The 274,156-nt window shown below is 56.2% G+C and overlaps 5 protein-coding genes and 2 pseudogenes across 11 annotated transcripts; 3 read left to right on the plus strand and 4 right to left on the minus strand.

The window, feature by feature from the left end:
• Window positions 1–3,543: 3,543 nt before the first annotated feature.
• On the minus strand, window positions 3,544–3,731 carry LOC132434360 (small ribosomal subunit protein uS14-like; annotated as a pseudogene).
• Window positions 3,732–6,612: 2,881 nt separating this feature from the next.
• MAPK8IP2 (mitogen-activated protein kinase 8 interacting protein 2) lies at window positions 6,613–16,800 on the plus strand. Of its 2 annotated transcripts, none has more exons than XM_060024030.1 (12): window positions 6,613–6,747; window positions 7,773–7,878; window positions 9,268–9,540; window positions 9,688–9,781; window positions 9,875–11,071; window positions 11,325–11,400; window positions 11,530–11,702; window positions 11,766–11,893; window positions 12,523–12,627; window positions 12,751–12,821; window positions 15,502–15,600; window positions 16,065–16,800. In XM_060024030.1, exons 1-12 carry the CDS (start codon window positions 6,683–6,685, stop codon window positions 16,135–16,137), a joined length of 2,460 nt encoding a protein of 819 aa, XP_059880013.1. In that variant the 5' UTR covers window positions 6,613–6,682; the 3' UTR covers window positions 16,138–16,800. The 2 variants fall into 2 exon arrangements, with proteins under 2 accessions (XP_059880013.1, XP_059880014.1); XM_060024031.1 differs by having other exon boundaries at window positions 11,784–11,893.
• A 5,853-nt stretch (window positions 16,801–22,653) lies between these two features.
• On the minus strand, window positions 22,654–27,488 carry ARSA (arylsulfatase A). Of its 2 annotated transcripts, XR_009521284.1 has the most exons (10): window positions 27,378–27,488; window positions 26,560–26,812; window positions 26,103–26,343; window positions 25,804–26,022; window positions 25,558–25,727; window positions 25,110–25,234; window positions 24,890–25,017; window positions 24,543–24,645; window positions 23,813–24,448; window positions 22,656–22,777 (listed from the first exon to the last, which is right to left on the minus strand). XR_009521284.1 is itself a non-coding variant. In XM_060025912.1 (9 exons), the coding sequence occupies exons 2-9, from the start codon at window positions 26,775–26,777 to the stop codon at window positions 24,129–24,131; spliced, it is 1,524 nt and encodes a 507-aa protein (XP_059881895.1). In that variant the 5' UTR covers window positions 26,778–26,812; window positions 27,378–27,488; the 3' UTR covers window positions 22,654–24,128. The 2 variants fall into 2 exon arrangements, 1 of the variants encoding a protein (XP_059881895.1); XM_060025912.1 differs by having other exon boundaries at window positions 22,654–24,448.
• A 15,156-nt stretch (window positions 27,489–42,644) lies between these two features.
• SHANK3 (SH3 and multiple ankyrin repeat domains 3) lies at window positions 42,645–92,985 on the plus strand. Of its 4 annotated transcripts, none has more exons than XM_060025913.2 (22): window positions 42,645–43,044; window positions 43,352–43,555; window positions 44,404–44,475; window positions 46,565–46,673; window positions 46,749–46,900; window positions 46,994–47,161; window positions 47,263–47,379; window positions 47,763–47,840; window positions 48,790–48,856; window positions 54,705–54,978; window positions 57,911–58,113; window positions 59,215–59,328; window positions 65,358–65,433; window positions 65,627–65,709; window positions 66,165–66,289; window positions 66,390–66,522; window positions 67,452–67,532; window positions 71,787–71,810; window positions 75,262–75,392; window positions 76,036–76,120; window positions 80,382–82,632; window positions 90,714–92,985. In XM_060025913.2, exons 1-22 carry the CDS (start codon window positions 42,763–42,765, stop codon window positions 91,303–91,305), a joined length of 5,421 nt encoding a protein of 1,806 aa, XP_059881896.1. In that variant the 5' UTR covers window positions 42,645–42,762; the 3' UTR covers window positions 91,306–92,985. The 4 variants fall into 4 exon arrangements, with proteins under 4 accessions (XP_059881896.1, XP_059881899.1, XP_059881897.1 ...); XM_060025916.1 differs by lacking the exon at window positions 90,714–92,985 and adding an exon at window positions 89,574–90,696; XM_060025915.2 differs by having other exon boundaries at window positions 42,885–43,044; window positions 43,355–43,555.
• Window positions 92,986–98,299: 5,314 nt separating this feature from the next.
• Window positions 98,300–104,170, plus strand: ACR (acrosin). Its single transcript, XM_060026012.1, has 5 exons — window positions 98,300–98,370; window positions 99,400–99,606; window positions 99,810–100,093; window positions 102,971–103,116; window positions 103,643–104,170. Exons 1-5 carry the CDS (start codon window positions 98,303–98,305, stop codon window positions 104,168–104,170), a joined length of 1,233 nt encoding a protein of 410 aa, XP_059881995.1. The 5' UTR covers window positions 98,300–98,302.
• A 4,352-nt stretch (window positions 104,171–108,522) lies between these two features.
• LOC132434362 (glucose 1,6-bisphosphate synthase-like) lies at window positions 108,523–112,211 on the minus strand (annotated as a pseudogene).
• Window positions 112,212–115,082: 2,871 nt separating this feature from the next.
• RABL2B (RAB, member of RAS oncogene family like 2B) lies at window positions 115,083–131,693 on the minus strand. Of its 2 annotated transcripts, none has more exons than XM_060025918.1 (9): window positions 131,621–131,693; window positions 129,783–129,944; window positions 122,595–122,624; window positions 121,344–121,423; window positions 120,624–120,703; window positions 118,366–118,477; window positions 117,928–118,025; window positions 117,444–117,527; window positions 115,083–117,259 (listed from the first exon to the last, which is right to left on the minus strand). In XM_060025918.1, the coding sequence occupies exons 2-9, from the start codon at window positions 129,887–129,889 to the stop codon at window positions 117,179–117,181; spliced, it is 672 nt and encodes a 223-aa protein (XP_059881901.1). In that variant the 5' UTR covers window positions 129,890–129,944; window positions 131,621–131,693; the 3' UTR covers window positions 115,083–117,178. The 2 variants fall into 2 exon arrangements, with proteins under 2 accessions (XP_059881901.1, XP_059881900.1); XM_060025917.1 differs by lacking the exon at window positions 131,621–131,693 and adding an exon at window positions 131,244–131,307.
• Between the last annotated feature and the right edge of the window lie 142,463 nt (window positions 131,694–274,156).

The raw sequence follows: 274,156 nt of genomic DNA on the forward strand, positions 1-274,156 counted from the left end.
GATTTTTTGTTGTTGTTGTTGTTGCAGGACATAAGTGCTTGGATTTCATTATCCTCCTCTAAAGAGTATTGAAGTTGGTTTTGGAAGTCAGTTAAGTTTCTTGTGGATCCTTGATTCTTTTCAGGTTCATTTTAAAACTTTGTAAGCATCAGTCTAAAGTGGTCTTTACTCTGGGGTTAGTCTAGCCCCACTGAATGTGACAGTGTTCAATATGTCTCACCACTTAGCTATTGGATCTTGACCTTCCCCCAGTCCTACATGAGCTCTGGGAATTTTATAGTTTACAGTTTCCCAATAGCTTTTCTTTACGCAGCCTTATGGAATTTTATTCTACGTAAGCACAACTGAGTATTTACTAAAACTTAGGGGGATCCTATTGTAGATTTCTGGAACTCTTTCCCTGAATTGATTCTTTTCCTCTAGTACTTTTATCTGAAAATTCCAAATACATCAGCCTCCTCAAACTCTGACATCTGTCTTCTAAACTCATCAAGACCGCCACACTCTAATTGGGCCCTCTTCCCTACACTGAAGTCTGGAAATGCCTCCATTTGGAGAACCAGGGAAAACCAGGGCAATCATAGGCTTTATGTAATTTGCTTCCTTTCTCTCAGGGATCACAGTCCTGTGCTGTCCTTTGTCCAATGTCTGAAAATAGTTGCTTCCAATATTTTGTTTACTTGTCTGGATTTTTCCCCCTTTGGCAGGTGGGCAAGTCCAATAGCTGTTATTCCATAATGGCTGGAAGCCATTTAAAAAATCATAATTAATTGTTGAATGTTATAAAATTCACATTGACTACTGAAACCCATGTGCCTAGAGCCCGTGCTCCACAACAAGAGAAGCCACCACAATGAGAAGCCCGCACACCACAACGAAGAGTAACCCTGACTCGCCGCAGCTAGAGGAAACGTGTGCGCAGCAACAAAGACCCAACACAGCCAAAAATAAAAGTAAATAAACAAATAAATTTATTTTTTAAAAAATCACATTGCATGAGATGATCATGCAATTTTTCTCTCTTTGTCCATGAATGTGTTGAATTACCATTGAAAATGAAAGTGGGATGTTGAGACATTCTTGGATTTCTCTGTTAAACCCATGTGATCAGGATGCATTTACAAAAATAAACTGTTGAATTTCATTAGGTAATATTTTGTTGGGACTTTTGCACATGCTCATAAGAGAAATAGACATATAATTTATTAATTTTCTTGAGCTATTCTTATCATGTTGTAGCTTCATAAAATGAATGGAGATGTAATATGGTGAACTACATTCCTAAATAGAATTTCCTGCTGAAAGTGGTTAAAAATCCAGGATAAACTATTTTCTAAAGAAGTGTTTTCTAAGATCATTGATGATCTAGTAAGAAAACAGGGACTAAATAAGACAGGAGCCCAGAGGGACAGGTGGAGCACTGCACATTGCTTTTGATCAGGGCATTTGGTGAACCAAGAAAACTTGGATTTGGGATTTTATAGCCTATGCCATGTTGACTAGTGCCCCACCACCACCAATTCATATCCACTCAGAACCTCAGCATGTGACTTTATTTAGACATAGGGTATTTGCAGATGTAATTAGTTAATATAAGGTCATACTGGATTAGGTTGGTGACACCAGTCACCTAATCCAATGACTGGTGTCCTTATAAGAAGAGGGAAATTTGGACACAGACAGAGAAACATAGGAGAGAAGGTCACGTGACAATGGAAGCAGAGATTAAAGTGATGCATCCGCAAGCCGAGGAAAGCCAGCAACCACCAGAAGCTAGGAAAAGGCAAGAAAGAGCCCTTCCCTAGTGTCTTTGGAGAGAGCATGGCCTGCTGACTGTGCAGAGAACAGTCTGCTTGATTTTGAGCTTCTAGACTCCAGAACTGTGAGAGAATAAAGTTCTGTTGTTTTGAGCCACCAAGTTAGCAGTATTTTTTATGGCAGCCCTAGGAAACTAATATGTAATCTTTGCGACGTAGAGAACAGATATAAAGCACAGAGCCCACCCAGGAGGAGAGCCCAATAAGAGACCAACCCTCTACAAAGCTTAGACAGTGAAAGGTTAAACCCCCCGTGTAGGGATGAAGTAGAGATACTCTGTCTTTTGAGGATTGTGAAGAAAATTGACAGCTTCGAATCTGGGGGCAAAGTGAAGTTGTGTGTGTGTGCGTGCGTGTGTGCGTGTGTGTGTGTGTGAGCGAGAGAGAGAGAGAGAGAGAGAGATGGAGACAGAGACAGAGAGACAGAGAGAGAGATACAGAGGCAGAGACACAGAGACAGAGATGAGAAAGAGATGCTGAAAACTTAGAACAAGAAGTTGGTCTTCACATGGGTTGCAGCTCAAATTCATACAGTTAGGATGGTCCAAGAAACCTCAGTGGGCATTAAATATATAATGATCTCAGGTTTGTAATTCTGTAGGTGCCTGGTAGAAGCAAACGGGGATTCTCTCTGCAGGTACTCACTTTCTTCTTAGGCCTCAGAGTTTTCCATAAATACAATGCCAAGGCTAACAAGCACCTCTAAGTTAAAAAAGGTAATTAAACAGAAAGATAATGGGAAATCATGGCAGCAAGCCAGCAGTAACCACAGATAGCACGTTTCAAATAATGAAATTATCAAACAGATTATAACATGCCTATGTTCAATATAGTAATAAAAGGCAAGTTTGAAAATATGTGCAGAAACTAAAAAAACTATAATGAATAATCAAGCAGCTTGAGAAGAATTTCCAAATGGAAGTTCTAAAATAAAAGTTTTAATTTAGTAAAAATGCTAATTGAATTTTAATTTTAACTAAATTTAAAACTCAGTATACAGCTTTAAGAGCAGATTATAAACAGTTAAAGACAGAGTTAGTGAACTAAAAGATAAATGTGAATAAATTAACTGAATATTGCCTGGAAGGACATAGAGATGGGAAACATGAAAGAAAGGTTAGGAAATATGGAGGCTTGAATGAGAAGGTCCATCCAGCATGAGTCTGTTGGAGTCCCAGAAGGAGGAGAGATGGAACGGAGCAGAGGCAATATTTGAAGAGATAATGGCTGTGAAATTTCTAAACTGATGAAAGAGAAATCATATAGTGAAGAAGCTCTGTGAACCTCAGCCAGAAAAAATAAATACACCACACCTAGATACACCGCATCGAAACATCAGAACACCAAAGTCAGGGAGAGAAGTCCTAAATGCAGCTGGAGAGGAAATTACCTCAAGGAAGTGGCAGACAGAGAGGTGGCTTCTCATAGCAACAAGGGAATTCAGAGGAAGACACTGGGTGACGATGGAAATGAACTACCTGACCTAGAATTCTATATCCAGTGAAAACATCTTTCAGGAGATAGGGCAACATAAAGACATTTTTAGACAAACTGAGAGTTTACCTCCCAAAGCTTTCAATAAGGAAAATTCTGAAGAATGTACTTCAGGCAAAAGGAGTCTTTTAAGACATTTATTTATTATTTTCAGGGAAGTTTTAACATTTTCATTTTATATACAAAGAGCTTGCATTGTTTCTGCATAGGGTAGATGTCCCCGATGACACATTCAAGGAAGTTCACTTAGTCCAGCTTCATTTATGAAGCCGATATCCTTCGCATACTAGCAGAAACACTGGTGGCACATATCGAGGCCGTATTTCCAGATCAGACCAGGCCGGTTTGAGCAGACGTGGCAAAAGTGAGAGCCTTGCCGAATTTTCTCCGATGGCTCCGGTAGAGCTGCTGGTGACCCATCTTGCTTTCTTGGCTGCAACGAAGCAAAAAGCTAGACATTTAGATTTCAGAGATTGTTATTATTTCCTCGTAACAATCCCTTAAAAAAAAAGATTCAAATCCGATTCATTGTCATGATAGTTTTCCTCATTGGTAGAAATCTGTTTTCCAAAAGGTATAACTATTTGTAAGCATTCTTTCTTAAACCAGAAGAAGGACATTTTAACTGTCCTTTCCTTTAAGGCATAACAGTACTGAAAACCCCATGGCTTTGGATCACTTATATGAACAGAGATGAGAATATACCATTTATTTTTAACACTAGATTATGCTTGTTTGCTGTTGGAAATGGTCCAGAAGAGAAGAACTTGATGATTCCAGAAAGGAGTTTAATTTAAAGCAAGGAACTTGAGTTGGCAATGAGAAAAGTGGGAGGATCGGGCTTCCCTGCTGGCGCAGTGGTTAAGAATCCGCCTGCCGATGCAGGGGACACGTGTTTGAGCCCTGGTCTGGGAAGATTCCATGAGCCGCGGAGCCACAACTACTGAGTCCACGCTCCTATAGCCCGTGCTCTGCAACAAGAGAAGCCACCACAATGAGAAGGCTGTGCACCGCAACTGAAGCGTAGCCTTCACTAGCCGCAACTAGAGAAAAGCCCGCACGCAGCAACGAAGACCAAATGCAGCCAAAAATAAATAAATAAAATAAACAAATTTATTTTTTTAAAAGTGAATGTTAAAAAAAGAAGTGGGAGGATCAATGGATTGGAGATCTGTGTTGCGTTTATAACATGGACCCCCAGTTCTTTGACACTCATCCCATTAAGAGGTGGGTCTATGACTGCTCTCTTGAATCTGGATGGGATCGTGACTGCTTTGACCAATAGGAAGCCATATGACTTCCAAGGCCAAATCAGAAAACGCCATGCAGCTGACCCCTGGCCCTCCTAGTACAGTCACTCTGGGAGAAGCTAGCCATTACGTAAGAAGTCCAACTATCCTGAGACTTCCATGCTGGAGAGGTCAGGTGTAGGTGCTGGTTGACAGCCCCAGCTGAGCTCCCAGTCAACAGTACCAACTGTCAACTTTGCAAGTGAGCCATCTTCGACATCTAGCCCAGCTTACCTCCAGCTGTAACCCAAGTGCATGAGAAACCCCAGACAAGAGCTTCCCATTGGAGTCCTTCCCAAATGTATGACCCCCAAACTGTAAGCAGAGTAAAGTGGTTGTCTTCATTCTCTAAATTTGGTGGTAATTTGCTACACAGCAATAGTATCTGGAATAAGTTTCTTTATTTTTTTCTCCCCTGGCCATGCTGTGCAGCTGGTGGGATCTTAGTTCCCCGATCAGGGATCGAACCTGGGCCCTTGACAGTGAGAGCACAGAGCCCTAACCACCGGACCGCCAGGGAATTCCCTGGAATAAGTTTCTTATGGAGTCAAAGAATTGTGAGTGTCACGGTAATACCATAAGAAAGCGAGAAAAACAGGAGGCAATCATCAGAGAACTGGAGGCTTAAAGTCAAGAATCAGGAGGTGGTGAAGTTACTGGTTTTGACAGTATTCCCAACAAGGTGTGGCTCTTAAGCTTTTCTTGCTTTTAAAAAATATTTATTTATTTTGGCTGCGCCTGGCCTTAGCTGCAGCATGCAGGATCTTCATTGCAGCATGTGAACTCTTTAGTTATGGCATGAGGGATCTAGTTCCCTGACCAGGGATCGAACCCCAGCCCCCTGCACTGGGTGCACAGAGTCTTACCCACTGGACCACCAGGGAAGTCCCTCTTAAGCTTTTCATTTTTCAGTTTTAGCTATTGGCATTTTTATTTTGTTTGTGATTTCGGTGCTATGTGAGTAGAGTAAAAGATAGAAGGTTTGCATTTATTTATTTTCTAATCTATGAGAAAATTGTCAGAAAGTATCCTCTGACATTTTAGGATTCATCTGTCACGAGGATTGCTGAGAGTGTGCTGCTATTTCAGTTTTCCCACGTAAGTCCATTCGACTTTGTGTTTTGTACTAGGTGTACCATTAGTGGATCATAGACCATCAGACCTGATCAGGAGTCAAGGGTGTTGGATGGGTCACTTATGTGGATGTCCAAGTTAATCGGTTTGATGACAAGACTCGGGATAGAAAGGAAATCTGGGAAGTTTGGGTCACAACGCTTTGTGAGTCCAGCCCGGATCGGCACTCCTTGGGCAGCTGCCTCTGCCCAGCACTGATCAGCACCCGTCGGGGAAACAGCTCCTCCAGTCCCAGTCAGCACGTTTTAGGGAGAAATCTCCGTGGGCCCAATCAGCACCCTTTGTGGGACAGCTCCGACCAGCCCTGGTCAGCACCCAGACGCGGACAGCTCCTCCAGCTGCCCAGTCTCAGTCTGACTCACTCAGAGCCAGGCTTGGGACCCCAGCTCTTCTGATTCCTTGGGACGCCAGCACAGCTCCTGGGGCTGCACCCACCACTCCACCAGGCCCCGTCCCATCCACCCCACACCCCAAAGTCAGTTAACCAGAGGTGTGCGGACCGACTTCCCCACAGCAAGTTCCTCATTTAAACTCTCACCATACGAACTGATCCCCCATCCCCACTAATCCGCTTCTCACCTGCCCCCACCCCGAAAAAACCAAACCGCAACCCGATTCTCCCCCAACCCGAGCCTCTTAGTCAAACCATCTTGTCTCCTCCAACCAGCTTCCCCGCAGTCCCCTTCGCCCTCCTCCCGGGTCCGCCCTCCTCCCCTCCCCCCCGGATCCTCCCTCCTCCCAGGTCCTCCCCTCCTCCCCTCCCCCCCGGCTCGCGCTGCCGCGGTGTCCTGGCGTCGAGGTGTGCTGGCGGCGGGGTGTCGCAGGGCGTGTCACGAGGTGACTTGGGGCGGGCTGAGGGCGGGCGGGAGGGAGCGACGAAGGGCGTGCGGGGCTGTCGCTCCGGGCACCCCTCCCCCGCCGCAGTCGGCGGACCTTTCCCCGGAGAAGATGGCGGATCGGGCGGAGATGTTTTCTCTTTCCACCTTTCACTCGCTGTCGCCGCCAGGCTGCAGGTACGCACTTGGGCGCCCCGGGCCTCGGCAAGCCCTTCCCTTCGTACAGCACCCCCTCTGACCCAGTCCCCAGACTTCTCCGACCCGACCCTGCCAACCCCCCCTCGCCGCTTTTGGGGGCCCAAGCCCCAGACCCCCCCTCTGGTCCTGAGGCCCGTGGTTCCGGCTCCTCGCCCCCCGCCCCTCGGTTCCGGGTCTCTCCATTTTTGTCCTCCCCTGATGCCCGTCCTCCAGCCCCAGTGACCGCCCCCAACCCCAAAGTCCTGCTGGGATCCAGGGCTGCACCCAGCCTGAACAGCCGCCCCCCTCTAAGGTGGAGGTCCTCCAAGGTGGAGGTCCTCAGGGGTCGTGGGCGCAGCCTCTGAGGGGTGGGCTGCCTGCCTGCGCAGGATGCTGAGTACACACTCTGGGCTTGGCAGTGTCCTTTTGGCCTTGTTGGGCCTCTGGTGGAAGCCCGGCCTGGTCTGTAGGGCTCTGAGAGGGAGAGAGCTGAAATCAAGCCTGGGGCCTGGGGGAAGGGACTAGGGAGGGGAGAGGGCTGGACCTCTGGGTGTAGGCCTGCCTTCCGCAGGAGTGGGGGACAAACTGGCCAGATTCTGCTCCCGGAACAGCCTTCACCCCTCCCCCTCCTCCTGCTGCTGCAGCTTCAGCTCCCCCTCCCCCTTCTCCGCTCAGCCTGACTCCCCTGAGGCTGAGCCTGTGACCCAGGGGCCTGGAGCTGAGGGTAGAGGGGGGAGAGGCTGCTTGCTCTTTGCGGAAGGAGGGCCGGGAGGAGGGTTTGGGGGACAGGTGCCTCTTCTGAGCTGGTCGTGGCTCAAATTGAGGGGGAAATCCGCTGGAGAGCAGAGTTTGAGATCCAAGATAATGGCAGGATGCAGGTCTGGGAGTTGGGGGCTCTGGAGATCACGGGGCCTAGAAGCTGGGGCGGGGGGGTCTCCCTTGGCCCCTCCTTAGGACTAGTTCCTGGCCAGGGAGTCCAGGGTTGGTGGCTCTCTCAGGAGCCCTGTCCTTGCTCTCCTCTCCAGGCCTCCACAGGACATAAGTCTGGAAGAATTTGATGATGAAGATCTGTCTGAGATCACCGATGACTGTGGTCTGGGCCTCAGCTACGACTCGGACCACTGCGAGAAGGTGGGGAAGGGGCTGGGGGCAGAGAACTCTCTCAAGGGAGAGTCTCGCTTAGGTTATGCTTAGCAGTCTCGTGGGGTTTTAGGGTGGGTCTAAGCTCAGCCTTGAAATGAGAAATCCTCTGATTGCCCCTTCTCCCTTGGCCTCTCGACCCGGGGTTTTCCTCGATATATCAGACCTCTCTTTTTCTGACAGAGGTCCACTGAGGACCTTCCCCATCAGTCCTCGCTTGACCCCCACCAGCGGGCTAGCTTGGGGGAGGGGAGATGTGTCTATGCTTTGGTGCCTCTGTGCTCAGCTCACTTCCCAGAAAGATCTAACCCCTTCCAGCTGCCATCTCACCTCATCTCCTCCTTTGCCCTTTCCCCACCTCTCAGGCCTCCAACTGTCTGCCTCATGTCTCCAGCCCTGAAGTCTCCCCTGCCCATCTGCTCCTCCCCATTTCTTTACGTTTTTGTTTTCATTCAAGAACATTTCTGAGCAACTCCCATGTGGCAAGTGCTGGGGGCTTCCAGGTGCCTGGGAAGAGAGCAGGACAGGTGTGGCTCTTGCCCTCAGGAGCTTATAACCTAGTAGGGGAGAAAGACATGAGAGAGGCAGTGGCTGCCTGAGTGTCAACGGCTGGATTCCAGTGAGGGGACAGAAGGTGCAACGATGGGAACCCACCCAAGACTGAGGCCATCAAGGAGATTTTCCAGTGGAAGTGGCACACAACCGTGCCCTTAGGGAGGACTAGAAGGAACTGGCAGATGAGGGGGGTTGGCGGGAATGGAGGGGAGGCATTGCTGGTAAGGGATTGGTGGGTCAGAGGCCCTGAGGTTGGTGAAGCCTGGTGCTGGCTGTCTTTGCTTCATGCATTCATTTGCTATTTACTGCACTCTTACTGCGGGCCGGTCCTGTTCTCAGTGGGGGGTGGGCTGCACCAGTGTCCAGTACAGACACGGTCCTGTTCTCGGTTGGGGGTGGGCTGCACCAGTGTCCAGTATGGACACGGTCCTGTCCTGGTAGGGCTTGCAGCTTGGTGGGGGAGACAGACCCAAAACTCTACAGTAACTATGCGTTGTGTTAAAATGCTATGAAGGAAAAGTGCTGGTGTCAAATGTGACGGGGTTTGAGGCTGAGATGAGGCTGGCAGGTGGGTTGGGGCCACTTTGAGTATCTCTGTCACCCAGACTTAGGAGTTTGGGCTCTTACTTACCAAGAACTGTAGCGATCCTTATGTATCTTAAGCAGATTTTTTAAAAAGCTGCTCTGTTGGTGGAGAGCAGAGAGAACTGGAGGGAGGCGTCTGTCCCTTGACTTATAGCTTCCTGCTTTCCCCTTTCCTGGCGCCTGGGACCCAAGTCACCATCCCACACTGGCCCAGCTCTGCCCTGGCCTTCTTCCCTGCAGGACAGCCTTTCCCTGGGGCGTTCGGAGCAGCCGCACCCCATCTGCTCCTTCCAGGATGACTTCCAGGAGTTTGAGATGATCGATGACAATGAAGAGGAGGAGGACGACGAGGAGGAAGAGGAAGAGGAAGAGGAGGAAGCAGAGGGGGAGGTTGAGGGGGGAGGCCCTGGCTCAGCAGCCCGCGCCCGGCAGCCCCTGATCCCCTCGCCCTCCCTGGAGGAGCCCCACAAGCACCGGCCCACCACGCTCCACCTGACGACGCTGGGAGCCCAGGTGAGCCGGCACCCAGACCCGCAGCTATCCGTGGTTCCCAGCATCCGGGACTGGTCCCCGCGGCAGCCTGTCCCCCCACCTACCCCTGAGAGCTGGGGCCCCTCCTCAGCGCTGCTCTCCTCCCCCCGCCCCTCCCCTCCTCCCCAGGACTCCCTGAACAACAATGGAGGGTTTGCTCCAGGGCCTCCAGCCTCCAGGCAGGAAACAGTGCTGTGCCCACCCGCCCAGGAGCCCCTCCGAGGTGAGCTGGGCGGTGGTGGGCGGGGTTACGCCGGAGGCAAGGGAGGGAGGGGTGGGGGAGGTGGGCTGGCTGACCCAACCCCGTGCTCCGCAGAGCCGCCCGCCCCCCTCCCGCCCACGGACAGAAGCCCCTGCGGGGCGCAGTCACCTGTGCATCCGGGTTGCGACTCCGAAGGCAACCAGCCCGCAAGGCCCCTGGCGCCAGGTGGGGCCTCGCCCTCCTCGGATCCGGGCATCGAGGCCGACCTGGGGAGCGGCTCCAGCGGAGGCCGCGGGGGTCGGCGCAGCAGCCAGGAGCTGTCGTCGCCGGGCTCCGACTCTGAGGACGCGGGCGGCGCGCGCCTGGGGCGCATGATTTCCTCCATCTCAGAGACAGAGCTGGAGCGGAGCAGCGACGACGGCGGCAGCAGCAGCGGCCGCTCCTCGCACCTCACCAACTCCATCGAGGAGGCCTCGTCGCCGGCCTCGGAGCCCGAGCCCGAGCCGCCGTGCGAGCCCCCGCGCCGCCCCGCCTTCCTGCCCGTGGGCCCCGACGACACCAACAGCGAGTACGAGTCAGGGTCCGAGTCTGAGCCGGACCTCAGCGAGGACGCCGACTCGCCCTGGCTGCTCAGCAACCTCGTGAGCCGCATGATCTCCGAGGGCTCCTCGCCCATCCGCTGCCCTGGCCAGTGCCTGTCTCCTGCGCCGCGTCCTGCCGGGGAGTGTGCGTCGCCCGTCGGCGAGGCCCCCGAGGCGGCGGCGGGGCCGGGCGTGGAGCTGGTGGACATGGAGACGCTGTGTGGGCCGCCGCCCCCCGAGCCCTCCGCCCCTCGGCCCGGCCCCGCGCAGCCCGGGCCCTGCCTCTTCCTCAGCAACCCCACGCGCGACACCATCACGCCCCTGTGGGCCGCTCCGGGTCGCCCTGCCCGCCCGGGCCGCGCCTGCTCTGCCGCCTGCTCGGAGGAGGACGACGAGGATGAAGAGGAGGAGGACGAAGCCGAGCCCGAGGCAGCGCCCCTCGGGGGCCGGGGCACGGGCGCCGCGCCGGACGCCTCGCTGGTGTACGATGCGGTCAAGTACACGCTGGTGGTGGACGAGCACACGCAGCTGGAGCTGGTGAGCCTGCGGCGCTGCGCGCGCCTGGGCGAGGACAGCGGGGACAGCGGTGGCGAGGCCAGCGAGGAAGAGGCGGGAGCCGCACCGCTGGGCCTTGATCGGGGCCCCGGGGCTGCCTCCCCGGACAGCCCTGACCTCACCTTCTCTAAGAAGTTCCTCAATGTCTTTGTCAACAGCACCTCCCGATCTTCCAGTGAGTGGGAGGTGGGGAAAGGGGGCGGTCCCGGGGGAGCAGGCTGGCTCCTTGGCCCCAGGGCTTCCCCCAGGCCCCCGTAGGGTAGGGTGGGGAGTTGCCTGGGGAAGGCTGCTCTGTCTCCAGCCCCCGGTGAGCTACTTCTCCCTCCCTCGGGTGACTGAGGACAACCCACACCAGACTGTTGAGGGGAGGGGAGCTCGGCTTCCTGCCCCTCCCCTGAGCCTTTGTCTCTTTTGTTTCTGTCTCTCAGGCACCGAGTCTTTCGGCCTTTTTTCCTGCCTGGTCAATGGCGAGGAGAGAGAGCAAACCCATCGGGCTGTCTTCAGGTACAGCTTCTCCCCCTCGCTGCTAGCGACGCTCCACCTGAGCCTACAGACACTATGGGACACTGGTGGACACAACCCAACCGTTCCTGCCCCTGCCCCAGTGACCTCCTACCTCTGACCTGACCTCAGGTTCATTCCCCGCCATCCCGACGAGCTTGAGCTGGATGTGGACGACCCGGTCCTGGTGGAGGCCGAGGAGGACGACTTCTGGTTCCGTGGCTTCAACATGCGCACGGGGGAGCGTGGCGTCTTCCCCGCCTTCTATGCCCACGCGGTGCCCGGCCCGGCCAAGGACCTGCTGGGTGAGGCCCCTTCCCCAAGGGGCGTCTTGTCATCCCAGGCCCTCTCTTGCTCACCTGACCTAGGCCCCTGTGATCTCCCAGGGAGCAAGCGGGGTTCCTGCTGGGTGGAGCGCTTTGACGTGCAGTTCCTGGGCTCCGTGGAGGTGCCCTGTCACCAGGGCAATGGCATCCTGTGTGCAGCCATGCAGAAGGTCAGTCTGGAGGTGGGGGCCCCTGAGCCCTGCAGGCTGGCACAGCCCTTGGAGGCCCCAGGCCTCCGCCCTCTTCCACGGAGGGTTCCAGGATGCTTGGGGGCCTCGGGGCCCGGGCCCCCCCAGCCCCGATTCAGAGGCCTGGCAGACAGGCCTCGGGCAGCGCTCAGCAGCTGTTCCCCGTCACCTTCCCGCCGGCCCCTCCCCCTCCTTCAGCCCATCCTATTCGTGTCTGAAAAGCAAGACCAGCTCTCACAGACCCTTCCCTGGAAGTTATTTGCACACTCGTTATTCACTCAGTGGACACTCGGTGAGGGCCGGCCCGTCTGCTGGGCCTGCGGGCGAGCGGGGGGGCAGCAGGGCAGCAGCACGGCTCTGCGTCTGAGAGCCCACGTCCAGCGCACGAGACGGGCAGTGAGCAGGCCGGGGTTGCTGGGGCCGCAGTCCTGGGGAGGGGCGGAAGGCAGACGAGGCAGGCCGTCCTGAGGCTGAGGAGAGGCCAAGGCCACGCTCACATCTTCCCGAATCGCTGCCAGCAGTCTTCAAACCTAATCGACAGCGTCCCGCCAGGAGGGAGAGATACCCTCGTAGGCCCTGGAGACCCTTTTCTCCCCTCACTTCTTCTGCAGATCGCCACTGCCCGGAAACTGACCGTCCACCTGCGTCCTCCTGCCTCCTGTGACCTTGAGATTTCTCTTCGGGGGGTCAAGCTGAGTCTAAGTGGAGGACCTGAGGTGGGGTGTGGGGGCCTGAGGCACAGGGGACGGTGGGAGGAGTGAGGCGCGTCCAGCAGGGGTGGCCGGGGTGGCCCTGGGCTGCTCTGTCTAGCGTGGCCTCTCCTGCCACCTCTGCTCTAGTTCCAGCACTGCAGCCATTTCTTCCAGATGAAGAACATCTCGTTCTGCGGCTGCCACCCCCGCAACAGCTGGTATGAGACTCCCCCATCCCCTGGTCCCCTCAAACCCTGAGGGCTGCGCACTCACCATCCCACCCTCTCACCCGCACCCACTTGGCTCCAGGAGTTGAGTCCCCACGTGGCGCCCACTCTGTTCTGGGCCCAGGACACCTGGATCAGACAGGCTCCCATCTGGTCTGGGTGGGGAGACAGACACACAGACAAGCGAGTGCTCGAAGCACTCGTGGGACTCTGGTGGACGTGTGCATGGGGCTGCAGTGAGCAGACCTGCAGGGAGGCGGGTGAATTCTCCTGGGACTTAGCGGGGCGGCTGAAGACCACTCTACGAACCTTGAAAGGCAAGTGGGTGACAGGGTGGATCTTCTTGGCAGGGAGCCAGCTGAGCCAGGGCTGTGGGCGAGGGGCACTAGGGGCTCTTTGGGGGCAGTTGGGTAAGGCTGGAGGGACACTAAGAGCACCTGTGTCCTTTTGACTATGCCAAGGAGCTTATACTTAATCCCATTGGCGATGGGGCCGTGGGGTGACACAGTCAGGTTGACAGGCTGCTGTGCAGGGTGGAAGGACCCAAGTGCTGCTGGCAGGAGACCAGGTGGCTGCCGAGGTTATCCAGGTGCTGTGACCTAGTGGCATTTAGGAGGTGGGCAGGCAGGACCTGAGTTGATTGGATGTAGAGGCTGACCTGGAGAGAGAATCAAGGGTGACCTGGAGAGAGAATCAAGGGTGACCTGGGTGTTGAGCAGTTAGTGACCCACGCGCCAGGAGAAGAGGCCTGGAGTGAGTGGGCCTCACAGGCTGGCGATGCAGGGTTCAATCCAGAGGCAGTGAGGGTGAAGCGGCCGTTGCTACGTGGTCTGGAGTGTGGAAGGGAGACCTGGGGGGAGGTACGTTCGGAGCCGGTAGGTAACTTCGGCCATGGGGCAGACAGGATAGCCAGGCAGAGAGAGAAGAGACGGGAGTGAAAGGGAAGCATAACCAGCGGATGGAGGGCTACAGCCTTCCTGCCCAGCCGGCCTCCTGCGCACAGGATGCCAGTGCCCTAGATGAAGCGACAGGAGGAGCTAACCTGCGACGCAGACAGGGCCAAGCAGAGGCTCCGAAGGGCCCAGTGGTATTTGAGGAAGCAGGTCCTCAGGGGAGGCAGGATGTGGGGAGGACACACTGCTGCTGGGGCTGAGGCTGTGACAGATACTGAGGCCGGCATGTGTGTCTCCTGGACACTTGTGGTAAGAGTGAGGGGCGTTCTGTCTGCTGGCTGGGCGATGGTGTCCACCCTCAGCCGGGTCAGAGCCCAGTTTGGTTTCTCCCTTGAGAGGGAGGTGGTTTGATGGGATCACAGTTTAGATGCTGCTCTGAGGGGTGGAGGGCCAGGGCTCAGAACAGGCGGCGGGGCAGACCTGGCACCATGAGGACCAGTGTGCACGGTGGCCCACACGGACACTGGGCTGAGGGTGGCACACCCGAGAGAGGAAGGACAGCAGAGGGAAACTGGGTGCCACAGGCTCAGGCGTCCAGGCCAGACGCTGACCCAGATGCAGTTCCATGGCCAGGAGGAGACCAAGGCGGTTCTGTCCTGGCCCAGACTTTCCTGGTACATGTTACTGCAGAACTCAGCCCAGTCCGCACAGTGAGGGGCCACAAGGAGCCAATGTCAGGCATCTCGCTGTGAAGCGGGCTGGATTAGGCACGTGCTGGGCACACTGTGTCCGGATAAGGTGGGAGCGTGTGGCGTGTGAGATCACAGGTGGCTGAGAGCACCCCCAGGGCGCCACAGACCGGCTGCGTTTCCGACGCCCTCGTCTAGAGGCCCAGCGCGCAGGGCCGTTGTGAGGTTTATGGGAGCTAATGACATAAAGAGCTTTGCTGAGGACGGTGCCTGGCACTCCCCGTGAATGGGATCATCTGAGCGTGGCATTCAAGACAAGGCTGTGACGTGTTCGTGGCCAACGTGAGCACGTTGTCCCAGCGATGATGCTGCCGTGTGGATTCCCATCTGGTGGAACCGCAAAACCCTAATCCCACCTGACGTGGGCTGCGTTAGCCACAGTGGGGGGGTGGGTCTCAGCCCTCCTGCTGCAGGATTCTGGCAGTGCCTCCCTCTGGACAACAATTTTTATTAATGTCTTGATGAGAAGAAGGGCAGATTCAGGAAAGGCATACGTGGAACAGAGCTGGGGCGACAGAGCCAGGGTACAAGCTTCTTCAGAAAGACTGTTTCACATGTCAGGGCCCATGCCAAGCCCCACATCAGAGCCCGGAAAACAGCTGTGGGTTTGCAGGACCAGAGGTGGGACTGGGCAGGCTCAGGGTGTCAGGTGACATGACAAGGAAGAGTCAGCTGAGATGTGGTGCCCAGAAGACGGGGAGGCCTTGCTCTGTGGTCCAGGGGCAGGCTTTGGGTGGGGGTGGGGGTGGCGCACAGAGGCAGCTGGCACTGTCTTGGGAGAAGGAAGATGCAGTGGGACACCCTTGTGGACAGATGAGCATAGATCGCTAACTCCTCACAGATGCCCAGCGCTGTGCTTTGACGAGGGCCCAGAAAGGGGCCTCGAATCTTGAAATCGCGTGACCCGCACATTCCCCAGCCCCACACGCCCTCCCTGAGCCCTCTGTCCCTGGCTCTTCTCCTCGATCCCTGGGGGCTGAGGGGTGGGCCTGGGGGCGGCCCGTGTGCTCACCGCCGCTCTCCCCACAGCTATTTTGGCTTCATCACCAAACACCCGCTGCTGAGCCGTTTTGCCTGCCACGTTTTCGTCTCCCAGGAGTCGATGAGGCCCGTGGCCCAGAGTGTGGGGTGAGTGAGTCCGGAGGGTGGGTTGCAGGATTAGGGCTGGGCCAGCGTGGAGTGACGGCTGGGGCTGGAGTGGGGATGCAGAACCGGTGCAGCGGTTCCCCGGGGCGGGGGGTGGTGGTGAGCAGGCTGGGAGGAGGGATGGAGATGAAGTTTGGGGAGACAGGGGAGGGGAAGGGAGGGAAGGCCAGATGACAGTGGTGGTGGTGGAGGGTTGGGAAGGTGGTGGGCAGAACGCTTGGGGCAGGAGCGTGGAAGGGAGTCCTGGGCGTGGGAACAGCACGGGCACACTGACCACGGGGCTGGGGGTGGGAAGGCAGCATTGAGGTTAGACCGTAAGGAAAAGGGGCCGGGCCAGGAGGGCTGAGGGACGAAGCTGGGCGGGGGTGGGGGTGGGGGGGGGGGCATGGGCAGGCCCAGGCGGGCGGGCCTGGGGAGCCTGGGGCTGAGGCCGCTCTCTCCCCCAGCCGCGCCTTCCTGGAGTACTACCAGCGGCACCTGGAGTACGCCTGCCCCACAGAGGACATCTACCTGGAGTAGCCACCCGCTGCTCTCCCGCTCCGGGAGCGCCTGGGGCTGGGGGCATCTCATGCGGCCACCTCGGCTTTGGCAAGGACTGGACTGGGGGCACATGGGACCTGGCATCTGGCGAGTCTCCGGGCTGTGCTGGGAACTCTCCTCCTTGCTCCCCAGGGGCTGCTGAAGCGTGGAGCCTGCACCTTCGCTACCCCTGATCTTTTCTCTCTGTGTTGCCCTGGTCTGCCCTTGCCCTCCCTCTTCTCTCCTCCTGTCTGTCTCTGCTCCTCTGTGCCTGCAAACTCTTGCCCTCTGCTCTTTACTTTGGGGTCAGAATTGGGAGGGGCGTGTGGAGGGAGCTCCCAGGTGATCCCCTCTTGCTTTTCCCGTGTGATTTATAAAGGAATTTTAATTTTTATAGTGAATATCAAGGGGTCATATCCCATCCTCACCATAGGGACAAAGAGAGGGACCCCCCCCCATAGTGCCCCACGAGGAGCTCAGGGGTAAGCAGGGAGGGGTTCCCCAGTAGGGCCCTGCGGGAGACTAGGAGTCGTGGTCACCCCAAGCCCCAGACGCTGCTTAGGAGGAGGGTGCCCCGGCCCAGGCCCCGGCCACACCAGCATCTGCTATGCCGCTGCAAACACTCCCCGCAGTCCAGCACCTCAATAAACTCTCTGCTTGGTGTGACCTTGGCTATTTCTGGGGGGGGGGGCGCAGATAAGGGGCCAGGGGCCCAGGCACTGTCCATGGCAGTGGGGACCAAGACCCCAGGGTGATGGAATCAGGAGACCCCTTCACTGCTCTCTGAAATCACGCTGGTGTCCCTGTGCGGTGCGCGGTGGGTGCTCTCCAAATACACTTGCTTGGCCAGCGAGGAAGCTGAGGCCAGAGAGGAAGGTCACGCAGCGTGTGTCCTTTCCACCTGCACTGGAGTGCCAGGCTGGGAGGTGTGTGCGTGCTTATGAGTGTGCCTGCACGCTTGTGAGTGTGTATGTGAGACAGAGAGCAGGCGTCAGTCTGCTTAGATCTTAAGATTAGTGTTTTAAAAATTCTCCACAGAAAGCCAGAAGAAAAGAGGTGACTGTCACATGCCCTAGGTGATTACAGATGGTACCTCCTGGAGAAAGGGCTTCCCCGGCCCCCTGCCCCCAGCGAGCCCCAGCTCTCAAGTGCTGAGGTCAGCATGGTGGTCAGTGCCTTTCTGAGGGTGGGCCTGCCCCCCGCCCTAACCCCCCGAGCCCAGGATGCCAGCAGCTCCAGGAAGACAACAGGTGAAGGTTAAGAAATGAGAGTGAGAAAGGCCAGTGTAGACAAATTCACTGCATGAAGGTTGAAAACCACTGTCTATAGAAATCACACACCTCTACTCAAATTAATTTAAGGGCAACCGGCAAACAGAGAACATAGTCACGGGTTAGGAATCAGTAAATGGCCACGCTTCAGCATTTGGTTAGCCCTGGCGCAGGCCAGGGTCCCCCGACCCTGCAAGAAGACCAACTCAGCAGAACATCTACGAGAAAACTTTCCTGCTGATTACAGTTGAATGAGGCAGGCAGAGAACCCCTGGACGCGCACCTCTGCCCCTCAGCCTGGGGGCGTGATTCTCAGGTCCCTGTGGCTGCACCCCGCCCGCCTGCTGTTCCTTCACTCTCTGTCAGGTGGAAATTGGACCCCCCATCCAGGGGAGGCTCCATTTGCCCGGCCCCCACCCCGCCCCTGTTGGGCTCAGTCCCGCCCTCCAATTCATCTCCTGTCTCTGTACCCATACCTTCCCTTCCTGCGGTGGCCCTTCGGGACAGCAGCCGGACACACTTGGGCATCCTTCACCTGGCACAGCTTCCTGTCAGGAGGGACCTTCCCACACCTGCCCACCTTCCTTCCGCCTCTGGTCTCCTTTCCTGCACCGGCCCGGGCACCTTCCTTCACCTCCCCAGCTGTTCTTTCTCGGGGCTGGCTCGTGGTCTGCTCCGGCTCAGCTGCGCTCCAGGCCCCGCCCTGGCTCTGTCCTGGGTCCGCTCACTGGCCTCCTCTCCCCCGCGGCGGCCTCGGTGCCTTCCCTGTGCTGAGGGCCCCAGAGTCCTGCCCCCGGCAGACCGTGTGCTTCAGCTCTGTGCTGTGCCTTACCTCACCAACCCCAGCGCCCTCCAGGAGTGCTGCTTCTGCCAGTCACTGGCCAGGCGCCTGGTGGAGTTCGGTAAACGTGGGACCCTAACCAGGGCCCTGAGGTGCAGAGACACAGAACTCCTGGTGGGAGCCACGGACACTTTGAAGTGACGTGAGCCTCTTCCCCATGTGCCCCATTCTATATTCTGTGCTTTGTGTCTCTTCCAGTTGCCTGAGCAGGAAGCGTGGAGGCACCCTAGACTGCCCCTGCTGTCAGCGCCACCCCCCACCACCCCAAGCCTGCCCCCCCCCCCCCCCCCCCCGCCTCCCCGCCTCCGCCTGGATCTTTGTGCGTCAAGCAGCCTCCTCTAGGCTCCCACCTCCACCTGTGTCTGCAATCCACCAGCTCCTGCAACCAGACCCGGTTGTTTAAACAGAAACCTGAGCAGGCCGCTCGCCCTCTTAACTCTGCTGTGGCTCCCTGTGTGACCTCAGCCTGCCCTGTCGCTGCCCCTCTCCAGCCCCTCTTCCCTCCACCCCATTATTTCCACCCTGGACACTGAGCTTTCTCTGCATGTGGCTGGGTGACCTCCTATCCTCCCGGACGCAGGGGGGCCCTGGGCAGAGGCTGCCAACTGTGGGTCTGCTAGTGCCCCCGTCCTCCCAGAGCCTGGCACACGTGCTGGGGGCCCTCAGAGCCCTGAGTGGTGAGTGAGTAAGCCTCCAATGCCAGGGCTGTGCCAGCCAAGGAGAGCACCCTAAATGAAAAGCCTTGTACGGTACATGTTCTTGTTTAAAATGTTGAAAACACAAAAGACAATCTAAATATTGGCCAGTAGGGTTAACTGTATTAAGGTATATATACCTAATTGGAATAGTGGGCTGGTACAAAAAAAGTGTGCTTACAAACATTTAGTAATAATACAGAAATATTTGTTATGCTATTAAGGACAAGTAAATATGCAGAATCTACACTAGAAACTACACTGAAAAAGACTGAACGAAAACACAAAGACTGCAGTCGTTGTTGCCGGAGGTGGGGCTGACAGTTTCTCTTCCTTTTTTTCTCTGCAATGAACATGTCTTGTTTCAAGCATTATATGTTGCTATTAGGGACCCCCGAATGCAAATAGAAACACCCACAGAAAACTAAAAAAAGTACAGATACATTCATTAAATCCAAACATAGGGACTTCCCTGGTGGTCCAGTGGTAAAGAATCCACCTTACAATGCAGGGGACGAGGGTTTGATCCCCGGTCAGGGAACTAAGATCCCACATGCTGCGGGGCAACTAAGCCCGGGAGCCACAACTACTGAGCTCGTGCTCCTCAACTAGGGAGCCTGCGTGCCGCAAACCACAGAACCCACACGCCCTGGAGCCTGCACGCCACAACTAGAGATAAAAAAACCCGCATGCCACAACTAGAGAGAAGCCTGCACACGACAATGAAAGAGCCCACATGCCTCAACGAAGATCCCGTGTGCCGCAACTAAGACCTGATGCAGCAAAAAATAAAAATAAATAAATAATAAATACATCTAAAAAAAAGAACCAAAAAACCCCAAACATAAAAAGTTATTTTGGCCACAATGGAAATACCAGTCTCATAGGATTTGGTGAGTTCAGCTGTCAGGCCAAGAGCAGGACTCCCCTGAGCGTATCTTTTCAACTTAAAGACGATTGCTAATGTTTTGGTGTATTTTTTTTCCAGTTTCCTTCTTATCTATGAGTTTTGTTTTGTTTTGTTTGAGGCCAGAAAGAGATTGGGAGAATCAAGGAATAATTTAGGGCAAAAAGATTAAGGCAAACGGGCTTCCCTGGTGGCGCAGTGGTTGAGAGTCCGCCTGCCAATGCAGGGGACACGGGTTCGTGCCCCGGTCCGGGAAGATCCCACGTGCCGCGGAGTGGCTGGGCCCGTGAGCCATGGCCGCTGAGCCTGCGTGTCCGGAGCCTGTGCTCCGCAACGGGAGAGGCCACAACACTGAGAGGCCCGCGTACCGCAAAAAAAAAAAAAAAAAAAGATTAAGGCAGAGTAGCTAAGATCATTATAAAATAAAGAATGGTGGTCTCAGCTCAGATTCTAGTTATGAAACTGCTGACCAAGAAATTCATGATTTAAAATGTTTGAGTGGCAAGAAAAGGAGAAAAACATAATCATAGATTCAAAAATATAATCAATAAGGTAAAAAGAAATACATGTACACCCTGGATTTTATATTCTGCATGTCAAGAGCACGCTTCTTTTTGGATGTCACTGGGAATGTTTCAACAGTGGTTCGTGTGATAGGTGGGATGCAGAGCATTCAGCTCTAAGAGAACTGCCCAGGGAGACAGTCTAATAAATCAGGGCGTTTCTTGTGCCGCAGGAGGCCTGGACGCTGGTGTGGCTTCTAGAAGGTGACGTCGAGAACAGCAGGCTCCTTCCCTTGGTCCTGTGCCCTTAGTGTGTGGTCTTCGCCCTCATGACTGCCTGAGGGCTGCTGTGTCTCTGGGCATTGTGCTCAGTTCCATGCAAGAGGACGTACAAGGGCAGAGGGGCAGGCAGCTGGTTTCGTAAAAGCCCCACTGTGTGCTGTCGTGAGGAGAGGGCACGAATGAGGTAGGGAGGGAGCAAAAGCCAGTGTAAGGCCCATCCTTAAGGCTGGCTGCCCTTCTGAGAAGCGTAAGAGTTCTTCCCTGAACCATATACCCGAAGGATGCAAAGCAGGAACACTTACCTGCTGGCTCCTGACCCCCACTGGTTGAAGACCACCCCAGGAGTGTACACCCCTTGCCCTTTAGAGCAGCTCGTTGCAGGCTGAGAGCAGAGAGAAGAAGCAAGCCCCGCCTACACCAGGCCTGGGGTCAGGGAGCTGGCAGGACTCTCCAGACATCCCACAGGCGGTGTCCAGCCGTGATGAGCGTCAGGGTCGAGCTCAACACCCACAGGTAAGATGTGGGGGTCACAGTCACAGTCACGGGGGGTAGGAGGGGCGTGTCCAGGTATCTCTTCTTCCCTCCTGAGGGAAACCACAGCACCCACAGCACAACGTTCTGCTCCTTCCAAACACACGTGGCTCCTTCCAGAGGATGCTGGGCTCCCTGAGGAAGCCACTCGGTGGGCGTGGATGGTCTCAGGCTCACAGGAAAAGGGCTGCTTTTCAAATCAACAGCAGCAGAGAAGGGACATCGCAGACAGCATTTGGGGCTGTGAGTGTGTGTATGAACAGGCGTGAGCGTGTGCATGTCTGTGTCGAGTATGCAGGCCCGTTTTCGGGCGCGTGTGCACGAACACGGGGGAGCACGTGCGCACACTGGTGCCTCTACAAAGAGGGCGCATCGCACTAAAGCAGCTACAAGGATGGGAAACAAGCTTTCCTGCCCTCAGAGCCTCCCAGCGAGACCAACAGTGGGCGGGGGGGAACCTTGCGTTGGGAGGGTGGAGTGAACACCCGTCAGGTCTCAGCAGACGGGGAAGCAGCCCTAACTGGTTCAGTCATTTCCAGCGCCCCTGCCCCGCCCCGCAGTTGCACTTTCGTGGCACCAAGCTCTCTTCCTTTGTGGTATTTACTACAGTGAAGTTTTTTTCTTCCAGTTTTCTCGAGATACAGTTGACACGATCACGATTAATATTTTATTTCTACTGAAGTATAAAATATACATGGCATCATAAAGGGCACTCAAGCGTGTGGCTCAAGTGCATTATACATGTGCGTGCACCGCGTTTCCAGCACCCCCAGTCAAGACAGAGAACTTCTGTAGCACCTGACGGTTCCCGATCCTTGTTCCCAGGCAACACCCACACACCGAAACCTGGGAAGTTGAGTTTCTACCACACTGAACTCCATTTGGTCTGAGTGCGCAGGGTTGATGGTCATCTCCTTTGCTAGACGTTAAGCACCAAAGGAGCAGGGGTGAGTCCCCCCTGTCGATCTGTGCCCCAGCCCTAAGCGCAGCGCTGGGTGGTAAGTAAAGGTCTGTGGAACTAATAAAGCGATGCTCACCACCCAGCTGGGCGGCAGACCTGGACAAGGCGCCTGCAGGTTATGCCTGGGTGCTGGCATTCATGTATTCTTGCTGGAGGGTTTGATCTTTGGATGTGATACAGAGATCATGCACCTGCTTCCATTCCTCTCTGTTCTCATCCTGAAACCAAGGCACCTCGAGGTGACTGCGGGCCCCCTAGAAGAGAAGCTGCAGGCTGCAGGGGGTGGGCATGCCCAGACCACACGTGCACATGGGCCCTTCTTATGTCAGCGTCAGTGGCTGAAGGGGCCCCCAAGGAAACCACTGCCCTATGGGGGCAGCTCCAAGATACAGCAGGATCTGACACCACGGGCTCACTCAGGAGGACCCCTGCACACATACACATGCCCTCTACACGTCCCGTTCACACATCATTCCAGCAAGACTGCTTTCAGCTGCAAGTAATAGACAAGCAGCAGCACTCGGCTTACATAGGCTGGTTTATTTTCTTACATTGTGAGCTCTGGAGGTACGTGGCTGGAGACACTCGTTTAGCGGATGCATGATGTCTGGTCAGGCCCCGTGATGCTGCAGCACCGTCCTCACCACTCCTGGAGGATGAGTGATGCAGGACCCCGGGATTCCAGCAGACTGCCCCTGACCTTTCACTGACCAGGACCCTTGGTCACACGCCTCTCTTGGACCAATCACTGGATTGTGATTGGCTCAGACTGGCTACTAGCCTCCTGGGACTAGGACAGCCTGTACCTCAGAGGTCACGGGGCCTCTGCCCACCAATGAAACAGTGAGGGGACCGTTAGGAGGACGGGGATGGCTGTTTGGTCTACCACGAGGACAGGACACCCACTCGGGGCCCTGAGCCCCCAGACGGCACTCTTCTCACTCAACCAATGCTGAGGGAGCATGTGGGGTGTGACAGCCGCTCTAGGAGCACGTGGCCCTGGATCGGTACACACACAAGGGGACCCCAGGAGGGCTACATGCCACCACGCAGATGCCAGTGGGTGGGCAGGCAGGGGGCCCCTCTGCAGAGAAGATGCCAGACAGAGTCAAAGATGAGCATCTTCCCCTGATGATGGGCAACCCGGCCAGCTGCCGGGGCTGACGGACGAGGGCTGTGGGGTGGGGCATGGTGGGCCACTCCAAGGAGTCTGGGTTCTATTCTGAGCATGATAGGAAGCCTGCAGTTTTGAGCACAAATGGAGCCCAACCTGCTTGTTTTTAAGAGATCACTTTGCCGGTGGGGAATGGCTCCCATGGGGGCAGAGGCGAAGCCAGGAGACTGGAAATGTGTGTGCAGGTAGGAAATGCAGAGCTCTGGAAGGGGCACTGGGGGGCTGAGGGGAAGCCTCTGGAGCTGCTGACATGCCTTCCTCAGAGCTGGCAGGGCTCCCCAGCCCACTTCACCACAGTAGACCGTGTAACCCCTCTCCCTCCTTCAGACAGGTTTCTAACACCCAGGGTGGTCCAGTTCCTGTGCTTCTTCCCCGGGGAAAACCTGGCTCTCGTGGGCACTCCGCGTCTTCGGGGTCTGCTGCCCGCCATGCCCTCGCCCCCTCCTCACCCCGTCCTGGCACATAAAAGCACCTAGTTTTGCCCCCGTGAACAGGTGTGCCCACACTCACCACCACGCTTGTCTGCACTGACACAAGCAATCACCAGGGGGAGGGGGCAGCTTCCAGAGCCAACCTCTCACTGGCTGGGTGACCTCAGACAAGTTGCTGGACCTCTCCACGCCTCAGGTTCCTCATTTGCAACGGGCAGAACAACACCTATCTCAGGGCTATCACAAGGATCATGTGAATTCTCACACCTACAAGTGTCAGCTGGTGTTATTAGCGTGCTCAGGTACAAACCACCTCTACACACCCACAGCACAGCAATGAACCATCACACGCCTGGGTGGGGCGAGGGGCACGGGGCTGGCCTCCGCCTATGCTCTCAGGGCTGGAGCTCAGGGCAGTGGCAGCAGGATGGCCTGGGGGTGCAGCTGGGCTGACAGCAGACCTGCAGGGCAGGGTCCTCGCCCCGGGCTATCTGGCTGGGGCTGAAGGTCACGGCAGCATCAAACTGGGCCTTGAGCAGCTGAAGTTGCTTCAGCGCCTGCAGCGCCTCTGGGGCGACCTCAGCCACACCCCCCAGAAGGTTGTAGTTCTCACCAGGGTCCTCAGACAGGTCAAAGAGCAGCGGGGGCTCATGGGCAGTCAGAGGACTAGAGGCATGGCAGGCAGGGTCCGCAGTGGTGTCGCTGTGGACAGAGCCTGGGGAGGGGGGCACATCTGTGCACAGGGCGGGGGCGGCGGGGGTGGGCTCTGGGGCTATGAGGGGTGGGCGGGGCTGGGGAGAGGCAGTTACCCTGGGTGAAGAAGTGTGCCTTGTACTTGCCGCTTCGCACAGCAAAGACCCCTCGGACCTCGTCTGGGTAGGCCGGGTAGAAGAAGAGGGTCTGCCGGGGACTCTGGGGGCAAAGTCGGGGGTCTGCACATACCCGGAGCCTCAGCCCTGCGTTGGGCCCTGGCTGTGCAGTGGCTCCCTGCCCACCCGAGAGCCCCAGGGGCGGCACCCCTTGGACGCTGCTCGACAGAGGGTCTGCCTGGCCCCAGGGGCTTCAGGTGCTCCCCATACTCACTCCGGGGGAGGGCAAGTTGGGGGGGCCCGGGGGGGGTTGGGGGGAGCAGGGGTCATGAGGTCACGGGCCCTACCTTGCCTGTGCCCAGCAGCAGAGGGCTGAGGTCAACGCCATCCAAGGTGACATTGGGCAGCGGGGCCCCTGCCAGGGCTGCCAGGGTGGGCAGTAGGTCCAGGGAGCTGGCTAGCTCATGGGTCACACCTGCGGGTAGAGGGCTGTACAGTCACTCCATCTGTGATCAAGGTTGGGGAGGTGGGGCCAAGAGTCCAGGAGGAGAAGGCCTGAAGACTGACCGGGAGCGATGTGGCCTGGCCAGAAGGCCAAGGCAGGCTCTCGGACGCCCCCCTCGAAAGTGGTTCCCTTTCCGCATCGCAGGAGGCCAGAGCAGCCGCCGTGGGACATCCGCATCGTCTCAGGTCTGCAACACCCGAGAGGTTATCTGCGATGAGGGGCTCAGGGTCTCTGGCCTGCCCCAGTGACCCCAGCCCCAGACTTCTAAGTTACACATTTTGCCCAGAAACGGCCAGCATGTGCCTGTCCGCTCCCTGTCCTACCAAGACAAGCACCTCCATGTACTCGTGGCCCCCAGCCTCCCACACACATGCACCTGGTGTCACCACATATGGCCAGCATCTCCTGAGACCCCCTTATCCCACTACGTCCTCGGCCAGCAGTCAAGATGGGAAGACCCCAGGGCCCTGTGAGGGATCGACCAGCATCCTCTGCCCCCTGCCGGAGTACCCGTTGTCTGCAGTGAAGAAGACCAGTGTCTCTCCGAGCAGCCCCAGGTCCCCCACAGCCGTCATCAGGGCCCCCACGGCCGCATCCAGCTCCATCAGGGAGTCCCCAAACGGCCCTCGGCCTGAGCGCCCCGAAAAGCTCTGCCCACTGAACTGGGGGTAGTGGGTGTGCTGGGGATGGAGACTGGAGTTAGCAGCAGGTAGAGGTCACGGGCAGCCCTGGGCTGGGGGGGGCACGATCACTCACATGGGAGGCGTAGTACAGGAAGAACGGGCGGCCCTGGCGCTGGGCATCTGCCATGAGGTCACGGGCGAAGGCCACGTAGCGGGCCTCAAGTCCAGGAAGCCAAGGGGGCTGTGCCTCCACCGAGAGGTTGGCCAACAGAGGGACAGGGACCAGGCCCTGGTCGCAGCCGCCATCGCAGGGGGTGGCCGGCGGGAAGCAGGTCAGGTTCTGGCAAGGGCCCTGGGGGAGCAGCTCCTTCAGAGGTCTGGGCTGTGGGCTGGGGCTGTAGGGTCAAAGGGACGGACCCCTGTGGTTCCTACCTGGTCATGGGAGTATGGGATGCCCAGGAATCGATGGAAGCCATGGTGGGGGGGCAGAAAGGCCCCCTCAGGTCCCACCCCAAGGTGCCATTTGCCAGCTATCCCTGTGAGGTAGCCTCGGGCAGCCAGGACCTCAGCCAGGGTCACCTCCTCCAGGGGCAGGCCCCCTCGGGAGCTGGGCTCCAGAACGCCAGGGTACAGGCCCATCCGAACTGGGAGTCGGCCGGTCAGGAGGGCAGCCCTATAGGACAAGTCACAGAGTCCGTGAGAGGGAGCAAAAGTGATTGAGAGGGACACAAGGAGAAGGGGAGGGAGAGGACAAAAACAAAGAGACGCGAACTTCTCCACAGAGGGATGGAGACCCTCTTCCTCCCTCTGCAACCCAGAGTGCATCTGGGAGGAACTGGATGGGCAGGGGTGGGCATTTGGGGTGAGGGCTCCCGGTCTCCTTGCTCACCGGGAGGGTGTGCACAGAGACACAGGCACGTAGAAGTCCGTGAACCGCAGACCCCCTGCGGCCAGTTGGTCCAGATTGGGGGTGGTGGAACTGGGGTGTCCATAGGAGCCCAGGTCCCCATAGCCCAGGTCATCAGCAAAGATCAGCACAATGTTGGGTGGGCTGGTAGCAGCCAGGCCAGCAGCCAAGGCCAGAGTGAGGGTCCACAGAGCCACCATGGCACCCGGCACAGACAGGCCTGTAACAAGAGACCCTTGGGAGGGAAGGCAAAGTGGTTCCAGAAAGCTCTATCCCAGAACCCCAGACGCAAGGCACTACCCTCCCCTGATACCCCAGATGCAAGGCACTACCCTCCCCTGATATCCCAGACCCAGGCACTAACTTCTGATACCCCAGACCCAGGCACTAACCTCTCCTGAGACCTCAGACCTAGGCACTACCCTCCCCTGAGACCTCAGACCTAGGCACTACCCTCCCCTGATACCCCAGACCCAGGCACTACCCTCCCTTGAGACCCCAGACGCAAGGCACTACCCTCCCCTGATACCCCAGACCCAGGCACTACCCTCCCCTGAGACCCCTGATCCAGGCACTACCCTCCCCTGAGACCCCAGACCCAGGCACTAATTTCTGATACCCCAGACCCAGGCACTACCCTCCCCTGAGACCTCAGACCCAAATACTCCCCTAACCCCGCCTGAGACAACCCCTTCCTTAAGTCCCAGCGAACTCGGCACCTGAGACCCTTGACCTCAACAGAACACAGGAGCCCGTAGCCTGGGATCTAACTCCCTGGGGACCCTCAAGGGCCAGGACACCTTTAGATTCTTAGGCGGAGATCTGACCCTCTTCACGTAAAGGTCCCGGCCCAGGCTCGTGATCAGGGGCAGAAGTCCCAGGACGCTGACCCGCGCGAAGCGGGACGAAGGCAGTTCACGGCAGGGGAGGGGCGAACGCGGAACAGCGGGCAGCAGTGCCCTCTGCTGGCGCTTCCGCCTGGCCCGGTCCCGCCCCCGGCCCGCCCTGCGACCCGCCCCCTGACCCCGTGACTTCCGCGCGGCCACCCCACCCCACCCCCGCAGGGGCGGGGCGCAGGGCCAGGCAGGGGGCGCCCGGCCCGGGGGTGCGGCGAGGCCTTCTCTGACCGGGGTTGGGGCGGGGTCGCGAGCCTGCGGCGGGGGGCGGCGCGGTCGTGCGCGCGCGCTCCGACCCGGTTTGCGCCCCGAGGCAGTTGGCGCCAGGTGCGGGGCGGCGGGGGAGGTGCTCGCAAGCGGGTTGCCGGCGTTCGCGCTCGGCGCGCGGTGTGTTCCATAAGGGGCCTGAACCCGGAGAGTGTGGAGCGAGCGAATCGAAACAAAAACCGTGGAGCCCGCGGGCTGCTGGCTTTTCCTTCAACACTACTTTTGGTGTTTTTCTTGAAACAGGAGATAAAAATTTCTTCCCAACCCTTTCCCCTCCGTTCATGTGTGTGTCTGTTGTGCGTCAGGGTGTGTGTGTGCGTGTGTGATGTGTGTGTGATGTGCGGTGTGCGTGGTGGGGCGTGTGTGTGCTGTGTAGAGGGGCATATGGGGTTTGCTCTGCGTCCGGGTTACATCAATGGGAAGGGCCCATCGAAAGCGGAGATGACGGTCCTGGCTCCATCACTGCACAGCTTCGGACGAATGGCTTCACCTTTTTGGTCCGCAGTTTGTTTAGCTGTTTCAAAGTAAGAGAACGCCCCAGGGGGTGGTTAGGTGGGTATCTTAGTGCAGCTGAAGACCCCACGTAACTCCCCCAGGGAGCCTCCCCACAGCAGCTCCCCTAGGACATTCGTCGCCCACCCCCAGCCCTCCCCTGGGCAGCTCTCAGGCTTCAGGGTCCCCCACAAGGTCTGACCTCAGGAAGAGCAGGATGCGGGCTGCTGGTTGGGGAGGGCTTCCCGTGGTTACTGACCCTGGAGCCAGTGGGAGAGTGGACAGGGCCCCTGAAAGGCCTCTGGTCACTGGGGTGGGGGCCAAGACACAGTTTCCACTGCAGCCCTGGCTGGGGAGCTGGTATTTTGCTGGTGAAAGATGAAAGCTCAAGACGAGAGGCAGCGTGGGGGAGAAAATTGGAAGGGTAGCGACTCCCAGAGACACGGCTGGGCTTGCGGCTGCTGCTGGCCTCGTGGGGAACGGAAGGGGCTCCGGTGAGCCACCCCCTTGGTGTCACATTCCAGTGTGGTTTCTGGGCCGGTGCGTGGGAGCAGTATGGGGTGGGTGGCCAGGACAGAAAGTTTTTCCGTGGCCCAGAAATCTTTGAACTTGTAATTGGAACTATCACAGCTGGTTGGTGCTGTGAATCGGAGTTTAAAAGGAATCAACCAAAAGCACTTTCTTCCCTCTCCGCTGCAAGCTGGGAACTACCCCAGGCAGCGGAGGGCCTGCCCTGACTCTCTGGAAGAGCCGGCCTGTGGTTGTGCTGTTATGCAAATGACTGGCACTTTCCCCCTGCAGTCTCTGGAGGCTGTTCTGGTGTGTGCACACGGGACAGCAGAGCCAGCCCAGCCCTGACCTCTGGGTGGGGGGAGGGCGCATGTGCTGCCAGCTGTGTTTGTTCAAAGCCGCGCTCTGCGGGCGCCAGAGTCTTTTGGAGATGTGAGCCTTTCTTGGCTTTGCTGCGGGAGCCGGCAAGAGGGTCAGCTTGGGACAGAGCCCCGGTGCGAGGCATCCTGCCAGGCTGCGGAAGTGGCTCTGGGCATTGCTAATTTGGAACTAACACCCACAGTTAGGAGAGGGGCCCTGTGAGCGGTGCGTGCCTGCTCTTTCGGCACCTAGGGCAAGGGAGGGCCTCCCATTTCCTGGGCCTGCCTGGGGTGAGTGGGGTGGGCCAGCCGCTTCATGGAGAACACTTGGCCCACCTGAAGGGCTTCTGCAGTGGTTCTTGGGACTGGCGGATGTGGGGGACCCAGGACACCGAAGACCATCTGTGCAGGCCTCCACCTCCTCCTTTGGGTCTGCTCCGTCCACTTTGCCCTCAGCAACCATCATTCCTGTCCCCTGGATATTGGAGGAAAATGATCCTAAGTCAGGCAGGACTGACTGAGCACAGGTTCTGGATCTGAGGGGCTCGGATGGTGTTGTCTGTTTGTGCTGTGGTTAAAACCAGGGCTCATGACAGCCCATGTGAATGAAGCCAAGATGCTGGAAACTCTTTGGTTTAATACAGAAAAAGGCATCCAAAGACAGAGAGGGACAGGAGTGTATTGTGCTTGACCTGCTCTGTTGTCCCCTAACTGTCCTCTGTGAGGGCCTGGAAGATGCTCTCACTGAGACATTGAGGTGGACCTTGGAGTAAGGAAGGGAAGCAGCCACACCCTTGCAAGGCTCTGGGGAGCTGGCCACTGTGGGACACAAATGAAATGGATGACAAGATGCTAGGGTGGCAGAGGCCACATGGCCAGGCAGGTATTGTCACCATCATGGTCAGGCAGAATGGCGTGGCCTCAGAGATTTTTGGCTCCCTGGCCAGTGGAGTTACCCTCCAGGACAAAAGCAGGGGTCAGCACTAGTGGAGGCGGGGCTAGCGGTGGAAAGACCCTGGGTCTCGGGAACACGGCCCAGACGTGACTCACAGCGCAGCTCCTCTTCCAGTTCCTGGACATGAGTCACTCACAGACCTGGAGCCCTCTGCCAGAGGGAAAGACCTGGCAGAAACACCCAAGGCTGTACTAAGTCTTTTCCCTGGCCTCCGCTGCAGGGAGGTATGGCCTTTGGCCAGGATGGCCATGCACTAGGGGAAGGGACACCTCAGGCTCGGAGGGGTTGTTGGGCACTGGCTCTGAGCGAATGCCACTTCTTGGACATTTTTTTTTTTTTTTTTTTTTTTTTTGTGGTAGGCGGGCCTTTCACTGTTGTGGCCTCTCCCGTTGCGGAGCAGAGGCTCCGGACGCGCAGGCTCAGCGGCCATGGCTCACGGGCCCAGCCACTCCGCGGCATGTGGGATCTTCCCGGACCGGGGCACAAACCCGTGTCCCCTGCATCGGCAGGCGGACTCTCAACCACTGTGCCACCAGGGAAGCCCCACTTCTTGGACATTCTGATGACCCCACAGTACACTGATGAGAGCTGGGCTTTGGAAGTCAGATAAGTCATGCATTTGGGGCCACTGTCCATCCCACAATGGATACAGTGGTTACGTGAATTTATTTTGTATTAATCTCCCTGGTTCCCAAGCATATTATTCAAACAGATATGTTGAGCAGCTGGCCAGTGCAACACTACCTGCTGATCTAGACAAGGACTCTGAAGGTGGAAAGCTCAATGGAGTCTCCTATAGCAGTTGAGGAAACACCAGCTACTTTAACAGAAAACCCCCAAGTCTCAGTGACTCAATACAATAGACATTTGTTTCTTGCTCACAGGAAGTCCAGTTTGCGACATAGGCAGGAATGGGGGTGGGTGAGTCTCTGCTCCATATAGGCATTTAGGGACCCGTGCTGAAGGAAGTGCTGCCACTTGTGACATGTGGATTTAAGGTCATCCTGGACGCCTACATTCAGCCAGCGGAAGAGCGAACAGAGAGCATGCAGGATAAGCAGGAGGTATTTATGGGCTAGGCCTAGGAGTGGCACACATCATTTCTACCCAAAGCAATTCCAGAACTCTGTGACATGGCCTTACCTAGATGCGAAAGGGGCTGGAAATACAGACTCCGAGGTGTGGTCTGTTGGAGCCAGCAGTTGGAATATCAGTTTTCTGACACCTCAGTTTGCTGACTGTGGCAAAAAAGAACAAATCCCCAGGGGACTAGTTCTGTGGTATTGTTGGGGGAGAGTATATTTCTAGCAGCTCAGGGTAAGTGCTACTTTCAGTACTTCCAATGACGTTGTAGCCACTAATTCCATGTATTAAATACCTTCCTGCTCAAACTAGCCATACGTGCGTCTATAATCTACACCTAAACCCTAGCTTTTACAGTCAGTGAGATGAGAGGTGGAGGAACTGGGAGGCCACGGTGTGAGGGATCACTTGGAGAGACATGGAGGATGTCAGAACTTGGAGTGAGCAGACCACCTGTCATCAGGGTGCTGAAGTTCTCAGTGAATGAGAGGATGTGGTTGACCAGGAGGGACCCATTTGATCACTGCTGTATTCCTAGTGCCTTACCCTCATACTTTGTTGTGTGTGGGTAATAAACATTTTAAAATGCAGGATGTTGGACTTCCCTGGTGGCGCAGTGGTTAAGAATCTGCCTGCCAGTGCAGGGGACATGGGTTCGAGCCCTGGTGCAGGAAGATCCCACATGCCGCAGAGCAACTAAGCCCGTGCGCCACAACTACTGAGCCTGCGCTCTAGAGCCTGCAAGCCACAACTACTGAGCCCGCGTGCTGCAACTACTGAAGCCTGTGCGCCTAGAGCCTGTGCTCCACAACGAGAAGCCACCGCAATGAGAAGCCCGCACACCGCAACAAAGAGTAGCCCCCTCTCGCCACAACTAGAGAAGGCCTGCGTGCAGCAACGAAGACCCAATGCAGCCAAAAATAAATAATTTATTTTAAAAAGTAAAATAAAATGCAGGATGTCTTTCTGTTCACTTATTGACTCATTTAATATCTGACCAGCAAACAATCATTAAACACTTCTATGTGCTGACTGCTGTGGCTGAATAAGAAAAACAGATTTCCAGCAATATAACCTAAAACCCCTCTATTGTGAAACACTTGGAAATGCTGAGTAAAATATAGTAAGTAGAAACTAAAAGCAACAGGGTAAGCAAGTGTGATATCAGGGACATTCTCAATACCAGGAACTTAAAGCTCTGGGTTTTAATGGCTGCATAGAAGGCAAGAGAAAGGGATGTGGGCCCATGCAATATAAGAAGTTGGTATTTTGATACCCACATGAAGTCAGGATTATTAAAGACTCGTAATTTCAGTAAAAGGTTACAAAGGCTAGGAAAAAAAATCTCCTTTCTAGGAAAGAGAAATGAGAAAATTTGTGACAAACTCACCACAAGACAGAAATCAAATCTCCCTTCAGAATTCATAAGTACAGACTTTTACCTTCAAATGGGTGTGGGTTTTAAATACATACTGGGTGGGTTTTTTTTGGTCACACTGCACAGCTTGCAGGATCTTAGTTCCCCGACCAGGAATCGAACCTGCGCCCCCAGCAGCGGAAGTGTGGAGTCCTAACCACTGGACCATAAGGGAATTCCCTACCTGGGTGGTTTAGAATTGAGTTGAAGTGGTTATATGTTGGCAGCATTGAGGCACCTAGCGGGAGCAAATGCAAATCACCTCTGGAGGAGTTCAATCCCTCCAGCTTACCACAGTTTGGATTAACCAAACATGAGATCACAATCTAAAAATCACAAAACATGTAAGGATGCTAAAAATGGCCTCAGAGATAAAAGATGCAGTTGAAAACCTGAACAAGGAACGAGAAACTGTTAGAAAGCATCAGAAAAAAAGGATAAAGGAAAAGAAAGAATCTGATAGATTTTAAAACAAACGAAATATAACTTTAGAAATGAAAAATATAAGAATTGAAATTTCAATGGGCAGGTTAATAGCAGCCTAGACACAACTGAGAATTATTGAACTAGAAGATAGTAGACTGAATGCAAAATAGTTAGACTGGGAGATGAGACCATTTTATAGAAGTTACAGTGAGAAGGTCTAATATATATTAAAAATTTCAATCTTTTAAAAATTTTCACAATTTATAATTTAACAAAATACATTCACAATGTTGTAGAACCATCACCACTATTCATTTCCAGAACTTGTTCATTATCTCAAAGAGAAACTCTGTCCCCATTAACAATACTATCTATTCTCTCCTTTCCCCAGCCCCTGGTAACCTCTATTCTGCTTTCTGTCTCTATGAATTTGCCTATTCTAGGAACCTCAGATCAGTAGAGTCATATAATATTTGCCCTTTGTGAATGGCTTATTTCCCTTCACATAATGTTTTCAACGTTCATACATGAGGTCTAACATATTTTTAAAAGAAGATACTGAGGAGGTACAATATTAAAAAAGATAATAGCAGAGAATTTTCAGATTTGATGAAAGACATAACTCCTCAGATTCAGGAATCACAACAAATTGCAAACTGGATAAATAAAACTAAAAGAACACCTAGGCACATCATATTGAAATTGAATAATATTAAAGACAACAGGGTCTGAAAAGTAGCCAGAGAGAACAAATTACCTACAGAAAGAATAACAATTCAAAACAGTATTTATTTTAATGGCAACAAGATGACAATAGAATAGTAAGTTTAAAATGTGGCATGTCAATAACCGTTAATCTAGAATTGTATACCCACAGTGGCATCTTGCTAGTTGCCTATTCTGATATCCATCATGACTTCTTCCTTATTAACAGAGCCCTGGTTTTCTAGGAGGCAGTAATGTGCTCACTTAAGAAAGAACATTTTCTAGCCTCACTTGCAGCCAGACCCAGTTCTGGCCGATAGGATGTACGCAGTTATTGGGTAAGGTATCAAAATGTTCCTTAAGTGGGTCAGCTATCTGTTCATAATGAAAAACTCTCTACAGACAAGGACTACAAGGTAATTTTCTAAATCTGATAAAGGGTATCTATAAAAAAACCTTCAGATAACATACTTCATGGTGAAATAGCAAACATTTTCTACTGATGATTGAGAGAAAAGCAAGAATGCCTGCTCTTATCACTTCTGTATGACACTGTACTGGTGGTCATTGCAACAAGGCAAGAAAAATAAATGAAAGGCATAAACATTCAAAATAAGGAAGTATTTTGCTATTTGCTGACGATTTATGTAGAAAATCCTAAGGAATCTACAAAAATACTATAAAATGAAGTGAATTTAACAAGGTTATAAGCTACAAAATTTACCTACAAAAATCAGTTGTATTTTTATATACTAGCAACAAACAATTATAGCATGAAATTTAACAATTTCATTTGTAATAACGTGACATAACAAAATTCTTAGGAGCAAATTTAACAAAATGTTTAAGAATGCAACCCTGAAAACTACTAAGCCTTGCTGAGATGCCTGAGGAAAACAAAATAAATGGGGGACATACCATGTTCAAACATTAGAAGATTCAATATTGTTAAGATGTCCATTTTCTCTAAATATATTTATAGACTCAATGCAATACCCAATTAAATTCCCAGGTGGCTTTTAATTTTTGTAGAAATTGACAAGCTGATTCTAAAACTTCTAAAACATAGAAATGAAAATGACCTAGAATAGCCAACAAAATTAAAAAAGAATGAAGTTGTAGGACTTACACTATCTGATTTCAAGACTTAGTATAGAGTTATAGAAATTAAGATAAGTGTGGTATTGGAGAAAGTGTATAAATATACATTAGGGCTTCCCTGGTGGCACAGTGGTTAAGAATCTGCCTGCCAATGCAGGGGATACAGGTTCGAGCCCTGGTCCAGGAAGATCCCATATGCTGCAGAGCAACAAAGTCCGTGCATCACAACTACTGAGCCTGCCCTCTAGAGCCTGTGAGCCACAAATACTGAGCCCGCATGCCACAACTACTGAAGCCCGCACTCCTAGAGCCCGTGCTCCGCAACATGAGAAGCCACCACAGTGAGAAGCCCACGCACCACTACCAAGAGTAGCCCCCGCTCACCACAACTAGAGAAAGCCTGCGTGCAGCAATGAAGACACAACGCAGCCAAAAAAATAAATAAATAAATGAAAAAAATTATAAATATAGATTAAAGGAAAAGTAAAGAAAGTGCAAAGGCAATTCAGTGGGAAAGGAGTTTTCAAAAATGGTGTTGAGGGCTTCCCTGGTGCCACAGTGGTTGAGAATCCACCTGCCGATGCGGGGGACACGGGTTCGTGCCCCGGTCCGGGAAGATCCCACATGCCGTGGAGCGGCTGGGCCTGTGAGCCATGGCCACTGAGCCTGCGCGTCCGGAGCCTGTGCTCTGCAACGGGAGAGGCCACAACAGTGAGAGGCCCACGTACCGCAAAAAAAAAAAAAAAAAAAAAAAAATGGTGTTGAGAGGTCCCTAAAATAGTGGTGGAGACAGAAAGTAGAAAAGTGGTTACAGGGGCCGGGGGAGGGGAATGGAGTGTTACTACTTAATGGGCACAGAGTTTCCATATGGCATGATGAAAACGTTCTGGACATAGTGGTGATGGTTGCAAAACAATGTAAATAAAAATATTTTAAAATAATTAAAAAATGGAATGAAACAACTGGACACCCCAAAAGGGAAAATACAAACATCAACCTTTTCTTGACACCGCAAATAAAAATTAACTTGAAATTAATCATAGAACTAAATGAAAAGTTAAAACTACAACTTCTCATTGAAAACCCAGGAGAAAATTTTATGATCTTGCAGGAGGAAAAAATTTCTTGGATAGGATACAGAATATAAATGATAGACGAAAAAAGATAAGCTCACTCTATAATAATAAAAAACTTCTGTTCTTTGAAGGAAACTACTATGAAAGTGAAAGGAAGCTACAAAATTAGAGAACTTTTGCAATACACGTATCTTACAAAAAAATTTGTTCCCACAATATATAAAGAGCTTCAAAATTTCAATTAGGTAAACTACACATTTTTAAAAAAATGGTCAGTGGACTTGAATGGACACTTCACAAAAGACATGTGAATGGCTAATAAGCATATGAAAAGAGGCTCAATATCATTAGTCATCAGAGAAATGCAAATTTAATCACACAAGGAGATACCACTATACATCCATTAGAATGGCTAAAAATTAAAAAGACAGGAAATACCAAGTGTTAGCAAGGATATGGAGGAGATGGGAAAAGCTGGAATGTAAAATGGTACTATCATTCTGGAAAACTGCTTGCCAGTTTCTTTAAAAGTTAGCAAAAATATTCACAGCAGTTTTATTCATAACTGTCCCAAACTAGAATCAACCCCAATATGCATATCAACATGGTATTTTCATAAAATGGAATGCTGCTCAGAACAAAAAGAATGAACTGAGTGGGATTTATCCCTAGGAGGGCTTCCCTTCAAGATGGTGGGTGGGGACGTGTGAGTGCAAGGGGACCCTGGCAGAAAGTAGGCTGGGGATCCCCTGTCATTCAGAAAGTTGTGAAGGAGGGGCTAGGAATTACCTTTCATAAAAAGTTAAGCCCCTCTCTCCCTGCAATAACAGCCCCACTTCTCTTCTGGCCCAGGGGTCTCTCCAGTCCCCCGCCCACTATACTCGGGGAGCAGTTCTGTGCCCTGCAGCTGGAGTCAGCTGACCCCGCCCCACTCCAGCATGGTCCCACTGTGCCCAGCTGGCCCCTTCCCCAGAAGCTGCTGTGACATTAGGGCTGTGCAGCCGACTCTTCAGCTTTTGTTGGCTTTTCCATCTTCTGATCCGTCCGTATCATGTCTTCACAGATTTTATTCACAATCCATGTGCCTGTCTTTTAACACTAGGATGGACTTATTATTTTAAAAAATATATTGTTCCTTTTAACACTACTGTATCATACACTTAAAAGTGGTTAAGATGGTAAATTTTGTTATGTATTTACCATAATAATTAAAAAAAAACACCTCACATAGTTCTTAAATTGTCAGTGACCTTTGGGTAGAAGAGGTAGACATGTAGGCAAAACTCACAGTCTTGGGGCTTAGTGGTTGCGTAGTGGTCGACTGCGCTGGTTAGTCCTGGGCTAGTCGTACTCCTCTGAGGGACACATCTAGGCTGCCCAGGATTTCCACATAAATACAGGCCCAGCTGAGTTCGTAACCCCAAGTCACAAAACTGTCACAGAAAGAACCTACAGTCCCCCTACAGTGAGTGAGTCGGTGGACACCGCAAACAGGATTAGACCACCAAAAATTTCACATAAGGGAACTACTGACTAGAATTTTAAAATAAATGTTTTTAAAATAATTAAAGACAAAAGAAATCTAAAAATTGCATTAAATAAAAATTGCATTAAATAAAAAAGAAAAAGCCAATATAAAGAAAGAGCAAGCAGATTTGATAATGTATGAAACACGGCTTACAGAAATAGAACCTACGGTCATTGAAATTTAAAAGTCTATGGGGAAAAAACCAACAACAACCCTATGGATGGGATTAACAGCAGATTAAAATCAAACAGAATCAGTGAGATGGAAGTCAGAATTGGGAAAATTACGCAGAATACAGCACACAGAGAGAAAAATCTTCCAAGTATTGAGAAAAAAATAATTTGTCAATTTAGAATTCTACAGTGGCTAAATTATCACTCAAAATGAGGGTGAAATAAGACATTTCAAAGACTGAAATCTGTCACTACTTTCAGGAAGAAGGAAATTCAAGCCAGAAGGAAAGTGAGTAAAGAGCGGGTTGACATGTGACTCCTGAAGCAGCCTCAAGACTCACTGGAGTGAGGACGATGTGGACGAATACCTGCAGCTAAAGCATCTTAAACTCCCCCTAGTTCCCGAGGTGGGTGGAGACAGTAATTGACTTCAGGCTTTGTTAATCCCACATGCTGAAAATTTAAGTGTGTTTATGAAAATGAAAGAAGGAGAATGCTGGACTTCCAAAACAATGGGAGTTGAGGGAAAAAGGAATAAAGATAATGTGATCAATCAAACGGAGGGCCCAACGGGAGAAAAAAGCAGCACAGAGGAAAGACAAAAACAAAAAACCAACCGACAACACAAAATAAGATGGTAAAAAAATATGAAAACATATCAGTAATCAATAATCACAATAAAGCACCGTCAAAAGTTGAAAATTGTAAGATTGGTTTTCATAAAAATCTGGCCACACATACTATTTACCACAAGCACACCTAGGAATGTAAGATGTAGAAAGGATAAAAGGAAAATGAGGGGAAAAGACATATGAGGTCAATACTCACAGAAAAGTGCCGTGCCTAGGCTAATTATTGAAAAAAAAAAATTAAGGCAAAAAGCATAGGGATAAAGAAGGGTACCATATAATAATAAGAGGAATAATTTATCAGGAAGCTGTAATAATCCTAAACCTGTTAGCATTAAAAACAAAGTCTGGAAAGACATATAAATCCCAAATTGGCAAAATTTCATGGTGAGACTGCTAAAGTGAGATTTTATCCCACTTCTTTTAGTAACTTATAAATCAAGCAAACAGAACATTAGAAAGGCCATAGGATATTTGAATAATACAATTAACAAGCTTGATATAATGGAGATATATATATACATCTGCATTATGCAGATCACCTTCTGACCACAACACAATAAAAAAAGAAATCAGTAGCTAAGGGTTAGTCCTCCCTCCAAAGAAAACCTAGTTTACATTTGAAAATTTAAGTAAGCACATTTTTCAGCAATTCCTAAAGCAAACTATATAATTGATATTAGAAAATCAACAAGATGAAATTAAAAATGCTACTTATCAAGACTTACTGGACATAACTAAAGTCACACTTGGAAATTTATAACCTTATATACTCATTGTCAGAGAAGAGAAAGACTAAAAATTGAGTTGAGTACTCAGCTGAAGAAATAAGAAAAAGAATCTTAACAACAACCAAAACAGTAGAAAGAAATAAACAAAATAGAAGTAGAGATGATTAACAGAATGAAAAGCTGATTCTTTAGAAATAGATTTGTATTCCTAGACAGACAAAACTTAACAAATCAGACTCAGGATGAAACAGAATCTAAATATACTGATAGATGTTAGATAACTAGAAGCAAAACAACAGCAACAACAACAAACAAAACCCCAAAACCCTACCCACAAAAAGCACGCCAGATCCGGACAGTCAACTGAACACTCAGGTATTCTGCCCCTACAATCTGCTCTGGAGGTTGGAGAGGGTCTGCTCTGAAGAAAGTTGGGCGTGAACAGTCTGTAGATGAAGGTTCAGCAAATACACGCTGAGCATCGACTGAGCACCAGGGCCTTGGACACAGCAGCGAACCAAACAGGCAAAGCTCCCTCTCCACAGGGAGCCTCCATTCTGGGGGGGAGACAGATCCTAAACAGTGAGCAACAAGTGAGTGATTACAGGCAGGTGGGCCTAGGGCGCTGCGGAGGAGAGATCAGAGTGCAGCATAGACTGGGAGAGAAGCCCGAGGGCAGCCAGGGGAGCAGCCGACAGCGGGACGCTCCTCTGCCCCCCCGCCCCCCCCCCCCGCCCCCAGTTGTCAAGGAAACCAGGGGTGAGGGGAGATCGGAGAGAACGCAGGCCTGTGGGGTTTTCAGCAGAGGCGATTGTGCGGCCAGGCCGAGGGGTGAGAGGGAGGGAAGGGTTAGGGTTTGGGTGAGGAAGTGGCCCCAGGAATGTAAAAGGAGGGAGGGATGGCATGGTGAGGGAGGGGTCACAAACGGCCTCACCAGGAAGGGCCAGGAGTTGGGGGTGGACCACCCACGCTGGTGGGGGGGCTTAAGATTTTGAGAGTGTGGGGCACCAAGGGTGTCAGACGGCCAATGTGTGCAGGGGTTAACCCACGGATGGGTTTGATCCTGTGCCAGGCACTGTTCTGGACGCTTTGCCCATGTGAGCTCCCACAGGCCCCGGGCGTCTGAACGTGTGTGGTGGGAAGAAGTGGGGATGGGAGAACCATGGGTCATTCTGGAACCTTAGCCCTGATGGAAGGAGTGGAGATGCAGAGGGGCCATGGGGTCTGGGGAATCCTCACCTTCAAGGACAGAGACAGGAGAGCAGCGGGGTGAGGCTGGGAGGTGGTGAAGAGCCTGGGGGTCTTTTATTCTCCACAAAATAGCTTGTCCCTGGGCTTCCTCCTCTGTAAACCCACCATGTTGCAGGGACAGGAGGACATTGTGTGGGTAAGGTGCTTCTGGGTATTGGAACTTTTGCCATTTGCCAGGGTGGTGGTGGGTCCAGAGGAGTGGTGCCGGTTTGGCATTCGTTCATTATGTACCCATCCTTTGCGCCAGGTGCTCTGTGGAAACAGCCCTGGCAGTGCAGGCCCGCCTGAGCCTGGAGACCAGGAATGTGGCCATCAGCAAGGTTGTGAGGTTTTCTCCTGAAAGCTCGGCATTCATCGTGCTGGACTCACCGAGGCCAGTGGGTTGCTGGGGAGGCCGAGGGGGCCTCCGTGAGGTCCAGGATGGGTGGCCACATGGGTGCCTGGCTCTCCAGGTCAAGGGTAGGTTTGCAGGGAGAGCACGGAGGCCTGGGGCTGCTCTGCAGCTGGTTGTGAGCCTCCTCCTTCAGTCCCACCACGAATCGGGGACTCCGGTGAGCACGGCCGGCCTTGCAGCTGCCACAGTGGGAGGGATGAGGGACACGGTGGGGGGGCAGCTCTGGGTGACTCAGGGAGGGGAGAACAGGGGCAGGAAGACAGTGGAGACAGGAGGGGGGCCGGGAAGCACTAGCTTCCTCTCTCCAGGGCTGGGCCACGTGCTTCCCAAGGTGCTTCCTGCAGATAAGTGGGCTTCCGACAGCCCCTTCCTGCTCCCCCCTTCCCCTACCCCTCCCATCCTGCTCCAGCCCCTGGGGACCCTCAGCTCCCCCACTCAGGCCAGGCCAGTGGCCTTGGGAAGAGCCTGGACATCCTGGGGCCACATTTCTAGGCAGGCAGGGTCCACCCAGGCTCGGGAAGAAAGCGGGCCCAGACCACAGACAGCGCTGGAAACTCGGCTCTGCGGGGTCAGTGAAATCCTGGGAGGCAGAGATTTTTCCTGAAGGGGGGCCGGCTGGGCAGGGAGAGAGCCCGGTTTCCCTCAGGGGTCAGGGCTGGTCCTGGGGAAGAGGGCCGCGGTCTGGGGTGACCAGAGGCTGTTGGGGGGGGAGGGGGGGTATTGCGGGGCTCTGTGGGGAGGAGGCTGTTCTTGGAGGGGGTGTCAAGCGCTGGTCCGTGTGGGGTAAGGCTGCTTCCAGGTTGTCATGGGGAGGGGTAGGGAGGCTTTCTGTGTGTGTGTGGGGGGCGGGGGGGGGGGCGGGGAGGTTCATTCAAGTTTATTCCCGGGAGGCTCAGGGGACCCAGGGCTGCTCTTGGAGAAGGTAGGTGAGGCTGGGCTGTCTTCTGCCAGGGACCCGAAGGTGTCCTCATGCTGGGGTGTTCTGTGAAGGTCGGCCAGGGTGAGCGGCTGCGGGGGTCAGGGCCTGTTTCTGGGGAGGAGTCAGGCATGTTGGGGGAGTTCTGGGGGAGTCAGAAGCTGTTTCTCGGGAAATCAGGGCTATTTCGACGTCAAGGGGCCGCTCTTCGCTTTTAGGGACCTTGGGGGCACAGGGTTTCCCAGCACTGGGGTAGTTCTGTGAGGCTGATGAGTGTTGGTGGGACCTGGCCAGCTCCAGTGGGGCGGTGGCGCCTGAGCTAGTTTCTTTACTGCGCTCCCCTCTCCTCCGCCTACTCATCACCCCCTCCCGCGTTGCCACGACAACGCGTGAAACTAAAATTCACTTCCCGGTTGCAGGTGGAGGCTAGTGGCGCCCCCTCCCCTAAGCCCTTCCTCTCAGGTCGCGCCCCCATCTTGTCGTCGCTAAGGTGACTGGGAGGGCGTGACAGGCGTTGGAGCTAGGCGGACCAGGGGACCTGAGGAGGAGGGCAGAAGAGGCGGGCCTCAGAGTCCGGAGTGAACTCCCCAGCCTCGGCCAGGGGTGGGGGAGCCGGGAGCCGCGCGGCACACTGTTCGGCGTGGTCCTAAGGGTTAAGTTGTGAGGTTAATTGGTTCTGGCTGTGGGAGAAGTCCCGGCCCCTCCAGGTTTCCGAGGTCCCCACCGTCCCACCCCAGGACTGGGGCAGTGTTGGTCTCTGTCATCTCCTCCGGGGCCTGAGTGGGGTGGGGAGGGGAGGTCGGTAGGGTGGTAGAGAAGCTGCCACCCCCGGAAATTAATTTTCCTGTTTTTCTCTCCCCTTCCTGCCCTGCCTCTGGTCCCTGTGCCCAAGGCGGCCCCCACGCCAGGTCCAAGACCCCCTCCTCGCCGCATCTTCCCCTGTGGGCCACAGATGCTCTTCCGCAGCCGAACGGCGGCGCGGCCCTTGCTGCTCAGCTACTCTCCCCACACTGAGGCCTAGGACTCCCCACACCCCCGGCGCAGCCCCTAGGCCCCCGCCTTGCTGCGCGGCCCTCGCCCTTCGCACCAACCCCACCCCTCACCCCTCACCCCGGGACCCCGCAAAGTCCCCCTCGCCCTCGGCTGGCTCTGAGCCCTCCCGGCCCCCGCCTCCGGCGCAGCCCCCTTGCCACCCCCGCTTTCCTCGCCGCTCAGGCCCCCTCCCCCCGCCGCCCCCGCCCCCGGGGAAGGCAGGCGCCGAGCGGAGCCGGGGCCGATGCAGCTGAGCCGCGCCGCCGCCGCCGCCGCCGCCGCCGCCGCCCCTGCGGAGCCCTCGGCGCCGCTGTCCCCCGTGCCGGCCCCGGCCCCCCCCGGCCCCCTCCCGCGCATCGCGGCCGACGGGGCTCCGGTGGGGGGGCAGGGGGGGCCGGGGCGCCGCGAGGAGCCCCGGGGCGCCCAGCTCCCGGCCGCGAGCGGCCACGGCCGGGGCGCGGGGATGGACGGCCCCGGGGCCAGCGCCGTGATCGTGCGCGTCGGCATCCCGGACCTTCAGCAGACGGTGAGCCTCGCCGCCCGGATCCCGGCGGCACCCCCGCCCTCCTCTCCCAGCCCCCCACCCGCGCTCTCGGAGCCCTGCGCGGGAGACCCCAGGCCCGCCGCTACTCACCCCTCCCCCACCACCTCCGCCGGGACCCTCCCCACCTCCAGGGCGGGGGCGGGGCCTGGGGAAGCACCGCCCTCGGGGCGAGGCCTAGCCGGCGGGGCGCGGAGGTTCGGGGTCCGCGGCCTGGGCGCGCGGGGCCCGGGGACTCAGTACTCAGCGCCGCGCGGGGCCGATCGGCGCTCACGCTCCCGCTCCGCCGCAGAAGTGCCTGCGCCTGGACCCGGCCGCGCCGGTGTGGGCAGCCAAGCAGCGCGTGCTCTGCGCCCTCAACCACAGCCTCCAGGACGCGCTCAACTACGGGCTCTTTCAGCCGCCCTCCCGGGGCCGCGCGGGCAAGTTCCTGGACGAGGAGCGGCTCCTGCAGGAATACCCGCCCAACCTGGACACGCCCCTGCCCTACCTGGAGGTGAGCGGCGGCCGGGGGCGCGGCAGGGGGCGGGCTGAGAGCTCCGAGCTCCGGGGCGGGAGCGGCGGAGGGCGCGGCAGCGAGGGGCACGGACGCGGCGAGTTAGTGTGGAAGCGGCGGGCGGGGGGGTTGAGTTGTGTGTCTGGCGCGTGAGGTGTGAGCCGCGTGCCGTGCGTGCGGTCAGCGGCACGTGCGATGGGGTGTGAGCAGGCGTGAGTGCCCGGAGCGCTGTGTGGAGTAAGCCAGCCGTGGTCTGTGTGCATGTCGGTGTCAGCGTCTCCTCCTCCCCGCCCGTGAAGTTGTCCGAAGGGCGACCTAAGCTTCCTCGTTTGCTCACCCGTCCACGGTGTAAAGGCTGCTGAGCGCCCTGTGAGCAAGGGGACCCAGACCCACGGTTTGGAGGTGGGGGTGGCAAGTGCAATGAGCACTGAAGCCAAGAATTACGGTGGCAGAGCTCAGAGCCGGCTTGGCCTCCGTGGTGGCCCCGGCAAGTAGGGACAGTTCTTCCCAGAGACGGCATGTCTCGGAAGGTCAGCCTGGAACCTGGTCTTGGAAGAGGACTGAGGTTTCCAGGGAATCCCGGGGATGGGAATGAGACAGAAAGGGCACTGCAGGCGGACAGCTGGGCGTACATCACGCCTGACCTCTGTGTTGGTGGTGTCCATGGTAGTGTGCATGGCTTCGTGTGGCTGGCCGGCAGCGGTTTTGTGGCGGGGGGCGGGGTGGTGGTGGTGGCGAGCAGCGTGGGGCCCTAGCCGCACAGAAGTGGGCAGGACTCGGTTATGTGCATACTTTCACTCACTCAGCCCAGGCGGATGCCTTTTTCTGCCTTGTCTTTACCTGAGCAGTTTCGATACAAGCGACGAGTTTATGCCCAGAACCTTATTGATGATAAGCAGTTTGCAAAGCTTCACACAAAGGTAAGGAGGCAGCCACAGGGAGTGGACTCCAAGGTCACCTTCTACACCCCCTCTGACCGCCGCCCCCCCATGACCAGTGTTCACCCACCCCAGCCTTAACTGGGTTTTGTGGTGTCAAAAATGTTGTTTAAAAACTCCCTTCTTGAGGCCCTCCCCCTGTTCCCAGAACCCCCCACCCGACCTTGGTTGGGGCTGACCAGTCAGTCCTGCCAGCGTTGGCTCAGTCTGCTTTCTCTTGTCGTTAGGGGCCCAGAGTGGGTGTTGGGGACGGCTAGAGGGCTGGGTGCAGACTCGGGGCACCATGGCTTTGGGGTGGTCGGTCTGGTGATGGGTTCTAGTGAGATCAGACTCTGGCTGACCCCTCTGGTGGGCCCCGGCTAAGGGGTGGAGTGCGATAGGGCACAGTGTCTTTGTGGGGGAGAAGTGAGCAGGCGCCAGATGTGGTTGTTGCGGGGAGCTGGGTAGGGGTGGGGAGAACAGGGAGCCCAGCACTTAGTAGTCATCCAGTGCTGGGCACTTTAGGCATCTCATTAATTTTCTTCTGTGAGGGACTATTATCATCCCATTTCACAGATGAAGATACTGAGTCCCAGGGAAGTTAAGTGACTGACTTACAGCTCTGCATCCAGTGATGCTGGGGCTGAACCCAGATCTCTCTGACTCTGGGGCCCTGCCCCTAGGCATACTTGTGGAGTCTTTACTCCTCGATAATGTTGCTAGGAGGGTCTGACCCCAAGTGCTCTTTGGGGGGCACCTCCCTGTCTTCTCTGAATGTAGGAGGGGCAGGGTGGGTGCCGCGGCCCTTCCCACAGTCAGAGTCCCTGAGCTCCCACCCCAGGCTCCCCTGGGCCAATGGACATTTGCTTGCTGGACACTTCATTGACAGTCTCTGGAGCCTAAGAGAGGGATCTGAACATTCACCCCTGCGGCCCAGTGACCGCGCTGTGATCCTGGAGCCTCCGTGCCAGACTTCTCTGCTACCCCGGGGCATGTGGTGGTCAGTAGCCATGACTCTGTGGCTGGGCAGAGACTCCCTCACTGGCCCCGGTGTGACCTATCACCCTGGGTTCCTCCTGTAGTTGCCCCTCCTCCAAAACTGTCCCCAGTGACCCACAGGACACCAGTGACTCCTGACCTTCAGTGAGTCCCACTCGTTTTTAGGATGCGTTTCGATTCCTTACCACAGTCCCGTGTTTCTGCCTGCCTGGGCTCCAGCTGGCCCCCACCATCACACTGCCCCCCCCCCCCCCCCTGCCGGCTACAGCTGAGGTCTTTCCTGTCAGCCGTGAGCATCATTCCTCCTTTCTCACTGCCTGACCCCCCGGAGGATGCTCCTCCCATGGGGCTGGCCCTGCGGCACCCTGTCTTATCTGTGATGCGCTTCGTTTCTAGAGGGCCCGGGGCCTCTGGCCAGGGCACCTTGCCCTGTGCACGTGGCACTGTAGCACCAGCAGGAGCTCAGTGAGGCTTTGCTGGTTACATTAGCGCACGACGCACGACTCGGGGTATGAATGAAAGGCGGTCAAGGTCACGTGGCAGGAGGGGGCACCTGGTGATGGGGGAGGGCCCCGGAGTTGGCAGTCTGCCACGGGGTGAGCTTGTGAAGAAAATGGGCTGGATAAGGAACAGGCTACCTTGAGAGTGATGGGGATGTGGGCTGCCCTGGGCTGGCTCCTGCCCACGTGGCCTCGGGCTCTTCCAGGCTGGACAGGTTGGGGCACCAGGAGCCAGGGAGAGAAGCCAGGGCAGGGGCTGAGGTTGGGGTAGGGAACTCACTCAGGGGGCGTGAGCGAGGGCAGCCTGGCCTTGTCGAGGGGCTGGCTGGGCTCAGGCTGACAGCTTGGGATTCAGGGAAGGACTTGGAGCAGGGCGTGGGTCCAGCTGAGCTGGGATCGGGGCCACAGCGGGAGTGCAGGGCTTAGGGTGACATGAGAGGCGTGACAAGGTCACGATGTAGGCTGATAGGTCAGACTGAGGGTGGGGTGGGGTGGTGCCCCGCAGGTAATCTGAGGCTCCCTGGTGGAAGGTGGGTGATGGTCAGATGATGGTGGCCGTGGTGTGGGCTGATCAGGATGGCTGGGTGTTCCAGGCGAACCTGAAGAAGTTTATGGAATATGTCCAGCTGCACAACACGGAAAAGGTGGCACGCCTGCTGGACAAGGGGCTGGACCCCAATTTCCACGATCCTGACTCAGGAGGTGAGAAGCAGAGCAGGAAGGGGCATGGCCTTGGAATGGCCAGGACTATGACCTTCATCTATCCCTTGAACCCAGAGTGTCCTCTGAGCCTTGCGGCCCAGCTAGACGACGCCACAGACCTGCTGAAGGTGCTGAGGAACGGCGGTGCTCACCTGGACTTCCGCACCCGCGACGGGCTCACCGCTGTGCACTGTGCCACGCGCCAGCGGAATGCGGCGGCCTTGACGGTCAGTGCGGGCACAGCCCTGGCCCGGAGGGGCGTGCGGCCCAGTAGCGGGAGGAGGCTGGCCTGGCATGAATACTGAGGTTCTCGCTCTCAGACCCTGCTGGACCTGGGCGCTTCCCCCGACTACAAGGACAGCCGCGGCCTGACGCCCTTGTACCACAGCGCCCTGGGTGGGGGAGACGCCCTCTGCTGTGAGCTGCTTCTGCACGACCACGCTCGGCTGGGGACCGCCGACGAGAATGGCTGGCAGGAGGTCCACCAGGTGGGCGGGGAGCACGACGGCGGGGGTGTCCCCGGCTCTGTCTCCGGGGTTTGGGGCTTGGGCTCTGTCCAGGGGCCCAGCAGCACCTCTTTCCTCCCCAGGCCTGCCGCTTCGGGCACGTGCAGCACCTGGAGCACCTGCTGTTCTACGGAGCCAACATGGGGGCTCAGAACGCCTCGGGGAACACAGCCCTGCACATCTGTGCCCTCTACAACCAGGTGTGCCTGCGCCTGTGCACACGTGTGTGTACACACAGGTGATGCTGTGCAGTGACTACCTGTGTGTGCACGTCTGACCCTGTGTGTCGCGCCACAAGTGCGTGTTCTGCGTTCTGCAGTGAGCTGTGGCCTTGTAGACCTACGTGTGTATATCATTTCCCTGCACACACGTGTCGTGTGTGTGTGTTCTGCACAACCAGGTGTGAATTGTGTGTGCCTGGGCCCTCTGGGCCAGGTGGGACCTGCACGTGTGCACCTGACCTGCTTGTCCCTGTGCTACACATGTGTGCGCTGAACGTGTAGGCGTGGGTGCGTGTGCCCTGCACTCCGGCGTGCGCGTGTGCTGTCGCCCAGTTGCAACCCCTACTCCGACCCTCCCACAGGAGAGCTGTGCCCGCGTCCTGCTTTTCCGTGGAGCCAATAAGGATGTCCGCAATTATAACAGCCAGACAGCCTTCCAGGTACGCCAGTGTCTACAGGAGCATGAGGCTGCCCCAGGGCGTGTTTGTCTGTTTGTATGTGGCTTGGTCTCTCTAGAGCTTGCTTTTTTCCCCTGTAGAGTAATAAGGGAGCTCTGACTCCAGGATCGCCCCAGGGTGGGACGGAGGAAGGGGGTGAGCCAGTGCAGTGCCCAGCTCGTGGTGGGGGTGTTCGTTGAGGGTGGTTCCCTTGGTCCCCCTTCCAGGAAGAGGAGAAGAGGGCTAGAGGGCCCTGGGGCCAAGGGAGAACAGTTGTGGGCCTGATCTACCAGAGACAGGTGGGGTGCAGAGGCCGAACCAGGGGCGAGAGGGGTGGTCCCAGATCCCGGCGGAACTCAGGTCATGTTTCTGGGCCTTTTCTCTGGCCAGGTTTGGTTCTTAGCACCAGGATGACCCGACGGATGGGTCTCTGTGTGGCCTGGAGTTTGTGGGGGGAGTCGGGGACCACGTCATGGGGACTTTGGACACGGAGGGAGCTGGGACCCCACTCTCAGTGGGAGCAAGGGCCTCCATAGGAGACGTGGGAAGAGCAGGTGTGGCCACTGATTGTCTAGTCAAGGGGGCAGAGGCAGCAGTGGAGGGCTTTCTGGATGACGAGATGCAGGGGTGGGGGCACGGAGCAGAGAGGGCGACAGGAGTAAGGTAGTGGTGGGCCATGGCTGAGACAGAAAAGATGGCGTGTGGAGGGGCCCTTAAGAGAACAGGCAGAGTGGCCAGCACGTCCCAGCTTTAGCTCCGAGAGTCTCATGTCCCAGGAGACCCCTCGGTCCCATGCAGACTGGGGTGGTGAGTTTAGGCAGGGGACAGCGTCCGAACCTGGGGCCCCCAGCTGAGGAAGACCCCACACGGGGGTCCGAGAAGGCGCCGCCGGGGCCCAGGGGAGGCGCGTTTGGGGCTGCTGAGCCTCCCTCCTGCCCCTCCCCTCCCGCAGGTGGCCATCATAGCAGGGAACTTTGAGCTTGCGGAGGTCATCAAGACTCACAAAGATTCGGATGTTGGTGAGTTCTGCCCACCCAGGTCCCTGCTGAATGTGCATTTGTGGGGGTCGTCGGGGCCCAGCAGTGCAAGGGTCAGTGGGGGTGTTACAAGGAAGCCCCCATACCCTGAGCCTTTTCCTCCAGTTCTTCCAGTACAACTGGGAGTGGTCCATTAGTGGCCCCTGCAGGTATGGGGAATGTGCTGAGGGAAGGGCCTGTGTAGGGTGGACAAAGGGTCAGGGTCAAGGTCATGGTTAGGTGAGGGCTGTGGATTGGGGTTAGAGTCAGGTCAGGGTCAAGGGTATGGTAATAATGGATAGGGCTGTGGGTTGGCGCCAGTGCTGGGTTTAGAGATCAACTTAGGTTGCAAGCAGGGTTGAAGTTAGGGTCAAGATTTGTTTTCCTGTTAGGTCGTGTGAAGGGCCAGCAGGGGACACGTGGCAGTGGACCCTCAGTGTTTCACTTCATCCTGGCACATAAAGCAGTTCAAGTGGCCCGTAGCAAGCCTCGACACATGTATGCACGCGCAAAGAAGTCAAAACCCAGTGGCGGGGATGCCCGTGGGAGAGGGTGGCAGCGGTCTCGGGGCGAGGGGCTCTGAGCCTTCGGCAGCCAGTGCTTCAGGGGGAGCCCCGCACGTGCCCCAGAAGGAGAACCAGGGGGTGCCCTGTAGTCTGAACCTCAGGGCAGGAGGGCTCACATCGGGCCTGGGTCAGGGGGCACCCACTCCCCTGTCAGCCCTCCAAATCCTGCCGCCCCTCCCTGTGTGGGGTGGCTGGGGGGTGGGCCTCTCTTCCTGGAAAGTATATTTTCTGGCCAGGGGCTGCCCCTTCCAGCCCCCTAGCCATAGAGGGACTTCCTGCTCAGCTCCCTCTGTCCTTGGTGGACAAGGCTTTTCTGCCCACGGCTCTCTTTGGAACACAGACTCCCAGGCTCCCCTTTCTGCTGGGACTGCGATATCCCCATTTTTTTTTTTTTTTTTTTTTTGCGGTACGCGGGCCTCTCACTGTTGTGGCCTCTTCGGTTGCGGAGCACAGGCTCTGGATGCGCAGGCTCAGTGGCCATGGCTCAGGGGCCCAGCCGCTCCGCGGCCTGTGGGATCTTCCCGGACTGGGGCACGAACCCATGTCCCCTGCATCGCAGGCGGACTCTCAACCACTGCGCCACCAGGGAAGCCTGATATCCCCATTTTTATCAAATTTAAAGTGACAGTGGACAGCAGAGGGCTAGAGCTGGTCTCAGGTTTTGAGTCCTTGTTGGTTCTAATGTGAGGTTATGGTCAGGCAGGGGTTAAGACGAAGGCCAAGTTCATGTTAAGAAGTCTTCCGATATAGAGTCTTCCCAGAACAGTCCTCCCCACAGTGAGGCTTGGTTAGGAGCCCCTCGTTCCCCAAGCAGGGTCAGCGGACTGTGACAGCGGGTAGGCTGCAGAATCAGTAGGCGTGTGTCGAGCACGTAACTGAGCTGATGAAGTGGTGTAGGCTTGGGGCCCAGGTTCTGCTTGGGAGAGAACTGTGATGAAGTTTGAGGTTTGAATTAGGGGTGAGAGACAGAGCAAGGGCTCCAGTTAGGGTCTGGTTGGGGCTGCTGCGTGTTTGGAGGTGTTTGTTAGCCTGGGAGAAGCCTGGTTTGTGGATGTGGGTTCCCTCTTCTGCTTGTGATGTCACCTTGGGAAAGCTTCTTGGGACCTCTGCGCCTCAGTTCCTTTCAGTAAAATATGGTTATTTGCAACCCCTTCCCCCTCTGACCTCATGTGGGATTCGATTCCGTGGGTCTGGACTCTGGCAGGTGGCCTTGAGGGTGGGGGCCAGGCCACGGTCCGGGCTGAGAGTCAGGCAGGCCTCAGCTGCCCCTCTTCTTTGAACAGACATGCCAGGGCTCCTGGGGTCACCATTACCTTTCTGTCTGCCTGATCCAGAGTGAGCTCACCCGGCTGGGGTTAGGCATTTGTCGCTGAGCTGAGAGGTCCATATCAGTTAGTCCCATTGTGGGCATCAGCTCTGTCGGCCATGTGCCCTTACCTGCTCAGGTGTCACACATACACTCAGAAGACGCAGCCAGGTGTCCATGAGTGCTTACGATAAGCCCTGTTACTTTAATTCACTGTGTTAACAACCCCCCAATGAGTGATTGTTGTTAGTCCATTCTTACAGAGGAGGAAACTGAGGCACAGAAGGGTTAACGGCAAAGCCTGTCTTTAGTCCTGAGCAATCCAGGGATCCATCCTTGTGACCCCACTCCCTCTGCGCACACTCCCTCCATGAGTCAGTTGTCACGTCCCACCCCAGCTTGGGGACCCGGGTGGGACCTGCGCACAGAGGAGGAGCGGCAGGGAGGCTTTGCCCAGTCATCCTTCCTTTTCCTCAGGCACGAAGCCCACCTGGAGGGATCTGGTAGGCTGAGGCCTGTCACCCTTCCCGGGACAGGTCACCTGGAAGCCTCTTGGCAGCCTCACCTTCCCCCTCTAGACTGACCAGCTGGAAGCAGGGATCCTACCTGGGAGCAGCCACCTCTGCTTCCTCACCTGTCGCCTTGGGCTACCTCTGGGTCCACAGGCTCTCCCACCCTCTCTTGTGTGTACACTTTCAAGTACACTTCTCTCTGACTTGCTCTCCCAGAGTGCTTTTGAAGTGCCCTAGGGAGGTGCTTCTCACTTAGCAATGTACATTTGAGTCACCCAGGGATCTAGTTAAATGTAGATTCTGACTCAGAGGGTCTGGGTGGAGCCTGAGATTCTGCATTTCTAAAAGCTGGAGGTGAGGCCCAAGGCCCACACTTTGCATAACAGGAGTCTAGAATAGGGCTTGGCAAACAATGCCCCCAGGCCAAATCCAGCCCACCGTCAAAATCAGATTCATGTAACATAAAATTAACTATTTTAAATGGAATAATTCAGTGGTATTTAGTACATTCACAACCAACTGTATTGAATTCCAAAACATTTTCATCCTCCCAAATGGAAACAACATATATATTAAGCAACTATTCCACATTCCCCTCTCCCTCAACCCCTGTCAACTATTAACATACTTTCTGTCTGCAGAGATTTACCTATTCTGGATATTTCATTTAAGTGGAATGACCCTTAGTATTTGGCTTCCTTGTTTTCAAGCTTTATCCATATTGTAGGATGTATCACTACTTCATTCCTTTTTATGGCTGAATAATATTCCATTGTTTGTATATGTGACATTTTGTTTATCCATTCATCCTTTGATGGACACTTGGGCTGTTTCCACCCTTTGGCTATTGTGAATATTGCTGCTACGAAGATGTGTGAAATGTATTTGCTTGAAAACCTGTTTTCAATTATTTTGGGTGTACACTTAGGAGTGGAATTGCTGGGTCATATGATAATTCTATATTTAATTTTTCGAGGAACTACCAAATTGTTTTTCACCATTTTACATTCCCCCAGCAATGCATGAGGGTTCCAAATTCTTCAAATCCTCACCACCACTTGTTATTACCTTTAAAAGAATATTTTTTATTAAAAAAATTTTTTTATTATAGCCATTCTAGTCTAAGTGAAGTGGTATCTCATTGTGGTTTTGATTTGCATTTCCCTAATGGTTGTTGATGCATCTTTTCATGTGCTTGTTGGCTGTTTGTACATCTTTTTTGGAGAAATGTCAGGAGAAATGTTGCTCATTTTTATTTATTTTTAAAAATATTTATTTATTTATTTCGGCTTTGCCGGGTCTTAGTTGCAGCATGCGGGATCTTTTAGGTGCGGCATGAGGGCTTCTTAGTTGCGGCATGCATGTGGGACCTAGTTTCCCTACCGGGGATAGAACCTGGGCCCCCTGCATTGGGAGCACAGAGTCTTACCCACTGAACCACCAGGGAAGTCCCTTTGCTCATTTAAAAATTGCTCATAGAATAAGTTAGGAAGTGTTCCTACCTCTTCCATTTTTGGGGAAGAATTTGAGAAGGATTTTGCTAATTCTTCTTTAAATGTTTGGTGGAATTCATTAGCGATGCCATTTCATGCTGGATTTTTCTTTGTTGGGAGATTTGTGATTACTGATCCAATCTCCTTGCTTTTTATGGGTCTGTTTAGATTTTCTATTTCTTCTTGAGTCAGTTTTGGTAATTTATGTTTTTCTAGAATTTGTCCATCTAGTTTATCTACTTTGTTGACATACAATTATTCATTGTATTCTCTTATATTTCTTTTTACTTGTATAAGGTTGGCAGTAATACCCCAATTTTCATTTCTGATTTCAGTTATTTGTGTCCCCCTTCTCTTTTTTTTCTTAGTCAGTCTAGCTAAAGTTTTGTCAATTTTGTTGATATTTTCAAAGAAACAACTTTTGGTGTCATTGATTCTGTCTGTATTTCTATTCTCTATTTTGTTTATCTCAAGTAAGTTTTATTATTTCCTTCCTCTGCTAGCTTTGGGTTTGGTTTGCTTCTCTTTTTCTAGTTCCTTAAATAGGTTATTGATTTGAGACCTTTATCCCTTTTTAATGTAGGTGCTTACAGCTATAAATTTACCTTTTAGTACTGCTTTTACTGCATCCTGTAAGTTTTGGTATGTTGTATTTTTGTTTTTCTTTTCTCAAAGTGTTTTCAATTTTCCTTATGATTTCTGTTTTGACACATTGTTTAAGAGTGTTGTTTAATTTTTCACATATTTGGGAATTTTCCAGGTTTTTTTTCCTGTTCTTAGTTTCTAGCTTCATTCCATTGTCATTGCAGAAGATACTTTGTATGATTTCAGTCTTTTTAAATTTATTGACACTTTTTTGGTGACCTCATTAATGATCTATCTCGGAGAATGTTCCATGTGCACTTGAGAATAATGTGTATTCTGCTCTTCTTCTGTGGAGTGTCCCATATATATACATATATATATATATATATATATATATATATATATTTGTTAGGTCTAATTGGTTCAAGTCTTCTATGTCCTTATTGATCTTGTCTTTAGATGTTCTATTCATTATTGAAGGTGGGGTGTTAAAGTCTTAAATATTATTGTAGAACTGTCTATTTCTCCAAAGATATCAGTGTTTGTTTCATATATTTTGATGCTTTGTTGTATATGTATTAATAATTGTTAATCTATTTGATGAATTGACACTTTTATCAATATATAATGTCCTCTGTCTCTTGTAACACTTTTTATCTTTTAAGTCTATTTTGTCCGATATTAATGTAGCTACTTAGCTCTCTTTTGGTTACTATTTACATGAAATTATCTTCCATTATCCTTTTATTTGAAGCCTACTTGTGTCTCTGGATCTAAAGTGATTCTTTTGTAAATAGTACATAGTTGGATCATGTTTTTAAACTCATCATCTGCTATTTAAATAAAGTTTTATTAGAACTCAGCCACACCCATCTGCTTATACATCATTTGAGGCTGTTTTCATGCCGCAGAGGCCGTGCTGAGTCCTTACAACAGAGACTGTATGGCTTGCAAAGCCTGAAATGGTCACTATCTGATTCATTACAGATGTTTGCCAACCCCCGGTCTAGAACATCTTTTACAGTTTCTCTGGTTATGGTCAGCTGCAAACAGTTCTATACAGTGGTAGTCTGGTGAGATTTGTCACATGTGGCCGGTTTTGTCTCTCTGGAAGCCTGTGAAAAAGGCAGTTCCAAGACCTCATTTGGCTGAGAGGAAGGGCAGGCTTTTACCCCTGAAGGTAGAGGTAGAGGCAGTTTGGTATGTGTCCCTCCTGGCATCATAGTTTCAGTCATGGGGTGACCAGCTGTCCTGGTTTGCCGGGACTGAGGCAGTTCCTGGGACATAGGATTCTACTTTTAAAATCTGGAAATACCAGGCAAACCAGGACAAGTTGGTCACCCTTTCTGGCTGCCCAGAGTCTCACCTGTCCCCCCTACCCCCTCCCAGTACCATTCAGGGAAACCCCCAGCTATGCGAAGCGGCGGCGGCTGGCTGGCCCTAGCGGCCTTGCCTCTCCTCGGCCCCTGCAGCGCTCGGCCAGCGACATCAACCTGAAGGGTGAGGTGCAGCCAGCAGCTTCTCCTGGACCTTCACTGCGAAGCCTCCCCCACCAGCTGCTGCTCCAGCGGCTGCAGGAGGAGAAAGACCGGGACCGGGATGGTGACCAGCAGAGTGACGGCAGTGGCCTCGCAGCAGGCAGGGGCAGCCAGAGTAAGATCAGGTATGTGGGGGCCGGGACCTGAGCCTGGAGGAGCCAGCATTAGCGGGGCAGGGAGGGGCCTGTTTGTGCCTGGCACCTCTGCAGTGATGAGCTGAGGCTTTGGGTCGGCGGGGGGGTCTCTTTGGATGGGAAAGGGAAGAAGGTGAGGTCCTGTGGCCTGGGGCAGGCGCCCCCGTGCTGATCTCTGGCTGGAGCTGGACTTGTCCCGAAGGCAGTGGGCAGCTGAGGGAGAATGTTGTGGGGAGAGGGTCTGGTCAGACCTGTGGTTTAGAAAGGTTCCTGCAGTGCCAGGGAGGAGGGTGAGGGCTGGGATGAGGCAGGGCTGGGTGACGTGTGGCAAGAGGTCAGGGACTGGAGCTTCCTTTCCATGAGGGCTCAAAATCTATGGGTGGACCCTAGCCCTGTTCCCAAGGGGGGAGCCTTCATCCCAACGCTCCGTCTTGGTGTTTCCCCAGCCGCTCTGGCCCTGTATAACCACAGGACCCCATGGCTCTTCTCTTTATCCCTCACCATGAGTGCTGGGACCCTGAGAACCAAGGACGTCTGAAGGACTTGGCACTCCTAGAACTTAGAGCAAAAAGCCTGGGCGGGAGCCTCACCAGACTCTGTGGGCTGGAGCCCCACTGAGCTGAGCAGTGGGGAGTGGAAGGTAGAAACTGGCTCTGCAGACAGATGGATGGGCTCCAGTGCAGTCCTTGCATCTGCCTCCCGTGTGGCCTTGTGCGGATTAGCCAACCACTCTGTGCCTGCCTTTCTCATCAGTAAGGTAGGCTAATCCTACCCAAAGATTTCCTTTGGGAAGCCTTCTGGAGCCTGGGCAGTGAGGGCTCCCTACTGGGACCCCCCTGGCCCACAGCAGTGGCCTGCTGCTGCTGATTAAGGCCTCTCTCCTCCCTGCACCTTGAGGGCAGGAGCTGTCTTTCTCATTTCCCACAGTTGCTCCAGAGCCAGTCACATAGAAGGTGCTCGGCTGACATGTTGACTGAAAGAGTTACATAAATAGCACTTTGTTTTCACAATGACAGCTGGGCTCAGCAGCGTAGTGTTGACCGTGTATGAGGCTGTGCTGTATTTTACAGATGAGGGTCCTAACTCTCAGGTGGGGTAAATGACTTGCCCAAAGTCACAGAGCTGGGAAGCAGCTTAACTTGTCCCCCGGTAGACCTGATTCCCAAACTTCCTAAGCCTGAGCGTTCAGCAGAGGGGTGCAGCAGGAGCTTATAGAAGCCATTTCTTCCTCTGCTGTCGTCCCTGCTCATATAGCCTCGACCTGCGATGTCCCTACCCAGACTGCAAGGCTACCTGTCCTGCCCCAAATCACCTCAGTTCTCCCCCAAAACTTTTGCATGGCCCAGTGGCTAAAAGAACAAACTTTGGGGTGTTTCAGTTTTGCAGATGGGCTGCTCCTGAGCTGGAGCGGTGTGGAAGCCCTGCTTTCATGCAGTTTTCGTATATTCGGTCATTCTTTCAGCAAACACAAGCTAAGACCTGCTCTGTGGGGAGAACAGAATTATTGTAGCTTTCTTTCCAGCAAACATTTAGTAGGTGCCTAGAGTGCCAGATGTGGTGGGGGGCTAAGGACGAAGCAGCAGCTGGGGGGGAGCGATCCAGGTAATTTTTATTGGAGGTAAGGGAGTCCCCCAGTGAGCGGCCAAGAGGGGGCTGAGGAAGTTTGGTGCACCCTGGAGGGAGAGGGCCTCAGGGGGAGAGATCACGTTTGGTGGAAGGAGAGAAGGTAGACGGCTGAGTTTGAGCTGCTGTTGTGGGGTGGTGGGTAGAGGTGGCCGAGGTGGCAGTTTCCCCCTGGCTCCCCCTGTTGGCAAAGCCTGCCATGAAATGTAGTCGCAGAGTCCCCACCACCATCACAGAGCCGGACAGAGAGAGGTGCATTCGGAGCTGAGAGACAGTAACTTAACAGTTGGCCGGAGGAGGGGCATTAGGATAGCTGAGGTGTTGGGGACAGCCTTATGAGCGACCGCGGGAGGGAAAAGAAGGCACCCAGCCTAGTTACTGAAGTGTAGCTAATTCTCGTCCCAGAGAGCCTGGCTATCGGCGGAGAACGTGGACCTGGTCGGCCTAGGTGCCAGGGAGCCAGTGCAGGCCGTTGAGCAGGGCAGAGGCGTAGGGCCGAGGCCTCAGGCTCGGTGCCCAGATCGGGGGAGTGGTCCGGGCAAGGCGGTCAGCCTGGAGAGGGCATGAACATCCGAGGCAGATGTCCAGGAGAAGACCCAGGTCGGGAGGGGGATTCTGGCGCCCAGCACACGCAGCGGTCAGGGTGTGAGGAGGCCAAGGCCCGAGCTGGAGGGTGCGGGCGCGGACCCGCTGGGGGAGCCCCTCCTGGCGGCGAGGCGGACCTTCACGGAGGCGCTTCCCTCCTGTCCGAAGCCTCCAGTCCCTCCCCAGCTCCCACCCAGCCGGTCCCGCCTCCCCCGTCCCCGCGCTCCTCCGTCGGACTGACCCCTCCCCCACCTTCCCCTCTGGGCACCGTAGTCCCCCTCGGCCCCTCGGCCTCTCCCGCGTCGGGGCCGCGGCGACCGGGCCGCAGGGGGGAGAGGAGGGAGCCCGGCCCGCCGCCCGCAGAGGGAGGAGCCGGGCCGCGGAGGAGGCGGGGCGCGCGGAGCGGCCGTGGCATGGAGCGAGCCCGGCGCGCCCGGGAGCGCAGCCCCGCGGCCCCGGAGCCCTGAGCGGGCGCGGCTCGTGCGCTGGCGGGAGCGGGCCGGGCGCGGCGGCGCGGCCCATGGAGCGGCCCCGGGCCGGGCCCCCGGCGGGCGGGCGGGCGGCCGCGGCGGGCGGCGGGCGGCGGGCGCTGCGGCGGCGGCTGCGGTGAGGCCGGCGGCGGGGCCGGGCCGCGCGCCATGGAGGCCCCGGGCGCCGGCTTCGCGTGCCCGCTGCCCCCCGGCATCGCGTCCGTCACCTACGTGTTCGTCTACAGCCCGAGCGGTCCCGGCGGCCCCGGCGGCCCCGGTCCCGTGCCCGGCCCTGGCCCGGCGCCCCCCGCGGCCCCCGCGCCGCCGCCCAGGGGCCCGAAGCGGAAACTTTACAGCGCTGTCCCCGGCCGCAAGTTCATCGCCGTGAAGGCGCACAGCCCGCAGGGCGAGGGCGAGATCCCGCTGCACCGCGGCGAGGCCGTGAAGGGTGAGGGGGCGCGGGGGGCGCGGTCGCGGGGGGGCGCGGCGCGGGGCCTCCTGGGGTTCGCGGGCGCCACTCTGGGGTGCCCGGCCCGGCTTCCCGGCGACCGTGGAGGGGCTGATGCCATTTTGGGTGTCTGTTATTAGGGGTGTCCCTGGGAACTCTGAGTCGCCGTGGTCATTATGGGTTGCATCTGCCACTGGGGATTCCTTGTGTCGCTGTGAAGGGCTCTGTCAGGGAGGGGTGTCTGTCTTTATGGGGTTCCTGTCGTGGGTCCCTCTCCATCCTCTGTCATTTTGGGTTTTCCGTGTCACAACAGAAGCTCCTCTCGTCATGGGGGTGTTTCTGTGTCATGCTCGGGGCTGGTGGTGGTGGGGTTCTCTGTGTTCGTAGGACCTTATCCTATTACAGAGCTTCCTTGAATTATGGGGTTCCTGTGTCACTTCTGGGACTTTTTTCATTGGAAACGCTTGCGATATGTGGGAACCCTCTGCCATTCTGGGGGTGTCTGTGATGAGGGGTCCTGTGCCATGACAAGGCCCTTGCATTACGAGGGTCTCTGTCATCACTGGGGTCCCCACCTCATGAGCGCTCTCTGCCCGTGGAGCCTAAGAAAGACACAGTTGCGAGGGTCAGCTCTCCATGGCCCATCATGTGGCCTAATCCCCTGGCCGCAGCACAATGACCCTGAGCTCTTGGCCGTGACCCCTGGGGTGGGCGACAGAGCAAGGTTGGTTGGGGGTTGGTTGAAGAGGTGGGAGGAGAGGGGTCAGCTGGGAGGGCAGGAGTAGGATTGTGGCCCCTGCCTCTGCCTCCTGTCCCCCCCTCGAGTGTGTCCATCTGTGCGTCTCTCTGTCCCCCACATGCCCATCCTGTGCTGTGCCCATCTGTTCTTTTCTGTCTTCTGTGTGGATCCCAAAATTTTCCCAGGGGAAAAGACAGGAGGATGAAGGAAGGGACGGGAAGGGAAGGAGAGACGTGAAGGGTGGGTGGGCAGAGCCTGAGCCCGAGGAGGTGGAGGTGGGGCTGGTGGTGCTGGTGGGAGAGGTGTGGCCCTCCGGCCGCCCTCCTCCACCCTGACAGCCCGTCTGGCTTCTGTCCCTCCAGTGCTCAGCATTGGGGAGGGCGGTTTTTGGGAGGGGACCGTGAAAGGCCGCACAGGCTGGTTCCCGGCTGACTGCGTGGAGGAGGTGCAGATGAGACAGTATGACACGCGGCACGGTGAGTGACCCCTACGTCCCCTGGGTGGCCCCTGAGGGTGCCGCCCCTTCCAGCTTCCCGCTGGTCTTGCTTGGAGGCAGATCCTCATTGTATACACAGAGAAAAGACTAGAACAAACTCAAACACACGTTCGAAGTAGGTGCAAACTCGTGTACATGACAGACACGGCACGCGTTCACCCCATACTTACTTACCAACACACACGTGTGCATCTGGATCCTGGACAGCTGTGGAGACACGTGTGACGTGCGCGCCCATGGGACGCACACGTATGAACGTGCACCAGTCTGTGATCCCACATGTGGCTCTCAGTGACCACAACCCTTCCCAGACACGGTTCTCACAGAAATGCTGGGTGCTTGGAGTGTGTGATTGCCGTGTGGCTGGCAGACAAGTAAAGAGGTCAGTATGAGAAAAGAGGCATCTTTCCAAAGTGGACAGATTGTCCAAGTGGGCAGTGCCGGGAGGCCTGGGCCAGCCAAAAGGAAATGAGGCCAGTTGGGCCCAGAGGGGCTGTCATGGGTGCCCTGGGGCCAGGATGGTCTGAGGGCAGCAGGTGGGGGATGGCTGCATCCTTAGCCTGCAGGAAGGACGTGAGGGCAAAGGCCGTGGCTCCTGGGGCTGGTGAGCAGCCTCGGTCCAACCCTGCTCACCACCTGAACCTCCAGGAAGGACCCCTCTGGGAGTTGGGATCTGAGGTGGTCCTGCCGGTGGAAAGGAGCGGGGTCCCTTCAAGACCCCAGCCAGGGCTGACTGCGCACCCAGGAGGCCCCTCGACCCGCAGGTATTATTTCTGGCCCCGAGAGCTGGTGGGACAAGGGAGCCCCCTCCTGAATGGTGGCTAGGTGGTGGTCACTAGTGGTGTGTCTGGACCCAGGGTGCATTCCTCTGTCTTTCTGCACATGAAGGGCTCAGAGCCAGGGTTGCTGTGCTCCCTTATCCTGGGTTGCGGGTTTCCCCAGGGGAGCCCACCCCTGTGTGGCCTGGACCCCTGCCCTGGGTGGAGCGTGGCAGAGCCCAGGGAAGCAGGAGTGTGGCCGCTGACCCACTCCTGAGCAGGAGCCTTTATTATAAATTATTTATTTATTTTTATTGGAGTATAATTGCTTCACAGTGGAGCCTTGACTCTCATACCTGGCTGTTCACACCGCCTCACCCTGACGGCTCTCCTTGCGGCTGGGAGCCTGGGAGGGACACGACATCCTGTATTCTGCCCATCGTGGGCAGGTGGGGTGGTATGTTGAGGTGGGGAGTGGTTTCGGAAGTTTGGGCTCTGGTGCCAACTGGACAGGAGAGGGGAGGGGAAGGAGGGGCCTCGAGACCTGCGTAGGGAGTGGGTCCTGTGCGCCCCTATAGGGTGGGCAATAAAGGTTCTGGTCTGAGAACTCTGTGGGTCCAGGGGCAGTTGGAGCTGAATCTGAGGCTGGGGAGGAAGGAAGGGAGGTCTGGACTGGAGTTGGAATTTGAGAACAGCCCATGTTTGTTAGGTGGTTGACGTGCGCTGGACCCTGTGTTGGGAGCTGGGGTCACAGGGGCTGGCTCTCTGCCTAGCGAGGGGCAGGCGGGCACACTGCATGGCTGTGACAGGCGTGAGCACAGGGGCCTCCCTGGGTCGGTCTGAAGGAGTCCGGGGGCCTTTAAAGCAGAGGTGTTGTTTGAGCTAAGCCTTAAAGGATCGCGAGGACCATCTAGGTGGTCAGCATGGTGGGGGTGGGGGCAGAGCCTGTTGGCCAGGGCACGGCCTGTTGGCCAGGGCACGGCATGGCCTTCTAGACCTACACGTGCTGGCACCCCGTGTGCTCCAAGCAGTGTCAGGATGCCTGGCTGGGTTTTAAGCTCTCTTACATCTAAGAGTTCACTGACTCGTCCCGGCGTGCCTGGGAGGTGGGGACAGTTGTTGTTAGTTCATCTCTGGGAGGGTTCTGTCCCGCAGCCCAGGGCGCAGTCTCGTTTGCAGTGTAGGCAGCGGGCTGCAGGCTCTGTGCTGTAGCTACCACGCTTCAGGGGCTCTGGCTGAGCGAACCTGTGTGTTGAGGGGCGGGCGGCAGGGCTGGAGTGGGGAGTGTGAGGGCTGGTCCCGCGTCCTGGGACCAGGGGCTAAAGTTTGTGGCGGTGTCGCAGGAGGAGTCTGGGGGCCGCTGTCCTGATCGTGCTGGTCATTTAGGATTAGGGTGATGGCCCAGGCAGGGCAAAGCAGGGAGACGGAGACGGGATGGGCAGGGCTGGACTGGAGTCATAGAGAAGGGAGACGACACAGAGCAACCTGTTGAAGGAGCTGTAGGCCTCCGGGCAGTGGTGGGGCTCCTAGACAGGGGTGGCTCTGGGATTTGTCATCTGAAAGTGTCAGAAGGTACCTGGGTAGATGGGAGCGTTTCATGGACGGGCAGGGAGACGGGCCTGCGGGGGCTGCCTGCTGGGAGGGGGTGGGAATAACCTCTGTCCTTACCTGCAGGCCCGGCCGCCAGCTGCTCTGGGCAGAGTCTCTGATCTGGGACCCAGGGGCTGAGTTCTGCCAGAGGCGAGAGGGCAGCCCAGGAACAGGAAGCTGCTTCCAGCAGGCCCAGATCCAAAGAAAGATCTGTTTCTGAGACTGGAGCAGGGACAGAGAAGGGACTTAGAGGCCAAGGAGGGGATACTGCCAACACGTGTGGGCCAGGCCGATGCCCTGGGTCAGCAGAGAGCAAGGCTCCCACGGCACCCATCTGGGTGAAAGCAGCAGTTGCAAGCAGGGAGAGTTGAGCTGTGAGGGGAGGGAGTGGGGAGGCGGCCCTGGGCATCCGGGAGGCTGGCATAGAACACCAAAGCTATGGCTCTGGCTGGCATCCTCCCTCCTCCTCCTTTCTTTCCAGTACTGGGGGTGGGGGGGGCATGCTGTGTGTTTTCATTTGCGTTATGTAATAATTTGTGTTTGGTCGATAAATATAAAAATAGGAGTCCAGTGATCTGCAGAGGGTCATTTTTGGGGGAGGAGTCCTTCTGCAGGCAGGCACTGTGAACGTTTCCGAAGTTGGGTCAGCGTGGAGAAGGGTGTGGTGGAGGTGAGGAGAGGCCTGGCCTGCTCTGGCTTTGGCGACGGCAGGGTGGTGGGTGCAGGTGTGCTGCAGAGGGAGGAGAGGGTGTGAGCACTGGGGACGGTGCCAGTGAGATCAGACTATAGGCCATCAGAACCTAGGGGGCCCCTCCAAGGTGAACCTAGGGGGCCCCTCCAAGGTGAATTTTCCTGCTTTATAAGGAGAGGGCCAAAAGGGACTGTCGAACATACTGAGAATCACACAAGTTAGTGGCAGGGTTCTGAAATCCAGATCAATACTTTTCCTGATACCTGTGTCTTCTGATGTTAACAGGAGCTCTTCTTTCCATCCAGCCACTGCTCCATCTACTCTTTTTTTAAAATTTTTTAATTTTTGGCTGCGTTGCGTCTTCGTTGCTGCACGCAGGCTTCCTCTAGTCGCGGCGAGCAGGGGCTACTCTTTGTTGAGGTGCACGGGCTTCTCGTTGCGGTGGCTTCTCTTGTTGCGGAGCGTGGGCTCTAGGCACGTGGGCTTCAGTAGTTGCAGCATGTGAGCTCAGTAGTTGCGGCGCATGGGCTCTAGGGCACGCAGGCTTCAGTAGTGTGGCTCGCGGGCTCAGTAGTTGTGGCTCATGGGCCCTAGAGCACAGGCTCAGTAGTTATGGCGCACAGGCTTAGTTGCTCTGCAGCATGTGGGATCTTCCTGGGCCAGGGATCGAACCTGTGTCCCCTGCGTTGGCAGGTGGATTCTTAACCACTGCTCCACCAGGGAAGTCCCTCCGTCTACTATTTTTTTTTAAATTAATTAATTAAGTTTTGGCTGTGCTGGGTCTTTGTTGCTGCGTGCGGGCTTTCTCTAGTTGCGGCGAGCGGGGACTACTCTTCGTTGCAGTGTGCGGGCTTCTCATCGCGGTGGCTTCTCTTGTTGTGGAGCACGGGCTCTAGGCTTCAGTAGTTGTGGCTCGCGGGCTCTAGAGCTCAGGCTCAGTAGTTGTGGCGCATGGGCTTAGTTGCTTCGCGGCATGTGGGATCTTCCCAGACCAGGGATCGAACCCGTGTCCCCTGCCTTGGCACGCGGATTCTTAACCACTGTGCCACCAGGGAAGTCCCCTCTGTCTACTCTTACATCCATCTATGCTTTCACTCACCCACCCATCCTGTCATCCATCAAGCCACCTAGCAGACCCAGTCCACCCATCCCCTCCTTCCATCCATCCCCCCACCTCCCTACCCTGCTCTCTTTCCCTCCATCCACTTATATATACATTTACCTTTTGATCCATCCTTCTATCTACCTCTTGTTCCATCCATCCTTCCATCCATCCACCCCCCCGCCCCAGCCAGTTGTCCACCTGTCTGTCCTTCCAGTTGGCATTTGGAACGCCTGTTGTGTGCCAGGTGCTGTGCTTGGTGCTAGGATCACAGAAACAACTGCGACATGGTCCTTACCCTCAGGAGCTTACAGTTAGTGGAGACAGTTAGTGGAGACATGGTCCTTACCCTCAGGAGCTTACAGTTAGTGGAGACAGTTAGTGGAGACATGGTCCTTACCCTCAGGAGCTTACAGTTAGTGGAGACAGTTAGTGGAGACATGGTCCTTACCCTCAGGAGCTTACAGTTAGTGGAGACAGTCGTCAGAATCATAGGTCCCCTCTCGGGCCTCCTTTCCTGCTCTCTCTCCTGCTCCCTCCGCCCCAGCTGCCCAGGCTGTTCACTGTCCCAGAAAGCCTTTACCCACACGGAGGGCTGCTCCCTTACGTCCTCGTGCCTTTGTTCACCTCTCCCTTCCTGGGGAGGCCTTCACGTGACCACCTAGAATTGCAGCGCCCCAAACGGCTTCCTTTTTTCTTACTGCTTACCAGCATTCCACACGTTCTGTGTGTACCTGTTTCTCGTCTCCTCTCTCTCTTCATCTGTACAGTTTAGCCTGTAAACTCCGCAGGGTAGGGGGGCTTCGTTCTGTTCTCTGCTCCATTCTTGGAGCCTGGTACGTAGTAGGAGCTCAGTACGTACTTGTTGAATGAATAAATTGATCTTGAGGAATGCTAAGCTGGTGGAGAAGGGGGGAGGAGCTGAGGGGTGAAATTACAGGTGGTGGTGGAGCTGGAGACAGAGGTGCTGGGGGCTGGGGGCCAGGAGTGGGTGCGAGGGTACCAGAGAATCCAGTGTACGTTTACAGGCAGCTGGAGAAGCAAGCCTGGAGCAGGGAGGGTCGTGACTGGAGGTGCGGACTGGAACCTGCGGGCTTGCAGGACGTCAGCGAGGCCGAGGGTGGGGCAGCTCTGCAGTGGCTGTGAGGGACTCTGAGATCAAGAGTACAGACGGGGATAAAGCTCTGTGGGATGCAGTGACAGCAGGATAGGGGGACCTAGCCCCCCATACATGGAGGTGGCGTCTGGAGCAAAGGACCCCATGGGGGTGAGCGGCTCTGTGGTGAGGGGTACGTTGAAGACACAGGGCCACCTCAGTGCCAGTTCCCAGGGGTATGTAGCGTGACCCTTGCGCATGACTGGGGGTCATGCACACACAGACAGGCACGCGTATGAGCACGGCACCTGCACGTGACTGCAGGTCACAGAGACACGCCTGTATGAACACAGCACTTACACGTGACTCCAGGCCACACGTGTGCGTGCGCAACCTTCTCTGCCCTTAGTCTAGGGGCTTGCTGACTCTCTCTGTGCTTGCCCTGGCCCTGTCCGGTCTGCTGTGTGCAGCCACTCAGGAGAAAGATGAGCCACAGCTCCTGCCCCCGTCTGGACCCTGACCCCTAGAGGCAAGAGTTCCTGCATGGTCCCCTCAGCCTTCCCACCTAGGACCGCTGGGCCCAGGACCCCAGGATTTGGACCCCCCACTTCCATGTGGGCACTACCATGCCAGGGGCGTGTGCGTGAGCGTGCGTGCATGCGTGTGCGTGTGTGTGTGCGCGCGCGTGCGGCTGGTGACGGGCGTGGTTCAGGGGGCGGTTCACGCCACGTGGAGGATGAGACCCTCTGTCAGCTCCTGAACCTCCCCTCAGAAACCCGGGAGGACCGGACGAAGCGACTTTTCCGCCACTACACGGTGGGCTCCTATGACAGCCTCTCTGCACACAGGTACAGGTGGGGCAGGTGGGCAGGCGGGCGAGGGTGGGCACGCGTGCGATGGAGCGTCAGATGTGGAGGGAGGCCTCCCGGGTGAGTCCAAGGACAGCTCCCAGGGTGGGCTGTGTCCGTGCCCGTGGGATCCTGTCTGGGGCACGTGCCTTCCCGGCAGGGTTCTCCTCACCTTTCTGTTTTCCTCTGTCAGCGATTATGTCATTGACGACAAGGTGGCTGTCCTGCAGAAACGGGACCACGAAGGCTTTGGTTTTGTGCTCCGGGGGGCCAAAGGTAACGGAGCGGGGTACCCAGCTGGCAAGGGCTGTGCACCACTCGGGGTGTCTTCTGTGTCCTGCCTCTGCTCCTCTCCTCTGCTCTCCTCCTGCCGCGCCCCTGCCCCCCTTTCTTCTCCCCCACCCGCTTCCTCTCCCTGCTGTGACTCTGTATTCTTGGTTTGGGATGTTGGTAGGAGGCAGCGGGTCCTTTCCCTCATTGGTTCCCAGGATCTCTGCTGTGCGTGTCTAATGGAGCGGGGGCCTTTCTGGTGGGGTGAGTGGCGGGGGCGGGGGGGGGGTCTCTCAGAGGGGTGTGTCCTGGATTCCCGGGCCGGCTCTTCTCGCGCTGGGCAGCCCCCGCCTGCCGCCCCCCGGCCCAGGTCGTTCGTGGGAGGTTGCTGTGTGGCAGCCACCTCCACCTGGACCCTGCTGGCAGGACGCCGTCCTTATTGCCCTCTTCCCGTCCCACAGCAGAGACCCCCATCGAGGAGTTCACGCCCACGCCGGCCTTCCCAGCGCTTCAGTATCTCGAGTCGGTGGACGTGGAGGGCGTGGCCTGGAGGGCCGGGCTGCGCACCGGGGACTTCCTAATCGAGGTGAGGCTCGTCCTTCCCTGTGTGGCCCTGTGGGGTGCTGGCCTCTGTCCGAGCCCGAGGAGGACTCACCTGGATGGCCCCCGGGCCCTGACTGTCCCAGGTGAATGGAGTGAACGTGGTGAAGGTCGGGCACAAGCAGGTGGTGGCTCTGATCCGCCAGGGCGGGAACCGCCTCGTCATGAAGGTGGTGTCAGTGACAAGGAAGCCTGAAGAAGATGGGGCTCGGCGCAGAGGTGAGGGCTCGGGCTTCGGACCTCTGTGCCCAGTCTCCCTGCTCTGTCCCCTGACCTTAGACCTTTGACCCCAGGCCCATGCTCCTCTCATCACCCCCGGCCCCAGACTGCTGACTGCTGACGTCAGAGGCCTGAACCTAGGCGAACGCCCACGTGCGCCGCCTGGGTGCCAATCCCCGATGTTAGACAGCCAACCCTCTCCCGGCCTCTGACCCCAGGTTGCCCTCCTAAGATCCCTGCCCCCTCCTTCCCGGCGCCCCCCAGCCCCTGGCATGGAAGAGCCCTCCTTCCCGACGCTGCCAGCAGCTGCCTGGAGGCCGGGGTTGCCATAGCAACTGTGAGGTTGACGCTGCCGCTGCCGCTTATTGTCGGAGGGAAGGGGGAGGCGGCACCTGAGGGAAGAGGAAAAGCGTCTTCTCCCCGCGCCAACGTCGCGGCACAGCCTGGGCCCAGGAGGCTTTGCTGGCCGGGTCTAGCCCAGCCCAGGCCCTGGCTTGGCTGACCACACCCTGGTCCCCCGAGGGGCAGCGGCCTCCAGGCCTGGTGGGGGGGGCGGGCGCTGGAGCAGCAGGAGCCCGGCCTGCCGGGAGACCCCTCCCAGCCCCCACCCCATGACTCTGCCCTCGAAGCCTTCCACGTGGGCCCTCGGGCTGAGGCTGGCCAGCACTGTGACCCCCCTGGGGCCCTCGACCACCGCCTGAGGCCCTGGCTGCCCTGGCCCAGCCCGGCCTTCAGCACCCCCTGAGCTCCCAGCGCCATGAAGAAGTTTGCATCCAGCCGCAGCCTGAACAAGATCCTGGCGCAGTGTGACTCGTCCTCGCGGGAGTACGAGGAGATCCAAGCGGTGGAGCGCAGGTGGCACCTGCACCTGGCCACGCCGCGCTGCCTGCTGCTGGACAGGAGGTCCAAGGCCTCCCTCTTCTTTGCAGCCCCGCCGCCCCCTAAGAGGGCCCCCAGTACCACGCTGACCCTGCGCTCCAAGTCCATGACGGCGGAGCTCGAGGAGCTTGGTGAGTGGCAGGGCAGGCGGTGGGCAGATAGCCCAGGGCGGGGGCCCAGGTCAGGGGAGCTGGGCCAAAGCCAGGCAGAGACAGAGGGGAGGGAGGACCGAGAGGTGGATGTATGGACAGGTTAGAGGTAAATGGGTGGGTGCTGGAGTGGTGGGGGAATTGGGTGTCTGTGGGCTGAAAAGGGAGCTGACGTGTGGATGGATCGAGGGCTGAGGGGCAGGGTGACAGGGCTGGGGACAGACAGTGGGACCATCACGTGTGGCGGTGGGGACTCAGGCCCTGGCTCACCAGTGTGTTTGCATGCGTGTGCGCGCGCAGCCCCGGTCCTCCACACCTCCGGTATGACTCTACGTCTTCATTTCATCCAAGTGAGAAAAGGGGGCCTGACCTTTGCTCCCGGCTCTGCCAGGCACTAGCTGTGTGGTCTTCGCATTTCCTGTGCCCTCTCAGCACCCGTTCACACATCAGTTAAGCAGGGCTCCGTAGAGTGAGCTGCCGACCTCGCGGGGCCGTTGTGAACATTGCTGGTATGGTGATGGGACAGGTCCTCGTAAGTTGCAGGAGGCAAACAAGAGTGTGTTGAGGCTTTGATGGGTATGTGGAGGGCACGATTCCAGGGTGACCACCAGCAGCCTCATCGTGGGTGTGTCTCGATATATGTGACCGTTAATAGCCTCATCATTGGCATGTTCAGATATACATGACCGTGTCCTGACATACGTGACAGTTAAGAATGGTTATGCCCTGACTTACACGACCATGAACATCTTTATCGTGGCATGTCCCAATGCACATGGCTGTTAGCGTGCTCGATCCTTCCATAACCTGAACCCAATTCGAGTCCCAGACTTTGCTCTCGTTCCAGCCATAGAAGGACCCCTGACTCTGGTCGTGTGCTGAGCTCTAGCCCAGTCGTGGGCACAGGAAGGGCCCTGATCCTGGTTCTAGACTGAGCCCCAACCCTGGCTTCAGGCTTGGTTCTGCCCCAGCCATAGAAGGAACCCTTACCTGTCCCCTAAAATTATTTCTGACCTCCCTCATGGACTGATCCCTGACCCTAGACCTTTGCTGAGCCCTTCCCTTCCAAGCAGGTACTCTTTTTTTTTTTTTTTTTTTTTTTGTGGTACGCGGGCCTCTCACTGCTGTGGCCTCTCCCGTTGCGGAGCACAGGCTCCGGACGCGCAGGCCCAGCGGCCATGGCTCACGGGCCCAGCCGCTCCGCGGCATGTGGGATCTTCCCAGACCGGGGCACGAACCCGCGTCCCCTGCATCGGCAGGCGGACTCTCAACCACTGCGCCACCAGGGAAGCCCTGAGCAGGTACTCTTGACTGCAGTTTAGTTTGGTGTGGAGAACAGCCACCAAGATAGATTAGGCTGATGTGGTCAGGACCTTCTTCCCCATAAATATTCTGAATAAAGTAAAACTCTAAAAATACACAGCCATCTCAAAACAAAAGAAGAGGAATTTCCCAGTTCTCGAAAATGAAGAGAGAAATCAGAGCCAAGGGAGTGAGAGGAAGCAGATGCTCCCATAGTCCATGAGGGCTTGGGACCGATACAGATCCTACGGGCAGGGCACTGGGGCTCTGATACCCCCACAAAGCCAAGAGATGGGGGAAGTAGAGCCAAGCCCAGGACTTGGAATTAGCATCAGAAGAACTGGGAACCGTAGGATGCTATGAAAGAGACAAAACAAGGTGTTTAAAGCCAAAGTTTGAGAGAAATAACAGAACTCATAATGAAAGAACAACACAGTGGGGGGGAAAAATCAGGATAAGCAGATTTTAAAAGGATTCCTAAAGAAATGTTATTGAAACAAAAATAGAGCCCCTGAGATTTTAAAAATCCGTGCCTGGGAAACAATATGGTAGACCCACCTGAAGGAAGAAACTATGAATTAAAAGATAATCTGAGGAAACTACCCGAAGTTCAGCACAGAAAGATAAGGAGATGCAAAATATCAAAGAGTAGACAAAAAATATGGAGGCCAGCTGAGAAAAATCCCAGCCTAAATAGAGTCCCAGAGGGAAAGAGTTAAAAGATTGGGGAAGAGGCAATATTTGAAGAGTAAATGGCTAAGACTTTTCTAAAATTGAACGAGGACATGAGACTCCAGTTTGCAGGAGTGTAAGTCTGAAGCAATGAAGTAAAAACAAAGCTACCCCTAGACCTGTCATAGTAAAATTTCACAACACCATAGACGAAAAGAAAAACCTGAATTGCCAGAGAATGATGACTTACAAAGGAACAGGGGTCAGACTGACAGCGGAGGTCTGATCAGCAGATGCTAGAAGACAGCGGAACGGTAACTTCAAAGTCTTGGGTCAGAATGCCTTTGCACCTGGAATTCTATGCCTAGTAACCTCGCTCATTCAAGAGTAAGGCAGAGAAGCCCCGGGCCCCGGGGTCACAAGGGTGCAAGGCTAGTCATGGGGAGCTGACCCACTGCACTGATTGAAGGTCCAAACTGGTCAATAAACCAATACCAGTAGGCAGCTGGGTCTGGCTAGACCCCACACCAGGCTCTGGTGGGTGGTTCCTGGGAGTCTCTTGCCAGAGGCCGTCACGTGGCCACGTTCAGCTGCACGTTCAGGAAGAGGTGCTTGGGCAGCCTGAGGTCTGTCATCCAGGGACCCAGGGACTCTGCGCTGCAGAAACAGAAGATTTGCCTTCTGCTCTCTGGGCTGCTTCTGTGTGCAGAGACCAGTGGATGGAAGAAGAGCCTCCTTCCTCTCTGGCCTGGGTGTCCCCTCTGTTGCCTTGTGACAGGGTTGCTCCACAGACCCCTGTCTTCCAGAGGGAGGGGGCTCACTCTTGCGGCCCGAGGTCAGCATCCTTTTCACCAGCTTTTCCTGAGCAGAGTCTGGGGGAGGGTGAAGGGACAGCCTACCGCAGAGCCTCCATCCACACTGCTGAGTGAGCGGGTCACAGCTTTTGTTGAACTGGACCCAGGCCCTTCCCGTGGCTCTGTTCAGAGGAAACCCACAGGAAACCCACTCCTGCCCCTGGACGACAGCTGTCCTGGGAAGCCAGTCCACCTGCCGACCTTCTGTAGACACACGTGGTTTGAGGAAGCCAGGCCAGCATCAGGGTGCCTTAGCATCCCAGGTGCCTAAGCGATCATCCCATGATCCAGTGCTTGTGCTTTTACGGGACAGAAGGAAGGCCCGTGGGTTCGTTGCCAGCATGAACATGTCAGTTTTATGTCACGATATCGAGGGCTGACAGGGCCCTTTAGTGTCTGTGGTCTATTGAGAAGATGACCTGAACACCTGGGAAGAAAGGAAAACGTGAGGCGACAGAAAAGCAGGTGGCAAGGATGGGGCTCACGCAAGGTGGCTCCCTGTGGCTTGGAGGGCCCTGCAGGGGGAAGAGGAAGGGAAGGTATATCCTGCCCCCTGGGGGGGCACTGGTGTCCCCAAAAAGGAAGGGCTGAGGTGGCTGGCAGAAACGGCATGAAGAGGAGGGGTTGGGTGGGGACTCTCCTGAGAGGGAGAGAGAGGGAGGAGGGAGGGTGGGACCCCTCTAGTGCCCTTCAGCCCTGGGGCCCCTCACACTCAGCAGGTGCTCATTGCATAGCTCGAACCAAGGACGTGCTGGGGCTGCAGAGGTTGGTGGAGGCCCAGGCCAGAGGGGCCCTGATGGGTCCAAGCCCCTCCTGTCCATCCTCTTTCCACTAAGAAATCTGGAACTTCTGGGTTCCTTGTTCTTTCGAGATGAGAATGTCAGGGCAGGTGCCATGCCAGGGTGTGGTCCCTGACTGGCCTTGGTCTGGAAAACACGCTGACTTGCCTGTTGTTGGAAACACACTGCAGGAATGCTTGTGGGTGGCCACTGCACCATTGGTGGCCTCTGAAATGGGTTTTTATGGGGTTTTGCCTTTTTTCTGAACAAACGTTTGATTGAACCAAGTGTGACTTAGCTGTGTGTCCACACAGGTGTGTGCATGTCTGTGTGTGTGTGGACGTACACGAGCACGTGTGAGTGTGTGCGTGCGTGCGCGTGCATGCGCACAGGCATTGTCCCTGCTTGTGGTTGTTCCCACCTTGAATTTCACGTACTGACTTGGTATTTGGGTCGGTTTGCCACCCGCGATCTGACAAGGGTATAGGCCAGGGGTGGTGGGGGTCTGGGAGGTCCTGGCTGTCGGGAGGGAAGGGATGGGCTAGGAGGGGTGGGAGTGGGGAGTGGGGCCCGGGTGCCGAGGGACGAGTCCTGCCTCTCACCCGTTTACTCTGTTTCTCGATTCCAAGCCTCCATTCGGAGAAGGAAAGGGGGTGAGTCGTCTGCTGTGCTCGGGGCCCAGCTTTGCCTGACCCTTGGCTGCGGAAGTGCTTGTGTGGGAGGGGCTCCTGTTCGAGTCAGGGGGTCTGGGAGCCTGGGTTGCACCCTCCTGTTGGCCTTCTCCGTGGGGGGGCTGCTGGGGGCGCAGTGGAAGGACCTGGGAAGGGTCAGATGGGCCTGGGATGGTGAGTGTGGCCACAATCCTCGGGGGCTCGAGTGAGCTGGGGGCAGCGGTGTGAGGGCCATGGGGGCTGCTGAGGCAGAGCTGGAAAGGCGTCCCAGTGGAGGCCACAGCGCGTGCCACAGCCCGGAGCAGAGGGGGGAAGGGTCCAGAGGGCCCAGCTGTGGAGCTCGCTTGGGGAACAAGGTGACCGGGCTGGTGGGGGCGGGGGTGTCAGGTGCTCAGCCCCAGCCCGTGCCGCTTGTCTCTGCTTGTTTCCTGGGGCTCCTGTGCCTGGTGTGTGGGTCCCGCCTCTGTGCTTGGCCCTTTAGGAGCGGGAATCTGGGCCCCAGAGCTGCTGACTTGACCACCCCGCGCCTCCCGTCAGACCTCCCACCCTGGATCCTTTGAAGCTCCTTCCTGGATGTCCTGGATGTCCAGCCTGGCTCCGTGAGGCGCAGCAGCCAGGCGGGGACAGAGTCTGGGCCTGGGCGCTGAGGTCCAGGGTCTGGTGGGGTCTAGGGCCTGGCCTTTGCCAGCCGGCTGCACCTCACGTGGAGCCTGGAGCCTCCTTCTGCTGCACAGGAGTCCGTGCCAAGCAGGGGCCTGAGGTGGCTTTGTGGCCCCAGGCGTGTGTGTTCACTCGTTTGTCTTTGTGCCTGGTGCCCGCCCACCCCTCACTCCGGGATCCACTGGGCCTTCCCTGTGCCAGGGACACACTTGCCCATCTGTCTGAGCCCAGGTTCCCTGTGTGACCTGCGATCTCACCCCCTGAATTCTCCCGTCGCCCTTGCCCCGGTCCCAGGTGAAATGCTTTCCCTTTTCAGGGTCTTTTCAGGTATAAAACAGATGACTAGGTCTCTTCTGGGGACACTTTTCTTCACACCTTTGAGGCAGACACACAAGCTATTTCTGGAATGTTTTGGTTCTTTCCTCAGCTCATTAGCGGGGCTCCCAGGGTGCTCTGCTGTGGCCTGTGTGCTTCTTCCAGTCGTAGGGGAAGTGACGGCGATTCGTCGCCCCCGCAGGCCCCTCATCCCTGCTTGGGTCCTGGTTCAAACAGCTGCATCCCCAGCTGCGTCCCTGCCACATAGCGACCCTGACAGCCAGTGTAGTGCCCCAGACCTGGTTCCTAGTGGGCTTCATTTCTTTTGTTAAGTATCTAAAGTCATTTATTTAAGAATATAGTTTTCTCATTTTGTTGGGGATTGGTGTCAACCTCACCAGCTTGTAGTTTGCAGAATTCTTGATGCTTTTCCTTTTGAAAATGAGTCTCGTCTGGCCTCAGCACCATGGCCCCATGGCCAACAATATTCGCTTTGCTAATAACTTCACGTGCACACTGCTCTGGGTCTCTGAGCTTGAGTGCTTCCGGACCTAGAGACGCAGCCCGTAAATCCACAGCTCGGGTGAGCGTGCGCCCCGTGAGGCCCACGGAAATATCTTCTCTCCGCTCATGTCTTTATGTCTGTGGTTTCCGGATAATCTGGTTGTTAAGTCTGATCTCTTACTTACCGGATCTATGATCTGGGGCAACTTCTCTCTCCCAGAGCTTCAGATTCTTCTTGGGTAGAATGGGGGCAATAGTGATCCCTTCTGCCTGTGGTGGTTGCAGCATGAGAGGGGCCACATAAACCGCTTCTAACTCTGGAAATCCCCACGGACTTAGCAAATGGTGATCATGGTGATTTCAGCTTCCAAAGGGCAATTACTTACCTCATTACAGAAGCAAACAGGAAGGCCCCTCTCACAGCCCGCCCCTGTCTGCACCTGGTGGCGCTGGGAGCTGTGCACAGGCCAAGCGAGCTGGTCTGTAGATGGAGCGTGTTTTGCTGGTCACTCGCAGCGTTTGTTGAACTCTCTTGTATTCGGGGACCAGGCTGGACGCGCCGGGCACAGCTGTAGCACTTCTGCCGTGTGTGCTAATTCTCACAACAGACACTGAAGCAGGTACCTTTCTTAATGCCTGTTATCAGATCAGGAAACCAAGTCGCAAAGAGATTAGGTCAGAACAGTCAGGATACAGGATGGGTCTGGGTTGGGTCGGGTACTGTACATCTCGGAGGAGTTTATTTCCTTCCCCACAGCAATGACTGAGCAGTGCTGGGAGGAGGTGTCAGGGCTGACCACAGTTCTTCAAGGGGGCACTTGGGGCATAAAAGGACTAAGTGTAACCAGATGCGTGGTCCTCTATGGTTGGCACAGCTCCTAAGAGTCTGGAAGGGCTCAGGGATTTCGAGGCTGAGTGATGGGTGGGCTGAGGTGGGGCTCCTGGATGAGAGGGGCAGTGTGGCGGCCAGGTGCACGTGGGAGCTGCCCCCAGCCCCTGCAGTGTCCCGTGTGCTGGCCCTAAGCGGGCCCTCCCCAGTCATCCGTCCACAGCTGATAGGTTTCAGACACAAGTGTTTAACAAAATCTCCAAGTCACTCGCTAATCAAAAGCACCACTTTCAGAAACATTACGTAGCTTTAAGAAAAACAAGCAAACAGTTTTTCTTTTCCAACAGATTTGAAGAGCGCCGCCCGAGGGCACCTGGTTCAGGCTCAGCCCTGGGCTTGTCCTTCCCGCTCCTGGCTTCTGGGGCTGCTTTCTAAGGGGCCGGTGGAAGCCCCCCAGCACTGCCCCTCCCAGTGTCCTCTTCTCTGCACCCCCCACCCTTGGTGGGGCTGCCTTTCGGGGGTTGTAGGTTCTGTGGCCTCCTGATCTGCATGCAGCTATTTCTTAGGTCTCTAGCCTCGGGCAGTGAGCCCGCCCCGCCCCCCATGGTTCTTGCTTTATACACATTCTCTGTGGGCAGCGACTGTGCATCAGGTCTGTTCTGGGGCTACAGCCTATCTTTTGGTGCAGTGGCAGTACAGGCAGGCGAGGAATGCCACGTGCTAAGGAGAAGAGTGAAAGGGCAAAGGGAAATGGGGAAATTCAGGAGGTCTCTGGGCTGTAAACAGTCCCGCCCCCTGCCTGGTTCTCTCCCTAATGGTCAGCCAGGCTTTTCCTGGAGTGGGGTTCGCGGGGTCCCCTGGGGCCTCCCTGAGGACGGAGGGGCCAGGCTGGAGCAGGGTCTGGCTTCTGGCGCGTGAGGGGCTTGGATGGGATACACGTTGTGGGGCCTCCTGTCTTGTGTCTGGATTGTGTGCCTTGGGGAGGGAGGGGCCGAGGTGGGCGGGGCCCAGTGGCCTCTGTCAGCAGCCCCGGGAGGACCAGCCAGGATGCGTGAGTGGGGCTGCAGGGGGCGGTAGCGGGTTCGAGGTCCCTGTGGCCGAGACGGCACCTCCTTGGCTGTGCAGAGAAGCTGGACGAGATCCTGGCAGCTGCCACGGAGCCGGCGCTGAGGCCAGACATCGCGGATGCTGACTCAAGAGCTGCCACCGTCAAACAGCGGCCCACCAGTCGGAGGATCACCCCTGCCGAGATCAGCGTAAGCCAGCCTGGCAGCTGGGGGCGCTGGGGGATGGGTGGGGCACGGGGTCAGAGTGCCATGGCCCCTACTGGGTGTTTGTGCATTTTGGAGGGTGAGGGTCCATCATTTGGACTCCACTCTCCAGGGGTGGGGGTGAAGGACCCCATAGCGTCTCCCGAAGACACCTGGGGCCATCAGCCCTCAGAACAGCCACAGTCCAGCTCGTGCTGAGCTCTCACTCTTCTGGCGCCTCCCGCCTTCGGCAGGTTCTGTGCCACCTAGAGCAAGGACCCCAGCCGTGCTGAGGCCACAACATGGTGTCGCTGTCCCCCCCGCCCACTCCTCTCACTTGGCACCTTCTGGGCTGCTCCCGCAGCCTCACCTCGGCCATACCCAGGACCCCTGACTGCTCTGGCCCGTCTGCATCACCCCTGCCCAGTGCTGCCTATCCCTGTGGGCCCGCAGCCATGCCCCTGCTTCTTGGAGGCAGGGCCTGGGCCTGGCTTCTGGGTCAGACACCATGGGAATTAGCACTGTTGGAATTAGCACATGGGGTGTCTGATCTCAGGCTTGGGAGGAGGATGGGTGGGGCTGGATGGGCAGCTGGGGACCCCAGTGCTCTGGAACCTCCATATACCCCCACCCCCTCCAACTCTCACAGTCACTGTTCGAGCGCCAGGGCCTCCCAGGCCCAGAGAAGCTGCCAGGCTCCCTGCGGAAGGGGATTCCACGGACCAAATCTGTAGGTATGGCTGGGCTGGGAGCTGCATGGGGCTGGAGGACTGGGGCGGGGGCTGGAGTGCGTGCGGGGCTGGAGGACCCCGTCTCTCCCCACCTTTCGACTGAGGTTTCCGGTTTCTCTCTGAGTCCTGTCTCTCCCTGGCCCCAACCCAGGAATCTCATTTTTTGTGGACGTATATGGATGTGCGTGTGGGGTGTCAGCCCTTCCCCCAACCCAGAGATACTTTGCTGAAAGATACCCTTGAGGCTTCTCGCCATCTGTCACCCCCTGCCAGTGGGCACCCCCGTCTGTACTTCCCACGGACACCAGCATCCCTGTCCCTGGGTCTTCCATATCCTACCTGGCTGTGCCCCCTCCAGCCCGAGTACCTGTCACGTTTCTGATGCTAAGCTACCCTCCCCTTGAATCTGCCCTCTCCCCTCCCCCCGGCACCCCAGTTATTGCTCTGTATCTCTCCTCTCCTTCACAGCCAGTTTTCTCCGGAAGTCACCCATATTTGCTGTCTTCCATTCCCTGCCTGCCTCTCGGCCTTTTAGGGAATTGTCCATACCTGAAACTGTTCTCACCAGGGTCACCAGTGGTTTCCAGGGCGTTCCTCCCAGTGGACACATTTGATTTTGCTGCTCCCTCCTCCATGGAATTTTCCTACCCAGGGCTTCTAAGACAACACTTAACTGGTTTTGCCCTCAGTTCTCAGGCTGGACCTGTTCAGTGCCCATCGTTCCCCTGCAAGATGTGGGTCTTTCTCAAGGTTATGTCCTTAGCCTCTTTGCCTTCTGCACCTGTCTCCTTGGGGCCTCATCACATCTCACCCTTGGCCATCTCCTCTCTTGTTGACCCCAGACTGGGTCATCTAATAAGCCCCACCCACTGCTCCTCCCTTACCTGCCCACCTGTCCATCCATCCACCTACAGACATGTCCAGTTGTCTGTCCATCTGTTCACCCACTGACCTTTCCACTCGTGCATCCATTTGTCCCTGTGTACCCCACCGCTCTGTGTTCTACACACACTGGTTCATTTAGTACTTACAGGAACCCTGCTGAGGTAACACCATCAGCACCTCTGGATTATAGATGAGAAAACAGAGGTAAAATGACTTGCCCAAGGTCACACAGCTGCCTTACCTGTCTTCTATTCACTCATCTGGCCAGTTTCTGCAAACCCAATCCCTCATTCACCCCAGGACCCCAGCTGATTGATGCACACTCTAGGCTGATGCTGGGCAGGGTCTGGGGCTCAGTTGGAGGAGGTGACGTGTCTGCAGACAGCTCAGCTCAGCAGTTACATGGGGGGTGCAAAGCACATTTACTAGGGAGCACCAACCATGCTTGGGTGTCAAGAAAGGCCGGGCATGTGTGTGTGTGTTTGGGCTCAGACGTGCCAGATACTTTGCTGAGTGGGGGTTTCTGAGAGATAATGGCATGAATTGCTGACAGTAGTGGTCCTTCAGAGACCGCTATGGGTCATTTCTGTAGGTAGGAGGGTGGGGGAGAGGACACATGAGACTGCAGCTGCTTTGGAGCCAAGAGGCACTCCCCCCTCACCTCCCTGGCCTAAGCCCTGGGCATCCTCTGTGGTTTCCTCCTTATTCTCTGCCTCCCCGGACAAATTAGGGATGGCCGGCTTCCTCACCGTCCTTGCAGCCTTACCTGGCCAGGCCTCAGTGTCTTGTGCCTCAGCGTCTGGAGACCACAGCTTTGGTCTCCTCTTGACCTCCTGCCCCAGCTTCACCCTCTAGTCCATCCCTCTGGCCACAGGGGGCTTTCTGCACAAGATACCACCTCACATCCCTAGAGTTGGTCCTCTGTGGGCTCTGCCTTGCCTTGGGGCCCTGAGGCCTAGCCCCAGCGCCCTCCTGCTTCATCTAGGGACCTTTGTCTCTGCCTCCCTCTGAGTGACATCTACCAGGACTGGCTGTTCTCCACCTGCCCTCATCTGCCTGGATGGCCTGTCCCTCAGCCCCACCCAGTCTCAGTACTGACCACCACAGGTCCGCATCTAAGTGCCTGTCCTTCAGGCTGTAAGCCTCAGTGGAGACTGCCAGCTGGTCCCTGCTCACCCTCCTGGACCCTCCTGTGCTCGGTCCATGGGTGGCTCATCTTTAATCCCCCTTGCCCGAGCCTGCCGCCTGTCACCCACTTGAACGCTGGCTGAAGTGTCAGACTCCGGGACTCCTACCCCTTGTCCTGGCTACGTGGCCCTGGGCACACATCTCAAGCCTTGAAGCCTCAGGGTTGAGGTTCGCACAGAGGGCTGTACTCACAGACTGAGTACTGAGTGACTGCTCGCGGTGATGGTAGATGCAGGTCCTGCACCTTGAGGCTGGTGCGCAGAAAGTGCTGGCGAAATGCTCACGGCTGTTGTTTGGATTCCCATTTTCATCACAAGGAAAGTGACTTGTCTTTACCCTGGGTCAGAACGTGGCACGCTGACCCTCCGGCGTGTCCCGGGTGCAGTAGCTTGTCCCACGTGGCTCCGTCTCACGCACAAGCTTGTGGGTGTTGAGCTGCTGCGCAAGAAATGCAGCAGGGAGGAGACCCAGGCCGGACCTGGCGCGGAATCTGTGTCCAGCAGTGGGGGTGGAAGCCTGGCCTAAAAACGATGATGGTGGTGATGATGATGATGGCGACGACCTCAGCCACCTTCCTGGGGGCGCTGCTGGGGGCTCAGCCCTGTGCTATGAGCTTTGAATGGCTTCACTCCGCGCTTCCGTGGGAGGGCGCAGGTCTCCAGAGATGAGGAAACTGAAGCGCCAAGAGGTTAAGAGGCATCAGACAGGAAGTGGCAGGGCTGGAGCTCAAGCCTTCTCTCACACGAAAGCTCCCGCATGCGCCACGCCCCTTGCTGAGCCCTTACGCAGGACACACGCGAACAGTGCTGGGTGGGAGGCCTGCTGAGCACTGTGGTGGCCAGGGGAGGAGGTGGTCAGGAACAGGCAGGCTGCATCGTCGTGAGTTCATAAAAATGGGACCAAGCCCAGAGTGAGGCCAGGTGTAGATTCCCAAAGACTTGTTCCAGAGACCTGTGTGTCAGCACTGAGGAGCCACCCCGCCACTGTCCTTGCATCGGGCTGCCTTACACCTGCAGCCTAACCGAACACACCTGCAGCACAGGTGTACGCACTGTGTACACGGGAACACTCGGGAGGCCCTGCCCTGTCCTGGCTGGGCGGCGGGACGGTGGGGGCTCTGAGCGCCAGCCCTGACCCCGCACAGGTCCTAATGACAAGCTGAGTGCGGCAGGAAGTAGGGTTCACTTTCAGTCCATGTTGTCCATGAGAGAACTGGGGCGTAGAGGGGCTCAGGGCCTGGCCTGGGGTCACACAGCCCATAAGGAGTGAAACTAAAATACGTGTCAGGTGCTCAGCCTGCCATTCCACTGCCGCCCGCCCTCCCTCCTGCCCAGCCTTTCTGAATTTCCGCCACTAGGGCTACGGCAGTGACCTCCTGGCAGCCTCCCCCAGTCCAGTGCCCGTCGGTCTCTGGGGTAGAGCCTTTCAGGACTTCTCTTTACAAAGCCTCCCTCACCTGGGCATCGGCTCTCTCCCCGGCCACAGCCCTGCTGCCCCCTTGTCCACAGCGCGTCACTCCCGCTTGGGAGAGTTCCCGCTCATTTCTGACCATCTCCCTTCTTCCCGCCTCTGGTTGCCACCAGGGCCTCCCAGTGACACCTGCTTGTTCCACTGCTGGTGGTTCTGAGATGAGGCCTTGCGCAGTCTTGTGTGCGAAGGCCTGTGCCAGCCACCTCCTGGCCCTTCTCTGCAGTTCTGTCCCCACGACTGGGGGTGGGGGTGGGGCTGCCCCTGCCCTCCTGCGGTGTTGACCTTGGGCTCTCTCCATGTACCCAACCTGAGGAGGCAGAATTTGGGTCTTCTGTCACAGCCTCCGCTGGGGGGCCCTCCTCTCCGCTATATCTGAACGGATACCTCTCCCCAGTCTCCGCAGGAGCCCTCCCAACCCGGCGGGGACGAGCCCAGACTGGGGATCTTGCTTAGATCCCCTGCTCTGGGATCCCCCTGTCTACCCCTGATCTCATACTAGCGCCCACGCCCACCCTGACTCCGTCCTCTGGCTGGCGGCCAGCACCGCCCGCGGATTAAGAAGGCGCCTTGGCGTCCGGGACCTTGGCTGCCCTGGGGTGGGGGGTGGGTGGGGGCGGGGCCGGCCTCTGCGGACGGGGAGGGCGGGCGCCTGGGTCGGGAGGGGCCTCCTCGAAGGCCCCTGGCTCCTGGGCCGGGCTCACCGGGGCCCCTCTGTCCGCAGGGGAAGATGAGAAGCTGGCGTCCTTGCTGGAGGGGCGCTTCCCGAGGAGCACGTCGATGCAGGATTCAGTGCGCGAGGGCCGAGGTATCCCGCCCCCGCCGCAGACCGCACCGCCGCCCCCGCCCGCACCCTACTACTTCGACTCCGGGCCGCCCCCCGCCTTCTCGCCGCCGCCTCCGCCGGGCCGCGCCTATGACACCGTGCGCTCCAGCTTCAAACCCGGTCTGGAGGCGCGCCTGGGCGCGGGCGCCCCGGGCCTGTATGATCCCGGCGCGGCCCTGGGGCCGCTGCCCTACCCGGAACGGCAGAAGCGCGCGCGGTCCATGATCATCCTTCAGGACTCGGCGCCCGAGGCAGGCGACGTCCCCCGGCCCCCGCCAGCGGCCACTCCGCCGGAGCGCCCGAAGCGTCGGCCGCGGCCGCCCGGCCCCGACAGCCCTTACGCCAACCTCGGCGCCTTCAGCGCCAGCCTCTTCGCGCCGTCCAAACCTCAGCGCCGCAAAAGCCCGCTGGTGAAGCAGCTGCAGGTGGAGGATGCGCAGGAGCGCGCGGCCCTGGCCGTGGGTAGCCCTGGCCCGGCGGGCGGCAGCTTCGCCCGGGAGCCCTCGCCGACACACCGCGGGCCTCGGCCGAGCGGCCTCGACTACAGCCCCGGAGACGGCCCCGGGCTCGCGTTCGGCGGCCCGGCCCCAGGCAAGGACCGGCGGCTGGAGGAGCGGCGGCGCTCCACCGTCTTCCTGTCTGTCGGAGCCGTCGAGAGCAGCCCTCCTAGCGCAGATATGCCCTCCCTGCAGCCCTCCCGCTCCATTGACGAGCGCCTGCTGGGGGCCGGCGCCACCACCGGCCGTGACCTCCTGCTGCCCTCCCCTGTCTCCGCTCTGAAGCCATTGGTCAGCAGCTCGAGCCTTGGGCCTTCGGGCTCCACCTTCATCCACCCGCTCACCGGCAAACCCCTGGACCCCAGCTCACCCCTGGCCCTTGCCCTGGCTGCCCGGGAGCGGGCTCTGGCCTCCCAGGCGCCCTCCCGCTCCCCCACACCTGTGCACAGCCCTGACACCGACCGCCCTGGGCCCTTGTTTGTGGATGTGCAGGCTCGTGACACTGAGCGAGGGCCCCTGGCCTCCCCAGCCTTCTCCCCGAGGAGCCCCGCCTGGGTTCCTGTGCCTGCTCGCAGGGAAGCCGAGAAAGCTCCCCGGGAGGAGCGGAAGTCACCGGAGGACAAGAAGTCCATGATCCTCAGCGTCCTGGACACATCCCTGCAGCGGCCAGCCGGCCTCATCGTCGTGCACGCCACCAGCAATGGGCAGGAGCCCGGTGGGCTGGGGGCCGGAGAGGAGCGCCCGGGCACCCCAGAGCTGGCCCCGGCCCCCACGCAGTCGGCCGTGGTGGCAGAGCCCCTGCCTAGCCCCCGGGCCCAGCCCCCTGGCAGTACCCCGACCGACCCCGGGCTGGGCCAGGGCAGCTCAGAGGAGGAGCCAGAGCTGGTATTCGCCGTGAACCTGCCGCCGGCCCAGCTGTCCTCCAGCGATGAGGAGACCAGAGAGGAGCTGGCCCGCATCGGACTCGTGCCGCCTCCTGAAGAGTTTGCCAATGGGGTCCTGCTGGCCACCCCACTCCCTGGCCCAGGTCCCTCGCCCGCCACGCTGCCAGGCCCGGCCTCAGGGAAGCCGAGCAGCGAGCCGCCCCCTGCCCCCGAGTCCGCAGCGGATTCGGGGGTGGAGGAGGCTGACACGCGCAGCTCCAGTGACCCCCACCTGGAGACCACGAGCACCATCTCCACAGTGTCCAGCATGTCCACCCTGAGCTCGGAGAGTGGGGAACTCACCGACACCCACACGTCCTTCGCCGACGGACATACTTTTCTACTCGAGAAGCCACCAGTGCCTCCCAAGCCCAAGCTCAAGTCCCCGCTGGGGAAGGGGCCGGTGACTTTCAGGGACCCGCTGCTGAAGCAGTCCTCCGACAGCGAGCTTATGGCCCAGCAGCATCATGCCGCCTCCGCCGGGCTGGCCTCCGCTGCCGGGCCTGCTCGCCCTCGCTACCTCTTCCAGAGAAGGTCCAAGCTGTGGGGGGACCCCGTGGAGAGCCGGGGGCTCCCCGGGCCCGAAGACGACAAGCCAACTGTGATCAGTGAGCTCAGCTCCCGCCTGCAACAGCTGAACAAAGACACCCGCTCCCTGGGGGAGGAGCCGGTTGGCGGCCTGGGCGGCCTGCTGGACCCCGCCAAGAAGTCGCCCATCGCGGCAGCTCGGTGAGCAGGGCGGTGTGGGGAGGGTCCTGTCCCCTGTCCATGCCCACCCCGTTCTTCCTCTTGTCCTTCCACGGTTCCCTCTGTTCCTCCTCCACAGCCCGTGCTGTCCCCTCCCTCACCTGTCCGTGGCACCCATCCCTGTGCTTCTCCGGTCCACATCTTTGTCCTTTATCTGGCCTTGCTTTACCTGTCTGAGACCGAAGGCTCTTTCAGCGATCTGAAATATCAGGGGTTCTGTTCTCTCTGTCCCTGTCGGTGCTGGCAGTGGGAGCTGGGCACCCACCGGAGACCCAGGCTGGCCATGAACGCCTTCACAGCCCTCCTGGAGGCTCCCTGCCGCGGGGTCCCTGTGCTCTCGCTCTCACACCTGACGTAGCTGCCTCTGCTACCATCAAGGGTCGTTCTCTGGTCCACACTCAAGGTGCAGCTCTCCCCCACCCCCACCCCAGCTACTTGGCTTCTCTGTGGCCACATGGCTGTCCCACGTGGCCAGTGCCATCGTTCCTCACTTCCTTTCGTAGCTGCCTTGCTTCCTTTTGAAACCTGGAGTACACTGGACCCTTTTCCTCTTAGGACCCACCACCAGTTTCCCGTTTTCTGCCCCGGAAACATTTCTGTTCTGTCTCTCAGCACCGCCTCAGAGTCTCTCAAGCACAGGTCCCTGTGCGTGATTTTCAAAGTGCATCGGGAAGCCATTCTTGGGCGGAAATCATGCCGTTTTTCTGTACCTCTGTCCACTCTCTCTTCTCCATACTTTACCCGTTCCTCTGTCCTCCCCGCCCACTTCCTACACAAGGTGGGGACTTAAAGAGGCCACATGGTGCCCTGGAAGTGGGGGGAGGGGCCGAGCAGGGGGCTGGGGTGCTGCTCTGGCTGGGGTGCTGTTCTGGCTGGGCAGAAGCTGCCAGAGCCTCTGGGCTCATCCCTTGGCCCTTTCCTTGAGGACCTCATTCCCAAGGCTCCGCCCCCAAGGGGTGCCTCCTCGGGCCTGTGGGCTCCAGGCTTGCTGGCGGGAGAGCTGGTTCCTGCCCACGAGTGGTCTGAGGCAGAGCTGGCCGCCCCCTGGCCAGCCGTCGTCTGCCTTCGCCTTCTGTGCCCCGTAGCCCTCCCCCACCTCTGGCTTTGTGGGTAGCACTTGGGTTGCCACCTCCTGAGTCCTTCTCGCCGCCCTGAAGACCAGCCTAGTGAGTCTTTCCTGCCAGCCTTGGGAGGCAGAGTTCACAGAGCAGTGAGGCATCCAGGTCTTGCGCACAAGGGCTTGTCTCATCTACTTTCTTCCAGCTGAGGACTCGAAGGATAAGTGGGGGCTCGGGAGACGAGTGACGCCTCTCCCGCGTGGTTGGGCAGCGCTGCCCTCCAGCTCCCGTCACCCCAGGCTTGCGCCGGGGCCCTCCCCTTTTCATCTCTTCCAACTCCCAGTTGAATGTGAAAGCCCTCTTCCCAGCAGGGCGATGTTTAAAGTGCCCTTCGAGTGGGTGTCAGGGGTGTGGCCAGGAGTGTCCAGTTGCAGTGAGCAGCCCAGATCCTAGGCCTCTGTGGAACAGAGGGCGGGGATCCCTGATACAGCCTGGACCAGTCCCCATCTTCGCTCTCTGTTTCTCCCCCCTCCACCAGCCCTTCCTTTCCTCTGTGCCCCTTGGTCCTGATGAAAATTAAAGCCATTGACAGCGGGTAGCACAGTGCCCGGCACAGTGCAGGCCTCAATAAAACATTTGCTAAACGGACGAAAGAACAAAGCTAAACGCAAGTGCTGTCTCTTGTGACTTGAGGTCTAGGGAGGTGGCTTAGGACAAATGCCACAGAAGGACAGACACTTGGTTGAGGTTTGCTGGTTGTCGAGCCCCTTGGCCGAGCTCAGGAGAGCCCAGGTGTTGCCTTAGCTCTGCTGGCTCCTGTGGTGCAGCTGGGCCGTCACAGGGCAGGAGGAGGTGGTCTCTGGGCTGGACCTGCCGCCATGTCCCTCACGGTCGTCCTCAGCGTTTCCCCTTCGTCACGGCGAGGCGCTCTTGGCCAGTGGGTCTGGGTCATGCCAGAACCTGTGTTTGTTTCCTTTCTTGGAAGTGGTGTGGGGGAGGGGCAAGGCCAGCAGTTCCAACCTGTACATCCCATCTGTCCTGCAGGCCCACGGGAGAGTGAGCCTCTTTCCCTCAGGAGTTCCTGCAGAATCCCGGCCTCCGATTGGCTTCGTGTGGATCCCCTGCCTCCCCTGAAACGGTCACTGGGGTCAGGGAGGCATCGGGCTACTGTTGGCCAGGCCTGCCTCATATGCTATCCTGGGAGCCAGGGCATGGGGTCAGCCAGAGCTACCGGATGGGTGCTGAGTGAGGGGGGCGGGTGTCCAAAGGAACGTCAGGTGCTGTTCCCAAAGGTGCCAGATGCTGGAGAGCCTGAAACAAGAGGCTCCCTGTGCCACGGCATTCACCAGCTCTGGCACCTGGCTTTGTTCCCTGACATCGGCCTGGGGTCAGGGGGCCCTGGATCCCCACCTCAGCAGCTTGCATCTGAGTTTGTATTCTTGGACAAACCACTTAACCTCAGTGAACTTCAGTCCCACCCCTGTGAAATGGTGAGGGTGACCAGGCCCTCAGGCGGGCCGGTAGGAGGACTCTTAGGGTCCTTACGGGAAAATGAGCGCTCTGCACTGGAAAAGGCCAAGTCACGTTACCTCCTCTTCAGAGCAATTCTGTTCGATGGATAATAATAGAATCTCCATTTTCCAGACGATAAAATTGAGCTTCTGAGGAGATCCATTCCAGCCAGCAGATGGTGGCATCTGGCCTCAAGCCCCACTCTCTGTCCACTGGAGTATGGGGCCTCTGTCATTCAGCCGCTTCTAGTGACAGACACTGTGTTTCTGTGCCGCAGTCCCCTCACACAGAAGTGCGTGTGTTCGTTCTGTAGACCGAGCCTCTGTCTATCGGTCAGGTGTGTGACAGACAGCACGTGGGTTCTGAAATCACCTGCGTTTGAGCCCAGCCAGTGCCGCTCGAGAGGCCCAGCAGCTCCCGTCTGCCCTGCGCTTCCACTCCCACTTCCCTCTACATTTCCTTCTGCTGCTGTTCACCCTTCCTTCCTTCCTTCCGTCCTCTTACGTGCCCCTTCTTGCCCTCGGACCTGGGTGGAACCATGGCCCCCGGGGTGGGCCCCACTGCCTGTCCTGGACCCTTTACTTCTGGCCCCTGGCAGGTGGCTGAGCGGAGACGCTGTGGCCACGTCCAGTCAGCCCCGCACGTGGCCGGCAGTGGCTGTGGTGCCCATCGGCGCTGCTGGGCAGCTCTTGTTTTGCCGCCAGCGGTGGCTAGAGTCTGACACTCATTTCTCACACAGCGATAAAAGTGCTAGTGATACTGTCTTTCAGAGACATGTCCAAAGTGCAGGAAGTTCTGATGTCCCAGCGGGGCTGTTTCCTTCCCAGGATGGATCCTAGCTGAAGCCCTAGGGCAGTTGCCACGGCCACCCAGTGGGTCACACCCCTGTGCCTTGTCCACTGGCCCCCATGTGTTCCCTCGCAGGCCTGCCCCTCTCCTCACCCGACAGACACCACAAGAGAGGAAGCGCCTGCTCTGCCCACCTTCCTCGCTGGCAGCTCAGTCTAGGCTCCGGCGTCCTTCCCCCGCAAGACACTCTGCGGCCCGAGGTCTAGGAAGACCTCAGAAGGGGAAGGGGACGTTACCCCTTATGTCACGGACTTGAAGCACCTTGTGGAAATGGCACTGGGGCATCCGGAAGGCCCATGGCCTTTGGCTTTTTGGAACTTTGATCCCAGACCATCCACCTCTTTATGCTTCTGGCTTTGGGTCTAGCCTGATAGGCAGAACATTTGTCTGCTCAGAGCCCCACATCTGCTCTGAACTCCCTTTGTCTTCCAGACCCCGCGGGTGGTCTGAAGGGCACATGTCTCTGAGCCCCACAGCAATACTCAGTTTTGCTGTGGCCCTCAGTTTGACACCTGTCTGACCGTCACATCTGATGTTACAGAAAAAAGTTCATGGCGAAATAGCTTTGGAAACCCAAAGTTGATGAGGTTTCTTTCCTGCAGTACTTCTCAGAACTTTTGATGTGCTGTGTGCTGTGGTCTCGGACAGCTTCTTTAGTAGATCACTAATTAGCATCCCACAGAAGACGCACGTTTCTGCGATGGTGGAGAAACCCCGCCCTGGGGACCTACTGTGAGCTCTGTCCTGCTAGCCCATCTGACAGGGATCTGGATAAAGCCATACATGACTGCAGGTGCCTCAGGGCTTATTCTTTTGAAACTGGACCTGTTGTTTGCCGGCCAGTGCAGGGCACAGGGGCCAGGATGTGCTCTGTCCTTGCGGAGGTCCTCACAGGTTGGGGGCCTGTGAGGTGTGTTTTTGCAGCAGATGTGATCAGGGCTTCAGGAGTTCACGGAACTCTGCTAGGGGAGCGGGAAGGGGTCACAGAGGAGGGGTCATAGGGGCATCTGGGTGCATCAAGGTTGGAGCCATGACCTAGTGTGGGCGGTGAGAAGTTAGGGCTGGAGTGAGACACAGAGACCAGAGAGAGTGCAATGGGACGCTCACAAGCCCGTATGTAGTTTGTGCTTCTGTTGAGGAGTATTTCCGTTAATGAGGCTCTTAAATTTCAAAAGGCCACAGGCCTAGACCTGCCCTGCGTGAGTGCAGTGGCAGAAGGCTCCAGGCAGGGACCAGGGCCGGAGTGGGCTTTTTCTTGCCTGTTGGCACCAATGGGTTGACAGGCAGTCGAGCCTGAGAGTGACATGTCACGTTGTTTTCTAACGTTTTTTTCAGTGCATATTGTGTTCCTGGCTTTGAGCTAGGCACCAAGCGTCAAGGATAGCAATTAGGAAGTGAGAGGAAAGGTCCCGAGTGAGAGCGCGGAAGGTCTGGGTCCGAGGTGGCTGCGGGCGAGGAGGGCCAGGGTTAATGCTGGGAGTTGGTGGCGCATCGGCCATGGCGGGGAGGATGGAGCGGCTGATGGTGGCTCGCAGGCCTCTGGTGTGAACAGGACTGGGGCGAGGGAGAGCGTGTTTGGAGACCCCAGGAGAGGTCTGGGGAGAGTCGTTGGCTTCACATGTGGCCTTCTTGGCCACATCGGTCACAGGAAAGGGTGGGAGTGGGTGACACGGCCTGGGAGAAAGTGCGAACTGAGAGGGGAGCCCATCTAGGAAGGAAGGGGTAGAGGAGAGGGTGCCGGGCGCGGGGTGGTGGGGCAGGAGCAGACCTCACTGGTCAAGGAGTCACGAGGAAGCAGGCAGTGCAAGGTTCAGACACTGGTGGCGAAGTTGCTGGGGAGTGTGGAGCCTGGCTGAGACGTCTGGGGAAAGACCGGAAGGCGTCCAGGGGTGCTGTGCCTAGTGAGGTGCCACATGTTAGAGAGTGGGTGGCCCAGAAGCCCTCTGGGAGGCTGGCAGCGGTTGTGATGTGGCCATGCCGCGGTCAGAGCCTGGCTGGGGAGGCCGTCAGACAGCTCAGAGTGGCGATGGACAGCAATGGCCCTGCAGAGGTGGTGTGGAAACATGTGGACCTTGACCATGGACGCTCCCGGGTGCCTGGCCTGGGACAATGTGGGAAGTGCCCTGTTCCCCAAGAGGAAGGGGAGAAGCAGCAGACCTCTGGGCCGTGGGCATCCCCGGCCACTCCCTGCTATGCCCTGGGGCCTTAGGAGTGTGACCCGCCCTCTCCCCTGCGCTCCGCTGGGTCAGTCCCTCACTCATGGTACCTCCTGGCACCAGCCCTAGCCTCTGGCAGGTGCCCACCTCCCCACACCCAGTATCTCCCCTCGGCAGGGTCTCCCTGGTGCTTCTGAGCCAGTCTGCCCTCATCCTAGGCCCCCAGCTCACCCCCTGCCAGGGCTCCAGACCGTGCTCCAGGGGACTCTGGGGGTGGGCCACGCAGAACTGCATCCCGAGATGCAGGTCCCCGTGCCAGGGTGGGATGCTTGAGGCCCCGGGGTGCGGGAGGGCCCAATCCCCCAGCACTGCCCCCTCGCCCTCTCCCTAGCAATCACGACCACTTGGGCACCTACCACGTCCTTGGCACCCTCCCCCACCCTCCACTGCCGCCCCACTTTGCTCCGGAACCCAGGCGGTACCGTGGAGGTCAGACGTGGGAGAGGGGAGGGTCTCTTCTGGTGATCGGTGCCTGTTCCTTGAGCCCATCACCCCAGGCGTCCTTTGAGTCCCTCTCTGCTGGGTGGGGGAAGCATGGTCTGGCCTCTTCAAGAGGCTCTGCTCTGGGTCTGAGCAGGTGGGCGAGGCAGCAGGGACAGAGGCTGAGGAGAGGGAGCCAGTGGAAGGCAGTGGAAACCAGGCTGAGTGGGAGGGACAGAGTTGGGTCTCCAGCGGGAGGCTCACCTTGCACGGCTGAGACGGGAAGAGACCAAACCTGCTTTCAGGCGAGGAGGGATGCTCAGGGTGCCCGTGCAGTGTGGGACAGGTGCCAGTCAGGGTAGCACAGAGGTGGGTGGGGGAACCCAGGGGAGGGGTCCTTAGCCCAGTGTGGGCAAGGGCAGGGAGAGGGAGGTGCGATGGCAGCTGGAGAGAGGCCCTTCAGGCAGCAGCAACACAAGGGGACACGAAGCATCCCCAAGTGCCAGGGGTCTGCTGAGCAGCTGCCACACAGGGCTCTTAGTAAAGCCTGTGGATGGACACCACTGTGGTCTGCACTTCACAGACCAGAGAACAGCTCACAGGCAAGCCAGGAGCCCACCCAGCTCTGCCCACGTCGTGCCTGCACTTTCCTTCCTCCAGCAGCTCCAGATGTGTTCCCTCCCATCTCACCTGGGCCCACTGCACCTGAATCCCTCCCTTACTGGGTATCTGGCCAGGGGGCCCCTGCACCTGGCTGCCCTCCCTGTGGTCGTGACTGGGGGCCATGTGCCTGCTTTGAGGGCCTGGGCCGCTAACACTCTCTCTCATTGCTCTCTCCCGCCCATCTGCATGTGGCTGCTCTGTCTAGCTGCGCGGTGGTCCCGAGCGCCGGCTGTGTAAGTGAGCATGCCCATCCCATGCCTCTCGCTGTCTGCGCTGCACCTGCCCGCCTGGATCTCTGCTCTGCGTGGCTTCATGGGGCTTTGGTGCCACTGACGGCCCCATGAGGCTTCCCGTGGCCACAGTAGGGGATAGGGAAAGAAACGGGGTGGAGGTGGCCTGGGATCTAGGAGTGGGTTTTCTCTGGAGGCGTTCCCCCAGCCAGGCCTCCCACCATGGCCATGCTGGGGGGCGTGGCGGGGCTGAAGACCTGGGGTCCTATCAGGTGATGCTGGGAAGTGAAGACCCATCTGTGTGTGTGTGCGTGTGCGTGTGTGTGTATGTGTGTGTGCGCGTGCACATGTGCTGCTGTCACTGTCGTGAGCAGGCCACTGCCACTCCTGCCGCTGCTGCTGCATGTGTGTAACACACGTGGGTGCTGCCGCTGCTGCTGTGCGCTGTCCTGTGCGGGGAGGCCGAGTGTCATGGGTGTGTTGCTGCCTCACGCCTGCCCTGCACGTGCCGCCGCTCTGTGTGGGTGTGAACGCCGCCTCGTGTCTGTCTCAGACCTCATGGACTTGTTCCGTCTTGTGCTGCCACCAGCCTGTACCACGACTCAGCCAGCCGTGCGGCCAGCCCAGGTCTTTCTGGGTCCCCTCATGATGACAGAGGGGGAAGTGGTGTGTGGGAGAAGTGGTGAGGGGTCTTGCCGGAGTCTTACTCTCCAGGGTGTGGGTGGACGGGGCACTGTCCAGAGCTGGTGTCCCGGGCTGTCAGAAATGCGGTGGGAAGCCCTTTGCCCCAGCGGCTGTCTTTCCCCTGGCAGCCTGCCCTTGGAGCCCGCAAAGAGTGGAGGGGGCCAGGGGTTTTACTCCTCGTGGGCCGCTCAGTCTAGGGCCCCGCCTCCCCCAGCAGGGCACTGGCTCTGAGTCTGAGGACCGGGCCAGAGTAACCACAGGACCCTACCCTCCTTTCTTCCTCTGGCCCTGAGGCTACCCACCGAGTCCCAGGCCACCCCCTCCCGCCCCCACCCTCCCACAGTCCTCCTGGCCGCTGGCCCCCGCCCCTCCGCCCACCCCCACCTGGCCTAGTGCCCCTCACCTGGCCTTGACCCCCTCTCCCTCCGCAGGCTCTTCAGCAGCCTCGGTGAGCTGAGCACCATCTCAGCGCAGCGCAGCCCTGGGGGCCCGGGCGGCGGGGCCTCCTACCCGGTGCGGCCCGGCGGCCGCTACCCAGTGGCGCGGCGCGCCCCGAGCCCAGTGAAGCCCGCGTCGCTGGAGCGGGTGGAGGGGCTGGGGGCGGGCGCGGGGGGCGCGGGGCGGCCCTTCGGCCTCACGCCCCCCACCATCCTCAAGTCGTCCAGCCTCTCCATCCCGCACGAGCCGAAGGAGGTGCGCTTCGTGGTGCGCAGTGTGAGCGCGCGCAGCCGCTCGCCCTCGCCTTCGCCGCTGCCCTCGCCAGCGCCTGGCCCCAGCCCCGGGGCCCCCAGCCCGCGCCGGCCCTTCCAGCAAAAGCCCCTGCAACTCTGGAGCAAGTTCGACGTGGGCGACTGGCTGGAGAGCATCCACTTGGGCGAGCACCGCGACCGCTTCGAGGACCACGAGATCGAGGGCGCGCACCTGCCGGCGCTCACCAAGGACGACTTCGTGGAGCTGGGCGTCACGCGCGTGGGCCACCGCATGAACATCGAGCGCGCGCTCAGGCAGCTGGACGGCAGCTGACGCCCCCCCGACCCCCACGCCCGCGCCCTGCCGGCAGGGTCCCCCACCTCCGCCCCCGGGCCGCGGGCTCGGCCCGCCCCCTAACCCCCACCCCAACGGCGCCCGGGCCAGGAATGTTGCATGAATCGTCCTGTTTGCTGTTGCTCGGAGACTTGCCCTGTACATTGCTTAGTGCCCTCCCAGGCCGTCGAGCCCCACCCAGCACACGGTCAGGAAGGGCGCGGGCCGTGGGGCGGGGGTGGGGGGGGGCTGGAGCGGGAGGGGGTTGGGGACGGGGGTGCTCCGGCCTGACCATCTCCCGCTCAGCTCCTGGTGGCTACTTTCGCAGAGGGGGGAACCTAGTCCAGCATGCAAGGTCAAGACACACCTTGGTGACTCGGGGGGAGGGGGGAGACATTGGGGTTCTCGGTTGGGGGCCAAGGAGCCCCCCCTGTTTTGCATATTTTAATCCACTCTATATTTGGAACGAGAAAAGGAACAAATATCTCTGTCCTCAATAGCTTCCCTTCCCCTCCCCTCCAGCCCCCCACTGGTTCCGCTGCGGCTGCCCAGTCTTCCATCTCTGGCCCCTCAACTGCCACTGCCACCCCACATGGGGCGGGGGATGCTCCAGCTGGTCTGGGGTTGGCCAGGGTCCTAGTAACCCGCCCTGGGGCCCCGGCTGGGCCCTCTCCCCTCGCTGAGCTATAGTGTGCCCCACCGACCCTTCAGGTGCTGCGTGGAGGAGGGGCGGCAGGCAGCGAGTCCTGCTGGGCACTAGCAAGGTCAGATGGCCTGGGAGACCGTGGCCCTGGACCAGGGGTGGGGTGGGGGTGGGGTGGGAGGGCAGGGCCCTGGCACCCGCCCCCAGCTATCTCTCTCACAGGGTCCCTCCCCAGTAGGGGTCTAGCCTCCTCCCCACGCTGCTGGGCGACTACAGCAAAGAAGCCTCCCCGCCTCAGACCTGAAGTCTCCAGTTCCGCCCTGTGTGTGTGCGCACATGTGCGAGTGTGTGAATCTCGGGGTGCGACTGAGTGCATCGGAGCCCCGCGTGTGCCTGACTGGAGAGCGGTCCCTAGGGGCCACTCTGGACTAGTGTAGGGGCTTCGGAAGCGTGCACAGGGTGCGTGCATGGGTGTGTGCCTGTGAAAGCACCCCGTCTCCACTTCCAAAGAAAGTCAGAGGTCGTCTTGCACACTGGGACCTGCTGTTTGCCCAGCCTGTCCCTCCAGAGCCTCGCCGAGCCTGCGTGGGCCTTCTTGGCGAAGGCATGCTGCTTGGGAGAGGCCCCCAGGGGCCCCTGGAGGCAGTGCTCTCCCCCCCCCCCCCGTCGGGCTTCATAGGGGCAGCCCTAGAGCCAGGCCACTGCGAGCCCTGGGGAGAGGCAAAGGCCCCGGCGGGCACCCCAGCCCCCCTTACTGTGACTACTCACACTCAGCAATGACCTGTGGGGCGGGGGGCCCGGGACGTTTTTAAACCTAGGCTGTGGAGTCTGGACTAAGCTCCATCCACGTCACTCACAAGTTTCTGTTTATATTTCTAGCTTTTTTTAATAAAAATTAAAAAACCCAGAAAACAGAAGTTTTCACAGCCCAGGGACCTGGCACGCCGGTCTGTGCCCACCTGCCCCGCCCCCAGCCCGCTGGCCCCATTCCCTGGGCGGATTCACACCCAGTAACCCTTTCACCGAGAGACCAGGTCACACACACAGCAGCAGTCACTGTAACAGACTGCCACATACACACTCGTCTCACACTCACCTGTGGGTTTTTGGTTCCGTTCAATTTGGGTTTTTAACTTTACAGGGTCAGTTCTGCTTCACCCCTCCTTTTGTATGGAGTTCCAGCTGGGGGATTTCACCCCCTGCTCCAGTCCTGAGGCCTCCTGACCCTGACGTTGTGATACACCCCACAGAGATCTATGTTTCTTATATTATTATTATTGATAATAATTATTATAATATTATTATGTAATAAATTTATAAGAAATGAAACCATCTCTCTGTTGCCTGCTTGAGAGGAGGTGTTGGGAGCACAAACTCTGCTGTCCCTTGGACAGCTCACACAGACCTCCCCGGCCTCAAGTAAGCATTCAGCCACACGCCGCGATCACCTGCAGATCCCCGTCTCTGACCCAGTCTCTCTGCTGAGCTCCACGCCCACGTGCCCGGCTTCTCCGTGCCTCTCTCTCTCTCCAAGTCCTGCTGGACCTGAGCCCATGCTTCCTGAGCTGGAAGCTTCGCCCTCTGCTCACCAGCTCAGTGAATGACACCTTCTGAGCTATAAGTCCGGTTGTCCTCCGTGGCCTCTGTCCACTTTTCCCCCTGGTATCCAGTTGTCCCTAAATTCTGCTGCTCCTGTCTTTGAACCCTCTTCTGTCTACCCGTGCTTTCCAGCCCCCAAGGCTTCTGCCCACGTTCAGGCCTTCTCCCCTCTGAGCCAGCTGCCACCAGCCACTGATGGGGCAAGTGCTGTGTGGCACCTGGTGGGGGCTGGTAGCTCGCGGGAAGGGCAGAGGCACCTCTAAGAGTGAAAGGAGGAGGAACAGTGAGGCGAGACGGCCAAGGAGACCCAGAGGGAGCCGTGGAAGGGCGGAGACTGCGGGGCCCAGGTCTGAGAGAGGGCCAGAAGCCGCAGAGGTGGGCTATCAGACCCGTTGGGCACCAGTCGCCCGGTGGGGTTTTAGGAGGGGCAGTGGGTGCACAGCCTGGCCACGCTGGGTCAAGGTGGAATGTGAATGTGACACACGACAAATGTAGACCTCGATTCAGGATGGGGCCTGGGCGACGCCTCCAGGGAAGCGTGAGGATCCCAGGGAGAGTAAGAACGGTGGATGGGTGAAGCCTTGTGGGCAGAAGGGGGGTGGACTCAGGAGTCTTTACCCGGAGGTGGGGGGAAGGCAGAGAAGCTCTGAGGAGCAGGTGAAGGTCTGGACGGCCTGCAAAGGAAGGTGAAGGCCCCAGTGAGGCTGCGACGGCGACTGCTTGGCAGTGGGACCTTGAGAGAGGCTCATCGTCTGTCTAGAAAGCCCCCCAGTTTCAAATTTTCAACACTTTCCAATTTTGGCTTCGTTTTCAAGTTAGAAACAGTGGTCATCCTACAGAAGAGGCCAAGAAGGGAGTCGAGGAGTGGGGGCCTGGGAGGGCCCGGGTGTGCGGGGCAGAGGTGGGGCCCCGACTCGCTCTGGGCCTGAGCGCCGTGGCAGCTGGGGCGCTGAGCTCCTCTGAGCTGCGTGTGGAACCCTGGGCCTCCCCGGAACTGGGCCCGGGACTTGGGGCGAGTCCAGCTTTCCAGTGGAGGAGAGGAAGAGCTCGGCAGTGGGAGCCGCCTTCCCTGGGAATGGCGTTGCCGTCCCGGCCCCCGGGGGTCTGGGGAGACCGATGTCCCCACGGGTCGGAAGCCACCCCAGTGCCTCAGAAAATGGGTCAGAACCTTCCAGATCTATACCAGAGAAGCCTGCAGCGGCAGGTGGAGAGATGGCAGAGGGACACAGGGCTGAGTGAGCTGAAGCCTCCAAACGCCTGTGACCACTTTCTCACTCTGGACTATGAACTCCCTGCCCCGCCTCTGCCTCGTCACGACCTCAGAATGTTCCAGCTTTATCCTCTCAGGGGCCCCAAGCAACTCACCAGTGCTCTCTCTGGAACCCGGAGCAGAGGCTGTGGCTCCAACCCTCCCTTACCACCAGCCGCCCCCAAGGTCCTGGGGGCACTAAGGCTGGCTGGACGATGAGGTTTCTTCTCTGCCGGGGGCCGTGCTGGAGAACAACAGAGGATGGGAGAAGTGAGGGAGGGGCCGGTGGGAGCCGGCAGAGGTTAAGGGTCAGTGTGAGGAAGACGGGGTGGGAGTTGGACTGTTCAGGTGAGTGGGGTGCAGAGTGCACAGGGGCAGGGCGGAGGGCTGGGGTCAGCTAGAGGGCCACGTCGGGGTGGGGAGGGAGTGGGACTGGAGACTGGGGAGAAGGAACCTCGCGGGGAGGGGTACGGGAGCCCCACCTTGGCCTGAGCCCAGCCCCCAGTAGCCATTGAGACCCCATCCTCTGGGCCCGGAATCCTAACTGTCCTGTACCTTCCCACCTCCCTCCTTTGCTCTTGGGAACAGCGTGGAGAAGGCCAACGCAGTCACTCTTCCATTAGGTTTAACGACAAAATTAAGCCTCTGCTGGTCCGTGTGCCTATCGCTCAACCCATGACTGTGGCCGGGAGCAGGTGCTCTAACCCCTCCAAGACTCAGAAGTGGGCGCTACTCTGAAGAGTCAAACAATAATTGTCTTCTGGGATCTAGACATTGGGTCTTCAATCTTTGTTACTGCATAACCCCTAAATGTTTTGAAAAACTGGGTACCACTTTTCATTTTGAAGTTTATATGTTACATTTTCATCCTATATTTTGGAAAACTTGCAAAAGTTATGATTTCCAGAAAATTGTACATATTAACATTTAAAATAAATGGTTACATCATTCTGTTAAATGACTCTCATGGATCTAAATACTGGATCAATTTTATGCCCATCAAAATCCTGTAAAAACACCTGAATAACCTTTTCTTTAACAAGCAAACCTTTAATATCACTTATAGAGTTCCTATTGCCATTTCTTGAACTATATTTCCAAAGCCTTTTTTGGTTACCTTATCAGGCACAGTCTGACACTGAGTTAAAATAAGCAAGGCCTCAGGTTGGTGAAATAGGACCTCGAAATCTTCAGATAGAAGAGGTGAGACCACCTGAGATGAGAGAGAGGAGAGAGAGAGAGAGAGAGAGAGAGAGAGAGAGACCTTGAACACTTATGTAAGGCAGAAGAGTCCTCCTGAAAGTCAAGTAGAAGAAACAAGTCCTGTGACACTCAGGTATGGGAAGTAAGAGATCCTAACAGATAAAGTATCTAAGAGCCCTGAAACGGATGGAGGGGAGATGAATCCTCCTTACGCTCAGGGAGCGGAGAGGGAGACCTCCCGACATGCAGTAGCAGAGAGGAAAATCTCGTGACACTCCAATAGTTGATATCTTTGAGACCTGATTGCATTTATATAAGGGAAATAAAACCTCCCGCTTGGCAGGAAGGGAAATAATGAATCTCAAACTCATCTTTGTAATAGGAGAGAACAAGACCTTCTGACCTGCGGGGAGAGTATATTTGGGGCCAGTCATGTGGAGAAAATAACTTCCTGACAACAAGGTGTGTGAGAGGATGTCTCTGGACATTGGAGAGGAAGTGAGGTGCCCCGACAATTAGGTAGAATAGATGGAAAAGCCTGATACCCGGGGACAACGAAGCCTCATGACACTCAAATAAGGAAGATGAGACGTGCTTGTACTAAAGTAAGGGACAGGAAACCCCTCGGTCACTTAGAGAGAAGAGGCAGGACCTCCAGACACAGAGCAGAAGAGATGAGACCTCCCGACACTCAGGGCCTGTAAGACCTCCTTGTGCTCACATGGGAGATAGAGATTTCATGACCCTCAGGTAGGGGAGGTGAGACCTCCAGACACCCAGGAAGGGGAGAGAAAGACTTCAGACAGTCAGGGGGTTGAAGGGAGAGCTTTGGACACTTATGTAGAGGAGAGGAGACCTTGTGGTGCTCAGGTAGAGAAGATGTAAGCTCACGACATTCCAGAAGGGAGACGACGGTCTCCTCAAGCAGGGGCTGGGAGACATCCTGGCAGTCAAGTGGGGATGTGAGAATCCCTGACACTCCAGTGTGGCAGTTGAAGCCTCAGAGTACTCATATAGGTGAGATGCAACCTCTTGACACTCAGATAGAGGATGTGAGACCTTTCGGTTCTCAGGCAGAGAAGATGGGACAAAGTGACACTCAGGTGGTGGAGTTGAGGCCTTTGGCCCCGAGATGGAAGAAAAGAGACATCGTCACAGTCAGGGAGAGGAGATGGCAGCTCCCTGATACTCAGGTAAGATATATGCCACCTGCTGGATGTTCAGTTGAGGGGCATGGGACCTCCTGAAGGTTACATGAAATGAGAAAGTAGGACATTTCGTCAGAGAAGATGCTCGGGTGAAGGAATCGAGATCGGCTGACAATCTGAAAACTCTTCACACCTGGAAAGAGGACATGAGGTGTCCTGACAGTCGGGTGGGAGAGGTGGGGCCTCGTGACACTCATATAGGTGGAGTGCAACTCCTTGACATTCGGATAGGCCAGCTGAGACCTTATACTCAGGTACAGGAGCTAAGACTGCTCCTCTAGTAGGTAGAGATGCGACCTCCCCACACTCTTACAGGGGAGGTAAACTTTTTAACATCCAGGTAGGTGAGGTGAGCATTCTCCTACTCTGGAGGTGAGATGCTGTCTCCTGACAATCAGCAGAAACTTTACTTCATGACATTCAGGTAACTGTGCTGAGAATTCCTGACACTCAGGTATAGGAGACAACACCCTGCTGCCCATGGCCCCAGGGAGGAGACCTGGAGACACTCAGGTAGAAGATACCGAGACCCTGTGGAGGGAAAGGTGGGCTTTGTAGTCTTAAGCTGGGTGAGTTCAAAATGGTCTTCAGAAAGTGTGCTGACAGCGCACACTTGGAAGAGGGAAAGACAGTTTCCCCCCGCAGTGTTAAGGGTCTGTCAACACGTGGAGCCTCTCTCGAACCGCTGACATTTTGCACCATCTTGTCGCAGAGTGGCTGAGCTGCCCCTCAGCCTGTGAGTTGGAATGGGACTGTGGCTACAGCTTGCATGAGGGTCAGACCCTGAACCTGCACAAAGGTGGAACCTCAGATGGTGTGGGACCTTGGAAGATAACTGGGACTGAAGATCCTGGCCTTGGGACAGAGGGAGGGGGCTGCATGTGAACCCGCGTCACCCTGGGGCGGGGGAAACCTGTGCAGGAAGTTGGGAAGTCACTTCAGCATGAACCGGTTGAGCTAAAGGGCTCCTCCTGCCTGGCCTGACTGCTTGGAGGGTGGGCGGTGGGAGGTCGCTCTGCTGATTGGTCAGAAGGCCATGGAGCTTTGTGAGGTCACTGGGCTTCCAGGCCAGGCTGGGGCAGGAGTTTGGTAGAGATGCTGCCAACTGCCGTTCTGCTGGTCTTGGCAGTGTCTGTGGTCGCTAGAGATAACACCACGTGTGAGTAAGTGTCAGAGACACCAGGGGCGGGGAGGGTGTCTTCTGAGTAACAGACCCCACCCAGACACCCTCTGTCCAGGGCTCTGGAGGAAGCCAAGCTGGGGCCTCAGCCGTCCCCCGGGTCTCACAGCGCCTGTTACCCACATCCCCAACCCAGACCATCCCTGCTCCCAGCATCCTCATCCCAGAGCCCCCAGGGCCCCAGACGTCCATGGTTTCCTCCAGAGATTGACTCCTGGGGCCCTGCAGCACACAGGCCTGTGCTCCCTCCCCGCCCAGTGACGGACTTCACTGCCTCTTGAACGGGAGTCTTGATTCTCAGGAGCTCCTGTCCTCCCGCAGACACTGGGACACCCCCCCTCCCCCCACTGAGGGTGACCCCAAAGGCCCCAGGGTATCGTCAGGCGGTACCTCTGGGACCTCCACTCCATGTGTAGAATCCCAAGCCCCCAAGGTGCCCCGCAATGCCGATGGCTACCAAACTCCCACCAGAGACACAGAGCCCTGACCTTCCCCACTCTGGGCCGCTCCCGCCCCAGTGTGCCCCCCTCCCCTGGGGGTCACTGTATCTACCTGCGGCTGCTCTCCTCCTACCATTGTCCAACCCAACCCTGCAGCCCCAGGACCCGCTGGCTCTTCCCGGAGTTTCCCACACAAGATTACCCCCCCTCCGTTCCCACCTTTAGCCTCCCCCTCTGATCAGGGAACTCCCATACTTCTAGGGCCCTCACAGTCTGTCCTAGCTACCCATGGGCCCCTCTATCCCCACCTGTGACCACACTCACAAGACCCAAGAAATGCCACCCCTGGAAAAGTTCCTGGAGCCCGTGGCTTCCTGTCCCATCACAGCCGCCACAGCACCACTGCTCAGCCGTCCCCCTGGATCCCACACCCTCGAGCTGCCCCTGCTTTCCCAGGACCCCACAGCTCTTCCCCACTGTGACCAGCCCCATGCCCCTCTCCCCCATTTGTGGAGGCAAGAGGACAGGCTGGCCTATTCTTGATTCGAACTGTGCCCATGGTCTCTCCTCAGTGGCCCCTGCGGGCTACGGTTCAGGCAGAACCCGCAAGGGGGCATGCGTATCATCGGTGGGCAGCCCGCAGCGCTCGGGGCCTGGCCCTGGATGGTCAGCCTCCAGGTCCTCACGTACCACGACAATCGGCGGTATCACGTGTGCGGGGGCACCTTGCTCAACGCCCACTGGCTGCTCACTGCTGCTCACTGCTTCCGGAGCAAAACGTATGTGCGGGAACACGTGGAGGGGGTCTTCAGAAAGGCTCTTCTCAGAACTGGGCGTTCTCCAAGGGTCTGTGTGCCGGGGAAACCTGATGCTTTGGGCCCCGTGTGGTTGACCCACACCCGCTGGGGATGGGGTGCTCCAAGGGTCACGGTCACCAGCCAGTCCACAGTGAGGGTGACCTGGCTTACCTCTGTGCCCACAGCAAAGTTACCGACTGGAGGCTGATTTTCGGAGCAAAGGAAGTCGTGTGGGGAAGCAATAAGCCAGTGAAGCCGCCTCTGCAGGAGAGATACGCTGAGAAAATCATCATTCACGAGAAATACTCCCCGGGCTCAGAGGCAAACGACATCGCTCTCATGAAGATCACCCCTCCTGTTCCCTGTGGGTACTTCATTGGACCAGGCTGCCTGCCCCAATTTCGGGCAGGCCCACCCAGAATTCCCCAGACATGCTGGGTGGCTGGCTGGGGATTCTTAGAAGAGAACGGTGAGTACTGGCAGGGAGAAGTGCTGGTCACCTCGTTGGTGGTCCTTGAGGTGAAGGGGAAATATGTGGGCGCCTGCCCTAGCCCCACCCAGTCCCCAGCGTGGTGCTGTGAGCGGGTCCAGTCACTGTCCCCTTTCACAGCCAGAGAAAGAGAGTAGAGTTCCCTGCCCAGGGCCCCTCACTGGTGGCTGGTGTGCCCCCCGGGGAGAGGCAGATGGCAGGCGCCAGGAGAACCTTGGCGTCTTTAGCATGGGGTCAAGGCTGTGCCTGGAGCCCCAGGGTGAGTTCTGGAAGTGGGGGACGTGCCCCGAAGTAGCACTTGGAGAAGGGCTTTAGACTGATCTTCCCTCTCTCAGTGCCTCAGTTTCCCCATCTGTATATGGAAGGGCCAGGTCACGTGGTCTCCAAGCTCTGCGACTCCTGAGCCCGGCCCTTCTGTCCTAGTGCCACCTCCACACGCTGCCCAGCAGCCCATCCTGCCCAGCCGTGTCCTGTTACTGCGCGTGTCCTCTGGAGGCCGGGAGAGGGGCTGGCGGTGGTTGTGGCTTTCTGCGGGTCAGCAACGGGCAGCAAGGTTCCGCTAGCGGGGCAAGACGGAGTAGGACAGGCCTCTGCTCGTGAGCTGCCCGTTCAGCTTTCCGTAGGTGGGTGCGTGAGTCACATTAGGGATGTGAAGATATGATTGAAATTAACTTAGCTTTCAATCTCTTTTGTTCATTGATAATGGAAAATCTGGGATTCCTAACTCAAGGCAGTTCAATCATTTGGGGTTTAAAACTCAGTATTTTTTTCTTTTTTTGGTAACAAAAATCGGTAATTTTGGATGCTTCCCTTAACTCGTCTTCTCCTCTCTCACAGTTTGCTCTTAGTTTCTGATAGGATTGCCACCTATGCTGTCCCTCGGGGAAGGGCATCTCCTCCCAGCCGCCTGTGCTTTCGCTGGCCTTTGCTGACTCACAGCCTTTCCTCCCTGGCCTGGGGTGTCAACCCCTGTCCGGCTGTTGGTGTCCGGGGCTCTGCCATCATCTCTAGAGCAAGTACACACTTTCTTCTTTTCTCATCCCCTGGCCTGCCCTGCTCTGCCCACCCGTCCGACGGGGGTTCTTTTGGGGGTTCTTGCAGTCCCTGGAAGGCTGATCTCAGGATTTCCATCTGGTGACCGCCCCCCCCACCCGCCCACCAACCCCACCTCTGCTGTCCTTTTGCTCAGGAGAACTGTGGGCTCCCACCTATACCCTGGACGTCATGCAAGACCTATTTTGTTCTAGAGTCACCTTAAATTTAATGAGATTTCTATCTTTTTTTTTTTTGCAAGCACATCCCCCACCTTTAAGGCCAAGTCTTAAAGAAACCCCCAGCCTCCTGTGATATTCCTTCCGACCTTTCTTTTCCTTGACCTACCTGTTCCTTGAACTCGGATGCTTTGGGGCTGGAAGAGCACTTTTGGGAATCGGCCTCTTTTTCCATTGAATTTTTAGCTCCTGCAGGCTTTTTTGGCATTTGACGTTTAAAGCCAAGGTGCTGGGACTGAGAAAACTCTTCTGTGTTTCAGGACACCTGGCTCTGAACAGTGAATTTCATGGCTTTCAAGACTGTGGGCTCTGCCGTAGATTTAAGAGGCCACCTCAATGGCCAACAAGCCAGGCTTGCCATTGTTATTTCCGTGTTACCCCTACCCGAAGGGCAGTGCGTGTACAAAACCCTCATTGCTGCTTGGATGGGAAGGAAAGGTGGGGGCTGAGGAGGTTGGAAGCGTAACCTAAGCCACGCACACATGCATTCAGCAGCCGTCTACTGAATGCTGCCTGTGCCCGCCCCACCCGCAGCGCTCCACGGGGCGCCTGCCTTCCAGTCTCGGCCTTCAGAGCCGCGCTCCGGGTCTGCCCCTCCGACAGGTCTGACCTGGCAGCTCCCATCTGTACTGCAGACGATGGTCAAGCCCACTGGGCTGTGGGTGCTGCTGTGGCAGGGCCAGTGGAGCCCTCCTGTCTGTGGGACCACGTGATGCAGAGGGGCGGGCGCGTGGGCTCTTGGGCTCCAAGCCAGAGGCAATGGAGCTGGCTGCTCTGGCCCCAGCACAGGCTGGGCCTTTCTTAACCCCTGGTCATGGCTGAGCACCTGAGGCAATAAAGGAAGTTCTGACGTGGCCTCAGGGGTCATTTCAACCACCCGTGCCCCTGACAGGTCTGCCTGTGTGTGGAGGCCCTGCCTAGCCCTGCTCTCTCCACATCTCAAAACAGATACGAGGCACATGGAGAGGGACTCATCAGACCAAGTCCAGTGGGTCCCATCCACAACCGGGTGGAGGATAAAAAGCAGGGGCGTGACCTATAGCCAGAACGAAAGGCATGGTCTGGACTTGAGTCTAGAGAGGAAAACCTGGGTGTGAATCCAAGCCGCACCAGGTCCCTGCCGTGACCCTGGCAAGTGGTGCTCCAATCTCCTGATGGGAGAAAAGGGGAATAACCGTTCCTAACTCCTGAGGCGGCTGTGAGGAGTGAATGGGACGAAGCCTGTGTGATTCATAGTGAGTGCTCAGCGCATCCTCAGTATAATTGGTAACATGCCCGCTGTCAGCCATCACCTACCATTAATGTACACGACGCTCCAGCTGTATCCATCCATCCTCCGCCTGCCGTCTGCCCACGTGCACCTCCTTCCTCTCTCCTCCACCTCCATCTCCCGTCTCTCCTCTGCTCTTCCAGCTGTGTGTTTTCTTCCCTTCAGGAGTGGGTAAGGAGAGGCCGGGGGCATTGACTTGCATGGATCTCAGGTTTAAACAGAGCATTTCAGGACGATGGGGTTTTAGTGGAGGGAGGAAGGCTTTCCCAGAACACGTCTTCTGTGATCACTGACCACTGAGTCGCCTGGCTGTAGTCCCCAGGATATCACCTATACTGCAGGAGGCACGTGTGAACATCATCGACCTCGACTTATGTAACTCGACCAGCTGGTACAATGGGCGCATTCGTTCAACCAATGTGTGCGCAGGGTATCCTGAAGGCAAGATTGACACCTGCCAGGTAACTTTCCTTTGGGTGCCCAGGCCCTTGCGGACACCTCTTTTTTGGATCCCTGAGCAAATTTCCCCGGTCCCGTCTTCCAGCATCTGCAGTCACAGTGAGCTTGGGAGGTGACACCCACCAGCTGCCCCTACAAAGGATCAGTCACCACTTGTAGAACTGTATCCCACCCTAACGCAGAGATCATATGATCCAGACACTGCTCCAGAGAGGGCGCTTACCTCTCTTCACCACAATGCAAAGCAGTCAGATCCCCTTGTACACACATGCTCACGTACGCACGTAACACCACGTGCTCAGGCACATGGATTTGCTCATCCTGCCCCCTCACCGCGAGGAAACCCATGACAATCCACACCCTTCTCATCCCAGAGAAGCTGTTGGTGCACCTCAACTTTACCACAGCCGCCTGTGTTTATGGCAGCAGGGAACCGTACGACTGCAAAAATGCCTCCCAGAGTCTATGACGCTTCTGGGCAGGGAAAGTGGCTCCGGCAGAGAGTGACTTCTGTGTCCTTCTGGGCAGGGGGACAGCGGCGGGCCTCTCATGTGCAGAGAGAGCGTGGAAAACAGCTACGTGGTCGTGGGAATCACAAGCTGGGGGGTAGGCTGTGCCCGAGCTAAGCGCCCCGGAGTCTACACGTCTACCTGGTCCTATCTGAACTGGATTGCTTCCAAGATTGGTTCTAATGCTTTGCACATGATTCAGTTGCCCACCCCTCCCCCTCCTTCTACTCCAGCCCCCCCCACTAAACCCGCCTCCACTCAGCCTTCTATTCGCCCACCTTGGTACTTCAAACACCCTCCTCGACCACCTCCCTCCCAGAGCCCCACTGCAGTGGCCCGACCCCAACCCGCAGCTCCACCGCCCCCCCCTCCCCCCCCTGCCCCCCCTCCCCCACCGCCACCTTCCACTAAACCTCCCCAAGCACTTTCTTTTGCCAAGCGACTACAGCAGCTCATAGAGGCCTTGAAGGGGCAGGCCTTTTTTGACAGAAAGTGCACTTATGAAATGGAGACCACAGACATCCCAGAGCAGCCTGCCTCCTTCTGATCTGACCCCCTTCTCAACGGACCCATTGAACCCCTCACTCCTGAGGAAAAAAACTCGAAATAACTGATTATAGATACAAATATAAATATATGTACGTAAAGAGATGCTCTCTGGACTTCTTCCTCTCTGCCCTCCCCAACTCAATCCCTCATCTCAACTACCTTGTCTCCTCCGTTCACCGCCCGACAAGTTGGAACTGCTTGTATTAATGATGTCAATTGTGGTTCTTTTTAAATCTTGATTTTAAAAACTAGAACAAGGTGACCTGGGGCTGTGGTCCAGGTAATCATTTAGCGCTTAGTGTCTCTGCATATAATCAACGGGCCTCTCAGCTCCCGTGAGGTGAGCTGACTAGAAATGAAGGGTGTGCGTCCAAGTCTGCTGGAGGCCATGCTCTCCTGGTGGTGTGAAGAGACAGACCCACGAGAGGAATCTGTCCTTAGTTTGCTTCTTCTCTCCTCCTTGAGGTGGAAAATGCTGCCCTGGGCCTACGATCTGTAGCTGACACTTGGGTCTCCTTCCTGGAGAGACAGGGCTGAGCTCAAGGAACACTCTGATGGGAGCCCGCAGAGTCTAGGCGGCGGGTTCTTGTCTACCTTCTGCAAACTTCCCATGCACGTGACGGTAACCTAATCCCCTTCTTATATTTTCACTGTTGATATTACTCTTTGACTTCCTTTTTTTCATTTATCAAATACAGACATTTCCATATTAGCGCATATGGACCCCTTCTCTAACTACGCTCCGCAGTATGGGCATTTTTGAGCTATAGTGTCACATTTCCTTCCTAGGAGGGAATTTCCAGTCTTCCATTTTAGCTCCCCCCTCAATGTGCACGTTTCCCCACATCTGGTTCATAACAAATTCATCAGTCCTTGCCAATCTAATGGATGTTTTAATCTTCATTTTAAAAATTATGAATGAAGCTGTTTATAAGCGAAGCAAGACTCTTTTTTTTTTGCGGTACGCGGGCCTCTCACTGCTGTGGCCTCTCCGCTGCGGAGCACAGGCTCCGGACGTGCAGGCTTAGCGGCCATGGCTCACGGGCCCAGCCGCTCCGCGGCACGTGGGATCTTCCCAGACCGGGGCACGAACCCGTGTCCCCTGCATCGGCAGGCGGACTCTCAACCACTGCGCCACCAGGGAAGCCCAGAAGCAAGACTCTTTGATCGGCCTTCATGTCCCTAGCCCTGAAAATGGCTCTGTGGATACTCTAGCCCTGAAAATGGCTCACAGATCCTGGAGCAGAAGCCCCTGCCCACAGGGACAGGAGGAGCAGGGAAGAAATGGATAAGCAGTACGTTGAACCAATACCGAAGGGCATCCAGGCATCCGAGGAATATGCTCACTCTTTCCCTGTGGGATCGTTAGGCAAATGATAAGTATTCTCAAAAAAATAAAATCCAGGGCTTCGGACGCGTAGGCTGTATCTGTAGGCTGTATCACCTTCCGAGTTCCCATAGGCCCCTAAGACACAACACGCTAGCAGGGACTGAATTAGTGAAAGGGATACTTTTTCTCACCTCATAAAACTAGGTCTCTTTTTAGTGTTTGCTAATAAAGGGAAACAATTGACTCATTACTGCTCCTATAATAACAGACAAGCACAAGTCAACAACTTGCCCACAGTCAGATTGTTCCTACTTTGGGGTGGTAAGTAGGTTTGCCCTTCCCAAGAAGCGTTTCCTGTGCAGCCTTACTGACCTTTCTGTTGTTTGTTTTCACTGCTAATTTCCAACATATGCTTTGATCTTGCCCCACTCATTATTTCTTTTTCCCCAAACTCTAGAAAATTGAGTTTTGATATGTGCAATCAAGGAGAATTCATTCATTCCCGTGATATTATTCCTGGAGAGAAAGATAAACAATGCAGAGCCCAAGGCTGGGACTTGCTGGCTACCATCTGCGTCTCTCCTGGCCGGCCTGGGCACTGAATTGATCCTGTTAGCCAAGTGGTGAGCACTATGTTAAGCTCATGCTAAACATCATGCTCGGACAGACTCCAGAGCTTGGCTGGAATCAGATGATTCCTCAGTCTATATACTTTGGGAATTTGTAAGATTTCTGTTCATTTTAATTTTGGATTTTTAAATTTTTTTTTTTTTTTTTGCGGTACGCGGGCCTCTCACTGTTGTGGCCTCTCCCGTCGCGGAGCACAGGCTCCGGACGTGCAGGCTCAGCGGCCATGGCTCACGGGCCCAGCCGCCCCGCGGCACGTGGGATCTTCCCGGACCGGGGCACGAACCCGCGTCCCCTGCATCGGCAGGCGGACTCTCAACCACTGCGCCACCAGGGAAGCCCTGGATTTCAAAATTTTTGAGATAAGAATCCAAGCTTCTAACTTTTCACCTTGATTAAGATGACTTAAATCTTGCGTTATATTAAAGCACTCAAATAAAACTATGCTCCTCATAGAGAGTAACCATCAAGACGTGGCTTAGTGATGATGAACGGGCTGTTGTATCATTTCAGCTCCGCTTTGTTCTTCAGTCACTGAAACACGGATATCAAGCCAAATATACATATTTTTCACATGTACAGTATTATACCACTTTGTAAAATAGAGGCCATTTCCTAAATGACAATCTACATTCTTAAAAGCAAATAAAAAATTCTACATATTTCTTCTTCAGTGCAAAACCTTTGAAAACAAACTCATTCAGAAAAGTGGTGCTTCACGTTTGGCTAGCTGTCTATTACCTAAATCATACAAGACACAGCTATGAGAAAGTAAAGAAGGAAAAAATTAACAATAGTGGCAATATAATAATTTGAAAATTATGTGCGTTCAACCAAATGTTAGCTGACAGCTGCAACAAACCAAACCATGATTTACTGAACATTCTAATCAGTACAAACTTTATATTATTATTATGTTAGGAAATAAATTCTCTTATACCACTGCTATCTCCTATAGGTAATTTGTTTAGTATGATTACATTCAAGGCCTTATGATTGTTACCTCTTAAACTATACCACGTGTGTTTAAGTATTCTGTGAACTATGTAGAACAGAATATACTTTAAGATTAAACAGCACTTCTCTATTAAGTCTTTTTTCAGAAGACTGCAGAATCAACCAAAAATGACCTTCCATAAATTTTTTTCCACATTAAAAATGATAAATGGTTCTTATATGATCAGAAATTTTGTTCAGGTCAGAAAAATGTTACAATAAACTGGAGTTTTAGTGTTCCATAACACCTAAAATCTGTTTGTTTTATTTCTTAGTAACATTAGCATAAATCTACTTACAAAAATATAATTCAAAAGTTAAACTTCTAAATAAATTCCAGCTCCTTTCTCAGCTCTGATTTTTTTATTTACTTAAATCAGCAAATCCATTTAACATAGAGGTGAAGCACCTAAATAGTTCAAAAGATTTTTCTCTAGCTGCCTAAAAACGAACTGATTAAATCACATGCAATGCAGGAACATCATTTCAGTTCACACCAGACCCTGAGAAGTTTCCAAGAAACGCGACAAGAACAAAGCCACCAGGAGTGTCCCCTATTGTTTTATGTTCAGTAAACATCGGGATTTTTAAAATATACAATAAATGTATCCTGCACCAAGAGTATCAACAGAGGCGCTGAAGCCACATATGGAAGCGCGAAATGCCCTGCTTCAGATATTCTAATTTGTAAATAAATACCTATGATGTAACAATAACACGTTTCCACAGTGATCTGGGAACAGTGCCATTTTCTTGCCAATTTAATGGATTAACTTCCTTAACTAACTCTACAATTAAATACATAACACATGCTTCTTTTAAAAATGTGCTATAGGGACTTCCCTGGTGGTCCACTTGTTAAGACTCCACGCTCCTAGTGCAGGGGCCTGGGTTTGATCCCTGGTCAGGGAACTAGATCCCGCATGCCGCAACTAAAAGAGACTGCATGCCGCAACTAAAAAGGTACTGTGTGCAGCAACGAAGATCTTACACCCAGCAACGAAGATCCCATGTGCGGCAACTAAGACCCGACGCAGCCAAATAAATAAATAAAATGTGCTATACACAATTACAAGACACTGGAACTAAGCTTAATCACACTTTAATTAGTAAACTCACTTTGGTTATGTTTTTGTTAAAGGAAGAACAATGTGTTGCTATGATACTTCTAATGTAATGAGTTTTGTTCAAGATTATGAAAAGTTTGAATAATTTCCCTCCAGACCATTTCATTTCAAATTTATACAGCTTGTTTAGTTACTTGACCAAGCCAGAAGAAAATAAAAGGAAAAAAGACACTCAGCCGGATGAGATAAAGAACGCTAACACGAGGTCCAGGCGCAGCTTGGTTTTTCTGTCCCAAGTGCCAGCGAAAGCAACGACAGACGGGTGTACACCTAAACAGAGTGCCAGGTCAGCCCATTTTTACTGGGCTCAAAATTTTTAATCGAGTGATGAAACAAAATTCACATTTTGTGGCAAGACAAGAAACAATTAAACGTAAAATTTCTCTCTCCCGGTCTGGGCCTCTTCAGACCCTTTAGTGTGTTCTGTGCATCTGCATTAACCAGACCTCCTTAGGTGAGAACCTTCCTTCCTAATCTTGTAAGGAGCAAAGACGACCCACTACTGCCTCTGTACACGCAGATCTGGATTGTGTAAACTATCAATATGTCATTTGATATATAACACTTTGTCTCAAAAATGTATATAACTGTTCTTTGACCAAAAATGGGCCCAACAGTCCTCAGGGCTTCCTGAAAGACTGTCTCCTGGGTAATAATACTCAAATTGGCTCAAGTAAAATTTTCCATTCCTTCCTTAGATCAGCTATTGATTAACTGATTAATTAATTGAAGGGCCTCAATGAATTTCTTCAATTCTTCTTTCAGTAAGGCAGCGACACTCTGGTTGGATGATGTGCGCTTCTCTGCATAATACTTTATCTTTGGTTTTGTCTTGCTTGTCTGAAGAATAGCAAAACAGCATTTTGAAAAGCAAGTGTGAAAGTAGCTCTTTTGCCCATTTCTGTTCCCCTCTAAACTTGAAATAACCTAATTAACCTGTTTATTCTTTTCCTAGATAAAAAGAACTAAGAATAAAGAATTAAGTAAAGAATGACCAGCTCTCTATCCCCAACAACCCCCTTAGCCACCCTGCAGGCAGATCACACGGGCAAGACGGGCGTCAGAAGGGAGAGTCAGCCAGCCTGCACGCAATAGGGAAGGATGCGGAACACAGCCTCCTGCCTCGATGATTCACTGAGATTCTCCCCCCTCTCGCTTTTCCCTTTAAAAACTGTCATGGCTGAGTAGAATCTTTGGATTTGGTCTGGGGATGTGAGTCTGCCTTCTCCCCAGATTGCCGGCTTTTCTGATTAAAACATCTTTCCTGTCTACTGACACTTGCCTCTCGATTATTGGCTTTTGAGCGGTGAACAGCTGAACCTGAGTTTGTTAACAAATGTAATCATTTGGTTATTTTTATTCACAGGCAGCATTGATTTCTTTCTTTTTTATAAATTTATTTATTTATCTTTGGCTGCACTGGGTCTTTGTTGCTGTATGCGGGCTTTCTCTAGTTGTGGCGAGCGGGGGTGGGGGGCTACCCTTCGTTGTGGTGCGCGGGCTCCTCATTGCAGTGGTTTCTCTTGTTGTGATGCACGGGCTCTAGGTGTGCAAGCTTCAGTAGTTGTGTCACGTGGGCTCAGTAGTTGTGGTTCACGGGCTCTAGAGCTCATGCTCAGTAGTTGCGGCGCACGGGCTTAGTTGCTCAGTGGCATGTGGAATCTTCCTGGACCAGGGCTTGAACCCGTGTCCGCTGCATTGGCAGGGGGATTCTTAACCACTGCACCACCAGGGAAGTCCAGCATTTACTTCTTATTAGGCTGGCTGCTGTCATATTCACAGGTAATGTCCCATGTATGCAATATGATGGATATTCTTTCAGAGAATCAAAATTGTGAAGACTTTCAAATATGCATTTGTTGGTAGTCAGATCAAAACACAAGAAATATGAAGTTTTTGAAATATGATAATCATATTTTTCACAACCCTTAATCGGTTACTGGCTCAGTGTTATGCTTATGGTTTCCAGTTAAGATAACACCTCAGCCACAACGATGGCTGTACTCACCCCATCTTTATTCAAAATTGAAGTTCCACGCAGAAAAGCAATGGACTTTTTAAATGCAATAATGACTTCTTTCCCATTTTCCAGGTCTTTTATCCTACTTCCTAGCCATTTAAAGTCTGGTAATATTTCTTCAAAATAAAAATCCTTCTTTTTTTAAAAAAATAATCTATTTATGTATTTTATTTTCGGCTGCTGTTGGGTCTTCGTTGCTGCACACGGGCTTTCTCTAGTTGTGGCAAGCAGGGGTTACTCTTTGTTGTGGTGTGAGGGCTTCTCATTTTGGTGGCTTCTCTTATTGTAGAACACGGGGTCTAGGCATGTGAGCTTCAGTAGTTGTGGTACGTGGGCTCAGTAGTTGTGGCTTGTAGGCTCTAGAGCACAGGGTCAGTAGTTGAGGCACACGGGCTTAGTTGCTCCATGGCATGTGGGATCTTCCTGGAGGAGGGCTCAAACCTGTGTCCCCTGCATTGGCAGGCAGATTCTTAACCACTGCACCATGAGGGAAGTCCCTAAAATCCTTCTTTAAGTGCAACTGGATACAAAATTTTGGAAGAGACTGCTGAGGCTAACATATAAACATTATTCACATCAGAATTTCTTGATTTATTTTTCCGGCAATCAAATATCCACCCCCCCGCCCCCCCCCCCACTAAACAAAGTTGCCAACTCATTCCCCGTGAAAACTTTCCATTGACCATCCTCCTGGAGTTCTGCCACAGCCAGCTGGTCTGCACTGGGACCTGTAGGTAGCACTATCTGAGCGTTCTCTTTCTCTGCCAGTCTCTGGGAAATTTCCAGCACAGACTCTCCTTCATATTTGGGCATTTAATGGTATAAAAGTCTGGATCAGGATCTTTTTGTTCTGGTAATGGAATTGGAGGCTTAAAACCAAACACGTGCAGAGTCAACTGCACATAGTCATGTCCGACCCCATGAAAAGATATATGTACAAATTTCAAGGTGGTCTTTGAGTTTGATTCCCTGTGAAAATCAGTCTTTTTCAGATCTTCCATGTGTCTCCTGTAATGTCCTGCAGAGAGTCTCTCTCCAGTAGGCTGGCATTCACTAAATCATTATTCCAGGAAGCATTCCAGGGTTCCACACAGTCCTCTATGCATTTTGGACTTTCTTCATCATGAGGAGATGTGATCTAAACACCAGTTTCCCAATAGACCCTTTGTCTGTTCTCTTCCTTGCAGTTGTGAGAGGCAGTAATCACCACACCTCCAACTGCTTTGAGCTCCTGGACTGCATATGATGTAGGAACTTATTTCGGAAAAAGGTACACAGAAACATCTTTAGCCAGCAAGACTGAAATGGTGAGTTTAGGAAGCCTTTGGATGCTGCAGCTGTTAGTTACTTGACCCCAGCTGTCATACCCAAGACACAGTTTCTCAACATCTCTCAAGGTATTTGTGCATCTTCTGTGTTGATTGGATTACTGTAAGGTCATTAATATAGCAAAACCCTGCCACCAGAGCAGAACCAAGTCCTGCAGCTCCAAAAGTCATCCAGCAACAAAGAACCTCCTTGTTTGTCCCATTCAGTAACAGATTTTCAAATTGCTCTTTTGTTTTGGCATCGTTTACTGGTTTGCAAAGGGTGGCTCAATATAAAAAATCAATCAATGTAATTCATTACATTGATAGAAGTGAGGTGGAAAGACCACACAGTCATCTCAACTAATGCAGGAAGAGCATTAGACAAAATCCAGCAGCCTTTTATAATGAAAGCACTCGGAAAATCAGGAATAGAAGGGAACTTCTACAACATGATAAAGGCCATATGAAAAATCCATAGCTAACATCACATTCAGTGGTGAAAAACTGAAAAAGTTCCCCCTAAGATCAGGAACAAAACAAGGATGGCTGCTTTTACTATTTAATTCAACATAGTACTGGAAATTCCAGTCAGAGGAGTTAGGCAAGAAAAGGAAATACAAGTCACCCATATTGGAAAGGAAGAAGTAAAACCTTTTCAATATGCACATGATATGATTCTATTTATAGAAAACCCCCAAAGTATGCGCAGGAAAACTATTAGAATTAATAAAAGAATTCAAAGTTTCAGGGTACAAGATCAACATACAAAAGTCAGCTGTTTCTATAAACAGCAAGGGATAAATAAAAAAGTAAATAGCATCTAAAAAAAAATCTGGAAATAAATTTAACCAATAAGTGAGAGATTCATACGTGAAAAGTACAAACATTGATGAAAGAAGTTAAAGATATAAATAAATGGGAAAAAAAAGGAAAGACATCCAGTGTTCATGAATTGGAAGACTTAATATTGTTAAGATGTCAAAACAATCTTTAGAAAGAAGTTGAAGGACTCATACTTTCCAAGTTCAAAACTGTACTACAAAGCTACAGTAATTGAAATAGTGTGGTACTGGCATAAGGATAGACATCTAGACCAATGGAATAGAATTGAGAGTCCAGAAATAAACTCATACAACTATGACCAATTGATTTTTGACAAAGGTGGTAAGACCATTCAGACAGAAAAGAATAGTGTTCTTGACAAATATTGCTAGGACAATGGGATATCCACAGGCAAAGGTAGGAAGCTGGATCCCTACGTTATACTATATATAAAAATTAACTCAAAATGGATCAATGACTTACATATAAGAGCTAAAACCATAAAACTCTTAAAAGAGAACATAAGGGTAAGTCTTCATGACCTTGGACTTGGCAATGCGTTCTTAGATATGACACCAAGAGCATGAGCAATAAAAGAAAAAAAAGATAAATTGGACTTGATCAAAATTAAATACTTTTCAGGGAATTCCCTTGATGTCCAGTGGTTAGGACTCGGTGCTTTCACTGCCAAGGGCCCGGGTTCGACCCCTGGTTGGGGAACTAAGATCCCGAAAGTCACAAGGCACGGCCAAAAATAAAATTAAATACTTTTGTTCATTAAGGACATTATCAAGAAAGTGTAAATACAACCTGTAGAATGGGAAAAATATTTGTAAAAGTCATAAATAAGAATTTAATATCCAGAATATGTAAAGAATTCTTATAACTCAACAGCAAAAAGTCAAACAACTCAATTTAAAAATAAGCAAAATAGGGGCTTCCCTGGTGGTGCAGTGGTTGAGAGTCCGCCTGCCGATGCAGGGGACACGGGTTCGTGCCCCGGTCCGGGAAGATCCCACATGCCGCGGAGCGGCTGGGCCCGTGAGCCATGGCCGCTGGGCCTGCGCGTCCGGAGCCTGTGCTCCGCAACGGGAGAGGCCACAACAGTGAGAGGCCCGCGTACCGGGGGAAAAAAAAAAAGCAAACTACTTGAATAGTTGTTTCTCCAAATAAATAATACAAATGAAGGGGAAATGTATCTCAAAACCACAGTGAAGTACCACTTCGTAACTACTAAGATGGCTTATCTTTAAAAATGGAAAATAACAAGTGCTAGCAAGGATGTGGGAAATTGGAACTCTTGTACATTGCTTGTAGGACAGCAATGTAAAATGGTGTAAAATGGTGGTTCCACTGTGGAAAACACATTGGCAATTCCTCAAAAGTTTACACATAAAATTACTATATGATCTTCTTTTTTAAAAAAAATAAATTTATTTGTTTTTGGCTGTGTTGAAAGCTGCGCGCAGGCTTTCTCTAGTTGTGGCGAGCGGGGGCTACTCTGCATTGGGGTGCGTGGGCTTCTCATTGTGGTGGCTTCTCTTGTTGCAGAGCACAGGCTCTAGGCACACGGGCTCAGTGGTTGTGGCACGTGGGCTCAGTAGTTGTGCCTCGCAGGCTCTAGAGCACAGGCTCAGTAGTTGTGGCACATGGGCTTAGTTGCTCCGTGGCATGCGGGATCTTCCCGGGCCAGGGATGGAATCTGTGTCCCCTGCACTGGCAGGGGGATTCTTAACCACTGCGCCACCAGGGAAGTCCCACTATGTGATCTTGTAATTCCACTCCTAGATCACTGTGCTATGCCCTCCTCCCACACCCCCCAATTTAAATGTTGAAGCCCTTACCCTCATGTCATTGTATTTGGAGACATGGTCTTCAGGAAGTAATTAAGGTTAAATGAGGTCATACGCGTGGGGCCCTAATTAGGATGTCATTATGGGGGTCACAGGATATAGTCTTTTTAAAAAAACTATTTTTTGGCTGCGTTGAGTCTTTGTTGCTGCGCGTGGGCTTTCTCTAGGTGTGGCGAGCGGGGGCTACTCTTCGTTGCGGTGCGTGGGTTTCTCACTGCGTTGGCTTCTTGTTGCGGGGCACAGGCTCTAGAGCACAGGCTCAGTAGTTGTGGAGCACGGGCTTAGTTGCTCCGTGGCACGTGGGATCTTCCTGGGCCCGGGCTCAAACCTGGGCCCCGGCACTGGCAAGGCAAGCGGATTCTTAACCACTGCGCCACCAGGTAAGTCCCAGGACATAGTCTCTTAAGAGGAATCTACCTGAACACAAAGAGGTCATGTGGGCACACAGTGAGATGGCAGCTGCCTACAAGCCAAGAGAAGAGGCTTCAGGATGAAACCTACCTTGCCAGCACCTTGACCTTAGACTTCCCGGCCTCCGGAACTGTGAGAAATAAATATCTGTTGTAAGCCACCCAGTCAGTGGTATTTTGTTACAGCAGCCCGAGCAGACTCTGACACCCAGAAGAATTGAAAACTGCTCGTATAAGCACATGTATAAGCATGTTCATAGCAGCACTATTCGCAATAGCTGAAAGATGGATCCAAACATCCATCAACGGATGAACGGATAGACAACTTGAGTTATTTAATACAATGGAACATTAGCCATAGAGAGGAATGAAGTACATGATATATGCGTGAATCTTGAAAACATGCTGAGTGAAAGACACAAAAGGTCACGTATCGTTTTATTTCATTTATATGAAATATCCAGAGTAGATAAATCCATAGAGACAGAAAGAACGTGGATCAGTGTTTCAAAGGGGCTGAGGGGAGGGAGTGTTGGAGAAACTACTAACGAGTAAGGGGTTTTACTTCAGAGTGATGGAGATGTTTTAGAACTAGATAGAGGTGACAGCTGCACGACACTGTAACTGTACTAAATGGCACTGCATTGTGTACTTTAATTTTATGTTATGTAATTTCACCTCAATGAATTATTTAAAAAAGACTCAGGGGTGGTGTTCCTGTATGTCAGGGTGACATACTGCTTTAAGAAGCAGGTGGATTTGAGCAATGTATGGGCAGGTGGCCATGGATATTGCTGGCACCCTGCCTGAGCACTTATCCCCTACCTACTTTGAGTGTTGAAACTCACAGCTGCCCTTTCCCCAGGGAACTGTCCTTGCTAAAACAGGAGCCCTTTTGCCCTGGACACTACAAGTCACCCCTTCCACCTCCTCCTCACACACTTGGCCAACCGGCACAAAAAGGGCCCTGGTCTCAAAGTGGGACCATCCTTGTGGGGCAGTTTGTCCTCCAGAGCTTCCCTAGGAAGGGGGAGACTGAAGCTGGTCCCCAGCAGAGACAGAAAACTGCCACAATGAGTCATCTGAACAAGAGTTGCCTTCTCAGGCTTTGCTTCCAGGGAACCTGATGCAAAATGGTTACGTAAAGCCAATACTGATGGTGAATTATACGGTTTTTGAATTATATCTCAGTGAAGCCATTATATTTAAAAAACACTTATTAATCATTTATAATAACTAAAGGGTTGTTTCTGTTGTTTGTTGTTTTTAAAAGTACATCTCACCAGGGTAACGCATTCCTGAAATTTCCTGGTCGGGTTAAATCTGTGAAGTTGAAATTGTAAGCGTCAGTAATCTAAAGGGTAAAAATGCTTGTTCTTGACTCCCAAACAAACACCCATTCTTTTAAAAACACTGAATTCCACGGAAATGGTCTCTGTGACAATCAATCTAGAGATAACACGACAGGTCACGGCAGTCTCCCCTTACTAACGTGGCTGATGATCCGCTCGTTCTCTTGTGACTCTTTGCTCAGAGAAATCCATGCCCACAAAGCATGCACATCTATTCAACGTAAATAAAAATAAATTTTAAAAATGGAAATGACGTACAAGATGATCATAAAAGCATCCTAGTGAACCACAAGTCCTGGAGATGAATGGAAAAGGCAGCATGAGAGTTCTCAGCAGCCCTTGCCACCCAAGGAGGTACAATGTCCACACTAGTCCTCAAGAAAAATGAAGGAAATCCTCCCTTGTTGAAATAGGGGTTTTAAAGGAAGCTTTCCGAAAGCCAATTTTTTACAATGCAAACAGGTGTGCCTTGTGGTGTGGCTGTATTGACCCTCGATGTTTACAACTACGATGTTTGTGTATTACTAAGTATGGCCAGAGCAGTCGCCTGCTTTCACGTGATGTTAACAACAAACTTGGGCCTGTGATCTTGGCCTCACTGTTCATCAATGTACTGGCTGTACCTAGCAGAACTCTGGAAAAACTTACGGAATGAACAGCTCTCTGTTCAAAACCATTTTCTTAAAATGGTTGGTTTCGTTGGGAGACTAGAGGAAAAAGGACAGTCAGGAATTAGAAATCATTCCCTTGGTAGAAATCATTCCCTTGGTAGAAATGCAACGAATAGGCCCTGAGGTCAGTTCTGGGAGGGGGAAAAAAAACACCTAAATTTCCTTTTATTTAAGAGACACACACAGAATGTTGCCCGATTTTCTTCACCGTCCCACATAACCTGGAGTGTCCATCCTTAATTCTGCCCCAGGGTCTGGTGCGGACCCCTTCCCTGCCCGACTACAGGGGAGGGAACAACTGTGACGGGTCAGGTCTCACGGGCCACGGCAGTGGGGGAGCAAATGGGATGGTTGGGTCTGTAGGAGGCATAGCAGGGGATGGCCTGGAAGAACGTCTCACGTGAGAGCTGAAGGACTGCAGAAGGGAGGGGTATTCTGAACTCCCCCCCTCCCCAAGTCGGCCGTGGAGAGAGGCCTCCTTCTGTGGCTCAGGAGGGAGATGGGCTCTCGACGTGGCCACGCGGCTCTTTGCCCAGCATATCCTCCTCCTTCTGCTCCAAGCTGATGCTCTGTGAACAAGGTTGCAGGTGAGGCCTGGCCTTGCATTTGACCAACTGTAGCTCTGACACCTCTAGGGGCAGTGCCCTCGACGAGCACGTGTGGCCTGCAAAGTCGGTCTGTTGGGTTATGCTCTGCACCCCTATGAAGGGAAGCCGCTTCCTCTACGCCACCTGACATCCGGGCCTGACCTACCTCAAGCTCCTGCAAAACCTCATCCATGAAGTCCCGGGAGTTCTGTTTGTAGGACACAGCTAATCGAATTGCATCGCTGAAGAGCTGGAGGTAAGGTGAAGGTGGTGGGGAGGGAAACAAGGCCGTGGGGCCAGTGGCCTGGACTCTGCCTGCCCTGTACCCACTGGCCCCGCTCCCATCATATGTCCCCACAGTACTCCACCCTAAAATCAGCACGGTCACTCCTCAATTCACCTTTTCCCTGTCACCCTGACCCCATGCATGGTCAATGCACCTTTTCTTCACCAAGCCCAACCCACCACCGCCCCTACTGTCAATGCTCACACGACCCCTTCCTGTCACCACATGCTCAGCACAGCCCCCAAAACAGTGCCCGTCCTCTCCACCAGCCCTGCAGCCAGCCCTTCTCTCCAGCGCTTCCCTGGTAACTTCAGCACCAGGCCGTCCCCGGCCTTACGAGACTGTCTCTGCAGTCTCCCATTACCTTCACAACGTTGGTACCATCAGCAGCTGAGACAAAGTACAGGGGCAGGGAGAACTTCCTGGCAAAACTGAAGCTTTTTTGGGTCATCTTTATGTCTGCTGTAGAGAGAAGGTAGGACATGGGCCTGTCTACAAAGGCAAAGGGAGAGAATTTTGCAGGGTGGGTCACTGGAGGTCCCCATTCTAGGAAGAGGGATGAGCAGGGACAACCAGGGGACGCGTCTTAGAAAGAGTTCATTTCACTGGGATCTGTGTCTCGAGAAGGCAGGTTGCCTCACTTGGATCCTTACTGGGAGGGCAGTGATGGCAAGAAACCAAGGGCTGTGTGTCGGGAAAAAGAATGGACCATTGACGGTTCGCTGGCCCAGGAAAGGAAGAGGAAACGTGTGATGGTGGGTCCCCCATGAATTGCTGGCACCCAGATGTAAGGTGGCCTCACCATCGATTTTATTGGCCACCACAATGCATGGAATCTCTGGCCTGAACTCCCGAAGCTCTGCATACCAGGTGCTCAGGTTCTTGTAGGTGATTTTCCTCTGCACATCAAATACCTGCAATTAGCAGAGGAAAGAAGACAGCCCAAGTGCATCAGTGTCTCTGCATGCCACCCCCAGGTGACACACACACAAGCAGGCAAACACGGGCTTGGCAACTCGGACCACGCACCACTCTGAGCGGCCTCCCCTCTAACCACAAGGGCTATGCCTTGCCCACCCTTCTCACCCTCTAGAACCTTCATCCGGTCACCTTATTTACCTATTTTAACCGGATTTTATCATTTTACTTATTGATAAGTCCGTTACAAATGGTAAGCTTTTTGTTTTTTTCGTAGTCTAACTACTGCTTAAACTTTGTTTAAAAACTCCCTTATAATGGGACTTCCCTGCTGGTCCAGTGGTTAAGACTCCACACTTCCAATGCAGGGAGCGTGGGCTCCATCCCTGGTTGGGGAACCAAGATCCCACATGCCACGCGTGGTGTGGCCAAAAAAACCCAAAACACCTCCTCTATGATAATCTTAAATGTTTCTAGAATTTCCTTTCAGTTATTTTGATTTACTTTTAATTATAGACTTTTAATTTTGTATTTTAGACTTTGTAGAAGTACTTTTGTCTTTTATTCTTCTGTAGCTTATCATAATTTTACTAACTTTCTATAATTTATAGTTTTCACCTATTGAAAAGTGCCCGCAAGAAGCATGAGCACTGTGACTGGCTCTAGGGCGGGGAGGACAGAAGCCCTAAGATGCTTCACGTTGCTGCTACAGGGATCCTTCAAGCCCCTCGCAGGAGCTTCTCAAAGGCCAGCTTTCTGTTGCCCAGACACCCTCCAGAAGAGACTCCCATGTCCAAACTGCCCCAGCACAGCAGTGGATTGAGATGCACAACCCTGTAACCTGCTGGAATGGCAGATCTTGCTTCTAAGCAACCCAGCCCTTCATGGGAGTAACCACGTCCAGGGCCAGGGATTCCCCCTGCACGGCAGCGGGCTCTGGTCAGCAGCTGTCACACCTGAGGCAGCAGGAGGTCCACCTGAGAGGCTCTTCTAATGGCACTCTCCAGGCCCAATTTCAATAAATGACTACTTTGTCTTGAATTCCCAATAAAGACTTCTTTTAAAATACGCTTGTAATGAAACTTCCGGAATCTGCTTCACACCTCCCATGGCTGCCTGCCATGGTGACTGTCAGTCACACTTTGTCCAGGCCTGGTTTCCTGAGCTTCCTTTCCTTGTTTTGAGAGCTGAGGAGCATACCCTTTGGGCTTTCAAGGTGGAGGGTGGAACCCCAGCTCCCTCTGGGACTATCAGGTCCCCGTGTGGTCACGAGAGGCTGAGCGCTTTCTACCGGCAAGGCCCCCTACCGCAGGCCGGGGCTGGTGGTAGGCACCTGCACATACAGGTATGCAGGGAGGCTGGCAGGACGAACACCCCAGGTCTCAGAAGAGGGCCCAAAAGGAGCTAGTGGAGATGTGTCAGAGGCAAGAGGTCACGACTGCTGCCACTAGTCTGCCCCCATTTGCCTTACCCTGTTACCCTCTTTTGTTTTGTCCCATTATAGGTACTAGCATTAAAGTTTGGAAAATTTCAAGAGATCTTGTGCTTAAGGGACAGAAGAGCCTGAGAAAGGAGCCAGTGAGTTTGTGGGCAGGAGGTCCTAAAGGACACAGGCTTACAGTTCCTCTCTCTATTCGTGGCCCTTGCCATAGCTGAGTGTCAGGCTCTCCTGCGGCACCTGTCACCCACTGGCTACTGGGCTGGACCTCTGAGGGCTGTGCTCTAGACAGCAAAGTGAGAGGCTGAGACGGAGGAGGGGGCCATTTTGGAGGGGAAAGCTCCCTGGGAACCAGAGCCTGCTCAGCCCCAGCATCTGCCCCTAGAGAGCAGCGGATGAGGGAGGCCTCCATTAGGGAGGGACTGTGTTGGACTCTTAGATGCTCTGCCTGATGATGAGGCCCTGAACTTGCTCCTCCCGCTGGAATGGTGGCTCCACACATCCCCCCACCCCCGGAAGAGAAGCTGGCTCTGGCGTGTTCTCACTCCGAACCTCTGGGAAGCACGTGCACTCTGAAGCCTGCGCTAATCCTTCCCTCCAGCACCCAGCCCTGGTGAGGAGGGCTCAGTCCTGCTGGGCCCTTCATCCCTTCACCCCTCAGGCCAGACTTGCCCAGAGCCTTTGCCCTCCAGTTGGTTTCATACCATGATGCAGGCGTGGGCCTTGTGGTAGTAGGAGGCGTGCATGCTCTGGAACCGCTCTTGGCCTGCTGTGTCCCAAAAGTCTGCAATGTGAACACAGCTCTGACTGCCTGATGGGGGATGAAGGGCAGAGAGCCCCAGACGCTGAGCATCTCTGTGCGGTGTCTGTGTTCGGAAACAAAGGCACCCGTGGGAGGATGGGGAGCAACGGAGACCACACAGCTCGCGGGTGTGTTGTCAGGATGTAACGCACCTGGGCGTGCGTGGGGGCGGGTGAGAGGGAGACCCAGGGCCAGGAGGAAGGAGAGTACAGACAGGGAGCCCCAAGAGGGAGAGGGTCAGTGACCTCCTTCCCCCACCTATAAGATGCAGGACGCTCCAAGGTCACAACTAGGCCCAATTCCCATGTGTGCTGATCACAGAGGGTGGACACAGTCAGGCCGGACGTGTGGCCTGGCCAAGGGGAAGGTTGTGACCACATTTAAAGCCAAACCCTTTGTGGCAGATGACACTCAGACCAACCCTGTTGTTTCTTTACACTGGCTGAAGAGCACCGGAACAGAACCCTGCGTGCTTCCTCCCACCCTCCCTGGCTTCCGGGCTCTCTGGGTTGTACCTATCACCCTTCATCCATGCCTGGGGTCTCATTTCCCCCTGCTTGACTCTCTCCCCCACTACTTCTCCCTCCTGAGAGGTGGTGTGGCTCGGCACTGTGCTGCTCACCCACAAGGACGGTCTTGCCGTCCACCGTGGCCGTGTGCTTGTACAGGGTCAGGGCGTGTGTGGACAGCTGCCGGGGCTGACTGCACTTAGGTTAAGGGGCAAAGATGAATGAAAAGAGACGTAAGCAAGGTGCTGGGGGGGCGGCTGCTGGGGGGATGGAATGGGCTCTCTCTCTCCTTCTTTAAGAAGTTATTTAGATTTTAAATTGAATGAGTGTTGCAGACAGAGGATCAACTTCAAATATCACAGGCACAAGCTCCATGGAAAGGTGAGGGGTGGGAGAGGTTGGGATTATGTCCTGGCCACCTAAGTCCAAGGGAAAACATGGAATGGAATTTTACAGAGCAGCTGTCTGAAACAGCATCACGTAGTTGGCCAATGAGACTGCGGGGATGCCCCAGCTCCCCATGGATGGGGCTCTTGCAGGCCAGAGAGGAAACCCAGCCATAAGAAGCAACATGACAGTTCCAGGGAAAAAAAGTCTTCATAAGCCAGACAGCTGACAAACTGTTTATGAACTGTAGTTTGCTTTTTGCAACCCTATCAAAAAGCTTGGGGAATAACATTTCCTGAAGCTGCAAGATGCTGTGTGGTTTAACCATCGGAGCTGGGATGATGCAGGTGGGTGGGTGCAAAGGAGAACTTGGTAGAAGGTGAAGTAAGATACACTTAGAGTCTACCACGGCGGGGCTGGGGCCCCGGGCAGGGAGCAGGGGGCTCTGGGGTTCTTCTCACCCCCAGTTCTCAACGGACTCACTTGGGAAGCTTTTAAAAACCATCCCAATTGTCTCATTCCAAACCTGCACAATGCAACGATTCACGGAAGGAGGGTGGGGCTGGCGCTTCCTATTTTACAAAGTTGACTCATACCAGAGAATGTTTAAACATTAGAGAGCCCAAGCTCTGAGGTCAGAGATGTTAAGTGACTTGCCCAGCGCCAGAGCTACTAAGAAGGAAGAGGCGGGGTTTGAGTCCAGGCATTTGACGAGGTACTTACTGTTAGCCATTCCACTGCTTTCCTAATAGAAAGCAGATCCAGATGTGAGTAAGCTTGAAAATATGCAGCACCAACTACATGTGATGCCACGTGGGTCAGCTGGTGAGAAGCCAGCATGAAATGAAACCTGCGAACTTACTCACTTATCCCTCCTCCCTGGACCGCTGGAGCAAAGGGGTGGGCAGTGGGGCTGAGCTGGCCTGAGGGTGGAAAGGGCCACAGGAACAAGGAGCATTTCAAAACTTGAAGGATACAATCCATCCATGAGAAATCTCTCCATAAGTCTGTAAGGAGAATGTGCAAGTGGTCAGGTGCATCCCTCAACGCTCCTGCCTGCCCCTGTTGCACCACCCAAGGGTTGAAAACTTGGAAGCCAGCTGTGGCTTCCCCCCTCCCACTCCTTCCACAGCTACACAGTTTCCTTTCAAGGACAATGCCCAGGAACCACCCACCCACCCTCTTTCTGACTCCCCTTAAGTTCCTGACACCCTTCGGCTATAACGCTGACCCAGCACCCACAGATGCTTTCCCTGTGGGCAGGGACCCCAGTTTCCTCCTTTTAGGGAATAAACAAACTGTGGTACATCTATAATATGGACTACTACTCAGCAATAGCAAGGAAAAGATTACTGATATACCCAACAATTTGAACAAATCTTAAGGGTATTATGCTGAGTGAAAAAGGTCACACGTTGTATAATGCCTTTTATACAATGTTGCCAAGATGACACAATTATAGAGATGGAGAATATTAGTGGCTACAGGGGTTAATAGGGGTGGTAGGAGGTGAAGTGGGGTGGGTGTGACTATAAATGGACAGCAGGACCGAGGCCTCTGCAGTGATGGAATAGTTTTGGATCTTGAGTCCAGTGATGCTTACACAAATCTACCCATGTGACAAAATGACACAGAATTATACATATGCATTGAACTAACGCCAGTTTCCTGATTTGATCTTGTACTACAGTTATGTAAGATATAACCACTGGGGAAACTGGGTGAAGGGTACACAGGCCCTCTCTGTATTCTCTTTGCAACATCCTGTAAATCTGTTATTTCAAAATGAAAAGTTAAGAAATAAACAAAACAAAACAAAACACAGACTGGGAGAAGCTACGTGCAATGCCAATCACTGACAAAGAATTAATATACAGAGATTATGAACAGCTCTGATACGTGAATAAGAGAACACACACACAACCTGGGTCCTAAGAATATGAACAGGCAATTCAGAAGAATGGCTAAAAAACATATGAAAAGATGCTCAATCTTGAATGATTTTAATGTAAATTAATGATTTTCATGCAAATTAAAATAAAATGAAATAGCACACACATCCTTCAGATTAGCAAAGTTGAAAAAGTCGTATGATACCAAATGTTGCACATTTTGTGGAAACTCTTGTACTGTGCTGGTAGGAGTGCGAACTTAATATACTACTACTTTGGAGAGCAACTGGGATAAGTCAAAGTTTGAGCTAATCCTAAAACTGGGCAATTTCACCCCAAGTCTAATAGACTGTGTGCCCAAGATGATAGGCATAAAAATATTCACTGCAATATTGTGTCTAATACCATAAAAATTGTAATTTCATAACTGTTCTTCAGCAGAAGAATGGACAAACATATTTTAGTACAAAAAAATTTAAAATAATTACTGAGTGCTTGCCATTTGCCAGATACTATGCTAGGTGCCATGATATAACATTTAACAAAACAGAGGAAAATTCCTGTCTTCATGGAGCTTACAGTCTAGTGGGTGAAGACAGGCAGTAAACACACACTTAAAATATATATAGCCACGTGTATGGTCACTGGATTTAGAACAAAAGCATTACTGCAAGTCAACAGGGTAAAGGATTGTTTTATCAAGGAATGGTGTGGAAACAAATGGATATCTATGTAGGAAAAAAATGAACATTACTTGAGGACATTACTTAAAATGGTGGATGGAGTATGAAGTTCTATGGGTCACTCCCTCAACTGAAACAACCAATAACTGGAAAAAATGATCAGAATCAACTATTTCAGAACTCTGGAACCTGACTGGACACAATGACCAGTAGAGTGCTGGATAAAAGGAGAGTGCTGGTCTTGTGCAAAAGAACAACACGCACAAACCAGCAATGGTCACCCACTCCTCAGGCCCACTGCAGCTAGGCAGTGACCCGTGTTCCAAATGTCTGGCTCCAGTAGAGATACTTTCCTCAAGAAGTTTGGCCGAGGAGCCGGATCTCAGCTCTCTTAGGCTTCAGAGTCTTCCCCTGCTGGCATCTATTGGAAATTTAAAGGGATAGGAATACCTCTTTGTTTCTTTCCCCTTTTGGAGTCAAATATTTAAGGAAATCTTTATCAGGTCACTGTATGATCACAGATAATGGAATAGAAATATCAGTGACCACACACAAGAAGGAATATACACTTTGCAAAAATAGTATATGGGAAAGTTACAAGTGGATACTCCAGCTCTAAACAAGCAGAAATCAGCTATACCCGAGGAGTGGAATATCTGAGTTCCAAAGTCACCACATCAAAATACTCAGAATGTCTAATTAACAACCAGAAAATTACAAAGCCTACAACGAAACAGGAAGGTATAGCCTATTCTCATGATAAAAAGAATTTAACAGAAACAATACCTGAAGAAATCCAGACCCTGGAATTACCAGTCAAAGAAGTTAAATCAATTATCTTAAATATGCTCAAAAAACTAAAGAAAACCATGGACAAAGAACCAAAGGAAATTAGAAAGCAACATATAAACAGAATGAGAGTATTAATAAAGAGATAGAAATTATGAAAAGAAACCAAATGGATATTCTGGAGCTGAGAAGTACAATAATTTAAATGAAAAACTCCCTAGACAGTTTCAACAGCATATTTGAGAAGGCAGAAGAAAGGATCAGCAACTGGAATTATCCAGTCTAAGAAGCAGAAAGAAAAATGAGTAAAAATGACCAGTGCCTAAGGAGCCTATCAGACAACATAAATCATCCTAACACATGCATCATCAATAGAAGAGGGGTGGGGGCAGAGAGACTAGTTGAAGAAATAATGGCTAAAAACTTCCCAAACCTGATGCAAGACATGAATGTACACACCCAGGAAGCTCAACAAACTCCAAACAGGATAAACTCACAGAGATCCACATTATAGGCAAAATGTCAAAACTCAAAGACAAAATCTTCAATAAGATAAACAGCTAACTTCTCATCAGACACCACTGAGATCAGAAGGCAGTGGAATGATATATTTAAAGTCCTGAAAAAAAAATTGTCAAAAAAGAATTCTATGTTCAGCAAACTATCCTTCAAGAATGAGGGAGAAATTAAGACATTCCCAGATAAACATAAGCTGATGTGACTTATTACCAGTATATCTGTCCTATAAGAAATGGTACAATAAGTCCTTTAGGTTGAAATGAAAGGACACTAGACAGTAACTTGAAGCTGTATGAAGAAATAAAGATCTTCAGTAAAGGTAGCTACACAGGTAAAGATAATAACCAGTATTCTTGGGCTTCCCTGGTGGCGCACTGGTTAAGAATCCACCTGCCAATGCAGGGGACATGGGTTCGAACCCTGGTCCAGGAAGATCCCACATGCTGCAGAGCAACTAAGCCTGTGTGCCACAACTACTGAGCCTGTGCTCTAGAGCCCAAGAGCCACAACTACTGAGCCTGTGTATCACAATTACTGAGGCCCACGCACCTAGAGCCCGTGCTCTGCAACAAGAGAAGCCACCGTGATGAGAAGCCCGTGCACCAAAACGAAGAGTAGCCCCCATTTGCAGAAATTAGAAGAAAGCCTGTGCGCAGCAACAAAGACCCAACGCAGCCAAAAAAAAAAAAAAAAAACCCCAAAACCAGTATTCTCATATTTTTGGTTTGTAACTCCTCTTTTTTCCCATGATTTAAAAGACAAATATCTAAAACTATAATTGTAAATCTATGTTAATGATCACAATGTATAAAGTTGTAATTTGTGACAAAACAATATCAAGGGGAGGGATAGAAATATATAGGAGCAGAGTGTTGGTATACTATTATAACTAAACTGGTATTCAAATAGGCTGCTATAAATTTTAGATATTAATTATAATCTTCAAGGCAACCATTAATAAACAACTAAAAAAATTATACAAGACAAGAAGGGACTCAAAATAGTACACTACAAAAAATTAAAAAAAAGAAAAAGTAATGGAGTACTTGAGGAAAAAAAACTGGAGACATAAAACAAATAGCTAAATGGCAGAAGTAAATCCTTCTTTATCAGTAATAGCTTTAATTATTGTTGTTGCAAATGAGAATAGATAAAACTCTCCAACTAAAAGTGAGAGATTGGGAGTGTATATTAAAAAAACATGATCCAGGCATGTCCTAACTGTAAGACACTTGCTTTAGATACAAGGTCACAAAGAAGTTGGAAAACAAAAGGATGATAAAGATATTGCATGCAAACAGTATTCAAGAGAGAAATGGGGTGACTATACTACAGTCAGACAAAATAAACTTTTAAGTGACAAATGTTACAAGAGACAAAGGAGGACATTATATATTGATAAAAAGTTCAATCTATCAAAAAGATATAAAAGTTATAAACATATATGCACCACACAACAGAGTCCCAAAATATATGAAGCTAACACTGACACAACTAAAAGGAGAAATAGAGAGTTGCACAATAATATATTGAGATTTCAATACCCCACTTCCAATAATGAGTAGAACAATGAAACAGAGGACTTGAACCACACTAACTAGGTCTAACCACCAATTAGACCTAACAGACATACACAGAATACTCCACCCAACAATAGTAGTATACATATTCTTCTCAAGTGAACATGAGTTAGGCCACAAAAAAAAGTCATAATAAAATTTAAAAGACTTAGATCATACAAAGTATCTTTTCAAATAAAATGGAATGAAACTAGAAATTAATAACAGAAGAAAAACAAGAAATTTCACAAAAAGGTGGAAATTAAATCAAATAGGGAAGATTTAGTCAAATTAAATCAATAACATAACTGTACATCTTTAGGTAGTAGACATGAAAGAGCAAACTAAACTCAAAGTTAGCAGAAGGAAGGAAATAATAAAGATTAGAGTGGAGATAAACAAAATACAGAATAGAAAGACAACAGACAAAAATCAGTGTAACCAGAAATTAGTTCTCTGAAAAGATCAACAAAATCAACAAACCTTAGCTAGACTAAGAAAAAAGAGAGGACACAAATGATCAAAATCAGAACTGAAACTGGGGACAGTAACATCAATTTTACAGAAACAAAAAGAATTACAAGAGAATACGAGGAACGAACAAGCTGGATAACTGAGATGAAGTGCACAAATTCCTAGAAACACACAAAGTACCAAACAGACTCAAGACGAAATAGAAAATCTGAGTAGACCTATACCAAGTAAGGAGATTATATCAGTATTCAAAAATCTCCCATAAGGAAAAGTCCGGGACTGGATGGCTTCACTGGTGAATTCTACCAACCATTTCATGAACAAACACCAATCCTTCTCAAACTCTTCCCAAAAATTGAGGAGGAGGGAACACTCCATAATTCTTTCTATGAGGCCAGTGGTACCCTGATTCCAAAGTCAGACAATGACACTACTAGAAAAGAAACCTACAGGCCAATACTCCTCATGAATTTAGTTGTAAAAATCCTCAAAAAAATCCACTGGCAAAGCAAATCATATTAAAAGGATTATACACCATCAAAAGGACCAAGGGAGATTTATTCTCAGAGTATAAGGATGGTTCAACTTAAAAAAATTAATCAAACATATCATATTAATAGAACAAAGGAAAAATCCTACATATTCATCTCAACAAATGCAGAAAAAGCATTTGACAAAAACCAACACCATCTCATGACAAAAACTAGGAATAGAAGGTAATTACCTCTAGGATAAAGGCCATATATGAAAACCCCACAGTTAATACTCAATTGCAAAAGACTGAAAGCTTTCCCTTATAATGAGAAACAAGAAGATGCCTACTTTTGCCACTTCTATTCAACACAGTACTGGCAGTTCTAGCCAGAGCACTGTGATGAGAAAACAGTTATTGTGAGTTGCTTCCTAGACATTTTACAGCATGACAATCCTGCTCACACCTAAAGTCTGGACATTTAGATGAGGACCTGAGTTTAGGATTCCCGCCACAAGTTCCTGCTTTGCTTTTCCCAGGGCACCTTTTAAAATAAACAGACTTGAGGCTGAGAAAAGTTAGTGACCTCTGCCCCAATCAGCAAAGCCCCTAGGGAATTACTGACAGCTACCTGGGTCTAAGGATATGTTAATAACAGATAAAAGTGGAAACCAAGGTGGAACTGGGGCACCTGGGTATAAGACTAAACTAGGCATCTGGTTAGGGGCAAGTTTACCCTCATCCTGCGAAGGCAGAAATGGATGTGTGCCCCACTGGTCCAAGACAGCTGAGAAACAGGCTCACACCCTGTGGAGACAAGCTGCCAGCACTGCAGAGCCTCCCTTCAGGGGAAGCTCCACGCCTGTGCACAGAGGCACTGAAGTCAGTTAAAAGAGTGTGTCAATCTTTACCCTGGGACTTCCCTGGTGGCGCAGCGGATGGGAATCTGTCTCCCAATGCAGGGGACACGGGTTCCATTCCTGGTCCAGGAAGATCCCACATGCCGCAGAGCAACTAAGCCCATGCGCCACAACTACTGAGCCTGTGCTCTACAGCCCACGAGCCACAACTACTGAGCCCGTGTGCCACAACTACTGAAGCCCGCGCGCCTAAAGCCCACGCTCCGCAACAAGAGAAGCCACCGCAGTGAGAAGCCCACTCACCTCAACAGAGTAGCCCCCGCTCACTGCAACTAGAGAAAGCCCGCTCGCAGCAACCAAGAGCCAACACAGCCCAAAATAAATAAAAATTAAATCTTTTAAGAAAAAAAAAATCTTTACGCTGATTATAGTCAGGCATCATTTCTATCCACTCTTCTCAACTCTGAGTTCTTTCAAGACAGTATCTTCACCACCTTTCTTCGACCTGTCGCTGGTTGTGCCAGTCACACTTCTCACACTTTCCTCTCCCCATTCCCACTGTCTGCATCTTGCAGTCTCTCAGCCCCATACCACACACAGGAATACCCCAGCTCTCACCTCACCAGGACTGCTTCAGTAGTCTCTAGGGTGACCGGTCCCATACTTTCTGCCAGGACTCATGGATAAAGCTCAATTTCCTCAGTCCTGTGACTTGCCCCTGGGGACGCCCTCCTCCCCAAACACACACAGCTGCTGATGTGACGCTCCCTTGTTCCCCCATGCAGACCTGGGCTCCAGCCAAGACTACTCTCTCACCACTCCCATAGAAGCCATGCTCCTCTATGCCTCTGGAGGATTTTTCTAACAACCTAGACCCACTCTGGGCCTGGCATTTCTTCCCTAATCTCCCAACATACTTGGACTTGCCCACAGCGCTGTCCCCCAGGCAGATGATTTTCACATTGTCATCGGCATCGTATTTCTCTTGGTCCAGCTCACAGGGTTTGGCTCTGTCCCCGGCCATTGGCTCCTGGCTGTAGAAAGGGGATCAGCTCAGGGGAGGGGGGTCTTGTCACCGTCTGGGAAGATCAAGAAGAGGCTGTTGTTAAAGAGATGAGAAGTCCCCTCCACCAAATCCACTTCCTCTTCCTGGACAGGGGAGACAATGAGCTGACAAGAGAGGGGCCCAAGGAAACACTTACATCCTTCTCTATTCACCACCCACCTGGCTAGCACTTGCTGAATCATGGGGCTGTAATCTTGTCCCCACCCAGATCTTCTGAGAGTGGTTTACCCTATGTCATCTCTTTACTTCAGCTATGCTCAGAACCACAGCTCCCACTCCCACCTGGAGAGACTATTCTAAAGCCATGTTGAAGCTTTGCAAGTTTTACCTACAAGCGTTTTCTCACTTGTAAAGCAGGGACAAAACTCAGTGCCCACATCACATGATTGAGTTGAGACACTGTCTGACAAAGAGGGCTCTGTAAGCCTGAATTCTCATCACTGAATGACAGATCACACAGCCAAAGAACCCTAACCTGTATTCCTGATCCTCTACCTCATGCTTCTCACTTCCACTTCATTTTCCATCATACTGCCATCAGTAGCTGCCTTCTCCTCTCTCAACTAGGCATTCCCCAGACCCTCTTCTCTAGGGTTATTCCAGCCTCTACTGGTTTTAGGTATCTCCTACATGCTGATGATGCCAGATCTGTATCTCCACAGAGATCGCTTCCCTCAGTGCCAGACTCAGGTGTGCAACTGCCTACCAGATTCTGAACAGCGAACTATTCCACACAGGCAAAAATAACCTGTGAAACCTAAGCCCTGCCCACCCCGAAGTCGCTCCTCACGTTCCCTGTCTGCACAATACATCACCAGCCACCCGACGCCAACATCGAGGCGTAACAACCTCTAGCTCTATTCCACTACCCTCATGTCCTTAAGCCCAAATATAACTTCACGAACATTACTGGGAATGTGCCGCAGTCCACACTCCGAGTTAACTCGGCACAAAAATGATGCAACGACAACGCAGCATCAGTGCTCGCACTTACTGAGGGTTCATCACGGGTACATCTTGCACCCGGATAGGAGACACGATGGCAGTCTACTGTGGCAAGAGCTATGACAGACGTGCACACAAGGGTGGAAAATACCGACAGGACCCCTGAGTTTCCCTAACTGCAATGCTACTGTTTCTGCTCAGGTAGGGACTCAGCCTTCTTTACCGAGGTACCCTCAGCCTCAAAAGCAGTGACTGGGAAGTGGCAGATGCCTGATAAGCATAATGAGGGGCTGTCCCTTCTACCTCCACCCTGAAGCTGGAGCGACCTGTTCGGAAGCCAAACGCGGCCAAACCCGTTCTCAAAGACCTTCAATGGGTGTCGATGTCCTCGCCACCCAGTGGATAAGTTCTCTTTCACTCAAGTAGTTTTCGGGCACCAAACAGGTCTGAGAACCACTTTACCCCCGCAGCCAGGCTGGGCTGCCTTCGCCCCCCCTCCCCCTACCGTTGCCAGAACCCACTGTCCCGTTCTTCCCCGCACTGGCCAAGGGCCCGAGGACGGCCTTGGAGGGGCGGTTCCCACATGCGAGGCCGCCACCCGCGCGACTTCGTCTTCTCGGCCGTTCCCGGGCGAGGGCTGGAGACCAGGAGCGCCGCAGGTCGGTCCGCCCACGGCCAGCCGCCCTCAGGGCCCCGAGTCCCCCTCGGATCCCGCCCCGTCCCGGACCCTGCCCTGTCTCGGACCCCGCGAGTCAGCCCGGGTCCCAACCGCGGTTCACTCAGCTTCCAGCGCTGCCCGCGTCCTCGCAGATGCTACGCAACCGCGCAAGGACCCTAGGAGGGCTGCCCGGCCAAAGGCCTGAAGGACCTCGCCGGGGGCTGGCTGGCTAGTCCAGTGCCGGGCGAGAGTACTGCCGGTCAATGAGTACCCGGACCGGGCCGGCCTGGGGCTTCCAATAGCCGGAGTCTGGGGTGGGCTTTGGCCCCGGGGCTGAGCCAGGGTTCAAGCGGCTGTAGGCCTTGGGGAGTGACTGGGCGGCCGCGGGGGGAACGACTGGGGAAGCGTTCCTGAGGCGTGGGGGCGGGGCCTGTGGCGTGTGGGGCGGGGTGCAGGCACGGGGGCAGGGTGCTCAGGTGCGGTGGGTGGACCATAGGTGTGGGGCCGGAGTCTTGTGTGGGCGTTGGTGCCCGAGTGCGGGGCTTCTTTGGGGGTGATGGAAGGGGCGCAGACCAGCGCTGGGGAAAGTGGGGGGGGGGTGGGGCCTCATGTGTGGGAGGCAGAAGACTAGGTGATTTCTAAAGTTTGTAATTCTCTCTTGGGGCGATTCTGAGCATATTTTTCTTTCTTTTTTTAAAAAAAAAGTTTATTTATTTTTGGTCTTTGTTGCTGCGCGCGGGCTTTCTCTAGTTGCAGCGAGAGGGGGCTACTCTTCGTTGCGGTGCGCGGGCTTCTCATTGCAGTGGCTTCTCGTTGCGGAGCACGGGCTCTAGGCACACGGGCTTGAGTAGTTGTGGCACGAGGGCTCAGTAGCTGTGGCTCGCGGGTTCTAGAGCGCAGGCTCAGTAGTTGTGGCGCACGGGCTTAGTTGCTCTGCGGCATGTGGGATCTTCCCGGACCAGGGATGGAAACTGTATCCCCTGCATTGGCAGGCGGACTCTTAACCACTGCGCCACCAGGGAAGTCCCATGAGCATATTTTTCTACTCCATTGTTGTTAACCGAGAATTGCGACAGCCACGACTGAGCCAGGTTTATCAGGGAACCTAGTTCTCCCTCCACACAGCTCGGCAGTGAGATGCCGGCTCAGGGGCATTCATTGATTTATTCAAGAAGTACCTGTTGAGGGCAGCTGTGGGCTAAGACAGGCATTCCTTGTGGGGACTGAGGGTACAGCGGAGAGCAACAGAGCTGCCATCTTGGCGCTGACCTTCCAGTGGGGCAGACGTGTAAATCAACTAGCTGTTGTAATAAAATTACAGACAAAGCCTCTGAAGAAAGTGCGCAGGACGCCGAGAGAAAGCAACAGGGGAAGTGAGCTGGGCTTCAGCGGGTAATTAGGTGCTAACCTAGGGAAAGTCCCCACTCAAAGGCTGTCTGGCAAAAGAGCCTTTTGGAACGGAATTAGAGTAGTCATTGTATGATTTGTATTCTTTTAAATTTGTTAAGTTGTGTTTCATGGCCCAGAATGTGGTCTATTTTGGTATATGTTCCATGTGAGCTTGAGAAGAATGTGTATTCTGCTGTTGTGGGATGAAGTAGTGTATAGATGTCCATTATATCCAGTTGATTGAAGGTGCTATTGAGTTCAGCTACGTCCTCACTGATTTTCTGCCTGCTGGCTGTGTCCATTTCTGAGAGAGGGGTGTTGAAGTCTCAAAATAATACTGGAATCATCTGTTTCTCATTGCTGTTCTTCTTTTTGCCTCAAGTAGTTTGACACCCTGTTGTTTGGTACATACATTAAGGATTGCATGTCTTCTTGAAATATTGACCCCTTTATCATTATGTAATACCTCTCTTTATCTCTGATAACTTTCCTTGGTCTGAAGTCCTCTCTATCTGAAATTAAGATAGCTACTCCTGATTTCTTTTAATTGGTGTTAGTATGATATATCTTTCTCCGTGCATTTACTTTAGACAGCAGATAGCTGGGTCTTGTTGTTTGATTCACTCTGACAATCTGTCTTGTAATTGGTATATTTAGACAATTGATATTCAAAGTGATTATTGATATTGTTTGATTAATATCTATCTATTTGTTCCTAGTTTCTATTTGTTGCCCTTGTTCTTTTTTTCCTATTTTGTCTTTCCTACTTTTTTTTTTTTTTTTGCCTTTTGGGGTTTTAATTGAGCATTTTAATTTTATATGATTCCATTTCCTCCCCTCTCCGGTCATATCAATCATGCTTATTTTGTTTTTACATTTTTGATGGTTGCCCTAGAGTTTGAAATGTACATTTATAAAATATTCAAGTCCGGTTAATAACACTATACCACTTCACAGGTAGTGCAGGTGCCTTATAATAATGAAATACTCCTATTCTTTCCACCTGTCCTTTATCTCACTTATATATAAGCACACATAACTGAATGCATTGTTGACATTATTATTTTGAATAAACTGTTATCTATTAGAGCAACTGAGAAAAAGAAAAATTAAATGAAAAGTTTTACCTTCACTTATTCATCCTCTGATGGTAGATGTGGATCCAAGTTTATGATCTACATTATTTTCCTTCTCTCTGAAGAACTTCTTTATAACATTTCTTGCAAGGCAGGTCAATTTTTGTTTGTCTGAAAAAGTCTCCTTCACTTTTTTTTTTTTTTTTGCGGTACACTGGCCTCTCACTGCTGTGGCCTCTCCTGCCGCGGAGCACAGGCTCCAGACACGCAGGCCCAGCGGCCATGGCCCACGGGCCCACGGGCCCAGCCGCTCCGCGGCATGCGGGATCCTCCCGGACCGAGGCACGAACCCGCGCCCCCCGCATCGGCAGGCGGACTGCCAACCACTGCGCCACCAGGGAAGCCCTCTCTTTCACTTTTGAAAGATACTTTCATAGAGCATAGAATTCTAGCTTCGTGGTTTTTTCTCTCAGTACTGTAAGTACTTCACTCCACTCTCTTCTTGCGTTCCTGGCTTCTGAGAAGTATGTAATTCTTACCTTTGTTACTTCATGGGTAAGATGTTTTTTCCCTGTGGTTTTTTTCAAGGTTTTTTTCTGTATGTTGGTTTTTCTGAAGTTTGAATATGGTATGCTTAGGTGTGTTTTTTTTTTTGGTGGCGTTTATCCTGCTGGTGTTCTCTGAGCTTCCCGGGTCTCTGTTTTTGTGTCTGACATTAATTTGGTGGAAATTCTCAGGCTTTAGTGCTTCTGTTCTGTTCTGGGTTTTTTTCTGGTATTTCCATTATGTGTATGTTACACCTTTTGTCTTGGATATTCTGTCCTGGTTTTTATATCCTCAAGCTCAGAGATTCTTTCCTCAGCCACAACCCGGATCCTAATAAGCCCATCGAAAATGTTCTTCATTTTTGTTACAGTATTTTTGATCTCTAACATTTCTTTTTAACTAATTCTTAAAAATTCCATTTCTGTTCTTACATTATCCATGTTATTTATTTGTTCCAGTAAATCCCTTAGCATATTAATAAATATTGTTTTAAATTCCCAATCTGATAATTCCAAATTCTTGCCATATCTGACTCTGGTTCTGATGCTTGTTCAGTCTCTTCAAACTATGTTTTTTGCTTTTGAGTATGCCTTGTAATTTTTGTTGAAAGTTGGACATGTACTAAGTAAAAGGAACTGTAGTAAATAGGCCTTAGTAATGTGATGTTAGATGTGGGAGAACAGAAGTGCTCTGTAGTCCTGTGACTAGGCCTCAGTCTTTGGTGAGCCTGTGCCCCTGGACTGTGAACTTCACCAGTTTTTTCCCTCCTAAGGTGGAACAGGATGGATAGAGCTAGCTGGAGTTGAGTATTTCTCTTCTGTCAGTTTGGTTGAGCTCTCATAAAACCCTAACAGGTCAGGCTCTGGCAAAATGGTTTCTCCTGAGGGCAGGCTTGTTAAGAACAGAATGCCCTGGTGTATTTTAAAGTAGTTATTTTTCCTTTCCTTCTGCTGGAAGCATGAGGGATTTTTCTCCAATATTCACTGTGAAGACCTGGAGCTCTCCTGGAGGTAAAACTCACAAAAGTGTGGGAGCTCCCCTAAGACTGGGCCCACCCTGGAGTTTTTAGCTCTCAGATTTGTCCACACTGAGTGTTCAGTGACTTGTCAATTACAGTAGGTAGGTTTACCTTTCCTGATGCTGGTTCCTGCGATGTGTTTCTACTTGTGGGTTTCTGCTCTGCCTGTCTTTCTCTTCATTTTGGGGGGCAGTGGTTTGCTCTGTGACCTCACCTCTCTAAGAATAGCTGGTGGTTTTTCAGTTTAGCTTCTTACTTGTTAGGACAGAGTGTCAACTTCTGAACTCCTTGCATGCTGGACCGTAAACTGGAAGGCTACCAGGTACTCTCTTTTGGGGGTGTATTTTCATTGGTGGCTGGTGAAGTTCACAGCCAGACACTTCGGACTTTGATACCAACATCTTTGCTCCCCTTCCCCCAGAATAGATTATTATTATTATTATTATTACTTTTGCTACTCTTTGAAGTTGCATGTCATCACAGCTGAGCCTCTGCCTTCTTTGGTCACTCCCATTCATTCAAGCCCACTCCAACCTACTTTGAATGCCCAACACTACAGAAATTGCACATGCCAATGTCATCAGTGATGTCTCTGGTGCCAAATATAGTGAGTACATTCCAGGCTTAGCTATACCAGACTCTCAGCAGCATTCGACTGCTTTTTTCGATACCACATTCTCTCGGTTTCCTTCTTGCTTTTCTGGCTGTTTCTTATTCTCTTTAATTATCTTAGATTAGGATTATGGTGAGAAGTTAGGGTTTAGTAGTTAGGGTCAGGATCAGGGTTTGAGACAGTGGTCGGGGGTCCAAGATCTAGGATAGGGTTCAGGGATCAGAAGTTAGAGATAGGGTTCAAGGGTTAAGAGTCAGGGACTAGGGTTCAGGTTTGGGTTGGAGTATGGGTTAGTTAGGGTATGGGTTAGAGTACAGGATAGGGCTAGGGTTAGGGCTAGGACAAAAGCTAGGTTTTAGGATTTAGGGCTTAGGACTAGGGCTAGGGCCAAGGGGTCTAGGGGCTAGAGTTAGAGGGTTACAGGGTTAGGGTTAGAGTTAGGGTTAGGAGTAGTGAATTTAGGCATAGAGATTAGGGATTAGGGTTTGAGGGTTATGTTAGCGTTAAGGGTAACTGGCCCACATTTCTCTCCTTTTTTCCCCATCTCCCTGACACCTCTAGGAGGACGGCACTCTCTAAGGGTCACTCATGAATGAAAGGTTGAACTGGACCATTAGTTGGGTTAGGGTTAGGGGTCAGAGTTAGGGTTTGATATCTCCTCTGCTTTTCTGACATGGTATTGTCATGGTTGTTTTAAAAAGTAATTTACTTCCCAGTCATTTCAAACATACAGAACACTTTCAATAACAGTAAAAAGTGCTCACATTTGCCACTTCACATGAAATATTCCAGTTTATTTTACCCAAAATAGGGACACTCTCCCCAGGAGCCAGCATATAACCCCAAAATGAGTAAATCAAAAGGTTTCCACTTTATAATTTAATCCACAGGCCCACTTCAACTTTCAGCAGGTTTTCCAGCTGTTTGGAAATGTCTCTTTGCATCCTGACCCAGTTTTCTTTTTCTGGAATCGTTACTGAGATTTCCCCTTATTTTTACAGTCTTCAGGGGTTTAGAGCACATGATGCGAGTCTGTGTTTGGTGGCCTCTTCTGTGAGCCTTTGGCTGTGGATGAGCTCAGTGTTCACCCATGTTGTAATGCATATCAGTACTTAACTTTTTTTATCATTGTGATTAGAAATGTGTAACATGACATTTACCATTTAAGCGTTTTAAGTGTACAGTCCTGCGGCATTAGCTGCCTCTCATTGTCGTACAATCATTCTCACCATCCGTCTCTGGGACTTCTTCATTTTCCGCAAGTGAAACTCTCTGTCCATTACACACTAACTCCGCTCAGCCCCTGGCAACCACATTGTCTTTGTCTCCGAATTTGACCTATCTGGATACCTTATGTAAGTGGAATCATGTAATACTTGTCCTGTGACCAGCTTAGTTTTAGCATGGTGACTTCAAGTTTCATCATGTGTGCGATGTGTGGGAATTACCTTAGTTTTAAAGGCTGAATCATATCATATACCACGTTTTGTTATTTGTTCATCAGTCGATGGTTACGTGGGTTGCTTCCACATTTTTGGCCATTGTGAATGATGCTGGTATGAATATGGTTGCACAAATAACCGTTCTACTTACTGCTTTCAAATACTTGAGTCTATGCCCTGAAGTGGAATTGACAGATCGTACGTTAACTGCTTAAGTGTTTGGGGAGCTGCCGTATTGTTTTCCACAGCGGCTGCGCCATTTTACTTAATTTCTTTGTATAGTAGAATAATAGGATAGTTTATGGATCTACCCATTTTGTTTATCCATTCGCCCTTTGATGGACATTTCAGTCACTTCTACCTTCTGGCTCTTGTGAACAGTGCTGCTATGAATATTCGTATATATATATATATATTTTGTTTGTTTGAACACCTATTATTCAATTCTTTGATGTCTATATCTAGGAGTGGAGTTGTTGAACCATAAGGTAATAAGGTAATTGTATAGGTATATTTTTTAATAAGTTTATTTATTTATTTTTGGCTGCATTGGGTCTTCGTTGCTGCGCGCGGGCTTTCTCTACTTGCGGCGAGTGGGGGCTACTCTTCGTTTCGGTGCGCGGGCTTCTCATTGCAGTGGCTTCTCTTGTTGTGGAGCACAGGCTCTAGGTGCGCGGGCTTCAGTAGTTGTGGCTCGAGGGCTCAGTAGTTGGGGCTCAAGGGCTCTAGAGCGCAGGCTCAATAGTTGTGGCGCACGGGCTTAGTTGCTCCGCCGCATGTGGGATCTTCCCGGACCAGGGGTCGAACCCGTGTCCCCTGCATTGGCAGGCAGATTCTTAACCACTGAGCCACCAGGGAAGCCTGGTAACTGTATTTTTATCTTTCTGAGGAAATGTCAAAAATGTACACATAGGCTGCACCATTTTCCATTTCCACAAGCAATGCTTAAGAGTTCCAATTTCTCTACATTGTTGGCAACGTTTGATATTTTCTATTTTTTTTAAATAACCATTCTAGTATGTGTAGAGGGGGATTGCACTGTGGTATTAACTTGCATTTCCATTATGATTACTGATGTTTGAGGTCTTTTTAAGAATTTATTGACTATTTGTATTTCTTGTCTAGAGAAGTGCCTCTTCAAGTCCTTTTCCACTAAAAAAATTGGGTTGTCTTTTTGTTGATGATTTGTAAACGTTCTTGATATATTCTGAAGAACAGACTCTTGTCAGATATATGATGTGCAAATATTTTCTTCCATTCTGTGAGCTGTATTTTCCCTCTCTGTATATCACCTTTTGATGCACAGAAGTTTTTAAAATTGAGGAAATATAATCTGTCCATTATTACATGGCTACTGTAACCGTCCTCCTTTGCTTATCTGAAACTTCCCACTCCGAGTGTAAGATAACTGGCTCCCACCTCCGTCATTTATTGAGCTCGTTGCTTGCTCCATTGCTCCGCCCAGATTACAGGTTTAGTAGTTTCAGTATTGGTAGCTTCTATCACCATGGGAAGGAGCTGAGACTCCAGTATTTATGGATATGGTACATTTCGCCTTCGTTCTACAGATTCCATTGTTTTCCATGGTTAATTAGGTCAAGTACCTTTGGCCCCCCCACACCTCACCCCACCAACAGTGAGTTTTGTGTACTTCTAAATCAGTTAGATTCCTTGTCACATTCTCTATTCCATCCTGTGAAACTCCCATATCCTAAATAACTAAATTTGATTATATATTATTTACGTGTTGGGTTGTAAAAATCCATGGGCTTAAACTAATGCATAGTGGCAGGTATCCAACATTAAATTATCATGTGGAATATTTCAATGCCCACCCCATAACTTGTTTACCATCTCTGTTTTACCTGTTCCAGAATGTCATACAAATGGGGTCATACAGTGTGCAGCCTCTTCAGACTGGATTCTTTCACTTAGCAATAGACATGTAAGATTCACCCATGTTTTGTGCATGGGTTGATGGTTTATTCCTTCCTATTTCTGAATAGTATTTCATTACATGTGAATGGGAGGAAGAATAATTCTCCCTCTACCCTCCTAGGTTCTTGGATGGGGACCCCCCCCCATAATAAGAGACATACATAATCATCCAGACAAGTGCATATAGAGAAATTTCCAAAATTTTGGCCGTGAGTCAGTAAAACGGAGTCATACAAAATCATCTGTTTCTGTGAAATAGCAGACTCTGAACTGTGTTTCTGGCGGAGGGAAGACAAAGATTGCTTGCCTAGCGAGAGCTAAAGCTTTTCACTAATATATGGGGAGAAGACTTTTCAGATTTTTGATTTGCCCTGATATGTAATCTTATGGAGGCTGTGGACTGAATTCTGGACAGTGGAATTTCTGGAAATACTATGTATCCATCTTGTTTTTCTTTTTTTAAATCAATCTGAGTGGATAAAATATCTAGTTTGTCTACAATTAGCTTTTTCCTTTCTGGTCTCAGGTAGTGATTTTAGTGGAGTAAGTTACTGTTCAACGGTTGGGCATGATAGGCAAGAAAGCATTGCGGATTTTTTTTGGGGGGGGAGGGGGTGTTAATTGCACTTATGAGGTGAAGAAATAAATGTCTAATTTTTTTCAAGAAATATTATCAACCTTGAGACTAGTTGAATATCTTGAATACTGTAAATCGTGTTCAAATATCCTTAATAATAATATATTTTTGTTTTTGTTTTTGTTTTTTTGGCTGCACCAAGTGGCATGCAGTTTCCCCGACCAGGGGTCGAACGCGTGCCCCCCACAGTGGAAGCCCGGAGTCTTAACCACTGGACTGCCAGGGAAGTCCATGATATATTTTTGAAATGTCTCATGTTTTATGACAGGAGGCAAGAAGCACAATTAAAGGCAAGACACCCTCAACTTAGAGTTATTTCCTTGGATGTTCACATTTAAAGACACAGCTCTTGCTGGGAGAAGGGCCTGGGGAAGGATGGAAGCATTTAAAATAAGAATTTCTGGGGCATATTTCCTGTTATCAGAGATGTAGGGCAATTACTATTTAAGTTTATCTTCATTCTGGAGTGTCGGACAGTTCTCTTCCCAACGCCCAGACATGAGAAGAAAGTGGAGACTTTCATATCGATAAGAAGGGTGGGTGGGCTTTGAATTCCTCCTACAGCTGCATTTCTGTTTCGTGCAGATGAGATTAGTAAAGCAAGGATGGTTGTTTTTAATTCTTCAAGGAATTGCATATCTTGCTCCGTGATCATTTCAAGAGGCTGAACTGTCCATCCGACTTCACTATCTTGGATTTGCCTCTTTATAACAAGGAGAAGATTTCCAACTAAGATGTAAATCAAAGAATTCTCGTGTGCGGATTAGAGCTGTGTGCCTTTGGGATGTTTTCACGAATCCTTCCACAAAGGCTTGGCGTGCTCTGTCTCGCTCAGAGCGCATGGTTCCATTTTAGCCCAGGTGGTCTTAGCAGAGGAGGCCTCACAAATCACTCCTCTCAGGCCTGAAGAGCAGCCTCCAATGGGGCCAAGTTCTGAAAATTAGCAGGAGGTTCTGGCCAAGGACCTGGCCATTTGCAGTCTCGGAGAGGGTTTTCTCCAGGGGCATCTGAAGAATGGCATGAGCAGAGTGTATATATATGGGGTGATGGTTGATTGTGTACATGGATTTTATTTTTTCCTCTAAATCTGATTTCCGTTCTTTTGTTTTGTTAAGGAAGTGATCTTAGGCTCGCTATGATACTTCTTCGTCTTTTTAAAAAATTTGATCATCTGAGAGGTTTCAATAGGATATTTGTTTTAGGGTGAGAACATTTATTTATTTATTACATCTTTATTGGAGTATAATTGCTTTACAATGTGTGCTAGTTTCTGCTGTACAACAAAGTGAATCAGCTGTACGTATACAGGTATCCCCATATCCCCTCCCTCTTGGGCCTCCCTCCCACCCTCCCTATCCCACCCCTCTAGGTCGTCATAAAGCATCGAGCTGATCTCCCTGTGCTATGCAGCAGCTTCCTAGTAGCTATCTGTTTTACATTTGGTAGTGTATATATGTCAATGCTACTGTCTCACTTCGTCCCAGCTTCTCCTTGCAGCCTTGTGTCCTCAAGTCCATTCTCTACATCTGCGTCTTTATTCCTGCCCTGCCACTAGGTTGATCAGCATCAGTTTTTTAGATTCCATATATATGTGTTAGCATACGGTATTTGTTTTTCTCTTTCTGACTTACTTCACTCTATATGACAGACTCTAGGTCCATGCACCTTACTACAAATAACTCAATTTCGTTCCTTTTTATGGCTGAGTAATAGTCCATTGTATATATATGCCACATCTTCTTTATCCATTCATCTGTCGATGGACAATTAGGGGATGAGAACCTTTTAAAAATATCCTTGCAAATATCTTATCAGGTGTTTGGCCAGGACAACCAGTAAATTCTCCTGTATTGAACCCTTTTTTCCCCTCCCAGGCGGTTTCCAAAGGTATACTTATTCCTAAACGTGCCTCAAAACCAATAAGCCTTATTATAGCTCAACAATGGACAAAAAGATGTCACTAAAGAGGTTGAAAAAAGAGCAGCCGTGATACAGAGTCACTCCCAAAGACAGCCAAAAGAAATAAAGACTACATGAGTCCCTGAGAGCTGGCAGCCCCTTAAGTAGCACATCAGCCTCAAGTGGGGTGCAACCCACATTTCTGGACAACCAACTACAAATTCTAAGGACCCAAATGTGACAGTTGGCTGCCAGTACACTCAGGCTATACAACCAGTGTTCCTTGCAGGAGGAAAGACACAGAGGGAACACTCTCAATGGATCCAGGCCAATCTCCCAGGATACCAAATGGGGCAAACGGGAAAGCAATGCTGTACCTGGAGGGAAAGGACACTGAGAGGACCCAGAACTGAGGGCCATGCAAAATCACAACGCCCAGAGAAGAGGTCCCCCCAAGTGTTTCCTCATGCCAGTCTAGATGAGCAAAGGAGAAGACAAGGAGAGATTGTCACTGCCCTCATTTGACCCAGTCAGAGCAGATATCTGGGAGGCTGACTTAGTCAGAATTATTACCTTTTCTTTGTTCTTTCAGACGTCCTGAGAATCCATCACAGCCTCTGGAGTGAGTGGTGTGCCCCAGCCTTCCCTTTGTGTTCACCAAAACTGTGAAAAAAGAAAACAATTCCCTCGACTTTCTCAGGATTAGTGGCTGGGGCTTGTAAATTAAACTTAGAGAAGACAGGTTAACAGGAGAAAATGTTTGTTTCCATGCACACAGGAGCCAACCAAAACAGTCACTCAGTGCTAAATAATGAGAGTCAAAGGCTTATAACCTAACTTAGCAGGGAAAGGGTGAGGGGAGAATTGGCTTCTATGGGAAGAACAGAGAGGTTTCTTCAGGAAAGACAAACAGGTTCTTCGGAAAACAATGGGATATGAGAAAGTTTGTGATAATGTTTGCGTCTTCTTCAGGGTCATAAAACACCTCACAGAAGGGACTTATGGTGGGTTTACTCTTGGTCTCTCTCCTGGGAATAGAAGCCACCCTGAAGAGGGAATTTACAGCAGTGGTCATTTCTCAGAAGTTTCTGCTTTTATTCAGATGAGGGAAGCTCCAAGAAAGCTCTTTTTTTCCTGCATCTATTGAATCTCAAGTATCTTCAGCTTAAATTGTCTTTATACCAACCATGGGGTTCTGTCTGGCTCTCCATACCTCCAACTTTGTTCTTCAAGATTCTTTGATCTATTCTGAGCCCTTTTTCCACATGAATTTTAGACTGCTTGTCAATTTCTGCAAAACACCACCTGGAATTTTGGTAGGGATTGACTTGAATCTTTATTTGTGGAGTATTGCCGTCTTAATAGAATTAAGCCTTCTGATCCATGAATATGGGATTATTTTCCATGAATTTAGCTCTCTCTTAGTTTCTTTCAACAAGCAATTGTTGTTTTCAGTGTACAAGTCTTACCCACATTTCCCTCACCTCTACTGGATGCTGATTCAGAACATATACAACCTCCGGGAGAAACTTGCCCCAACCCTGCCATTCACTGCTGCCTAGCTGGCCTGGAACTGAGTCACCAATAGCTTTTGTTCTTTACTTGATTCTTTTTTTAATTAATTAATTAATTTATTTATGGCTGTGTTGGGTCTTCGTTTCTGTGCGAGGGCTTTCTCTACTTGTGGCAAGCGGGGGCCACTCTTCATCGCGGTACATGGGCCTCTCACTATCGCGGCCTCCCTTGTTGTGGAGCACAGGCTCCAGACATGCAGGCTCAGTAATTGTGGCTCACGGGTCCAGTTGCTCCGCGGCATGCAGGATCTTCCCGGACCAGGGCTCGAACCCATGTCCCCTGCATTGGCAGGCAGATTCTCAACCACTGCGCCACCAGGGAAGCCCTATTTGATTCTTAATTCCTTTAGAATTCATTATTTTACCCTCATAAGTGGTTACTGTCCTTGTAATAAATCTTTAAAACATGAAATGATGTTACTTTAATTATTCCAACGATGAGTGATAAATGGATCACACTTAACATGATTTTAATCTTTTTAGAATTATACGCATATTATAAAGTGATATACACATATTATAAAGAATTGAAATACCACCTAAAGGAGAAGAGAAGAGGTTTGCAAATCCCACCCCCAGAGGTGACCATCATGAATGGTTTGGTGCACCTCTCTCAGGCTCTGTCTCTCTCCTGTCTCTCTCTATCTCTGTCTCTCACACAAGCAGATTTATTGACATCTCTGTTTATTTCACCTCTTTGTGGTCTTACAGATGGGATCCAGGCTGCAGATGGTTGGTCCTCATGCTTCCCACCTAAGAGAATCCTGAGGTCTCCCCTTTCATGAGGTACACACCCTGTCCCCACTTTCCTAGCTGCAAAGCATTCATTCGTCCATGTGGACCAGAAATGATGGATCCCATCCCCTCTCCATGAACATTCATGTTGTTGCCAGTTCCCTACTATTTCAACCAGTACTGGGATGGATACCCTTGAAATGACATCTCTGAAAAATTGGGCAAGAATTTTAGTGGGATCAAGTCTAAGAATCATCACTGCTAGTAAAGGGACGCACCTGTGGGACTTTGATGGGTCCTGCACACTGTTCTCCCAGAGAGGAGTGTCTGGTCACTCTTCCCTCTAGGGGATCTGCTGGGGCCTCTTCTTCCTCACTTTGTCCCCTGGGCTGGTGGTCACCAGACTAGAAACCTGCCAGCGTGATGGTGACGAAAGCTGCCTCCACAGTGTTTATGTTTGCATGTGTCCCATCTGAGAGGCTGAGCATCTCTCACATACACTGGCCATATGCACGGCCTCTCAGTGGAATTGCATGTGTTTGCTCTCTTTTTAGAACATTGATCTTCAAGAGGTTTTTGGACCACAGGTATTCTCTGGCCTTGGTTATGAGGAATGCTTTTCCAGTTTGTGTGTGTTGGCTCCTGCAAATCAGTTCATTCTGGGAACCTTCTGTCGTGAGTACTGTGGTGCTAGTTAGCTTTGTGATGACAAAGCCAACTCCTCTCCCTGCCTGTTTATGAGAAAAGGCCTGAGTCTGAGCCACTATAGATTCTCTAGATATCTTGGTACATGGACCGAGCCCCACCCTCCCATCCTGCCAGACCCCTTGTACAAACACCTCTACTTGAAGAGTTCTTTCGCCTCATCCAGAAAATAAACAGCACACGCCCCTCCCCCCCCAATACCCAACAAACAAGCAGACAGACATCCAGCTGGCCTCCTTCCACCTCAACCTCTCCAGAGAGCCACTCTCTTAGAAATACCTTAAGCTCAATGACATACCGCTGTCTCCCTTTCTCTGGCACCATGCCAACCCCGGGTGGGCCCCGTCTTATGTGGGCACGACGGCACCACTCAGGTTAGCCGGAGACAGTACCCCAAAGTGGCCTGATGGTACCACCGTACATTGAAAATGACCTACACACCAAATCGGCCTTAAACATGGTGGTTCAGAGACCAGAGATGTGCATGTGTCTCCGATAAAATCACTGCTCAGGAGACCCCAGCATCTATCAGCAATCTTCCACATTTTACTGAACTTTACTCTTCCTCTTTTCAGCTGATATCTTGCTAGATCGTTCATGGAGAAGTTAGATCCCATTTGGCAAGAGCAGAATCATCTTCCCAACACATGAGAAGAGAACAGGCACAGGCCCGCACCCATCCCATCTTATCCCTCCTTGCCTGCCCAGCCCGTCATGTCAGAAACATGTGTCCCTCCTCTTGTCAGAAGCCTAACCCCAGGGAAAGGACTTAGATGTAAAGGAAACCAGAATATTGTCTTGAGCTACGGACACTTCAAAAAACAAAGCAGGGCTTCCCTGGTGGCGCAGTGGTTGAGAGTCCGCCTGCCGATGCATGGGACACGGGTTCGTGCCCCGGTCCGGGAAGATCCCACGTGCCGCGGAGCGGCTGGGCCCGTGAGCCATGGCCGCTGAGCCTGCGCGTCCGGAGCCTGTGCTCCGCAACGGGAGAGGCCACAACAGTGAGAGGCCCGTGTACCGCAGAAAAAAAACAACAAACAACAAACAAACAAACAAACAAAAAACAAAGCAAAAACAACTCCCCCCCCCCCAATACAGCAGGTGCAGAAGGGCGTTCTGAGCCTTCTCCTCTTCCTTCCTGGAAGCAGCAGATAACATGTCCCCCTGCCCCACCCCCAGCAAGACGCCTTCCCTCTGCTGGAAGTAGAGTGACATTGCGATCGTCAAGGGCAGACAGTGGAGAGTGAAAGAATTCTGTACAAACAGACCTTGTTCAACCTAATTCTCAACCTCCTTAGCCTCCCCACATAGTGTAGGTCCTTTTCCACAATCGCCTCTGTGTTCAACCCAACAGAAAAGAATTTCTGCCACTTCTCTGGGTCTTTCTTCATTTCCTTAGGAGGGCGCCCTGGGTCAGGGAAAACTTGTGGGAAATAAATGTGTATGGTTCCGTCCTGTGAGTCTGTTTCACGCCCATTTAATTCTCAGGACCAGCCGTCAGCTCTAAGAGGGTGGAGGTCAGGTTCGGTCTCGGCCACATCTTCCCCGCCGGCACCTTTGAATTCTACCTCCTTCCTTGGCTTGACTCCTCAGCATGCTGACATGCTCTCAGCGACCATCTTCAGAAGCTCTGTGAACGTGGGCTGTGTCTTTCAAAATGAAACGCATTCTTCCTCTACGATCCAGCCCTCAAACTCCTTGGTACTGATGGACCTAAATGAGTCGAATGCTTCCATCTACACAGAAACTTGCATCTGGACGTTTACGGTAGCTTTATTCATAACTGCCAGAACCTGGAAGCAACCAAGATGTCCTTCGGGAGGTGAATGGACAGATAGATGGGGCTCCATCCATGCAGCAGAATGTTCTTCAGCACTGAAAAGAAAAATGAGAGAGAGAGGGAGCCACGGGGTGACAGGTGGGGCACCTTAACTGCATGTCACTCACTGAAAGAAGCCAATCTGGAAAGGTGCCACATCTTAGGGTACCAACTACCTATGACATTTGGGAAAAGGTGAACCACAGAAAGGGTGGGTTGCTAGGGGTTTGTGGCGGGGTTAAGGGGTGGGGTATGATAAACAGCTCAAGCACAGAGGACTTTCAAGGCAGTGAAACTATTCATTGTGATACATTCATGGCGAGATACATTTGTCAAAACCCATAGAATGTACAACACCAGCAGTGAACCCTAGTGTAAACTCTGGACTCTGATGACCATGATGTGTCCATGTAGATTCCGCGATAATGACCAACACACAGAATGTTGATAGGCTAGTTGGGGAGAGGGAAACTCTGAGCACCTGTGTGGGTGGGGGGGAGGGGGTGGATGGAGAGAGCAGTAACAGCAGAGCAGGGGGCACGTGGCACCTCTCTGTACTCTGCCCAATTTTGCCGTGAATTCAAAACTTCTTTAAAAAAATAATAAACCCCATTTAAACAAAGAAACAAATGAACATTCCAGTAGCATCATATGACTCCTCCTCTGCAAGTCCTCAATTTGTCTGGACCACTTGAGAGTCAAACTTCAGGAGGCACTTGGCCTTTCAATCAGCATCCTTTCAAAGTTTCATCTGACTCTCGCTCTTTATCTCACTATGCTCTTTTTTACACATTTTTAATTAAAAAATTTTTTTTGCCTGCAGCGTGCAGCTTGCCAGATGTTAGTTCCCTGACCAGGGATTGAACCTGTGCCCTCAGCAGTGAAAGCACAGAGTCCTAACCACTGGACCACCAGGGAAGTCCCCAACACTTAAAAAATATATATTTATTTATATATTTGGTTGCAACGGGTCTTAGTTGCGGCAGGCGGGCTCCTTAGTTGCAGCATGTGGGCTTCTTAGTTGTGGCATGTGAACTCTTAGTTGTGGCATGCATGTGGGTTCTAGTTCCCTGACCAGGGATCAAACCCCGGCCCCCTGCATTGGTAGCACAGTCTTATCCACTGCGCCACCAGGGAAGTTCCCCCTTCTCTTTTTTTTTTTCTCTTTATACCTGAGGTTTTTTTTTTTAATCTTTATTGGAGTATAATTGCTTTACAATGGTGTGTTAGTTTCTGCTTTATAACCCCCTCCTCTTTTTAAGATAGTGTTTTTTCTTCTTTTGTAAAATTGGTGTATACTTGACAGGCAATATTATATATTAGTTTTCTGGAACACAACATAGTGACTTGATATTTTTATACTCTACAAAATGATCACCAAGATAAGTCTAGTTACAATTTGTCACCATACAATGTTATTACAGTATTATGGACTCTATTCCCTATGCTGTAAACCACACCCCAGGACTTTCGTTTTATAACTGGAATTTGGAACTTCTCAATCTTTCTCAACTATTGCACTCATCCCTCCACTCCCTCCCATCTGGCAACCACCAGCGTGTTCTTGGCATCTATGAGTCCATTTCTGTTTTGTGGTGTTTGTTCATTTGTTTTGTTTTGTAGATTCTACATATAAGTGATATCGTAAGGTAATTGTCTTTCTCTGTCTGCTACATCTCACTTAGCATAATGCCCTCTAGGTCCATTCATGTTGCCATAAGATTTCATTCTTTTTATGGCTGAGTAATATTCCAGTGTGTGTGTGTGTGTGTGTGTGTGTCCAGTTTTCATACATATATATGAAAACTTCTTTATCCAATTGTCTATTGATGGACACTTTGGTGGCTTCCACATCTTGACTATTGCCAATAAAGCTGCCATGAACATAAGGGTGCATATATCTTTCTGAATTTGTGTTTTGGTTTCCTTCAGAAAGATACCACCAAGTGTAATTCCTGCATCATATGGTAGGTCTATTTTTAATTACTTGAGGAACTTCCATACTGTTTTCCATAGTGGTTGTACCAATGCACATTCCCAACAAAAGTGCATGAGGGTTCCCCTTTCTCCACATCCTGAGCAATACTTGTTATTTGTTGTCTTTTAGATGGTAGCCATTCTTTGAGGTGTGAGGTGATAATCTCACTGTGGTTTGGATGTGCATTTCCCTGATGATGAGTGATGTTGACCATCTTTTCATGTGTCTTTTGGTCAACTCTATATATTCTTTGGAAACATGTTTGGTCTTCTGCCAATATTTTATTTGGGTTTTTTTTTTTTTGGAGGCTGACTTGTGTGAGTGAGTTCTTGGTCTATTTTGTGTATGAACCACTTACCAGACATATTGTTTGTAAATATTTCTCACATTCAGTAGGCTGCCTTTTTGTTTTGTGGATGGTTTCCTTTGCCATTGAAAAAGTTTTCAGTTGGATGGAGTCCCATTGCTTTATTTTGCCTTTGTTTCCCTTGCTTGAGGTGACAGGTCCAAAAAATATTGCTAAGACTGATGTCAAAGAGTGTACTGCTTATGTTTTCTTCTAGGAGTTTTATGGCTTCATGTCTTGTTCTAGTTCTCCTAAAAATTCCATTGGTATTTTGCTAGAAATGGCATCGAATCTCTAGATAGCCTTGGGGTGTGGAATCCTTTTAACAATACGAATTCTTCTAATCCATGAGCATGGTATGTCTTTCCATTTGTTTGTGTCGTCTTCAGTTTCTTTCATCAATGTCTTCCAGTTTTCTGAGTATAGGTCTTTCACCTCCTCGGGTCGATGTATTCCTAGGTATTTTATCTTTGTTACTCTCATTGTCTATGGGGTTGTTTTCTTAATTTCTCCTTCTGGCATTTTGTTGTGAGTGTATAGAGATGCAACCGATTTCTGGAGATTGATTTTGTGTGCTGCAACTTAACTGTGTTTCCTGATGAGTTCTATTTGGTTTTGGGTGTCGTCTTCAAGGTTTTCTGTATAGAGTACCATGTCATCTGCAAAGAGTGACAGTTTTACTTTTTCTTCTGCCATGAGATTCTTTTATTTTTATTTTTTTAAAATCTAATTACTATGACTAGGACTTCTTAAACCATGTCAAATGAAAGTGGCCGGAATGGTCAGGGTTAGAGTTAGGTTTAAGCATAACTGGGCCTCTTCCCCTTCCTCTCTCTCCATGTCTCTGACACCTCCATGAAGGACAGGACTAGTCCACAGTTACAAATGGCTCAGGGAGTTGAGCTGGACCATTGTTTTTCTGCCCCCTAGTCCTGGGCATAGTTTTGTGTACTGTCTGTGTATCTTCTTTGGCCAGGTGTCCATTCAGATCTTTCCCTATTTTAATTGGGTTGTTTGTGTTAGAGTTATTTGTATGTTTTGATACAAAACGTTTATTAGATATGTGTTTGCGAATATTTTTCTCCTGGTTTGTGACTTGTCTTTTGATTTTCTGAGTAAGGTCATTCACAGAGTACAAATCTTTAATTAAGTCCATGTTATTGCTTGTTTTCATTTTTAGATTGCCTTTTTGTGTTGTGTGTTAAAACTCCAAAGCTCATGATTTACATGGGCAAACCCAAGCTCATGTCAATTTTCTTCTATAATTTTGAATAGTTTTGTATTTAAAATTTGCCTGTGGGGACTTCCCTGGTGGCGCAGTGGTTAAGAGTCCGCCTGCCGATGCAGGGGACACGGGTTAGTGCCCCGGTCTGGGAAGATCCCACATGCCGCGGAGCGGCTGGGCCCGTGGGCCATGGCCGCTGAGCCTGCACGTCCGGAGCCTGTGCTCCGCAACCGGAGAGGCCACAACAGTGAGAGGCCCGTGTACCGCAGAAAAAAAAAAAAAAAAAAAAAAAAAAAAGAGTCCGCCTGCCAATGCAGGGAACAAGGGGTCGATCCCTGGTCCGGGAAGATCCCACATGCTGCAGAGCAGCTAAGCCTGCGCGGCACAATTACTGAAGCCTGCGCGCCTAGAGCCCGTGCTGCCCAACAAGAGAAGCCACCGCAATGAGAAGACCGTGCACCGCAACGAAGAGTAGCCCCGCTCGACGCAACTAGAGAAAGCCCCCATGAAGCAACGAAGACCCAACGTAGTCAAAAATAAATAATAAAATAAAATAAAATTTGCCTCTGAATAACTTTGAGTGAATTTGGTACAAGTTGTAAAGTTTGAATCTACATTCATTTCATTCCAAATGGTTTCCAATTAATTGTTCCTTAACTAATTTTAGAAAACGTTTGGGATAGAGACTCCATTTCAGTTTGAATTTCCAGTTTAATGGATTCAGCAGTTCTGTCAGTAGGGGCCGCTGTCTCCAGTGACCTGTGAGGGAGGCGCTGCCTGCACTTCCTGCACTGACCACATGGTGGCGCCAAGCTCCCCTCTCTGACCCACAGCGTATGCCCGTTCCCTGCGGACTCGATTCTGAGCGCAGCTGAGATGAGTTGTACCTCCTCCGGCGCGGGGGCGGGGGCTTCGCGTGGGACGCCCGGCTCAGCGTCTCTGCTGAGAGGAGCTCGGTCTCCGTCTCCTTAGGACTCGCTGGGGTTTCGACTTCAGGACAAAGTGGGGCTGCGTCCACGCTGACTAGGGAACAGGTTTCCTGAGGACCCAGGTGATGCCTGAGGGAAAGAAGAGACAGTGAGGAAAAGTGGGGAGAAGATTCCTGTGGGCGACTGACGGCTGAGGGGGTCCGTCTTCATGTGACCGAGGAAGGGCTTGGTGTGCAAAGCTGGGTTTTTGGTCAGGTTTGTGTGCAGGGTAGCCAGCATGAGTTATGGGGTGTCCAGTTTTCCCAGCACCATTTATTGTGGGGAGTGTCGTGCTCCGTGGTGTGTCCTTGGTCCCTTTGTCATAAATTAACTGACCCCGTCCTTGTGGGTGGAATTCTGGGCTCTCTGTCCTGTTCCTATGGTCCCTGTGCCTGTTTTGAGCCACTTCCACACTGTTTTGGTGACTGTAGGTTCGTAATGTATTGTGAAGTCAGGGAGGGATGTGCCTCCAGCCTGTTCTCTTTTCTCAGGGTTGCTTTGGCTATTTGCGGTCCTTTTTGATTCCACACAGATATTAGGAGGATTTGCTCTATTTTGGGGGAAAATACCATGGAATTTTGGGAGGGATTGCATTCACTGTGTACATTGCTTTGGGTAGAATGGGTATTTTAACAATATTAATTGTTCCATTCCCTGAGAACAGGATGTCTTTCCATTTATTCGTGTGTTTTTCAATTTCTTCATCAATGTCTTAAACTTTTCAGTGTGCAAGTCTTTCACATCCCTGGTTAACTTTATTTCCAGGTATTTTGTTCTTTTGGATGCATTTGTAAATAGGGTTGCCTTCTTTCTCTTTCTGATGGTTCATTATTAGTGTTTAGAAATGCAACTGATTTCTGTGCATTGATTTTGCAACTTTACTGAATTCATTTATTAGTTCTAATAGTTTTTTTTGTGGAATGAGGTGGAAAATTGGAATTCAAAAATCCCACTGTTTCTATCATATCCAGGTCGTCCACAACACGGAGGACAGTGGCTCCTAATATAACCTTCCCACAGTGCCTCTAAATGACATGTGGACTTTGGGTGAACTGGATCTGGGTAAATCTTGGCTTCTATATGGAAGTTTGATGTTTTCTCTGCTTTTCTGGCATGCTATTGGCATACATGATATTTTGAAAAGTAATTTACTTTCCAGTAATTTCAAACATACAACTTTACATGCATAAAACAAGTCTTGTACCTTGATTAAATATACTCCTAAATATTGATGTTGACATTATTTAAAATGGAATTGTTTTCATAAATTCTTTTTCAGATTATTTTTTGCTAGCATATACATATAAGACAGATTTTCATGAATTGATATTTTGTTCTATAACTTTGCTTAATTAGATGATTAGCTCAAATAATTTCTTTGCTGATTTTAGGTAGTTTTATATATAAGATGATGTGACCTATGTTCTGTGAAGAGACACAGTTTTAATTTTTCCATCCACCCACGGATGCCTTTCATTTTTTCCTCAAGAGTCTGGGTAGAACTTCCAGTCACTACTGAGTAACGGTGATGTAGGCCGGCTTCCTGGCCTTGCTCCTGATTTCAGGAGTAAATCTTTCAGTGTTTAACGTTGAGCATGATGTTTGCTGTGGCTTTTTGTACTACTCTTTTCCATATTGAACAAATTTCCTTTTAGTCCTGCTTTCTTGAGTGTTTGTCATGAAATAACACTGGATTTTCACTGTAGTTTTTCTGCATTAATTGATATGATTATGTGTTTTTACTTCACACCATTATTGTGCTTTATTACATTGCTTACTTTTAATATGTTGAGCAACCTGAAACTTCTGGTGTAGAGATACTTGCTTATGGCATTATCCACTTAAAGTTCTGTTGGTTTCATGTTGCTATTATTTTGTGATAGATTTTTACATTCATATTTATAAGTTATATTGGGGTAGTTTTCTTTTTTGTCTTTATTTTTAAATCTTTTTTTAAATAGTGGTTTTATTTCATTTTATTTATTTATTTATTTTGGCCACATCCCATGGCTTGTGGGATCCTAGTTCCCCAGTCAGGGATCGAACCCGAGCCCTTGGCAGTGAAAACACAGAGTCCTAACCACTGGGCCACCAGAGAATTCCATAGTTTTCTTTTTTAAGATGTATTTGCATAATCTGATTAGATTTGGCTCAGTGTAAGTGGTTTGCAGGGTTAGCATTAGGGCTGGGACTGGTGTGAGGGCTGAGGCTGTGATGGTTTATGATTGCTGTTAGGGTTTACGTTTTATGGTTATGTTTCATGGTTATGACTTATTTATGTGTATGGTTAATGAATGTATTTTATGGTTTATGGTTTGGTTATGGTTATGGTTTTGCTTATTGGTTAAGGTTTATGGTTTTGGTCTCAGGGTGCTAGCGTTCTGCGTTAGAGTGGGTGTTAGGGTACGGGTTAGAATTGAGGTACAGGTACGATACGGGTAGACTATGGGTTAGGGTAAGGTACAGGTTTAGGGTACAGGTTAGGGCTAAGGTTAGGTCAGGACTTCGGGTCAGGACCAGAGTTTAGGGTGAGGATCCATGTCAGGATTAGCGTCAAGGTTGAGCTCGGCCGTTGTTTTCTGCTCCTCCAGTCCTGGATTCTGATTGATAGATGAATGAAATGTCTGCTCTGGTCACTCACTGTTTCAAATTGAGCTCAGCCTTAGTCAAGTGTTCTTAGGGCTTCAGAGGTCATGCAGGGTTTCCCTCCACCCTCCGTTCTGGGAAGCGTGATGCAGGCCCCACTCTGTCTGGGCAGCCCCAGGTCCAGCATGGCCCTGACATGCAGGTACTAAGTAGACGTGTGTGTGTTTATATAAGACTTGGTGCATCAATCTGCCAGCCCCCAGGTGCTGCCTTTTTTTAAAAAAATTAATTAATTAGTTTATTTTTGGCTGTGTTGGGTCTTCATTGCTGCGCGGAGGCTTTCTCTAGTTGCAGTGAGTGGGGGCTTCTCATTGCAGTGGCTGCTCTTGTTGCAGAGAACAGGCTCTAGGCACGTGGGCTTCAGCAGTTGTGGCTCGCGGGTTCTAGAGCGCAGGCTAAGTAATGGTGGCTCGCAGGCTCTAGAGCTCAGGCTCAGTTGTTGTGGCGCACGGGCTTAGTTGCTCCGCGGCATGTGGGATCTTCCTCTACCAGGGCTCAAACCCATGTCCCCTGCATTGGCAGGTAGATTCTTAACCACTGCGCGACCAGGGAAGTCCGGTGCTGTGTTCTTGAGGGCTGGTGGGGCCCTCCTGGGACTGGATGGATCCTTTGTTCCATCTGCATGGGTGTATAAGCAGGTCTCAGAACAGCCCTTGGCCTCTGAGCATCCAGGCAAGCATCCATGTTCCTCCAGCTCAGGTTAGCCTTGGCCCCTCAAGACCCCGTGGCCAATTACTGAGCTGATTGTGTCTTTACTCTTTAAAATTAAATCACTCTCTCCAGGAGGGCAAGAGGTTTACTTGTGGACTTGCTTAGGGTTAGGGGTAAGGGGTTAGGGTTAGGGGTTATGGGTTAGGGCTAGGGCTAGGGGTTAGGGGTTAGGGTTAGGCTTAGGGTACGGGTTAGGGTACGAGTTAGGGTACAGGTTAGGGTACGGCTATGGGTTAGGGTTAGGGTATGGGTTAGGGTTAGGGTATGGGTTAGGGTATGGGTTAGGGTACAGGTTAGGGTTAGGGTATGCTTTAGAGTTAGGGTATTTATTAAACCTCTTCCATTCTCCAGATATCACTTAGCACGGAAAGGAATATTATTTGGGGTCCAGCCAAGGAGAAGACTTTAGATCTAGGATAAGACAAAGAACACACACATTATAAATAAATCACATTAGGATTTTGTTTTTAACCTGTACATTAAAACACTAGTGCTTAGGAAATCTAAGGGAGACAGAAGCAGTAAAGGGTAGATTTATGGGAATAACATCACAGATTTTCTGTAGAATACATAGATTTTGACTGGTTAGAAAGTCAAGGGGGAATGCTTTTCTTCTGAATATATAAACCCTCTTGTAAATTGAGCTGTTATTGGAAGTTAGAAATTTTTTGTTGCTGTTGTATTGCTTTGTGTTTTCATGATTATTCTGCCTGCATCTCCCTTGTTAAACCTTTGATTTGGGGAAGAGTGCCATTACTGGAAATGAGTTCACAGAATTATTCTCAAAAACAGAAGGAAATGGTTCTCACCTAAATATTAAGAACTAATCTCGGGCTTCCCTGGTGGCGCAGTGGTTGAGAGTCCGCCTGCCGATGCAGGGGACACGGGTTCGTGCCGCGGTCTGGGAAGATCCCACATGCCGCGGAGCGGCCGGAGCCTGTGCTCTGCAACGGGAGAGGCCACAGCAGTGAGAGGCCCGCGTACCGCAAAAAAAAAAAAAAAAAAAAGAACTAATCTCTATACTGGTGTACTAACAGAATTATGATTCAGGGATAATAGTTCTACGAAATGTAGTTAAACACACAATATACATTTTTTCTTTTAAATTTCCATTGTTACTTTTTAAAAGTACAATTATAATTCAAGTTCTTTGTAACAAGTGAAATTTAAAAAGATTAAAGGAAAAGAAAATATTTTAACACTTGCCATCCTTCCGCACTCCCTGAAATGACCAGCATAATGTATAGCTTTCTCATTTTATTCAGGTGTTCCTTACATGTGGAACATCATGTTTCTCACTGTAGAAAAACAGATTGAACTCTCACACCTTTTATAGGCTACATAAAAGTCCATAGAACAGAAGTACCAAGTATTTCAGACTTAGCTTTTGGAGGGACACTCAGGTTACTTTCTGTCTTATTTTATTGTTCTGCTAATTTGTTTTAACCCCAGAAAAATATTTTTTTAAATACAAAAAAAAAATTAAGTTAAGGGTAAGGATTAGGGTTTAGGGTATGGGCTAGGGTTAGGGTACAGGTTAGGATTAGGGTACAGGTTAGGGTTAGCATAAGGGTTAGGGTACGGGTTAAGGTAGAGCTTAGGTTATGGGTATGGGTTAGGGTTAGGGTATGGGTTAATGTACATGTTAGGGTTATGGTATGGGTTAGAGTTAGGGTATGGGTTAGGGTTAGGGGATGGGTTAGGGTTAGGGGATGGGTTAGGGTTAGGGTTCGGGTGGGGTTAGGGAACAGGTTAGGGTATGGCTACGGTTTAGGGTTAGGGTATGTGTTAGGGTTAGGGTACGTGTTAGGATTAGGGAACGGGGTAGGGTTTGGGTACGGGTATGGGATAGGGTTAGGGTTTGGGTTCAGGTACGAGTTAGGGTACAGGTTAGGGTATGGCTACTGGTTAGGGTTAGGGAATGGGGCAGGGTTCGGGTACAGGTACGGGTACAGGTTAGGGTTCGGGTATGGGTTAGGGTACAGGATAGGGTACGGCTACGGATTAGGGTACATGTTAGTGTTAGGGTAGAGGTTAGGATTAGGGTAGAGGTTAGAGTGAGGGTTAGGGTACGGGTATGGGTTAGGGTACAGTGTAGGGTTAGGGTACAGTTAGGGTAAGGGTTAGGGTTAGGGTTCGGGTGGGGTTAGGGTACAGAGTAGGGTATGGCTACGGTTTAGGGTTAGGATATGTGTTAGGGTATCCATTAGGGTTAGAGTACGTGCTACGGTTAGGATACGGGGTAGGGGGTCGGGTACGGGTTAGGGTTTGGGTTCAGGTACGGGTTAGGGTACAGGTTAGGGTATGGCTATGGGTTAGGTTTAAGTTGTGGGTAGGGTACCTATTAGAGTTAGGGTACAGGTTAGGGTTAGGGTACGGGGTAGGGTTCGGGTACGGTTACAGGTACCAGTTACAGGTCGGGTATGTGATAGGTACAGGTTAGGGTATGGATATGGGTTAGGGTACATGTTATGGTTAGGGTACAGGTTAGGGTTAGGGTACGGGGTAGGGTACAGGTTAGGGTTAGGATATGGGTTAGAGTTAGGGTACAGTTTAGTGTATGGCTATGGTTTAGGGTTAGTGTACCGGTTAGAGTATGGGGTAGTGTTAGGATATGGGTTAGGGTTATGGTATGGGTTAGGGTTAGGGTTAGGGTTCAGGTAGGGGTTAAGGTACAGGTAAGGCTATGGGTTAGGGTTAGGGTTTGGGTAGGGGTTAGGGTACAGGTTAGGGTACGGTTTAGGGTTAGGGTATGTGTTAGGGTTAGGGTATGGGATAGGGTTCTGGTACGTGTTAGGGTTAGGGTTTGGGTTCGGGTACAGGATAGGGTAGAGTTTAGGGTATGGCTACGGGATAGGGTTAGGGTGTGTGTTAGGGTACATGTTAGGGTTAGGGTATGGGTTAGGGTTACTGTATGGGATAGGGTTAGGGTTAGGGTTAGGGTTAAGGTACAGATTAGAGTTTGGGTACAGTTTAGTGTACGGCTATGGTTTAGGGTTAGGGTACGGTTTAGGGTATGGGTTAGTGTTAAGATATGCGTTAGGATTAGGGTACGAGTTAGGGTAGAGGTAGGGTTAGGGTTCGGGTAGGGGTTAGGGTACAGGTTAGGGTACAGCTACAGATTAGGGTTAGGGTATGTGTTATGGGACGTGTTAGAGTTAGAGTATGTGTTAGGATTGTGGTAAGGGGTAGGGTTCGGTTACGTGTACGGGTGAAGGATAGGGTGTGGGTATGGTTTCGGGTATGACAACGGGTTTGGGTTAGGGTATGTGTTAGGGTACGGGTTAGTGTTAGTGTATGGGATAGGATTAGGGTATGGGTTAGGGTAAGCCTTAGGGTTAGGGCTAGGGTTAGGGAACAGGTACAGTTTAGGGTACAGGTTAGTGTGACAACGCTTTAGGGATAGTGTACGTGTTAGGGTATGGGTTAGTGTTAGTGTAAGGGTTAGGATTAAGGTACGGATTAGGGTAAGGCTTCGGGTAAGTGTTACGGTTAGGGTTAGGGTTAGGGCTAGGAAACGGGTATGGTGTAGGGTACATGTTAGGGTACAACAATGCTTTAGGGTTAGCGTATGTATTAGGGTATGGGTTAGTGTTATTGTACGGGTTAGGATTAGGGTACGGGTTAGGGTAAGCCTACAGGGAAGTGTTAGTGTTACGGAACAGGTACGGTTTAGGGTACAGGTTAGTGTACGACAACGCTTTAGGGTTAGCGTACATGTTAGGGTATGGGTTAGTGGTAGTGTATGTGTTAGGATTAAGGTATGGGATAGGGTAGGGCTTCGGGTAAGGGTTACGGTTAGGATTAGGGTTAGGGTTAGGGAACAGGTACGATTTAGGGTACAGGTTAGGGTACGACAAAGATTTAGGGTGAGTTTACGTGTTAGGGTACAGGTTAGTGTTAGTGTATGGGTTAGCATAAAGGTACGGGTTAGGGTAAGGCTCGGCATAAGGGTTAGGGATACGGTTAGGGTTAGTGTTAGGGTTAGGAAACGGGAACAGTTTAAGGCACCCGTTAGGGTACGACAAAGTTTTATGGTTAACGTACGTGTTAGGGTATGTGATAGCGTTATTGTATGGGTTAGGATTAGGGTACGAGTTAGGGCAAGGCTTCGGGGAAGGGTTACTGTTAGTTTTAGGGTTAGGGTTAGGGTAAGGGTTAGGGAATGGGTACGGTTTAGGGTACAGTTTAGGGTATGACCACAGTTTAGGGTTAGGGTGCGTGTTAGGGTATGGGTTAGTGTTAGTGTATGGGTTAGGATAAAGTATGGGTTAGGGTAAGGCTTTGGGTAAGGGTAACGGTTACGGTTAGTGTTAGGGTTAGGGTTACGGTTAGGGAACCGGTACAGTTTAGGGTCAGGTTAGTGTACGACAACATTTTAGGGTTAGCGTATGTGTTAGCGTACATGTTAGTGTTTTTGTACGGTTTAGGTTTAGGGTACGGTTTAGGGTAAGGCTTCGGGGAATGGTTAGGATTAGGGTAAGGGTTAGGGTTAGGGAGTGGGTATGGTTTAGTGTTGAGGTTAGGGTACGACAACGTTTTAGGGTTAGTGTACGTGTTAGCATAAGGGTTAGTGTTTCTGCATGGGTAAAGATTAGGGTACGGGTTAGGGTAAGGATTCAGGGAAGGGTTAGGGTTAGCATTAAGGGTAGGGTTAGGTGTAGGGAACAAGTACGGTTTAGGGTAGAGGCTAGGTTACGACAATGCTTTAGGTTTAGTGTACGTGTTAGGGTACGGGTTTGTGTTAGTGTACAGGTAAGGATTAAGGTACGGGTTAGGGTAAGGCTTCGGGTAAGTTGTAGGGTACTGGTTAGGGTTAGTGTTTGGGGACGGATACGGTTTAGGGTACATGTTAGGATACGACAACGATTTAGGGTGAGTGTACGTGTTACGGTATGTGTAACTGTTAGTGTACGGGTTAGGATAAAGATATAGGTTAGGGTAAGGCTTCGGGAAAGGTTTAGGGTTATGGGTAGGGTTATGGTTATGGTTAGGGCACAGGTAGGGTTTAGGGTACAGGTTAGGGTACGAAAATATTTTAGGGTTGGTGTACGTGTTAGGGTACGGGTTAGTGTTATTGTATGGGTTAGGATTAGGGTACAGTTTAGGGTAAGGCTTTGGGGAAGGGTTAGGGTTAGGGTTTGGGCTAGGGTTAGGGGACGGGTACGGTTTAGGGGACAGCTTTGGGTACGACAACGGTTTAGGGTGAGCGTACGTGTGAGGGCACGGGGTAGTGTAAGCGTACGGGTTAGGATGAGTGGACAGGTTAGGGTAAGGCTTCAGGTAAGGGTTAGGGTTAGGGTTAGGGTTTGGGGACGGGGACGGTTTAGGGGACAGGTTAGGGTACGACAATGGTTTAGGGTGAGCGTACGTGTGAGGGCATGGGTTAGTGTCAGCGTACGGGTTAGGATTAGGGGACGGGTTAGGGTAAGTCTTCGGATAAGGGTTAGGGTTTGGGCTAGGGTTAGGGTTAGGAAACGGGGACGGTTTAGGGTCCAGGTGAGGGTACGACAATGCTTTAGTGGGAGCGTACGTGTGAGGGCACGGTTAGTGTTAGTGTACAGGTTAGGATTAGGGGACGGGTGAGGGTAAGGCGTCGGGGAAGGGTTAGGGTCAGGGTTCAGGCTAGGGTTAGGGTTAGGGGACGGGGACGGTTCAGGGTCCGGGTGAGGGTACGACAACGGTTTAGGGGGAGCGTACGTGTGAGGGCACGGGTTAGTGTTAGCGTACGGGTTAGGATTAGGGGACGGCTGAGGGTAAGGCTTCGGGGAAGGGTTAGGGTTATGGTTCGGGCTAGGTTTAGGGTTAGGGGACGGTTTAGGGTCCAGTAGAGGGTACGACAACGCTATAGGGGGAGCGTACGTGTGAGGGCACGGGTTAGCGTTAGCGTACGGGTTAGGATTAGGGGACGGGTGAGGGTCAGGCTTCGGGGAAGGGTTAGGGTTAGGGTTCGGGCTAGGGTTAGGGTTAGGGGACGGGGACGGTTTAGGGTCCAGGTGAGGATACGACAACGCTTTAGGGGGAGCGTACGTTTGAGGGCACGGGTTAGCGTTAGCGTACGGGTTAGGATTAGGGGACGGGTGAGGGTGAGGCTTCGGGGAAGTGTTAAGGTTAGGTTTCGGGCTAGGGTGAGGGTTAGCGGACGGGGACGGTTTAGGGTCCAGGTTAGGGTACAACAACGCTTTAGGGGGAGCGTACGTGTGAGGGCGCGGGTTAGCGTTAGCGTACGGGTTACGATTACGGGACGGGTGAGGGTCAGGCTTCGGGGAAGGGTTAGGTTTAGGGTTCGGGCTAGGGTTAGGGTTAGGGGACGGGAACGGTATAGGGTCCAGGTGAGGGTACGACAACGCTTTAGGGGGAGCGTACGTGTGAAGGCGCGGGTTAGCGTTAGCGTACGGGTTAGGATTAGGGGACGGGTGAGGGTCAGGCTTCGGGGAAGGGTTAGGGTTAGGGTTCGGGCTAGGGTTAGGGTTAGGGGACGGGGACGGTTTAGGGTCCAGGTGAGGGTACGACAACGCTTTAGGGGGAGCGTACGTGTGAGGGCGCGGGTTAGCGTTAGCGTACGGGTTAGGATTAGGGGACGGGTGAGGGTCAGGCTTCGGGGAAGGGTTACGGTTAGGGTTCGGGCTAGGGTTAGGGTTAGGGGACGGGGACGGTTTAGGGTCCAGGTGAGGGTACGGCAACGCTTTAGGGGGAGCGTGCGTGTGAGGGCGCGGGTTAGTGTTAGCGTACGGGTTAGGATTAGGGGACGGGTGAGGGTCAGGCTTCGGGGAAGGGTTAGGGTTAGGGTTCGGGCTAGGGTTAGGGTTAGGGGACGGGGACGGTTTAGGGTCCAGGTGAGGGTACGGCAACGCTTTAGGGGGAGCGTGCGTGTGAGGGCGCGGGTTAGTGTTAGCGTACGGGTTAGGATTAGGGGACGGGTGAGGGTCAGGCTTCGGGGAAGGGTTAGGGTTAGGGTTCGGGCTAGGGTTAGGGTTAGGGGACGGGGACGGTTTAGGGTCCAGGTGAGGGTACGGCAACGCTTTAGGGGGAGCGTGCGTGTGAGGGCGCGGGTTAGTGTTAGCGTACGGGTTAGGATTAGGGGACGGGTGAGGGTCAGGCTTCGGGGAAGGGTTAGGGTTAGGGTTCGGGCTAGGGTTAGGGTTAGGGGACGGGGACGGTTTAGGGTCCAGGTGAGGGTACGGCAACGCTTTAGGGGGAGCGTGCGTGTGAGGGCGCGGGTTAGTGTTAGCGTACGGGTTAGGATTAGGGGACGGGTGAGGGTCAGGCTTCGGGGAAGGGTTAGGGTTAGGGTTCGGGCTAGGGTTAGGGTTAGGGGACGGGGACGGTTTAGGGTCCAGGTGAGGGTACGGCAACGCTTTAGGGGGAGCGTGCGTGTGAGGGCGCGGGTTAGTGTTAGCGTACGGGTTAGGATTAGGGCACGGGTGAGGGTCAGGCTTCGGGGAAGGGTTAGGGTTAGGGTTCGGACTAGGGTTAGGGTTAGGGGACGGGGACGGTTTAGGGTCCACGTGAGGGTACGGCAACGCTTTAGGGGGAGCGTGCGTGTGAGGGCGCGGGTTAGTGTTAGCGTACGGGTTAGGATTAGGGGACGGGTGAGGGTCAGGCTTCGGGGAAGGATTAGGGTTAGGTTTCGGGCTAGGGTTAGGGTTAGGGGACGGGGACGGTTTAGGGTCCAGGTGAGGGTACGGCAACGCTTTAGGGGGAGCGTGCGTGTGAGGGCGCGGGTTAGTGTTATCGTACGGGTTAGGATTAGGGCACGGGTGAGGGTCAGGCTTCGGGGAAGGGTTAGGGTTAGGGTTCGGGCTAGGGTTAGGGTTAGGGGACGGGGACGGTTTAGGGTTCAGGTGAGGGTATGGCAACGCTTTAGGGGGAGCGTGCGTGTGAGGGCGCGGGTTAGTGTTAGCGTACGGGTTAGGATTAGGGGACGGGTGAGGGTCAGGCTTCGGGGAAGGTTTAGGGTTAGGGTTCGGGCTAGGGTTAGGGTTAGGGGACGGGGACGGTTTAGGGTCCAGGTGAGGGTACGGCAACGCTTTAGGGGGAGCGTGCGTGTGAGGGCGCGGGTTAGTGTTAGCGTACGGGTTAGGATTAGGGGACTGGTGAGGGTCAGGCTTCGGGGAAGGGTTAGGGTTAGGGTTCGGGCTAGGGTTAGGGTTAGGGGACGGGGACGGTTTAGGGTCCAGGTGAGGGTACGGCAACGCTTTAGGGGGAGCGTGCGTGTGAGGGCGCGGGTTAGTGTTAGCGTACGGGTTAGGATTAGGGGACTGGTGAGGGTCAGGCTTCGGGGAAGGGTTAGGGTTAGGGTTCGGGCTAGGGTTAGGGTTAGGGGATGGGGACGGTTTAGGGTCCAGGTGAGGGTACGGCAACGATTTTGGGGGAGCGTGTGTGTGAGGGCGTGGGTTAGTGTTAGCGTACGGGTTAGGATTAGGGGACGGGTGAGGGTCAGGCTTCGGGGAATGGTTACGGTTAGGGTTCGGGCTAGGGTTAGGGTTAGGGGACGGGGACGGTTTAGGGTCCAGGTGAGGGTACGGCAACGCTTTAGGGGGAGCGTGCGTGTGAGGGCGCGAGTTAGTGTTAGCGTACGGGTTACGATTAGGGGACGGGTGAGGGTCAGGCTTCGGGGAAGGGTTAGGGTTAGGGTTCGGGCTAGGGTTAGGGTTAGGGGACGGGGACGGTTTAGGGTCCAGGTGAGGGTACGGCAACGCTTTAGGGGGAGCGTGCGTGTGAGGGCGCCGGTTAGTGTTAGCGTACGGGTTAGGATTAGGGCACGGGTGAGGGTCAGGCTTCGGGGAAGGGTTAGGGTTAGGGTTCGGGCTAGGGTTAGGGTTAGGGGACGGGGACGGTTTAAGGTCCAGGTGAGGGTACGGCAACGCTTTAGGGGGAGCGTGCGTGTGAGGGCGCGGGTTAGTGTTAGCGTACGGGTTAGGGTTAGGGCACGGGTGAGGGTCAGGTTTCAGGGAAGGGTTAGGGTTAGGGTTCGGGCTAGGGTTAGGGTTAGGGGACGGGGACGGTTTAGGGTCCAGGTGAGGGTACGGCAACGCTTTAGGGGGAGCGTGCGTGTGAGGGCGCGGGTTAGTGTTAGCGTACGGGTTAGGATTAGGGGACTGGTGAGGGTCAGGCTTCGGGGAAGGGTTAGGGTTAGGGTTCGGGCTATGGTTAGGGTTAGGGGACGGGGACGGTTTAGGGTCCAGGTGAGGGTACGGCAACGCTTTAGGGGGAGCGTGCGTGTGAGGGCGCGGGTTAGTGTTAGCGTACGGGTTAGGATTAGGGGACGGGTGAGGGTCAGGCTTCGGGGAAGGGTTAGGGATAGGGTTCGGGCTAGGGTTAGGGTTAGGGGACGGGGACGGTTTAGGGTCCAGGTGAGGGTACGGCAACGCTTTAGGGGGAGCGTGCGTGTGAGGGCGCGGGTTCGTGTTAGCGTACGGGTTAGGATTAGGGGACGGGTGAGGGTCAGGCTTCGGGGAAGGGTTAGGTTTAGGGTTCGGGCTAGGGTTAGGGTTAGGGGACGGGGACGGTTTAGGGTCCAGGTGAGGGTACGGCAACGCTTTAGGGGGAGCGTGCGTGTGAGGGCGCGGGTTAGTGTTAGCGTACGGGTTAGGATTAGGGGACGGGTGAGGGTCAGGCTTCGGGGAAGGGTTAGGGTTAGGGTTCGGGCTAGGGTTAGGGTTAGGGGACGGGGACGGTTTAGGGTCCAGGTGAGGGTACGGCAACGCTTTAGCGGGAGCGTGCGTGTGAGGGCGCGGGTTAGTGTTAGCGTACGGGTTAGGATTAGGGGACGGGTGAGGGTCAGGCTTCGGGGAAGGGTTAGGGTTAGGGTTCGGGCTAGGGTTAGGGTTAGGGGATGGGGACGGTTTAGGGTCCAGGTGAGGGTACGGCAACGCTTTAGGGGGAGCGTGTGTGTGAGGGCGCGGGTTAGTGTTAGCGTACGGGTTAGGATTAGGGGACGGGTGAGGGTCAGGCTTCGGGGAAGGGTTAGGGTTAGGGTTCGGGCTAGGGTTAGGGTTAGGGGACGGGGACGGTTTAGGGTCCAGGTGAGGGTACGGCAACGCTTTAGGGGGAGCGTGCGTGTGAGGGCGCGGGTTAGTGTTAGCGTACGGGTTAGGATTAGGGGACGGGTGAGGGTCAGGCTTCGGGGAAGGGTTAGGGTTAGGGTTCGGGCTAGGGTTAGGGTTAGGGGACGGGGACGGTTTAGGGTCCAGGTGAGGGTACGGCAACGCTTTAGGGGGAGCGTGCGTGTGAGGACGCGGGTTAGTGTTAGCGTACGGGTTAGGATTAGGGGACGGGTGAGGGTCAGGCTTCGGGGAAGGGTTACGGTTAGGGTTCGGGCTAGGGTTAGGGTTAGGGGACGGGGACGGTTTAGGGTCCAGGTGAGGGTACGGCAACGCTTTAGGGGGAGCGTGCGTGTGAGGGCGCGGGTTAGTGTTAGCGTACGGGTTAGGATTAGGGCACGGGTGAGGGTCAGGCTTCGGGGAAGGGTTAGGGTTAGGGTTCGGGCTAGGGTTAGGGTTAGGGGACGGGGACGGTTTAGGGTCCAGGTGAGGGTACGGCAACGCTTTAGGGGGAGCGTGCGTGTGAGGGCGCGGGTTAGTGTTAGCGTACGGGTTAGGATTAGGGCACGGGTGAGGGTCAGGCTTCGGGGAAGGGTTAGGGTTAGGGTTCGGGCTAGGGTTAGGGTTAGGGGACGGGGACGGTTTAGGGTTCAGGTGAGGGTACGGCAACGCTTTAGGGGGAGCGTGCGTGTGAGGGCGCGGGTTAGTGTTAGCGTACGGGTTAGGATTAGGGGACGGGTGAGGGTCAGGCTTCGGGGAAGGGTTAGGGTTAGGGTTCGGGCTAGGGTTAGGGTTAGGGGACGGGGACGGTTTAGGGTCCAGGTGAGGGTACGGCAACGCTTTAGGGGGAGCGTGCGTGTGAGGGCGCGGGTTAGTGTTAGCGTACGGGTTAGGATTAGGGGACTGGTGAGGGTCAGGCTTCGGGGAAGGGTTAGGGTTAGGGTTCGGGCTAGGGTTAGGGTTAGGGGACGGGGACGGTTTAGGGTCCAGGTGAGGGTACGGCAACGCTTTAGGGGGAGCGTGCGTGTGAGGGCGCGGGTTAGTGTTAGCGTACGGGTTAGGATTAGGGGACTGGTGAGGGTCAGGCTTCGGGGAAGGGTTAGGGTTAGGGTTCGGGCTAGGGTTAGGGTTAGGGGATGGGGACGGTTTAGGGTCCAGGTGAGGGTACGGCAACGCTTTAGGGGGAGCGTGTGTGTGAGGGCGCGGGTTAGTGTTAGCGTACGGGTTAGGATTAGGGGACGGGTGAGGGTCAGGCTTCGGGGAAGGGTTACGGTTAGGGTTCGGGCTAGGGTTAGGGTTAGGGGACGGGGACGGTTTAGGGTCCAGTTGAGGGTACGGCAACGCTTTAGGGGGTGCGTGCGTGTGAGGGCGCGGGTTAGTATTAGCGTACGGGTTAGGATTAGGGGACGGGTGAGGGTCAGGCTTCGGGGAAGGGTTAGGGTTAGGGTTCGGGCTAGGGTTAGGGTTAGGGGACGGGGACGGTTTAGGGTCCAGGTGAGGGTACGGCAACGCTTTAGGGGGAGCGTGCGTGTGAGGGCGCGGGTTAGTGTTAGCGTACGGGTTAGGATTAGGGCACGGGTGAGGGTCAGGCTTCGGGGAAGGGTTAGGGTTAGGGTTCGGGCTAGGGTTAGGGTTAGGGGACGGGGACGGTTTAGGGTCCAGGTGAGGGTACGGCAACGCTTTAGGGGGAGCGTGCGTGTGAGGGCGCGGGTTAGTGTTAGCGTACGGGTTAGGATTAGGGGACGGGTGAGGGTCAGGCTTCGGGGAAGGGTTAGGGTTAGGGTTCGGGCTAGGGTTAGGGTTAGGGGACGGGGACGGTTTAGGGTCCAGGTGAGGGTACGGCAACGCTTTAGGGGGAGCGTGCGTGTGAGGGCGCGGGATAGTGTTAGCGTACGGGTTAGGATTAGGGCACGGGTGAGGGTCAGGCTTCGGGGAAGGGTTAGGGTTAGGGTTAGGGCTAGGGTTAGGGTTAGGGGACGGGGACGGTTTAGGGTCCAGGTGAGGGTACGGCAACGCTTTAGGGGGAGCGTGCATGTGAGGGCGCGGGTTAGTGTTAGCGTACGGGTTAGGATTAGGGGACTGGTGAGGGTCAGGCTTAGGGGAAGGGTTAGGGTTAGGGTTCGGGCTAGGGTTAGGGTTAGGGGACGGGGACGGTTTAGGGTCCAGGTGAGGGTACGGCAACGCTTTAGGGGGAGCGTGCGTGTGAGGGCGCGGGTTAGTGTTAGCGTACGGGTTAGGATTAGGGGACTGGTGAGGGTCAGGCTTCGGGGAAGGGTTAGGGTTAGGGTTCGGGCTAGGGTTAGGGTTAGGGGATGGGGACGGTTTAGGGTCCAGGTGAGGGTACGGCAACGCTTTAGGGGGAGCGTGTGTGTGAGGGCGCGGGTTAGTGTTAGCGTACGGGTTAGGATTAGGGGACGGGTGAGGGTCAGGCTTCGGGGAAGGGTTACGGTTAGGGTTCGGGCTAGGGTTAGGGTTAGGGGACGGGGACGGTTTAGGGTCCAGGTGAGGGTACGGCAACGCTTTAGGGGGAGCGTGCGTGTGAGGGCGCGGGTTAGTGTTAGCGTACGGGTTAGGATTAGGGGACGGGTGAGGGTCAGGCTTCGGGGAAGGGTTACGGTTAGTGTTCGGGCTAGGGTTAGGGTTAGGGGACGGGGACGGTTTAGGGTCCAGGTGAGGGTACGGCAACGCTTTAGGGGGAGCGTGCGTGTGAGGGCGCCGGTTAGTGTTAGCGTACGGGTTAGGATTAGGGCACGGGTGAGGGTCAGGCTTCGGGGAAGGGTTAGGGTTAGGGTTCGGGCTAGGGTTAGGGTTAGGGGACGGGGACGGTTTAGGGTCCAGGTGAGGGTACGGCAACGCTTTAGGGGGAGCGTGCGTGTGAGGGCGCGGGTTAGTGTTAGCGTACGGGTTAGGATTAGGGGACGAGTGAGGGTCAGGCTTCGGGGAAGGGTTAGGGTTAGGGTTCGGGCTAGGGTTAGGGTTAGGGGACGGGGACGGTTTAGGGTCCAGGTGAGGGTACGGCAACGCTTTAGGGGGAGCGTGCGTGTGAGGGCGCGGGTTAGTGTTAGCGTACGGGTTAGGATTAGGGCACGGGTGAGGGTCAGGCTTCGGGGAAGGGTTAGGGTTAGGGTTCGGACTAGGGTTAGGGTTAGGGGACGGGGACGGTTTAGGGTCCAGGTGAGGGTACGGCAACGCTTTAGGGGGAGCGTGCGTGTGAGGGCGCGGGTTAGTGTTAGCGTACGGGTTAGGATTAGGGGACGGGTGAGGGTCAGGCTTCGGGGAAGGGTTAGGGTTAGGGTTCGGGCTAGGGTTAGGGTTAGGGGACGGGGACGGTTTAGGGTCCAGGTGAGGGTACGGCAACGCTTTAGGGGGAGCGTGCGTGTGAGGGCGCGGGTTAGTGTTAGCGTACGGGTTAGGATTAGGGGACTGGTGAGGGTCAGGCTTCGGGGAAGGGTTAGGGTTAGGGTTCGGGCTAGGGTTAGGGTTAGGGGACGGGGACGGTTTAGGGTCCAGGTGAGGGTACGGCAACGCTTTAGGGGGAGCGTGCGTGTCAGGGCGCGGGTTAGTGTTAGCGTACGGGTTAGGATTAGGGGACTGGTGAGGGTCAGGCTTCGGGGAAGGGTTAGGGTTAGGGTTCGGGCTAGGGTTAGGGTTAGGGGATGGGGACGGTTTAGGGTCCAGGTGAGGGTACGGCAACGCTTTAGGGGGAGCGTGTGTGTGAGGGCGCGGGTTAGTGTTAGCGTACGGGTTAGGATTAGGGGACGGGTGAGGGTCAGGCTTCGGGGAAGGGTTAGGGTTAGGGTTCGGGCTAGGGTTAGGGTTAGGGGACGGGGACGGTTTAGGGTCCAGTTGAGGGTACGGCAACGCTTTAGGGGGAGCGTGCGTGTGAGGGCGCGGGTTAGTGTTAGCGTACGGGTTAGGATTAGGGGACGGGTGAGGGTCAGGCTTCGGGGAAGGGTTAGGGTTAGGGTTCGGGCTAGGGTTAGGGTTAGGGGACGGGGACGGTTTAGGGTCCAGGTGAGGGTACGGCAACGCTTTAGGGGGAGCGTGCGTGTGAGGGCGCGGGTTAGTGTTAGCGTACGGGTTAGGATTAGGGGACTGGTGAGGGTCAGGCTTCGGGGAAGGGTTAGGGTTAGGGTTCGGGCTAGGGTTAGGGTTAGGGGACGGGGACGGTTTAGGGTCCAGGTGAGGGTACGGCAACGCTTTAGGGGGAGCGTGCGTGTGAGGGCGCGGGTTAGTGTTAGCGTACGGGTTAGGATTAGGGGACGGGTGAGGGTCAGGCTTCGGGGAAGGGTTAGGGTTAGGGTTCGGGCTAGGGTTAGGGTTAGGGGACGGGGACGGTTTAGGGTCCAGGTGAGGGTACGGCAACGCTTTAGGGGGAGCGTGCGTGTGAGGGCGCGGGATAGTGTTAGCGTACGGGTTAGGATTAGGGCACGGGTGAGGGTCAGGCTTCGGGGAAGGGTTAGGGTTAGGGTTCGGGCTAGGGTTAGGGTTAGGGGACGGGGACGGTTTAGGGTCCAGGTGAGGGTACGGCAACGCTTTAGGGGGAGCGTGCGTGTGAGGGCGCGGGTTAGTGTTAGCGTACGGGTTAGGATTAGGGGACGGGTGAGGGTCAGGCTTCGGGGAAGGGTTAGGGTTAGGGTTCGGGCTAGGGTTAGGGTTAGGGGACGGGGACGGTTTAGGGTCCAGGTGAGGGTACGGCAACGCTTTAGGGGGAGCGTGCGTGTGAGGGCGCGGGATAGTGTTAGCGTACGGGTTAGGATTAGGGCACGGGTGAGGGTCAGGCTTCGGGGAAGGGTTAGGGTTAGGGTTAGGGCTAGGGTTAGGGTTAGGGGACGGGGACGGTTTAGGGTCCAGGTGAGGGTACGGCAACGCTTTAGGGGGAGCGTGCATGTGAGGGCGCGGGTTAGTGTTAGCGTACGGGTTAGGATTAGGGGACTGGTGAGGGTCAGGCTTCGGGGAAGGGTTAGGGTTAGGGTTCGGGCTAGGGTTAGGGTTAGGGGACGGGGACGGTTTAGGGTCCAGGTGAGGGTACGGCAACGCTTTAGGGGGAGCGTGCGTGTGAGGGCGCGGGTTAGTGTTAGCGTACGGGTTAGGATTAGGGGACTGGTGAGGGTCAGGCTTCGGGGAAGGGTTAGGGTTAGGGTTCGGGCTAGGGTTAGGGTTAGGGGATGGGGACGGTTTAGGGTCCAGGTGAGGGTACGGCAACGCTTTAGGGGGAGCGTGTGTGTGAGGGCGCGGGTTAGTGTTAGCGTACGGGTTAGGATTAGGGGACGGGTGAGGGTCAGGCTTCGGGGAAGGGTTACGGTTAGGGTTCGGGCTAGGGTTAGGGTTAGGGGACGGGGACGGTTTAGGGTCCAGGTGAGGGTACGGCAACGCTTTAGGGGGAGCGTGCGTGTGAGGGCGCGGGTTAGTGTTAGCGTACGGGTTAGGATTAGGGGACGGGTGAGGGTCAGGCTTCGGGGAAGGGTTACGGTTAGTGTTCGGGCTAGGGTTAGGGTTAGGGGACGGGGACGGTTTAGGGTCCAGGTGAGGGTACGGCAACGCTTTAGGGGGAGCGTGCGTGTGAGGGCGCCGGTTAGTGTTAGCGTACGGGTTAGGATTAGGGCACGGGTGAGGGTCAGGCTTCGGGGAAGGGTTAGGGTTAGGGTTCGGGCTAGGGTTAGGGTTAGGGGACGGGGACGGTTTAGGGTCCAGGTGAGGGTACGGCAACGCTTTAGGGGGAGCGTGCGTGTGAGGGCGCGGGTTAGTGTTAGCGTACGGGTTAGGATTAGGGCACGGGTGAGGGTCAGGTTTCGGGGAAGGGTTAGGGTTAGGGTTCGGGCTAGGGTTAGGGTTAGGGGACGGGGACGGTTTAGGGTCCAGGTGAGGGTACGGCAACGCTTTAGGGGGAGCGTGCGTGTGAGGGCGCGGGTTAGTGTTAGCGTACGGGTTAGGATTAGGGGACGAGTGAGGGTCAGGCTTCGGGGAAGGGTTAGGGTTAGGGTTCGGGCTAGGGTTAGGGTTAGGGGACGGGGACGGTTTAGGGTCCAGGTGAGGGTACGGCAACGCTTTAGGGGGAGCGTGCGTGTGAGGGCGCGGGTTAGTGTTAGCGTACGGGTTAGGATTAGGGCACGGGTGAGGGTCAGGCTTCGGGGAAGGGTTAGGGTTAGGGTTCGGACTAGGGTTAGGGTTAGGGGACGGGGACGGTTTAGGGTCCAGGTGAGGGTACGGCAACGCTTTAGGGGGAGCGTGCGTGTGAGGGCGCGGGTTAGTGTTAGCGTACGGGTTAGGATTAGGGGACGGGTGAGGGTCAGGCTTCGGGGAAGGGTTAGGGTTAGGGTTCGGGCTAGGGTTAGGGTTAGGGGACGGGGACGGTTTAGGGTCCAGGTGAGGGTACGGCAACGCTTTAGGGGGAGCGTGCGTGTGAGGGCGCGGGTTAGTGTTAGCGTACGGGTTAGGATTAGGGGACTGGTGAGGGTCAGGCTTCGGGGAAGGGTTAGGGTTAGGGTTCGGGCTAGGGTTAGGGTTAGGGGACGGGGACGGTTTAGGGTCCAGGTGAGGGTACGGCAACGCTTTAGGGGGAGCGTGCGTGTGAGGGCGCGGGTTAGTGTTAGCGTACGGGTTAGGATTAGGGGACTGGTGAGGGTCAGGCTTCGGGGAAGGGTTAGGGTTAGGGTTCGGGCTAGGGTTAGGGTTAGGGGATGGGGACGGTTTAGGGTCCAGGTGAGGGTACGGCAACGCTTTAGGGGGAGCGTGTGTGTGAGGGCGCGGGTTAGTGTTAGCGTACGGGTTAGGATTAGGGGACGGGTGAGGGTCAGGCTTCGGGGAAGGGTTAGGGTTAGGGTTCGGGCTAGGGTTAGGGTTAGGGGACGGGGACGGTTTAGGGTCCAGTTGAGGGTACGGCAACGCTTTAGGGGGAGCGTGCGTGTGAGGGCGCGGGTTAGTGTTAGCGTACGGGTTAGGATTAGGGGACGGGTGAGGGTCAGGCTTCGGGGAAGGGTTAGGGTTAGGGTTCGGGCTAGGGTTAGGGTTAGGGGACGGGGACGGTTTAGGGTCCAGGTGAGGGTACGGCAACGCTTTAGGGGGAGCGTGCGTGTGAGGGCGCGGGTTAGTGTTAGCGTACGGGTTAGGATTAGGGGACTGGTGAGGGTCAGGCTTCGGGGAAGGGTTAGGGTTAGGGTTCGGGCTAGGGTTAGGGTTAGGGGACGGGGACGGTTTAGGGTCCAGGTGAGGGTACGGCAACGCTTTAGGGGGAGCGTGCGTGTGAGGGCGCGGGTTAGTGTTAGCGTACGGGTTAGGATTAGGGGACGGGTGAGGGTCAGGCTTCGGGGAAGGGTTAGGGTTAGGGTTCGGGCTAGGGTTAGGGTTAGGGGACGGGGACGGTTTAGGGTCCAGGTGAGGGTACGGCAACGCTTTAGGGGGAGCGTGCGTGTGAGGGCGCGGGATAGTGTTAGCGTACGGGTTAGGATTAGGGCACGGGTGAGGGTCAGGCTTCGGGGAAGGGTTAGGGTTAGGGTTCGGGCTAGGGTTAGGGTTAGGGGACGGGGACGGTTTAGGGTCCAGGTGAGGGTACGGCAACGCTTTAGGGGGAGCGTGCATGTGAGGGCGCGGGTTAGTGTTAGCGTACGGGTTAGGATTAGGGGACTGGTGACGGTCAGGCTTCGGGGAAGGGTTAGGGTTAGGGTTCGGGCTAGGGTTAGGGTTAGGGGACGGGGACGGTTTAGGGTCCAGGTGAGGGTACGGCAACGCTTTAGGGGGAGCGTGCGTGTGAGGGCGCGGGTTAGTGTTAGCGTACGGGTTAGGATTAGGGGACTGGTGAGGGTCAGGCTTCGGGGAAGGGTTAGGGTTAGGGTTCGGGCTAGGGTTAGGGTTAGGGGATGGGGACGGTTTAGGGTCCAGGTGAGGGTACGGCAACGCTTTAGGGGGAGCGTGTGTGTGAGGGCGCGGGTTAGTGTTAGCGTACGGGTTAGGATTAGGGGACGGGTGAGGGTCAGGCTTCGGGGAAGGGTTACGGTTAGGGTTCGGGCTAGGGTTAGGGTTAGGGGACGGGGACGGTTTAGGGTCCAGGTGAGGGTACGGCAACGCTTTAGGGGGAGCGTGCGTGTGAGGGCGCGGGTTAGTGTTAGCGTACGGGTTAGGATTAGGGGACGGGTGAGGGTCAGGCTTCGGGGAATGGTTAGGGTTAGGGTTCGGGCTAGGGTTAGGGTTAGGGGACGGGGACGGTTTAGGGTCCAGGTGAGGGTACGGCAACGCTTTAGGGGGAGCGTGCGTGTGAGGGCGCCGGTTAGTGTTAGCGTACGGGTTAGGATTAGGGCACGGGTGAGGGTCAGGCTTCGGGGAAGGGTTAGGGTTAGGGTTCGGGCTAGGGTTAGGGTTAGGGGATGGGGACGGTTTAGGGTCCAGGTGAGGGTACGGCAACGCTTTAGGGGGAGCGTGCGTGTGAGGGCGCGGGTTAGTGTTAGCGTACGGGTTAGGATTAGGGCACGGGTGAGGGTCAGGCTTCGGGGAAGGGTTAGGGTTAGGGTTCGGGCTAGGGTTAGGGTTAGGGGACGGGGACGGTTTAGGGTCCAGGTGAGGGTACGGCAACGCTTTAGGGGGAGCGTGCGTGTGAGGGCGCGGGTTAGTGTTAGCGTACGGGTTAGGATTAGGGGACGGGTGAGGGTCAGGCTTCGGGGAAGGGTTAGGGTTAGGGTTCGGGCTAGGGTTAGGGTTAGGGGACAGGGACGGTTTAGGGTCCAGGTGAGGGTACGGCAACGCTTTAGGGGGAGCGTGCGTGTGAGGGCGCGGGTTAGTGTTAGCGTACGGGTTAGGATTAGGGCACGGGTGAGGGTCAGGCTTCGGGGAAGGGTTAGGGTTAGGGTTAGGGCTAGGGTTAGGGTTAGGGGACGGGGACGGTTTAGGGTCCAGGTGAGGGTACGGCAACGCTTTAGGGGGAGCGTGCGTGTGAGGGCGCGGGTTAGTGTTAGCGTACGGGTTAGGATTAGGGGACGGGTGAGGGTCAGGCTTCGGGGAAGGGTTAGGGTTAGGGTTCGGGCTAGGGTTAGGGTTAGGGGACGGGGACGGTTTAGGGTCCAGGTGAGGGTACGGCAACGCTTTAGGGGGAGCGTGCGTGTGAGGGCGCGGGTTAGTGTTAGCGTACGGGTTAGGATTAGGGGACTGGTGAGGGTCAGGCTTCGGGGAAGGGTTAGGGTTAGGGTTCGGGCTAGGGTTAGGGTTAGGGGACGGGGACGGTTTAGGGTCCAGGTGAGGGTACGGCAACGCTTTAGGGGGAGCGTGCGTGTGAGGGCGCGGGTTAGTGTTAGCGTACGGGTTAGGATTAGGGGACGGGTGAGGGTCAGGCTTCGGGGAAGGGTTAGGGTTAGGGTTCGGGCTAGGGTTAGGGTTAGGGGATGGGGACGGTTTAGGGTCCAGGTGAGGGTACGGCAACGCTTTAGGGGGAGCGTGTGTGTGAGGGCGCGGGTTAGTGTTAGCGTACGGGTTAGGATTAGGGGACGGGTGAGGGTCAGGCTTCGGGGAAGGGTTACGGTTAGGGTTCGGGCTAGGGTTAGGGTTAGGGGACGGGGACGGTTTAGGGTCCAGGTGAGGGTACGGCAACGCTTTAGGGGGAGCGTGCGTGTGAGGGCGCGGGTTAGTGTTAGCGTACGGGTTAGGATTAGGGGACGGGTGAGGGTCAGGCTTCGGGGAAGGGTTAGGGTTAGGGTTCGGGCTAGGGTTAGGGTTAGGGGACGGGGACGGTTTAGGGTCCAGGTGAGGGTACGGCAACGCTTTAGGGGGAGCGTGCGTGTGAGGGCGCGGGTTAGTGTTAGCGTACGGGTTAGGATTAGGGCACGGGTGAGGGTCAGGCTTCGGGGAAGGGTTAGGGTTAGGGTTCGGGCTAGGGTTAGGGTTAGGGGACGGGGACGGTTTAGGGTCCAGGTGAGGGTACGGCAACGCTTTAGGGGGAGCGTGCGTGTGAGGGCGCGGGTTAGTGTTAGCGTACGGGTTAGGATTAGGGCACGGGTGAGGGTCAGGTTTCGGGGAAGGGTTAGGGTTAGGGTTCGGGCTAGGGTTAGGGTTAGGGGACGGGGACGGTTTAGGGTCCAGGTGAGGGTACGGCAACGCTTTAGGGGGAGCGTGCGTGTGAGGGCGCGGGTTAGTGTTAGCGTACGGGTTAGGATTAGGGGACTGGTGAGGGTCAGGCTTCGGGGAAGGGTTAGGGTTAGGGTTCGGGCTAGGGTTAGGGTTAGGGGATGGGGACGGTTTAGGGTCCAGGTGAGGGTACGGCAACGCTTTAGGGGGAGCGTGTGTGTGAGGGCGCGGGTTAGTGTTAGCGTACGGGTTAGGATTAGGGGACGGGTGAGGGTCAGGCTTCGGGGAAGGGTTACGGTTAGGGTTCGGGCTAGGGTTAGGGTTAGGGGACGGGGACGGTTTAGGGTCCAGGTGAGGGTACGGCAACGCTTTAGGGGGAGCGTGCGTGTGAGGGCGCGGGTTAGTGTTAGCGTACGGGTTAGGATTAGGGCACGGGTGAGGGTCAGGCTTCGGGGAAGGGTTAGGGTTAGGGTTCGGGCTAGGGTTAGGGTTAGGGGACGGGGACGGTTTAGGGTCCAGGTGAGGGTACGGCAACGCTTTAGGGGGAGCGTGCGTGTGAGGGCGCGGGTTAGTGTTAGCGTACGGGTTAGGATTAGGGCACGGGTGAGGGTCAGGCTTCGGGGAAGGGTTAGGGTTAGGGTTCGGGCTAGGGTTAGGGTTAGGGGACGGGGACGGTTTAGGGTCCAGGTGAGGGTACGGCAACGCTTTAGGGGGAGCGTGCGTGTGAGGGCGCGGGTTAGTGTTAGCGTACGGGTTAGGATTAGGGCACGGGTGAGGGTCAGGCTTCGGGGAAGGGTTAGGGTTAGAGTTCGGGCTAGGGTTAGGGTTAGGGGACGGGGACGGTTTAGGGTCCAGGTGAGGGTACGGCAACGCTTTAGGGGGAGCGTGCGTGTGAGGGCGCGGGTTAGTGTTAGCGTACGGGTTAGGATTAGGGGACGGGTGAGGGTCAGGCTTCGGGGAAGGGTTAGGGTTAGGGTTCGGGCTAGGGTTAGGGTTAGGGGACGGGGACGGTTTAGGGTCCAGGTGAGGGTACGGCAACGCTTTAGGGGGAGCGTGCGTGTGAGGGCGCGGGTTAGTGTTAGCGTACGGGTTAGGATTAGGGCACGGGTGAGGGTCAGGCTTCGGGGAAGGGTTAGGGTTAGGGTTCGGGCTAGGGTTAGGGTTAGGGGACGGGGACGGTTTAGGGTCCAGGTGAGGGTACGGCAACGCTTTAAGGGGAGCGTGCGTGTGAGGGCGCGGGTTAGTGTTAGCGTACGGGTTAGGATTAGGGGACGGGTGAGGGTCAGGCTTCGGGGAAGGGTTACGGTTAGGGTTCGGGCTAGGGTTAGGGTTAGGGGACGGGGACGGTTTAGGGTCCAGGTGAGGGTACGGCAACGCTTTAGGGGGAGCGTGCGTGTGAGGGCGCGGGTTAGTGTTAGCGTACGGGTTAGGATTAGGGCACGGGTGAGGGTCAGGCTTCGGGGAAGGGTTAGGGTTAGGGTTCGGGCTAGGGTTAGGGTTAGGGGACGGGGACGGTTTAGGGTCCAGGTGAGGGTACGGCAAAGCTTTAGGGGGAGCGTGCGTGTGAGGGCGCGGGTTAGTGTTAGCGTACGGGTTAGGATTAGGGCACGGGTGAGGGTCAGGCTTCGGGGAAGGGTTAGGGTTAGGGTTCGGGCTAGGGTTAGGGTTAGGGGACGGGGACGGTTTAGGGTCCAGGTGAGGGTACGGCAACGCTTTAGGGGGAGCGTGCGTGTGAGGGCGCGGGTTAGTGTTAGCGTACGGGTTAGGATTAGGGCACGGGTGAGGGTCAGGCTTCGGGGAAGGGTTAGGGTTAGAGTTCGGGCTAGGGTTAGGGTTAGGGGACGGGGACGGTTTAGGGTCCAGGTGAGGGTACGGCAACGCTTTAGGGGGAGCGTGCGTGTGAGGGCGCGGGTTAGTGTTAGCGTACGGGTTAGGATTAGGGGACGGGTGAGGGTCAGGCTTCGGGGAAGGGTTAGGGTTAGGGTTCGGGCTATGGTTAGGGTTAGGGGACGGGGACGGTTTAGGGTCCAGGTGAGGGTACGGCAACGCTTTAGGGGGAGCGTGCGTGTGAGGGCGCGGGTTAGTGTTAGCGTACGGGTTAGGATTAGGGCACGGGTGAGGGTCAGGCTTCGGGGAAGGGTTAGGGTTAGGGTTCGGGCTAGGGTTAGGGTTAGGGGACGGGGACGGTTTAGGGTCCAGGTGAGGGTACGGGAACGCTTTAGGGGGAGCGTGCGTGTGAGGGCGCGGGTTAGTGTTAGCGTACGGGTTAGGATTAGGGGACGGGTGAGGGTCAGGCTTCGGGGAAGGGTTAGGGTTAGGGTTCGGGCTAGGGTTAGGGTTAGGGGACGGGGACGGTTTAGGGTCCAGGTGAGGGTACGGCAACGCTTTAGGGGGAGCGTGCGTGTGAGGGCGCGGGTTAGTGTTAGCGTACGGGTTAGGATTAGGGCACGGGTGAGGGTCAGGCTTCGGGGAAGGGTTAGGGTTAGGGTTCGGGCTAGGGTTAGGGTTAGGGGACGGGGACGGTTTAGGGTCCAGGTGAGGGTACGGCAACGCTTTAAGGGGAGCGTGCGTGTGAGGGCGCGGGTTAGTGTTAGCGTACGGGTTAGGATTAGGGGACGGGTGAGGGTCAGGCTTCGGGGAAGGGTTAGGGTTAGGGTTCGGGCTAGGGTTAGGGTTAGGGGACGGGGACGGTTTAGGGTCCAGGTGAGGGTACGGCAACGCTTTAGGGGGAGCGTGCGTGTGAGGGCGCGGGTTAGTGTTAGCGTACGGGTTAGGATTAGGGCACGGGTGAGGGTCAGGCTTCGGGGAAGGGTTAGGGTTAGGGTTCGGGCTAGGGTTAAGGTTAGGGGACGGGGACGGTTTAGGGTCCAGGTGAGGGTACGGCAACGCTTTAGGGGGAGCGTGCGTGTGAGGGCGCGGGTTAGTGTTAGCGTACGGGTTAGGATTAGGGCACGGCTGAGGGTCAGGCTTCGGGGAAGGGTTAGGGTTAGGGTTCGGGCTAGGGTTAGGGTTAGGGGACGGGGACGGTTTAGGGTCCAGGTGAGGGTACGGCAACGCTTTAGGGGGAGCGTGCGTGTGAGGGTGCGGGTTAGTGTTAGCGTACGGGTTAGGATTAGGGCACGGGTGAGGGTCAGGCTTCGGGGAAGGGTTAGGGTTAGGGTTCGGGCTAGGGTTAGGGTTAGGGGACGGGGACGGTTTAGGGTCCAGGTGAGGGTACGGCAACGCTTTAGGGGGAGCGTGCGTGTGAGGGCGCGGGTTAGTGTTAGCGTACGGGTTAGGATTAGGGGACGGGTGAGGGTCAGGCTTCGGGGAAAGGTTAGGGTTAGGGTTCGGGCTAGGGTTAGGGTTAGGGGACGGGGACGGTTTAGGGTCCAGGTGAGGGTACGGCAACGCTTTAGGGGGAGCGTGCGTGTGAGGGTGCGGGTTAGTGTTAGCGTACGGGTTAGGATTAGGGCACGGGTGAGGGTCAGGTTTCGGGGAAGGGTTAGGGTTAGGGTTCGGGCTAGGGTTAGGGTTAGGGGACGGGGACGGTTTAGGGTCCAGGTGAGGGTACGGCAACGCTTTAGGGGGAGCGTGCGTGTGAGGGCGCGGGTTAGTGTTAGCGTACGGGTTAGGATTAGGGGACTGGTGAGGGTCAGGCTTCGGGGAAGGGTTAGGGTTAGGGTTCGGGCTAGGGTTAGGGTTAGGGGATGGGGACGGTTTAGGGTCCAGGTGAGGGTACGGCAACGCTTTAGGGGGAGCTTGTGTGTGAGGGCGCGGGTTAGTGTTAGCGTACGGGTTAGGATTAGGGGACGGGTGAGGGTCAGGCTTCGGGGAAGGGTTACGGTTAGGGTTCGGGCTAGGGTTAGGGTTAGGGGACGGGGACGGTTTAGGGTCCAGGTGAGGGTACGGCAACGCTTTAGGGGGAGCGTGCGTGTGAGGGCGCGGGTTAGTGTTAGCGTACGGGTTAGGATTAGGGGACGGGTGAGGGTCAGGCTTCGGGGAAGGGTTAGGGTTAGGGTTCGGGCTAGGGTTAGGGTTAGGGGACGGGGACGGTTTAGGGTCCAGGTGAGGGTACGGCAACGCTTTAGGGGGAGCGTGCGTGTGAGGGCGCGGGTTAGTGTTAGCGTACGGGTTAGGATTAGGGCACGGGTGAGGGTCAGGCTTCGGGGAAGGGTTAGGGTTAGGGTTCGGGCTAGGGTTAGGGTTAGGGGACGGGGACGGTTTAGGGTCCAGGTGAGGGTACGGCAACGCTTTAGGGGGAGCGTGCGTGTGAGGGCGCGGGTTAGTGTTAGCGTACGGGTTAGGATTAGGGCACGGGTGAGGGTCAGGCTTCGGGGAAGGGTTAGGGTTAGGGTTCGGGCTAGGGTTAGGGTTAGGGGACGGGGACGGTTTAGGGTCCAGGTGAGGGTACGGCAACGCTTTAGGGGGAGCGTGCGTGTGAGGGCGCGGGTTAGTGTTAGCATACGGGTTAGGATTAGGGGACGGGTGAGGGTCAGGCTTCGGGGAAGGGTTAGGGTTAGGGTTCGGGCTAGGGTTAGGGTTAGGGGATGGGGACGGTTTAGGGTCCAGGTGAGGGTACGGCAACGCTTTAGGGGGAGCGTGTGTGTGAGGGCGCGGGTTATTGTTAGCGTACGGGTTAGGATTAGGGGACGGGTGAGGGTCAGGCTTCGGGGAAGGGTTACGGTTAGGGTTCGGGCTAGGGTTAGGGTTAGGGGACGGGGACGGTTTAGGGTCCAGGTGAGGGTACGGCAACGCTTTAGGGGGAGCGTGCGTGTGAGGGCGCGGGTTAGTGTTAGCGTACGGGTTAGGATTAGGGGACGGGTGAGGGTCAGGCTTCGGGGAAGGGTTAGGGTTAGGGTTCGGGCTAGGGTTAGGGTTAGGGGACGGGGACGGTTTAGGGTCCAGGTGAGGGTACGGCAACGCTTTAGGGGGAGCGTGCGTGTGAGGGCGCGGGTTAGTGTTAGCGTACGGGTTAGGATTAGGGCACGGGTGAGGGTCAGGCTTCGGGGAAGGGTTAGGGTTAGGGTTCGGGCTAGGGTTAGGGTTAGGGGACGGGGACGGTTTAGGGTCCAGGTGAGGGTACGGGAACGCTTTAGGGGGAGCGTGCGTGTGAGGGCGCGGGTTAGTGTTAGCGTACGGGTTAGGATTAGGGGACGGGTGAGGGTCAGGCTTCGGGGAAGGGTTAGGGTTAGGGTTCGGGCTAGGGTTAGGGTTAGGGGACGGGGACGGTTTAGGGTCCAGGTGAGGGTACGGCAACGCTTTAGGGGGAGCGTGCGTGTGAGGGCGCGGGTTAGTGTTAGCGTACGGGTTAGGATTAGGGCACGGGTGAGGGTCAGGCTTCGGGGAAGGGTTAGGGTTAGGGTTCGGGCTAGGGTTAGGGTTAGGGGACGGGGACGGTTTAGGGTCCAGGTGAGGGTACGGAAACGCTTTAAGGGGAGCGTGCGTGTGAGGGCGCGGGTTAGTGTTAGCGTACGGGTTAGGATTAGGGGACGGGTGAGGGTCAGGCTTCGGGGAAGGGTTAGGGTTAGGGTTCGGGCTAGGGTTAGGGTTAGGGGACGGGGACGGTTTAGGGTCCAGGTGAGGGTACGGCAACGCTTTAGGGGGAGCGTGCGTGTGAGGGCGCGGGTTAGTGTTAGCGTACGGGTTAGGATTAGGGCACGGGTGAGGGTCAGGCTTCGGGGAAGGGTTAGGGTTAGGGTTCGGGCTAGGGTTAAGGTTAGGGGACGGGGACGGTTTAGGGTCCAGGTGAGGGTACGGCAACGCTTTAGGGGGAGCGTGCGTGTGAGGGCGCGGGTTAGTGTTAGCGTACGGGTTAGGATTAGGGCACGGCTGAGGGTCAGGCTTCGGGGAAGGGTTAGGGTTAGGGTTCGGGCTAGGGTTAGGGTTAGGGGACGGGGACGGTTTAGGGTCCAGGTGAGGGTACGGCAACGCTTTAGGGGGAGCGTGCGTGTGAGGGTGCGGGTTAGTGTTAGCGTACGGGTTAGGATTAGGGCACGGGTGAGGGTCAGGCTTCGGGGAAGGGTTAGGGTTAGGGTTCGGGCTAGGGTTAGGGTTAGGGGACGGGGACGGTTTAGGGTCCAGGTGAGGGTACGGCAACGCTTTAGGGGGAGCGTGCGTGTGAGGGCGCGGGTTAGTGTTAGCGTACGGGTTAGGATTAGGGGACGGGTGAGGGTCAGGCTTCGGGGAAGGGTTAGGGTTAGGGTTCGGGCTAGGGTTAGGGTTAGGGGACGGGGACGGTTTAGGGTCCAGGTGAGGGTACGGCAACGCTTTAGGGGGAGCGTGCGTGTGAGGGTGCGGGTTAGTGTTAGCGTACGGGTTAGGATTAGGGCACGGGTGAGGGTCAGGTTTCGGGGAAGGGTTAGGGTTAGGGTTCGGGCTAGGGTTAGGGTTAGGGGACGGGGACGGTTTAGGGTCCAGGTGAGGGTACGGCAACGCTTTAGGGGGAGCGTGCGTGTGAGGGCGCGGGTTAGTGTTAGCGTACGGGTTAGGATTAGGGGACTGGTGAGGGTCAGGCTTCGGGGAAGGGTTAGGGTTAGGGTTCGGGCTAGGGTTAGGGTTAGGGGATGGGGACGGTTTAGGGTCCAGGTGAGGGTACGGCAACGCTTTAGGGGGAGCTTGTGTGTGAGGGCGCGGGTTAGTGTTAGCGTACGGGTTAGGATTAGGGGACGGGTGAGGGTCAGGCTTCGGGGAAGGGTTACGGTTAGGGTTCGGGCTAGGGTTAGGGTTAGGGGACGGGGACGGTTTAGGGTCCAGGTGAGGGTACGGCAACGCTTTAGGGGGAGCGTGCGTGTGAGGGCGCGGGTTAGTGTTAGCGTACGGGTTAGGATTAGGGGACGGGTGAGGGTCAGGCTTCGGGGAAGGGTTAGGGTTAGGGTTCGGGCTAGGGTTAGGGTTAGGGGACGGGGACGGTTTAGGGTCCAGGTGAGGGTACGGCAACGCTTTAGGGGGAGCGTGCGTGTGAGGGCGCGGGTTAGTGTTAGCGTACGGGTTAGGATTAGGGCACGGGTGAGGGTCAGGCTTCGGGGAAGGGTTAGGGTTAGGGTTCGGGCTAGGGTTAGGGTTAGGGGACGGGGACGGTTTAGGGTCCAGGTGAGGGTACGGCAACGCTTTAGGGGGAGCGTGCGTGTGAGGGCGCGGGTTAGTGTTAGCGTACGGGTTAGGATTAGGGCACGGGTGAGGGTCAGGCTTCGGGGAAGGGTTAGGGTTAGGGTTCGGGCTAGGGTTAGGGTTAGGGGACGGGGACGGTTTAGGGTCCAGGTGAGGGTACGGCAACGCTTTAGGGGGAGCGTGCGTGTGAGGGCGCGGGTTAGTGTTAGCATACGGGTTAGGATTAGGGGACGGGTGAGGGTCAGGCTTCGGGGAAGGGTTAGGGTTAGGGTTCGGGCTAGGGTTAGGGTTAGGGGATGGGGACGGTTTAGGGTCCAGGTGAGGGTACGGCAACGCTTTAGGGGGAGCGTGTGTGTGAGGGCGCGGGTTATTGTTAGCGTACGGGTTAGGATTAGGGGACGGGTGAGGGTCAGGCTTCGGGGAAGGGTTACGGTTAGGGTTCGGGCTAGGGTTAGGGTTAGGGGACGGGGACGGTTTAGGGTCCAGGTGAGGGTACGGCAACGCTTTAGGGGGAGCGTGCGTGTGAGGGCGCGGGTTAGTGTTAGCGTACGGGTTAGGATTAGGGGACGGGTGAGGGTCAGGCTTCGGGGAAGGGTTAGGGTTAGGGTTCGGGCTAGGGTTAGGGTTAGGGGACGGGGACGGTTTAGGGTCCAGGTGAGGGTACGGCAACGCTTTAGGGGGAGCGTGCGTGTGAGGGCGCGGGTTAGTGTTAGCGTACGGGTTAGGATTAGGGGACGGGTGAGGGTCAGGCTTCGGGGAAGGGTTAGGGTTAGGGTTCGGGCTAGGGTTAGGGTTAGGGGACGGGGACGGTTTAGGGTCCAGGTGAGGGTACGGCAACGCTTTAGGGGGAGCGTGCGTGTGAGGGCGCGGGTTAGTGTTAGCGTACGGGTTAGGATTAGGGGACGGGTGAGGGTCAGGCTTCGGGGAAGGGTTAGGGTTAGGGTTCGGGCTAGGGTTAGGGTTAGGGGACGGGGACGGTTTAGGGTCCAGGTGAGGGTACGGCAACGCTTTAGGGGGAGCGTGCGTGTGAGGGCGCGGGTTAGTGTTAGCGTACGGGTTAGGATTAGGGGACGGGTGAGGGTCAGGCTTCGGGGAAGGGTTAGGGTTAGGGTTCGGGCTAGGGTTAGGGTTAGGGGACGGGGACGGTTTAGGGTCCAGGTGAGGGTACGGCAACGCTTTAGGGGGAGTGTGCGTGTGAGGGCGCGGGTTAGTGTTAGCGTACGGGTTAGGATTAGGGCACGGGTGAGGGTCAGGCTTCGGGGAAGGGTTAGGGTTAGGGTTCGGGCTAGGGTTAGGGTTAGGGGACGGGGACGTTTTAGGGTTCAGGTGAGGGTATGGCAACGCTTTCGGGGGAGCGTGCGTGTGAGGGCGTGGGTTAGTGTTAGCGTACGGGTTAGGATTAGGGGACGGGTGAGGGTCAGGCTTCGGGGAAGGTTTAGGGTTAGGGTTCGGGCTAGGGTTAGGGTTAGGGGACGGGGACGGTTTAGGGTCCAGGTGAGGGTACGGCAACGCTTTAGGGGGAGCGTGCGTGTGAGGGCGCGGGTTAGTGTTAGCGTACGGGTTAGGATTAGGGGACTGGTGAGGGTCAGGCTTCGGGGAAGGGTTAGGGTTAGGGTTCGGGCTAGGGTTAGGGTTAGGGGACGGGGACGGTTTAGGGTCCAGGTGAGGGTACGGCAACGCTTTAGGGGGAGCGTGCGTGTGAGGGTGCGGGTTAGTGTTAGCGTATGGGTTAGGATTAGGGGACTGGTGAGGGTCAGGCTTCGGGGAAGGGTTAGGGTTAGGGTTCGGGCTAGGGTTAGGGTTAGGGGATGGGGACGGTTTAGGGTCCAGGTGAGGGTACGGCAACGCTTTAGGGGGAGCGTGTGTGTGAGGGCGTGGGTTAGTGTTAGCGTACGGGTTAGGATTAGGGGACGGGTGAGGGTCAGGCTTCGGGGAAGGGTTACGGTTAGGGTTCGGGCTAGGGTTAGAGTTAGGGGACGGGGACGGTTTAGGGTCCAGGTGAGGGTACGGCAACGCTTTAGGGGGAGCGTGCGTGTGAGGGCGCCGGTTAGTGTTAGCGTACGGGTTAGGATTAGGGCACGGGTGAGGGTCAGGCTTCGGGGAAGGGTTAGGGTTAGGGTTCGGGCTAGGGTTAGGGTTAGGGGACGGGGACGGTTTAGGGTCCAGGTGAGGGTACGGCAACGCTTTAGGGGGAGCGTGCGTGTGAGGGCACGGGTTAGTGTTAGCGTACGGGTTAGGATTAGGGGACGGGTGAGGGTCAGGCTTCGGGGAAGGGTTAGGTTTAGGGTTCGGGCTAGGGTTAGGGTTAGGGGACGGGGACGGTTTAGGGTCCAGGTGAGGGTACGGCAACGCTTTAGGGGGAGCGTGCGTGTGAGGGCGCGGGTTAGTGTTAGCGTACGGGTTAGGATTAGGGGACGGGTGAGGGTCAGGCTTCGGGGAAGGGTTAGGGTTAGGGTTCGGGCTAGGGTTAGGGTTAGGGGACGGGGACGGTTTAGGGTCCAGGTGAGGGTACGGCAACGCTTTAGGGGGAGCGTGCGTGTGAGGGCGCGGGTTAGTGTTAGCGTACGGGTTAGGATTAGGGGACGGGTGAGGGTCAGGCTTCGGGGAAGGGTTAGGGTTAGGGTTCGGGCTAGGGTTAGGGTTAGGGGATGGGGACGGTTTAGGGTCCAGGTGAGGGTACGGCAATGCTTTAGGGGGAGCGTGTGTGTGAGGGCGCGGGTTAGTGTTAGCGTACGGGTTAGGATTAGGGGACGGGTGAGGGTCAGGCTTCGGGGAAGGGTTAGGGTTAGGGTTCGGGCTAGGGTTAGGGTTAGGGGACGGGGACGGTTTAGGGTCCAGGTGAGGGTACGGCAATGCTTTAGGGGGAGCGTGCGTGTGAGGGCACGGGTTAGTGTTAGCGTACGGGTTAGGATTAGGGGACGGGTGAGGGTCAGGCTTCGGGGAAGTGTTAGGGTTAGGGTTCGGGCTAGGGTTAGGGTTAGGGGACGGGGACGGTTTAGGGTCCAGGTGAGGGTACGGCAACGCTTTAGGGGGAGCGTGCGTGTGAGGGCGCGGGTTAGTGTTAGCGTACGGGTTAGGATTAGGGCACGGGTGAGGGTCAGGCTTCGGGGAAGGGTTAGGGTTAGGGTTCGGGCTAGGGTTAGGGTTAGGGGACGGGGACGGTTTAGGGTCCAGGTGAGGGTACGGCAACGCTTTAGGGGGAGCGTGCGTGTGAGGGCACGGGTTAGTGTTAGCGTACGGGTTAGGATTAGGGGACGGGTGAGGGTCAGGCTTCGGGGAAGGGTTAGGTTTAGGGTTCGGGCTAGGGTTAGGGTTAGGGGACGGGGACGGTTTAGGGTCCAGGTGAGGGTACGGCAACGCTTTAGGGGGAGCGTGCGTGTGAGGGCGCGGGTTAGTGTTAGCGTACGGGTTAGGATTAGGGGACGGGTGAGGGTCAGGCTTCGGGGAAGGGTTAGGGTTAGGGTTCGGGCTAGGGTTAGGGTTAGGGGACGGGGACGGTTTAGGGTCCAGGTGAGGGTACGGCAACGCTTTAGGGGGAGCGTGCGTGTGAGGGCGCGGGTTAGTGTTAGCGTACGGGTTAGGATTAGGGGACGGGTGAGGGTCAGGCTTCGGGGAAGGGTTAGGGTTAGGGTTCGGGCTAGGGTTAGGGTTAGGGGATGGGGACGGTTTAGGGTCCAGGTGAGGGTACGGCAATGCTTTAGGGGGAGCGTGTGTGTGAGGGCGCGGGTTAGTGTTAGCGTACGGGTTAGGATTAGGGGACGGGTGAGGGTCAGGCTTCGGGGAAGGGTTAGGGTTAGGGTTCGGGCTAGGGTTAGGGTTAGGGGACGGGGACGGTTTAGGGTCCAGGTGAGGGTACGGCAATGCTTTAGGGGGAGCGTGCGTGTGAGGGCACGGGTTAGTGTTAGCGTACGGGTTAGGATTAGGGGACGGGTGAGGGTCAGGCTTCGGGGAAGTGTTAGGGTTAGGGTTCGGGCTAGGGTTAGGGTTAGGGGACGGGGACGGTTTAGGGTCCAGGTGAGGGTACGGCAACGCTTTAGGGGGAGCGTGCGTGTGAGGGCGCGGGTTAGTGTTAGCGTACGGGTTAGGATTAGGGCACGGGTGAGGGTCAGGCTTCGGGGAAGTGTTAGGGTTAGGGTTCGGGCTAGGGTTAGGGTTAGGGAACGGGGACGGTTTAGGGTCCAGGTGAGGGTACGGCAACGCTTTAGGGGGAGCGTGCGTGTGAGGGCGCGGGTTAGTGTTAGCGTACGGGTTAGGATTAGGGGACGGGTGAGGGTCAGGCTTCGGGGAAGGGTTAGGGTTAGGGTTCGGGCTAGGGTTAGGGTTAGGGGACGGGGACGGTTTAGGGTCCAGGTGAGGGTACGGCAACGCTTTAGGGGGAGCGTGCGTGTGAGGGCGCGGGTTAGTGTTAGCGTACGGGTTAGGATTAGGGCACGGGTGAGGGTCAGGCTTCGGGGAAGGGTTAGGGTTAGGGTTCGGGCTAGGGTTAGGGTTAGGGGACGGGGACGGTTTAGGGTTCAGGTGAGGGTACGGCAACGCTTTAGGGGGAGCGTGCGTGTGAGGGCGCGGGTTAGTGTTAGCGTACGGGTTAGGATTAGGGGACTGGTGAGGGTCAGGCTTCGGGGAAGGGTTAGGGTTAGGGTTCGGGCTAGGGTTAGGGTTAGGGGACGGGGACGGTTTAGGGTCCAGGTGAGGGTACGGCAACGCTTTAGGGGGAGCGTGCGTGTGAGGGCGCGGGTTAGTGTTAGCGTACGGGTTAGGATTAGGGGACTGGTGAGGGTCAGGCTTCGGGGAAGGGTTAGGGTTAGGGTTCGGGCTAGGGTTAGGGTTAGGGGATGGGGACGGTTTAGGGTCCAGGTGAGGGTACGGCAACGCTTTAGGGGGAGCGTGTGTGTGAGGGCGTGGGTTAGTGTTAGCGTACGGGTTAGGATTAGGGGACGGGTGAGGGTCAGGCTTCGGGGAAGGGTTACGGTTAGGGTTCGGGCTAGGGTTAGGGTTAGGGGACGGGGACGGTTTAGGGTACAGGTGAGGGTACGGCAACGCTTTAGGGGGAGCGTGCGTGTGAGGGCGCGGTTTCGTGTTAGCGTACGGGTTAGGATTAGGGGACTGGTGAGGGTCAGGCTTCGGGGAAGGGTTAGGGTTAGGGTTCGGGCTAGGGTTAGGGTTAGGGGATGGGGACGGTTTAGGGTCCAGGTGAGGGTACGGCAACGCTTTAGGGGGAGCGTGTGTGTGAGGGCGTGGGTTAGTGTTAGCGTACGGGTTAGGATTAGGGGACGGGTGAGGGTCAGGCTTCGGGGAAGGGTTAGGGTTAGGGTTCGGGCTAGGGTTAGGGTTAGGGGACGGGGACGGTTTAGGGTCCAGGTGAGGGTACGGCAACGCTTTAGGGGGAGCGTGCGTGTGAGGGCGCGGGTTAGTGTTAGCGTACGGGTTAGGATTAGGGGACGGGTGAGGGTCAGGCTTCGGGGAAGGGTTAGGGTTAGGGTTCGGGCTAGGGTTAGGGTTAGGGGACGGGGACGGTTTAGGGTCCAGGTGAGGGTACGGCAACGCTTTAGGGGGAGCGTGCGTGTGATGGCGCGGGTTAGTGTTAGCGTACGGGTTAGGATTAGGGCACGGGTGAGGGTCAGGTTTCGGGGAAGGTTTAGGGTTAGGGTTCGGGCTAGGGTTAGGGTTAGGGGACGGGGACGGTTTAGGGTCCAGGTGAGGGTACGGCAACGCTTTAGGGGGAGCGTGCGTGTGAGGGCGTGGGTTAGTGTTAGCGTACGGGTTAGGATTAGGGGACGGGTGAGGGTCAGGCTTCGGGGAAGGGTTAGGGTTAGGGTTCGGGCTATGGTTAGGGTTAGGGGACGGGGACGGTTTAGGGTCCAGGTGAGGGTACGGCAACGCTTTAGGGGGAGCGTGCGTGTGAGGGCGCGGGTTAGTGTTAGCGTACGGGTTAGGATTAGGGCACGGGTGAGGGTCAGGCTTCGGGGAAGGGTTAGGGTTAGGGTTCGGGCTAGGGTTAGGGTTAGGGGACGGGGACGGTTTAGGGTCCAGGTGAGGGTACGGCAACGCTTTAGGGGGAGCGTGCGTGTGAGGGCGCGGGTTAGTGTTAGCGTACGGGTTAGGATTAGGGGACGGGTGAGGGTCAGGCTTCGGGGAAGGGTTAGGTTTAGGGTTCGGGCTAGGGTTAGGGTTAGGGGACGGGGACGGTTTAGGGTCCAGGTGAGGGTACGGCAACGCTTTAGGGGGAGCGTGCGTGTGAGGGCGCGGGTTAGTGTTAGCGTACGGGTTAGGATTAGGGGACGGGTGAGGGTCAGGCTTCGGGGAAGGGTTAGGGTTAGGGTTCGGGCTAGGGTTAGGGTTAGGGGACGGGGACGGTTTAGGGTCCAGGTGAGGGTACGGCAACGCTTTAGGGGGAGCGTGCGTGTGAGGGCGCGGGTTAGTGTTAGCGTACGGGTTAGGATTAGGGGACGGGTGAGGGTCAGGCTTCGGGGAAGGGTTAGGGTTAGGGTTCCGGCTAGGGTTAGGGTTAGGGGATGGGGACGGTTTAGGGTCCAGGTGAGGGTACGGCAACGCTTTAGGGGGAGCGTGTGTGTGAGGGCGCGGGTTAGTGTTAGCGTACGGGTTAGGATTAGGGGACGGGTGAGGGTCAGGCTTCGGGGAAGGGTTAGGGTTAGGGTTCGGGCTAGGGTTAGGGTTAGGGGACGGGGACGGTTTAGGGTCCAGGTGAGGGTACGGCAACGCTTTAGGGGGAGCGTGCGTGTGAGGGCGCGGGTTAGTGTTAGCGTACGGGTTAGGATTAGGGGACGGGTGAGCGTCAGGCTTCGGGGAAGGGTTAGGGTTAGGGTTCGGGCTAGGGTTAGGGTTAGGGGACGGGGACGGTTTAGGGTCCAGGTGAGGGTACGGCAACGCTTTAGGGGGAGCGTGCGTGTGAGGGCGCGGGTTAGTGTTAGCGTACGGGTTAGGATTAGGGGACGGGTGAGCGTCAGGCTTCGGGGAAGGGTTAGGGTTAGGGTTCGGGCTAGGGTTAGGGTTAGGGGACGGGGACGGTTTAGGGTCCAGGTGAGGGTACGGCAACGCTTTAGGGGGAGCGTGCGTGTGAGGGCGCGGGTTAGTGTTAGCGTACGGGTTAGGATTAGGGCACGGGTGAGGGTCAGGCTTCGGGGAAGGGTTAGGGTTAGGGTTCGGGCTAGGGTTAGGGGACGGGGACGGGGACGGTTTAGGGTCCAGGTGAGGGTACGGCAACGCTTTAGGGGGAGCGTGCGTGTGAGGGCGCGGGTTAGTGTTAGCGTACGGGTTAGGATTAGGGGACGGGTGAGGGTCAGGCTTCGGGGAAGGGTTAGGGTTAGGGTTCGGGCTAGGGTTAGGGTTAGGGGACGGGGACGGTTTAGGGTCCAGGTGAGGGTACGGCAACGCTTTAGGGGGAGCGTGCGTGTGAGGGCGCGGGTTAGTGTTAGCGTACGGGTTAGGATTAGGGCACGGGTGAGGGTCAGGCTTCGGGGAAGGGTTAGGGTTAGGGTTCGGGCTAGGGTTAGGGTTAGGGGACGGGGACGGTTTAGGGTCCAGGTGAGGGTACGGCAACGCTTTAGGGGGAGCGTGCGTGTGATGGCGCGGGTTAGTGTTAGCGTACGGGTTAGGATTAGGGCACGGGTGAGGGTCAGGTTTCGGGGAAGGGTTAGGGTTAGGGTTCGGGCTAGGGTTAGGGTTAGGGGACGGGGACGGTTTAGGGTCCAGGTGAGGGTACGGCAACGCTTTAGGGGGAGCGTGCGTGTGAGGGCGCGGGTTAGTGTTAGCGTACGGGTTAGGATTAGGGGACGGGTGAGGGTCAGGCTTCGGGGAAGGGTTAGGGTTAGGGTTCGGGCTATGGTTAGGGTTAGGGGACGGGGACGGTTTAGGGTCCAGGTGAGGGTACGGCAACGCTTTAGGGGGAGCGTGCGTGTGAGGGCGCGGGTTAGTGTTAGCGTACGGGTTAGGATTAGGGCACGGGTGAGGGTCAGGCTTCGGGGAAGGGTTAGGGTTAGGGTTCGGGCTAGGGTTAGGGTTAGGGGACGGGGACGGTTTAGGGTCCAGGTGAGGGTACGGCAACGCTTTAGGGGGAGCGTGCGTGTGAGGGCGCGGGTTAGTGTTAGCGTACGGGTTAGGATTAGGGGACGGGTGAGGGTCAGGCTTCGGGGAAGGGTTAGGTTTAGGGTTCGGGCTAGGGTTAGGGTTAGGGGACGGGGACGGTTTAGGGTCCAGGTGAGGGTACGGCAACGCTTTAGGGGGAGCGTGCGTGTGAGGGCGCGGGTTAGTGTTAGCGTACGGGTTAGGATTAGGGGACGGGTGAGGGTCAGGCTTCGGGGAAGGGTTAGGGTTAGGGTTCGGGCTAGGGTTAGGGTTAGGGGACGGGGACGGTTTAGGGTCCAGGTGAGGGTACGGCAACGCTTTAGGGGGAGCGTGCGTGTGAGGGCGCGGGTTAGTGTTAGCGTACGGGTTAGGATTAGGGGACGGGTGAGCGTCAGGCTTCGGGGAAGGGTTAGGGTTAGGGTTCGGGCTAGGGTTAGGGTTAGGGGACGGGGACGGTTTAGGGTCCAGGTGAGGGTACGGCAACGCTTTAGGGGGAGCGTGCGTGTGAGGGCGCGGGTTAGTGTTAGCGTACGGGTTAGGATTAGGGGACGGGTGAGCGTCAGGCTTCGGGGAAGGGTTAGGGTTAGGGTTCGGGCTAGGGTTAGGGTTAGGGGACGGGGACGGTTTAGGGTCCAGGTGAGGGTACGGCAACGCTTTAGGGGGAGGGTGCGTGTGAGGGCGCGGGTTAGTGTTAGCGTACGGGTTAGGATTAGGGCACGGGTGAGGGTCAGGCTTCGGGGAAGGGTTAGGGTTAGGGTTCGGGCTAGGGTTAGGGTTAGGGGACGGGGACGGTTTAGGGTCCAGGTGAGGGTACGGCAACGCTTTAGGGGGAGCGTGCGTGTGAGGGCGCGGGTTAGTGTTAGCGTACGGGTTAGGATTAGGGGACGGGTGAGGGTCAGGCTTCGGGGAAGGGTTAGGGTTAGGGTTCGGGCTAGGGTTAGGGTTAGGGGACGGGGACGGTTTAGGGTCCAGGTGAGGGTACGGCAACGCTTTAGGGGGAGCGTGCGTGTGAGGGCGCGGGTTAGTGTTAGCGTACGGGTTAGGATTAGGGCACGGGTGAGGGTCAGGCTTCGGGGAAGGGTTAGGGTTAGGGTTCGGGCTAGGGTTAGGGTTAGGGGACGGGGACGGTTTAGGGTTCAGGTGAGGGTACGGCAACGCTTTAGGGGGAGCGTGAGTGTGAGGGCGCGGGTTAGTGTTAGCGTACGGGTTAGGATTAGGGGACGGGTGAGGGTCAGGCTTCGGGGAAGGGTTAGGGTTAGGGTTCGGGCTAGGGTTAGGGTTAGGGGACGGGGACGGTTTAGGGTCCAGGTGAGGGTACGGCAACGCTTTAGGGGGAGCGTGCGTGTGAGGGCGCGGGTTAGTGTTAGCGTACGGGTTAGGATTAGGGGACGGGTGAGGGTCAGGCTTCGGGGAAGGGTTAGGTTTAGGGTTCGGGCTAGGGTTAGGGTTAGGGGACGGGGACGGTTTAGGGTCCAGGTGAGGGTACGGCAACGCTTTAGGGGGAGCGTGCGTGTGAGGGCGCGGGTTAGTGTTAGCGTACGGGTTAGGATTAGGGGACTGGTGAGGGTCAGGCTTCGGGGAAGGGTTAGGGTTAGGGTTCGGGCTAGGGTTAGGGTTAGTGGTACGGGGACGGTTTAGGGTCCAGGTGAGGGTACGGCAACGCTTTAGGGGGAGCGTGCGTGTGAGGGCGCGGGTTAGTGTTAGCGTACGGGTTAGGATTAGGGGACTGGTGAGGGTCAGGCTTCGGGGAAGGGTTAGGGTTAGGGTTCGGGCTAGGGTTAGGGTTAGGGGATGGGGACGGTTTAGGGTCCAGGTGAGGGTACGGCAACGCTTTAGGGGGAGCGTGTGTGTGATGGCGTGGGTTAGTGTTAGCGTACGGGTTAGGATTAGGGGACGGGTGAGGGTCAGGCTTCGGGGAAGGGTTACGGTTAGGGTTCGGGCTAGGGTTAGAGTTAGGGGACGGGGACGGTTTAGGGTCCAGGTGAGGGTACGGCAACGCTTTAGGGGGAGCGTGCGTGTGAGGGCGCGGGTTAGTGTTAGCGTACGGGTTAGGATTAGGGGACGGGTGAGGGTCAGGCTTCGGGGAAGGGTTAGGGTTAGGGTTCGGGCTAGGGTTAGGGTTAGGGGACGGGGACGGTTTAGGGTCCAGGTGAGGGTACGGCAACGCTTTAGGGGAAGCGTGCGTGTGAGGGCGCCGGTTAGTGTTAGCGTACGGGTTAGGATTAGGGCACGGGTGAGGGTCAGGCTTCGGGGAAGGGTTAGGGTTAGGGTTCGGGCTAGGGTTAGGGTTAGGGGACGGGGACGGTTTAGGGTCCAGGTGAGGGTACGGCAACGCTTTAGGGGGAGCGTGCGTGTGATGGCGCGGGTTAGTGTTAGCGTACGGGTTAGGATTAGGGCACGGGTGAGGGTCAGGTTTCGGGGAAGGGTTAGGGTTAGGGTTCGGGCTAGGGTTAGGGTTAGGGGACGGGGACGGTTTAGGGTCCAGGTGAGGGTACGGCAACGCTTTAGGGGGAGCGTGCGTGTGAGGGCGCGGGTTAGTGTTAGCGTACGGGTTAGGATTAGGGGACGGGTGAGCGTCAGGCTTCGGGGAAGGGTTAGGGTTAGGGTTCGGGCTAGGGTTAGGGTTAGGGGACGGGGACGGTTTAGGGTCCAGGTGAGGGTACGGCAACGCTTTAGGGGGAGCGTGCGTGTGAGGGCGCGGGTTAGTGTTAGCGTACGGGTTAGGATTAGGGCACGGGTGAGGGTCAGGCTTCGGGGAAGGGTTAGGGTTAGGGTTCGGGCTAGGGTTAGGGTTAGGGGACGGGGACGGTTTAGGGTCCAGGTGAGGGTACGGCAACGCTTTAGGGGGAGCGTGCGTGTGAGGGCGCGGGTTAGTGTTAGCGTACGGGTTAGGATTAGGGGACGGGTGAGGGTCAGGCTTCGGGGAAGGGTTAGGGTTAGGGTTCGGGCTAGGGTTAGGGTTAGGGGACGGGGACGGTTTAGGGTCCAGGTGAGGGTACGGCAACGCTTTAGGGGGAGCGTGCGTGTGAGGGTGCGGGTTAGTGTTAGCGTACGGGTTAGGATTAGGGCACGGGTGAGGGTCAGGCTTCGGGGAAGGGTTAGGGTTAGGGTTCGGGCTAGGGTTAGGGTTAGGGGACGGGGACGGTTTAGGGTTCAGGTGAGGGTACGGCAACGCTTTAGGGGGAGCGTGCGTGTGAGGGCGCGGGTTAGTGTTAGCGTACGGGTTAGGATTAGGGGACGGGTGAGGGTCAGGCTTCGGGGAAGGGTTAGGGTTAGGGTTCGGGCTAGGGTTAGGGTTAGGGGACGGGGACGGTTTAGGGTCCAGGTGAGGGTACGGCAACGCTTTAGGGGGAGCGTGCGTGTGAGGGCGCGGGTTAGTGTTAGCGTACGGGTTAGGATTAGGGGACGGGTGAGGGTCAGGCTTCGGGGAAGGGTTAGGTTTAGGGTTCGGGCTAGGGTTAGGGTTAGGGGACGGGGACGGTTTAGGGTCCAGGTGAGGGTACGGCAACGCTTTAGGGGGAGCGTGCGTGTGAGGGCGCGGGTTAGTGTTAGCGTACGGGTTAGGATTAGGGGACTGGTGAGGGTCAGGCTTCGGGGAAGGGTTAGGGTTAGGGTTCGGGCTAGGGTTAGGGTTAGTGGTACGGGGACGGTTTAGGGTCCAGGTGAGGGTACGGCAACGCTTTAGGGGGAGCGTGCGTGTGAGGGCGCGGGTTAGTGTTAGCGTACGGGTTAGGATTAGGGGACTGGTGAGGGTCAGGCTTCGGGGAAGGGTTAGGGTTAGGGTTCGGGCTAGGGTTAGGGTTAGGGGATGGGGACGGTTTAGGGTCCAGGTGAGGGTACGGCAACGCTTTAGGGGGAGCGTGTGTGTGATGGCGTGGGTTAGTGTTAGCGTACGGGTTAGGATTAGGGGACGGGTGAGGGTCAGGCTTCGGGGAAGGGTTACGGTTAGGGTTCGGGCTAGGGTTAGAGTTAGGGGACGGGGACGGTTTAGGGTCCAGGTGAGGGTACGGCAACGCTTTAGGGGGAGCGTGCGTGTGAGGGCGCGGGTTAGTGTTAGCGTACGGGTTAGGATTAGGGGACGGGTGAGGGTCAGGCTTCGGGGAAGGGTTAGGGTTAGGGTTCGGGCTAGGGTTAGGGTTAGGGGACGGGGACGGTTTAGGGTCCAGGTGAGGGTACGGCAACGCTTTAGGGGAAGCGTGCGTGTGAGGGCGCCGGTTAGTGTTAGCGTACGGGTTAGGATTAGGGCACGGGTGAGGGTCAGGCTTCGGGGAAGGGTTAGGGTTAGGGTTCGGGCTAGGGTTAGGGTTAGGGGACGGGGACGGTTTAGGGTCCAGGTGAGGGTACGGCAACGCTTTAGGGGGAGCGTGCGTGTGATGGCGCGGGTTAGTGTTAGCGTACGGGTTAGGATTAGGGCACGGGTGAGGGTCAGGTTTCGGGGAAGGGTTAGGGTTAGGGTTCGGGCTAGGGTTAGGGTTAGGGGACGGGGACGGTTTAGGGTCCAGGTGAGGGTACGGCAACGCTTTAGGGGGAGCGTGCGTGTGAGGGCGCGGGTTAGTGTTAGCGTACGGGTTAGGATTAGGGGACGGGTGAGGGTCAGGCTTCGGGGAAGGGTTAGGGTTAGGGTTCGGGCTATGGTTAGGGTTAGGGGACGGGGACGGTTTAGGGTCCAGGTGAGGGTACGGCAACGCTTTAGGGGGAGCGTCCGTGTGAGGGCGCGGGTTAGTGTTAGCGTACGGGTTAGGATTAGGGCACGGGTGAGGGTCAGGCTTCGGGGAAGGGTTAGGGTTAGGGTTCGGGCTAGGGTTAGGGTTAGGGGACGGGGACGGTTTAGGGTCCAGGTGAGGGTACGGCAACGCTTTAGGGGGAGCGTGCGTGTGAGGGCGCGGGTTAGTGTTAGCGTACGGGTTAGGATTAGGGGACGGGTGAGGGTCAGGCTTCGGGGAAGGGTTAGGGTTAGGGTTCGGGCTAGGGTTAGGGTTAGGGGACGGGGACGGTTTAGGGTCCAGGTGAGGGTACGGCAACGCTTTAGGGGGAGCGTGCGTGTGAGGGCACGGGTTAGTGTTAGCGTACGGGTTAGGATTAGGGGACGGGTGAGGGTCAGGCTTCGGGGAAGGGTTAGGGTTAGGGTTCGGGCTAGGGTTAGGGTTAGGGGACGGGGACGGTTTAGGGTCCAGGTGAGGGTACGGCAACGCTTTAGGGGGAGCGTGCGTGTGAGGGCGCGGGTTAGTGTTAGCGTACGGGTTAGGATTAGGGGACGGGTGAGGGTCAGGCTTCGGGGAAGGGTTAGGGTTAGGGTTCGGGCTATGGTTAGAGTTAGGGGACGGGGACGGTGTAGGGTCCAGGTGAGGGTACGGCAACGCTTTAGGGGGAGCGTGCGTGTGAGGGCGCGGGTTAGTGTTAGCGTACGGGTTAGGATTAGGGCACGGGTGAGGGTCAGGCTTCGGGGAAGGGTTAGGGTTAGGGTTCGGGCTAGGGTTAGGGTTAGGGGACGGGGACGGTTTAGGGTCCAGGTGAGGGTACGGCAACGCTTTAGGGGGAGCGTGCGTGTGAGGGCGCGGGTTAGTGTTAGCGTACGGGTTAGGATTAGGGGACGGGTGAGGGTCAGGCTTCGGGGAAGGGTTAGGGTTAGGGTTCGGGCTATGGTTAGGGTTAGGGGACGGGGACGGTTTAGGGTCCAGGTGAGGGTACGGCAACGCTTTAGGGGGAGCGTCCGTGTGAGGGCGCGGGTTAGTGTTAGCGTACGGGTTAGGATTAGGGCACGGGTGAGGGTCAGGCTTCGGGGAAGGGTTAGGGTTAGGGTTCGGGCTAGGGTTAGGGTTAGGGGACGGGGACGGTTTAGGGTCCAGGTGAGGGTACGGCAACGCTTTAGGGGGAGCGTGCGTGTGAGGGCGCGGGTTAGTGTTAGCGTACGGGTTAGGATTAGGGGACGGGTGAGGGTCAGGCTTCGGGGAAGGGTTAGGGTTAGGGTTCGGGCTAGGGTTAGGGTTAGGGGACGGGGACGGTTTAGGGTCCAGGTGAGGGTACGGCAACGCTTTAGGGGGAGCGTGCGTGTGAGGGCACGGGTTAGTGTTAGCGTACGGGTTAGGATTAGGGGACGGGTGAGGGTCAGGCTTCGGGGAAGGGTTAGGGTTAGGGTTCGGGCTAGGGTTAGGGTTAGGGGACGGGGACGGTTTAGGGTCCAGGTGAGGGTACGGCAACGCTTTAGGGGGAGCGTGCGTGTGAGGGCGCGGGTTAGTGTTAGCGTACGGGTTAGGATTAGGGGACGGGTGAGGGTCAGGCTTCGGGGAAGGGTTAGGGTTAGGGTTCGGGCTATGGTTAGGGTTAGGGGACGGGGACGGTGTAGGGTCCAGGTGAGGGTACGGCAACGCTTTAGGGGGAGCGTGCGTGTGAGGGCGCGGGTTAGTGTTAGCGTACGGGTTAGGATTAGGGCACGGGTGAGGGTCAGGCTTCGGGGAAGGGTTAGGGTTAGGGTTCGGGCTAGGGTTAGGGTTAGGGGACGGGGACGGTTTAGGGTCCAGGTGAGGGTACGGCAACGCTTTAGGGGGAGCGTGCGTGTGAGGGCGCGGGTTAGTGTTAGCGTACGGGTTAGGATTAGGGGACGGGTGAGGGTCAGGCTTCGGGGAAGGGTTAGGTTTAGGGTTCGGGCTAGGGTTAGGGTTAGGGGACGGGGACGGTTTAGGGTCCAGGTGAGGGTACGGCAACGCTTTAGGGGGAGCGTGCGTGTGAGGGCGCGGGTTAGTGTTAGCGTACGGGTTAGGATTAGGGGACGGGTGAGGGTCAGGCTTCGGGGAAGGGTTAGGGTTAGGGTTCGGGCTAGGGTTAGGGTTAGGGGACGGGGACGGTTTAGGGTCCAGGTGAGGGTACGGCAACGCTTTAGGGGGAGCGTGCGTGTGAGGGCGCGGGTTAGTGTTAGCGTACGGGTTAGGATTAGGGCACGGGTGAGGGTCAGGCTTCGGGGAAGGGTTAGGGTTAGGGTTCGGGCTAGGGTTAGGGTTAGGGGACGGGGACGGTTTAGGGTCCAGGTGAGGGTACGGCAACGCTTTAGGGGGAGCGTGCGTGTGAGGGCGCGGGTTAGTGTTAGCGTACGGGTTAGGATTAGGGGACGGGTGAGGGTCAGGCTTCGGGGAAGGGTTAGTGTTAGGGTTCGGGCTAGGGTTAGGGTTAGGGGACGGGGACGGTTTAGGGTCCAGGTGAGGGTACGGCAACGCTTTAGGGGGAGCGTGCGTGTGAGGGCACGGGTTAGTGTTAGCGTACGGGTTAGGATTAGGGGACGGGTGAGGGTCAGGCTTCGGGGAAGGGTTAGGGTTAGGGTTCGGGCTAGGGTTAGGGTTAGGGGACGGGGACGGTTTAGGGTCCAGGTGAGGGTACGGCAACGCTTTAGGGGGAGCGTGCGTGTGAGGGCGCGGGTTAGTGTTAGCGTACGGGTTAGGATTAGAGGACGGGTGAGGGTCAGGCTTCGGGGAAGGGTTAGGGTTAGGGTTCGGGCTATGGTTAGGGTTAGGGGACGGGGACGGTGTAGGGTCCAGGTGAGGGTACGGCAACGCTTTAGGGGGAGCGTGCGTGTGAGGGCGCGGGTTAGTGTTAGCGTACGGGTTAGGATTAGGGCACGGGTGAGGGTCAGGCTTCGGGGAAGGGTTAGGGTTAGGGTTCGGGCTAGGGTTAGGGTTAGGGGACGGGGACGGTTTAGGGTCCAGGTGAGGGTACGGCAACGCTTTAGGGGGAGCGTGCGTGTGAGGGCGCGGGTTAGTGTTAGCGTACGGGTTAGGATTAGGGGACGGGTGAGGGTCAGGCTTCGGGGAAGGGTTAGGTTTAGGGTTCGGGCTAGGGTTAGGGTTAGGGGACGGGGACGGTTTAGGGTCCAGGTGAGGGTACGGCAACGCTTTAGGGGGAGCGTGCGTGTGAGGGCGCGGGTTAGTGTTAGCGTACGGGTTAGGATTAGGGGACGGGTGAGGGTCAGGCTTCGGGGAAGGGTTAGGGTTAGGGTTCGGGCTAGGGTTAGGGTTAGGGGACGGGGACGGTTTAGGGTCCAGGTGAGGGTACGGCAACGCTTTAGGGGGAGCGTGCGTGTGAGGGCGCGGGTTAGTGTTAGCGTACGGGTTAGGATTAGGGGACGGGTGAGGGTCAGGCTTCGGGGAAGGGTTAGGGTTAGGGTTCGGGCTAGGGTTAGGGTTAGGGGATGGGGACGGTTTAGGGTCCAGGTGAGGGTACGGCAACGCTTTAGGGGGAGCGTGTGTGTGAGGGCGCGGGTTAGTGTTAGCGTACGGGTTAGGATTAGGGGACGGGTGAGGGTCAGGCTTCGGGGAAGGGTTAGGGTTAGGGTTCGGGCTAGGGTTAGGGTTAGGGGACGGGGACGGTTTAGGGTCCAGGTGAGGGTACGGCAACGCTTTAGGGGGAGCGTGCGTGTGAGGGCGCGGGTTAGTGTTAGCGTACGGGTTAGGATTAGGGGACGGGTGAGCGTCAGGCTTCGGGGAAGGGTTAGGGTTAGGGTTCGGGCTAGGGTTAGGGTTAGGGGACGGGGACGGTTTAGGGTCCAGGTGAGGGTACGGCAACGCTTTAGGGGGAGCGTGCATGTGAGGGCGCGGGTTAGTGTTAGCGTACGGGTTAGGATTAGGGGACGGGTGAGCGTCAGGCTTCGGGGAAGGGTTAGGGTTAGGGTTCGGGCTAGGGTTAGGGTTAGGGGACGGGGACGGTTTAGGGTCCAGGTGAGGGTACGGCAACGCTTTAGGGGGAGCGTGCGTGTGAGGGCGCGGGTTAGTGTTAGCGTACGGGTTAGGATTAGGGCACGGGTGAGGGTCAGGCTTCGGGGAAGGGTTAGGGTTAGGGTTCGGGCTAGGGTTAGGGTTAGGGGACGGGGACGGTTTAGGGTCCAGGTGAGGGTACGGCAACGCTTTAGGGGGAGCGTGCGTGTGAGGGCGCGGGTTAGTGTTAGCGTACGGGTTAGGATTAGGGGACGGGTGAGGGTCAGGCTTCGGGGAAGGGTTAGGGTTAGGGTTCGGGCTAGGGTTAGGGTTAGGGGACGGGGACGGTTTAGGGTCCAGGTGAGGGTACGGCAACGCTTTAGGGGGAGCGTGCGTGTGAGGGCGCGGGTTAGTGTTAGCGTACGGGTTAGGATTAGGGCACGGGTGAGGGTCAGGCTTCGGGGAAGGGTTAGGGTTAGGGTTCGGGCTAGGGTTAGGGTTAGGGGACGGGGACGGTTTAGGGTTCAGGTGAGGGTACGGCAACGCTTTAGGGGGAGCGTGCGTGTGAGGGCGCGGGTTAGTGTTAGCGTACGGGTTAGGATTAGTGGACGGGTGAGGGTCAGGCTTCGGGGAAGGGTTAGGGTTAGGGTTCGGGCTAGGGTTAGGGTTAGGGGACGGGGACGGTTTAGGGTCCAGGTGAGGGTACGGCAACGCTTTAGGGGGAGCGTGCGTGTGAGGGCGCGGGTTAGTGTTAGCGTACGGGTTAGGATTAGGGGACGGGTGAGGGTCAGGCTTCGGGGAAGGGTTAGGTTTAGGGTTCGGGCTAGGGTTAGGGTTAGGGGACGGGGACGGTTTAGGGTCCAGGTGAGGGTACGGCAACGCTTTAGGGGGAGCGTGCGTGTGAGGGCGCGGGTTAGTGTTAGCGTACGGGTTAGGATTAGGGGACTGGTGAGGGTCAGGCTTCGGGGAAGGGTTAGGGTTAGGGTTCGGGCTAGGGTTAGGGTTAGTGGTACGGGGACGGTTTAGGGTCCAGGTGAGGGTACGGCAACGCTTTAGGGGGAGCGTGCGTGTGAGGGCGCGGGTTAGTGTTAGCGTACGGGTTAGGATTAGGGGACTGGTGAGGGTCAGGCTTCGGGGAAGGGTTAGGGTTAGGGTTCGGGCTAGGGTTAGGGTTAGGGGATGGGGACGGTTTAGGGTCCAGGTGAGGGTACGGCAACGCTTTAGGGGGAGCGTGTGTGTGATGGCGTGGGTTAGTGTTAGCGTACGGGTTAGGATTAGGGGACGGGTGAGGGTCAGGCTTCGGGGAAGGGTTACGGTTAGGGTTCGGGCTAGGGTTAGAGTTAGGGGACGGGGACGGTTTAGGGTCCAGGTGAGGGTACGGCAACGCTTTAGGGGGAGCGTGCGTGTGAGGGCGCGGGTTAGTGTTAGCGTACGGGTTAGGATTAGGGGACGGGTGAGGGTCAGGCTTCGGGGAAGGGTTAGGGTTAGGGTTCGGGCTAGGGTTAGGGTTAGGGGACGGGGACGGTTTAGGGTCCAGGTGAGGGTACGGCAACGCTTTAGGGGAAGCGTGCGTGTGAGGGCGCCGGTTAGTGTTAGCGTACGGGTTAGGATTAGGGCACGGGTGAGGGTCAGGCTTCGGGGAAGGGTTAGGGTTAGGGTTCGGGCTAGGGTTAGGGTTAGGGGACGGGGACGGTTTAGGGTCCAGGTGAGGGTACGGCAACGCTTTAGGGGGAGCGTGCGTGTGATGGCGCGGGTTAGTGTTAGCGTACGGGTTAGGATTAGGGCACGGGTGAGGGTCAGGTTTCGGGGAAGGGTTAGGGTTAGGGTTCGGGCTAGGGTTAGGGTTAGGGGACGGGGACGGTTTAGGGTCCAGGTGAGGGTACGGCAACGCTTTAGGGGGAGCGTGCGTGTGAGGGCGCGGGTTAGTGTTAGCGTACGGGTTAGGATTAGGGGACGGGTGAGGGTCAGGCTTCGGGGAAGGGTTAGGGTTAGGGTTCGGGCTATGGTTAGGGTTAGGGGACGGGGACGGTTTAGGGTCCAGGTGAGGGTACGGCAACGCTTTAGGGGGAGCGTCCGTGTGAGGGCGCGGGTTAGTGTTAGCGTACGGGTTAGGATTAGGGCACGGGTGAGGGTCAGGCTTCGGGGAAGGGTTAGGGTTAGGGTTCGGGCTAGGGTTAGGGTTAGGGGACGGGGACGGTTTAGGGTCCAGGTGAGGGTACGGCAACGCTTTAGGGGGAGCGTGCGTGTGAGGGCGCGGGTTAGTGTTAGCGTACGGGTTAGGATTAGGGGACGGGTGAGGGTCAGGCTTCGGGGAAGGGTTAGGGTTAGGGTTCGGGCTAGGGTTAGGGTTAGGGGACGGGGACGGTTTAGGGTCCAGGTGAGGGTACGGCAACGCTTTAGGGGGAGCGTGCGTGTGAGGGCGCGGGTTAGTGTTAGCGTACGGGTTAGGATTAGGGGACGGGTGAGGGTCAGGCTTCGGGGAAGGGTTAGGGTTAGGGTTCGGGCTAGGGTTAGGGTTAGGGGATGGGGACGGTTTAGGGTCCAGGTGAGGGTACGGCAACGCTTTAGGGGGAGCGTGTGTGTGAGGGCGCGGGTTAGTGTTAGCGTACGGGTTAGGATTAGGGGACGGGTGAGGGTCAGGCTTCGGGGAAGGGTTAGGGTTAGGGTTCGGGCTAGGGTTAGGGTTAGGGGACGGGGACGGTTTAGGGTCCAGGTGAGGGTACGGCAACGCTTTAGGGGGAGCGTGCGTGTGAGGGCGCGGGTTAGTGTTAGCGTACGGGTTAGGATTAGGGGACGGGTGAGGGTCAGGCTTCGGGGAAGGGTTAGGGTTAGGGTTCGGGCTAGGGTTAGGGTTAGGGGACGGGGACGGTTTAGGGTCCAGGTGAGGGTACGGCAACGCTTTAGGGGGAGCGTGCGTGTGAGGGCGCGGGTTAGTGTTAGCGTACGGGTTAGGATTAGGGGACGGGTGAGGGTCAGGCTTCGGGGAAGTGTTAGGGTTAGGGTTCGGGCTAGGGTTAGGGTTAGGGGACGGGGACGGTTTAGGGTCCAGGTGAGGGTACGGCAACGCTTTAGGGGGAGCGTACGTGTGAGGGCGCGGGTTAGTGTTAGCGTACGGGTTAGGATTAGGGCACGGGTGAGGGTCAGGCTTCGGGGAAGGGTTAGGGTTAGGGTTCGGGCTAGGGTTAGGGTTAGGGGACGGGGACGGTTTAGGGTCCAGGTGAGGGTACGGCAACGCTTTAGGGGGAGCGTGCGTGTGAGGGCGCGGGTTAGTGTTAGCGTACGGGTTAGGATTAGGGGACTGGTGAGGGTCAGGCTTCGGGGAAGGGTTAGGGTTAGGGTTCGGGCTAGGGTTAGGGTTAGGGGATGGGGACGGTTTAGGGTCCAGGTGAGGGTACGGCAACGCTTTAGGGGGAGCGTGTGTGTGAGGGCGTGGGTTAGTGTTAGCGTACGGGTTAGGATTAGGGGACGGGTGAGGGTCAGGCTTCGGGGAAGGGTTAGGGTTAGGGTTCGGGCTAGGGTTAGGGTTAGGGGACGGGGACGGTTTAGGGTCCAGGTGAGGGTACGGCAACGCTTTAGGGGGAGCGTGCGTGTGAGGGCGCGGGTTAGTGTTAGCGTACGGGTTAGGATTAGGGGACTGGTGAGGGTCAGGCTTCGGGGAAAGGTTAGGGTTAGGGTTCGGGCTAGGGTTAGGGTTAGGGGATGGGGACGGTTTAGGGTCCAGGTGAGGGTACGGCAACGCTTTAGGGGGAGCGTGTGTGTGAGGGCGTGGGTTAGTGTTAGCGTACGGGTTAGGATTAGGGGACGGGTGAGGGTCAGGCTTCGGGGAAGGGTTAGGGTTAGGGTTCGGGCTAGGGTTAGGGTTAGGGGACGGGGACGGTTTAGGGTCCAGGTGAGGGTACGGCAACGCTTTAGGGGGAGCGTGCGTGTGAGGGCGCGGGTTAGTGTTAGCGTACGGGTTAGGATTAGGGGACGGGTGAGGGTCAGGCTTCGGGGAAGGGTTAGGGTTAGGGTTCGGGCAAGGGTTAGGGTTAGGGTTCGGGCTAGGGTTAGGGTTAGGGGACGGGGACGGTTTAGGGTCCAGGTGAGGGTACGGCAACGCTTTAGGGGGAGCGTGCGTGTGAGGGCGCGGGTTAGTGTTAGCGTACGGGTTAGGATTAGGGGACGGGTGAGGGTCAGGCTTCGGGGAAGGGTTAGGGTTAGGGTTCGGGCTATGGTTAGGGTTAGGGGACGGGGACGGTTTAGGGTCCAGGTGAGGGTACGGCAACGCTTTAGGGGGAGCGTGCGTGTGAGGGCGCGGGTTAGTGTTAGCGTACGGGTTAGGATTAGGGCACGGGTGAGGGTCAGGCTTCGGGGAAGGGTTAGGGTTAGGGTTCGGGCTAGGGTTAGGGTTAGGGGACGGGGACGGTTTAGGGTCCAGGTGAGGGTACGGCAACGCTTTAGGGGGAGCGTGCGTGTGAGGGCGCGGGTTAGTGTTAGCGTACGGGTTAGGATTAGGGGACGGGTGAGGGTCAGGCTTCGGGGAAGGGTTAGGGTTAGGGTTCGGGCTAGGGTTAGGGTTAGGGGACGGGGACGGTTTAGGGTCCAGGTGAGGGTACGGCAACGCTTTAGGGGGAGCGTGCGTGTGAGGGCGCGGGTTAGTGTTAGCGTACGGGTTAGGATTAGGGCACGGGTGAGGGTCAGGCTTCGGGGAAGGGTTAGGGTTAGGGTTCGGGCTAGGGTTAGGGTTAGGGGACGGGGACGGTTTAGGGTCCAGGTGAGGGTACGGCAACGCTTTAGGGGGAGCGTGCGTGTGAGGGCGCGGGTTAGTGTTAGCGTACGGGTTAGGATTAGGGGACGGGTGAGGGTCAGGCTTCGGGGAAGGGTTAGGGTTAGGGTTCGGGCTAGGGTTAGGGTTAGGGGACGGGGACGGTTTAGGGTCCAGGTGAGGGTACGGCAACGCTTTAGGGGGAGCGTGCGTGTGAGGGCGCGGGTTAGTGTTAGCGTACGGGTTAGGATTAGGGGACGGGTGAGCGTCAGGCTTCGGGGAAGGGTTAGGGTTAGGGTTCGGGCTAGGGTTAGGGTTAGGGGACGGGGACGGTTTAGGGTCCAGGTGAGGGTACGGCAACGCTTTAGGGGGAGCGTGCGTGTGAGGGCGCGGGTTAGTGTTAGCGTACGGGTTAGGATTAGGGGACGGGTGAGCGTCAGGCTTCGGGGAAGGGTTAGGGTTAGGGTTCGGGCTAGGGTTAGGGTTAGGGGACGGGGACGGTTTAGGGTCCAGGTGAGGGTACGGCAACGCTTTAGGGGGAGCGTGCGTGTGAGGGCGCGGGTTAGTGTTAGCGTACGGGTTAGGATTAGGGCACGGGTGAGGGTCAGGCTTCGGGGAAGGGTTAGGGTTAGGGTTCGGGCTAGGGTTAGGGTTAGGGGACGGGGACGGTTTAGGGTCCAGGTGAGGGTACGGCAACGCTTTAGGGGGAGCGTGCGTGTGAGGGCGCGGGTTAGTGTTAGCGTACGGGTTAGGATTAGGGGACGGGTGAGGGTCAGGCTTCGGGGAAGGGTTAGGGTTAGGGTTCGGGCTAGGGTTAGGGTTAGGGGACGGGGACGGTTTAGGGTCCAGGTGAGGGTACGGCAACGCTTTAGGGGGAGCGTGCGTGTGAGGGCGCGGGTTAGTGTTAGCGTACGGGTTAGGATTAGGGCACGGGTGAGGGTCAGGCTTCGGGGAAGGGTTAGGGTTAGGGTTCGGGCTAGGGTTAGGGTTAGGGGACGGGGACGGTTTAGGGTTCAGGTGAGGGTACGGCAACGCTTTAGGGGGAGCGTGCGTGTGAGGGCGCGGGTTAGTGTTAGCGTACGGGTTAGGATTAGGGGACGGGTGAGGGTCAGGCTTCGGGGAAGGGTTAGGGTTAGGGTTCGGGCTAGGGTTAGGGTTAGGGGATGGGGACGGTTTAGGGTCCAGGTGAGGGTACGGCAACGCTTTAGGGGGAGCGTGTGTGTGAGGGCGCGGGTTAGTGTTAGCGTACGGGTTAGGATTAGGGGACGGGTGAGGGTCAGGCTTCGGGGAAGGGTTAGGGTTAGGGTTCGGGCTAGGGTTAGGGTTAGGGGACGGGGACGGTTTAGGGTCCAGGTGAGGGTACGGCAACGCTTTAGGGGGAGCGTGCGTGTGAGGGCGCGGGTTAGTGTTAGCGTACGGGTTAGGATTAGGGGACGGGTGAGCGTCAGGCTTCGGGGAAGGGTTAGGGTTAGGGTTCGGGCTAGGGTTAGGGTTAGGGGACGGGGACGGTTTAGGGTCCAGGTGAGGGTACGGCAACGCTTTAGGGGGAGCGTGCGTGTGAGGGCGCGGGTTAGTGTTAGCGTACGGGTTAGGATTAGGGGACGGGTGAGGGTCAGGCTTCGGGGAAGTGTTAGGGTTAGGGTTCGGGCTAGGGTTAGGGTTAGGGGACGGGGACGGTTTAGGGTCCAGGTGAGGGTACGGCAACGCTTTAGGGGGAGCGTGTGTGTGAGGGCGCGGGTTAGTGTTAGCGTACGGGTTAGGATTAGGGCACGGGTGAGGGTCAGGCTTCGGGGAAGGGTTAGGGTTAGGTTTCGGGCTAGGGTTAGGGTTAGGGGACGGGGACGGTTTAGGGTCCAGGTGAGGGTACGGCAACGCTTTAGGGGGAGCGTGCGTGTGAGGGCGCGGGTTAGTGTTAGCGTACGGGTTAGGATTAGGGGACGGGTGAGGGTCAGGCTTCGGGGAAGGGTTAGGGTTAGGGTTCGGGCTAGGGTTAGGGTTAGGGGACGGGGACGGTTTAGGGTCCAGGTGAGGGTACGGCAACGCTTTAGGGGGAGCGTGCGTGTGAGGGCGCGGGTTAGTGTTAGCGTACGGGTTAGGATTAGGGCACGGGTGAGGGTCAGGCTTCGGGGAAGGGTTAGGGTTAGGGTTCGGGCTAGGGTTAGGGTTAGGGGACGGGGACGGTTTAGGGTTCAGGTGAGGGTACGGCAAAGCTTTAGGGGGAGCGTGCGTGTGAGGGCGCGGGTTAGTGTTAGCGTACGGGTTAGGATTAGGGGACGGGTGAGGGTCAGGCTTCGGGGAAGGGTTAGGGTTAGGGTTCGGGCTAGGGTTAGGGTTAGGGGACGGGGACGGTTTAGGGTCCAGGTGAGGGTACGGCAACGCTTTAGGGGGAGCGTGCGTGTGAGGGCGCGGGTTAGTGTTAGCGTACGGGTTAGGATTAGGGCACGGGTGAGGGTCAGGCTTCGGGGAAGGGTTAGGTTTAGGGTTCGGGCTAGGGTTAGGGTTAGGGGACGGGGACGGTTTAGGGTCCAGGTGAGGGTACGGCAACGCTTTAGGGGGAGCGTGCGTGTGAGGGCGCGGGTTAGTGTTAGCGTACGGGTTAGGATTAGGGGACGGGTGAGGGTCAGACTTCGGGGAAGGGTTAGGGTTAGGGTTCGGGCTAGGGTTAGGGTTAGGGGACGGGGACGGTTTAGGGTCCAGGTGAGGGTACGGCAACGCTTTAGGGGGAGCGTGCGTGTGAGGGCGCGGGTTAGTGTTAGCGTACGGGTTAGGATTAGGGGACTGGTGAGGGTCAGGCTTCGGGGAAGGGTTAGGGTTAGGGTTCGGGCTAGGGTTAGGGTTAGGGGATGGGGACGGTTTAGGGTCCAGGTGAGGGTACGGCAACGCTTTAGGGGGAGCGTGCGTGTGAGGGCGCGGGTTAGTGTTAGCGTACGGGTTAGGATTAGGGGACGGGTGAGGGTCAGGCTTCGGGGAAGGGTTAGGGTTAGGGTTCGGGCTAGGGTTAGGGTTAGGGGATGGGGACGGTTTAGGGTCCAGGTGAGGGTACGGCAACGCTTTAGGGGGAGCGTGTGTGTGAGGGCGCGGGTTAGTGTTAGCGTACGGGTTAGGATTAGGGGACGGGTGAGGGTCAGGCTTCGGGGAAGGGTTAGGGTTAGGGTTCGGGCTAGGGTTAGGGTTAGGGGACGGGGACGGTTTAGGGTCCAGGTGAGGGTACGGCAACGCTTTAGGGGGAGCGTGCGTGTGAGGGCGCGGGTTAGTGTTAGCGTACGGGTTAGGATTAGGGGACGGGTGAGCGTCAGGCTTCGGGGAAGGGTTAGGGTTAGGGTTCGGGCTAGGGTTAGGGTTAGGGGACGGGGACGGTTTAGGGTCCAGGTGAGGGTACGGCAACGCTTTAGGGGGAGCGTGCGTGTGAGGGCGCGGGTTAGTGTTAGCGTACGGGTTAGGATTAGGGGACGGGTGAGCGTCAGGCTTCGGGGAAGGGTTAGGGTTAGGGTTCGGGCTAGGGTTAGGGTTAGGGGACGGGGACGGTTTAGGGTCCAGGTGAGGGTACGGCAACGCTTTAGGGGGAGCGTGCGTGTGAGGGCGCGGGTTAGTGTTAGCGTACGGGTTAGGATTAGGGCACGGGTGAGGGTCAGGCTTCGGGGAAGGGTTAGGGTTAGGGTTCGGGCTAGGGTTAGGGTTAGGGGACGGGGACGGTTTAGGGTCCAGGTGAGGGTACGGCAACGCTTTAGGGGGAGCGTGCGTGTGAGGGCGCGGGTTAGTGTTAGCGTACGGGTTAGGATTAGGGGACGGGTGAGGGTCAGGCTTCGGGGAAGGGTTAGGGTTAGGGTTCGGGCTAGGGTTAGGGTTAGGGGACGGGGACGGTTTAGGGTCCAGGTGAGGGTACGGCAACGCTTTAGGGGGAGCGTGCGTGTGAGGGCGCGGGTTAGTGTTAGCGTACGGGTTAGGATTAGGGCACGGGTGAGGGTCAGGCTTCGGGGAAGGGTTAGGGTTAGGGTTCGGGCTAGGGTTAGGGTTAGGGGACGGGGACGGTTTAGGGTTCAGGTGAGGGTACGGCAACGCTTTAGGGGGAGCGTGCGTGTGAGGGCGCGGGTTAGTGTTAGCGTACGGGTTAGGATTAGGGGACGGGTGAGGGTCAGGCTTCGGGGAAGGGTTAGGGTTAGGGTTCGGGCTAGGGTTAGGGTTAGGGGACGGGGACGGTTTAGGGTCCAGGTGAGGGTACGGCAACGCTTTAGGGGGAGCGTGCGTGTGAGGGCGCGGGTTAGTGTTAGCGTACGGGTTAGGATTAGGGGACGGGTGAGGGTCAGGCTTCGGGGAAGGGTTAGGTTTAGGGTTCGGGCTAGGGTTAGGGTTAGGGGACGGGGACGGTTTAGGGTCCAGGTGAGGGTACGGCAACGCTTTAGGGGGAGCGTGCGTGTGAGGGCGCGGGTTAGTGTTAGCGTACGGGTTAGGATTAGGGGACTGGTGAGGGTCAGGCTTCGGGGAAGGGTTAGGGTTAGGGTTCGGGCTAGGGTTAGGGTTAGTGGTACGGGGACGGTTTAGGGTCCAGGTGAGGGTACGGCAACGCTTTAGGGGGAGCGTGCGTGTGAGGGCGCGGGTTAGTGTTAGCGTACGGGTTAGGATTAGGGGACTGGTGAGGGTCAGGCTTCGGGGAAGGGTTAGGGTTAGGGTTCGGGCTAGGGTTAGGGTTAGGGGATGGGGACGGTTTAGGGTCCAGGTGAGGGTACGGCAACGCTTTAGGGGGAGCGTGTGTGTGATGGCGTGGGTTAGTGTTAGCGTACGGGTTAGGATTAGGGGACGGGTGAGGGTCAGGCTTCGGGGAAGGGTTACGGTTAGGGTTCGGGCTAGGGTTAGAGTTAGGGGACGGGGACGGTTTAGGGTCCAGGTGAGGGTACGGCAACGCTTTAGGGGGAGCGTGCGTGTGAGGGCGCGGGTTAGTGTTAGCGTACGGGTTAGGATTAGGGGACGGGTGAGGGTCAGGCTTCGGGGAAGGGTTAGGGTTAGGGTTCGGGCTAGGGTTAGGGTTAGGGGACGGGGACGGTTTAGGGTCCAGGTGAGGGTACGGCAACGCTTTAGGGGAAGCGTGCGTGTGAGGGCGCCGGTTAGTGTTAGCGTACGGGTTAGGATTAGGGCACGGGTGAGGGTCAGGCTTCGGGGAAGGGTTAGGGTTAGGGTTCGGGCTAGGGTTAGGGTTAGGGGACGGGGACGGTTTAGGGTCCAGGTGAGGGTACGGCAACGCTTTAGGGGGAGCGTGCGTGTGATGGCGCGGGTTAGTGTTAGCGTACGGGTTAGGATTAGGGCACGGGTGAGGGTCAGGTTTCGGGGAAGGGTTAGGGTTAGGGTTCGGGCTAGGGTTAGGGTTAGGGGACGGGGACGGTTTAGGGTCCAGGTGAGGGTACGGCAACGCTTTAGGGGGAGCGTGCGTGTGAGGGCGCGGGTTAGTGTTAGCGTACGGGTTAGGATTAGGGGACGGGTGAGGGTCAGGCTTCGGGGAAGGGTTAGGGTTAGGGTTCGGGCTATGGTTAGGGTTAGGGGACGGGGACGGTTTAGGGTCCAGGTGAGGGTACGGCAACGCTTTAGGGGGAGCGTCCGTGTGAGGGCGCGGGTTAGTGTTAGCGTACGGGTTAGGATTAGGGCACGGGTGAGGGTCAGGCTTCGGGGAAGGGTTAGGGTTAGGGTTCGGGCTAGGGTTAGGGTTAGGGGACGGGGACGGTTTAGGGTCCAGGTGAGGGTACGGCAACGCTTTAGGGGGAGCGTGCGTGTGAGGGCGCGGGTTAGTGTTAGCGTACGGGTTAGGATTAGGGGACGGGTGAGGGTCAGGCTTCGGGGAAGGGTTAGGGTTAGGGTTCGGGCTAGGGTTAGGGTTAGGGGACGGGGACGGTTTAGGGTCCAGGTGAGGGTACGGCAACGCTTTAGGGGGAGCGTGCGTGTGAGGGCGCGGGTTAGTGTTAGCGTACGGGTTAGGATTAGGGGACGGGTGAGCGTCAGGCTTCGGGGAAGGGTTAGGGTTAGGGTTCGGGCTAGGGTTAGGGTTAGGGGACGGGGACGGTTTAGGGTCCAGGTGAGGGTACGGCAACGCTTTAGGGGGAGCGTGCGTGTGAGGGCGCGGGTTAGTGTTAGCGTACGGGTTAGGATTAGGGGACGGGTGAGCGTCAGGCTTCGGGGAAGGGTTAGGGTTAGGGTTCGGGCTAGGGTTAGGGTTAGGGGACGGGGACGGTTTAGGGTCCAGGTGAGGGTACGGCAACGCTTTAGGGGGAGCGTGCGTGTGAGGGCGCGGGTTAGTGTTAGCGTACGGGTTAGGATTAGGGCACGGGTGAGGGTCAGGCTTCGGGGAAGGGTTAGGGTTAGGGTTCGGGCTAGGGTTAGGGTTAGGGGACGGGGACGGTTTAGGGTCCAGGTGAGGGTACGGCAACGCTTTAGGGGGAGCGTGCGTGTGAGGGCGCGGGTTAGTGTTAGCGTACGGGTTAGGATTAGGGGACGGGTGAGGGTCAGGCTTCGGGGAAGGGTTAGGGTTAGGGTTCGGGCTAGGGTTAGGGTTAGGGGACGGGGACGGTTTAGGGTCCAGGTGAGGGTACGGCAACGCTTTAGGGGGAGCGTGCGTGTGATGGCGCGGGTTAGTGTTAGCGTACGGGTTAGGATTAGGGCACGGGTGAGGGTCAGGCTTCGGGGAAGGGTTAGGGTTAGGGTTCGGGCTAGGGTTAGGGTTAGGGGACGGGGACGGTTTAGGGTTCAGGTGAGGGTACGGCAACGCTTTAGGGGGAGCGTGCGTGTGAGGGCGCGGGTTAGTGTTAGCGTACGGGTTAGGATTAGGGGACGGGTGAGGGTCAGGCTTCGGGGAAGGGTTAGGGTTAGGGTTCGGGCTAGGGTTAGGGTTAGGGGACGGGGACGGTTTAGGGTCCAGGTGAGGGTACGGCAACGCTTTAGGGGGAGCGTGCGTGTGAGGGCGCGGGTTAGTGTTAGCGTACGGGTTAGGATTAGGGGACGGGTGAGGGTCAGGCTTCGGGGAAGGGTTAGGTTTAGGGTTCGGGCTAGGGTTAGGGTTAGGGGACGGGGACGGTTTAGGGTCCAGGTGAGGGTACGGCAACGCTTTAGGGGGAGCGTGCGTGTGAGGGCGCGGGTTAGTGTTAGCGTACGGGTTAGGATTAGGGGACTGGTGAGGGTCAGGCTTCGGGGAAGGGTTAGGGTTAGGGTTCGGGCTGGGGTTAGGGTTAGTGGTACGGGGACGGTTTAGGGTCCAGGTGAGGGTACGGCAACGCTTTAGGGGGAGCGTGCGTGTGAGGGCGCGGGTTAGTGTTAGCGTACGGGTTAGGATTAGGGGACTGGTGAGGGTCAGGCTTCGGGGAAGGGTTAGGGTTAGGGTTCGGGCTAGGGTTAGGGTTAGGGGATGGGGACGGTTTAGGGTCCAGGTGAGGGTACGGCAACGCTTTAGGGGGAGCGTGTGTGTGATGGCGTGGGTTAGTGTTAGCGTACGGGTTAGGATTAGGGGACGGGTGAGGGTCAGGCTTCGGGGAAGGGTTACGGTTAGGGTTCGGGCTAGGGTTAGAGTTAGGGGACGGGGACGGTTTAGGGTCCAGGTGAGGGTACGGCAACGCTTTAGGGGGAGCGTGCGTGTGAGGGCGCGGGTTAGTGTTAGCGTACGGGTTAGGATTAGGGGACGGGTGAGGGTCAGGCTTCGGGGAAGGGTTAGGGTTAGGGTTCGGGCTAGGGTTAGGGTTAGGGGACGGGGACGGTTTAGGGTCCAGGTGAGGGTACGGCAACGCTTTAGGGGAAGCGTGCGTGTGAGGGCGCCGGTTAGTGTTAGCGTACGGGTTAGGATTAGGGCACGGGTGAGGGTCAGGCTTCGGGGAAGGGTTAGGGTTAGGGTTCGGGCTAGGGTTAGGGTTAGGGGACGGGGACGGTTTAGGGTCCAGGTGAGGGTACGGCAACGCTTTAGGGGGAGCGTGCGTGTGATGGCGCGGGTTAGTGTTAGCGTACGGGTTAGGATTAGGGCACGGGTGAGGGTCAGGTTTCGGGGAAGGGTTAGGGTTAGGGTTCGGGCTAGGGTTAGGGTTAGGGGACGGGGACGGTTTAGGGTCCAGGTGAGGGTACGGCAACGCTTTAGGGGGAGCGTGCGTGTGAGGGCGCGGGTTAGTGTTAGCGTACGGGTTAGGATTAGGGGACGGGTGAGGGTCAGGCTTCGGGGAAGGGTTAGGGTTAGGGTTCGGGCTATGGTTAGGGTTAGGGGACGGGGACGGTTTAGGGTCCAGGTGAGGGTACGGCAACGCTTTAGGGGGAGCGTCCGTGTGAGGGCGCGGGTTAGTGTTAGCGTACGGGTTAGGATTAGGGCACGGGTGAGGGTCAGGCTTCGGGGAAGGGTTAGGGTTAGGGTTCGGGCTAGGGTTAGGGTTAGGGGACGGGGACGGTTTAGGGTCCAGGTGAGGGTACGGCAACGCTTTAGGGGGAGCGTGCGTGTGAGGGCGCGGGTTAGTGTTAGCGTACGGGTTAGGATTAGGGGACGGGTGAGGGTCAGGCTTCGGGGAAGGGTTAGGGTTAGGGTTCGGGCTAGGGTTAGGGTTAGGGGACGGGGACGGTTTAGGGTCCAGGTGAGGGTACGGCAACGCTTTAGGGGGAGCGTGCGTGTGAGGGCACGGGTTAGTGTTAGCGTACGGGTTAGGATTAGGGGACGGGTGAGGGTCAGGCTTCGGGGAAGGGTTAGGGTTAGGGTTCGGGCTAGGGTTAGGGTTAGGGGATGGGGACGGTTTAGGGTCCAGGTGAGGGTACGGCAACGCTTTAGGGGGAGCGTGTGTGTGAGGGCGCGGGTTAGTGTTAGCGTACGGGTTAGGATTAGGGGACGGGTGAGGGTCAGGCTTCGGGGAAGGGTTAGGGTTAGGGTTCGGGCTAGGGTTAGGGTTAGGGGACGGGGACGGTTTAGGGTCCAGGTGAGGGTACGGCAACGCTTTAGGGGGAGCGTGCGTGTGAGGGCGCGGGTTAGTGTTAGCGTACGGGTTAGGATTAGGGGACGGGTGAGGGTCAGGCTTCGGGGAAGGGTTAGGGTTAGGGTTCGGGCTAGGGTTAGGGTTAGGGGACGGGGACGGTTTAGGGTCCAGGTGAGGGTACGGCAACGCTTTAGGGGGAGCGTGCGTGTGAGGGCGCGGGTTAGTGTTAGCGTACGGGTTAGGATTAGGGGACGGGTGAGGGTCAGGCTTCGGGGAAGTGTTAGGGTTAGGGTTCGGGCTAGGGTTAGGGTTAGGGGACGGGGACGGTTTAGGGTCCAGGTGAGGGTACGGCAACGCTTTAGGGGGAGCGTACGTGTGAGGGCGCGGGTTAGTGTTAGCGTACGGGTTAGGATTAGGGCACGGGTGAGGGTCAGGCTTCGGGGAAGGGTTAGGGTTAGGGTTCGGGCTAGGGTTAGGGTTAGGGGACGGGGACGGTTTAGGGTCCAGGTGAGGGTACGGCAACGCTTTAGGGGGAGCGTGCGTGTGAGGGCGCGGGTTAGTGTTAGCGTACGGGTTAGGATTAGGGGACTGGTGAGGGTCAGGCTTCGGGGAAGGGTTAGGGTTAGGGTTCGGGCTAGGGTTAGGGTTAGGGGATGGGGACGGTTTAGGGTCCAGGTGAGTGTACGGCAACGCTTTAGGGGGAGCGTGTGTGTGAGGGCGTGGGTTAGTGTTAGCGTACGGGTTAGGATTAGGGGACGGGTGAGGGTCAGGCTTCGGGGAAGGGTTAGGGTTAGGGTTCGGGCTAGGGTTAGGGTTAGGGGACGGGGACGGTTTAGGGTCCAGGTGAGGGTACGGCAACGCTTTAGGGGGAGCGTGCGTGTGAGGGCGCGGGTTAGTGTTAGCGTACGGGTTAGGATTAGGGGACTGGTGAGGGTCAGGCTTCGGGGAAAGGTTAGGGTTAGGGTTCGGGCTAGGGTTAGGGTTAGGGGATGGGGACGGTTTAGGGTCCAGGTGAGGGTACGGCAACGCTTTAGGGGGAGCGTGTGTGTGAGGGCGTAGGTTAGTGTTAGCGTACGGGTTAGGATTAGGGGACGGGTGAGGGTCAGGCTTCGGGGAAGGGTTAGGGTTAGGGTTCGGGCTAGGGTTAGGGTTAGGGGACGGGGACGGTTTAGGGTCCAGGTGAGGGTACGGCAACGCTTTAGGGGGAGCGTGCGTGTGAGGGCGCGGGTTAGTGTTAGCGTACGGGTTAGGATTAGGGGACGGGTGAGGGTCAGGCTTCGGGGAAGGGTTAGGGTTAGGGTTCGGGCTAGGGTTAGGGTTAGGGGACGGGGACGGTTTAGGGTCCAGGTGAGGGTACGGCAACGCTTTAGGGGGAGCGTGCGTGTGAGGGCGCGGGTTAGTGTTAGCGTACGGGTTAGGATTAGGGGACGGGTGAGGGTCAGGCTTCGGGGAAGGGTTAGGGTTAGGGTTCGGGCTATGGTTAGGGTTAGGGGACGGGGACGGTTTAGGGTCTAGGTGAGGGTACGGCAACGCTTTAGGGGGAGCGTGCGTGTGAGGGCGCGGGTTAGTGTTAGCGTACGGGTTAGGATTAGGGCACGGGTGAGGGTCAGGCTTCGGGGAAGGGTTAGGGTTAGGGTTCGGGCTAGGGTTAGGGTTAGGGGACGGGGACGGTTTAGGGTCCAGGTGAGGGTACGGCAACGCTTTAGGGGGAGCGTGCGTGTGAGGGCGCGGGTTAGTGTTAGCGTACGGGTTAGGATTAGGGGACGGGTGAGGGTCAGGCTTCGGGGAAGGGTTAGGTTTAGGGTTCGGGCTAGGGTTAGGTTTAGGGGACGGGGACGGTTTAGGGTCCAGGTGAGGGTACGGCAACGCTTTAGGGGGAGCGTGCGTGTGAGGGCGCGGGTTAGTGTTAGCGTACGGGTTAGGATTAGGGGACGGGTGAGGGTCAGGCTTCGGGGAAGGGTTAGGGTTAGGGTTCGGGCTAGGGTTAGGGTTAGGGGACGGGGACGGTTTAGGGTCCAGGTGAGGGTACGGCAACGCTTTAGGGGGAGCGTGCGTGTGAGGGCGCGGGTTAGTGTTAGCGTACGGGTTAGGATTAGGGGACGGGTGAGGGTCAGGCTTCGGGGAAGGGTTAGGGTTAGGGTTCGGGCTAGGGTTAGGGTTAGGGGATGGGGACGGTTTAGGGTCCAGGTGAGGGTACGGCAACGCTTTAGGGGGAGCGTGTGTGTGAGGGCGCGGGTTAGTGTTAGCGTACGGGTTAGGATTAGGGGACGGGTGAGGGTCAGGCTTCGGGGAAGGGTTAGGGTTAGGGTTCGGGCTAGGGTTAGGGTTAGGGGACGGGGACGGTTTAGGGTCCAGGTGAGGGTACGGCAACGCTTTAGGGGGAGCGTGCGTGTGAGGGCGCGGGTTAGTGTTAGCGTACGGGTTAGGATTAGGGGACGGGTGAGCGTCAGGCTTCGGGGAAGGGTTAGGGTTAGGGTTCGGGCTAGGGTTAGGGTTAGGGGACGGGGACGGTTTAGGGTCCAGGTGAGGGTACGGCAACGCTTTAGGGGGAGCGTGCGTGTGAGGGCGCGGGTTAGTGTTAGCGTACGGGTTAGGATTAGGGGACGGGTGAGGGTCAGGCTTCGGGGAAGTGTTAGGGTTAGGGTTCGGGCTAGGGTTAGGGTTAGGGGACGGGGACGGTTTAGGGTCCAGGTGAGGGTACGGCAACGCTTTAGGGGGAGCGTGTGTGTGAGGGCGCGGGTTAGTGTTAGCGTACGGGTTAGGATTAGGGCACGGGTGAGGGTCAGGCTTCGGGGAAGGGTTAGGGTTAGGTTTCGGGCTAGGGTTAGGGTTAGGGGACGGGGACGGTTTAGGGTCCAGGTGAGGGTACGGCAACGCTTTAGGGGGAGCGTGCGTGTGAGGGCGCGGGTTAGTGTTAGCGTACGGGTTAGGATTAGGGGACGGGTGAGGGTCAGGCTTTGGGGAAGGGTTAGGGTTAGGGTTCGGGCTAGGGTTAGGGTTAGGGGACGGGGACGGTTTAGGGTCCAGGTGAGGGTACGGCAACGCTTTAGGGGGAGCGTGCGTGTGAGGGCGCGGGTTAGTGTTAGCGTACGGGTTAGGATTAGGGCACGGGTGAGGGTCAGGCTTCGGGGAAGGGTTAGGGTTAGGGTTCGGGCTAGGGTTAGGGTTAGGGGACGGGGACGGTTTAGGGTTCAGGTGAGGGTACGGCAAAGCTTTAGGGGGAGCGTGCGTGTGAGGGCGCGGGTTAGTGTTAGCGTACGGGTTAGGATTAGGGGACGGGTGAGGGTCAGGCTTCGGGGAAGGGTTAGGGTTAGGGTTCGGGCTAGGGTTAGGGTTAGGGGACGGGGACGGTTTAGGGTCCAGGTGAGGGTACGGCAACGCTTTAGGGGGAGCGTGCGTGTGAGGGCGCGGGTTAGTGTTAGCGTACGGGTTAGGATTAGGGCACGGGTGAGGGTCAGGCTTCGGGGAAGGGTTAGGTTTAGGGTTCGGGCTAGGGTTAGGGTTAGGGGACGGGGACGGTTTAGGGTCCAGGTGAGGGTACGGCAACGCTTTAGGGGGAGCGTGCGTGTGAGGGCGCGGGTTAGTGTTAGCGTACGGGTTAGGATTAGGGGACGGGTGAGGGTCAGACTTCGGGGAAGGGTTAGGGTTAGGGTTCGGGCTAGGGTTAGAGTTAGGGGACGGGGACGGTTTAGGGTCCAGGTGAGGGTACGGCAACGCTTTAGGGGGAGCGTGCGTGTGAGGGCGCGGGTTAGTGTTAGCGTACGGGTTAGGATTAGGGGACTGGTGAGGGTCAGGCTTCGGGGAAGGGTTAGGGTTAGGGTTCGGGCTAGGGTTAGGGTTAGGGGATGGGGACGGTTTAGGGTCCAGGTGAGGGTACGGCAACGCTTTAGGGGGAGCGTGTGTGTGATGGCGTGGGTTAGTGTTAGCGTACGGGTTAGGATTAGGGGACGGGTGAGGGTCAGGCTTCGGGGAAGGGTTACGGTTAGGGTTCGGGCTAGGGTTAGAGTTAGGGGACGGGGACGGTTTAGGGTCCAGGTGAGGGTACGGCAACGCTTTAGGGGGAGCGTGCGTGTGAGGGCGCGGGTTAGTGTTAGCGTACGGGTTAGGATTAGGGGACGGGTGAGGTTCAGGCTTCGGGGAAGGGTTAGGGTTAGGGTTCGGGCTAGGGTTAGGGTTAGGGGACGGGGACGGTTTAGGGTCCAGGTGAGGGTACGGCAACGCTTTAGGGGGAGCGTGCGTGTGAGGGCGCCGGTTAGTGTTAGCGTACGGGTTAGGATTAGGGCACGGGTGAGGGTCAGGCTTCGGGGAAGGGTTAGGGTTAGGGTTCGGGCTAGGGTTAGGGTTAGGGGACGGGGACGGTTTAGGGTCCAGGTGAGGGTACGGCAACGCTTCAGGGGGAGCGTGCGTGTGATGGCGCGGGTTAGTGTTAGCGTACGGGTTAGGATTAGGGCACGGGTGAGGGTCAGGTTTCGGGGAAGGGTTAGGGTTAGGGTTCGGGCTAGGGTTAGGGTTAGGGGACGGGGACGGTTTAGGGTCCAGGTGAGGGTACGGCAACGCTTTAGGGGGAGCGTGCGTGTGAGGGCGCGGGTTAGTGTTAGCGTACGGGTTAGGATTAGGGGACGGGTGAGGGTCAGGCTTCGGGGAAGGGTTAGGGTTAGGGTTCGGGCTATGGTTAGGGTTAGGGGACGGGGACGGTTTAGGGTCCAGGTGAGGGTACGGCAACGCTTTAGGGGGAGCGTGCGTGTGAGGGCGCGGGTTAGTGTTAGCGTACGGGTTAGGATTAGGGCACGGGTGAGGGTCAGGCTTCGGGGAAGGGTTAGGGTTAGGGTTCGGGCTAGGGTTAGGGTTAGGGGACGGGGACGGTTTAGGGTCCAGGTGAGGGTACGGCAACGCTTTAGGGGGAGCGTGTGTGTGAGGGCGCGGGTTAGTGTTAGCGTACGGGTTAGGATTAGGGGACGGGTGAGGGTCAGGCTTCGGGGAAGGGTTAGGGTTAGGGTTCGGGCTAGGGTTAGGGTTAGGGGACGGGGACGGTTTAGGGTCCAGGTGAGGGTACGGCAACGCTTTAGGGGGAGCGTGCGTGTGAGGGCGCGGGTTAGTGTTAGCGTACGGGTTAGGATTAGGGGACTGGTGAGGGTCAGGCTTCGGGGAAGGGTTAGGGTTAGGGTTCGGGCTAGGGTTAGGGTTAGGGGACGGGGACGGTTTAGGGTCCAGGTGAGGGTACGGCAACGCTTTAGGGGGAGCGTGCGTGTGAGGGCGCGGGTTAGTGTTAGCGTACGGGTTAGGATTAGGGGACGGGTGAGGGTCAGGCTTCGGGGAAGTGTTAGGGTTAGGGTTCGGGCTAGGGTTAGGGTTAGGGGATGGGGACGGTTTAGGGTCCAGGTGAGGGTACGGCAACGCTTTAGGGGGAGCGTGCGTGTGAGGGCGCGGGTTAGTGTTAGCGTACGGGTTAGGATTAGGGCACGGGTGAGGGTCAGGCTTCGGGGAAGGGTTAGGGTTAGGGTTCGGGCTAGGGTTAGGGTTAGGGGACGGGGACGGTTTAGGGTCCAGGTGAGGGTACGGCAACGCTTTAGGGGGAGCGTGCGTGTGAGGGCGCGGGTTAGTGTTAGCGTACGGGTTAGGATTAGGGGACGGGTGAGGGTCAGGCTTCGGGGAAGGGTTAGGGTTAGGGTTCGGGCTAGGGTTAGGGTTAGGGGACGGGGACGGTTTAGGGTCCAGGTGAGGGTACGGCAACGCTTTAGGGGGAGCGTGCGTGTGAGGGCGCGGGTTAGTGTTAGCGTACGGGTTAGGATTAGGGCACGGGTGAGGGTCAGGCTTCGGGGAAGGGTTAGGGTTAGGGTTCGGGCTAGGGTTAGGGTTAGGGGACGGGGACGGTTTAGGGTTCAGGTGAGGGTACGGCAACGCTTTAGGGGGAGCGTGCGTGTGAGGGCGCGGGTTAGTGTTAGCGTACGGGTTAGGATTAGGGGACTGGTGAGGGTCAGGCTTCGGGGAAGGGTTAGGGTTAGGGTTCGGGCTAGGGTTAGGGTTAGGGGACGGGGACGGTTTAGGGTCCAGGTGAGGGTACGGCAACGCTTTAGGGGGAGCGTGCGTGTGAGGGCGCGGGTTAGTGTTAGCGTACGGGTTAGGATTAGGGGACTGGTGAGGGTCAGGCTTCGGGGAAGGGTTAGGGTTAGGGTTCGGGCTAGGGTTAGGGTTAGGGGATGGGGACGGTTTAGGGTCCAGGTGAGGGTACGGCAACGCTTTAGGGGGAGCGTGTGTGTGAGGGCGTGGGTTAGTGTTAGCGTACGGGTTAGGATTAGGGGACGGGTGAGGGTCAGGCTTCGGGGAAGGGTTACGGTTAGGGTTCGGGCTAGGGTTAGGGTTAGGGGACGGGGACGGTTTAGGGTCCAGGTGAGGGTACGGCAACGCTTTAGGGGGAGCGTGCGTGTGAGGGCGCGGGTTAGTGTTAGCGTACGGGTTAGGATTAGGGGACTGGTGAGGGTCAGGCTTCGGGGAAGGGTTAGGGTTAGGGTTCGGGCTAGGGTTAGGGTTAGGGGATGGGGACGGTTTAGGGTCCAGGTGAGGGTACGGCAACGCTTTAGGGGGAGCGTGTGTGTGAGGGCGTGGGTTAGTGTTAGCGTACGGGTTAGGATTAGGGGACGGGTGAGGGTCAGGCTTCGGGGAAGAGTTACGGTTAGGGTTCGGGCTAGGGTTAGGGTTAGGGGACGGGGACGGTTTAGGGTCCAGGTGAGGGTACGGCAATGCTTTAGGGGGAGCGTGCGTGTGAGGGCGCGGGTTAGTGTTAGCGTACGGGTTAGGATTAGGGGACGGGTGAGGGTCAGGCTTCGGGGAAGGGTTAGGGTTAGGGTTCGGGCTAGGGTTAGGGTTAGGGGACGGGGACGGTTTAGGGTCCAGGTGAGGGTACGGCAACGCTTTAGGGGGAGCGTGCGTGTGATGGCGCGGGTTAGTGTTAGCGTACGGGTTAGGATTAGGGCACGGGTGAGGGTCAGGTTTCGGGGAAGTGTTAGGGTTAGGGTTCGGGCTAGGGTTAGGGTTAGGGGACGGGGACGGTTTAGGGTCCAGGTGAGGGTACGGCAACGCTTTAGGGGGAGCGTGCGTGTGAGGGCGCGGGTTAGTGTTAGCGTACGGGTTAGGATTAGGGGACGGGTGAGGGTCAGGCTTCGGGGAAGGGTTAGGGTTAGGGTCGGGCTATGGTTAGGGTTAGGGGACGGGGACGGTTTAGGGTCCAGGTGAGGGTACGGCAACGCTTTAGGGGGAGCGTGCGTGTGAGGGCGCGGGTTAGTGTTAGCGTACGGGTTAGGATTAGGGCACGGGTGAGGGTCAGGCTTCGGGGAAGGGTTAGGGTTAGGGTTCGGGCTAGGGTTAGGGTTAGGGGACGGGGACGGTTTAGGGTCCAGGTGAGGGTACGGCAACGCTTTAGGGGGAGCGTGCGTGTGAGGGCGCGGGTTAGTGTTAGCGTACGGGTTAGGATTAGGGGACGGGTGAGGGTCAGGCTTCGGGGAAGGGTTAGGTTTAGGGTTCGGGCTAGGGTTAGGGTTAGGGGACGGGGACGGTTTAGGGTCCAGGTGAGGGTACGGCAACGCTTTAGGGGGAGCGTGCGTGTGAGGGCGCGGGTTAGTGTTAGCGTACGGGTTAGGATTAGGGGACGGGTGAGGGTCAGGCTTCGGGGAAGGGTTAGGGTTAGGGTTCGGGCTAGGGTTAGGGTTAGGGGACGGGGACGGTTTAGGGTCCAGGTGAGGGTACGGCAACGCTTTAGGGGGAGCGTGCGTGTGAGGGCGCGGGTTAGTGTTAGCGTACGGGTTAGGATTAGGGGACGGGTGAGGGTCAGGCTTCGGGGAAGGGTTAGGGTTAGGGTTCGGGCTAGGGTTAGGGTTAGGGGACGGGGACGGTTTAGGGTCCAGGTGAGGGTACGGCAACGCTTTAGGGGGAGCGTGCGTGTGAGGGCGCGGGTTAGTGTTAGCGTACGGGTTAGGATTAGGGCACGGGTGAGGGTCAGGCTTCGGGGAAGGGTTAGGGTTAGGGTTCGGGCTAGGGTTAGGGTTAGGGGACGGGGACGGTTTAGGGTCCAGGTGAGGGTACGGCAACGCTTTAGGGGGAGCGTGCGTGTGAGGGCGCGGGTTAGTGTTAGCGTACGGGTTAGGATTAGGGGACGGGTGAGGGTCAGGCTTCAGGGAAGGGTTAGGGTTAGGGTTCGGGCTAGGGTTAGGGTTAGGGGACGGGGACGGTTTAGGGTCCAGGTGAGGGTACGGCAACGCTTTAGGGGGAGCGTGCGTGTGAGGGCGCGGGTTAGTGTTAGCGTACGGGTTAGGATTAGGGCACGGGTGAGGGTCAGGCTTCGGGGAAGGGTTAGGGTTAGGGTTCGGGCTAGGGTTAGGGTTAGGGGACGGGGACGGTTTAGGGTTCAGGTGAGGGTACGGCAACGCTTTAGGGGGAGCGAGCGTGTGAGGGCGCGGGTTAGTGTTAGCGTACGGGTTAGGATTAGGGGACGGGTGAGGGTCAGGCTTCGGGGAAGGGTTAGGGTTAGGGTTCGGGCTAGGGTTAGGGTTAGGGGACGGGGACGGTTTAGGGTCCAGGTGAGGGTACGGCAACGCTTTAGGGGGAGCGTGCGTGTGAGGGCGCGGGTTAGTGTTAGCGTACGGGTTAGGATTAGGGGACTGGTGAGGGTCAGGCTTCGGGGAAGGGTTAGGGTTAGGGTTCTGGCTAGCGTTAGGGTTAGGGGATGGGGACGGTTTAGGGTCCAGGTGAGGGTACGGCAACGCTTTAGGGGGAGCGTGCGTGTGAGGGCGCGGGTTAGTGTTAGCGTACGTGTTAGGATTAGGGGACTGGTGAGGGTCAGGCTTCGGGGAAGGGTTAGGGTTAGGGTTCGGGCTAGGGTTAGGGTTAGGGGATGGGGACGGTTTAGGGTCCAGGTGAGGGTACGGCAACGCTTTAGGGGGAGCGTGTGTGTGAGGGCGCGGGTTAGTGTTAGCGTACGGGTTAGGATTAGGGGACGGGTGAGGGTCAGGCTTCGGGGAAGGGTTACGGTTAGGGTTCGGGCTAGGGTTAGGGTTAGGGGACGGGGACGGTTTAGGGTCCAGGTGAGGGTACGGCAACGCTTTAGGGGGAGCGTGCGTGTGAGGGCGCGGGTTAGTGTTAGCGTACGGGTTAGGATTAGGGGACGGGTGAGGGTCAGGCTTCGGGGAAGGGTTAGGGTTAGGGTTCGGGCTAGGGTTAGGGTTAGGGGATGGGGACGGTTTAGGGTCCAGGTGAGGGTACGGCAACGCTTTAGGGGGAGCGTGCGTGTGAGGGCGCGGGTTAGTGTTAGCGTACGGGTTAGGATTAGGGCACGGGTGAGGGTCAGGCTTCGGGGAAGGGTTAGGGTTAGGGTTCGGGCTAGGGTCAGGGTTAGGGGACGGGGACGGTTTAGGGTCCAGGTGAGGGTACGGCAACGCTTTAGGGGGAGCGTGCGTGTGAGGGCGCGGGTTAGTGTTAGCGTACGGGTTAGGAGTAGGGGACGGGTGAGGGTCAGGCTTCGGGGAAGGGTTAGGGTTAGGGTTCGGGCTAGGGTTAGGGTTAGGGGACGGGGACGGTTTAGGGTTCAGGTGAGGGTACGGCAACGCTTTAGGGGGAGCGTGCGTGTGAGGGCGCGGGTTAGTGTTAGCGTACGGGTTAGGATTAGGGGACGGGTGAGGGTCAGGCTTCGGGGAAGGGTTAGGGTTAGGGTTCGGGCTAGGGTTAGGGTTAGGGGACGGGGACGGTTTAGGGTCCAGGTGAGGGTACGGCAACGCTTTAGGGGGAGCGTGCGTGTGAGGGCGCGGGTTAGTGTTAGCGTACGGGTTAGGATTAGGGGACTGGTGAGGGTCAGGCTTCGGGGAAGGGTTAGGGTTAGGGTTCGGGCTAGGGTTAGGGTTAGGGGACGGGGACGGTTTAGGGTCCAGGTGAGGGTACGGCAACGCTTTAGGGGGAGCGTGCGTGTGAGGGCGCGGGTTAGTGTTAGCGTACGGGTTAGGATTAGGGGACGGGTGAGGGTCAGGCTTCGGGGAAGGGTTAGGGTTAGGGTTCGGGCTAGGGTTAGGGTTAGGGGACGGGGACGGTTTAGGGTCCAGGTGAGGGTACGGCAACCCTTTAGGGGGAGCGTGCGTGTGAGGGCGCCGGTTAGTGTTAGCGTACAGGTTAGGATTAGGGCACGGGTGAGGGTCAGGCTTCGGGGAAGGGTTAGGGTTAGGGTTCGGGCTAGGGTTAGGGTTAGGGGACGGGGACGGTTTAGGGTCCAGGTGAGGGTACGGCAACGCTTTAGGGGGAGCGTGCGTGTGAGGGCGCGGGTTAGTGTTAGCGTACGGGTTAGGATTAGGGGACGGGTGAGGGTCAGGCTTCGGGGAAGGGTTAGGGTTAGGGTTCGGGCTAGGGTTAGGGTTAGGGGATGGGGACGGTTTAGGGTCCAGGTGAGGGTACGGCAACGCTTTAGGGGGAGCGTGCGTGTGAGGGCACGGGTTAGTGTTAGCGTATGGGTTAGGATTAGGGGACGGGTGAGGGTCAGGCTTCGGGGAAGGGTTAGGGTTAGGGTTCGGGCTAGGGTTAGGGTTAGGGGACGGGGACGGTTTAGGGTCCAGGTGAGGGTACGGCAACGCTTTAGGGGGAGCGTGCGTGTGAGGGCGCGGGTTAGTGTTAGCGTACGGGTTAGGATTAGGGCACGGGTGAGGGTCAGGCTTCGGGGAAGGGTTAGGGTTAGGGTTCGGGCTAGGGTTAGGGTTAGGGGACGGGGACGGTTTAGGGTCCAGGTGAGGGTACGGCAACGCTTTAGGGGGAGCGTGCGTGTGAGGGCGCGGGTTAGTGTTAGCGTACGGGTTAGGATTAGGGGACGGGTGAGGGTCAGGCTTCGGGGAAGGGTTAGGGTTAGGGTTCGGGCTAGGGTTAGGGTTAGGGGACGGGGACGGTTTAGGGTCCAGGTGAGGGTACGGCAACGCTTTAGGGGGAGCGTGCGTGTGAGGGCGCGGGTTAGTGTTAGCGTACGGGTTAGGATTAGGGCACGGGTGAGGGTCAGGCTTCGGGGAAGGGTTAGGGTTAGGGTTCGGGCTAGGGTTAGGGTTAGGGGACGGGGACGGTTTAGGGTTCAGGTGAGGGTACGGCAACGCTTTAGGGGGAGCGTGCGTGTGAGGGCGCGGGTTAGTGTTAGCGTACGGGTTAGGATTAGGGGACGGGTGAGGGTCAGGCTTCGGGGAAGGGTTAGGTTTAGGGTTCGGGCTAGGGTTAGGGTTAGGGGACGGGGACGGTTTAGGGTCCAGGTGAGGGTACGGCAACGCTTTAGGGGGAGCGTGCGTGTGAGGGCGCGGGTTAGTGTTAGCGTACGGGTTAGGATTAGGGGACGGGTGAGGGTCAGGCTTCGGGGAAGGGTTAGGGTTAGGGTTCGGGCTAGGGTTAGGGTTAGGGGATGGGGACGGTTTAGGGTCCAGGTGAGGGTACGGCAACGCCTTAGGGGGAGCGTGTGTGTGAGGGCGCGGGTTAGTGTTAGCGTACGGGTTAGGATTAGGGGACGGGTGAGGGTCAGGCTTCGGGGAAGGGTTAGGGTTAGAGTTCGGGCTAGGGTTAGGGTTAGGGGACGGGGACGGTTTAGGGTCCAGGTGAGGGTACGGCAACGCTTTAGGGGGAGCGTGCGTGTGAGGGCGCGGGTTAGTGTTAGCGTACGGGTTAGGATTAGGGGACGGGTGAGGGTCAGGCTTCGGGGAAGGGTTAGGGTTAGGGTTCGGGCTAGGGTTAGGGTTAGGGGACGGGGACGGTTTAGGGTCCAGGTGAGGGTACGGCAACGCTTTAGGGGGAGCGTGCGTGTGAGGGCGCGGGTTAGTGTTAGCGTACGGGTTAGGATTAGGGCACGGGTGAGGGTCAGGCTTCGGGGAAGGGTTAGGGTTAGGGTTCGGGCTAGGGTTAGGGTTAGGGGACGGGGACGGTTTAGGGTCCAGGTGAGGGTACGGCAACGCTTTAGGGGGAGCGTGCGTGTGAGGGCGCGGGTTAGTGTTAGCGTACGGGTTAGGATTAGGGCACGGGTGAGGGTCAGGCTTCGGGGAAGGGTTAGGGTTAGGGTTCGGGCTAGGGTTAGGGTTAGGGGACGGGGACGGTTTAGGGTCCAGGTGAGGGTACGGCAACGCTTTAGGGGGAGCGTGCGTGTGAGGGCGCGGGTTAGTGTTAGCGTACGGGTTAGGATTAGGGGACTGGTGAGGGTCAGGCTTCGGGGAAGGGTTAGGGTTAGGGTTCGGGCTAGGGTTAGGGTTAGGGGACGGGGACGGTTTAGGGTCCAGGTGAGGGTACGGCAACGCTTTAGGGGGAGCGTGCGTGTGAGGGCGCGGGTTAGTGTTAGCGTACGGGTTAGGATTAGGGGACGGGTGAGGGTCAGGCTTCGGGGAAGTGTTAGGGTTAGGGTTCGGGCTAGGGTTAGGGTTAGGGGATGGGGACGGTTTAGGGTCCAGGTGAGGGTACGGCAACGCTTTAGGGGGAGTGTGCGTGTGAGGGCGCGGGTTAGTGTTAGCGTACGGGTTAGGATTAGGGCACGGGTGAGGGTCAGGCTTCGGGGAAGGGTTAGGGTTAGGGTTCGGGCTAGGGTTAGGGTTAGGGGACGGGGACGGTTTAGGGTCCAGGTGAGGGTACGGCAACGCTTTAGGGGGAGCGTGCGTGTGAGGGCGCGGGTTAGTGTTAGCGTACGGGTTAGGATTAGGGGACGGGTGAGGGTCAGGCTTCGGGGAAGGGTTAGGGTTAGGGTTCGGGCTAGGGTTAGGGTTAGGGGACGGGGACGGTTTAGGGTCCAGGTGAGGGTACGGCAACGCTTTAGGGGGAGCGTGCGTGTGAGGGCGCGGGTTAGTGTTAGCGTACGGGTTAGGATTAGGGCACGGGTGAGGGTCAGGCTTCGGGGAAGGGTTAGGGTTAGGGTTCGGGCTAGGGTTAGGGTTAGGGGACGGGGACGGTTTAGGGTTCAGGTGAGGGTACGGCAACGCTTTAGGGGGAGCGTGCGTGTGAGGGCGCGGGTTAGTGTTAGCGTACGGGTTAGGATTAGGGGACTGGTGAGGGTCAGGCTTCGGGGAAGGGTTAGGGTTAGGGTTCGGGCTAGGGTTAGGGTTAGGGGACGGGGACGGTTTAGGGTCCAGGTGAGGGTACGGCAACGCTTTAGGGGGAGCGTGCGTGTGAGGGCGCGGGTTAGTGTTAGCGTACGGGTTAGGATTAGGGGACTGGTGAGGGTCAGGCTTCGGGGAAGGGTTAGGGTTAGGGTTCGGGCTAGGGTTAGGGTTAGGGGATGGGGACGGTTTAGGGTCCAGGAGAGGGTACGGCAACGCTTTAGGGGGAGCGTGTGTGTGAGGGCGTGGGTTAGTGTTAGCGTACGGGTTAGGATTAGGGGACGGGTGAGGGTCAGGCTTCGGGGAAGGGTTACGGTTAGGGTTCGGGCTAGGGTTAGGGTTAGGGGACGGGGACGGTTTAGGGTCCAGGTGAGGGTACGGCAACGCTTTAGGGGGAGCGTGCGTGTGAGGGCGCGGGTTAGTGTTAGCGTACGGGTTAGGATTAGGGGACTGGTGAGGGTCAGGCTTCGGGGAAGGGTTAGGGTTAGGGTTCGGGCTAGGGTTAGGGTTAGGGGACGGGGACGGTTTAGGGTCCAGGTGAGGGTACGGCAACGCTTTAGGGGGAGCGTGCGTGTGAGGGCGCGGGTTAGTGTTAGCGTACGGGTTAGGATTAGGGGACGGGTGAGGGTCAGGCTTCGGGGAAGGGTTAGGGTTAGGGTTCGGGCTAGGGTTAGGGTTAGGCGATGGGGACGGTTTAGGGTCCAGGTGAGGGTACGGCAACGCTTTAGGGGGAGCGTGTGTGTGAGGGCGCGGGTTAGTGTTAGCGTACGGGTTAGGATTAGGGCACGGGTGAGGGTCAGGCTTCGGGGAAGGGTTAGGGTTAGGGTTCGGGCTAGGGTTAGGGTTAGGGGACGGGGACGGTTTAGGGTCCAGGTGAGGGTACGGCAACGCTTTAGGGGGAGCGTGCGTGTGAGGGCGCGGGTTAGTGTTAGCGTACGGGTTAGGATTAAGGGACGGGTGAGGGTCAGGCTTCGGGGAAGGGTTAGGGTTAGGGTTCGGGCTAGGGTTAGGGTTAGGGGACGGGGACGGTTTAGGGTCCAGGTGAGGGTACGGCAACGCTTTAGGGGGAGCGTGCGTGTGAGGGCGCGGGTTAGTGTTAGCGTACGGGTTAGGATTAGGGCACGGGTGAGGGTCAGGCTTCGGGGAAGGGTTAGGGTTAGGGTTCGGGCTAGGGTTAGGGTTAGGGGACGGGGACGGTTTAGGGTTCAGGTGAGGGTACGGCAACGCTTTAGGGGGAGCGTGCGTGTGAGGGCGCGGGTTAGTGTTAGCGTACGGGTTAGGATTAGGGGACGGGTGAGGGTCAGGCTTCGGGGAAGGGTTAGGGTTAGGGTTCGGGCTAGGGTTAGGGTTAGGGGACGGGGACGGTTTAGGGTCCAGGTGAGGGTACGGCAACGCTTTAGGGGGAGCGTGCGTGTGAGGGCGCGGGTTAGTGTTAGCGTACGGGTTAGGATTAGGGGACTGGTGAGGGTCAGGCTTCGGGGAAGGGTTAGGGTTAGGGTTCGGGCTAGGGTTAGGGTTAGGGGACGGGGACGGTTTAGGGTCCAGGTGAGGGTACGGCAACGCTTTAGGGGGAGCGTGCGTGTGAGCGCGCGGGTTAGTGTTAGTATACGTGTTAGGATTAGGGGACTGGTGAGGGTCAGGCTTCGGGGAAGGGTTAGGGTTAGGGTTCGGGCTAGGGTTAGGGTTAGGGGATGGGGACGGTTTAGGGTCCAGGTGAGGGTACGGCAACGCTTTAGGGGGAGCGTGTGTGTGAGGGCGCGGGTTAGTGTTAGCGTACGGGTTAGGATTAGGGGACTGGTGAGGGTCAGGCTTCGGGGAAGGGTTACGGTTAGGGTTCGGGCTAGGGTTAGGGTTAGGGGACGGGGACGGTTTAGGGTCCAGGTGAGGGTACGGCAACGCTTTAGGGGGAGCGTGCGTGTGAGGGCGCGGGTTAGTGTTAGCGTACGGGTTAGGATTAGGGGACGGGTGAGGGTCAGGCTTCGGGGAAGGGTTAGGGTTAGGGTTCGGGCTAGGGTTAGGGTTAGGGGATGGGGACGGTTTAGGGTCCAGGTGAGGGTACGGCAACGCTTTAGGGGGAGCGTGCGTGTGAGGGCGCGGGTTAGTGTTAGCGTACGGGTTAGGATTAGGGCACGGGTGAGGGTCAGGCTTCGGGGAAGGGTTAGGGTTAGGGTTCGGGCTAGGGTCAGGGTTAGGGGACGGGGACGGTTTAGGGTCCAGGTGAGGGTACGGCAACGCTTTAGGGGGAGCGTGCGTGTGAGGGCGCGGGTTAGTGTTAGCGTACGGGTTAGGATTAGGGGACGGGTGAGGGTCAGGCTTCGGGGAAGGGTTAGGGTTAGGGTTCGGGCTAGGGTTAGGGTTAGGGGACGGGGACGGTTTAGGGTCCAGGTGAGGGTACGGCAACGCTTTAGGGGGAGCGTGCGTGTGAGGGCGCGGTATAGTGTTAGCGTACGGGTTAGGATTAGGGCACGGGTGAGGGTCAGGCTTCGGGGAAGGGTTAGGGTTAGGGTTCGGGCTAGGGTTAGGGTTAGGGGACGGGGACGGTTTAGGGTTCAGGTGAGTGTACGGCAACGCTTTAGGGGGAGCGTGCGTGTGAGGGCGCGGGTTAGTGTTAGCGTACGGGTTAGGATTAGGGGACGGGTGAGGGTCAGGCTTCGGGGAAGGGTTAGGGTTAGGGTTCGGGCTAGGGTTAGGGTTAGGGGACGGGGACGGTTTAGGGTCCAGGTGAGGGTACGGCAACGCTTTAGGGGGAGCGTGCGTGTGAGAGCGCGGGTTAGTGTTAGCGTACGGGTTAGGATTAGGGGACTGGTGAGGGTCAGGCTTCGGGGAAGGGTTAGGGTTAGGGTTCGGGGTAGGGTTAGGGTTAGGGGACGGGGACGGTTTAGGGTCCAGGTGAGGGTACGGCAACGCTTTAGGGGGAGCGTGCGTGTGAGGGCGCGGGTTAGTGTTAGCGTACGGGTTAGGATTAGGGGACGGGTGAGGGTCAGGCTTCGGGGAAGGGTTAGGGTTAGGGTTCGGGCTAGGGTTAGGGTTAGGGGACGGGGACGGTTTAGGGTCCAGGTGAGGGTACGGCAACGCTTTAGGGGGAGCGTGCGTGTGAGGGCGCCGGTTAGTGTTAGCGTACGGGTTAGGATTAGGGCACGGGTGAGGGTCAGGCTTCGGGGAAGGGTTAGGGTTAGGGTTCGGGCTAGGGTTAGGGTTAGGGGACGGGGACGGTTTAGGGTCCAGGTGAGGGTACGGCAACGCTTTAGGGGGAGCGTGCGTGTGAGGGCGCGGGTTAGTGTTAGCGTACAGGTTAGGATTAGGGCACGGGTGAGGGTCAGGGTTCGGGGAAGGGTTAGGGTTAGGGTTCGGGCTAGGGTTAGGGTTAGGGGACGGGGACGGTTTAGGGTCCAGGTGAGGGTACGGCAACGCTTTAGGGGGAGCGTGCGTGTGAGGGCGCGGGTTAGTGTTAGCGTACGGGTTAGGATTAGGGGACGAGTGAGGGTCAGGCTTCGGGGAAGGGTTAGGGTTAGGGTTCGGGCTATGGTTAGGGTTAGGGGACGGGGACGGTTTAGGGTCCAGGTGAGGGTACGGCAACGCTTTAGGGGGAGCGTGCGTGTGAGGGCGCGGGTTAGTGTTAGCGTACGGGTTAGGATTAGGGGACGGGTGAGGGTCAGGCTTCGGGGAAGGGTTAGGGTTAGGGTTCGGGCTAGGGTTAGGGTTAGGGGACGGGGACGGTTTAGGGTCCAGGTGAGGGTACGGCAACGCTTTAGGGGGAGCGTGCGTGTGAGGGCGCGGGTTAGTGTTAGCGTACGGGTTAGGATTAGGGGACGGGTGAGGGTCAGGCTTCGGGGAAGGGTTAGGGTTAGGGTTCGGGCTAGGGTTAGGGTTAGGGGACGGGGACGGTTTAGGGTCCAGGTGAGGGTACGGCAACGCTTTAGGGGGAGCGTGCGTGTGAGGGCGCGGGTTAGTGTTAGCGTACGGGTTAGGATTAGGGGACGGGTGAGGGTCAGGCTTCGGGGAAGGGTTAGGGTTAGGGTTCGGGCTAGGGTTAGGGTTAGGGGACGGGGACGGTTTAGGGTCCAGGTGAGGGTACGGCAACGCTTTAGGGGGAGCGTGCGTGTGAGGGCGCGGGTTAGTGTTAGCGTACGGGTTAGGATTAGGGCACGGGTGAGGGTCAGGCTTCGGGGAAGGGTTAGGGTTAGGGTTCGGGCTAGGGTTAGGGTTAGGGGATGGGGACGGTTTAGGGTCCAGGTGAGGGTACGGCAACGCTTTAGGGGGAGCGTGCGTGTGAGGGCGCGGGTTAGTGTTAGCGTACGGGTTAGGATTAGGGGACGGGTGAGGGTCAGGCTTCGGGGAAGGGTTAGGGTTAGGGTTCGGGCTAGGGTTAGGGTTAGGGGACGGGGACGGTTTAGGGTCCAGGTGAGGGTACGGCAACGCTTTAGGGGGAGCGTGTGTGTGAGGGCGCGGGTTAGTGTTAGCGTACGGGTTAGGATTAGGGCACGGGTGAGGGTCAGGCTTCGGGGAAGGGTTAGGGTTAGGGTTCGGGCTAGGGTTAGGGTTAGGGGACGGGGACGGTTTAGGGTTCAGGTGAGGGTACGGCAACGCTTTAGGGGGAGCGTGCGTGTGAGGGCGCGGGTTAGTGTTAGCGTACGGGTTAGGATTAGGGGACGGGTGAGGGTCAGGCTTCGGGGAAGGGTTAGGTTTAGGGTTCGGGCTAGGGTTAGGGTTAGGGGACGGGGACGGTTTAGGGTCCAGGTGAGGGTACGGCAACGCTTTAGGGGGAGCGTGCGTGTGAGGGCGCGGGTTAGTGTTAGCGTACGGGTTAGGATTAGGGGACGGGTGAGGGTCAGGCTTCGGGGAAGGGTTAGGGTTAGGGTTCGGGCTAGGGTTAGGGTTAGGGGATGGGGACGGTTTAGGGTCCAGGTGAGGGTACGGCAACGCTTTAGGGGGAGCGTGTGTGTGAGGGCGCGGGTTAGTGTTAGCGTACGGGTTAGGATTAGGGGACGGGTGAGGGTCAGGCTTCGGGGAAGGGTTAGGGTTAGAGTTCGGGCTAGGGTTAGGGTTAGGGGACGGGGACGGTTTAGGGTCCAGGTGAGGGTACGGCAACGCTTTAGGGGGAGCGTGCGTGTGAGGGCGCGGGTTAGTGTTAGCGTACGGGTTAGGATTAGGGGACGGGTGAGGGTCAGGCTTCGGGGAAGGGTTAGGGTTAGGGTTCGGGCTAGGGTTAGGGTTAGGGGACGGGGACGGTTTAGGGTCCAGGTGAGGGTACGGCAACGCTTTAGGGGGAGCATGCGTGTGAGGGCGCGGGTTAGTGTTAGCGTACGGGTTAGGATTAGGGGACGGGTGAGGGTCAGGCTTCGGGGAAGGGTTAGGGTTAGGGTTCGGGCTAGGGTTAGGGTTAGGGGACGGGGACGGTTTAGGGTCCAGGTGAGGGTACGGCAACGCTTTAGGGGGAGCGTGCGTGTGAGGGCGCGGGTTAGTGTTAGCGTACGGGTTAGGATTAGGGCACGGGTGAGGGTCAGGCTTCGGGGAAGGGTTAGGGTTAGGGTTCGGGCTAGGGTTAGGGTTAGGGGACGGGGACGGTTTAGGGTCCAGGTGAGGGTACGGCAACGCTTTAGGGGGAGCGTGCGTGTGAGGGCGCGGGTTAGTGTTAGCGTACGGGTTAGGATTAGGGGACGGGTGAGGGTCAGGCTTCGGGGAAGGGTTAGGGTTAGGGTTCGGGCTAGGGTTAGGGTTAGGGGACGGGGACGGTTTAGGGTCCAGGTGAGGGTACGGCAACGCTTTAGGGGGAGCGTGCGTGTGAGGGCGCGGGTTAGTGTTAGCGTACGGGTTAGGATTAGGGCACGGGTGAGGGTCAGGCTTCGGGGAAGGGTTAGGGTTAGGGTTCGGGCTAGGGTTAGGGTTAGGGGACGGGGACGGTTTAGGGTTCAGGTGAGGGTACGGCAACGCTTTAGGGGGAGCGTGCGTGTGAGGGCGCGGGTTAGTGTTAGCGTACGGGTTAGGATTAGGGGACGGGTGAGGGTCAGGCTTCGGGGAAGGGTTAGGGTTAGGGTTCGGGCTAGGGTTAGGGTTAGGGGACGGGGACTGTTTAGGGTCCAGGTGAGGGTACGGCAACGCTTTAGGGGGAGCGTGCGTGTGAGGGCGCGGGTTAGTGTTAGCGTACGGGTTAGGATTAGGGGACGGGTGAGGGTCAGGCTTCGGGGAAGGTTTAGGGTTAGGGTTCGGGCTAGGGTTAGGGTTAGGGGACGGGGACGGTTTAGGGTCCAGGTGAGGGTACGGCAACGCTTTAGGGGGAGCGTGCGTGTGAGGGCGCGGGTTAGTGTTAGCGTACGGGTTAGGATTAGGGGACTGGTGAGGGTCAGGCTTCGGGGAAGGGTTAGGGTTAGGGTTCGGGCTAGGGTTAGGGTTAGGGGACGGGGACGGTTTAGGGTCCAGGTGAGGGTACGGCAACGCTTTAGGGGGAGCGTGCGTGTGAGGGCGCGGGTTAGTGTTAGCGTACGGGTTAGGATTAGGGGACGGGTGAGGGTCAGGCTTCGGGGAAGGGTTAGGGTTAGGGTTCGGGCTAGGGTTAGGGTTAGGGGATGGGGACGGTTTAGGGTCCAGGTGAGGGTACGGCAACGCTTTAGTGGGAGCGTGTGTGTGAGGGCACGGGTTACTGTTAGCGTACGGGTTAGGATTAGGGGACGGGTGAGGGTCAGGCTTCGGGGAAGGGTTACGGTTAGGGTTCGGGCTAGGGTTAGGGTTAGGGGATGGGGACGGTTTAGGGTCCAGGTGAGGGTACGGCAACGCTTTAGGGGGAGCGTGCGTGTGAGGGCGCGGGTTAGTGTTAGCGTACGGGTTAGGATTAGGGGACGGGTGAGGGTCAGGCTTCGGGGAAGGGTTAGGGTTAGGGTTCGGGCTAGGGTTAGGGTTAGGGGACGGGGACGGTTTAGGGTCCAGGTGAGGGTACGGCAACGCTTTAGGGGGAGCGTGCGTGTGAGGGCGCGGTATAGTGTTAGCGTACGGGTTAGGATTAGGGCACGGGTGAGGGTCAGGCTTCGGGGAAGGGTTAGGGTTAGGGTTCGGGCTAGGGTTAGGGTTAGGGGACGGGGACGGTTTAGGGTTCAGGTGAGGGTACGGCAACGCTTTAGGGGGAGCGTGCGTGTGAGGGCGCGGGTTAGTGTTAGCGTACGGGTTAGGATTAGGGGACGGGTGAGGGTCAGGCTTCGGGGAAGGGTTAGGGTTAGGGTTCGGGCTAGGGTTAGGGTTAGGGGACGGGGACGGTTTAGGGTCCAGGTGAGGGTACGGCAACGCTTTAGGGGGAGCGTGCGTGTGAGGGCGCGGGTTAGTGTTAGCGTACGGGTTAGGATTAGGGGACTGGTGAGGGTCAGGCTTCGGGGAAGTGTTAGGGTTAGGGTTCGGGCTAGGGTTAGGGTTAGGGGACGGGGACGGTTTAGGGTCCAGGTGAGGGTACGGCAACGCTTTAGGGGGAGCGTGCGTGTGAGGGCGCGGGTTAGTGTTAGCGTACGGGTTAGGATTAGGGGACGGGTGAGGGTCAGGCTTCGGGGAAGGGTTAGGGTTAGGGTTCGGGCTAGGGTTAGGGTTAGGGGACGGGGACGGTTTAGGGTCCAGGTGAGGGTACGGCAACGCTTTAGGGGGAGCGTGCGTGTGAGGGCGCCGGTTAGTGTTAGCGTACGGGTTAGGATTAGGGCACGGGTGAGGGTCAGGCTTCGGGGAAGGGTTAGGGTTAGGGTTCGGGCTAGGGTTAGGGTTAGGGGACGGGGACGGTTTAGGGTCCAGGTGAGGGTACGGCAACGCTTTAGGGGGAGCGTGCGTGTGAGGGCGCGGGTTAGTGTTAGCGTACAGGTTAGGATTAGGGCACGGGTGAGGGTCAGGGTTCGGGGAAGGGTTAGGGTTAGGGTTCGGGCTAGGGTTAGGGTTAGGGGACGGGGACGGTTTAGGGTCCAGGTGAGGGTACGGCAACGCTTTAGGGGGAGCGTGCGTGTGAGGGCGCGGGTTAGTGTTAGCGTACGGGTTAGGATTAGGGGACGAGTGAGGGTCAGGCTTCGGGGAAGGGTTAGGGTTAGGGTTCGGGCTATGGTTAGGGTTAGGGGACGGGGACGGTTTAGGGTCCAGGTGAGGGTACGGCAACGCTTTAGGGGGAGCGTGCGTGTGAGGGCGCGGGTTAGTGTTAGCGTACGGGTTAGGATTAGGGGACGGGTGAGGGTCAGGCTTCGGGGAAGGGTTAGGGTTAGGGTTCGGGCTAGGGTTAGGGTTAGGGGACGGGGACGGTTTAGGGTCCAGGTGAGGGTACGGCAACGCTTTAGGGGGAGCGTGCGTGTGAGGGCGCGGGTTAGTGTTAGCGTACGGGTTAGGATTAGGGGACGGGTGAGGGTCAGGCTTCGGGGAAGGGTTAGGGTTAGGGTTCGGGCTAGGGTTAGGGTTAGGGGACGGGGACGGTTTAGGGTCCAGGTGAGGGTACGGCAACGCTTTAGGGGGAGCGTGCGTGTGAGGGCGCGGGTTAGTGTTAGCGTACGGGTTAGGATTAGGGCACGGGTGAGGGTCAGGCTTCGGGGAAGGGTTAGGGTTAGGGTTCGGGCTAGGGTTAGGGTTAGGGGACGGGGACGGTTTAGGGTCCAGGTGAGGGTACGGCAACGCTTTAGGGGGAGCGTGCGTGTGAGGGCGCGGGTTAGTGTTAGCGTACGGGTTAGGATTAGGGCACGGGTGAGGGTCAGGCTTCGGGGAAGGGTTAGGGTTAGGGTTCGGGCTAGGGTTAGGGTTAGGGGATGGGGACGGTTTAGGGTCCAGGTGAGGGTACGGCAACGCTTTAGGGGGAGCGTGCGTGTGAGGGCGCGGGTTAGTGTTAGCGTACGGGTTAGGATTAGGGGACGGGTGAGGGTCAGGCTTCGGGGAAGGGTTAGGGTTAGGGTTCGGGCTAGGGTTAGGGTTAGGGGACGGGGACGGTTTAGGGTCCAGGTGAGGGTACGGCAACGCTTTAGGGGGAGCGTGCGTGTGAGGGCGCGGGTTAGTGTTAGCGTACGGGTTAGGATTAGGGCACGGGTGAGGGTCAGGCTTTGGGGAAGGGTTAGGGTTAGGGTTCGGGCTAGGGTTAGGGTTAGGGGACGGGGACGGTTTAGGGTTCAGGTGAGGGTACGGCAACGCTTTAGGGGGAGCGTGCGTGTGAGGGCGCGGGTTAGTGTTAGCGTACGGGTTAGGATTAGGGGACGGGTGAGGGTCAGGCTTCGGGGAAGGGTTAGGTTTAGGGTTCGGGCTAGGGTTAGGGTTAGGGGACGGGGACGGTTTAGGGTCCAGGTGAGGGTACGGCAACGCTTTAGGGGGAGCGTGCGTGTGAGGGCGCGGGTTAGTGTTAGCGTACGGGTTAGGATTAGGGGACGGGTGAGGGTCAGGCTTCGGGGAAGGGTTAGGGTTAGGGTTCGGGCTAGGGTTAGGGTTAGGGGATGGGGACGGTTTAGGGTCCAGGTGAGGGTACGGCAACGCTTTAGGGGGAGCGTGTGTGTGAGGGCGCGGGTTAGTGTTAGCGTACGGGTTAGGATTAGGGGACGGGTGAGGGTCAGGCTTCGGGGAAGGGTTAGGGTTAGAGTTCGGGCTAGGGTTAGGGTTAGGGGACAGGGACGGTTTAGGGTCCAGGTGAGGGTACGGCAACGCTTTAGGGGGAGCGTGCGTGTGAGGGCGCGGGTTAGTGTTAGCGTACGGGTTAGGATTAGGGGACGGGTGAGGGTCAGGCTTCGGGGAAGGGTTAGGGTTAGGGTTCGGGCTAGGGTTAGGGTTAGGGGACGGGGACGGTTTAGGGTCCAGGTGAGGGTACGGCAACGCTTTAGGGGGAGCGTGCGTGTGAGGGCGCGGGTTAGTGTTAGCGTACGGGTTAGGATTAGGGGACGGGTGAGGGTCAGGCTTCGGGGAAGGGTTAGGGTTAGGGTTCGGGCTAGGGTTAGGGTTAGGGGACGGGGACGGTTTAGGGTCCAGGTGAGGGTACGGCAACGCTTTAGGGGGAGCGTGCGTGTGAGGGCGCGGGTTAGTGTTAGCGTACGGGTTAGGATTAGGGCACGGGTGAGGGTCAGGCTTCGGGGAAGGGTTAGGGTTAGGGTTCGGGCTAGGGTTAGGGTTAGGGGACGGGGACGGTTTAGGGTCCAGGTGAGGGTACGGCAACGCTTTAGGGGGAGCGTGCGTGTGAGGGCGCGGGTTAGTGTTAGCGTACGGGTTAGGATTAGGGGACGGGTGAGGGTCAGGCTTCGGGGAAGGGTTAGGGTTAGGGTTCGGGCTAGGGTTAGGGTTAGGGGACGGGGACGGTTTAGGGTCCAGGTGAGGGTACGGCAACGCTTTAGGGGGAGCGTGCGTGTGAGGGCGCGGGTTAGTGTTAGCGTACGGGTTAGGATTAGGGCACGGGTGAGGGTCAGGCTTCGGGGAAGGGTTAGGGTTAGGGTTCGGGCTAGGGTTAGGGTTAGGGGACGGGGACGGTTTAGGGTTCAGGTGAGGGTACGGCAACGCTTTAGGGGGAGCGTGCGTGTGAGGGCGCGGGTTAGTGTTAGCGTACGGGTTAGGATTAGGGGACGGGTGAGGGTCAGGCTTCGGGGAAGGGTTAGGGTTAGGGTTCGGGCTAGGGTTAGGGTTAGGGGACGGGGACTGTTTAGGGTCCAGGTGAGGGTACGGCAACGCTTTAGGGGGAGCGTGCGTGTGAGGGCGCGGGTTAGTGTTAGCGTACGGGTTAGGATTAGGGGACGGGTGAGGGTCAGGCTTCGGGGAAGGGTTAGGGTTAGGGTTCGGGCTAGGGTTAGGGTTAGGGGACGGGGACGGTTTAGGGTCCAGGTGAGGGTACGGCAACGCTTTAGGGGGAGCGTGCGTGTGAGGGCGCGGGTTAGTGTTAGCGTACGGGTTAGGATTAGGGGACTGGTGAGGGTCAGGCTTCGGGGAAGGGTTAGGGTTAGGGTTCGGGCTAGGGTTAGGGTTAGGGGACGGGGACGGTTTAGGGTCCAGGTGAGGGTACGGCAACGCTTTAGGGGGAGCGTGCGTGTGAGGGCGCGGGTTAGTGTTAGCGTACGGGTTAGGATTAGGGGACGGGTGAGGGTCAGGCTTCGGGGAAGGGTTAGGGTTAGGGTTCGGGCTAGGGTTAGGGTTAGGGGATGGGGACGGTTTAGGGTCCAGGTGAGGGTACGGCAACGCTTTAGTGGGAGCGTGTGTGTGAGGGCGCGGGTTAGTGTTAGCGTACGGGTTAGGATTAGGGGACGGGTGAGGGTCAGGCTTCGGGGAAGGGTTACGGTTAGGGTTCGGGCTAGGGTTAGGGTTAGGGGATGGGGACGGTTTAGGGTCCAGGTGAGGGTACGGCAACGCTTTAGGGGGAGCGTGCGTGTGAGGGCGCGGGTTAGTGTTCGCGTACGGGTTAGGATTAGGGGACGGGTGAGGGTCAGGCTTCGGGGAAGGGTTAGGGTTCGGGCTAGGGTTAGGGTTAGGGGACGGGGACGGTTTAGGGTCCAGGTGAGGGTACGGCAACGCTTTAGGGGGAGCGTGCGTGTGAGGGCGCGGATTAGTGTTAGCGTACGGGTTAGGATTAGGGCACGGGTGATGGTCAGGCTTCAGGGAAGGGTTAGGGTTAGGGTTCGGGCTAGGGTTAGGGTTAGGGGACGGGGACGGTTTAGGGTCCAGGTGAGGGTACGGCAACGCTTTAGGGGGAGCGTGCGTGTGAGGGCGCGGGTTAGTGTTAGCGTACGGGTTAGGATTAAGGCACGGGTGAGGGTCAGGTTTCGGGGAAGGGTTAGGGTTAGGGTTCGGGCTAGGGTTAGGGTTAGGGGACGGGGACGGTTTAGGGTCCAGGTGAGGGTACGGCAACGCTTTAGGGGGAGCGTGCGTGTGAGGGCGCGGGTTAGTGTTAGCGTACGGGTTAGGATTAGGGGACGGGTGAGGGTCAGGCTTCGGGGAAGGGTTAGGGTTAGGGTTCGGGCTAGGGTTAGGGTTAGGGGATGGGGACGGTTTAGGGTCCAGGTGAGGGTATGGCAACGCTTTAGGGGGAGCGTGTGTGTGAGGGCGCGGGTTAGTGTTAGCGTACAGGTTAGGATTAGGGGACGGGTGAGGGTCAGGCTTCGGGGAAGGGTTACGGTTAGGGTTCGGGCTAGGGTTAGAGTTAGGGGACGGGGACGGTTTAGGGTCCAGGTGAGGGTACGGCAACACTTTAGGGGGAGCGTGCGTGTGAGGGCGCGGGTTAGTGTTAGCGTACGGGTTAGGATTAGGGGACGGGTGAGGGTCAGGCTTCGGGGAAGGGTTAGGGTTAGGGTTCGGGCTAGGGTTAGGGTTAGGGGACGGGGACGGTTTAGGGTCCAGGTGAGGGTACGGCAACGCTTTAGGGGGAGCGTGCGTGTGAGGGCGCGGGTTAGTGTTAGCGTACGGGTTAGGATTAGGGGACGGGTGAGGGTCAGGCTTCGGGGAAGAGTTAGGGTTAGGGTTCGGGCTAGGGTTAGGGTTAGGGGACGGGGACGGTTTAGGGTCCAGGTGAGGGTACGGCAACGCTTTAGGGGGAGCGTGCGTGTGAGGGCGCGGGTTAGTGTTAGCGTACGGGTTAGGATTAGGGGACGGGTGAGGGTCAGGCTTCGGGGAAGGGTTAGGGTTAGGGTTCGGGCTAGGGTTAGGGTTAGGGGACGGGGACGGTTTAGGGTCCAGGTGAGGGTACGGCAACGCTTTAGGGGGAGCGTGCGTGTGAGGGCGCGGGTTAGTGTTAGCGTACGGGTTAGGATTAGGGGACGGGTGAGGGTCAGGCTTCGGGGAAGGTTTAGGGTTAGGGTTCGGGCTAGGGTTAGGGTTAGGGGACGGGGACGGTTTAGGGTCCAGGTGAGGGTACGGCAACGCTTTAGGGGGAGCGTGCGTGTGAGGGCGCGGGTTAGTGTTAGCGTACGGGTTAGGATTAGGGGACTGGTGAGGGTCAGGCTTCGGGGAAGGGTTAGGGTTAGGGTTCGGGCTAGGGTTAGGGTTAGGGGACGGGGACGGTTTAGGGTCCAGGTGAGGGTACGGCAACGCTTTAGGGGGAGCGTGCGTGTGAGGGCGCGGGTTAGTGTTAGCGTACGGGTTAGGATTAGGGGACGGGTGAGGGTCAGGCTTCGGGGAAGGGTTAGGGTTAGGGTTCGGGCTAGGGTTAGGGTTAGGGGATGGGGACGGTTTAGGGTCCAGGTGAGGGTACGGCAACGCTTTAGTGGGAGCGTGTGTGTGAGGGCGCGGGTTAGTGTTAGCGTACGGGTTAGGATTAGGGGACGGGTGAGGGTCAGGCTTCGGGGAAGGGTTACGGTTAGGGTTCGGGCTAGGGTTAGGGTTAAGGGATGGGGACGGTTTAGGGTCCAGGTGAGGGTACGGCAACGCTTTAGGGGGAGCGTGCGTGTGAGGGCGCGGGTTAGTGTTCGCGTACGGGTTAGGATTAGGGGACGGGTGAGGGTCAGGCTTCGGGGAAGGGTTAGGGTTAGGGTTCGGGCTAGGGTTAGGGTTAGGGGACGGGGACGGTTTAGGGTCCAGGTGAGGGTACGGCAACGCTTTAGGGGGAGCGTGCGTGTGAGGGCGCGGGTTAGTGTTAGCGTACGGGTTAGGATTAGGGCACGGGTGATGGTCAGGCTTCAGGGAAGGGTTAGGGTTAGGGTTCGGGCTAGGGTTAGGGTTAGGGGACGGGGACGGTTTAGGGTCCAGGTGAGGGTACGGCAACGCTTTAGGGGGAGCGTGCGTGTGAGGGCGCGGGTTAGTGTTAGCGTACGGGTTAGGATTAAGGCACGGGTGAGGGTCAGGTTTCGGGGAAGGGTTAGGGTTAGGGTTCGGGCTAGGGTTAGGGTTAGGGGACGGGGACGGTTTAGGGTCCAGGTGAGGGTACGGCAACGCTTTAGGGGGAGCGTGCGTGTGAGGGCGCGGGTTAGTGTTAGCGTACGGGTTAGGATTAGGGGACGGGTGAGGGTCAGGCTTCGGGGAAGGGTTAGGGTTAGGGTTCGGGCTAGGGTTAGGGTTAGGGGATGGGGACGGTTTAGGGTCCAGGTGAGGGTACGGCAACGCTTTAGGGGGAGCGTGTGTGTGAGGGCGCGGGTTAGTGTTAGCGTACGGGTTAGGATTAGGGGACGGGTGAGGGTCAGGCTTCGGGGAAGGGTTACGGTTAGGGTTCGGGCTAGGGTTAGAGTTAGGGGACGGGGACGGTTTAGGGTCCAGGTGAGGGTACGGCAACACTTTAGGGGGAGCGTGCGTGTGAGGGCGCGGGTTAGTGTTAGCGTACGGGTTAGGATTAGGGGACGGGTGAGGGTCAGGCTTCGGGGAAGTGTTAGGGTTAGGGTTCGGGCTAGGGTTAGGGTTAGGGGACGGGGACGGTTTAGGGTCCAGGTGAGGGTACGGCAACGCTTTAGGGGGAGCGTGCGTGTGAGGGCGCGGGTTAGTGTTAGCGTACGGGTTAGGATTAGGGCACGGGTGAGGGTCAGGCTTCGGGGAAGGGTTAGGGTTAGGGTTCGGGCTAGGGTTAGGGTTAGGGGACGGGGACGGTTTAGGGTCCAGGTGAGTGTACGGCAACGCTTTAGGGGGAGCGTGCGTGTGAGGGCGCGGGTTAGTGTTAGCGTACGGGTTAGGATTAGGGGACGGGTGAGGGTCAGGCTTCGGGGAAGGGTTAGGGTTAGGGTTCGGGCTAGGGTTAGGGTTAGGGGACGGGGACGGTTTAGGGTCCAGGTGAGGGTACGGCAACGCTTTAGGGGGAGCGTGCGTGTGAGGGCGCGGGTTAGTGTTAGCGTACGGGTTAGGATTAGGGCACGGGTGAGGGTCAGGCTTCGGGGAAGGGTTAGGGTTAGGGTTCGGGCTAGGGTTAGGGTTAGGGGACGGGGACGGTTTAGGGTCCAGGTGAGGGTACGGCAACGCTTTAGGGGGAGCGTGCGTGTGAGGGCGCGGGTTAGTGTTAGCGTACGGGTTAGGATTAGGGGCCGGGTGAGGGTCAGGCTTCGGGGAAGGGTTAGGGTTAGGGATCGGGCTAGGGTTAGGGTTAGGGGACGGGGACGGTTTAGGGTCCAGGTGAGGGTACGGCAACGCTTTAGGGGGAGCGTGCGTGTGAGGGCGCGGGTTAGTGTTAGCGTACGGGTTAGGATTAGGGGACTGGTGAGGGTCAGGCTTCGGGGAAGGGTTAGGGTTAGGGTTCGGGCTAGGGTTAGGGTTAGGGGACGGGGACGGTTTAGGGTCCAGGTGAGGGTACGGCAACGCTTTAGGGGGAGCGTGCGTGTGAGGGCGCGGGTTAGTGTTAGCGTACGGGTTAGGATTAGGGGACGGGTGAGGGTCAGGCTTCGGGGAAGGGTTAGGGTTAGGGTTCGGGCTAGGGTTAGGGTTAGGGGACGGGGACGGTTTAGGGTCCAGGTGAGGGTACGGCAACGCTTTAGGGGGAGCGTGCGTGTGAGGGCGCGGGTTAGTGTTAGCGTACGGGTTAGGATTAGGGGACGGGTGAGGGTCAGGCTTCGGGGAAGGGTTAGGGTTAGGGTTCGGGCTAGGGTTAGGGTTAGGGGACGGGGACGGTTTAGGGTCCAGGTGAGGGTACGGCAACGCTTTAGGGGGAGCGTGCGTGTGAGGGCGCGGGTTAGTGTTAGCGTACGGGTTAGGATTAGGGCACGGGTGAGGGTCAGGCTTCGGGGAAGGGTTAGGGTTAGGGTTCGGGCTAGGGTTAGGGTTAGGGGACGGGGACGGTTTAGGGTCCAGGTGAGGGTACGGCAACGCTTTAGGGGGAGCGTGCGTGTGAGGGCGCGGGTTAGTGTTAGCGTACGGGTTAGGATTAAGCACGGGTGAGGGTCAGGCTTCGGGGAAGGGTTAGGGTTAGGGTTCGGGCTAGGGTTAGGGTTAGGGGACGGGGACGGTTTAGGGTCCAGGTGAGGGTACGGCAACGCTTTAGGGGGAGCGTGCGTGTGAGGGCGCGGGTTAGTGTTAGCGTACGGGTTAGGATTAGGGGACGGGTGAGGGTCAGGCTTCGGGGAAGGGTTAGGGTTAGGGTTCGGGCTAGGGTTAGGGTTAGGGGACGGGGACGGTTTAGGGTCCAGGTGAGGGTACGGCAACGCTTTAGGGGGAGCGTGCGTGTGAGGGCGCGGGTTAGTGTTAGCATACGGGTTAAGATTAGGGCACGGGTGAGGGTCAGGCTTCGGGGAAGGGTTAGGGTTAGGGTTCGGGCTAGGGTTAGGGTTAGGGGACGGGGACGGTTTAGGGTTCAGGTGAGGGTACGGCAACGCTTTAGGGGGAGCGTGCGTGTGAGGGCGCGGGTAGTGTTAGCGTACGGGTTAGGATTAGGGGACGGGTGAGGGTCAGGCTTCGGGGAAGGGTTAGGGTTAGGGTTCGGGCTAGGGTTAGGGTTAGGGGACGGGGACGGTTTAGGGTCCAGGTGAGGGTACGGCAACGCTTTAGGGGGAGCGTGCGTGTGAGGGCGCCGGTTAGTGTTAGCGTACGGGTTAGGATTAGGGGACTGGTGAGGGTCAGGCTTCGGGGAAGGGTTAGGGTTAGGGTTCGGGCTAGGGTTAGGGTTAGGGGACGGGGACGGTTTAGGGTCCAGGTGAGGGTACGGCAACGCTTTAGGGGGAGCGTGCGTGTGAGGGCGCGGGTTAGTGTTAGCGTACGGGTTAGGATTAGGGGACTGGTGAGGGTCAGGCTTCGGGGAAGGGTTAGGGTTAGGGTTCGGGCTAGGGTTAGGGTTAGGGGATGGGGACGGTTTAGGGTCCAGGTGAGGGTACGGCAACGCTTTAGGGGGAGCGTGCGTGTGAGGGCGCGGGTTAGTGTTAGCGTACGGGTTAGGATTAGGGGACGGGTGAGGGTCAGGCTTCGGGGAAGGGTTACGGTTAGGGTTCGGGCTAGGGTTAGGGTTAGGGGACGGGGACGGTTTAGGGTCCAGGTGAGGGTACGGCAACGCTTTAGGGGGAGCGTGCGTGTGAGGGCGCGGGTTAGTGTTAGCGTACGGGTTAGGATTAGGGGACGGGTGAGGGTCAGGCTTCGGGGAAGGGTTAGGGTTAGGGTTCGGGCTAGGGTTAGGGTTAGGGGACGGGGACGGTTTAGGGTCCAGGTGAGGGTACGGCAACGCTTTAGGGGGAGCGTGCGTGTGAGGGCGCCGGTTAGTGTTAGCGTACGGGTTAGGATTAGGGCACGGGTGAGTGTCAGGCTTCGGGGAAGGGTTAGGGTTAGGGTTCGGGCTAGGGTTAGGGTTAGGGGACGGGGACGGTTTAGGGTCCAGGTGAGGGTACGGCAACGCTTTAGGGGGAGCGTGCGTGTGAGGGCGCGGGTTAGTGTTAGCGTACGGGTTAGGATTAGGGCACGGGTGAGGGTCAGGTTTCGGGGAAGGGTTAGGGTTAGGGTTCGGGCTAGGGTTAGGGTTAGGGGACGGGGACGGTTTAGGGTCCAGGTGAGGGTACGGCAACGCTTTAGGGGGAGCGTGCGTGTGAGGGCGCGGGTTAGTGTTAGCGTACGGGTTAGGATTAGGGGACGGGTGAGGGTCAGGCTTCGGGGAAGGGTTAGGGTTAGGGTTCGGGCTAGGGTTAGGGTTAGGGGACGGGGACGGTTTAGGGTCCAGGTGAGGGTACGGCAACGCTTTAGGGGGAGCGTGCATGTGAGGGCGCCGGTTAGTGTTAGCGTACGGGTTAGGATTAGGGGACTGGTGAGGGTCAGGCTTCGGGGAAGGGTTAGGGTTAGGGTTCGGGCTAGGGTTAGGGTTAGGGGACGGGGACGGTTTAGGGTCCAGGTGAGGGTACGGCAACGCTTTAGGGGGAGCGTGCGTGTGAGGGCGCGGGTTAGTGTTAGCGTACGGGTTAGGATTAGGGGACTGGTGAGGGTCAGGCTTCGGGGAAGGGTTAGGGTTAGGGTTCGGGCTAGGGTTAGGGTTAGGGGATGGGGACGGTTTAGGGTCCAGGTGAGGGTACGGCAACGCTTTAGGGGGAGCGTGTGTGTGAGGGCGCGGGTTAGTGTTAGCGTACGGGTTAGGATTAGGGGACGGGTGAGGGTCAGGCTTCGGGGAAGGGTTACGGTTAGGGTTCGGGCTAGGGTTAGGGTTAGGGGACGGGGACGGTTTAGGGTCCAGGTGAGGGTACGGCAACGCTTTAGGGGGAGCGTGCGTGTGAGGGCGCGGGTTAGTGTTAGCGTACGGGTTAGGATTAGGGGACGGGTGAGGGTCAGGCTTCGGGGAAGGGTTAGGGTTAGGGTTCGGGCTAGGGTTAGGGTTAGGGGACGGGGACGGTTTAGGGTCCAGGTGAGGGTACGGCAACGCTTTAGGGGGAGCGTGCGTGTGAGGGCGCCGGTTAGTGTTAGCGTACGGGTTAGGATTAGGGCACGGGTGAGTGTCAGGCTTCGGGGAAGGGTTAGGGTTAGGGTTCGGGCTAGGGTTAGGGTTAGGGGACGGGGACGGTTTAGGGTCCAGGTGAGGGTACGGCAACGCTTTAGGGGGAGCGTGCGTGTGAGGGCGCGGGTTAGTGTTAGCGTACGGGTTAGGATTAGGGCACGGGTGAGGGTCAGGTTTCGGGGAAGGGTTAGGGTTAGGGTTCGGGCTAGGGTTAGGGTTAGGGGACGGGGACGGTTTAGGGTCCAGGTGAGGGTACGGCAACGCTTTAGGGGGAGCGTGCGTGTGAGGGCGCGGGTTAGTGTTAGCGTACGGGTTAGGATTAGGGGACTGGTGAGGGTCAGGCTTCGGGGAAGGGTTAGGGTTAGGGATCGGGCTAGGGTTAGGGTTAGGGGATGGGGACGGTTTAGGGTCCAGGTGAGGGTACGGCAACGCTTTAGGGGGAGCGTGCGTGTGAGGGCGCGGGTTAGTGTTAGCGTACGGGTTAGGATTAAGCACGGGTGAGGGTCAGGCTTCGGGGAAGGGTTAGGGTTAGGGTTCGGGCTAGGGTTAGGGTTAGGGGACGGGGACGGTTTAGGGTCCAGGTGAGGGTACGGCAACGCTTTAGGGGGAGCGTGCGTGTGAGAGCGCGGGTTAGTGTTAGCGTACGGGTTAGGATTAGGGGACGGGTGAGGGTCAGGCTTCGGGGAAGGGTTAGGGTTAGGGTTCGGGCTAGGGTTAGGGTTAGGGGACGGGGACGGTTTAGGGTACAGGTGAGGGTACGGCAACGCTTTAGGGGGAGCGTGCGTGTGAGGGCGTGGGTTAGTGTTAGCATACGGTTTAGGATTAGGGCACGGGTGAGGGTCAGGCTTCGGGGAAGGGTTAGGGTTAGGGTTCGGGCTAGGGTTAGGGTTAGGGGACGGGGACGGTTTAGGGTTCAGGTGAGGGTACGGCAACGCTTTAGGGGGAGCGTGCGTGTGAGGGCGCGGGTTAGTGTTAGCGTACGGGTTAGGATTAGGGGACGGGTGAGGGTCAGGCTTCGGGGAAGGGTTAGGGTTAGGGTTCGGGCTAGGGTTAGGGTTAGGGGACGGGGACGGTTTAGGGTCCAGGTGAGGGTACGGCAACGCTTTAGGGGGAGCGTGCGTGTGAGGGCGCCGGTTAGTGTTAGCGTACGGGTTAGGATTAGGGGACTGGTGAGGGTCAGGCTTCGGGGAAGGGTTAGGGTTAGGGTTCGGGCTAGGGTTAGGGTTAGGGGACGGGGACGGTTTAGGGTCCAGGTGAGGGTACGGCAACGCTTTAGGGGGAGCGTGCGTGTGAGGGCGCGGGTTAGTGTTAGCGTACGGGTTAGGATTAGGGGACTGCTGAGGGTCAGGCTTCGGGGAAGGGTTAGGGTTAGGGTTCGGGCTAGGGTTAGGGTTAGGGGACGGGGACGGTTTAGGGTCCAGGTGAGGGTACGGCAACGCTTTAGGGGGAGCGTGCGTGTGAGGGCGCGGGTTAGTGTTAGCGTACGGGTTAGGATTAGGGCACGGGTGAGGGTCAGGTTTCGGGGAAGGGTTAGGGTTAGGGTTCGGGCTAGGGTTAGGGTTAGGGGACGGGGACGGTTTAGGGTCCAGGTGAGGGTACGGCAACGCTTTAGGGGGAGCGTGCGTGTGAGGGCGCGGGTTAGTGTTAGCGTACGGGTTAGGATTAGGGGACTGGTGAGGGTCAGGCTTCGGGGAAGGGTTAGGGTTAGGGTTCGGGCTAGGGTTAGGGTTAGGGGATGGGGACGGTTTAGGGTCCAGGTGAGGGTACGGCAACGCTTTAGGGGGAGCGTGCGTGTGAGGGCGCGGGTTAGTGTTAGCGTACGGGTTAGGATTAGGGGACGGGTGAGGGTCAGGCTTCGGGGAAGGGTTACGGTTAGGGTTCGGGCTAGTGTTAGGGTTAGGGGACGGGGACGGTTTAGGGTCCAGGTGAGGGTACGGCAACGCTTTAGGGGGAGCGTGCGTGTGAAGGCGTGGGTTAGTGTTAGCGTACGGGTTAGGATTAGGGGAGGGGTGAGGGTCAGGCTTTGGGGAAGGGTTAGGGTTAGGGTTCGGGCTAGGGTTAGGGTTAGGGGACGGGGACGGTTTAGGGTCCAGGTGAGGGTACGGCAACGCTTTAGGGGGAGCGTGCGTGTGAGGGCGCGGGTTAGTGTTAGCGTACGGGTTAGGATTAGGGGACGGGTGAGGGTCAGGCTTCGGGGAAGGGTTAGGGTTAGGGTTCGGGCTAGGGTTAGGGTTAGGGGACGGGGACGGTTCAGGGTCCAGGTGAGGGTACGGCAACGCTTTAGGGGGAGCGTGCGTGTGAGGGCGCGGGTTAGTGTTAGCGTACGGGTTAGGATTAGGGCACGGGTGAGGGTCAGGTTTCGGGGAAGGGTTGGGGTTAGGGTTCGGGCTAGGGATAGGGTTAGGGGACGGGGACGGTTTAGGGTCCAGGTGAGGGTACGGCAACGCTTTAGGGGGAGCGTGCGTGTGAGGGCGCGGGTTAGTGTTAGCGTACGGGTTAGGATTAGGGGACGGGTGAGGGTCAGGCTTCGGGGAAGGGTTAGGGTTAGGGTTCGGGCTATGGTTAGGGTTAGGGGACGGGGACGGTTTAGGGTCCAGGTGAGGGTACGGCAACGCTTTAGGGGGAGCGTGCGTGTGAGGGCGCGGGTTAGTGTTAGCGTACGGGTTAGGATTAGGGCACGGGTGAGGGTCAGGCTTCGGGGAAGGGTTAGGGTTAGGGTTCGGGCTAGGGTTAGGGTTAGGGGACGGGGACGGTTTAGGGTCCAGGTGAGGGTACGGCAACGCTTTAGGGGGAGCGTGCGTGTGAGGGCGCGGGTTAGTGTTAGCGTACGGGTTAGGATTAGGGGACGGGTGAGGGTCAGGCTTCGGGGAAGGGTTAGGTTTAGGGTTCGGGCTAGGGTTAGGGTTAGGGGACGGGGACGGTTTAGGGTCCAGGTGAGGGTACGGCAACGCTTTAGGGGGAGCGTGCGTGTGAGGGCGCGGGTTAGTGTTAGTGTACGGGTTAGGATTAGGGGACGGGTGAGGGTCAGGCTTCGGGGAAGGGTTAGGGTTAGGGTTCGGGCTAGGGTTAGGGTTAGGGGATGGGGACGGTTTAGGGTCCAGGTGAGGGTACGGCAACGCTTTAGGGGGAGCGTGCGTGTGAGGGCGCGGGTTAGTGTTAGCGTACGGGTTAGGATTAGGGGACGGGTGAGGGTCAGGCTTCCGGGAAGGGTTAGGGTTAGGGTTCGGGCTAGGGTTAGGGTTAGGGGACGGGGACGGTTTAGGGTCCAGGTGAGGGTACGGCAACGCTTTAGGGGGAGCGTGCGTGTGAGGGCGCGGGTTAGTGTTAGCGTACGGGTTAGGATTAGCGGACGGGTGAGGGTCAGGCTTCGGGGAAGGGTTAGGGTTAGGGTTCAGGCTATGGTTAGGGTTAGGGGACGGGGACGGTTTAGGGTCCAGGTGAGGGTACGGCAACGCTTTAGGGGGAGCGTGCGTGTGAGGGCGCGGGTTAGTGTTAGCGTACGGATTAGGATTAGGGGACGGGTGAGGGTCAGGCTTCGGGGAAGGGTTAGGGATAGGGTTCGGGCTAGGGTTAGGGTTAGGGGATGGGGATGGTTTAGGGTCCAGGTGAGGGTACGGCAACGCTTTAGGGGGAGCGTGCGTGTGAGGGCGCGGGTTAATGTTAGCGTACGGGTTAGGATTAGGGGACGGGTGAGGGTCAGGCTTCGGGGAAGGGTTAGGGTTAGGGTTCGGGCTAGGGTTAGGGTTAGGGGACGGGGACGGTTTAGGGTCCAGGTGAGGGTACGGCAACGCTTTAGGGGGAGCGTGCGTGTGAAGGCGCGGGTTAGTGTTAGCGTACGGGTTAGGATTAGGGGACGGGTGAGGGTCAGGCTTCGGGGAAGGATTAGGGTTAGGGTTCGGGCTAGGGTTAGGGTTAGGGGACGGGGACGGATTAGGGTCCAGGTGAGGGTACGGCAACGCTTTAGGGGGAGCGTGCGTGTGAGGGCGCGGGTTAGTGTTAGCGTACGGGTTAGGATTAGGGGACGGGTGAGGGTCAGGCTTCGGGGAAGGGTTAGGGTTAGGTTTCGGCCTAGGGTTAGGGTTAGGGGATGGGGACGGTTTAGGGTCCAGGTGACGGTACGGCAACGCTTTAGGGGGAGCGTGCGTGTGAGGGCGCGGGTTAGTGTTAGCGTACGGGTTAGGATTAGGGGACGGGTGAGGGTCAGGCTTCGGGGAAGGGTTAGGGTTAGGGTTCGGGCTAGGGTTAGGGTTAGAGGATGGGGACGGTTTAGGGTCCAGGTGAGGGTATGGCAACGCTTTAGGGGGAGCGTGCGAGTGAGGGCGCGGGTTAATGTTAGCGTACGGGTTAGGATTAGGGGACGGGTGAGGGTCAGGCTTCGGGGAAGGGTTAGGGTTAGGGTTCGGGCTAGGGTTAGGGTTAGGGGACGGGGACGGTTTAGGGTCCAGGTGAGGGTACGGCAACGCTTTAGGGGGAGCGTGCGTGTGAGGGCGCGGGTTAGTGTTAGCGTACGGGTTAGGATTAGGGGACGGGTGAGGGTCAGGCTTCGGGGAAGGGTTAGGGTTAGGGTTCGGGCTAGGGTTAGGGTTAGGGGACGGGGACGGTTTAGGGTCCAGGTGAGGGTACGGCAACGCTTTAGGGGGAGCGTGCGTGTGAGGGCGCGGGTTAGTGTTAGCGTACGGGTTAGGATTAGGGCACGGGTGAGGGTCAGGCTTCGGGGAAGGGTTAGGGTTAGGTTTCGGGCTAGGGTTAGGATTAGGGGACGGGGACGGTTTAGGGTCCAGGTGAGGGTACGGCAACGCTTTAGGGGGAGCGTGCGTGTGAGGGCGCGGATTAGTGTTAGCGTACGGGTTAGGATTAGGGTACGGGTGAGGGTCAGGCTTCGGGGAAGGGTTAGGGTTAGGGTTCGGGCTAGGTTTAGGGTTATGGGACGGGGACGGTTTAGGGTCCAGGTGAGGGTACGGCAACGCTTTAGGGGGAGCGTGCGTGTGAGGGCGCGGGTTAGTGTTAGCGTACGGGTTAGGATTAGGGGACGGGTGAGGGTCAGGCTTCGGGGAAGGGTTAGGGTTAGGGTTCGGGCTAGGGTTAGGGTTAGGGGACGGGGACGGTTTAGGGTCCAGGTGAGGGTACGGCAACGCTTTAGGGGGAGCGTGCGTGTGAGGGCGCGGGTTAGTGTTAGCGTACGGGTTAGGATTAGGGGACGGGTGAGGGTCAGGCTTCGGGGAAGGGTTAGGGTTAGGGTTCGGGCTAGGGTTAGGGTTAGGGGACGGGGACGGTTTAGGGTCCAGGTGAGGGTACGGCAACGCTTTAGGGGGAGCGTGCGTGTGAGGGCGGGGGTTAGTGTTAGCGTACGGGTTAGGATTACGGGACGGGTGAGGGTCAGGCTTCGGGGAAGGGTTAGGGTTAGGGATCGGGCTAGGGTTAGGGTTAGGGGACGGGGACGGTTTAGGGTCCAGGTGAGGGTACGGCAACGCTTTAGGGGGAGCGTGCGTGTGAGGGCGTGGGCTAGTGTTAGCGTACGGGTTAGGATTAGGGGACGGGTGAGGGTCAGGCTTCGGGGAAGGGTTAGGGTTAGGGTTCGGGCTAGGGTTAGGTTTAGGGGACGGGGACGGTTTAGGGTCCAGGTGAGGGTACGGCAACGCTTTAGGGGGAGTGTGCGTGTGAGGGCGCGGGTTAGTGTTAGCGTACGGGTTAGGATTAGGGGCCGGGTGAGGGTCAGGCTTCGGGGAAGGGTTAGGGTTAGGGATCGTGCTAGGGTTAGGGTTAGGGGACGGGGACGGTTTAGGGTCCAGGTGACGGTACGGCAACGCTTTAGGGGGAGCGTGCGTGTGAGGGCGCGGGTTAGTGTTAGCGTACGGGTTAGGATTAGGGGACGGGTGAGGGTCAGGCTTCGGGGAAGGGTTAGGGTTAGGGTTCGGGCTAGGGTTAGGGTTAGAGGATGGGGACGGTTTAGGGTCCAGGTGAGGGTATGGCAACGCTTTAGGGGGAGCGTGCGAGTGAGGGCGCGGGTTAATGTTAGCGTACGGGTTAGGATTAGGGGACGGGTGAGGGTCAGGCTTCGGGGAAGGGTTAGGGTTAGGGTTCGGGCTAGGGTTAGGGTTAGGGGACGGGGACGGTTTAGGGTCCAGGTGAGGGTACGGCAACGCTTTAGGGGGAGCGTGCGTGTGAGGGCGCGGGTTAGTGTTAGCGTACGGGTTAGGATTAGGGGACGGGTGAGGGTCAGGCTTCGGGGAAGGGTTAGGGTTAGGGTTCGGGCTAGTGTTAGGGTTAGGGGACGGGGACGGTTTAGGGTCCAGGTGAGGGTACGGCAACGCTTTAGGGGGAGCGTGCGTGTGAGGGCGCGGGTTAGTGTTAGCGTACGGGTTAGGATTAGGGCACGGGTGAGGGTCAGGCTTCGGGGAAGGGTTAGGGTTAGGTTTCGGGCTAGGGTTAGGGTTAGGGGACGGGGACGGTTTAGGGTCCAGGTGAGGGTACGGCAACGCTTTAGGGGGAGCGTGCGTGTGAGGGCGCGGGTTAGTGTTAGCGTACGGGTTAGGATTAGGGGACGGGTGAGGGTCAGGCTTCGGGGAAGGGTTAGGGTTAGGGTTCGGGCTAGGGTTAGGGTTAGGGGATGGGGAAGGTTTAGGGTCCAGGTGAGGGTACGGCAACGCTTTAGGGGGAGAGTGCGTGTGAGGGCGCGGGTTAGTGTTAGCGTACGGGTTAGGATTAGGGGACGGGTGAGGGTCAGGCTTCGGGGAAGGGTTAAGGTTAGGGTTCGGGCTAGGGTTAGGGTTAGGGGACGGGGACGGTTTAGGGTCCAGGTGAGGGTACGGCAACACTTTAGGAGGAGCGTGCGTGTGAGGGCTGGGGTTAGTGTTAGCGTACGGGTTAGGATTAGGGGACGGGTGAGGGTCAGGCTTCGGGGAAGGGTTAGGGTTAGGGTTCGGGCTAGGGTTAGGGTTAGGGGACGGGGACGGTTTAGGGTCCAGGTGAGGGTACGGCAACGCTTTAGGGGGAGCGTGCGTGTGAGGGCGCGGGTTAGTGTTAGCGTACGGGTTAGGATTAGGGCACGGGTGAGGGTCAGGCTTCGGGGAAGGGTTAGGGTTAGGGTTCGGGCTAGGGTTAGGGTTAGGGGACGGGGACGGTTTAGGGTCCAGGTGAGGGTACGGCAACGCTTTAGGGGGAGCGTGCGTGTGAGGGCGCGGGTTAGTGTTAGCGTACGGGTTAGGATTAAGCACGGGTGAGGGTCAGGCTTCGGGGAAGGGTTAGGGTTAGGGTTCGGGCTAGGGTTAGGGTTAGGGGACGGGGACGGTTTAGGGTCCAGGTGAGGGTACGGCAACGCTTTAGGGGGAGCGTGCGTGTGAGGGCGCGGGTTAGTGTTAGCGTACGGGTTAGGATTAGGGGACGGGTGAGGGTCAGGCTTCGGGGAAGGGTTAGGGTTAGGGTTCGGGCTAGGGTTAGGGTTAGGGGACGGGGACGGTTTAGGGTCCAGGTGAGGGTACGGCAACGCTTTAGGGGGAGCGTGCGTGTGAGGGCGCGGGTTAGTGTTAGCATACGGGTTAGGATTAGGGCACGGGTGAGGGTCAGGCTTCGGGGAAGGGTTAGGGTTAGGGTTCGGGCTAGGGTTAGGGTTAGGGGACGGGGACGGTTTAGGGTTCAGGTGAGGGTACGGCAACGCTTTAGGGGGAGCGTGCGTGTGAGGGCGCGGGTAGTGTTAGCGTACGGGTTAGGATTAGGGGACGGGTGAGGGTCAGGCTTCGGGGAAGGGTTAGGGTTAGGGTTCGGGCTAGGGTTAGGGTTAGGGGACGGGGACGGTTTAGGGTCCAGGTGAGGGTACGGCAACGCTTTAGGGGGAGCGTGCGTGTGAGGGCGCCGGTTAGTGTTAGCGTACGGGTTAGGATTAGGGGACTGGTGAGGGTCAGGCTTCGGGGAAGGGTTAGGGTTAGGGTTCGGGCTAGGGTTAGGGTTAGGGGACGGGGACGGTTTAGGGTCCAGGTGAGGGTACGGCAACGCTTTAGGGGGAGCGTGCGTGTGAGGGCGCGGGTTAGTGTTAGCGTACGGGTTAGGATTAGGGGACTGGTGAGGGTCAGGCTTCGGGGAAGGGTTAGGGTTAGGGTTCGGGCTAGGGTTAGGGTTAGGGGATGGGGACGGTTTAGGGTCCAGGTGAGGGTACGGCAACGCTTTAGGGGGAGCGTGCGTGTGAGGGCGCGGGTTAGTGTTAGCGTACGGGTTAGGATTAGGGGACGGGTGAGGGTCAGGCTTCGGGGAAGGGTTACGGTTAGGGTTCGGGCTAGGGTTAGGGTTAGGGGACGGGGACGGTTTAGGGTCCAGGTGAGGGTACGGCAACGCTTTAGGGGGAGCGTGCGTGTGAGGGCGCGGGTTAGTGTTAGCGTACGGGTTAGGATTAGGGGACGGGTGAGGGTCAGGCTTCGGGGAAGGGTTAGGGTTAGGGTTCGGGCTAGGGTTAGGGTTAGGGGACGGGGACGGTTTAGGGTCCAGGTGAGGGTACGGCAACGCTTTAGGGGGAGCGTGCGTGTGAGGGCGCCGGTTAGTGTTAGCGTACGGGTTAGGATTAGGGCACGGGTGAGTGTCAGGCTTCGGGGAAGGGTTAGGGTTAGGGTTCGGGCTAGGGTTAGGGTTAGGGGACGGGGACGGTTTAGGGTCCAGGTGAGGGTACGGCAACGCTTTAGGGGGAGCGTGCGTGTGAGGGCGCGGGTTAGTGTTAGCGTACGGGTTAGGATTAGGGCACGGGTGAGGGTCAGGTTTCGGGGAAGGGTTAGGGTTAGGGTTCGGGCTAGGGTTAGGGTTAGGGGACGGGGACGGTTTAGGGTCCAGGTGAGGGTACGGCAACGCTTTAGGGGGAGCGTGCGTGTGAGGGCGCGGGTTAGTGTTAGCGTACGGGTTAGGATTAGGGGACGGGTGAGGGTCAGGCTTCGGGGAAGGGTTAGGGTTAGGGTTCGGGCTAGGGTTAGGGTTAGGGGACGGGGACGGTTTAGGGTCCAGGTGAGGGTACGGCAACGCTTTAGGGGGAGCGTGCATGTGAGGGCGCCGGTTAGTGTTAGCGTACGGGTTAGGATTAGGGGACTGGTGAGGGTCAGGCTTCGGGGAAGGGTTAGGGTTAGGGTTCGGGCTAGGGTTAGGGTTAGGGGACGGGGACGGTTTAGGGTCCAGGTGAGGGTACGGCAACGCTTTAGGGGGAGCGTGCGTGTGAGGGCGCGGGTTAGTGTTAGCGTACGGGTTAGGATTAGGGGACTGGTGAGGGTCAGGCTTCGGGGAAGGGTTAGGGTTAGGGTTCGGGCTAGGGTTAGGGTTAGGGGATGGGGACGGTTTAGGGTCCAGGTGAGGGTACGGCAACGCTTTAGGGGGAGCGTGTGTGTGAGGGCGCGGGTTAGTGTTAGCGTACGGGTTAGGATTAGGGGACGGGTGAGGGTCAGGCTTCGGGGAAGGGTTACGGTTAGGGTTCGGGCTAGGGTTAGGGTTAGGGGACGGGGACGGTTTAGGGTCCAGGTGAGGGTACGGCAACGCTTTAGGGGGAGCGTGCGTGTGAGGGCGCGGGTTAGTGTTAGCGTACGGGTTAGGATTAGGGGACGGGTGAGGGTCAGGCTTCGGGGAAGGGTTAGGGTTAGGGTTCGGGCTAGGGTTAGGGTTAGGGGACGGGGACGGTTTAGGGTCCAGGTGAGGGTACGGCAACGCTTTAGGGGGAGCGTGCGTGTGAGGGCGCCGGTTAGTGTTAGCGTACGGGTTAGGATTAGGGCACGGGTGAGTGTCAGGCTTCGGGGAAGGGTTAGGGTTAGGGTTCGGGCTAGGGTTAGGGTTAGGGGACGGGGACGGTTTAGGGTCCAGGTGAGGGTACGGCAACGCTTTAGGGGGAGCGTGCGTGTGAGGGCGCGGGTTAGTGTTAGCGTACGGGTTAGGATTAGGGCACGGGTGAGGGTCAGGTTTCGGGGAAGGGTTAGGGTTAGGGTTCGGGCTAGGGTTAGGGTTAGGGGACGGGGACGGTTTAGGGTCCAGGTGAGGGTACGGCAACGCTTTAGGGGGAGCGTGCGTGTGAGGGCGCGGGTTAGTGTTAGCGTACGGGTTAGGATTAGGGGACTGGTGAGGGTCAGGCTTCGGGGAAGGGTTAGGGTTAGGGATCGGGCTAGGGTTAGGGTTAGGGGATGGGGACGGTTTAGGGTCCAGGTGAGGGTACGGCAACGCTTTAGGGGGAGCGTGCGTGTGAGGGCGCGGGTTAGTGTTAGCGTACGGGTTAGGATTAAGCACGGGTGAGGGTCAGGCTTCGGGGAAGGGTTAGGGTTAGGGTTCGGGCTAGGGTTAGGGTTAGGGGACGGGGACGGTTTAGGGTCCAGGTGAGGGTACGGCAACGCTTTAGGGGGAGCGTGCGTGTGAGAGCGCGGGTTAGTGTTAGCGTACGGGTTAGGATTAGGGGACGGGTGAGGGTCAGGCTTCGGGGAAGGGTTAGGGTTAGGGTTCGGGCTAGGGTTAGGGTTAGGGGACGGGGACGGTTTAGGGTACAGGTGAGGGTACGGCAACGCTTTAGGGGGAGCGTGCGTGTGAGGGCGCGGGTTAGTGTTAGCGTACGGGTTAGGATTAGGGCACGGGTGAGGGTCAGGCTTCGGGGAAGGGTTAGGGTTAGGGTTCGGGCTAGGGTTAGGGTTAGGGGACGGGGACGGTTTAGGGTCCAGGTGAGGGTACGGCAACGCTTTAGGGGGAGCGTGCGTGTGAGGGCGCGGGTTAGTGTTAGCGTACGGGTTAGGATTAGGGGACGGGTGAAGGTCAGGCTTCGGGGAAGGGTTAGGTTTAGGGTTCGGGCTAGGGTTAGGGTTAGGGGACGGGGACGGTTTAGGGTCCAGGTGAGGGTACGGCAACGCTTTAGGGGGAGCGTGCGTGTGAGGGCGCGGGTTAGTGTTAGTGTACGGGTTAGGATTAGGGGACGGGTGAGGGTCAGGCTTCGGGGAAGGGTTAGGGTTAGGGTTCGGGCTAGGGTTAGGGTTAGGGGATGGGGACGGTTTAGGGTCCAGGTGAGGGTACGGCAACGCTTTAGGGGGAGCGTGCGTGTGAGGGCGCGGGTTAGTGTTAGCGTACGGGTTAGGATTAGGGGACGGGTGAGGGTCAGGCTTCGGGGAAGGGTTAGGGTTAGGGTTCGGGCTAGGGTTAGGGTTAGGGGACGGGGACGGTTTAGGGTCCAGGTGAGGGTACGGCAACGCTTTAGGGGGAGCGTGCGTGTGAGGGCGCGGGTTAGTGTTAGCGTACGGGTTAGGATTAGCGGACGGGTGAGGGTCAGGCTTCGGGGAAGGGTTAGGGTTAGGGTTCAGGCTATGGTTAGGGTTAGGGGACGGGGACGGTTTAGGGTCCAGGTGAGGGTACGGCAACGCTTTAGGGGGAGCGTGCGTGTGAGGGCGCGGGTTAGTGTTAGCGTACGGATTAGGATTAGGGGACGGGTGAGGGTCAGGCTTCGGGGAAGGGTTAGGGATAGGGTTCGGGCTAGGGTTAGGGTTAGGGGATGGGGATGGTTTAGGGTCCAGGTGAGGGTACGGCAACGCTTTAGGGGGAGCGTGCGTGTGAGGGCGCGGGTTAATGTTAGCGTACGGGTTAGGATTAGGGGACGGGTGAGGGTCAGGCTTCGGGGAAGGGTTAGGGTTAGGGTTCGGGCTAGGGTTAGGGTTAGGGGACGGGGACGGTTTAGGGTCCAGGTGAGGGTACGGCAACGCTTTAGGGGGAGCGTGCGTGTGAAGGCGCGGGTTAGTGTTAGCGTACGGGTTAGGATTAGGGGACGGGTGAGGGTCAGGCTTCGGGGAAGGATTAGGGTTAGGGTTCGGGCTAGGGTTAGGGTTAGGGGACGGGGACGGATTAGGGTCCAGGTGAGGGTACGGCAACGCTTTAGGGGGAGCGTGCGTGTGAGGGCGCGGGTTAGTGTTAGCGTACGGGTTAGGATTAGGGGACGGGTGAGGGTCAGGCTTCGGGGAAGGGTTAGGGTTAGGTTTCGGCCTAGGGTTAGGGTTAGGGGATGGGGACGGTTTAGGGTCCAGGTGAGGGTACGGCAACGCTTTAGGGGGAGCGTGTGTGTGAGGGCGCGGGTTAGTGTTAGCGTACGGGTTAGGATTAGGGGACGGGTGAGGGTCAGGCTTCGGGGAAGGGTTAGGGTTAGGGTTCGGGCTAGGGTTAGGGTTAGGGGATGGGGACGGTTTAGGGTCCAGGTGAGGGTACGGCAACGCTTTAGGGGGAGCGTGCGTGTGAGGGCGCGGGTTAGTGTTAGCGTACGGGTTAGGATTAGGGCACGGGTGAGGGTCAGGCTTCGGGGAAGTGTTAGGGTTAGGGTTCGGGCTAGGGTTAGGGTTATGGGACGGGGTCGGTTTAGGGTCCAAGTGAGGGTACGGCAACGCTTTAGGGGGAGCGTGCGTGTGAGGGCGCGGGTTAGTGTTAGCGTACGGGTTAGGATTAGGGGACGGGTGAGGGTCAGGCTTCGGGGAAGGGTTAGGGTTAGGGTTCGGGCTAGGGTTAGGGTTAGGGGACGGGGACGGTTTAGGGTCCAGGTGAGGGTACGGCAACGCTTTAGGGGGAGCGTGCGTGTGAGGGCGCGGGTTAGTGTTAGCGTACGGGTTAGGATTAGGGGACGGGTGAGGGTCAGGCTTCGGGGAAGGGTTAGGGTTAGGGTTCGGGCTAGGGTTAGGGTTAGGGGACGGGGACGGTTTAGGGTCCAGGTGAGGGTACGGCAACGCTTTAGGGGGAGCGTGCGTGTGAGGGCGCGGGTTAGTGTTAGCGTACGGGTTATGATTAGGGGACGGGTGAGGGTCAGGCTTCGGGGAAGGGTTAGGGTTAGGGTTCGGGCTAGGGTTAGGGTTAGGGGACGGGGACGGTTTAGGGTCCAGGTGAGGGTACGGCAACGCTTTAGGGGGAGCGTGCGTGTGAGGGCGCGGGTTAGTGTTAGCGTACGGGTTAGGATTAGGGGACGGGTGAGGGTCAGGCTTCGGGGAAGGGTTAGGTTTAGGGTTCGGGCTAGGGTTAGGGTTAGGGGACAGGGACGGTTTAGGGTCCAGGTGAGGGTACGGCAACGCTTTAGGGGGAGCGTGCGTGTGAGGGCGCGGGTTAGTGTTAGCGTACGGGTTAGGATTAGGGAACGGGTGAGGGTCAGGCTTCGGGGAAGGGTTAGGGTTAGGGTTCGGGCTAGGGTTAGGGTTAGGGGATGGGGACGGTTTAGGGTCCAGGTGAGGGTACGGCAACGCTTTAGGGGAAGCGTGCGTGTGAGGGCGTGGGTTAATGCTAGCGTACGGGTTAAGATTAGGGGACGGGTGAGGGTCAGGCTTCGGGGAAGGGTTAGGGTTAGGGTTCGGGCTAGGGTTAGGGTTAGGGGATGGGGACAGTTTAGGGTCCAGGTGAGGGTACGGCAACGCTTTAGGGGGAGCGTGTGTGTGAGGGCGCGGGTTAGTGTTAGCGTACGGGTTAGGATTAGGGCACGGGTGAGGGTCAGGCTTCGGGGAAGGGTTAGGGTTAGGGTTCGGGCTAGGGTTAGGGTTAGGGGATGGGGACGGTTTAGGGTCCAGGTGAGGGTACGGCAACGCTTTAGGGGGAGCGTGCGTGTGAGGGCGCGGGTTAGTGTTAGCGTACGGGTTAGGATTAGGGTACGGGTGAGGGTCAGGCTTCGGGGAAGGGTTAGGGTTAGGGTTCGGGCTAGGTTTAGGGTTATGGGACGGGGACGGTTTAGGGTCCAGGTGAGGGTTCGGCAACGCTTTAGGGGGAGCGTGCGTGTGAGGGCGCGGGTTAGTGTTAGCGTACGGGTTAGGATTAGGGGACGGGTGAGGGTCAGGCTTCGGGGAAGGGTTAGGGTTAGGGTTCGGGCTAGGGTTAGGGTTAGGGGACGGGGACGGTTTAGGGTCCAGGTGAGGGTACGGCAACGCTTTAGGGGGAGCGTGCGTGTGAGGGCGCGGGTTAGTGTTAGCGTACGGGTTAGGATTAGGGGACGGGTGAGGGTCAGGCTTCGGGTAGGGTTAGGGTTAGGGTTCGGGCTAGGGTTAGGGTTAGGGGACGGGGACGGTTTAGGGTCCAGGTGAGGGTACGGCAACGCTTTAGGGGGAGCGTGCGTGTGAGGGCGGGGGTTAGTGTTAGCGTACGGGTTAGGATTACGGGACGGGTGAGGGTCAGGCTTCGGGGAAGGGTTAGGGTTAGGGATCGGGCTAGGGTTAGGGTTAGGGGACGGGGACGGTTTAGGGTCCAGGTGAGGGTACGGCAACGCTTTAGGGGGAGCGTGCGTATGAGGGCGCGGGTTAGTGTTAGCGTACGGGTTAGGATTAGGGGACGGGTGAGGGTCAGGCTTCGGGGAAGGGTTAGGGTTAGGGTTCGGGCTAGGGTTAGGGTTAGGGGACGGGGACGGTTTAGGGTCCAGGTGAGGGTACGGCAACGCTTTAGGGGGAGTGTGCGTGTGAGGGCGCGGGTTAGTGTTAGCGTACGGGTTAGGATTAGGGGCCGGGTGAGGGTCAGGCTTCGGGGAAGGGTTAGGTTTAGGGATCGGGCTAGGGTTAGGGTTAGGGGACGGGGACGGTTTAGGGTCCAGGTGACGGTACGGCAACGCTTTAGGGGGAGCGTGCGTGTGAGGGCGCGGGTTAGTGTTAGCGTACGGGTTAGGATTAGGGGACGGGTGAGGGTCAGGCTTCGGGGAAGGGTTAGGGTTAGGGTTCGGGCTAGGGTTAGGGTTAGAGGATGGGGACGGTTTAGGGTCCAGGTGAGGGTATGGCAACGCTTTAGGGGGAGCGTGCGAGTGAGGGCGCGGGTTAATGTTAGCGTACGGGTTAGGATTAGGGGACGGGTGAGGGTCAGGCTTCGGGGAAGGGTTAGGGTTAGGGTTCGGGCTAGGGTTAGGGTTAGGGGACGGGGACGGTTTAGGGTCCAGGTGAGGGTACGGCAACGCTTTAGGGGGAGCGTGCGTGTGAGGGCGCGGGTTAGTGTTAGCGTACGGGTTAGGATTAGGGGACGGGTGAGGGTCAGGCTTCGGGGAAGGGTTAGGGTTAGGGTTCGGGCTAGGGTTAGGGTTAGGGGACGGGGACGGTTTAGGGTCCAGGTGAGGGTACGGCAACGCTTTAGGGGGAGCGTGCGTGTGAGGGCGCGGGTTAGTGTTAGCGTACGGGTTAGGATTAGGGCACGGGTGAGGGTCAGGCTTCGGGGAAGGGTTAGGGTTAGGTTTCGGGCTAGGGTTAGGATTAGGGGACGGGGACGGTTTAGGGTCCAGGTGAGGGTACGGCAACGCTTTAGGGGGAGCGTGCGTGTGAGGGCGCGGATTAGTGTTAGCGTATGGGTTAGGATTAGGGTACGGGTGAGGGTCAGGCTTCGGGGAAGGGTTAGGGTTAGGGTTCGGGCTAGGTTTAGGGTTATGGGACGGGGACGGTTTAGGGTCCAGGTGAGGGTACGGCAACGCTTTAGGGGGAGCGTGCGTGTGAGGGCGCGGGTTAGTGTTAGCGTACGGGTTAGGATTAGGGGACGGGTGAGGGTCAGGCTTCGGGGAAGGGTTAGGGTTAGGGTTCGGGCTAGGGTTAGGGTTAGGGGACGGGGACGGTTTAGGGTCCAGGTGAGGGTACGGCAACGCTTTAGGGGGAGCGTGCGTGTGAGGGCGCGGGTTAGTGTTAGCGTACGGGTTAGGATTAGGGGACGGGTGAGGGTCAGGCTTCGGGGAAGGGTTAGGGTTAGGGTTCGGGCTAGGGTTAGGGTTAGGGGACGGGGACGGTTTAGGGTCCAGGTGAGGGTACGGCAACGCTTTAGGGGGAGCGTGCGTGTGAGGGCGGGGGTTAGTGTTAGCGTACGGGTTAGGATTACGGGACGGGTGAGGGTCAGGCTTCGGGGAAGGGTTAGGGTTAGGGATCGGGCTAGGGTTAGGGTTAGGGGACGGGGACGGTTTAGGGTCCAGGTGAGGGTACGGCAACGCTTTAGGGGGAGCGTGCGTGTGAGGGCGTGGGCTAGTGTTAGCGTACGGGTTAGGATTAGGGGACGGGTGAGGGTCAGGCTTCGGGGAAGGGTTAGGGTTAGGGTTCGGGCTAGGGTTAGGGTTAGGGGACGGGGACGGTTTAGGGTCCAGGTGAGGGTACGGCAACGCTTTAGGGGGAGTGTGCGTGTGAGGGCGCGGGTTAGTGTTAGCGTACGGGTTAGGATTAGGGGCCGGGTGAGGGTCAGGCTTCGGGGAAGGGTTAGGGTTAGGGATCGTGCTAGGGTTAGGGTTAGGGGACGGGGACGGTTTAGGGTCCAGGTGACGGTACGGCAACGCTTTAGGGGGAGCGTGCGTGTGAGGGCGCGGGTTAGTGTTAGCGTACGGGTTAGGATTAGGGGACGGGTGAGGGTCAGGCTTCGGGGAAGGGTTAGGGTTAGGGTTCGGGCTAGGGTTAGGGTTAGAGGATGGGGACGGTTTAGGGTCCAGGTGAGGGTATGGCAACGCTTTAGGGGGAGCGTGCGAGTGAGGGCGCGGGTTAATGTTAGCGTACGGGTTAGGATTAGGGGACGGGTGAGGGTCAGGCTTCGGGGAAGGTTTAGGGTTAGGGTTCGGGCTAGGGTTAGGGTTAGGGGACGGGGACGGTTTAGGGTCCAGGTGAGGGTACGGCAACGCTTTAGGGGGAGCGTGCGTGTGAGGGCGCGGGTTAGTGTTAGCGTACGGGTTAGGATTAGGGGACGGGTGAGGGTCAGGCTTCGGGGAAGGGTTAGGGTTAGGGTTCGGGCTAGTGTTAGGGTTAGGGGACGGGGACGGTTTAGGGTCCAGGTGAGGGTACGGCAACGCTTTAGGGGGAGCGTGCGTGTGAGGGCGCGGGTTAGTGTTAGCGTACGGGTTAGGATTAGGGCACGGGTGAGGGTCAGGCTTCGGGGAAGGGTTAGGGTTAGGTTTCGGGCTAGGGTTAGGGTTAGGGGACGGGGACGGTTTAGGGTCCAGGTGAGGGTACGGCAACGCTTTAGGGGGAGCGTGCGTGTGAGGGCGCGGGTTAGTGTTAGCGTACGGGTTAGGATTAGGGGACGGGTGAGGGTCAGGCTTCGGGGAAGGGTTAGGGTTAGGGTTCGGGCTAGGGTTAGGGTTAGGGGATGGGGAAGGTTTAGGGTCCAGGTGAGGGTACGGCAACGCTTTAGGGGGAGAGTGCGTGTGAGGGCGCGGGTTAGTGTTAGCGTACGGGTTAGGATTAGGGGACGGGTGAGGGTCAGGCTTCGGGGAAGGGTTAAGGTTAGGGTTCGGGCTAGGGTTAGGGTTAGGGGACGGGGACGGTTTAGGGTCCAGGTGAGGGTACGGCAACACTTTAGGAGGAGCGTGCGTGTGAGGGCTGGGGTTAGTGTTAGCGTACGGGTTAGGATTAGGGGACGGGTGAGGGTCAGGCTTCGGGGAAGGGTTAGGGTTAGGGTTTGGGCTAGGGTTAGGGTTAGGGGACGGGGACGGTTTAGGGTCCAGGTGAGGGTACGGCAATGCTTTAGGGGGAGCGTGCGTGTGAGGGTGCGGGTTAGTGTTAGCGTACGGGTTAGGATTAGGGGACGGGTGAGGGTCAGGCTTCGGGGAAGGGTTAGGGTTAGGGTTCGGGCTAGGGTTAGGGTTAGGGGACGGGGACGGTTTAGGGTCCAGGTGAGGGTACGGCAACGCTTTAGGGGGAGCGTGCGTGTGAGGGCGCGGGTTAGTGTTAGCGTACGGGTTAGGATTAGGGGACGGGTGAGGGTCAGGCTTCGGGGAAGGGTTAGGGTTATGGTTCGGGCTAGGGTTAGGGTTAGTGGACGGGGACGGTTTAGGGTCCAGGTGAGGGTACGGCAACGCTTTAGGGGGAGCGTGCGTGTGAGGGCGCGGGTTAGTGTTAGCGTACGGGTTAGGATTAGGGGACGGGTGAGGGTCAGGCTTCGGGGAAGGGTTAGGGTTAGGGTTCGGGCTAGGGTTAAGGTTAGGGGACGGGGACGGTTTAGGGTCCAGGTGAGGGTACGGCAACGCTTTAGGGGGAGCGTGCGTGTGAGGGCGCGGGTTAGTGTTAGCGTACGGGTTAGGATTAGGGGACTGGTGAGGGTCAGGCTTCGGAGAAGCGTTAGGGTTAGGGTTCTGGCTAGGGTAGGGTTAGGGGATGGGGACGGTTTAGGGTCCAGGTGAGGGTACGGCAACGCTTTAGGGGGAGCGTGCGTGTGAGGGCGCGGGTTAGTGTTAGCGTACGGGTTAGGATTAGGGCACGGGTGAGGGTCAGGCTTCGGGGAAGGGTTAGGGTTAGGGTTCGGGCTAGGGTTAGGGTTATGGGACGGGGACGGTTTAGGTTCCAGGTTAGGGTACGGCAACGCTTTAGGGGGAGCGTGCGTGTGAGGGCGTGGGTTAGTGTTAGCGTATGGGTTAGGATTAGGGGACGGGTGAGGGTCAGGCTTCGGGGAAGAGTTAGGGTTAGGGTTCGGGCTACGGTTAGGGTTAGGGGATGGGGACGGTTTAGGGTCCAGGTGAGGGTACGGCAACGCTTTAGGGGGAGCGTGTGTGTGAGTGCGCGGGTTAGTGTTAGCGTACGGGTTAGGATTAGGGGACGGGTGAGGGTCAGGCTTCGGGGAAGGGTTAGGGTTAGGGTTCGGGCTAGGGTTAGGGTTAGGGGACGGGGACGGTTTAGGGTCCAGGTGAGGGTACGGCAATGCTTTAGGGGGAGCGTGCGTGTGAGGGCGCGGGTTAGTGTTAACGTACGGGTTAGGATTAGGGCACGGGTGAGGGTCAGGCTTCGGGGGAGGGTTAGTGTTAGGGTTCGGGCTAGGGTTAGGGTTAGGGGACGGGGACGGTTTAGGGTCCAGGTGAGGGTACGGCAACGCTTTAGGGGGAGCGTGCGTGTGAGGGCGCGGGTTAGTGTTAGCGTACGGGTTAGGATTAGGGGACGGGTGAGGGTCAGGCTTCGGGGAAGGGTTAGGGTTAGGGTTCGGGCTAGGGTTAGGGTTAGGGGATGGGGACGGTTTAGGGTCCAGGTGAGGGTACGGCAACGCTTTAGGGGGAGCGTGTGTGTGAGGGCGCGGGTTAGTGTTAGCGTACGGGTTAGGATTAGGGCACGGGTGAGGGTCAGGCTTCGGGGAAGGGTTAGGGTTAGGGTTCGGGCTAGGGTTAGGGTTAGGGGACGGGGTCGGTTTAGGGTCCAAGTGAGGGTACGGCAACGCTTTAGGGGGAGCGTGCGTGTGAGGGCGCGGGTTAGTGTTAGCGTACGGGTTAGGATTAGGGGACGGGTGAGGGTCAGGCTTCGGGGAAGGGTTAGGGTTAGGGTTCGGGCTAGGGTTAGGGTTAGGGGACGGGGACGGTTTAGGGTCCAGGTGAGGGTACGGCAACGCTTTAGGGGGAGCGTGCGTGTGAGGGCGCCGGTTAGTGTTAGCGTACGGGTTAGGATTAGGGCACGGGTGAGGGTCAGGCTTCGGGGAAGGGTTAGGGTTAGGGTTCGGGCTAGGGTTAGGGTTAGGGGACGGGGACGGTTTAGGGTCCAGGTGAGGGTACGGCAACGCTTTAGGGGGAGCGTGCGTGTGAGGGCGCGGGTTAGTGTTAGCGTACAGGTTAGGATTAGGGCACGGGTGAGGGTCAGGGTTCGGGGAAGGGTTAGGGTTAGGGTTCGGGCTAGGGTTAGGGTTAGGGGACGGGGACGGTTTAGGGTCCAGGTGAGGGTACGGCAACGCTTTAGGGGGAGCGTGCGTGTGAGGGCGCGGGTTAGTGTTAGCGTACGGGTTAGGATTAGGGGACGAGTGAGGGTCAGGCTTCGGGGAAGGGTTAGGGTTAGGGTTCGGGCTATGGTTAGGGTTAGGGGACGGGGACGGTTTAGGGTCCAGGTGAGGGTACGGCAACGCTTTAGGGGGAGCGTGCGTGTGAGGGCGCGGGTTAGTGTTAGCGTACGGGTTAGGATTAGGGGACGGGTGAGGGTCAGGCTTCGGGGAAGGGTTAGGGTTAGGGTTCGGGCTAGGGTTAGGGTTAGGGGACGGGGACGGTTTAGGGTCCAGGTGAGGGTACGGCAACGCTTTAGGGGGAGCGTGCGTGTGAGGGCGCGGGTTAGTGTTAGCGTACGGGTTAGGATTAGGGGACGGGTGAGGGTCAGGCTTCGGGGAAGGGTTAGGGTTAGGGTTCGGGCTAGGGTTAGGGTTAGGGGACGGGGACGGTTTAGGGTCCAGGTGAGGGTACGGCAACGCTTTAGGGGGAGCGTGCGTGTGAGGGCGCGGGTTAGTGTTAGCGTACGGGTTAGGATTAGGGGACGGGTGAGGGTCAGGCTTCGGGGAAGGGTTAGGGTTAGGGTTCGGGCTAGGGTTAGGGTTAGGGGACGGGGACGGTTTAGGGTCCAGGTGAGGGTACGGCAACGCTTTAGGGGGAGCGTGCGTGTGAGGGCGCGGGTTAGTGTTAGCGTACGGGTTAGGATTAGGGCACGGGTGAGGGTCAGGCTTCGGGGAAGGGTTAGGGTTAGGGTTCGGGCTAGGGTTAGGGTTAGGGGATGGGGACGGTTTAGGGTCCAGGTGAGGGTACGGCAACGCTTTAGGGGGAGCGTGCGTGTGAGGGCGCGGGTTAGTGTTAGCGTACGGGTTAGGATTAGGGGACGGGTGAGGGTCAGGCTTCGGGGAAGGGTTAGGGTTAGGGTTCGGGCTAGGGTTAGGGTTAGGGGACGGGGACGGTTTAGGGTCCAGGTGAGGGTACGGCAACGCTTTAGGGGGAGCGTGTGTGTGAGGGCGCGGGTTAGTGTTAGCGTACGGGTTAGGATTAGGGCACGGGTGAGGGTCAGGCTTCGGGGAAGGGTTAGGGTTAGGGTTCGGGCTAGGGTTAGGGTTAGGGGACGGGGACGGTTTAGGGTTCAGGTGAGGGTACGGCAACGCTTTAGGGGGAGCGTGCGTGTGAGGGCGCGGGTTAGTGTTAGCGTACGGGTTAGGATTAGGGGACGGGTGAGGGTCAGGCTTCGGGGAAGGGTTAGGTTTAGGGTTCGGGCTAGGGTTAGGGTTAGGGGACGGGGACGGTTTAGGGTCCAGGTGAGGGTACGGCAACGCTTTAGGGGGAGCGTGCGTGTGAGGGCGCGGGTTAGTGTTAGCGTACGGGTTAGGATTAGGGGACGGGTGAGGGTCAGGCTTCGGGGAAGGGTTAGGGTTAGGGTTCGGGCTAGGGTTAGGGTTAGGGGATGGGGACGGTTTAGGGTCCAGGTGAGGGTACGGCAACGCTTTAGGGGGAGCGTGTGTGTGAGGGCGCGGGTTAGTGTTAGCGTACGGGTTAGGATTAGGGGACGGGTGAGGGTCAGGCTTCGGGGAAGGGTTAGGGTTAGAGTTCGGGCTAGGGTTAGGGTTAGGGGACGGGGACGGTTTAGGGTCCAGGTGAGGGTACGGCAACGCTTTAGGGGGAGCGTGCGTGTGAGGGCGCGGGTTAGTGTTAGCGTACGGGTTAGGATTAGGGGACGGGTGAGGGTCAGGCTTCGGGGAAGGGTTAGGGTTAGGGTTCGGGCTAGGGTTAGGGTTAGGGGACGGGGACGGTTTAGGGTCCAGGTGAGGGTACGGCAACGCTTTAGGGGGAGCGTGCGTGTGAGGGCGCGGGTTAGTGTTAGCGTACGGGTTAGGATTAGGGGACGGGTGAGGGTCAGGCTTCGGGGAAGGGTTAGGGTTAGGGTTCGGGCTAGGGTTAGGGTTAGGGGACGGGGACGGTTTAGGGTCCAGGTGAGGGTACGGCAACGCTTTAGGGGGAGCGTGCGTGTGAGGGCGCGGGTTAGTGTTAGCGTACGGGTTAGGATTAGGGCACGGGTGAGGGTCAGGCTTCGGGGAAGGGTTAGGGTTAGGGTTCGGGCTAGGGTTAGGGTTAGGGGACGGGGACGGTTTAGGGTCCAGGTGAGGGTACGGCAACGCTTTAGGGGGAGCGTGCGTGTGAGGGCGCGGGTTAGTGTTAGCGTACGGGTTAGGATTAGGGGACGGGTGAGGGTCAGGCTTCGGGGAAGGGTTAGGGTTAGGGTTCGGGCTAGGGTTAGGGTTAGGGGACGGGGACGGTTTAGGGTCCAGGTGAGGGTACGGCAACGCTTTAGGGGGAGCGTGCGTGTGAGGGCGCGGGTTAGTGTTAGCGTACGGGTTAGGATTAGGGCACGGGTGAGGGTCAGGCTTCGGGGAAGGGTTAGGGTTAGGGTTCGGGCTAGGGTTAGGGTTAGGGGACGGGGACGGTTTAGGGTTCAGGTGAGGGTACGGCAACGCTTTAGGGGGAGCGTGCGTGTGAGGGCGCGGGTTAGTGTTAGCGTACGGGTTAGGATTAGGGGACGGGTGAGGGTCAGGCTTCGGGGAAGGGTTAGGGTTAGGGTTCGGGCTAGGGTTAGGGTTAGGGGACGGGGACTGTTTAGGGTCCAGGTGAGGGTACGGCAACGCTTTAGGGGGAGCGTGCGTGTGAGGGCGCGGGTTAGTGTTAGCGTACGGGTTAGGATTAGGGGACGGGTGAGGGTCAGGCTTCGGGGAAGGTTTAGGGTTAGGGTTCGGGCTAGGGTTAGGGTTAGGGGACGGGGACGGTTTAGGGTCCAGGTGAGGGTACGGCAACGCTTTAGGGGGAGCGTGCGTGTGAGGGCGCGGGTTAGTGTTAGCGTACGGGTTAGGATTAGGGGACTGGTGAGGGTCAGGCTTCGGGGAAGGGTTAGGGTTAGGGTTCGGGCTAGGGTTAGGGTTAGGGGACGGGGACGGTTTAGGGTCCAGGTGAGGGTACGGCAACGCTTTAGGGGGAGCGTGCGTGTGAGGGCGCGGGTTAGTGTTAGCGTACGGGTTAGGATTAGGGGACGGGTGAGGGTCAGGCTTCGGGGAAGGGTTAGGGTTAGGGTTCGGGCTAGGGTTAGGGTTAGGGGATGGGGACGGTTTAGGGTCCAGGTGAGGGTACGGCAACGCTTTAGTGGGAGCGTGTGTGTGAGGGCGCGGGTTAGTGTTAGCGTACGGGTTAGGATTAGGGGACGGGTGAGGGTCAGGCTTCGGGGAAGGGTTACGGTTAGGGTTCGGGCTAGGGTTAGGGTTAGGGGATGGGGACGGTTTAGGGTCCAGGTGAGGGTACGGCAACGCTTTAGGGGGAGCGTGCGTGTGAGGGCGCGGGTTAGTGTTAGCGTACGGGTTAGGATTAGGGGACGGGTGAGGGTCAGGCTTCGGGGAAGGGTTAGGGTTAGGGTTCGGGCTAGGGTTAGGGTTAGGGGACGGGGACGGTTTAGGGTCCAGGTGAGGGTACGGCAACGCTTTAGGGGGAGCGTGCGTGTGAGGGCGCGGTATAGTGTTAGCGTACGGGTTAGGATTAGGGCACGGGTGAGGGTCAGGCTTCGGGGAAGGGTTAGGGTTAGGGTTCGGGCTAGGGTTAGGGTTAGGGGACGGGGACGGTTTAGGGTTCAGGTGAGGGTACGGCAACGCTTTAGGGGGAGCGTGCGTGTGAGGGCGCGGGTTAGTGTTAGCGTACGGGTTAGGATTAGGGGACGGGTGAGGGTCAGGCTTCGGGGAAGGGTTAGGGTTAGGGTTCGGGCTAGGGTTAGGGTTAGGGGACGGGGACGGTTTAGGGTCCAGGTGAGGGTACGGCAACGCTTTAGGGGGAGCGTGCGTGTGAGGGCGCGGGTTAGTGTTAGCGTACGGGTTAGGATTAGGGGACTGGTGAGGGTCAGGCTTCGGGGAAGTGTTAGGGTTAGGGTTCGGGCTAGGGTTAGGGTTAGGGGACGGGGACGGTTTAGGGTCCAGGTGAGGGTACGGCAACGCTTTAGGGGGAGCGTGCGTGTGAGGGCGCGGGTTAGTGTTAGCGTACGGGTTAGGATTAGGGGACGGGTGAGGGTCAGGCTTCGGGGAAGGGTTAGGGTTAGGGTTCGGGCTAGGGTTAGGGTTAGGGGACGGGGACGGTTTAGGGTCCAGGTGAGGGTACGGCAACGCTTTAGGGGGAGCGTGCGTGTGAGGGCGCCGGTTAGTGTTAGCGTACGGGTTAGGATTAGGGCACGGGTGAGGGTCAGGCTTCGGGGAAGGGTTAGGGTTAGGGTTCGGGCTAGGGTTAGGGTTAGGGGACGGGGACGGTTTAGGGTCCAGGTGAGGGTACGGCAACGCTTTAGGGGGAGCGTGCGTGTGAGGGCGCGGGTTAGTGTTAGCGTACAGGTTAGGATTAGGGCACGGGTGAGGGTCAGGGTTCGGGGAAGGGTTAGGGTTAGGGTTCGGGCTAGGGTTAGGGTTAGGGGACGGGGACGGTTTAGGGTCCAGGTGAGGGTACGGCAACGCTTTAGGGGGAGCGTGCGTGTGAGGGCGCGGGTTAGTGTTAGCGTACGGGTTAGGATTAGGGGACGAGTGAGGGTCAGGCTTCGGGGAAGGGTTAGGGTTAGGGTTCGGGCTATGGTTAGGGTTAGGGGACGGGGACGGTTTAGGGTCCAGGTGAGGGTACGGCAACGCTTTAGGGGGAGCGTGCGTGTGAGGGCGCGGGTTAGTGTTAGCGTACGGGTTAGGATTAGGGGACGGGTGAGGGTCAGGCTTCGGGGAAGGGTTAGGGTTAGGGTTCGGGCTAGGGTTAGGGTTAGGGGACGGGGACGGTTTAGGGTCCAGGTGAGGGTACGGCAACGCTTTAGGGGGAGCGTGCGTGTGAGGGCGCGGGTTAGTGTTAGCGTACGGGTTAGGATTAGGGGACGGGTGAGGGTCAGGCTTCGGGGAAGGGTTAGGGTTAGGGTTCGGGCTAGGGTTAGGGTTAGGGGACGGGGACGGTTTAGGGTCCAGGTGAGGGTACGGCAACGCTTTAGGGGGAGCGTGCGTGTGAGGGCGCGGGTTAGTGTTAGCGTACGGGTTAGGATTAGGGCACGGGTGAGGGTCAGGCTTCGGGGAAGGGTTAGGGTTAGGGTTCGGGCTAGGGTTAGGGTTAGGGGACGGGGACGGTTTAGGGTCCAGGTGAGGGTACGGCAACGCTTTAGGGGGAGCGTGCGTGTGAGGGCGCGGGTTAGTGTTAGCGTACGGGTTAGGATTAGGGCACGGGTGAGGGTCAGGCTTCGGGGAAGGGTTAGGGTTAGGGTTCGGGCTAGGGTTAGGGTTAGGGGATGGGGACGGTTTAGGGTCCAGGTGAGGGTACGGCAACGCTTTAGGGGGAGCGTGCGTGTGAGGGCGCGGGTTAGTGTTAGCGTACGGGTTAGGATTAGGGGACGGGTGAGGGTCAGGCTTCGGGGAAGGGTTAGGGTTAGGGTTCGGGCTAGGGTTAGGGTTAGGGGACGGGGACGGTTTAGGGTCCAGGTGAGGGTACGGCAACGCTTTAGGGGGAGCGTGCGTGTGAGGGCGCGGGTTAGTGTTAGCGTACGGGTTAGGATTAGGGCACGGGTGAGGGTCAGGCTTTGGGGAAGGGTTAGGGTTAGGGTTCGGGCTAGGGTTAGGGTTAGGGGACGGGGACGGTTTAGGGTTCAGGTGAGGGTACGGCAACGCTTTAGGGGGAGCGTGCGTGTGAGGGCGCGGGTTAGTGTTAGCGTACGGGTTAGGATTAGGGGACGGGTGAGGGTCAGGCTTCGGGGAAGGGTTAGGTTTAGGGTTCGGGCTAGGGTTAGGGTTAGGGGACGGGGACGGTTTAGGGTCCAGGTGAGGGTACGGCAACGCTTTAGGGGGAGCGTGCGTGTGAGGGCGCGGGTTAGTGTTAGCGTACGGGTTAGGATTAGGGGACGGGTGAGGGTCAGGCTTCGGGGAAGGGTTAGGGTTAGGGTTCGGGCTAGGGTTAGGGTTAGGGGATGGGGACGGTTTAGGGTCCAGGTGAGGGTACGGCAACGCTTTAGGGGGAGCGTGTGTGTGAGGGCGCGGGTTAGTGTTAGCGTACGGGTTAGGATTAGGGGACGGGTGAGGGTCAGGCTTCGGGGAAGGGTTAGGGTTAGAGTTCGGGCTAGGGTGAGGGTTAGGGGACAGGGACGGTTTAGGGTCCAGGTGAGGGTACGGCAACGCTTTAGGGGGAGCGTGCGTGTGAGGGCGCGGGTTAGTGTTAGCGTACGGGTTAGGATTAGGGGACGGGTGAGGGTCAGGCTTCGGGGAAGGGTTAGGTTTAGGGTTCGGGCTAGGGTTAGGGTTAGGGGACGGGGACGGTTTAGGGTCCAGGTGAGGGTACGGCAACGCTTTAGGGGGAGCGTGCGTGTGAGGGCGCGGGTTAGTGTTAGCGTACGGGTTAGGATTAGGGGACGGGTGAGGGTCAGGCTTCGGGGAAGGGTTAGGGTTAGGGTTCGGGCTAGGGTTAGGGTTAGGGGACGGGGACGGTTTAGGGTCCAGGTGAGGGTACGGCAACGCTTTAGGGGGAGCGTGCGTGTGAGGGCGCGGGTTAGTGTTAGCGTACGGGTTAGGATTAGGGCACGGGTGAGGGTCAGGCTTCGGGGAAGGGTTAGGGTTAGGGTTCGGGCTAGGGTTAGGGTTAGGGGACGGGGACGGTTTAGGGTCCAGGTGAGGGTACGGCAACGCTTTAGGGGGAGCGTGCGTGTGAGGGCGCGGGTTAGTGTTAGCGTACGGGTTAGGATTAGGGGACGGGTGAGGGTCAGGCTTCGGGGAAGGGTTAGGGTTAGGGTTCGGGCTAGGGTTAGGGTTAGGGGACGGGGACGGTTTAGGGTCCAGGTGAGGGTACGGCAACGCTTTAGGGGGAGCGTGCGTGTGAGGGCGCGGGTTAGTGTTAGCGTACGGGTTAGGATTAGGGCACGGGTGAGGGTCAGGCTTCGGGGAAGGGTTAGGGTTAGGGTTCGGGCTAGGGTTAGGGTTAGGGGACGGGGACGGTTTAGGGTTCAGGTGAGGGTACGGCAACGCTTTAGGGGGAGCGTGCGTGTGAGGGCGCGGGTTAGTGTTAGCGTACGGGTTAGGATTAGGGGACGGGTGAGGGTCAGGCTTCGGGGAAGGGTTAGGGTTAGGGTTCGGGCTAGGGTTAGGGTTAGGGGACGGGGACTGTTTAGGGTCCAGGTGAGGGTACGGCAACGCTTTAGGGGGAGCGTGCGTGTGAGGGCGCGGGTTAGTGTTAGCGTACGGGTTAGGATTAGGGGACGGGTGAGGGTCAGGCTTCGGGGAAGGGTTAGGGTTAGGGTTCGGGCTAGGGTTAGGGTTAGGGGACGGGGACGGTTTAGGGTCCAGGTGAGGGTACGGCAACGCTTTAGGGGGAGCGTGCGTGTGAGGGCGCGGGTTAGTGTTAGCGTACGGGTTAGGATTAGGGGACTGGTGAGGGTCAGGCTTCGGGGAAGGGTTAGGGTTAGGGTTCGGGCTAGGGTTAGGGTTAGGGGACGGGGACGGTTTAGGGTCCAGGTGAGGGTACGGCAACGCTTTAGGGGGAGCGTGCGTGTGAGGGCGCGGGTTAGTGTTAGCGTACGGGTTAGGATTAGGGGACGGGTGAGGGTCAGGCTTCGGGGAAGGGTTAGGGTTAGGGTTCGGGCTAGGGTTAGGGTTAGGGGATGGGGACGGTTTAGGGTCCAGGTGAGGGTACGGCAACGCTTTAGTGGGAGCGTGTGTGTGAGGGCGCGGGTTAGTGTTAGCGTACGGGTTAGGATTAGGGGACGGGTGAGGGTCAGGCTTCGGGGAAGGGTTACGGTTAGGGTTCGGGCTAGGGTTAGGGTTAGGGGATGGGGACGGTTTAGGGTCCAGGTGAGGGTACGGCAACGCTTTAGGGGGAGCGTGCGTGTGAGGGCGCGGGTTAGTGTTCGCGTACGGGTTAGGATTAGGGGACGGGTGAGGGTCAGGCTTCGGGGAAGGGTTAGGGTTCGGGCTAGGGTTAGGGTTAGGGGACGGGGACGGTTTAGGGTCCAGGTGAGGGTACGGCAACGCTTTAGGGGGAGCGTGCGTGTGAGGGCGTGGGTTAGTGTTAGCATACGGTTTAGGATTAGGGCACGGGTGATGGTCAGGCTTCAGGGAAGGGTTAGGGTTAGGGTTCGGGCTAGGGTTAGGGTTAGGGGACGGGGACGGTTTAGGGTCCAGGTGAGGGTACGGCAACGCTTTAGGGGGAGCGTGCGTGTGAGGGCGCGGGTTAGTGTTAGCGTACGGGTTAGGATTAAGGCACGGGTGAGGGTCAGGTTTCGGGGAAGGGTTAGGGTTAGGGTTCGGGCTAGGGTTAGGGTTAGGGGACGGGGACGGTTTAGGGTCCAGGTGAGGGTACGGCAACGCTTTAGGGGGAGCGTGCGTGTGAGGGCGCGGGTTAGTGTTAGCGTACGGGTTAGGATTAGGGGACGGGTGAGGGTCAGGCTTCGGGGAAGGGTTAGGGTTAGGGTTCGGGCTAGGGTTAGGGTTAGGGGATGGGGACGGTTTAGGGTCCAGGTGAGGGTACGGCAACGCTTTAGGGGGAGCGTGTGTGTGAGGGCGCGGGTTAGTGTTAGCGTACAGGTTAGGATTAGGGGACGGGTGAGGGTCAGGCTTCGGGGAAGGGTTACGGTTAGGGTTCGGGCTAGGGTTAGAGTTAGGGGACGGGGACGGTTTAGGGTCCAGGTGAGGGTACGGCAACACTTTAGGGGGAGCGTGCGTGTGAGGGCGCGGGTTAGTGTTAGCGTACGGGTTAGGATTAGGGGACGGGTGAGGGTCAGGCTTCGGGGAAGGGTTAGGGTTAGGGTTCGGGCTAGGGTTAGGGTTAGGGGACGGGGACGGTTTAGGGTCCAGGTGAGGGTACGGCAACGCTTTAGGGGGAGCGTGCGTGTGAGGGCGCGGGTTAGTGTTAGCGTACGGGTTAGGATTAGGGGACGGGTGAGGGTCAGGCTTCGGGGAAGAGTTAGGGTTAGGGTTCGGGCTAGGGTTAGGGTTAGGGGACGGGGACGGTTTAGGGTCCAGGTGAGGGTACGGCAACGCTTTAGGGGGAGCGTGCGTGTGAGGGCGCGGGTTAGTGTTAGCGTACGGGTTAGGATTAGGGGACGGGTGAGGGTCAGGCTTCGGGGAAGGGTTAGGGTTAGGGTTCGGGCTAGGGTTAGGGTTAGGGGACGGGGACGGTTTAGGGTCCAGGTGAGGGTACGGCAACGCTTTAGGGGGAGCGTGCGTGTGAGGGCGCGGGTTAGTGTTAGCGTACGGGTTAGGATTAGGGGACGGGTGAGGGTCAGGCTTCGGGGAAGGTTTAGGGTTAGGGTTCGGGCTAGGGTTAGGGTTAGGGGACGGGGACGGTTTAGGGTCCAGGTGAGGGTACGGCAACGCTTTAGGGGGAGCGTGCGTGTGAGGGCGCGGGTTAGTGTTAGCGTACGGGTTAGGATTAGGGGACTGGTGAGGGTCAGGCTTCGGGGAAGGGTTAGGGTTAGGGTTCGGGCTAGGGTTAGGGTTAGGGGACGGGGACGGTTTAGGGTCCAGGTGAGGGTACGGCAACGCTTTAGGGGGAGCGTGCGTGTGAGGGCGCGGGTTAGTGTTAGCGTACGGGTTAGGATTAGGGGACGGGTGAGGGTCAGGCTTCGGGGAAGGGTTAGGGTTAGGGTTCGGGCTAGGGTTAGGGTTAGGGGATGGGGACGGTTTAGGGTCCAGGTGAGGGTACGGCAACGCTTTAGTGGGAGCGTGTGTGTGAGGGCGCGGGTTAGTGTTAGCGTACGGGTTAGGATTAGGGGACGGGTGAGGGTCAGGCTTCGGGGAAGGGTTACGGTTAGGGTTCGGGCTAGGGTTAGGGTTAGGGGATGGGGACGGTTTAGGGTCCAGGTGAGGGTACGGCAACGCTTTAGGGGGAGCGTGCGTGTGAGGGCGCGGGTTAGTGTTCGCGTACGGGTTAGGATTAGGGGACGGGTGAGGGTCAGGCTTCGGGGAAGGGTTAGGGTTAGGGTTCGGGCTAGGGTTAGGGTTAGGGGACGGGGACGGTTTAGGGTCCAGGTGAGGGTACGGCAACGCTTTAGGGGGAGCGTGCGTGTGAGGGCGCGGGTTAGTGTTAGCGTACGGGTTAGGATTAGGGCACGGGTGATGGTCAGGCTTCAGGGAAGGGTTAGGGTTAGGGTTCGGGCTAGGGTTAGGGTTAGGGGACGGGGACGGTTTAGGGTCCAGGTGAGGGTACGGCAACGCTTTAGGGGGAGCGTGCGTGTGAGGGCGCGGGTTAGTGTTAGCGTACGGGTTAGGATTAAGGCACGGGTGAGGGTCAGGTTTCGGGGAAGGGTTAGGGTTAGGGTTCGGGCTAGGGTTAGGGTTAGGGGACGGGGACGGTTTAGGGTCCAGGTGAGGGTACGGCAACGCTTTAGGGGGAGCGTGCGTGTGAGGGCGCGGGTTAGTGTTAGCGTACGGGTTAGGATTAGGGGACGGGTGAGGGTCAGGCTTCGGGGAAGGGTTAGGGTTAGGGTTCGGGCTAGGGTTAGGGTTAGGGGATGGGGACGGTTTAGGGTCCAGGTGAGGGTACGGCAACGCTTTAGGGGGAGCGTGTGTGTGAGGGCGCGGGTTAGTGTTAGCGTACGGGTTAGGATTAGGGGACGGGTGAGGGTCAGGCTTCGGGGAAGGGTTACGGTTAGGGTTCGGGCTAGGGTTAGAGTTAGGGGACGGGGACGGTTTAGGGTCCAGGTGAGGGTACGGCAACACTTTAGGGGGAGCGTGCGTGTGAGGGCGCGGGTTAGTGTTAGCGTACGGGTTAGGATTAGGGGACGGGTGAGGGTCAGGCTTCGGGGAAGGGTTAGGGTTAGGG

The sequence above is a fragment of the Delphinus delphis genome, chromosome 11 (genome assembly GCF_949987515.2).
Source record: "Delphinus delphis chromosome 11, mDelDel1.2, whole genome shotgun sequence".
In the NCBI taxonomy this organism is placed as follows: domain Eukaryota; kingdom Metazoa; phylum Chordata; class Mammalia; order Artiodactyla; family Delphinidae; genus Delphinus; species Delphinus delphis.

Coding starts and splice junctions, on each gene's coding strand:
- MAPK8IP2 (XM_060024030.1), top strand. CDS start 6,683: ATGGCGGATCGGGCGGAGATGTTTTCTCTTTCCACCTTTCACTCGCTG. Junction 6,748..7,772: donor CTGTCGCCGCCAGGCTGCAG/GTACGCACTTGG, acceptor TCTCCTCTCCAG/GCCTCCACAGGACATAAGTC. Junction 11,703..11,765: donor CCCGGCCAAGGACCTGCTGG/GTGAGGCCCCTT, acceptor CACCTGACCTAG/GCCCCTGTGATCTCCCAGGG.
- ARSA (XM_060025912.1), bottom strand. CDS start 26,777: ATGGTGGCTCTGTGGACCCTCACTCTGGCCTTGGCTGCTGGCCTGGCT. Junction 25,728..25,803: donor TCCTGTACTACGCCTCCCAT/GTGAGTGATCGT, acceptor CTCCATCCCCAG/CACACCCACTACCCCCAGTT. Junction 24,646..24,889: donor TGCTGCTGGGCACAGGCAAG/GTAGGGCCCGTG, acceptor CTTTGCCCCCAG/AGTCCCCGGCAGACCCTCTT.
- SHANK3 (XM_060025913.2), top strand. CDS start 42,763: ATGCAGCTGAGCCGCGCCGCCGCCGCCGCCGCCGCCGCCGCCGCCCCT. Junction 58,114..59,214: donor CCGCGGCGAGGCCGTGAAGG/GTGAGGGGGCGC, acceptor CTGTCCCTCCAG/TGCTCAGCATTGGGGAGGGC. Junction 65,710..66,164: donor TGTGCTCCGGGGGGCCAAAG/GTAACGGAGCGG, acceptor CCCGTCCCACAG/CAGAGACCCCCATCGAGGAG.
- ACR (XM_060026012.1), top strand. CDS start 98,303: ATGCTGCCAACTGCCGTTCTGCTGGTCTTGGCAGTGTCTGTGGTCGCT. Junction 98,371..99,399: donor AGAGATAACACCACGTGTGA/GTAAGTGTCAGA, acceptor GTCTCTCCTCAG/TGGCCCCTGCGGGCTACGGT. Junction 99,607..99,809: donor CACTGCTTCCGGAGCAAAAC/GTATGTGCGGGA, acceptor CTGTGCCCACAG/CAAAGTTACCGACTGGAGGC.
- RABL2B (XM_060025918.1), bottom strand. CDS start 129,889: ATGGCCGGGGACAGAGCCAAACCCTGTGAGCTGGACCAAGAGAAATAC. Junction 121,424..122,594: donor AGATTTCTCATGGATGGATT/GTATCCTTCAAG, acceptor ACCTAAGTGCAG/TCAGCCCCGGCAGCTGTCCA. Junction 117,528..117,927: donor ATGGTACCAACGTTGTGAAG/GTAATGGGAGAC, acceptor CCTTACCTCCAG/CTCTTCAGCGATGCAATTCG.